Source organism: Cyrtonyx montezumae, unplaced genomic scaffold (genome assembly GCF_038088225.1).
Source record: "Cyrtonyx montezumae isolate F1298 unplaced genomic scaffold, pur_monq_1.0 scaffold_34, whole genome shotgun sequence".
Lineage (NCBI taxonomy): Eukaryota > Metazoa > Chordata > Aves > Galliformes > Odontophoridae > Cyrtonyx > Cyrtonyx montezumae.
The window spans coordinates 4,952,164-5,201,707 of record NW_027072039.1 but is presented as its reverse complement, the minus strand read 5'-3'; the positions used below and the strand labels follow the sequence as shown (position 1 = coordinate 5,201,707).

Genomic DNA, 249,544 nt, shown 5'->3' with positions numbered 1-249,544 from the left:
CCTGCCTCTTCCAGGAAAATAAGCTCCAAAAGAAAAAAGCCTACCCTCTTTCCGTTCTTGTAGAACTGGAATGTTGGCATGCACTTCACATCACAGTGTGCAGCAACATCCTGAAAGAGACAGAAAAATTCATAGTCTTCAGGAAGTAGAACAAAGTCATTACTGGTCAAAATGAAGCAAAAGCATCTCTCCTAGTCCAGCACTGCAAAGACAGTGCAATATAAACATCCTCCTGAAGCAAATCTAAGAGATCCTCCCTTAGCATCTAATTACACAACAATAAGAGCACATGTTTCAGTGTTTGGAGAGGGGGAAAAAAAACAGGCCTCTGCATCAAAACAGAACACTGTTTTTCAGACTCAAGAGCACTACAGCAACTCTTCTTTGACCTGAAATTGTTCAAGAACTCATTCCACACTGCTGAAATTGCTGTGGAGCAGACATCTTACAGCACTTGATTCGAAACATGAAAGAGGAAACAATGCCAGGGGCAGCGGTGAGACCAGACAGTCTTGTAGTTGTGAGCTATTAGTTTTAGGGGAGATTGCATCAAAACAGATTAAGGCCTTTGAGACTCCCTCCCTGAGCACACAGTACCAGCGTCCCCAAGTTGCCTCATGCATGCCACAGGGGCTGGTCAGTGCAGTTAACCAAAAGCAATTTGCTCTTCTGATATACTCTAAAAGCTGCATAGGCACCTAGCAACTATCTCATCTTGTTTCAACAAATCCAAGGATGCTTACTGCCACTTCTGTGGCTCTTCCAAACTACTGTCCCTCAGCACAACCTTTGGACCTTACCTGGGCATCATCCACATCAATTTCAATGAACACCACATCACCAAACTTCTCACTCAAACTCTGGAATGAAAAATGAAATTATGTAGTTACTGCTCCAGGAAAGCTAGTTCTTAAAAAGATGCATTTGTAGAAATGGCAACCCTGGTGCTGTGAGACTTGTCACTTTACCTTGAAGCAGATACTTCACTGACCAGAAATTCAGTTTCCTGCTCCAATCCTGGAAGAGCCTATGAAGCACCTCATATAGGGGAAAGGCCTCTCCTTTTCATCCTTTTCAAGGATGCTACAGTTCATCTGAATGCAGTTTTAGTAACACACAGCACTGTTTCAACTCCACGGATATCAGTTCTTGAGGGAGTGCAAGAGTTAGGTGCCCACAGACTGAGGCATGAGAGCAGGGGGACAGTGAAAATGCAAAACTGCATCAGTTCCCTGCTGTGTATCCAAGTGTTTTATTCAGTAGCTTTCAAATGCATACTCCTAAAATCTCTCCTTCAAGAAAATACCATCCACCACACTGACAAAAGGAGGGTTCCTCCATATTACTGACCAGCTGCACGAATATTTGCATATACTTACTGTGAAAAACAAAGGCTACTTACATGGAAAAATGGCTTGATCATTTTGCATGGTCCACACCACGTGGCAGAGAAGTCAACTACTACAAGCCTCTCACCAGCAGCCTTCAGTTCTGCCTCAAATTCAGGCTATAAAGAAAACAAGAATTGAACACATTAAGGATTTCACCCCCTCCTCTGTAGAGGGTTAACCACCAAGTTAGGTTTCTCTCAGCCTTCACACACCACCTTCACTTAAAGTTATTTGGATAATGATGCACTGCTTTCATCAGTGTGTCCAGATGCCTCAGTCAAGAAATGCTGCAGTGCTCAGACACTGAACTGTGGAAGTTTAGTTAGAAATTGGTATGAGCTGAGACAGCAGGCTAGACTGAGTAGTGTCACACTTCTAACGTGATCCTGACGGCCTTTAACATTCAATTTTCATGTCATGAGACTTGATGGGAAGACATCCAGTTTCTTCTAGGACTTTTCCCCACTGAATTTGGGGAGAAACTTCTTCCACAGGCTTTCCCAATTAATGTCTAGAGTCAAGATGTGTGGTTTACCCTGCAGTATGCTTTCTAAAGAAACAGCTTCATCAGATAAGTATTTTACTTATTTTGCCTTATTTACTTTGCCAAGTAAATCAGAGCATAACTTCAGCCATCAAAAGAATGCTACACAGACCATACCAGAAAAATCTAATATTTGAGGCTAACAAAGACTTGATTTATCTGCTGCACTTGGTTACAACACACATTTTTGGACCTTTGCATTTTAGAGCCCCTTACGTGCTACTGTTTTCAAAGAGCAAATGTTTTAGACGTGTAAGGCATTGAAGGCAAGAAGTATTTGCATGCTAGAAAGCCAAAAGGCAGAGCAAGCAGAGGGTGCAGATCCAGCATGTAGGCAAGTCAAAGCATCCTTGCACCCCAAAACTGCAAACGTGTGGCATCACAGCTTCTCACTGAAGGTGTTTCAACCTCCTGATACAGCTGTCCTCAGACATGCAACCTCCACGTGCTGAGCTCTGAGGTTGCACTGAGCCTGCCTGCTATGAGACCACCCTGTACCACCAGCTCTGCAGGATGGGAGCAGGAAGTTCTCCACATTTTCTCTCCTCCTGGGAAGGATGTTCTCCTGGATCCCAGTCTCTAAAGCACAACTCTGCAAAGGTCAGTGCTAACACATTCAGCAGCCCATGCTATCTGCTGCCAGCAGTTATTTAAGCCACAGGGTCCTGAGTGGAGCCTCAATCATCCTCACCTTCTCATTTTTTTGCCAATTCTCACATCCCTGCACTGGGAACAAGCCTTGTGAATATTCTACCTCCTGCACCTGCCAAGGAGGCCACTTTCCTTGCTCCTATTTCCCCGGCGTGCGGTTGACTAACTGCTGTACCCTGCGTGAGGAAGCCCACCCCTGGCACGCACTGGCCCTCCATCTCAGGACAGCACTGCAAAGAACAACAGCAAAGAGACAGGACACAGCACTGCCTGCCGACCACAAAACCACTGCAGACCTGGATCCACCTCCACAATCAGCTCCAATCGCTGCGGGCATCCTCAGAACGGACTCCAAGGTCCATCGCTGTGACCCTCGAGACCCCCAGTGACCGACACGCACCGCCCCGCCCCCGGGAGGAGCTGCGCCCGCACAAAGCGGCGCCCCTCCCCCCCCACACACACCCCACCGCCCGCTCCCGCCGGGGCGCGGACTCACCAAGGTGCCCACGGTCTTCACCATGGCGGCGGCTCCGAGGCTGCACGGTAAGAAGGCGGCACACGGCCTGGTCCCTGCACGCCGCTCCTCCCTCCGCTGTAGCTCCGCCGCACCGCTCTCCTCACCGCGGCGTGGCCCCAGCGCTCTGCTCCCGCCGCCGCCCCGGCCCCGCCCTTATATAGCCACGGCCGCGGGGCGTCGCACTGCGCATGCGCGCTGATCGCCCGTCCCCCTCCACCCGGCCCCGCCTCTTGACTGCGGTCCCCGTCTCCCCCCCCCCCGCCCGCGGCGCGGGTGACGTGGGGACGCGGGGAGGGGAGAGGAGGGGGAAAGAAAAAAGGGAGAAAAAAAAAAAAAGAAAAGAAAACCAACGCCGCGACCGTGTGACTGGAAGGAAAAGTGCTGTGTAACGCTGAGCAGGAAGTGGCGGGCGGGCGGGCTCCTAGGTGGGGCCGGGAGGGGGTAGGAACACGTGCCGGGCGAGCTCCTCCTATTTCACTTTCTTTCTTTTCCATTCACTGCGTTGTGTTGCGTTGTTAAGTCGTTTTAAAACTGCTTTTCTTATTCCTTCCCCCCTTCCCCTCTCCCCCCCCCCCGTCCCGTCACATCCACGCGTGCCCCTCCTCCACCTCTCCCACCCGTGTCCGCGTGTCCCTTTGTGACCACCTGCCCCACGTGTCCGTGGTGTCTGTGCATCCCCCGTATTCACCTGCCCCTGATGTCCGTGTGTCCCACGGCTGTGTGTCCCCCATTGTTGTGTGTCCTCTGCCTGTTCCTTGCGTGCCACAGAGGCGGCCTGCTTCTGGGTACGTGTCCGGAGAGCAGAACTGACGTCTGAATGCCTAAAACTCACTGATTGCGATTTGTGCATCTGGGCTGGTTACACTCAGTTAGTTGGTCTATGACAGCGCTTCTGGCCGGAGCAGAACAAGTACAGAGAGCAGCAGCAGCGCTCCTCAGCCCTTTGCCAAGTGTGGACCGTGTGAAATGCCACGCACAAGGACCATTCCCAGCCCCCTGCGTGGTAAAGATCATAGAAACCTATCACGCATTGGGTTGGAAGAGGCCTGCAAGACCATCCAGTTCCAACACGATGCCTCTTCCCAGTTCAGCGTTGTCAGTGAATGATGGGGGTGCACTCAGCTGAACCACTGAAGGGAGCTGCCCCATAAAGTGCAGGACCCCACTGGTGACTGACTGCCATGCAACCCCATTCGTACAACCCTCGTGGCCCGGCCTCCAGCCCTTCACCCGTTGCACTGTGTTTTGTCTTGCTGTGTGCTGGACATCGTGGCCTTAAGGATGCTGCATGGTGCAGCAGAAGGGACAGTTTCACAGCACATAACGAGCTTGGCTGTGTCACGGAGGGCCAGGCATGTCCGGTGTTGAGCAATGGTTTCAGCTGAAGGGAGGAAGCTCCTGGAGGCAGTGCCTGCAGCAACAGCTGCACCACATTTTATCGCAGGAGGGCTGGGTTATCTGCAGAGCATGACCACACTGCGTTTCATCGGGCCCTGACAGCCTTTAATTGTACTTTCCCGTTCCTCGCAGCCTGCTCCTTGGGAGCATTCTTCTGTTGTAACTGACCCATTAGAGGCACAATAAATATTTAATAATTAGATGGGCGTGCCAACGAACGCAGCGCTCCTCTCTCACCAGCGATGTGCCCAGTCACCCAGCCTCTCTTGCTTGAACACTTGGCAGAGCACATCTGGTTGAAAAATGAGAGGAGAAGACACTGAAAAATAACAGAAAGCAGGAGGAGAACTGGCTGCCACACACTGTGCTTCCCAGGAATCAGCCCAGCCACCAATTCATTGTCCTAGCATCGTGTCTCATCTGCATGGCGGATGGTTTTTTGCCCAGTGACTTCTGCAGGGAGCACCATGATGGGGGAGAGAGAGCCAAAAAACAACAAAGTAGAACTTGTGTGCTGAGATAAAACTATTAGCTAAGATAGAGAAAAGGAGAAGGATAATAGTTATGACTACACACACACACACAGACATAACACATACACACAGATATAAAACAAGTGATGCACTAGCAATTGCTCACCTTCTTCTGTGTGATGCCCAGCTCAGCCCTGAGTAGCAGAAGAGAAAAAAATGAACTCCCACCCCTTCAAAACTCCTTCTGCATGACCCCATGTGGCATGGAATATCCCTTTGATCAGTTTAAGCCAGCTGTCCTAACTCTGCTCCCTCCCAGCTCCATGGGCCCTTGGCTGTGCATGGCCTCCATAGTCAAGCCCACCCCTCCATCCTAAGCCCATCTGTATGTTGCATCTCTTCCACGAAGGCCTGAGGCATAATGGACCCACCAAGCTAGAACTCGTTCACCCTTATGCTGCCAGTCCAGGGTCCACCTGAGCTGCTTCAGTCCTAGCAGCCTGATACACCTGCTGGTTGTTCCAGTGTCCTTCAGTGTCACGACTCTTGGACATGTGAGCATCTGTGAGCATCACCTTTCTGGTGATATTCCAGAATCTTTGCCTTTGAGCCAATCCATGATCACGTCTAAGATTCCTGGATGACTGAGGTTCCCTATTTGAGTCTGCTGTGTAATCAGTGCAACCCACTTACTCCACGTAGCATCATGATGTGTGGAGGGGACACTCCCTTGGGTTACATGCAGCCCAGCACAGGCAGTCAGGATGCCACCAAAAGGAGATGTGCTTCAACACCAAGCACTTCCAAAGCAGCTTGGACCTCTTCATATGCCTCCAGTATCTCTTTTTCAGTTGTGGTGTTGCAGGCCTTGGATCTCCTGTATCCTCAACTCCAAAAGCCTTGGGATTGACCTTCTCCTCTGGAGCTTTCTGCTGGAGACTCCAAGTGGTGCTGCTCTCCCCAGCTGCAGGGTAGAGCATGTCTTTGACATCTTGTCCTGGCTGGAGCTTCCTTCTGTTCCAGCACAGTCTAGTTCAGCCCGTGACAAATGGTGGGGCTGTGTTTCCACCCCTGGGGCAGTCAATTCCAGGAGTACTGGATGCCCCTCCAAGAAAAAAACAACTGTAGCCCACACTCTGCTGCCAGACGGATTGAGAAAAAAGCATTAGCGATGTCAGTTGTGGCATTTCACTTAGCTGCCTTTGACTCCAGTTGATAGTGGAGTTCTAGCATTTCTGGCACAGCAGTGCTTAGTGGTGGGGTGACTTCATTCAGGCCACAACAGTCCTCTGTCAGCATCCACTCTCCACTGGACTTTCACACTGGCCACGTGGGACCGAGTCTCGCTGATTACTCCTTGGCTCTCCAGTTGTCAAATCAGCTGATGAATGGGAATGAGGGAGTCCCAGTTGGTGCAGGATTTTCACTGTAGTAACAGTTGGCACTTGCTGTTCTGCTTTTAGCAACTCCACATCAGAAGGGTCCTCTGAGAGACCAGGCAAGGCAGACAGCTGCTTCAAGTCCTCCATCTCTATGGCAGCTATGAAGCCCACCAAAACCCTTTGGGTTGGTGGAAGCTGACACAGGTGATGAGGTGGTTGTGTGTGGGTACGGAGCTGAGCTTAAAAAAGTGAAAGCCTGATCTCAGGAGCAGAAATGTAACCCTCACTGAAGGGAGACATCTGCAAGCTCTAGTTACCAAGCTAACACATGCATTTGCATTTCTAAACAGGTGATGCTGTAGAGTTGGTGTTTACATTGCAGAAGCACTCCAGCTGACAGTTTTCAAGGCAATTATATTTTTTTGCATGCCCAAATTACGCAGTGTCCAACTGCGAAAGTCTCACATAGCGAATTTTAGAGTGAAGAGAAGGGTGTGAGGAGAGCCACAACATTCTGGAATACCTTCAGTTCTGTAAAGGTATCTGTTAAAATGCACTTGGAAACCAGGGCAGTCAAAATCACTAGCTGGATAAAAACAAGTTGAGCACTTGTCTTCTGCTGGGATGCCCTAAAGCAGACAGGAAGAGATCACTAACTGCCCCAAGAGGCATGCACCTACTCACATGCCTGCTCCATGTGCTCAGAGGTGGCAGTGATTCATGCAGTGGGAGGAAGCCTGGGGAGCCATGCAGCCAGAGCACTGGGATGCAGACTCCCTTCCAGCCTGCCTCATCTATTGGCCATCTCAGGCATGAGAAGGAACCAAACCTCAGCTTTCCCAGCCACGTGGCTCAGGCTTTCATCCTGAGCTGAGAGTGAATGTGAAGGTGGTCCTGGTGGAGCCACACTGGACTCAATGGTCCTTGTGGGTGCCTTCCAACTCAGGATGCTATGTGATCCTAAGCTATGGCAGTATCGTGTCTGGCAGAGAGGCAAGGAAACAAAAAAACAGGCCTTGCTTTCCTTTCCTGCAGACAGTAAACAACCTGCTTCCAGAAACCAGTCCTCAACAACAGCAAAAAAAAAAAATAATAATAATAATAAATAGCATTTGTCTGAGACCAAACCATCTATGCACATCACATGTTCTGCCTGCAGAGTTAATGTTTACCATCTTTGTGCCTAATTGACAGGAACCAAACAGTCCTTGTTTATTGCCACGTAATTATTTCCCTGGCAACAACTGAATGAGTTATAAGAGCTTTCTGAGAAATGTGACATTTATTAACAGGCCTCAGGTGCCCTGACCTGACATGGGATGCTGCTGGCTGAGGGTGAGAGCACCCAGAACTGCCACCAGATGAGAGATGCTGCTAGCTGCATGTTATCACTAAACAAAAGGGGGGAAAGGATTGCCAAAAACAGTACATTTTCACACTGAAAGTCCACACTTGTTAATTTTCTGTTAGCTGTATTGGAAATGTTAGCTGTATATACCTGCTGGGACCTAACTGTGGTGTAACTTCTAGGGATGTGAAATAAGAACTGCATTAAATGCCCAGAACATATTTCCAGCAAGCATAAATGCATGAATAATTCAGGATGTTTGGAGCAAGACATTCATCCCAATGAATCTGAGGTCTTGTTCTTGCCAGAGTCAGGCCCAGGAGCAGTTTAACCCCTGCTGCCTCCCTCGCTGGAGGGCAGACTTCAGGAAAGAGAAGATAAGATGCCCATTGAAATTCCTCCTCTTTCACCCTTCTGAAGTTCATTTAATGCTCCAAGTTGCAAAGTGTAATATGCAGAAATGAGTCCACTTTGGGGTCTGGTCACAGTGGCAGCCCCCCGCAGCCTGTGGGACTGCTGGGATAGCTGGTGGTATTTCACTTTCCTGCAGCCAAGAGAGAGGACTGAGTTATTTGATTTTTATGCTTGAGACACAGCGTTGTCCAATGTTATAAATAAAGATGACTCATCCCTCTTTTTCCATCACTTAACAGTTGTCAAGCTGACACTGGAGTTGTGGAGCATCGTGCTGCACGGTCCCCATAGAGTAAATGGAATAAATGGATCAGCTCCATCCGGAAGCAATCAGCTGGCACTTGTTAGCACTCTTCCTGAGCACCGTGCCCCCTCTGTAGCCCCCCAGGCTCCGGGGAATGTCCTCAGTGTGGTGTGTGCCTGCAGATGGGATGCTTTGCCCCAGGGCTCCAAACACACTGCTCCTCCTGAGGGCTCCTCCCTGGGCTTGGGGCAAAACTTGCTGTCCATGGTGGCTGCACACTCCTTCCCTGAGTCCTTCCTGGGGACTGGGACAGACTGTGGTGCTCCAGTGCAGGGTGCTGGGTGGTGAGGGGCTTCATCCCTGCTGTACCTTGGTGAAGAGTAAAACCAGCACGGGGTATTTTATTGAAAATGTTCATGTTCTCTCTCCAGCCCCCTTTCTTCATACCTAAAAGCTCTTTTTACATCCTCTGCTCTGTAAATGCCAGCACACAGTGCAGCCAGGCCTACCAGTGGGACGTGGTTCATGGAAGGCATTTCCACTCTGGGCGCTGCTGGCAGAGCTCTGCTGAGAGCTTGCCCTGTGAGGCAGCACAGCTGTGGAGGATTTCGCTCATTGAAGCCACTTGCTATGGTGGAGTGAAGATATTCAAGGTATGTGATGTTATCGGGTGACTCAGAAGTGGGAGTGTTTGTTCCTTTTCAGCACCTTCACATCATCCTGACTCAGCAACGCAGTGCTCTGAGTTCTTCCCGCTTTGCCAATTTCCAGGGGACTTTTGCTCACACTCAGGAAACTCCATGCAGGGCTGAGTCCATGCCACAATGACCAGCTTTCTCAGAATTGCAGCCTGCTGTTGTTTAGCATCAAGAAGTGGTCCTCATCCACAGAGGTGGATGGTTCTTCCTTTAAAGCCTTCTCCACCACAACTTCTCTGTTATTTCCTTCCTCCCCTGCTGAGTCAGTAATGCATTATTCAGAGGTTTTGATGCTACACTCCACCCAGCATGTGGGTCAGGGCCAGAGAGCACAGCACAGAGAGGCAGCAGTGGAGCCTGCATCCCCCAGTGCAGCGTGCAGGCCTGCTGGGAGACAAGAGTCGACGTTCCTTCCCCACATCCTGGTTCTGGTTGCTTCCAAACCACCAAACCCTCCTGTGGCCAGCAGCCCGAGCAGCCATCCTTGTGTACCAAGGCATGCACCAAATGCTTTGCTGTCCTGAGAACTTCCCCCCCTTCCTCTTCTGCACAAACCTCACCTTCTGAGGACACTTGATGGAGCAGAAAAGGGCTCATCACTCGCAGCCACACAACTGCTGTGTTTTCGTGCAGTTCTCAGAATGTTTATAGCCAGTGCAGTGACACGGCATCATCCCTCAGTGCTGAATTCCTTTGTAAGCCTGGGTCACCTTACCCTGTTGTATAGACACAGGAACACGAGGCAGCACCTTTGTACGAGGAAAAACAAATTCTGCGAATTTCTGGGTTTGTTATTGTAGCTGAACAGGTTTTGGACAAATAGAAGAGCTTTTTGGACAATGTTCCTTCTATGCTATTTCCGTGCACGCTCCTCAGCTCCTTTTGCCCACATTAAATCCCTGTTGCCAGGTTTAATTAAGCCTGTGCACTTTGCCTGACTTCTGGTCAGTGTCTCAGCAAGCAGAGGCTGATTTGTGCACACTGTAGGCTTGCAGTGTGTCTCCTAAATAACCAGAGCCCCCCACAGAGGATTGCTGAGCATGAGGGGGCTCCTGCTTGTGGGTCTCTGGTCAAGCATACGGCCCTTTGTGAATGCTGCTTTAATTGCAAAGCGTGCAGAGTCATGTTTTCCAAAAATCTCATCAGCAGCAAGGATGCTCCCACACCAGCAGCTGTTTGCTGGAATCAGAGCCCTGGGAAGCAAGGGAGGTGGATTTTCCTGGTTTTCCTGGAATTTCAAAAGCATTTCTTCACAAGGATGAATGACTCGAAGGAAAACGGGAATGTGATGCAGTATGAGACTTTTAAAATGAGGCACAGGGTTATCTTTCAGATGCATCACATCCAACGCTTTGTTGCTATCGGGAGTTGGACACTCAGCTGAGAGCTTCTGAGCAGCCCTACCACGTAGCACACAGAGCTGATGTGCAGCCCAGATGTTCTCTGCTGCTCCTGTTTGCAGGGACCACTGGAAAATCTCTTCCCCTTGCAGGTGGAGCAAAGCCCTTCTAAAACACAACTGGAGCTGCCCAATGCAGCTCGGACACAGTGACAGGATTCCTGCACTGGAGAGCACTGCTCAGTCACGGCCTTCAACCTCAGGCACAGATTTTCTGGGAGAGTGGGACTAAGGGCACTGCCTCCCATCCCAGCTGCTTACCCTCCAACCAGGCAGGTGGATGGGAACGTGTTTGCAACCTGCACCTTCATGCAAACCCGTATAGAAAATCATCAGTAGCACTGAGCATGACCGCAGGAAGGGAACAAGCAAGAGCTGCTCCTAGTTTGGGGCCCTGGACCCAAAGCTTAAAGCTGCATCTCCAGTGCTGTTCTGGGGGTAATGCGTGTGACAAGAAGAGGCCAGTTTGTTCCTGCTTGTAACAAGTGCAATTTCCATAAAGAAATTCAATAAAAAAGAAAAAAAGTGTGGGAGCTCTTCCTGTTTATTTTCTGCCTGGTTCAGCGCTTCCAAGGCTTCCCAGCATCTCCCAGAGGGCCCCCAAAGCACGGCTCAAGCAGGTTGCTGTGAGATAGCTCATTGCATTGGGTGCTGATGGTTCACGATGGTGATGGGACCCTGAGGTGCTGCATCCCCAGCACCCCCAACCAGAGGAGGGCCCCGAGAAGAGCGTTACCCCCTCGGCCTCCTTGCCTCCCTGCCCCTCCCCGTGTTTCCATGCAATTAAGATGAAAGCAAACAGGAACAAATCCTCCCCCTTCCTGCAACTGTAAGAAGATCTGCAAATGAGGAAGAAAGCAGCAAGCACGTATCTTGCCCTCCCATTCCTGGCACAAAGCATGAGGTGGCTTCTGATAGGTTTCCTCTGCAGCACAGCACTGGGAAGCTGTGGGCTGTCCTCCACTGGCTCTGCTGGGCAAGCTGCAGCAGTGCAGCCCTTCAGGAAAAAGACCCCCAGAGCAGTGTGTCACCCACCAAAGCTCCCAAGAACCAAAGCTGCCAGCAACAGGCTGATGCAAGGTGCTGCAACACCAGCACTGCTTCTGGGGAGTGCTCCTTGGTGGCCCTGCCAGCTCAGGGCCCTGGCCCTCAGTTTGCACTGGTGTGAGTGGCAGTGGCCAGGGCATGGTGTGCCCTCTCCCCCTCCAGGGGCACCCCCACTGCAGGATTTTTGCTTGGGAAACACCTACTTGTTCTTCTTATCTTTAATTTCATGTCATTTCCCCTTAATGTGATTACTCTCTTCATGTAATTTGTTCCCACAGGTACTGGCAGCACCTCCCTGCTTGTTAGCATCAGGATTAATTAACGAGCTGTTTATCCCTCATCCCAGACCACTAACCAAGCCATTTAATAACATCAGTCCAGACACCAAACCTTGCAATACCTGACCAGGCAGCTGGCTTTACCCAACCCCTGCATCCTTATGGCAAGCCAAGCTCTAGGTAGACATAGCTCATCTCCAGCTCTTTGTGTTTGCTGCAATCTCATGATGAAAGCTCCGGACTGGAAAAATGCCTAAATTCTTTTTTAGCTGCACTTAAGTACCCCTGATGGATTCACAGCAGCTTTCTACATGGAAGTTCTTGCAGCATGGTATCTGCACTGAGGTTTCCGCTCTTGCTGTACCCATTTGGCCCTCCCTGGTTTCCCAGGTGATGATCAGAGGGCTGATGTTCTTTCTTGTGAAGAAAGATTGAGAGAGCTGGGGTTGTTTGGCTCAGAGAAGGCTCTGAGACCCCACTGTGCCCCTCCAGCATTTGAAGGGAACTTACAAGCAGGAGGGGAACCAGCTTTGTACTCAGTCTGACAGTGACTGGACAAGGGGGAGCGGCTTTAAACTGACAAGGGGAAACTCAGGTGAGATGTTAGGATGAATTGCTCACTCGGAGGGCAGTGGGGCCCTGGAGTGAAGGACCCACTCGTACCACTCTTAGGATATGATTTAAGGATATGATTTAGTAGCTTAGTGGGTAGGGATGGTGATAGGAGAATGGTTGGGCTAGATGATCTTGTAGGTCCTTCCCAACCTAGAGTTTCTATATGATTCTATACGATTCTTCTTTTCCAGTAGGGCTGCACTCTGTATGCTCAGGATGGGAGGCTATGTGCACTGACAGCCTGTTCTCACTGTTATTAGTGGTATTTGGATGAGTATTTTTGCATGCAAATTTGCCTCTTTTCTATCAGCCACACTCCAAATTTCAGGGCTTCAGCAGCAGCACTGCCTGCAACCTTGTGCCACCTTCTGGGCTGCTGCTTAGGGAAGGCTGTCAAACGTGGCTCTGAAATCTCCACTTAAGCCTTTATGCTGAAACATGGAAAGGCTTACTCATGTTTTCCAAGAAAACCCACACCCTCGATCTTTTGACTGCTCTGTTACATATGCTCCTTCTTGAAAGGGCGGTATTTGAGTCACAGTTTTCTTTGTCATGCTGCATTTTTAACCCCTACTGTCTCTCAGTGTGTCAGGCTCCATAGCTTTAGAAATGCTAGCACCGGTGCAGAATAAAACAAGTCCCATCTCTAGTAAGCAGTGTGCGTGGTAGTTTTCAATGCATCTGTTTATGTCGAGGGTAAATTTGGCCATTAGAGGTTTCAAAATGCATTCTAATGGCAGAAGGAATCTGAAAAATGAAGTGCTAATTGCATTTTTATCTGAGGATGTGGGATAACCCGGCGCATTCTTCTGAGATGACTGCCAATTATTTCATCCTTCCTCCTGAGCAGAGCTCCATCTCCCTAACACGCATGCTCTGCCAGCAGACCCCAGAGGGTAGGCAGGCACTTCTGCTGCTCAGTGCTTCAAAGAAACACGATGCAATGTTGCATCTAAATAGGTACTAAACAGGGTGCAACTTTATTTACAGTGTAAAGTGCATCACACAGAAGTCCTTTAAAACACACAACAAGCAGTGACATAAATGACAATACCGCACAGAACGGGGAAGGGAAAATATTTCAGCAAGTATCAAAGCATCATACACAGCACTAATGTAACAGCCTATAGTTTCAGCTACTCTTCCTACCACATCAGCTTATGAAACATATTGACTGAGTATATCCCCAAACTCCATGTACTAGTCACTAGTGTGAAGCTGCAGTGCTAAGAGCCAGCCCTGCACGCCTTCCACACCACTGCTGCTCTGCTCTGGAGACTGCCAGGGCAGCGAGGGCATGTACCAGGGAAGCACACTGAAAATGGGACTATTCTTTAACACATGAGAATGACTTATAAATAAAAATCTACTTCTCCCACGGACGCAGTGTTTCCCTTGATTTATCCTGAGCTGCTCGCTACAGCATCTGTGCACCCGCTGTGCATGGCAGCAGGGGTCAGGGAACGAAGTGCCTACACATGGGGGCAACACGGTGGGCTGACGTGGTGTTATTTACTCAGCACTGACTTGAACCAAAGCTGTAGACACTGACAGCTGTTGGTATGTGTCAGCAGAAAAGGTATTAGGAAAAATTTCCATTAGGAAAAGGTATTTAAGGGAGTTGAAAGAACAGCTCTTCAGCTGGTTGCAGCTCCCAGTGGGGAGGAATCTGCATTCCAATTCAGCCTGTCCCATGGCAAGTATCCTTCACCTATCTGTTTTTCTTCCAGCTCTTCCTGGTTCACAGCTTCACTTGTTTCTTCCCCATTTCTGGTCTTTTTAGCTATGTGTCAGTCCTTACTAGCACCCTAGTCCCTCCATTAGCTCCTTTTTGTATCCTACCACGTTTCTCTCATGCATTCATAAAGGGAATGTATATTTATACAAAGGGGGGGGGGGGGGGGATGTGGGAGCAGAGTGTGCACACTCATAACCCCGAGGTTATATCCTATGCAGTAATTCTGCAGGGTAGAACTTATTCCTTCTTCTTTCCTAGTGTGGGCTGCTTTTCTGCTGCTTCTGGGAAAAATGGAGCTCCTATTCAATGTTTCTCACTCTAACATCTTCTTTCACAGACTAGACTTCGTACTATCTGATGATAATTAGTAAACATTTGACCTCAACACTTGCACGTGATTTCCACCTTGTAATTCTGCCACACCACTTAACCCATTGGTAAATCTTGGCACCTCAGTTCATCAGAGCATGACTGAGGGACAGCACTCTCAGATGCAGTGGGATCAACAGTGTGCAAGAGAGAAATCTGACAGCCTGTATGCTCTCAGTGTTTCTTACTCAGCTTGGTATTTCTGCCTGTGTGTGTACTCAGGAGAGGCCTTTTCCAGTTCTCTGAGGGTTCCATGTAACACAAATATCACTCCAACCAGTGCCTTCTGTCTCTACTCCAGAACCAAACGCTGGGACCCAATGTATCAAAAGCATTTGCCTGCCAGGCAGATGTTGGATGTGCATTTCATCATCACACAGGAAAGGGGGTGCTGGCTGCAGGCAAGGAGTGGTGAGATCCATTACCAGGGGGAAGTCTTCAGTGGTCTGTGCTGTCTGCTGCCACATTCTGCATTATCCAGACTGAGCGTGACACCTGAAATGCCTGTATGCCAAAAATCCCCAGGGGCTGCTGCTGCCTAGACATTCTCTCAACTCTTTCATGCTTTTGAGTATTTTACCCATCGCTGAAATTCTGGACACTGCTTCCCATTTAAGTCACTTTCTAATGATGTTAATACCACATAACGAACGTTACAGAATCCACTTATGCCCACCAGGAACTCTGGCTGCAGTTTGGACTTTATCAGGTGTAGTTCTGATTTATACCACCATGAGTGCAGACAAAAGCCCAATGCGAAGTTCAGTGGCTCAGTCAGCTCGACATAATTATTCTTTACTATTAAACTGCTGGATTTCAATATGCTTTGGCAGAGGATGAGCAGAATTGCAACATTCTGTTTAATCATGGTTGGCAGAATAGCATCTTTTAATTAGCTTGTTGGGTGCAAGAAATGAGAGGGACTTCACTGTACACAGCCACTTCCTCAGTGAACAGTAGGGATCTTCACCTTTGTATGTGTATGGTGTGTGTATAGCAGCATATACTTGATAATGCTTTTGTAAATGGAAAATACAGAGGTTTTCTTTAAAAATTGAAAGGTATAGAAAAAATATATCACAAAATAAAGTACAAAACAAAAGAGCTGGGGGGAAGGGAAGCAATGGATGTGATTTACAATGCATTAGATTCCAAGCCCTGGTGTCTAGGCCGAAGAAAGGTTTCTGAGTGTAGAACTGTTGCTCTGCTGTTAAAAGTGGTAGAATCCAGCCTTCCGTTTTCTGTGTCAAAAAAAAAAACAACCACAAACAGCAACACCACACGTGATAAACAAAATAATATCAGTGCAGAGGTGGAAATGCAGACCAAGATCAACAGCGAGGCATGTGGAGAAGGTGACTGAGGCTGTACCAGGGTTAGAGCACCAAGCCCAAGACTCACTGAGGGAAGAGAGCAAGTGAGCTGATGTCTAATGCAACCTCTGACTCATCACAGACTCTGGAGCTAATCTAGACCTGGATGCTGATAAAAGCTTTTAGCCCTTCCATCTTCCCCTTATAAATCACACCCAGATAACCTGCAACAGCCAATCTTTGCTATCAGGGCACTTACTCCTGTCTTGCCTGTATTGTTTTTGAATCCTCAGCACTGTATCATGCACTGCAAAGAGCCAACAGGGTGAGGCCAATGTTTAACAAAATACGAAAGAGATCTCACTGCCTCCTTCTGTCATCTCTCCTTAGACCCCTCAGCTCTCTGTGTGGGGGATTCCTCTCAAACACCCCTTGATGGGAAGAGCTGCTGGACCACTAGCCCACGGGACCAATGGTCCTCCTTCTCTCACTGTCAGCAATGCTCCACAGAGCTGTGGATAAGTTAAGAATAAAAATAAAAATAAAAAGAACCCCCCCAAAAAAAATCAGTAATAGTCCAGTTTGCTAAAAGCCTGAAAATCTGCTCTGCCTCAGAGATAAATTCTGAATTTTTTGGCTGATAAATCCAGTGGACTTGGATTTCTCTGCTTCATATCCTAAATGAAAATATTAGCACACTTTATGTTCAACTTTCAGCCTAAATCCAGGCACTATTTTTTTTTTTTTTTAGCAGTATGCATAGGCAGCTTCACTTAGGTACACACAATCACAAATGAAAACCATTTGTTTTAGAACAGCATGGTTTTGTAACAGGCACCTTTTCTGGAGCTTTAAGATGAATGGTATATCAGAGAGACAGACAGGAATCTCTATCTACATCTGTCCAGAAAGAAGAATAAAGGAGGTAAGATAATGGCATTGGATTTGTTTACATTCCAAAAAATAAGCAGGAAAATCTGACATTCAGCTGGCATTTGTTTAGCTCTCCAGGAGAATGACAAATGTATGCAGAATGAGTTTGTCAGTAGCAGTGGCTCTTAGTAGCAGCATGAAACCAAGTAGCTTTCCACAGATAAACTGGCTCCTGTTCAGACTTCCATGTAAGCAGAACTGCCCAACTTAGCTTTAAAAAACAAAGCTACCATTGAGACTTTGAAATGCTGCCTCAGATGGTGATGACACTGTCAGGCAATCTGAACTGTGACCTGAGAGGCACCATATTTCACTCTAAATAATGACACTATCCAACACGAGGTGTAAGAACTATTATTTCCAGCTTCTGTTGCATTACCTGTGTCTTGAACCTGGACCCAGCTGAAATGAACGCCCAGAAAATGTTCTCTACTGTACCTCAACAAACACTCCACTTACAGTATTAACACTAAGTACAAACCTTGCAGGTTTGCCTATCTGCTCATGCACAGGTGTAACACCTCCTGGGATTTCCATACATATGGTAACCATCTGACAGAGTACTCTCTAAGGTCCTTCCAGATTGTGAGTTGCCAGGTGACTACTGATTTACAGGATCTAGAGATGCTCTTCTGCAAAATTAATCACAGATCTTCAGAGACACTGTTCCAGTAGTGAGCCACTCGGGTTAGTCACGGGTCAGCACTCAGTAACATTTACCTTGAGCAATCATGTCCAGTCCATGATGAGGGACAGTAACATCGATTCGGCCGTATGCACTTCCCACCATTTAAGCAAGGTGACTGGCAAACAGCTGCATACAAATGCACACACAGAGACTGTGTTAATGAGTAAACTCACTTCAGGCTGTTAAGGAACAGCAGGCTGAAAGGCCAGCCTGTGTTACTCCTTTACAAATGGACTGCTCTCAAACCTACAACATTAAATACCAGCTTTGAGTTTCGTGTAAAAGACGGTCTGCCCTGCAAAGGGAAACCCTGGAACCCCATCTCTGCTAAATTTACTGTTTACAGAACAGATTCAGACTCACTTGGTGAGCTCATTTCAAGCTCATCAACTCAACTTCAAGCATAAACATTATAATACCAGGATGCTAAAAAACACCAAATATTTTTAGCAGATGACGCTGCATTAAGGGGACACACACCAGTAAAGACAAACTACGAGTGATATCTTTGCAAAAATTATTAATCTGAAAAAATTATTAATCTAAAAAATTATTAATCACTGGAAACTCTGATTACTGGAAATGGAAATGTGTAGTCAAGGAATGTGGAAAGGCAACGGAAATATTCCACTCTGATTCCTCTGTGCCAAAACACAAACAACAGCAGGAGGTTATAGAGATGGACTACACTCGTGCAAGTAAGTGTGCCATGCTGAAAATGACTTCTGATTCTGGAATGAAAAATATGAATGAAATGTCTTTACCACTGACTTTATGTACTTAATTATTCCTGTGAAACTAGCAGTTAAATCAAGTGAAATACTTGAGTTAACTGCTAGTCTCACATTTCACTTTGGTCTGTTTTGTTTTGTCAGCTGACAAAGCAGAACACTGTGACTACGAAGTAAAACTTGAACTGACTGAGTAACTTTACAGACAGTGCTTATGCATTTTTTTTTAATGGATTCTGGCCCAGATGCAGTTGACCACTACATTTCTTACTTGCACTACCTGAAAAGCAAGCCAGCCTGAACACATTTGAATTGCTGGCCTATGAGTAAAGAAACCATCTGTTCTCAACAACCTATGAAGTTGCAGCTGCACAGTTTGTGAAATTCTGCATTATGTACTAGGCAAGTGTTGCTTCAAAAAACAGCAGCTGAGAATTAACAAGGTCTCTCTGGATTTTTAACTTGGTGAGGGATGGCTGGGTTTGCAGTTTATCCCCCAGACTCATTATTCGTAACGGCTGAACAATTAAAACTCATGAACAGCACAAATTCTTCCTGCAGTTTGCCCAATCAACCACTGGAAAGACCTGCAGGAAGGCAAACACACACTTCCATGTTAAGGCCCTATTAACACTCAGTTAAGTAGCACCTGAAGAACAAAAATGCAGTAAACAAACAGAATTAAAAAAAAAAAAAAAGTTAACATTTATTAATGATTGAGATTCAGAAATGATTGAAAGACTTTTCAAGGGTCACCAATCACTTCAGGTTTTAGTGGCTCCTTGCTCTTTGGTGAAGCTTTGAAAAGCTGCCTTTTGTTCAGCCTTGTAGCAAAACCAAGTATGCCAAACCTGGGTTCAAGTATTACCCCTCACTGTAAATTGGCTTCACATAACACAGACTGACTTGCTAGCACACAGGTCCAAATCACACCTCCAAATCATTCCCTTGGCTACCTTGGTGTGCTGCATGCTGCTGAAACTCAGGTACAAGGAACAGATCTATCGTATTGTGTTTGTTCAGAGAACTTCAGTGATACCTAAGTCCACATACCAATTAAATTTAACCATCCATAAACACATCCCAGCCTTCCTCTGTCATCTCTACTATCTTTGCACTGAGGCACCAAGGGGGAATCCCCCACACCAGACAGCTAGGTGGTGAAAAAGCTCAGAAGAACCTGCAACTTGCTTCTGAATCTGATGCTGAAAATGAAACTGCAACTCCTTGTGGAGCTGACAGCCTAGATTTATTCCTCTCCTTGGAAATTCTCTCCCCCCTGTAGTGGCTTTTGCAGACTGCCCTCTTCTGAAGGCTGACTGTCCTTTCTGGGACTAAGTTTCTCTGACTGCTAAGATGCATCAGGAACTACTCTGATAACAGTTTGCATTTTGGGACAGCAAACGCTCTGGGAATTTTATTGCAGGGCTGGGTTTTGCTCTGAGAAGTGTGGAACTTGCTACATGGCCCTTAGTGAACTGTGTATTGCTAGCAGGGTCACAAAAAGAGAAGGAATGCAAGTAAAAGGAGTTTTACCCGTATGGCACCGCGATCCAGACCATCCAGGGGGGCACTCACACAGGTAAGGAGCCACACAGCGACCTCCATTGAGACATGGCAAGATGCATATTGCTGAGGAGAAGGGAGGAGGGACAGTAAAAATAATTATCACTTCTGAAAGCAAAGAGGAACGTGTACAACTCCCCCCCCCCCACTTTTAACTAGAGACTACCATCTCTCAAAGTGTTTGCATGCAGTGTAAGTGGAGTTGAGAATGATCTACCCAGAAGGCATGCACAGCAAATACCACTGGCTTGGTGTCCAGAGGAGTGATGACAAACAATGAAGTGATTTCTGGGTCCTTCAGATACCTGTGGGCTCTGTACTAGCTGGAAAGGAGCAAGGGCTGTTTGCTTACTTCTCACCTGTAATATCCCTAGACAGTGCTCACTTCTGTCAGGGTGGCTATCAAAATCAATGCATGCTTTAGTCACAAGACTGTTTCTGGATCTGGGTCCCAGAGTGTAAGATCTAAAACAAGGAAACTATGCACTGCTCACAGCAAAGGATCGCTCTGGAACAGTGAAAATGCAATGAGAAACATGGCACCAGAAGGCCCAGTGACAGACAGCTCCAGCAGTGCAAGGCATTTTGAGAGCAACACATTGATTGTGGCTGAAAGCTTTGGGGAGAAGAGAAACCAGAGAACAGCTGCATGATACCAAGTAGTTGATAGCCTATGATCTATCAGCCTAAGCTGCTCCTGGGAGCAGATCTGCAAAGTGGTGCAATGTGCCAACTGCTGGTGGTCTAAGAACATTCCTAAAATTACCATTTCCTCTGCTCTAACTGAATGGAGTGATTACGTGAACATGCTTTTGCATGAGAAAGAGTTGAGCTAGGTCTCAAATTTGGACACCTGAGAGGCAATTCTAGGGGAGTTTTTTTCTGGGAGTAAGGGACCACCCTCTGCAGAGATCGAGCTGAATAGTCACAGTCAGGGTGGATAAGAAAGAAACAGGGAAATTCTAGGAGTTCACAGGATTAATCCATATCAAAAAGATTTGTCTGTATCAGTACACTGGTAGTGGTTTCACATTTTTCAAGGTGGTCAGGCTTTTCTAAGGATGGTGAATCTGTCCTGTTATCTGTGGAATGTACCACTGTATGTATGACTGAATTCTTCCAAAGCTCTGCAGCCTCACCTTTGGCCTGGCCCTGACAAATCAGTGCACAATGCTAGCACTCAAAAGAAGAGGCTCTCAGAACAAAAGACTAAACCTATCTTTTCTACTCACTGGTGTGCCCTGAATGACAAGCAACACTGCAGAATCAAAGTGGCACTAGCTAATTGTGGGAAGCCCTTACCTTGCTTCTTCACTGCCTATGTCAAAGTAAAGAGGAAAAAAAATAGGCCACTGCCTGTGTCTGCATGAACTGTAATCCAGCTAGTCAGCTGTCTGTTCATTTTCCTCATACAGGAAAGCAAAGTCAGAACTGAGATGACAGATGAAAATGTCTGAGAGCATAAAAACTGTCTCTTGGTCCTGAAGAACACATTAAGTATTGTTACTAACATTAAGGTAAGGCGATCAATCGTGGCACACCAAACACAGTTCTGTCAGGCACTGGGCTCAACCCCCTCCAGCTGAAAATATAAAACACCAAGGGCAAGTGTGCACTACGGTGGTGCTGCCAGCATGAAGGGTTTACACCTCACCCATTCCTTGTGGAAAATGAAATGGGAAACATGACAAAACCTGGCACCTCCAACATCACCCAGAGATTCTGACAGGCTCAGAAGTCAGATTTGGTCATTCACATTCAGAACAGATCCAGTTCTCCAATTATATAGGAATCCAGGCCAGGAAAAGTCAGCCCAGCATCTTAAAAAGTGATTTGTTGGGAAGTATCAAAGGATGCCCCTTTGTGTAGGGACAAGCAATCAGTCATTTCTGTTCTAATCTGTCAAGCAGAATAAAGCTGTGATTTTTATGTTTTTGGCTATCACATCTCCAATTTTTGCACTCTGTTCACTGCAGAAAATTCACTTGTCTTACCTACAACATCTTGATCAATAACACAGGAAGGGTGATATACATACGCTCCTCACAGAGGCGACCCATCCAACCATCTGGACACGAGCAGGCATTCGGCCGCTCACAGACTCCACCGTTCTGACATGGGAACCGACAGACAGCTGGAAACAGAACCATTTCACAACCAACGTAAGAAGCTTAATTAGAACCTAAGACATAATAAAAGCCACTTTAACTTGGCTTTGACTTCAATGTCTGTATCGTTTTCTAGCTGCATGCAAGTGACTGGGTATGGTGATTGAGGGCACAGAGGGGAGAAAAACAGCTTCTCCTTTACTTACAGTGAGCTGAGAAGACAACCAAAAACGCCCCTGAGCAACAGCAAGAAAGAAAAATGCTAAATTTTTCGGTCAGTCTGGTAAATTACCTGGACAGTGTTTAAAGGCTGATGCTGTGCTTTACCCGTTTATTCCCACTTTATTTTCTTTTTATAAAATAAACACAAAAAACAGAATCTATTACCCCCTTTTTTCTTCCTTTTGATAAAACCGAGCTTTCTTCTAGTTTTGGGATGAAACAAAGTAATGCTGTCTGGCCTCACACAGGGTTTGTTCAAAGTATGATAGGACAGTGTGTTAGGAGAAGGAATTTTTATTGCACTGCCATCCAGAGCAATGAGCAGTGCTCTACGAGGGCGTAGCACTGTGAAGTGTTTACCTATAGATCCCAAAGTATGATTATAAACTTCCCTCAGCTTTCATGCTCACTGGTGCTCCATGGTCACATACCTCTTAATAAACACTTGCTCATAAAAGTCAGGAATCTGGATTGTTTTCTATCATGCCACTCCAGCGTGCTGCCTGACCTCAAGGGATGGTGGACTTTTTTGAATGACACTGTACTTTATCTTGGCTAATACACCCAGGGAAACCAGGACTATTTTACAAAACGGGGTGGCAAGCTAAATACAAATACATTAGACTTAAAGATTAGTGGAGCAAGTAAAATCCCTCTTGGGTTTGTGTATATGCTATGCGTGTAAGATAAAAAATTGTGGCTTCTAGATGGTGCTACAGGACAAATAAGTAATCAGACAAATTTCTCATTAGTGGTAGTCATGAACACAGGGTAACCTCAGGAAACTCAGCCTGAACTGTTAATTGCCTCCTATCTTTAATTATTTGCTAGCTGAGTGTAATATATGTTTAGGGTTTCAAAGTATTTCAAATCTTGTTCAGTGTTAGTCTTAAACACAGTGGCTTAGCACGCTGGTTCAGACCCAAGCTCCACATTGGAAAGAATGCAGATCTGTCACTGATTGAGCTAGACTTGAGTCACTCTTGCAACTAAGCCAACCCATGCCATGCTGCAAGTTACAGCTTGGAGCCCACTGAAATGAGGCCAAAGCCTTTGCCTTTTTATAAAACTTCAGAGCCTTCCCACTAAATGTCAGTTCATAACAAGATTGGGAAGAGTTCACAGAAGTTGCAGTATTTTAAAAAGGTATTCTGAACGATTTTTGTTGTAAAGATATCTACCAAAACATAGACAGCTTGTCTCTGGAGCTGGCCACAGTGAACTGTGCCAAATACATTTCTATTGTGCAATGAAAAATTACATAAGTTGAATAAAAATACATTTAAAGATTTGAAATTGTCTGTGATCCCCTCCACAGAAAAGATATATATTTAATATATAATAGGATGGTAAGTAAAAGGCTTGTATATGAATTACAAGCCAAGTTAAATTAAAAGACCAAGAAAAATGTTTTCTGGAACTTATTCTCTCTGTGGATGGAGAAGATGTGGATATTTCATTAGTTACTGGAGTTGTTTTGGATGGCAGCTCCATCCCACACAGCAGCTCAGGGTCAGTCAGAGGAATGCTTTTCCTGGCTTTCTGCCCTGGTTGTGAAACACTGAATAACTGAGACTGTACCATCCCTAGGTGTGCACTTCTTATACATCAGTTTACACAGGGAGAGACCCTGTTTGACTGTAGCTGCAAGGATCATTTTTCACTCAGCAGACAATAGTAGAGAAAGGCTTGGGACAGTAAACTAAGCTGGGGTTTCATTCAATTTTTTTTTTAGCTACAGAGAAAGCAAGCAGGATAATTCAGTTCTGACCTGCTGGAGAAAGAATGGGAACATCAGTTGGTAGTAGCAGATCTCACACACACACAGTACCTATCTTTGTTTTTCAGACTCCTCATGAACACATACCTGATAGCTACCCTACAGGACGCAGAAGTGATAACACTTCTGCAAGACAAATAGCAGCAAGCAAAGTTAAGAAAAGATTCCTGGTGTTTGTTCCCAGCTCTGCCAAAAAGTTTCCCTGTAGTAGCAGGTAACTCATTCCCCAAGGCCTGTGGTGTCCCTCCTAAAGCTTGTTTAAAGCTTTTTGGTTAACACCACTAGAGCATAAAACCTCTCCCATTCAACATGATGCTGGCAGAGACCAAATACATAACAGATTTTAGAGTATTTCAGAGAGGAGAGATAAGTTAGACAAGCTGTGTGAATCTGTGCAGCCTTCTGAGCCCCACAGCTATTTACATTCAGCAGATCCAGCCTAATATTTCTCACCCTTGAAACTCAGATCAGAATCTGGCCCGCAATCTTTAGCCAGTAATGATTCAGGCAAGTGCAGCTGTGGTTGCAGCTCTCCCATAGAAGCCAATGAAGTCTGCTTTTTAATTACAATATTTATGTTAACTAACCTGCTCAACCGGGCCAGAGTGTTTCAAGCAGGCTCAGGACACATTAGTAATCAACTCACAGAGCCAAGAACAATAAGTGTAGCATGAGTCACTGCAAAGAGTGCTTTCATGTTGCTTCTGATATAGACCACAAAGGCTTGGGTCCTGCAGCCCTTTTGTTAGGCAAATCCCTCAAATGAATTATAAAGCAGTTCTGGGAGATTGTTTAGACATGTGTCACAAAAACATGTCAGTCCTCCAGAAGAACCTTGGGTCCTTTTAGTTCCGCTTTTGGGTGAAAGGAAGGGGGGAAATTGTTATTTCTCACCCTTAGCACACCCAGAGGCAGGTTTTGCCACTTTGCTTTATTACATTAGTATCTGACCATCTGTCCACTTCATCACTGTGCATTTCAAAATAATGAACTCCAACACTTAATCCTCTGAACAGTCTCAAGGTGGTGTTGGAAACAGGACCTTTGTGTTTGACAGCTCTTTGCCTATCGTCCTGTCCAGTTTTTAGGCACCAATGACAAGAGACTCTTTCAGCAGATGACTACAGCCCTTTGCATAAGGGCTAAGTGTTCAGCCTAAGGTAGTGTTCTGTCACAGTAAGAAGCAAAACAGGCCATATGAAGGCCTGTTACCATGTGGAGATGGCAACACAACATTTTGCTAAGTATCTAGCATACATGGAGTAAGTATTGTGCTGGGATCCCTTGAATTCTCCAGCCACCACAGATGAGAAAGAAACAATAAGCCACTTGGTGAGCTTTTCAAAAAGGGCTCTGAAGTTTATGAGCATACATTTCCAAAAAATACTTTTGGATACCTATCAGTGTCTGAAATAACTCATCTGCTTCTAACAGTGTCCCTCTGCTGGACTGCTCTACAAGTGATTCTTCAGGGCAGTGCCAAGCCATGATCACACACCACTAGGAAAAAAGTGGTTTTCAGAGGCAGCTTCACTGTCCCTAAAACGTTCATGAGTTAGAAGACCACTTCTGTGCTTTTGTGTCTCTTTAAAAACAATCTGCTGACCCTGTGACTTTTAGGCAAGGCAATTTTAACTACTGGATCTGGACTTTTAAAAGAACGTCTGCTTTTGCACAGTAGGATAATTCATATTAATTAGGTCTTATCTTAATCTTTTGGTGGCAGAATTCAAACCAAAGGAACCCTGATTAGTCAGGCAAGCTCAGCTCTGTCCAGAAACCTCCAGCTCCAAGGGGTTTCTCATCTAAGCAGACTGGTGGCAGTAGAGGGAATTACTGTCACTTCCATTTTAGAAATGGGTTGCTAGGACACTTGCAAGAGCAGAGGCAAATCTGACAACTTTGACTATGGCTCCGATGGTCCCAGTTCACTGTTCTGGCACCTTTCCTCTTGTGCAGGAATTCTTGGGCTCTGGGAATGTCACTGCTCATGAATTACCACTGATGTGCCCTATGGTTTTTTGGTTTAAATACATTTCTGAAGAAAAATGTGAACCTCAGTTTATAGTGGCTATCACAACACTGGAGATAAAGATTTCAGAATGCAGCTAACTTACATAGCAATAGATCAACCCAGCAGCAGGACTGTGAGGGGAGTGGAGCAAGGGAAGGTTTCTCCCATCAAAGCTCTATGACCTTGGAACATTTCTGCTATGCCTTACCCTTGTTTTTAATAAAGTGCTTGAATACACTTTTATCTGTTTTTAACTGTTTAGTTTGCCATCTTCTTTTTTATTGTTTTCCTCCATTTTTTTCTGTTCAAAATTGATTGCTTCTACGAATCTCCTCTGTGGAAGAATGAATTCTGAAATATAAACAACTAGTTTTGTGGGGTTTTTTAGCCCAATATATCAAAAGTGACATCTTCATTCTGGCATGTCAAGGGTAGAAAGTTAAGACTGTCTTTAGTATTCTGTTAAAATCAAAAGTTTTCTGCAGTACTTAGTGTTCACTACTTAGTGAGCTGCATCAACTTATCCTTAAGTCCTTTACTGTAAATGAATTTTCAGGAACTGCCAAGCTGTAAACACAGTGAAAGGCTAAGCATCTCTTACTTTTATTTTCTGCAATACTCAATCTTTGGTTGTGAAAAAATGACTGTCAGTGCTTATTTGAAGCAGCCCAGCATGTCAGTAACATGACTGGTTCTGTCACTTTCTCACTAAAGATGAGAGAGAAAGGATCAAAGGTGATGGTTACAACACTGTAGGAACAGCAAAGAGAGAAAAAATGGGGAAGTCCTCTCTTTCATATGGAAATAAAGCAATACTCTGCACTTAAAATGCCCTGGGTAAAATCACAGCTGCACTGAAATCAGCAAAAATTTGGCTTTTGTTTCTGTTGGAGCTACAATGACTCCTTCATTCTCATGGCTAATTAAGAAATACTTCTGTTGTAAAAAAAAATAAGACTTACCTTTGCAGATAGGTGGTGTTGTCCATGTTCCATTTTCTAAGCAAATGCTCCGCAGCGGCCCCTCCAGCATGTAACCACTGTAGCATGAATAGGTGATCATATCTCCATACTGATAGAAGCTACCACGGATGAAAGCATTCTCTATGTGAGCTGGGGGCCCGCAAGATATCTCTAAGGAAAAGAAATCACCCTGAGTATGGTGAGCTACAAAGCCTGCATGACATGGTTTCCAACTATGGACACAGTGCTTCACCCATAGGACTCGAGATGCTGAGACACCTCTGATAAAAACACAGCAAGTGGTGCTTCACAGAGTGCACAGTCAGGGCAAACCTGACTAGGTTAGGGATAGTTTAGGGATTGGATTTAGTAGTTGGGTAGGGATAGTGATAGGAGGATGGTTGGACAAGATGATCTTGTAGGTCCTTTCCAACCTTATGAACCTATGAACCTATAAACCTGTGTCACACAAACAGCAGTGTGCAGGGAGATGACCAGCAACAGTTTTAAGTAACACAAATATCACCCATATGCAGTAGAAGCTTTGAGATGGTCCCATGATATACATGAGTTTGAGTCTGCAGGGTGATATCACTGTAGTCGCCAGTGCTGTCTGCAAGAAGCCAAAAATCTTTCAGTCATGTTTTGGAAAAAGCATTTTCCATCAGTGGTAATAAATACAATAAAAGTATATTCTTCCTATAACCTTTCTCCCTATAACCCTTCTCCCTATAACCCTTGCTTCACCATAATCTCACAGGTGTTCCCAAAATACAACAGGCAAATCTGTCTGCAGTGCTTGCAGAAAGTAAACTGAGAAGAAAATGATAGTAGAGCTTAACAGACAGTAGTATGAATGAGCATCAACTCATAAAAACACTCGGAAATAATTGCTAGAAGGAAAAAAACAGCTCTATTGTAGAGCTTCTTCCCTTGTTTCTATGTGCTAGTGTCACTGCAAGCAAACCAGCCCTACATATATGCAGATAAAAGCTCCCTCCTTTCTAAGTAACTGCAGCTAGACAGAGGGCCATGCTAATGGGTTTGTGCTGTCACACACCTGTGTGATACAGATGCTGTTAACAAACCTATGGAACTGCAGGGATCTGTGCTTACTGCGCTGCACTGTACTTACTTTCACACTTAGCTGTTGTTGGAGTCCAAGTCTCATCAGCATTACAAGTGATCACAGCTTGTCCTTTCAGCTGGTAGCCTTCTCTGCACCTGATGGACACATTCTGCCCAACATAAAAATCCACCTCGGAGAGAAGGGCATTCTCTGGGATTATGAAAGGCACAGGACAAGGGTTTGCTGCTCAAAGGAAGGGATTGAGGGAAGAGGAAAAAAAAGAGAGGGATGGAACTTTAGAAGGATTTCTGCAAATTCAGATCACACGAAGAGCAATAGGAATGGTTGCTAATCACAAGTCTCATTTTTAATTTGCTGTAATGTTATGAGATCTGGGTTATAAAGTAATGATAAAAACTTTTATTCTCTTCAGTCATAAGGCTTGCTGCCATACTGTAATGAGTTCTGTGGAAGATACAGTTAAGGATCTAAGTGAAGACTATCTTACATTTTACAATCACACCATTCTCTTTCCTTCCTACTTGTACCTTAGTACAAAAAAATCAGGTCTATTACACTGTAATAAAAGAGTCAGACTCATTCAATTCCTTGATCTGTGGGCCTGGACCAATACAGAGCAGCATAAGATATCCAGACCCTTAAGCACAGACGTTAGACTTAAAAATTTTTATAACAATCTTACTTGCTACTCCTTGTAAACTTGCTGAGCTATTTTTGTCTATTGATCTCACCACAAGCATGGGAAAGACTGGACTGTATATACAGCAGGGATTAATCCAGCTTCATAATACAAATAATCTATGAGCCTGTTGTACAAAACTTTTAGTGCCTCAATTACTACCTTGAGATGACAGTAGATCTCAAAGGTAGTTACAACAACAGGGATGGCTATTACAGCTGCACAATGAACATGTGTACAAGGTGCTATTTCATAGAGTGACAGAATAATTTACATAGACATTTAATCCAGCCTTCTTCTCAAAGCAGGACCAACTAGGCTGGGCTGCTCTGGGCTTTGAACAGCTGAAATATGAGTGTATTAAAAGACAGACATTTCACATCCTCTCTGGTCCCATTTCAGTGCTCGACTGCATCGTGGTGTAGAGTTTCTTCGGATATTTAATTGGAACTTCTGTTGTTTCACCTTGGGTTCACTGCCTCTCAATCTTCTACTACAGACCTCTAAAAGACGTTCAGCTCTTTTTTATTTACACCTTGCCAACATTTAGTCAGATATAAGGAGGTCACCACTGCCTTCTCCAACGCTGATCAAGCACTTTTCCTTCACCTGCTCCTCATAAATCAAGTGGCTAACTCCAATTGACTCTATTTGCTAACAGCTTTCTAACTAAAAGGAGTTGCTCTGAATAAAGCTTGTTCTTTTACTGTCACACAAATGCACTCCGACAAGAATGTGCTTTAGCATATCTCAGGAACAGCTTCCTTTGATCCTTTGTAAAAACAAAAAGAGGCACAGCAGCAAATTTACAAACCAAGGTCAAACCAATATCTGCAGAAGTTGTTCTCAGTTACTACCATTATGAACTATGAGTAACCTAGCCTTTAATGCTTGCAAGTTAAGACCACTTTTTCATTACAAAGCAAACACACACGTTTACAGAGAGGCAAAGGATTACTCCATCTTCCATCCCTTGTGCACTCTGCTGCAGGTTCTCCTTCCAGGCTGTATCCGCTGTCGCAGAAATATGCTATAGTACTGCCAACTGTATTATTTTCATACACTGCCTTCCCATTCAGCAAAGAAATTGGAATTTTGCATCTAGTCTCTGCAAAAAGAGAGATCTCATTAATGCAGCTCGATATTAGACCTGGGCTTGCAAGAATTCCTGAGTTACTTCTAGACTGTATGTTTAAAGTAGCAGCCACAGACTAATAAATCATGAAAATCAACGAGAGTTCAGCAGACACAGTACAGATTTGCAGACAAGCTGAGAAAGGAGCTCCTCAGCTCCTCCCAGTGACAGATAAATGCTACAGCCACATGTTTATCAGGTCAGCAAAATTTAGCCGCGCTGGGGAGGACACATTTATGATCTTGCACTGGGTTAAGTAGGGCAGAGCATCCCTGCTAAGAAATACCTCAGAAATTTGCAGTCCTTGGCAACTTCCTTTTTGATAGACGAGAAATACCAGGTGAAACGCAGGATGGTGCAAGATGCTGACATTTAAACTACTAATTTCACCCCCAAGATTCTCAGCTGTGTTTCTGAAACCAGCAGGCAGTCAGCCCAGGTTGGGTTACTGCTGCCACACATCAGTTTTTCTGAGTGGTCAGAATAATAGGATGACTTAAGATTAAACCAGCAAAGGCAGGCACAAGGCAGTCAGGCAGCAGGAATAGAAAAGGTAGGAGAAGTGGTTGCTCTTAACCTTGAACATCTTGCTTATTTCAGCACTGCTAGTGGTTGACTTCTCTTAGGTGCCCCCTAAGGTACTTGAGGCCTCTCTGATGAGGACTTCCCATGTCAACTTTGCAGATTGCTCCTATAAGGAATGCAAAGCATTGGAGAACTGTAATGCACAGTGAGCTGTGTACTGCGTGACTGCCCAAAACAGCATCTCATGATCCCTAGCCCTCATGCAGTTCTCATGGCTCTGGTGACAAGACCCTAACATCTGCTTCAAGTGGAAGGTCATTATTATTTGTCTCACTTGGGTGAAGCTGCCACATGCATTTTGGTCCCTTTTGAATCTGTGTGAGCAGCTGGCTGTGGAGAGATCAACGAGTCAGCTCTGTGGGAGAATGCCAAAGGAAACTAAGGCAAGCAAGCAGAATGTTAGAGCCTACTCTGCGAGACCAAGAGCATATGCAGCAGGGACAGGAACAGTGTAGAAGAAAGTGCAGTGGCAAAAAATGGACTAGTGTATTTCTGAAAGGAAAAGTGTGAATAACAGACTTTATCATTTAATGGCTAAAGGGCCAGGAAAGGATAAAATTCATTTTTAAAAAAGGTTAATTATATTGGAATTCACTATGCTTCTATATACTTTATGTGTTCATATTTGCAGCCATACTTCTTTTTCTGTTTTTGTGTTGAAAGCCTAGCTTCTACCCACTCCTGCCCACTCCATATAACACAGGTATTTCTTGTATCAGGGCCTATTGTGGGAGCATCAGACAGCACTAATGTGCAGACTGGTACGTCATGCATTCACAGTAATTGTTCACAAGAGGATTGTGAAAACTAAAGGCTGAGATGCTGATACTGCCCCTAACACAATCCTGTTGCTGGGTTTGGGCCCAAAATTCAGAGGCTACTGACTTCAAAAGTTTGCCAAGAGAAGTCCCACATCTCTGAGTCCATTACCTTTTGTTAATACTTTGATTTTATGAGACTGTAAACAGTGTGACATCTCTCACTAAGATTATAAAATTGCAGATTAAGAGCTAGGGAAAAATATGCCTAAATCTCCTTCTGATTTGGCAACAAACACTGTTCCTTTTGACACATTTCATCTTTCCAGGTGCCATTTTCAGTACAGATTACTGAACTGCTCCCAGAAAGCAGCCTCCCTGGACCATGTGATACACATGCATATCAGGGAAGCCATTCCTTATTCCAGATTAGAGCATGCCAAGCTACAGAACCAAATGTTTACCTTCACACCGTGGTAATGGCTTACTCCAGCTCCCATTGGCAAGACATGAGATATTTTGGGGTCCAACAAGATGGTATCCAGAGCTGCACACAAAGGTTACATTACTCCTGTATGTGTTTCCTGTAGAAATGGCCTCTGCTTTTTCTACTGAGGGATGCAGCCCACAAGTAATTCCTATCAAAGAAGGAAAGATTTGGGGTTGTACAAACAACAAAGCCCATTCTGTCTGGCTTGTACACCCTGTTTGACAGCTCTATTCAGACACTGAATTAATGGAAATATGGGAAGAAGTTGGGAAATACAATAAAGGAGAAGGGTTATACAATGCCTTGCACACCCTTTCTCCTGGGGTTCGGGCTGCAGACATCAGAGAACCTGCCCTAGTGCATCTGGCAGTGTTGCAAGCTGTGAGAAGAATTCAACCAGATAGTGATACAGAACAAGGCAGAGGCTGAGTTTTCAGGCTCCTCTGCTCTCTGTACAGTGAAAGACAGCATCAGGATGTCTCCAAGAAAAATTAGAAACGTGCCCTCTGCACCAGCCTTACAGTGGAGGCCAGGCAAACTCATCACAGCTAAGAGAGAAGAATCCAAGTGATAGGACATCATTACAAGGAGGAGGAAAATTACTTATTGGTAGAGACAATAAAACCTGGCCATTTTATTTGTAACCTGTATGAAATAAGTGTTAAAGCCTTCTTTTCATGCTTGTACAATTCATTGTCTAATGCTGCACAGAATCAGGTTCCTAAGGAGAGAAATCTTGATCTCCAGACATGCAAAGGGGCCGGGATGTATTAGCCTTTGCATTGCAGAGTCAAACCACCACAGCCTGTGATGTTCAAGGCCTTGCACATCTTAATGTAAGGCAAATAACATGCAACAGGCCACATTCCTCCTTCAGCAACCTGGGCATAGGGCTACCCTTGTGCTGTTTTAATATGCTTAAACGAGCTCCCTTTAGACCTGAAACTGCCAATGAGAACTCCTCAGCTAGCTTTTCCTTGAGCTCCTCCAGTTAACAGCCCTCCAGCTGGAGGGGGAGACCAGGTGAAAGCCAACCAAAGCAGTCTGCCAGTTAGCTCCTCCTGGGGAAGTGCCAGCTCCTTGCTCTGCTTCATTACTTACGCTTGCACAAAGGAGCAGAGGGGCTCCACTTTTTGTCAACGTGGCAAATTCTTCGGCTTGGTCCCTGTAGTTCAAAACCAGGGTCACAACTGTAAAAAGCCTCACTGCCAAACAGGAACTCTTCTCCTCGAACGGATCCATTTTCAATCACCTCTGGGGGTCCACAAGATACTCCTGTAACATAAGGAATATGTTCAGACACAGTGCACACAGCATACAGCCTGTCCTGCTCACAGCTTCTCCACAGTTTTCACTCTGAGGAACGTGGAAAGTGAAGCACAATGACTGTAAGGGCATTCCTAGGTATTTGCCCCTGAGTAACAGAGGAGTAGTAGCAAAATCACGCCTCATGCTCCCAGATACTGCTGAAAGACAAGAAGTGTGGCTGTACTGGCAGGAAGCCTTGGGAAATTACACTGTTGACACCTCAAGTCAACAGCTGAACTCCATGTAAGTATTTACGTAGACAGCTCATGTTCTGGCACTGCAGCCAGGGAAAGTCAGGCATCTCACAGAATCTAAGTACCCTTGAAAACAAGTGTCCATAGAATTACAGCTGCAGTTGTTGGTAAATAAGGTGGTCTGAGGACCTTAGGAATCCCAGAAACCATGACCTCAAAGAGAAAAACCAGCATACATTTTGGAAACCATCCTTACAAAATACAGAATAATCTGCAATACAACAGCTATTTCTTGTATCAGTAACCCAATAGAGGAGTACAGCTCTCCAATCTGTCTCTGATACTCTTCATTTAAAGTTTCAGAAAAGTGCCACTGTTCTCATCTTGTTTAAGCATGAAGTTAATACAAAATATTTAAACTATTTGACATCATTAATAGTTTTCCTTTGAGTTATCAGAAGATGCACAAGGACAAAACAGCAGAAAGAATGTCAAAAGCTCCCTTGGGGACACAGCCCTGTGTCTGAAGTACAACATACAAAAGTGGAGGTATTCAACATCAACTGCTTTGGAACTTGTTTGCCCAGGTTTCTTAGAGGCAAGGGGCACAGAAGTGGAAAGGTGTAGTGATTTCCTTCATGCTGTTACCTGTATACACCAGCAATTCTGGACATCTCCCAAGGTGTAATCAGTGGTACTTACAGAAATTTTTTAGACATACGAAGACAGTGTGAGTTATAAATCAATGATAAAACACGGTTTTCTTGTTAAAACCACCTTCAACCACATTCAGCTAGTGACAAACTCAGAACATACTTCTGCATGTTGGAACTGAGCCACTCCAAAGCTTGTCTTCTTGGCAAGTCCGTTCCCTATCACCCTGTGAAACAAAAGACAACACTCAAAACACAGTTTCACCCAGTGACCTTTCTTCACCTTTTAACTCTGACACCCAGCATGCCCAGTGAACTTTCTCTCCATGAGCAACCCACATGAATAAGGAGTTAATGCTACAGCCCAAAGCAGAGTGGGGGAGTGCAGATTATTGTTTACAGACCAACTGCTTGAGGTCAGTTAGTCATTTCCCCATCCTTCTCCCTGGAGTACCACTGCTTTTGTGAGTTTTGCCATTTTTTGTTCCCAGGAATGTGTTACCATGGCACATCTTCTCCTTCCAGTACCCTCTTAACAAAAATCCTTTTCAACAACAATTTAAGCCTGTGGTTTGTAAGCACACTACACTGACTTTCATCGTGTCAAAAAACACTCCTGCTCTAAATTTATTAATAAATAATGTTATTTCTTTCTTCTGTACATATTTTATTCATTTTATTCATTTCTTATTTTAATCCAAAACACGAAGAACATCCAAACTTTCCCCTTGAATTAGTATGCTTTAATTACAACTCCAGCCCAATGAGAAGGGCAGCTATCAGGAATAAGTGCACTATATCCATGGGGCTGAGCTTTCCAAAGGAAAAAAAACAGCACAGGAAAACAGATTGACACTAGGTGGCGAAGCTGGTATATAAAGTATGGATCATAAGTTCATAAGGTTGGAAAGGACCTATAAGATCATCTAGTCCAACCATAACCATGTCTCTTACCACCAAAAAATAAAAATAAAAAGCCCCAAAAACATTTAACAGAAACTCTACCTACCTATCTAAATATCAACCCAATCCTTCATCCCTAGTGTTATTACATATGTGACAACACAATACAAATTAGCTTGGTTGTGTGCACTCTCTAAACTCTCCTTGTTATAAATATTGAGTGACTGAGTCAATAAAGTTTGTATTTATCATTGGTGTTACCACAGTGTCTAGAAGAGTGACACTGGATTTTGGTTGTGTACATGAAACACAGAAGGAAGAGACAGGCTCTATCCTGAAGACCCCTTGCTGAGTGTACTGTATTCTGGCATCACCTGGGGCTCATGAAGGTCACACTATGCCCAAGAGACCTACTTCTGAATTCACTGCAGCTTTTGAAAACACATGATGGAACTGTGAAGTGGTTATTATGCATCCTGATAACTGGACATCAGAGATGCTCCAGGATTCAGATAGAGCTAATAGGGGTTATAGCACAATGCTCATAATAAAAATAACATGGAAGTGTTCCCACCTCCATAAGCTCATAAAGCTCATTAAACAAACTGCAATCTATCTCGTTAGAAGGAAAGAAAAAAATAAACAAGTTCAACACCATCTAGCAATATCAGAGAACCGAGGGCAGTGGCATTTATCAGGACTTCTGAAGTCACAATGCAGCAGATGTAATGCTTGGAATGTTATGAAATTGATGGAAGAATATCATCTGAGACCACAGAGCTAGTATGAGAGCAACATGTGAGAAATCAATACTTCCATGTCTTAACATCAGAAGTAGGCATCATTGTTCACAGAAGTAATAAAAAAGTGATATTTTCACAATGCTGAAATAATCTTCACTTAAAATTAACACTAAAAGGTATTTGTTGAAGACATATCCTTGAGCAGGATGCTTACACTTGCTTCAGTTATTTCACTAACACACTGAAAGAATACCCTAGACATACCAGGAGCATTCTACATACAGTAATAAAAGCAGATCCTGAACTTCTGTAGCAGCTAAGGGCACACATTAATGCAGCACAGGCATAATATATTCTTACAGACATCACATAAGAACAGGAAAGGACAAGTAAAAGTTTAGAGTGCTAGAGAATGAGTTTGCTTACTTGTAATTCATAGCCAGAATCACATTTATAAAGAACGACATCTTTATAATTGAATTTGGTGCCAACCACAAATCCGTGCTCTGGAGTTTCTGGGATCCCACATGACACAGGAATGCAAATGTCATCAGAAAACTCTGGCACCCAAATGCCACTCTCCTGAAAAATAAGCGTGATAAAAAAGTGTGAAAGCATCATGCTTAATGCTAAATTCATGTTTAAATGCAGAAGTCAGGGAAGTCATAAACATTCAATAGCTGTGGGCTTACAGATGTGGTTAATGTAAGACTATCTGTAAAATCCTTGACAAAACTCAGTAATGTAAGTAACATCTCTAGAAGGTCACCATAGGCAGGAGCTTCCCTTTGGAAGGAATGCTCAGCTTGGACTTAAAAGACATGAAGAACCAAGTATGAATGGAGAAGCAGAACCTTTCAAAGCAAGTTCCCTTGCACAAGGTCATCTAACTGCTCAGGGAACCCCACAGAATGAGAATGAGAGTTGCCCAGTTCCACGTTCTGCACTCTTCTCCTGTCTGTAACTTTAATATCATGTCTTAAGTGCTTCAGCAGCCTACCCAGATCCTCTAAAGGAAGTCTGGTACCTGAACAGAAAATCATCAGACAAATTTAACTTCAATAGATCTCTGTAAGGGCAAGAGCAGATCTTCTCTAACAAGAAGTACTAGTCCTGTGAGAAGTACGTAATCTGTTATCTGAAACGTGATAAAAGGAATGCTTTTGAAAGGACAATGTAAGTTTTCTACTGAAGAATAAAATGTTAATTAATAGTTCTGAAAATCTACACAAAGAAAAACTATTAATTGTTCCTACTGGAAAACAAGAAAGCATACTATATTCTGCAGGACACGCTTTACATTTTTTTGTTGTGTGCAATTAAAAGCCAAAAGCTAACCAGGCAAAAAGAGGACTCCTGAATTCAACAGAGCCTGCAAAATAGAACAGGGCGGATTAACAGCATACCTTGCATGTAGATGTGCTTGCTCCCACCAGAGTGTAGCCTCCTACACATGACAAAGTGATGTTTGTGCTCACAGTAAAGTTGTCCCCAAGTACTACGACGTGGGTGATATTTCCTGGGAGGGGACACTTCCTGGGGCAACAGGAAATACTTTGAGGAGACCACTGTCCATCTTCCTGACAAGTGCATACATCCACCTCTGTCACCATTGTGTAGCCTTCCAGGCATCTGCAACACAGCACAGACATCTGACCACAGGGACACAGCTAGGGGTGAAATGATCTGCTCATTACGAAGACAGCTTATACCAAATGTACTCTGTTGCAAGAACCAGAAGTCTCAGTCCTCACCTTCAACTGCTTCATGTTGCTGCAGCACCACAGGGCAAGATGAGTTGGTGACTTTAGTGCTTTGAGAATACTCAGTGCTTTGGTGCAGTTCCTGTTACACCCTTCCCTTTGCAAGAAGGGCCTCTGGTTAATTAAACAGTGACAAGAGCTCGTATAGCTTCTCAATTTCCAATTGCTGAATGTCTAATCTGCAACTTCCAGCAATTCAAAAGCTGATCTTATTTTCTTCCAAGAACAAACCAAATCTTAGGGTTATGATAGGTTGCTTGCTTAGAAGTTCAAGGCTGATTTGTTCTGTGCCACACAGTGTTTCACCAAGATAAAATCAACTGGCCTGTGGGATCTGGCCAGCAGATTTACTTGTAAGCAGGCAAACACAAACAGCCCCTTCACCTTGTTACAGATGCAGGGGAATGACTGATTCTGTTAAATGCATCCACACGCTAATCTCACAGTTCTGTCCTCTTCCATTTATTGCTTTGACTTCCAAAACAACATGCCCCTTTCTGCCAAGGAATTCTTGGAGAATGAGATTCGCAGCGTGCATATTCCAAGAAACTGACTAACAGACTATTTTTCTTGTCTGTGAAAAAGAGTGTGCATCAACAGCACTTACAGCACAGTGTTGCAGTGCAGAAGATGGGATTACAGGGGATAAGCCTCTCTGTATTGTTACGACATGAAACTGAAGCAGGAAGAAGTAAATGGGGTGACAAAAGAGGAAAATAATTCTGTGCCTTGCTGACTGCTTCTGGTACCTGCTAAGAACAGCTACATCTGCAGATCAGTGTTTCAGACAGGAGGAAAGCAGAGGAACAAGAAACCAAAGCTGGTGAAAGAAATACCTTCCTGAAATACCCTGCTGGAGTTTCCTCCGTGATCCAAATAATATTTATTACGTGCATGTTAATGTGGGCTTTGTCTATTTATACAATGATAAAGCACACATTTTCTTGCAGGTCTTGTAAAAATCTGCTCTAACTGAAGGTGCATAAACTTTCCATCTTCGTACTTTACAGAAATATCATGGCAACAGCGTTCTTACCTGTACTGGACCTTGCTCCCATAGGTATGAGCGTTCCCAAGAACCTCTGCATTTGGGACAGAAGGTGGTGGGCCACAGCTTAGCAGCTCACAGCTTGGATATGGCTTTTTCCAGACACCTGTCTCCACACAAGTCAGTTCTGGACTGCCCCGCATGACAAAACCTGTCAAGCAGGTATATATGACAGTGTTCTCATCTGCAGAGCTGCTCCCATTGATGAACGTGTTGGGGATGATGGGTGGGGAGCCACAGGAAATCTGCCCACAGCGAGGAAACCCAGCACTCCACCTGCCAGCTGTCTCACAGGTGATTTCAGAAGGACCTAGCAGTTTAAAGCCCTCCAAGCACTGAAACCGGGCACTTTTCCCACAGCTAAAATCTTCCCCAAGAACGACTCCATTCTGAACGTGTGGTGTTGGGCACTCACAGGGGAGGCAAGATGGAAGGCTTCCGCTCCAGGAGCCATTGGACAAGCACTGCCGTAAAGGATTACCATGCAGCTCATAGCCAGGAAAGCACACATACTGTGCATATTCCCCATAGGTAAAGGCTGAGCCGTTCAGAAACCCATGGGAGATGTCTTCAGGAGGTCCACAAACGACTGGCTCACAGCGTGGAGCTTCTGAATCCCAGTTACCATCACTTTGACAGATACGTGTGGACACTCCTTGTAGATTATATCCTTCACTGCAGTGATACTGCACTTCTTTCCTAAATCCAAAATCTGAGCCACTGATTCTCCCGTTGGGAAGAGGCGGTGGCACAGGGCAGGTCACAGCTTTGCAGACTGGAGTAATTCCACTCCAGCTCATGTTTGCAAGGCAGACTCTAGTCCTGTCCCCGTCTAACACAAAACCTTCATTGCAGCTGTATTCTGTACGCTTCTGGAATGTGTATTCCTCCCCAGCCACCTGACCATTCTCCAAGCCTGGTGGTGGGCTGCAGGAAACAGGAATGCAAATTGGTTCACTGCCATCCCACTTCTGGTTCTCTTGACACCTCCTCTCTGCAGGGCCATTTAACTGGTAGCCAGGATCGCATTCGTAGTAGACAACGCTCCCATAAGTGTAGTTTTCCCCTCTGACATTCCCATTCATCGGCTGAGTGGGTGAGCTGCATGTTATTGCTTTGCAGTGTGGAGCAGTGTTACTCCACTGCCGATTCTGCAAACAAAGTCGTGTGTCAGAGCCAACCAGTGTAAATCCTGGCTTACAGGTGTACTGCACCTTGCTACCAGGGGTGTTCTCAGTAAAATGTAAAAATCCATTGTCTGGTGGTGACAGCAAGCTGCACTCTATTGAAACACAGGAAGGGGCAGTGCCATTCCAGGCTCCATCTTCTTGGCAAGCTAGAACAGGGTTTCCCAAGAGCTCATAGCCAGAGTAACACGTGTACAAAATGATAGTTCCAAATAAGAAAGTGGTCAGCTGCATTGCACTGTTCTCCTTTGAAGAACTTTTCAAGTCCTTCAAATTGCCACCCAGTAATGTGGGTGAAAGGGAGGGACACTCTGTCACACCCTCCTTGTTGGAACACTTTTCTCCATGCCTAACCTGCATGTACTCCCCAAAATCAATGTGAGGGGGCAGACCACAGTCTATTGGGAGGCACGTAGGAGTGGAGCTGGACCAGCCTGATTCTTCACACGTCTGCATGGCAAGGCCAGACAACTGGAAGCCTGGCACACAGCTGTAAATAACCATGGCCCCATAGCTGTAATCTGCACCCTCCACAAAGCCATTCTCAATAGGCTGAGGGGGCTGGCAATTTATGGCTTTGCAGGAGGGAACATCTGTACTCCACTCTCCTGTCTCTAGACAACTCAGTTTTTCCTCCCCTTGGAGCTGGAAACCTCTGTCACAGGAATACCTAACTGTCTGCCCATAATGGAAGTTTGTGAATGAGTATCTGCCGTTGAGGATCTTCTTGGGCTGTGGGCACTCAATAGGTTTGCAAACCGGTCTTCCTCCAAGCCACTGTCCATCTTCTCCACACAGAATAGTTGTGTTCCCCACCAGCTCAAAACCTGGTTTACATGTATAGAGGGCTGTGCTGAGGAAGGTGAGGCCCTGCACATCAACAATGCCATTCTGAATTTCTTCTGGTTGGGGGCACTCCACAGGAATACACTCTGGCAATGGCAAGCTCCATGAGCCATCAGCCTGGCACCTGATGGTAGGCTCGCCCTTCAGTAAAAACCCATCTACACAGATGTACTTGACAGTGCTACCAAAGTAAAGGGATGAAGTCAAGGTGTCACTGAAGGGGACATATGGAGGTGCAGAGCACTGTACAACTTTGCAGAAAGGAAAGGAATCATTCCACTGCTGAGATGGCAAGCATTTCAGTACAGAGGAGCCATGCAAGACATAACCTTCTTTGCAGGAGAACTGTACAACGCCAACTTGATAAGTCACTTCCCTCAAGACCAACTGATTTTCTGCCAAGGGTGGTTCTGGACATTTTGTTGGCACACACTTCGGGCTTTGCTTTTTGTTCCATTTCCCAGACTTCTGACATGTCCAAGAAACGTCTCCAATCAGCTCATAGCCTTCCTCACAGAAAAACTCAACTTTGGAACCTGTATCAAAGATTTCTCCCTTGGAGAAGCCATGCTGGATGGGTGGTGGTTTTCCACAGCTCAGGGGAACACAGCGAGGAGGTGATTCACTGTACCACTGTCGGTTGGCTTGGCAAGTAAATACTGAGCTTCCAACCAGATGGTAGCCAGACTCGCACTGATAATTTGCCTGATCCTCAAAGAAGTGTCCAGTTGTTTCCTGTAAAATAGATAAGACAGGGACATATCTGAAATGAAGATGTAAGACTGGGGCAGTGGGAGTCTGATTGCATTACTTGATGCTTTTAGCTGAATTCCAGAGAGCAGACAGGGCTGCTGCATAGAAACAAACATAAATAGCAGATACAGCATGTCTTTTCTCAAAAAGGAGAATGCACTCTGCTGTCAGGAAATGTGAAAGCACCATCAAAAGAAAAGAGAAAATTCAAGGCTTGAAGAGTAAATCTAGAAAATATTTCCTTCTGCATTCTCTCATCTTGACCAGTGGGAACAAAGATGCATAAACTGAAAGACAGGAAAGAAATATGTGGAGAGAAGCTGCCAGGAAATGCACTATTGTAGCTGTGGTTCTTAAGCTTACAAGTGTATTCAAGGCTGGAGTACATACTGTTCCTAAGGGACTTTTATAAGTGTCCTGTGTGTAGCTGCAGAGACTTCAGCTGAGAAGTCTATCAGAGTTGCAGATCTGAGATATTAAAAATGTCTCTAATGGGAAGAAACACCAGGAGGAGTAAACCTGCCTAGAGAAGACACTACCAAATGATATGCATTAATTAGAGGATGTATATGTGTGGAAGTCCAAAAAGAAATCATTGCTATTACTGCTAGAAGTTCAATTAGGAACTGGAATGCTAAAATACCCAGTTCTTAACAAATGTAAACTCCCAGGTGGCTAGACTTAAGGAAAGAGGATAAATGTTCAGGAGAAAAATGCTAAAGAAATTCAAAGCCAAATTTTACAGTAATGTTTCTGATCTTCCTCACCACAGTATCACCCTTAGCACAACACAGATTAAACAGGTGTTACAGCTTTGGGCTGCCACAAGGAGATTTTTAACCTTAGGCATTGTTGCAAGGTAATTTGACAGGGAAAGGACAACTTCTGACCTCAGCAAGGAAATATGCCTGCATCCAAAATACACAGAGAAATTGTCCTGCACTTATTTACCTAATTCATAGCATGTTCTTTTTCACAGCAGTAAAAAGAGCAAGGCTTATGAACTGGCAGGATTACTTTATACATCTCCAGATGACAGTAGGAAAGCCACACGTAGACTAAACAAGTGAAGACTGGGATCTCAAGGAAATCAATTGATTGCCATACTACAGCTCAAGTCTCCTGAATGAAAACACATTTTAAGATAGGAAATACTACTTAAGCATCTGTGTTTCAGACACGATTCTGCCACAGATCCAACTGTTGTTCCCTTTATTTATTCCACCCAATGACATCCTTTCTCAATTTTAACAGGACAGCCAAAAAGATGAGAAAAACAAACAAACAAACAAAAAAACCCTCAGTTATGAAGATGTATTCCATGTGCTATGCTATTAGGAGGTCGAGAAAACAAATTTTTTACCTCAATGAAGCCATTCTCAAGTTGGGGAGGTTCTCCACAGGACACTGGGTGGCATGTGGGCAAAGTGCCACTCCAGTTGCCAGTGGCTTCACAGGTACGCTTCTTCTCCCCCTTGATGTAGAACCCCTTGTTGCAGCTGTAGGCCACCACTGCTCCAAAGCTGTAGTTGGTCCCACTGGCATAGCCATTGCTAATGTTGGGAGGCTCTCCACAGCGAACTGGAATGCACTGGATGCTCAAAGGAGAAGGATTCCAGAGACCTCCTCGAAGGCACTCAATCTTGGCTGAAGTATTCAGAACAAAGCCTTCCATGCACTTGAAGCTCACAACAGAGCCAGCTGCAAACCTGGCTTTACTGATGGACTCCAGGATGCTGTAGGAGACGGTGGATGGCTTTTCACAGAAGTCAGCTATGCAGTAAGGCATCTTCTTGCCCTCTGGAGGCACCCACTTGCCTTCTGCATTACAAAGCAGCTGAGAGTTATCAGCCAGGCTGTAGCCATCTGAGCAGAAGTAATAAGCTACATCACCGTAGAGGCGGTGGCCATTCTCCGGAGATGCATTTTCCACGTGGGGTGGTTCATCACAGGACACTGCCAGGCACTGCTGGTGGCCCACACTCCACTCGCCGCTAGCTAAGCACTCTATGGTTGCAGGGCCGACTAAAGTGTAACTGTGGACAAGAAACCATATAGGGAATCAATAAAGCATTGTTAAATGCCTCCTACAGTCTCTTAAGCCCCCACAGATACAGTTCGTTTGCATTCCAGAAGATAAATAGTATCCTTAAGGACAGCTACTAGCAATTTCAAATGAAAAACCTCAAAGCCAACTCATCTGTGGGTGAGGTGTCACAGTAACAGATATCCTAGAACACCTTCAGCAGAATACAACCCTCTGATCTGCCCTCTGATTACTATTCCTGAACTTCCATTTTGACTGAAGCTTTTCTACTGCAAATAAACAAGTATTGTGCTGGGTTAAGCAATCCACTCCTCAAAGAAACTATCCCACCCAGAAATGATTCCCATTTAGGAGAACTGAAGGGAGAAGGAGATGAGAAGCCCCAGAAAAGTCTTTTGGTTTCCTGTATTAGCTGCATCAATCTGTTTTCACACTTGCAAACAATGAGAAGCTACCTAGAAAAGCTGTTGCCAATAATGTGTGTAACAATTTTGGAAGATCTTAAAACTTTACTGTAAAAAAGTATGCAAAAGCAAATATTTTTAATATTATATTTCACAATGAAGTTCTACCGTGTGATTACTCTTAGTGCAGTTACATTTCTTTGCTCTGTATCTGGGATGCAGTAACAGGCATTATTCCATACTGCTCATCAACCTGCTCAAGCTGCTGCTGCTTAAATATAAACATGTTATCTGTGATCATCTCTTTGCCCAGTTTTAAGTTCTCTGTGGTGTCTCTTACAAAAAGCAAATAAACAACACCTAGTGGAAGGGTCCCACTAACTTTTTCCAGCCTGCAGGCTGGAAAACAGTTGTTCAGACTGTGATATCAACTTCTGTAAAAGTGCCTTCCCTTGTTTGTAGGGTATGTTTTCCGAAATTTATTTAATTTCCACGGAGACAGGACAGAAGCAGTGACAAAGTAAGTCATGAGCAGTTATATAGGACTTGTGAAGCAGCAGAGGACAAAGCTGTATGACCTGCATCAGTTTTACCTGTCCTGAATATTAGCCTAGTAGTACTAAATTACATACCCTTCCTTGCATGTGTAAGAGACTGTGTTTCCAAAAGTAAAGTTATTTCCTTCTGTAACAGCATCTTTGATGGCAGGAGGAGATCCACAAGAGACAGTGCTGCAAGCTGGAGGTGTGCTGTTCCAGTTCCCTGAAGATGCACAGACAAGTACAGAGGGTCCCTGAAGGCTAAGACAAAGAAATCTTTATTAAGGCTGCTGCTTCAGTTCAGTGCAAACAGAGAGAGCATGAGGTGCTTTCTTTCTGATTTTCTGGCCCCAGCAAAGTCAAGGGGACACTGACTTCAACAGAGTTCAGAATCTCACCTTTTATTCAAGAAAACACAAAGCTGATGATATCAGAAAGCTGGTTTTCAGAATTCTTTGAAGAGAAAGCTACTGGAATGTTCCATTTGGGATCTCAATGTACTCTGCACACACACCCATACAAAATTCTGTTGTAGCATGACCATTTTTGAGCAATAAAAGATCATGGGGTGTTTAAATATTTACATAAGCTTAAAGCACCTTTCCTAAGAAGAAGGGCTAAGAGAATTGGACTTGCTCATCCAGGAGAAGATAATGCTTCTCAGGAGACCTTGCTGCAGCCTCCCAGTACTTAAAAGGGGCTTATAAAATAGGGAGGAGACCGATTTTTAGATGGAAATTTTTTACTCTGAACATGTAAGGCACTGGCCCAGGCTGCCCAGAGAAGCTATGGATGTCCCATCCCTGGAGACATGCAAGGCCAGGTTGGATGGGCAGTCTGATCTGGTGGGTGGCAGCCCAGCCCATGGCAGAGGAGCTGGAGCTGGGTGGGTTTTAAGGTTCCTTCCTAAGCGTTTTAGGATCCTATGATTCCATGTTTCTCTGATGACTGAGCTGTATATCATCAACACTGTGCCTACCTTGAGACTGGCAACCACACCTTAGACTGAGACCTCATTCACTCAGGAACTTAAACACCATACTCAGAAAACTGAGTGAATGGATTAAACATTTACCAGACGAGCGTACCTCACATACCTGCCTACATCTGGACAGGAGAATGCTTGCAGCAGGAAAAAGTAAAAAAATAATCAGACCTAGAAGTCCATACGAGGCTATTTTTTGTCAAAGTACATCTGCTAGACACAAGCAAATATCAAGGACAGGCAGTAATTTGCAATTAACACCATATCCTTGAATGTAGCATGACTGTATTCATTTGCAATTGCAGATTATTAGAAATGTGTTTTTGATGTATTTGATTACAAACGTAAAATAAGAGTAAAAGACTGCAATAAATAAATACAGCAGAGGTTTTGAGGAGTAAATCAATAACAGAGGACTATTTCACTAAAGGCACTGTAAAACAATACCACTGTATATGCTCCAAAGCCAATTAGATGAATGATAATCTTTAAAGACAAATGAAAACCTCCAAAAATAATAAATTTCTAAATTATTATTATTATATATTATATATATTATTATTATATATTATAAATGATTTCCAAATATTCAAGATATGTATTTGACCTTGATGGCAAAATGAAAGTGTTGCATACATGCATACATATACATGTGTGGGAGAAGCTGAATGACCTTCTTGATATAATTCAATATGAAAAGCAGGAACTACTTTCCAAGATTTAAAGAAGTCTTCTTAAATTTCCTTTTAGTATTTTAACTTTCTGAGCAGTCATCCCAGCCTTGTCTATTTCAAATGTAAGAAGAACTGCCTGCAATTTTTTTTTTTATTCGAAAGCATGCTGCCTAAATTTGTCTCAGGAATGTTCCAGCATTTACCTGTATCCACTGTCACAAGTGTATGATACAGAGGAAAGGTAGGTTGTGCCAGTGAGTGTGTATTTTCCATTGCTAATATCCTGTGGGCTAGGGCATGTCACCATTTCACAGGAGGGGGGAGGATGGTTCCAAACACCACTAGCAAGGCACAGAATTTCTTTTTCACCCACTATGTTGTACCCATCTTTGCACCTGTTTGAGAAAAAGAGTTGCTATCAAACACAGTCTTTTATGAACTTTTATGACCTCTAATTGGCCACCCCTTTCCTGCCTTCACTGCTTATTTACCATCTTTCTCTACAGGGCACAGAAAATCAGCACGCAAGTAAAACATTCAGCTTTGCTAGTGAACAGCCACAGTTATAACCAAGTATCTTAATTACTTAAACCCCAACTTGCTCTTATCCATTAATTTCAAACACTTTCTGAATTCTGATGTGCTCTTTCTGATTCTTTTTGCCAGATGCTCAATTAATTATTAACATGAGTCCTACCTGTAGATCACCTTATTGCGGTATGTAAAATTTGAGCCCCATATGGCACTGTTCTCTGGAATAACAGGACGACCACAGGATATAGCTTTAAAAAGACAGGATCACAAGAGAAGTTGATGCAGACAAATAAAAAAGAACAGAAAACCAGAATTTTATTTATTTTCGCTAAATAGGTTTGAAGAGAATCCCCTGGAAAAATTGTTCTTGGATAAGCTGTGGCTGACACTTAGGGCTCTTTATTTGTATTCAACTTACAGAGAGAGCTGAGTAACTGGAAATAGGCAGATACAACTGTCCTGCAAACCATACACTTTACCATCAAGAGAACTTCACCTCTTACTAAGGACAAAATCTTTTCTTTTTCCTTTGCCACCCTTTCCTTTTGCTCTGTTGCTCCACCTCATTAGTTCTGGTTTTCTAAATCAATTTTCACAATTATGCCATGTATGTCCATGTGCACCAGCCTGTTGCTTCGTGTGCTGAAACACTGTTAAACACATTTCAAGGCATTATTTTCCCACACGTCGCTTGAAAACAGGAGGCTGGGTGGAAAAGAAAGACATTTTTAAAGCTTACATTAAGAAAAAGGTAATGAGATGAACCTACACCTTTGATACTTTGGAGAATCAAAAAATACTTTGCAGAAGTATCCCAGTGTGAACATGCAGACTGCCAGAGAAACTTTAGTTGGTGCTTACACCTCTTAAGAAAATACTGATTTCAGGCTTGTGACTCAAGGCTGCTAGAAAAATTTCATTACCTGTCATGGCCTCTAAACCACTAATCTTCCCCTTTTCACCTCTGATCAGCATTCCCCCCAGGAACTACACCTTCACAATATGGTACTGAGTGGCTCCACTCTCCAGACTCCATGCACGTAAGTTTGCTCATTCCTGTCAGCTGAAACCCTTCTTCACAATGAAATGTTACTTGACTGCCAACACTGTACGTGTTCCCATACATAAGACCATTTGCTGGGTTTCCTGGATTTCGACACTTCACCGGTTCTGAGAAAGAAGAAATAAAACTATTAACAACATCACTACAGTTAAATGAAAAGTTTTAGGAGATATTCCTGAGAATTTCCCAAAGCTAAGAAAACAGAACATTTGGAAAGCATCCATAGGCCAGGTCTGCTGACTTTTCCCTGCTCTTTCTGTTAAGTGACAGAAACTGAAGGCCTGTGCAAGTAAGCTAATCTTGATAAAGCACTCTAAGTGTAAGCACTCTGACTATTTGCATTCATTGTCAGAATCAAATAAATCTAGCAGTCACTTATTACTCCGTGAGCAAAAGCTCACTCCTGTGTGTCCAGTCCTCGCTTAAAATCAGCTCAGTCATGTTTTATTCCAACCTATAACACATCTTTACTCAAAGCCACCCAGCTTAATGTTTTCATAGGCAATTCAACTCCTACTCAAATGCCTACATGCAAATATTTCTTCATTACACAGCTCTATTAAAAAAATTGGCACACTCTGCCATCCTCAGCACACATGCTGCACATGCAGGAGGGCATGTCTTTTGTAACAGAATCCAAATGACAATTTTGTCAGTCATGCTCTTAATCACAACCTTGTTCAGGCCAAAGCGATTAGGAGCAGAGAGCAAGCTTGCTCTTGTACCTCCCTAGAGCCAATTATTGGCAGCTGTCTTCCTCAGCCAAAGGCAGTGGCCTATAGAGAATTTTGGAAGGCTAGCATAATGTTTTTCTTTCCCATACCTGTGCATTTTTTACCATCTCCTGTGTAAGGAGGGATGCAGGTGCAAATATAGGATCCATTTGTGTTGAGACAGGATGCATGCTCATCACAGTCAGATCCAACAGCACATTCATCAACATCTACAATAAAGAGACATAAATAAGATGTCTTTAGGATGGTATTTGTAATACCCATTTGATTCTAGTTTCTGTTTCACTGTTAAGAGGAATTGCTTTAATTAGTATAATTAAAAATTGTTTACTTCAACCACAGTTTTGATGCTTCAGCAAAAAGATTTGATTTTTAAATTAGTATTTATGTTTTCCAGGTTGCTTACTTTAAAATACTGTAAAATGTGAAAAAATTGAATAAAAATTCCTGTTAGTCTTGAAACAATGCTTCCACAATAATATTTTGCTTCAAAGCAGTGAACTCACATGCTGCTATCTACCAGTTTGGACAGACACTAAAAGGGATGGCTTTTGTGTGAAACACTCACCAGGAAATCCTTTAGACCTCAAACTTCCCAAATGTTGTCCCAAAGAACCTTAGTCAGTGGGGGAAACATTTTCAACCATAAAATATCAGAAAAGTTCCATCTTTGCTGACAAGACTTACACTAGACTAGGAATGAGAGGTGTCTGCATTTGACAGGAAAGTTAAAATGAGTTCAAAATACATCAGTTACTCTTATTAACCATTTATATGATAGCAGTGCCTAGAAATGCCAATTGATAACTTATGCTCCATGTCACCTGGTAATGTACAGCAAAAAAATCCCTGAGTCCAAATGAACTCCTATGAGATTTTTGACTGAACAGAAGTGTTCTTGATAAAACAATGAGTCATAAATTGCAAGGGGTGAATTTCAAAACATCTCATTGAAAAATAGTGGTGACAGGGATTAATCCTCCTATAAGCCAGATCACTATGAGGTAGAACAGTTCTTCATTTCAAAATCTTTCTAGAGGGTAGATGCTGATCTATGTCCACTTCAAGGCATAAAAAACAATAGAGTTAAAAAACCAAGATCTTCTGAATTGATGTGTTGACTCCTCACTGCTGAAGGAGCCTGGCCAGCATGGAAGATTCTAACAATGCTATGAAAAGAAAGGGAGTTTCTCTCTGACAAGCAGAATGAAAATGATTCACTAAAATCAAAGCTGTTGCCAATTACACAATCATCAGGAGAATTAAAAGTTGAATGACTGCTCCTCCCGTAGTTTCTTTTAAGACAGGGAAGATTGGAAGGACACTGAGTCACCCATAATAGAGCAAAAGAATGCCCTAGGGCATTGGTGTATGGCATATGTGCCAGGGTTTGTGAGTGCCTAACTCGAGAGTGAGTAAGAAAGGCAAAGGATGGACCAGGGTTTTAATTTAATTTTTGTTTTCATTTTCCACATTTATTCTCCTATAGGAAACAGAAGACGAGCTGGAAGGTGAAGCACAGGGAATTTCCTTCCCAAATCACTCTTCCTACTGCAGAGATGTTCAACGATGTGGACAGCCTTATTCTGAGTCTGGTCATGTTAATACCTTTGATTAAAGAGAGGAACAGACTGGATGATCTGTTTGGAGGATCTTAGAGTACCAAAGGATTAGATACTATAAAACAAGATGGATCCTGCACTGAAGAGAATTTTGGCAGAATTTTGGCTGTTCTCTTGACTTTTGCTCATTTTCACTGGAAAAAAAACAAACAAACCCACACCTAAGTTTTGTACCTATGTATTTGGACAAAACAACCAGTCAAATAAAACAGAAACAGGTTATTACCCTGCAACTCATATTAGGCATGAGTGAGGCAGCAGCAATTTGAGTACAGCTTGTCAGTGTATTCCAGGGGGTTCTGCAGGATCTTACAAGATACATCTGGCTCGCTGTATGTGGCAGACAGCTGGTCTCTCACCTTTTCTGAGCCCCTAAATCTACATCTGCTACATCAGATCCAGCTGACTAGGAAGGAAGCCAAGGTATGGCAACTATGTGAGCTGCGTCCATAACTGCACTCTCAGCCTTCTCAGTGCTGCAGCTGCTTCCTGACAGGCACGATGAGGAGCTGGGAAATGCAGAGGTCATAAGCAGAGAATGCAAGGACTCCAAGACTAAGTGAATCTGAAAGAGAGATGCTGGGAGTGCAACACAGGCTTATTAGGTAGGGAGTACAGGGTAGGGTCTTGGACTTAGAACAGGTTTGAGAAAGAAAGGTATCAGAGTGGAGTCCTGGCTTGCCACAGTGCTGAGCACAGGATTTCAAAATTGTGCATATTTTGGAATGTGATTTCTCAGATTCCACCTAGCTTTCACGATTTCAGAATGAAACCACCCAAAACCAAGAGCACAGGACAAATACAAGATTGTCAGTCCATGCAGCAGTATGTATGGCATGTCTCACCAAGGCATGATGGTGAAATGCTGCTCCAGCTCCCATTGTCCTTGCAGAACATCTCAAAGTCACCCAACAAATAGTAGCCAGTGTTGCACTGATAGGTAATGGTGCTGCCAGCAAAAAAGTCCTCAGCAGCATAACCACCATTTTCTAAAGGTGGAGGCACTCCACAGCTGATTCCTGCAATGTGTGTGAAAAGAGGGCACAAACATTAGCAGAGCAGACACAAACTGACTTCAGAATAATTTCACATTCTCTGGAACAACTCTGGAAACCCATCCACAAGAGGGCCCAGAATTTTTCTGGAGTAGCTGACTGAGCACAGGTCCAGCAGTGTCTTGTTTTGTGGGCACCTGTCAATCAGAGACTCTCCAGCCCTTGACATTCTGCTATCTTTGGAGGAGAAATCTGTGACTAAGATCCTGGAAGATGTCTTTCTGTCACAATTCCTCTGATAATCAATGATCGTCAATGGGTTTTAGGGAAAAGCTAAGCTTGCATGGATGTTCCTGTTATTTCCCCTCACTGAAAAACAAGCTCAGTGTTAGTGCAATTCAACAGTGCAAAATCAGCAGATTACTGCAAGGTCACTGTACTAAACTAAGATCACAGTGAGACTAGAACTTCTGACACATAACCCTTAGCATCTCTTCTGTAGCAATTCCCCAGACCTTTACAAGGATCAAGCAGTAAGTGTTTAAAGCCCATGGCACTGGAATTCTGGTAGCAGAAAAGGATCTCAGTAAAGGCAGTGATTACAATGAGCCTGACGCAGGCAGCAGAGGAGTCTTTACTGCCTAGGCCTGTACTACACTGCCCACTGCAAAACATGTTTTGTTTTTTAAATCAAGAAATAGCTATCTTCATCCTACTTTGACAAATCAAGTTCTTGTGGAACAGATTGAGAAAAGTCAGTGGGTAAGCCTGGCACTCAATCATTCAGCATACTTGTGGCAGGTCTGTTTGGAGCTATGTGATTATGTGGAAAACTGTCAGGCCCAATACAGAGAAATCAGACAACACTTCCAGAGTTCTGGCACTATGTCACTGTTAACACACCAAGAAAAAGCAAAGCTTTCTATGCCAATGAAATTCTGTTCCACTGAAGAGGACTTGCTTCTGGCTAAATCCTCACAAATGTGAAAAATAAGAGACTGATCCTGAATTTGGATTATGAACAATTGCATAAAGAAGACATGAAAACCAAATATAGCCTAGATCAAGCCACTTTTAAGGTATTTTAAAAAAAATTGATGATTAATCACCAAATCTCTGATTAGTTTTGGGACCATGCGTTAACCCACTTCTGGAACTAATATGCTGTTCTGCTGAAAAGAGAAATATACTCAGCTCTGCTGTATGCAACTATGCTGTATGCAAGTCACAGAAGAGCAAAAAAAATAAAAACACAGGAGAAGATAGGACAATGTATGAAGTCTAGGTCCTAGAAGAAATTCTAGAAGAGTCTTCCAGAAGTGTCTTCTAAGCCCTGACAGAAGTATCTGATGTCTTTAAAGAAATTACTCTACATACACTAGCACAAAGGATTTTATTTCAAATTAAACTCAAGTGATTTTGAAACTCGGATTCTCTCATGTTTGCTGTGCATCTCCCACATTCCTGGTGCTATGGGGAACAAAAGCTCAGAGTATCATTTTGCTGATTCACATGGACTCACCTCTGCCACGGGCATTAGAAACTGACTAAAAAAGTGTCACAATCAGATCACAGTGTACTTCATGCTCAGCAGAACTTGGGTTTAACTTAAAAGCACATCTGCATATGCTGTAACATGGGCAGATTCAAACACATCATAGTTGCAGGGACGAAGAGACCATGAATTAGGGCCTAAACAGAAGTCCAGGTTTCCTAACCCTGCCAGCCCACTGAGACAACTCACTTTCACAGCGTGGGAAGGGTCGTGTCCACTGTCCCATGTTAAGGCAGTGCTGAACAGAGTTTCCCACTATCTGGAAGCCTGGGTCACAGGAAAGGCTGACTTTTGACCCTGGCTTTAAATCAGATGAAGAGGCACGCAGATGTGGTACAGATCCTTGCAAAGATGGACAATCTGTGGACAAAATGCATGCATACAGTAAGAGGTACATCAGTGCACTGAAATGAATACATTTCTTATCTGATTTCATGATCCTGGGTAAGTTTATCCAGGAGAAAGTTTGGGGAAGTGTTATGCTAAGCTACATCCCACTTGGATTCAAATAGTTTTGAGAATCGTCATAATGCAACACAAGGAAAATAATATGTAGGAAAAGAAGTGAGAAGACAGAAGGTATTTTAATAGCATCCAATTACTTCTTTAAGAAAAGACAAAGAAAACCTTCTGACCAATCACCACCTTCACTCCTTCTCATCTCAATTCAGGAAGTAATAAATCTCTGTCAGAGATTCCAATGAACTTTTGTTACAAAAAATGTGGAATTTGAGGAATGAAGAACTAAATGTCCCAACTGTTAAGTTATCAAAATAATTTATGCGAGGTTTGTAGGACAAAGGCTGCAAACCAGCATACTTAACCTCATAAAATAGTCATATGACATTGTTCAGAAAATAGGCTTGTAGAAAATAAGGTTCTAACCAGCACAGAATACACTCTTGTAATCTATCTTCACTCTTCCCACAACTCCTGGAAGGAAATCTGGCCAGGCTAGCACATTTCCTTTTTGGAGTTCTTCTGGACAGGATGTAGCCAGAGATTTTACCTATGGATTTAAAACAGGTGATTAGTTGCTGTTTAAGGAACAAGTAAAAGAAGAATGTTAAAGAAGAAATATCTTCTATGTCTGTATGCAATATCAGAATAAATCATTGAGTGAGGCACGTTACCTGTCACATCAAAAATGGTGCTTGAAAAAAGTGCCTGTGAGATACAAGGGCTTTGAATTCATTCTGTATTACCTTTGCTCACTGTAAATCCAGGAGCAAAAGGGAAATATAGTTCCAGAGTGTGACTGGGATTAAGTTGCATTATTGCCACATGACTATCCACCACCTTTCTCCCTACCAGGGCAGAAGTAATAATATCTAAGCCACAGAACTGCTGTAAAAAATCATACATGCCCTAAGGAGGTCAAATATGCAGTAGAAGGATAATGAAGGATTTCCTGCTCTTTTAAGATATTGAAGAGGGAAGTGATCTGTGGAGAAAAGATGATTATTCATTTAAGAGAACATGTTAGTAATTAGGCTATTGAGACTACTTCCTATTCCTTCCCCCTGCTGTGTTGGTGGGTTATTCCAGAAATTATGTGTCAGTGAGAAACTTTTTCTTTAACACCATGAAAAGATGATTTAACAAGAGCAAAGATGAGCAGCCCAGTGGGCTGGGTACATCTCAGCACTGCCATCTAACCCACACAGTGTAGCTTCAGGGCACAGCTAGCTGTTTTAAAAGCCCAGGTGTGCCCAGCTCCTGGTGGGCAGATGGATTAACTGCCTTTGTCAGAAGAGTTGCTGGCTTCTGTCCAGTCTTGAGAGTATCAAATGAACTACCAAAAGCAGTGTTATTATACTGCTTGTTTTTATGAGAAGGGAAGGTGTGTCATGGACCTCACGCTGAATTTTTCTCACATGACTCCTGCCTTGAACTTGTTTGGTTGATCAGAGCCAAGAGCAAGCTTAGCTGGGGAAGACTGTGATCTGCACTGTTTGTACAGAGCCCATTTCAAATACCTCACTTCAGCAGTCTGCACAGATGGAAATAGCTAAGGACAAGGGCTGCAAAGCATCTGCCAGGAACTTGCTGGGAGATTTTCCCAGCGTGGGCCAAAGAGGTATAGCCTTTCAAAGTTGTATGGAGGAGAATGATGTGCAGGAAGGGACCTCAGTCTATATAGATAACCTCTTTCTGCTGCTATTCAGCAACGAAAGAACAAGTCTATGCAAAATAAACACACATGTGGATAAGCAACTAAAGCATACAAAGAAAACTGTTAAAGAACAGACTTGGATCTTCTTTTATTCACAGCACAGCATAGCCATGTCACCCCACTACACAGCAAAAAATAGGAAGGTAAGACAGTGAACGGCTCTAGCTGGCTAGTAAAAAACTGGTAATAGCAGAGATAATGGTAGCAATCTACTATCACAAGCTTTATAATGAATGAGTAAAAAGTTTAAAGTTCTAAAAACTTTATTTTGGCTCAGTTCCCTGTCAGGTTTCTCATTTTTTCAGATAAGCAATACAGATCCTGCAAATGACAGGCACGATTTTCTTTGGCTGTCAACAGCATTAAGGAGAGGTGGACACTGAGAAAGACTCAGAACATCCCACTTAAACTATTCACCAGTGTGTCTTGTATACACTCATTAGCTTCGTAACTGCTAGTGCAAAAAACCTTGAAGATTTGCCTTGGTAATGAATCACATGGAGATCTCAAAGGCCAACAGTAGCAGCAGATTAGTCCTGAACCCAGCAGAAAACCAAAGCAGTAAAGAAAAGGACAAAGAAACAGTGATGACATTTAGATGTTGGAAGCAAAGATTCAGCTTTGCTTCTTTTCTATTTCCTGCTCATTTAATTACTTTGGATCACGGATAAAACTGTGATAAACCACAAAACAATGGTACAACTGTTAAGATTACATCAGGAAAGCAGCCCCTTCCCCCCACAAAATGCCTCTGAGTTTAAACTTAAGTATTTGATACTCAAGTGCTACCAAGTGATTTATAATTTCTGTCTCACCTTCAGGTATGAAATAGCAGTGTCTGGCAATAATGGAAATAGCAGTATCCCTGCTGTGTGAATACAGTAACAGACAGAAAATCAGGAGAGAAATTATCCCCACGCATCAGTACTTAATATACCACAGTGAACATACCAGAGTGGAACAGAAGCCACAAACTGAAGAATTGTGAGGTTGCAGAAGGACTTAAAGAAAAAAATATTCACTCTGCAGATAACCACGCAGTGAAACTTGCCCCTTTGAGAGGTTGTGGGATCACTGTCCTTGGGGACATCTTCTGACCCACTTTAACTCTGTGGAAGCTTAGTGGCAAATCTGCATTTTGGTACCTGAGTAAATGTAACCTAACATTCAGTTCCTACTGATCATCTAGACTTTTCTTGGCACGATATAGCTCAAAGATTTTTCACAGTGTCCAATGCATTAACTGAAATTATGATGCCTCCCATGTGAAGTTTTAATGTGGCTTTATATAGCAAGAGGAGGGAACTGGAACTGGTAAACAAGTCCTGATATCATTCCACTGGGTTTTCTATCTGTTAATAGGTTGCAAACTTTTGTATATAAGCTTCTTTTTCAAAGTAACTTAGCACAGAAAAGCTCATGCAAACTGGAAAATTACTTCAATGTTATTTTATTCTATCTTTTCTTAAAACTAGACTTCTTCCTATTCTAATTATACTATGACAGAACTTCATCTGCTACCAGAGATTGGATCCTTGAATGCCTTTCCAAAGATCCATCCTGTGCCTAGATTACTATGCCCAACACTGCAGTAAGGACTCACCTGCTGTGGAGACAAGACATGGTCCCAGATATTGAGCTGACTGATTGAGCCAACAAAAGATTCAGCTGGATTAAATCCCTCTCCTTTCTGATCTTGCTCTTGTCCCAGCACAAGTGCACCACCACCTAAACTCAGAGACATGAAGCAATATCTTAAAGCAGCAATCCCCACAGGAAGAATGAACAGTAAAGCAAAATTTTGCTACCTTATATTATTAAAAATCTTAGTGTTGGTTCTAGGAGATAGTGTCTAGCCAGCCCTTACTGTGAAATGCATTACAATACAATGCAAAACACAGCTTGAGCAGGAAGGGCATATTTCACAGGGCCAGGTTGCATTTCCTGCCTTAAGGAAAGCTTAGATTAAATGTGAATCCAAACCCTGTGAAGCACACAGATTATTAGAAGAGAAACAACATTCCAACATGACACACAAATTTTCTCACACAGATTACATGGTTATGCATTATGTAGGCCACAGGAGTGTGTGGACAATGGGCAAAACTTAATGAAGCCTACACATTTTGGGTCTTTTCTCTGGAGATAATTTCAGTGCTGTTGGAAAGTAAATGGAAAAGGAAAATGTGCTCTTTTTTTTTTTTTTAGGGGTTTTTTTTTTTTTTTTTGGTATGGGAGTTTCTAAATAAATCCTGAAGGTGGTGATATGAAAACACTAACAAAATCAAATCTCTCTGCTGCAGCCTAATGTCAAGCATTTCACAGCAATTTGATGCTGAAGGTTTTCCTTTTTCTGTGTTCTGATCCTACTGGAAAGACTACGGAGCACAGAAAACAAATAACAGCAAAACCCATCTTGACAGGATGAAGTACAACACAGCTTTAGGAAGACATCTGAGAGTAACAAACAGGAGAAGGCTAATCTGATGAACTTTCAGCATGCATTTCTACAGTTAATGCCAATTTAACTTAAGGTTCTTATGTGAGAAATACACTGTCTCAAAACCATTGCAAAAGCTGCTCAGCATAGGCTCCTTTGTGGACTAAACTGTACCACCCTCAAAATAAGCTGTCTACTACTTTAGCACAGAAATGTGCACTTGGTCTTCAGTAAGGCTGAAGGATCTGTCTTCATGAACAAAAGTAGCAAAGAAGACCCTTGCCTCAATATTGAAAACTTGCAAAAACACCAAAATAATCATTTCTCTGTGGGTACAGAAAATTTAGCAAAAAAAACCACCAAAAATTAGGCAACACAAACACAGCATACCAGGGATTTTTGAGCCAACAGAGAGCCCACTGCCTCCATCAGATAGCTTTCCATCAATATACACTCTCCATGCCCCATCCATGCATGTCCATGTGACTGCAATGTGATGCCAGTTACCATCATTCACTGAAGGACAGTCTGTGATTCTCTCTTTTCCATTTACATACAGAACCCAACTGTGTGGAAGAAAGATGAAAGACTCAATTGCATGCAGCAACTTGAAGAACATGGCCATTCCCACATGACTCAAAGAAATGCTATTGTGCTAAACAAGGTGTCTGAATCACACTAGAAACCTCTCCAGAAACATTTGTACCTTCTGAGAGAACCACTATGATACACATAGTGCAGAGAAATATGTAATGTGTTCCTGTATCAAAACATGTTGATTCAAGTTATGGCTGAAAGATGCTTTCCTGAAGTTCCCACTTGAATTTAGTTTTGCCTTTGGCATCACATCACAACCTCAGTGCTAAGCTTCAATTTTTTACAATTGCTATTTCAAGGCGTCATTTAAATGATGTAAAAGTAGTCCAGATAAAAACATTCTGCTTCATTGTTTTCTTGCAATTACTCTTTAAACTTAGCAAGGAATGGAGAAAACAAAACAATTGTTAAACAAAGCAATGGGGAAACTCCAGGTAAAGTTTGCATGCAGTTTTCCTATCCCAAGATAGGCAAAGCTGAAATTCAAGGCTATGCTGTTTATGTTTTCTTTAACAATTCAAGATGTCTTGTAAGCCAAGAAAAGAAGAACTCTGGTTTACCCATTGTAGTCAGTCAGAAGAAATGCATTATCACTTCCATTTTCCACTGCATAAGAAATGGGAGTTCCATAGTTGGTGGTGTCAGTGGATTTCATCCAGAATGTACATGTGATGTCACCAAGCGATGGAAGAACACCATCAAGCATAACATACCCATAGATACCAGAGACTTCAAAATCAAGATTGAAACCAGAGGACTGTTCTGCAACAAAGACAAAGAGTTTTCAGAGCCACGTTCCAGAAAACCCAGAAACAGTACTGAATGGATTTTAATCAAATGTAAGAAAATGGAACAGAACCCATCTACAAAAACTATTCCCTTTAAGTTGGTCAGAGTGAGAAAGAACATAGAGCAGATGAGCATCAGCCAGCATATAGAGCTTTCCACAGCTAAAAAGCACAATGGATTTGAAGAAATATGACTGAAATAGCTGATAATCCAACAAAGAATGAATGTGAACGTTGCACAGGATTGGATATGCTTTTCAGTCTCCTGCCAATGAACTGACACCACCATCTGCCATCCAAAAAGCTGTGATCATGCACAGGAGTCAATATACAAAAAAAAAAAAGACAGCAAATGAACAAAAAGCTTTTTTTTTCCTGAACTGAAATACAGTGCACTGGTGTAGAATGCTTCTGTGTTGTACATATTTAATGCAGAAAGGCATGCATTATCAGAATATTACATGCAAATGTACCATCTGGAGCTCTCTGGAGGAAAGCTAGGTGTTAAACTCAGACACAGGATGTGGTCTAAAAGATCTGTATGTCCTCTACTATCTTTGCAATATCAACATGATTTCTCCCTAGACCTCGTCTACAGAGCCTGCTTTGGCAGGGGGGTTGGACTCAATGCTCTCTAGAGGCCCCTTCCAACCCCTACAATTCTGTGACTCAACTGCTGTTCAAAGGTTCACCAACTACTAGTAAAATAGTACAATTTTCATGGTTTGGCTAGAAGACCAATGGAGCTGAATGTCATCGTTGTGTGGTGTAACTCCACCATTACCCAGAGAATTGCACCAGATGTGACACAGTTTAGCTCACTGTAGGAAAGCTGATACCCTTAGTACTTTTAAAGCTGAGACTACTGGGCCCTACTTAATACCTCTACAATGCAAAGTCCTGCAAGAAATACAAGAGAAACAAAGAGCTAATTAACTCAAATACACAGAACACACACAAATCATACTTGATAGACATTAAGGGTCTTAAAATTATAGACCTGTGCCTTAGAAAAGAAATGCATACAGATATGACTTAGCACACATGGTGTTAACTTGTTTGCAATCGTATGTATCAACACTGCAGTCACAGAGGCTTCACTCAGCCTTCCAGAAGGAAAGGACCCACCACCCTATCTGCTTTCTGAGGAAGCGGTATGAAATCAGTTCAGCCAGTGCAAATTCTACCCCAGAGCCTTAGTCAAGCCACCTTTTTCTGACACTTCGTCCTGTGTACCTGTTTCACACCTGCTGCCTGTAAAGCCAGGAGGACATTTACAAACGTACGAGTTCAGGGCATCCACACAGGTGGCATGGTTTAAGCAGGGGTTGGAGGCACAGTCATTGATGTTCACTTCACAGTTCAGTCCTGTGTACCCTGTCACACACAGACACCTGCGGGGGAAAAGAGAACACACTTCAAATATGATTGCTGTAAAAAAATTCCAGGCTTAAGACTAGGTCTGCAAATGGGAATGCCATCACTGAAAAATGAGCAGAATGTACATTACAGAATAAACATAGTTTTATTTTGTTTGTTCCTTTTAAGTATACTTGTGTGCTATCAGCTGATAGGGCTGCAGGATTTTAGTTCTTAACAGGGATAATATGATATTTAAATCCCATATCTGTGTTTCTTCGCATGAAACTGGGAGGATTTATTCTTGGATTCCCATGAGTGAAGCATCCCTTCTAAAGTCTAAAGAATTACAGATCAGAGGTGCTCGGCCTTGCAGGTAGAGGAATATTCTGAGGGAAACCAAGATACCTGAAAGGTACAAAAACTTCCAGGGCCTTGGGGAGGGAAAGGCCTGTTAAAGACAGACATTACTAGTTGGTTCGTGTCTCCACTGTGATCCATGACAGGACATTCTTACCAGTGTTTGTAACAGATCTGAGTTCAGATACCCTGAAGCATAAATAATAATTTGAAAGATTCCATTAGTGCTAGTATTTTATTTTTTTTATACTCTCAGTGTCATGTAGGCTTCAGAAAATTAGTGTTATCAGATATGTATCTTACCATCAGTTACTCTAGAAGGAAGCAAGCTCTTGAGATTTGAGAAAAGTGTAGTTCTTTCGAGCTAAGAGTATTAAAATATGTCCTGGTTTTATCTAGGATAGAGTTAACTTCTTTACATAACTAGTACGATGACATGTTTTGGATTGGTTATGAAAATAGTTGCTGTAGGGGCTGCAGACCAGTGTTTGCACAGAGTCAAGGACTTCTCTGCTTCTCATTCTGCCCTGCCAGCAGAATAATTTCAGAGGGGACACAGCCAAGACAGCTGACCAAAACTGACGAAAAGGATATCCTATATCCTATGACATCATGCTTAGAAATAAAGCTGAGACAAAGAAGGAGGAAGCATAGGAACATTACAGAGTTAGTGTTTGTATTCCCAATAAACTGTTACAGGATGAAGCTCTGCTTTTCTGGAAATGGCTGAACATCTGCCTACTTATGGAAAGTAGTGAATGAGTTCCTTACATTGCACTGTTTGCTCAAATAGCTTTTGCCTTACCTACCCAACTGTCTTTTTCTTAAACCAGAAGTTTTTCTGGACACTAAGATTTATCTTCTTTGCTTTTAAAATCTCTGTTAGCGTGCATAAAGGGACTCCTGCTGAAATCTAACATATTTGAAGCACCACAACAGACCTGAATTTCCACACTGTATTACATCAACCATTTATTTTTCACCTGAAGCTGTTGATACCATCTCTGCATGTAGCCCCATTCCTACAGGGTCTGCTGAGACACTCATCGATGTTTCTTTCACACAAGACACCAGTAAAACCTGGGAGGCATTTGCAGGAAAAACCACCAACTCGATCTTCACAAACAGCTCTGTTAAGACATGGGTTTGAAAGGCACTCATTGACCTCTGATTCACAGTGAGCACCTAGAAAGAAAAGAACAAAGTCTCAGCTGCTTTTTGATTAAAGCTGAAAAAGGGTTGCCAAACCATTCCTGGTTTCTAAGAACTGTTGCCTAATTTCTAGAAAACAGTAAATACTGGGGTAGCAGACCTGGGATTTACTCCACCATCTTAGGTAAACTGGGCACAGAAATGTTACTGGAACCATCCTTGTAGTTGCAAACATTAACATTTACGTCTAAATCTAAAAGTGTGTTGCCTACTGTACGAGTAATTTGGGCTGAATCAGGAAATAATCAAAATAACTATTGCAATCAAACGATGAAAAGCTACTTCAAAAGACATTAACTTTGAACCTTAAATATAAAAAAAAATCATGATGAACATAAATTAAGGATTTCTGCTGAAATAGAGGCTCTGTGTTACAAGCTCTGAAGAATAAAGAAACTGCAAGTGATTTTACTTTTTTTTACTATTAACAAATTAATTCAATTCATCTGAATTGCACTGCTCAACCCTCAACAATCACGCAGAAAGTTATTAGTTATTGGCAAAGTCTGGAGTAGAAGAGCAATCACCCAAGTGGGTCTGAGACCTCAGTGTTGCGCTACAGGGACACTCAGAGACTGCATGAACCTACAGAAGATAATACACCCCAATCAACATAGCACATATGCAACACAAAGCAGTGAGTTTGAAATACTTTGGTCAGGGTCAGAAGACATTTTTTGGGTTAGAAAGAGTCTGGCTCACACGAGAAACGCTGTACCTGAGAATCCTTTTGCACAAGTGCAGCGGTACCCGTTCTTCTCGTCGACACAGTGGCCTCCATTCAGACATGGATTGGAGTTACATTCATTTATATCCTTCTCACACAAGAGACCTTTGAATAGCAAAAGGGCACAATGAGCACACAGTCAAGGTCTGCACAGTGTGGTGTCCAAATACCCGGGACAGGGCTGCACTGTGATGAGCTCAAGTGATAAACTCCATGTCCGACTGCACTGCTAAGAATGTCATCTGTATGACTCAGCTGATGGGATGTTGAATATGCCAAGACCATGGCTTGCCTTTACAAAGTTTTAAAAATACACAGCAAGTGAAGCTGTCAATACATGTAAGGCCATAAACTTAATGAAGGGTCGATTTCTGGAGGAAAACACGAGGTCTTTTTAATCTGCTGTAAAATGATGTACTCTAATAGTTTACTTTTATATGTAGATACTAAGTGCTTAGGTAGTCAGTGTTCCCACATACTTCAACAGCTTTGACTTGCATGCAGGTGACAGTTAAAAAGACAGGAACAAGACAAGAGAAAAGCCATTCACTAACTCAGGGCCACAGTAAAGCAACTGCGTAAATGCTTCATCTGATCAACCCTTATTCCGTTTCACACACATTTTCCTCGTGATAATTTTCTAATTCCCTAATATTCACTCTTTATTTCATTTTATTTCCTTCAGAAAAGTAGTATCACAAAACAGAAGCACATGCTCTCAGAGTGACTGTCCTTTTTATTTCAAAAGTTATTCAAACACAGTACAACTTTCTTCTGGCCTATAGATTTGTCTGCTTTCCTGTTATGGTTCTATTTAACACTGCCTTGCTTTGTGTTATCTATCTAGCACAGAAATAATATGTTTCTGAAGAAGAAACAATTGAATTACCAGAATAGCCTGGCTTGCAATGACAAACAAAGGTCCCAATGCCATCTTTACACACGCCATTATTGTGACAAGGAGAGGATTTGCATTCATCCATTTCTGTTTCACATTTCAAGCCTAGAATGCAAAACAAAGGATTGAGAACATGGAAACAAAATGGGAAATTTCTCAAAGACTATGTAAGTTATGATTACTTAATGTAGCTAAATATGATTAGCAGTTGTGTACGTTTCCAGATAGTCCAGTTATCTTTTTTTTTAGGTTACTTTTTAACAATGACCTGGGATAAAATGCTATTAAAAAGCTATGAAGAATATGAAACAACAGTCTGATCAGTTCTAGGAGATAGCACTTAAATTCTATCACAACTAACAGACCAGGAATTTTTTGGTAGCAAGTCATCTGTTTTCTTGGAGCAACCTTGAAGCTGACAGGAAGAAGAAAAGGAGTATCTAGTGGAATTAGCAGTCTACAGTGCAAAATTTCTGGTTCTGCTAATCATCAATATCCCTAAGCAAAGGACTTTCAAATCCATGGGATTTTTAATTTACACCACTGAAAAAAACCCCACTCAAAATCCCCTTTTGCCAGACATCATATAATCCAGCAAGAACATGAGGAACTACTTCTTTTCTTTTAATACTCATGTGTGATAAGTCTGATTCCAGTTAGTTAGCCAATAATTTTGCACAGAAATGTTCTGCTCCTCTTTCTTTGCTCACATTAAAGGCCTGTTAGCTTCTGCCTTTGCTTCTCACATTTTTTACCTGTGTATCCAATTGGGCATATGCAAATATATCCACTTCCCAACTGTTTACATGTCCCGTTGTTGTGGCACGGCTCCAGGAAACACTCATGAAACACCTGCCATAGGCAATAATAATACAATTACAGTAAATGTGGAAACTGATGTGGAACAAAATATTCTCATTTTAAGTAGCGCACTCTATAATAACTTTGTAAAGCTGGGAATAGAAACATCCCTAGTGTTACTTCTAGACTTTCCTCTTTGTCTCCTGTACACACTAATCATTCTTATGTCTAGAGAAGAATGTGAATCATTGAGGCTCTTCCCCTAGGACTTTCTGAGCCACGATTGACAGGTGAAATTCTAAAATATGCTGTATTTTATATGAGAGTTTTCTGCTTTGCATCCTTTAATGCAGGGTTATCAATTCCTGATCCTGGTCATTAAGTGAACTGGTGGTGGGCTTCACTGTGTTGTTTTTTTTCTCAGGTTACAAACCTGAATTCAGAAAATTCCTTGAGTATGTGGTCAAATACAATCATGGCAGACAAGTCTGTCACCTACTGGCAACCATTATTTAACATCTTTAGCTTATCACCAGTCAGTTTTGCTCCTGTAACACATTAGCTTCACTTTTGATTCCTATAAAGTAGCCTTGTCTGAGTTACAGACTGGATGATGGGTAAGGCAGCATCTGTGGCACATACTGTCATTATGTAGTTTCTATGATGTGAGGACTTGCCTCAATTTCAAAAGCAGTACTCACAGCAGAAGGGAACTCTGCTCGCCTCCCCTCAAGTATATCCATACCGTAATAAGCAAAACAAAGGTTTTACAACTGGGACTTAGATTCCTAGTATGTATATGATAGTAACTCCTACAATCCAGCATGTGGAAGCCATAAAATGACCAAGTATGATCAACTTACTTTTCATGGACTGGCTGAACTCTCTCGATGGAGTTTACATTTCTTATATAAGTCAGATAAATATCTCATACATCAGGTGAAGGCTTCAAGTCCAACATTTAAGACTGTGAGCAATGTGGCCACTTTTATTCAACAGAAGTGCTCTCATAATCAGAAAGAGGGTTTGAAGGTTCCCCTAACAATCACCACTCTCAACTCCTCAAGCAATACAGTCAGCATAACCAGTACATTTAAAAAAGCCTTATTTACTGCTGACATTAGATGTGCAGCTTCTTTTATTAGAGGTAATACTAGAAAACATCTTGTCCTTGCCTGACTGCTGACTTTGTACTGTTTGCTGATATTTTCTGGAGAGGCTGGTACCATCATCACACTTTCCTCAGCAGCTGAGAAAGTAGAGCCAAAACCTAAAGAGGAAAGATACAAATATACTGTTAATAATACTAGATGGTAAAGGTCTGTATTCCATGAGGGCGTCATAACTGCATTTTAGTAATGCATCTAAAGAGTCTGAAGAAAGTGAGTTTATGGGAATAAAACCCAAAATTCACAGCAAGCATATAGCACTTTATATATATAATATGTAAGTATTTGTACGTTTTCTTGAAGACAAATATGTATGTATACATGTCACATGTATTTATATATGCATACATGTGCACACCTTCTTTTGTATACATATCACAGTATCAAAGAATCATAACAATCATAGCATGGTAGCATATCCCTAGCTGTAAGGGGTCCACAAAAGGATTATCAAGTCCAAATTCTGGCTCCAGGGCCACCCATCAAACACAGTGTCTGAGAGCAGTGTCCAAACACTCTCTGGTCAGCTTAATGTTCTTTATAATCTGAAAGGAGGCTGTGGTGAGTTGGGGCTCAGACTCTTCTCCCATGTAAATAGAGATAAGACTAAAGGGAATGGCCTCAAGTTGTGCCAGGGAAGGTTCAGGTTGGATATTAGGAAAAATTTATTCTCCAAAAGAGTGGTTACTGGAATAAGCTGCCCAGGGAGGTGGTGGAGTCTCTGTCTCTGGAGGTGTTCAAGAAATCTTTTGATGTTATAACAAGGGACAAAGTATAGTGGGGAAGATGGTGAATGGTTGGACTGGATGATCTTAGAGGTATTTTCTAATACTGATGATTCTATGATTCTGTGTTCCCACTGCCCTGGGAAGCTCATTCCATACCCACCACCCTCTGGGGCAGGCCCTTTCCCTAACCCCCCAACCTTCCCCTGACACAGTTTCATGCCATTCCCTTGCATACATATACATACATACTCTGTACATACTGCACAGTTACTCCTTCCATGTAGCACACAGACAACAGACAACACCAGTATGCCAAAATAAAAGTGAGCATCACTGCTTGAATGGGAAATTCTACATCTGTTCTGAGAGTTTGAGAAAGAAAACAAGTTCTTTTCTGTTAAGACTACTGCTGGCCATCCTTTAGACATTCCCTTTGCTTAATTTTTGGGGAAGAGATACTTCAGCTTACTTGAACAATCTGTGATGGATCTGGCACCGATGACTGTTGTTGTTCCATAAAAGGGACATGATAGGCAGTAGGACTTTCCTGGGTCTGGCTGATAGTAGTCTCTGGGACAAGGGTAGCAAGGTGTCAAACCTGTACGAGAAAACTCCCCTGCAGGACATGGCACTGCAAGAACAAAAGGACACTTTTTTGAGAGATCACTTCTGCCCAACCCTGCACCCTGCACCCTTTCTGGTCTCTTTCTTTCCTTCCCTCACAGTTCTTTCTTATATTTTAAGGAGCAGGGTGAAACTCATTGGGAATTAACAACCCTAAGAGCTGTTTATTTCACTGTTCTGTTAGGTGAAAAGTCGTTCTCAGAAAATTATGAAAATATCTGGAAAGTTTCTTTCTGTTTCTTTTGCCGGTGGAGACAGTTTTCAATGCAGCTTCCTCCCCCTTTTCTCTCTCATATCTTGTTTTATTTTTCTTCAAGAAGGAGTAAGAACAAGACAGTATTTCTTGTACCATTAATCCTGGAAATCTACTGCTTCTGTTGATCTTTCTGGAAAATTTCTCAGAGACACTTGAGGACAATTTCTTCAAAAAGTAAATGATACAAACTTTTTAAAATAAAGGTGGGTTTTTTTTTCAGAAAATTGAGAAGCTGTTCCTGAAGTAATAGTGACAAACGTTCTTTCAATCCTTTTCTGTAAGGCAATACTCTTCATTTATTTTCATAGTTAACTACCACAGATATCATTTTTTCTACCTTTCCATAAGAATCCACCTTTGAAATTAGGAGGAAGGGGATTAAAAAAGAGGTACCAAGAAATCACCTGCAATTTTGCTGGCAAACGCTACCAGTTCATGCTTTCCCAAAAGCTGAATTCAATTTCAGGCAGGTGAATTAAATTCCATCAGCTGTTTTAGATTTTTTTTATATTTAATTTTAGAAATTTCATAGACCTATCTGTTACACACCTCCACAAGCTGAGACATCTACAGCGCCTCTTTTTACTGTTGAGGTATCTTCTGGGCAAGAGATGCATTTCCTGGCTCCAAATGCTGGCTGGTATGTGCCAAGTGGACACGTTTCACAGGTCTCAAGACCATTAGGTGAATATGTTCCCTGCTTGCACTGAGCTGTGAGGTGGAAGAATTCATAAAAAATAAGTACTGTCCAAATAGGAAACATGGCTCCTAACCTCTGAAAAAGATGCTGAAATCATCACAGAGGCTTTTTATTTATAGAATTTACTCTGAAGGGTTTCATGCATGCAAAGAATAATAAAAAAAAAAGATTTGTTCTAAGTTATTGGTAATATATTTGTGAATTATTAATGAATCACCTTCGCAAATGATTTACTAAAATTTTACTCATTTTTAATGAACAAAATGAATGACAAAACAATAAACAGTCAATGAAACTACTAACTCCTCTTTCAGAACAAGATGCAAAGAAGTAGGGGTGGTGAGGTGCTCAAAGTCTGAGTACTGTAGTGTGGAATGCAAGAATTTCATCTACAGCCACCATAGGACTGAGAGAGGTTGGCAAGGACAATAATGGCATCATTTTAAGTGGATTCATTCATGCATAGTGAGCTCAAAATTTCACAGAAGGGAGACAGATATGAAACAAAACTCCAAGGGCCAGCCCTCATTAAACTTAAAATATCTGCCTGGACATTTTGCATACTACAGCAGTGTTGAAACTGTGGCCTTTCTCTTCACATATATGCTGGTTAGGACTGATTCTTATTTCACAGGTTAATCTCATTCATGTAGTGAGAACCAAAGGGATGTCAGAGGTGGCTGCCTGAAGAAAGTTCTCACCTTTGCATTCGGAGATGCTCCTGGAGTGTAGATACTCAGTGTAACTACCAGATGGACAACTTTTGCATTCCAGCTGCCCTTCCTCATCTTGGTAGGATCCTATCCAACAGCTTTCACAGGCATGATGCTCCAGGGAGTAATAGGTACCCAAAGGGCAGTTGACTGTAACGTTTGAAACATAAGGTTACCTCAGAATGCATAATCATACATACTTGTTCTGCCTCTGGAGTTCCCATTTAATCAGTTCCTGTTTACATGAAATGTAACTGTTCCTCAGCAAATGGGCTTGCATCAGTTGTCTGTCTGGAACGTTGTGAATATTTCACTGTGCACAGGAAATGTAATCCAGTCTCCTATCCCATCCATAAGAGTAACAAAAAGGGTTAAAAGACTGCATACCAAGTACTGCTTTCCTAAGTACCACCAACTGTGTGGATATGCCTGATTTCCCCATGGGAGTGGAATCGTGGGTACAAAAGCATCCTTTTTCCACAAGCCTTGGTTAAGAACATAAACATTCTCTGGAAGTCAAACTGCATAAAGCATTCTTGCAGTTTATCGTTCCGGGAGACGGCAAGCACTGGACTGTGTCAAATCACTACTCTCTGAAAACATCCTCTGAAACTTTGCTTTTCAAAAAGGTTCTAAATATATGTAAGGAGGAAGTCCTCTGGCTTACCACACATTCTCCCCTTCAGCACAGAACCAGGCCTGCAGAAAAGAAAGGCCTTCTCCGTCTCCAATGAGTTGCTGTCAGCTACAATGAGTTCAGATGCAAACTGAAAAGAATACATGGGTTCCTTATTGAGGGTCCTATTCAGCCTGTTTGTTATCGTCTCCAGAGTTTTAAGAAGTCTTTGCTGGTTTTCCAGTTCCAGTGTATCATTCCTTTCATCAGGCAGTGGCACGCTAGCTGGGATTTAAGAAGAGAATAAAATAAGCACACAGATTTTAGAGTCAGCACTTCCAGTTTGCTCTGAAGCATATCAAGAGCACAACGCTCAGGATTGACAGTTCGAAGCACAAAGCTGGCCATGTGCAAAATGGCACTGTGAGTATCTCCAGAAAACTGTCATCTTCATCCCCAGCAGGCTTTCTGAATTGAATACAAAGTCTTGCTGGGTGTACTAAGAGTATTTCTCTTTTCAAGATTTAGAAGGAGGCTATTTTGACTTCTCTTACCTGTAATGTTAAATATTAACTTGATTTTGTGGTCAGTCAATGGAGCATTCAGCTTCTTGTGTCTTTTGACTCGAGTAGGTGCTGCCTTTGCAAAAGCAGAGAGATGCCTGGGTAGGCCTTCTTCCTGTACACTGTCAAAGAAGTCATCATAGGAATAATCCAGCTGGTTTGCTGCTCCCCAGCCAGCAGGCCCTGCCAGATATTAAAAAAGAAAAAAAAGAGAAGCAAAATCATGTAGGAAATAAGTGCTTGTCATATTAATACTCATTTCTGAAGTACATTCCCAATAGAATGGGGCCTGACTGAACCTCTGAACAATACGTGTGTTAACTTTGCCTCTGCACAAGTGCCTACTGCACCAAAAAAAGTCTCTTGATACCACAGAGCTCTAAAACCTGTGTACTCAGCCAAAGCCTCCAAGAAATTCTGAGATAAAATTTCTTTTAAAAAGGTACTGATAAAAGCAGCAATCATCTTCCCCTCAGTCTCGCATAGGCCCTCACCTACAGGCAATATCTGGAACAATTACCCATTGATGTCTCTTCCTGCTCAGTTGCAGCTAGCATGCCCTAAACAGCTCCTCCAAAATGTCTCTTCTTCACAACTCCTGGAGCAGTTGCGCCATCACGTGCCTCTTCAGAAAATGCTGGTACCACCACCCTATGCATTCAGTCCTCCCAGACAGGCATTCCTTGTTACGTATTGTGATTTAAGTTCACGCTCTGTATAATGTTCTTCAGCTATAACATGCTTTCAGTTAACTTGCTCTGTAAGTAATCTGTGTTTTCATGACTAAAATTAGAGGTACACAGCCTATTTCATTCATCTAGCTTTTTTGAAATAACATGAAGCCGTAAGAAAATTCTGCCAGTTACCAGGTTAAGTCATCTATAATTTACAATGGAAATAAGGCAAGTTAAACTCGCAGCTTTGGGGCTGATACTGTGTAATTACTCCATAACAAATCTTCTGAACCATTGCCTCTTTTAACTTCAGGAGAGTTCTCCTCTCCAACCTTCCCAGCGTAATATAATAAGAAGCTCCAGAAAAACAGCAACGAAGTTGTTATTCTGAAAAGAGACTGACAAGAACCAGAAGAGAATAGAACCCTACATCTCATTTTCTCAATACTGTTTCCTCCAAGTGACTTTATAAATTAGTTTTAGTTATCATCAATATTCACTATTCCCTTGGTGACAACTCACAGATTAAGCCCCTAGTCTCTCATGACCAACCACCTCTTTTTTATTGCTAAGTATGACGCTATATGGTATGGAATATCCCTTTATCCAGTCTGGGTCAGCTGTCCTGGCTATGATTCTTCCAGCTCCTTGTGCATCCCAGGTCCTTGCTTGCAGGGCAGTGTGAGAAGCTGAAACGACCCTCACACTGTGCAAGCACTGCTCAGTAACTAAAAAAACCCCTGCTATTATCACTATTTTTATCAAAAATCCAAAAAATGGCATCATGTAAATCCCTGTGAGGAAAACTACTCTATCCCTGTCAAACTCACTACACTTTGCATAGAAGAGGTCTCACAGCTAACAGGCAAACTTAAGCTTTGTGTGAACATTGTGAGGGCAAAGTGTGGACTGAAACCAACACCAAAGACAAAAAGGGTCCTTATTTTCTTAATCATCTCCAGAAACATCTGTTGTGCTTTTGCAGCATTTTGGTTTGAAAGCATTATGTTTAAAAAAGCTGCTTTTTTCAAAGCTAATCAAGGATGTCACTCAGCATGCATGTTCATGCTTTTTTTCCTCCCTGTCATGAAACATCTTAGTAAAATTGTCCTTCATGTATGTACTACACAGGAAGCACAACTGAAAACAGAGAACAAGCAATTCCATAATAAAATGTGTTGCTTAATTGTTTAGTATCTTAAGAACACTCTAACTTTTTTGTTTAACTATTCCATACAACACACTGCAGTGTTTCAGAAAAAAGCTACACTACATTAAACTGGGATAGCTAATTATCTGTGCAGTCAGTAATTACCAATGGCAAATCCGTTTTCGTAATCATAATTGTACTCCAAACAATGCTTCTGTGTCTGCTCTTCCAGTCGGCAGTCAATATCATCAACATCACTACAGAATGATGGGACCTTGCAACATAAAGAAGAAGAGCATTAAAAACACAAAATTACATAGCTCACACCCCAACATAAAAAAGATGTGTTATAATGTAAAGCACTGGCCCTGTTCTTCCTCTGGCAAAAGATTTGTCCTTTTATGTCTGCTATAATCATAGCAGTTGCTGAGGATGCAAGTTCTGGATCCTTGTAAGTGAATTATTTAATCTCCTAGTCTGGAACAGCAATAGTTGCACGCTGCCCCACAAGATGAAGGTTGTAATTCAAAAATGATTGCAAAGATGTGGAAAAGCTTTTCCTGAAGCAGGCTACCAAGAGAAGAAGCATTTCCAGCCAAGTGAACAATTCACAGGACAGGAGTGTAGCTCTCCATCACTATGTTGATGAGTTCTGTTGGTAGGAAGTTGCAACTTCTCTTTCTTCTTGTTGAGTTTTCGCTGTGGTCTGCCCAGAAACCACAGAAAAGAGAACTACAGAAAACTTACCAGTATTGATAGATTTTCTCTCTCCACAAAGGAAATGAAAAGCAAGAGACACTGCAGAGAAGGAATGTGCTACCCTTTCAAATGAACTGCTGTGCAGTATTTACTGATAACTGAGAAACTCAAGAAACCTAAGGAAAGTATTTAAATCACTACCACTGTAGTCACTAGACTTGAGCACCAAATGCAGACTTCATCTCTCTATATGTACATGTGTTCACTGTGTTATCCAGATGTATGTTATACATGCTACATATAAAATGAGTATATTTTATCATTACATCCCACTTTCACAAACAACACTGATACTAGCGATAACTACCTGGGATTTTCGAAACTGCATAGGTTCTCTTGAAAATCCTACCAAAAATCTGTGAGCATCAGGTCCCTAATTCTTCAAATCTTGTCCCTAAATAATTTCACACTGAAGACTGAAATGATATACATTAAAAGGTTAATGGATCAGCTTTGGTTTTAAAGGAAAGTTGTCACCTTCCAAAAAAGCACAAATCCTATTTCCAAGTTGCTGTTGTATTTTTCACGTATGAAAACAGTTAGCTGTTCCAAAGCAAAGAGAAGTTGTACTTTTTAAAAAGTACGTAAAAGGAAGTAGCATTACTAACCTACCATTTTACCAAGTGCACTCTGGAAAGCATCAGAAAAGCCATTTAGAAGACTGTTGTCATCACATCGTGTTGCTTTGTAAAGCATCTCAAAGGATTTGAACCCATGGTTTGCGAAACGATTTACTGAAAAATGGTGGAGAATGAAATTTTTTGTTGGTCAGTGCAGTAATTTCAGAGGACTAGCCCAAACTGGACTACACAAATCTAAGAAGCACCATCTTCAAATCAACAACCCAAATTCCCAGCATTATCAATGCCCATTCAAACTAATCACAGAATCAGAGCTGTAAGGGTTGGAAGGGACCTCTAGAGATCATCCAGTCCAACCCCTCTGCCAAAGCAGCTTCCCAGCCCAGGTTGCACAGGTAGGTGTCCAGGTGTGTCTTGAATGTCTCCAGAGAAGGAGACTCCACCACCTCTGTGGGCACCACCACCTCTGATGTGGATCAGATCCCCTCTGAGTCTTCTTTTCTTAAGGCTGCACAGACCAAGGTCTCTCAGCCTTTCCTCATAAGGGAGGTGTTCCAGGCCCTTGATCATCTTTGTAATGATAGGCCTTGTCTGCTTTGCCATCTTTGCTAGCTTGTTTCCCAGGATACAAATTGTCTAGTAATTTTGTATTTCAGATAACTTCTGAAATAACACTTATAGGGACTTCTGGGTATTCATTTGCAATATTTGTAACCATGTGGAATTAGAGACCTACTACCATTACACAGCAGGCATAATCTTATTAAGTGCATTGTCTGATGAGCTGCAGATTCATTTCACAGAACATAAGCTAAAAATATTAACATTAAGACTTACAAGAGCAGTCAGGCCACTCTGGAGAGTAAGGTGGCTTCCAGACACCATCCTCATATGCACAATAGTAGCTTTCACTTGACCCCTCTGAGAAGCTGTAACCCTCTGCACAGTGCAATGTACAATTAACACCCACTTCATCTGATGTGCACGTAAAATTGCCATTCATAGGCTCAAAGGAGATTTCACAGGGAGAACCTAAGAAAAAAACACAGAGACACAAATTAAAATGTACAGTCATACACTGGTGAATTTGGAGAATTAAGTAAGTACACAGGACAGGAGCTGCAGGTGAAGCCTGTGTAAGTATTATTTGCTATGTCCAGAAAACAAGAACCAGGGCACTGCTAAGTTCTTTTCAAACTCTGCCATTTGAATTTTTAACCATAAATGTGAAGGTTTTTTAAAAACATTGATACATATGAGAGAAGAAATAAACCCTCCAAAACACGAGGCTCAAACCCATCTGCATTCAGAGCTGCACAGTCAAGTATGTACCTACTAAAATAACACAACAATTTAATTAAAATTTTTACATGCATTTTCATGCAATGAATTATAGTAAACTACACTGAACACTGAGTTATGAAACTAAGCATTATCCATTGTGCAGTGTTGCAACAACACGTAGACTTGTCAAAATAATCTTAGGAGGAAATGACTATAAAGTCTTAGTTATGATCTATTTTACAGGCCACAGGAAGACATGGCAAACATCTGAGAACATAATCTCATCAGCACTGAAACCACAACAAGTTTGAAGTGGTGTAGAACTGAAATAATATGAATTCTAAGAATTCTTGTTCTTGCAAAGATTTACAAAAGCAAGTCAGAATGTAGCACATCCATATGTCGTTTACCTTTTGCAAAGCTATGAGCAAGAGTCCAGATTGTGTAATTTTAAATATTCACTAACATTTCTTTATACATACAATTGAGATATTAAGCTCTAGAGAGCAGAGATAGGGCACAGTTTTCATTCCTTATGAACCAAATTACGGATTGGTCTTTAAAGAATATAAATTGTGGAGAAAAGCTTGTCTATACAAGCAACAAAAATGCATGAGTATAAGAATAGGTACAGGTAGCTTCCAAAACCTAAAATGTATTCTAGTACCTGCTACAGTATTTGCAGGAAATTATAAAAAATATTTCCATGAAGTTTTGCTTCTTAAGAATAGATTTGAAGTTTGACTTCAGTAGCACCTACCAATTCATTTCACATCGTATTTGTCACTGTGAAGAAAATGGATCACCTACCAAAAGTTTTACTACTTAATGAATAGCAATTTAACCATTTTTACACCTAATTTGAATGTTTAGAGCCAAATTTGACATTTTGCTGCTTTGATTTGAGAAAGTTTATCCTGACTGCCTTCAAGTTATTCCCATAGAAGCTGGGAATATCTAATTAAGAAACAGGGAATATCTCAATGAAGAAGTGGTGTAAACTTGCAATCTTTATGACATTCAGTTAAAACAACACACCTGATCTGAGAATACCAAGGTGTAGTATCACACCATGGCCTATGTGTTATGTGTTATCAAAATGTAGCAGCAGAAACAAGGTTAAGACAACAAACCTTTGATGACAATGTGAATCTCACATGTCCTGTTATTGCCAGAAGGATCCAGAGCCGTGTAATGAACTGTTGTCTCTCCTTTGGGAAAGAGATCTCCAGGAGCATGACTCCTAGTGATAGTCAGAGGAGCACCTAAAGAATTAAAAGACAACCTAGAACACCAGTGAGTGATGAAGGGTTGCTCATACTCTATCACAACAAATGGAGAAGGAAATTGAAGCAAGTCTTCCAAACAATGCATTCTTAAAAACAAGTAATTAAAAAGACAAAATCCTAAACTACAAGTGATTAAGGTTGAGTGGGTTGGAACTCTCCACCATTCTGCACATGTTTGGGACACACTATCTTACCTGAATTGTCTGAAAATTGTGGTTCTTCCCACGTGGCTGGGTATTCATTCTCTACTGCTTGTATAGGTGGTGGAGATCTGCATCTGTCAATTACAGGAGGTTCTGCATCTATAGAATTTGAAAAGTTGGCATGACATTAGCTTGCTGAACTGCAGCTAAACTCATGGAATCTATAACCAGAAGAAGTCAGGTAAAGGGCAGTTTTAAATTCGCATCAGAAAATAGAATAAAGTTAGTAGTACACCTGTGTATAACTGCTGCAACTGGCAGATGCCAAGTGAATGGCATGGCATTAACACAAGAAAAATTCTTCAGCTGAACTCATAGTTTCTACATTTTTTCTGCCTTCTCCAAAGCAAACCTTGGTTGACAGTACTGCTGCATATCAAAAAATGTCTGGCAGAGAGATTTCAACAACGATATGCATCAGCAATGTGCAGGAACTTAGTAAATTCTTATACTTTTTCAAGAAGAAAATAAAAGATGCATACAATAAAAGTTACTAAGTGACAACACAAAGAAGCATTTCATCTGTCAGTATAAGGAGGATTCTTAACGTTCAAATAAAAGAACAGAACAAAATAAAACAACAAGTGGGAGCAATGATTGCACACTGTGTGAGCCGTGGCCCACGATCAGCCATGCATTTATGGAGATGACATCACTCTTGGGCTTATCTAAGCACACAATAAAGGTCACAGTGATTCAGTCTTTTTATGCAGAAAATAGGAATATTTCCATGAAGAAAGACTGTTCCCCAAGTGATTTTTTGGAGCACTTACCAATGACCTTGACACTGAACGTACAGCTTGCTTCATTGCCGGACCTATCGACCGCTCTGTATGTAATGGCAACTTCACCAATTGGGAGGAGATATGGTGGTATGAAAGCTGGGGTAACGTGCACTGAGACCTTTTATAGGAAGACAATTGTTATTTAAAAGGGAAAGCAATCTTCATGACACTCACACGATTCAAGAAACAGGCACAAAAACGTACCCTTTAATGTTAATTCTGCTCCTATTTCATGCTCATAGCCACTTCAAATGAGGGCAGACTTCACAACAGAGATCCTCTCTTCCCTCCTTAAGATTGCTATCCTTTTAGCAATGGGGGTTTACCCAGTCAGGGTTCAGACCCCAGTCTGCTGCATTACAGCACTGTGCATTGAAACAAACTGAGTACCCGAAGGTCTGTGTGTGAATGTTGCATGGGATAAGAAAATGGCATTTTTCTTTCTTGGTTGGGAAGCTGAAATGCATCCTTACTTATCACAGTGTTTTTGCTAGCCTTTTAGATTAATGAACTGCTTCACTTCCTTCTAAGAACCATTTATTAAACTTCTTCCCGTTCCCAAGAGCTCCTTTTTAAAGCAGCTGTCTCCATTTTATAAACGAGGGCACATTCTTTCTTTTGACTACATAAATTAAACATATGAGATTTCGTGTGCTTAAATACCACACAGGATGTTCTATGACTGTGTAACCCTGAACAGGACAGAAAATGCTGAATTCTCAATATAAAAAGTTTTCAGTAAATTTTTCTTCTACTCAAGCTTGCTATAAGAAACAATTCTAGTGGTTCAGAAAACTAATTTGAAATAACTAGCCATAAAAAAGACAGCACCTAGTCAAATGCATAGATTTTAACTTACCTCATCTCCAGAGTTATCCTCAGCTATTGGGATCTGCCAAGTGATATTAGCAGAGTTCTGATGTTCCAGAGTCTCAGTCTCAATATTTTCTGGACAGTGGATCTGAGGAGCTTCAATATCTGACCCAGAAAAATACAAACTACTTTTATATATGGTATTAAAGAAATAAAACCTTTATAATGATTAGACTGCAACTTGTTATAAGTACTGCTTTTTCGGGGCTTCCTGGAATATGCGTTTCTTTAGGGAAACTTCTTTAGTTTCTAAAGGAACATGTTTCTGCAAAGTTTCCACCTCTGCCTCTTTTTGACTCTTGTTTACAGATTCATACATAAACAGTAAATTACCCTGGAGAAAGGACTGTGTTTGGCTGTATTTTTGAACATCACTTAGTACAGTGATACTTTGGTTTCTACATGCAACCACAAAACAAAGCATGAGGCAGAATTAATTGTTTTCTCTTATTCTTCACCTATACAGCACACATATCTGCTCATTAAGGAGTGGCTTTTCTATCCTTTCATTGCCCTCACATATGACACATGCAGATGTAAACATCTGTCACCAGTGACTTAAAAAAGATTCTCTGTGACATGACATATGCACTATGAACAAGACAGTAGCCAATCTCAAATGCCCAGGAGCACAATGATTTTAAAGAAGCAGTGACAAGATTTCTTGCACCAGTTATTGGAAATGTACAAACACCTACTGTAAGCTACAGTGTAGGCCTAACAAACTCTTCTTGAGACATATGTGAGAATGCTGCATGGTTTGAAAGTACTAGTGGTACAATATAGGTAACCACCACCACCATTTAAGTATCACAGTTCTCTGACAAAGTACTTATTTGTCTCTCAGGGACAGGACCTCTCAAAACATCTGTGGTTGGGTTATTTTATTGCTGTAGTATCTTTTGATAAATGGCCATAAGACTCATGAGACAAGGACAAAGGCATTCAGCTCTGAACTCATCCATACCCAGGAGGCTTTAAAACAACTTGGGACTGATACCAGTTACAATTTTATTACTACATAGTTCCAGTAAAGACATAAGTCAGGCAATTAAACTCCTGTAATTGAGTGCAAAGCAATAAATACAAGTAGTTTTGTCTTCCTCTGAACTCATTCTGAGGAAAATTTTACTAGAAGTGCACTCTTCATAACTACCAGTTATGAATCACACTTGACCACAGCCCTCAGTCTGGGGCAAATTCCATTTAAAAGTGAAATTTTGTAGAAATAAATAAGTCAGAAAGAAAATGGCTAGTATGAACTGGCCAAATATTTTGGCAGCAAAACAGAGAAAGTACCAAAAATGAAAGCAATTGAGAGGCAAATATTCAGTTTTACTAGAGAAGAATAACATTCAGAGTATCTTGGTTTCTCTTTAGAGTTTTATGCAACAGTAATATCCAAAACCTTGAACCCAAGCCATGCTACTTTATCTTGATCCAAACACTTAGCTTGTAACCCTGTGCTGGGATCCCATCAAATATTAAAAACTGTGGCTTGGCACAAGTTTCAACTAGATTCAGAAAAACAATGTGGTACATCACAGAGTGGGAAATGATATCTTTAAAGGGAAGGGTAAATTCTCCTTGGTCACTGCAGAGAAGAAAGTTTCCATCTCAGTTTCTGTACTGACTTGGCTGTTTTCTGCACTGTTCTTTCATGCAGGGGATGGTATTGTCCTCCATTTAGGGTGAAAGCATTATTTCTAAGAGCACAGTGGTTCATGAAGAGGTGAAGAGCACATTCCCAGGAAAACCTCACTTTCACTTGCATCCTTCTATAACCCAAAACCAAAATTCTTCCAACTCACTGTGCATGTATGTAAGAAAATAAATAACCTTGCATTTCTAGAAGGGGTGGGCAAACATGCCAGAACCCTTCAGCCGTGTTCTGCTCATCTATAAACTGTGCAAAGTGTTGGCCACTTTTGCTTTTGACCCATGTGGCTGTTACTTTTGTGTTCTATAGCTGTGGTCAGTTCATAGCCAACTGAAAAGAACCATACATCTACACCCCGTGTATCACCTGGGGCTGACAGGTCTGCTCAGACTACAGGGCTTGCATAAATCTGTGCCAGACCAGTAGAAGCAGCATTACTTTTAATTGCTGTTTTAATAGGTGTGTGGGTTCCACACTGGTTATCTTTAAGTTAAGAGGTTTCACTCCTACTTTGAAAATTCTAATTAATCTTCACATCAGGCCATTTAGCAGACAGCTTCCCAACAACAGACTTAAGAGACTGCCAGCAATGAATAATTCTAAGATAGCACTCAAGCAACCTCTGAATTCCATGTTTGTATTACATACTACAAGTAAATCTAAGAGCTAAGCTATAATGACCCAGACTATTCTTCTTCCAGACTGCTTGATTAAGATTTCTGCAGAATTCTGTCTTTTTTCATCTGTTTCCTATGTATTTTCCTCAAGTCTTGCACGGGCATGTGGAATTGAATTTGTGCTGATCTCTACCTTTACACAGAGCATCATGGATGTTTGCACTCCATCTCCCAGATGAAATGCACCTTAGTTCTTCTTTAACTCCAGACAGGATGAATCCTCTGGGACAACTCAGTTGGCACACAGTCCCAGAAACAGCTGGCTCCAGCCCACATTTTGGAGGGAGAATTGTTATACCTGCTGGTTTCTGGAAGATGGGGCAATGCATTTCTACAAGAGACCAGTAAGGCACACATTTTAACTGATATACATAAAAATATACATTCAAACAAATCTGCAAATAAAATCATACGGTAGCTAAGAGGAAACATAAAATACACAGACTTCTTAAGACACGGTGAGTGCATAAAAACAACAGAAAATGCTCAAATTTTGTGCTCTAGTGCTGAATGAAACAGCCCCCCAGATATCAGGTCCTGTTAGAGTAGGTCCAGAGAACAGCCACAAAGATGATCAGATCATCTGTCCTCTGAAGACAGGCTGAAAGAGTTGGGGCTGTTGAGCCCAAAGAAGAGAATACTCCAGGGAGATGTCACTGTGGCCTTTCAGTACCTAAAAGGGCCAACAAGAAAGCAGGAGAGGAACTCTTCATCAGGAATTATAGTGACAGGACAAGCAGCAATGGCTTTAAGCTAGAAGAGGGGAGATTTAGTTTAGATATAAGGAAGAAACACTTTATTCAGAGGGTGATGAGGCTGTGGCACTGCTGCCCAGGGAAGCTGTGGATGCCCATCCCTGGAGGTACTCAAGGCCAGGCTGGCTGGGGCCATGGGCAGTATGGGCTACAGGAAGGTGTTCCTGTCCATTGTAGGTGGGTTGGATCTAGATGGTCTTTCAGGTCTTTTCCAGCATAAATCATTCCAAGATTCTGTGCTTCTATGATTTTCATGCCCATGCTTTCTGCTGCAATAGAAGCACCGTGCCATTTTTCCTGTGGCTCTGCCATATTCTACTCTATCCTTTTTACTCTAACTTTCTACCTTCTAGAACTCAAGCTTTCATGAATGCTTCTGAAAGCATTCCATTGCTTTCTGGATCTTCAAAGCTGGACAGAAGTAACAGTCTCACATTTATTGCCTTTTTGTGCAGTTTTTACATTAACACAAGAAATAAGAATGAGAGACAGAAAAGGAAATCCTGCCATGAGCTTACTTGAACTTAGAGACATGGCATATGATTTTGCCTACTGCACCCCAAATTGCATGAAATTAGGCTTGGTCTTAAATGTACCCAGTTGCAAAGACTCCAGGTGACTATAAATGGTGGCTGAACATCCCACTCCCCTCCCCTCCAAAAAAAGTTAGGAAGGCCTAATGATTACTTTAAGGCTTAAAATCAAGGTTTTGAACTATTCTATTACTAGAATTTATTATAAGTTCTGAAGAACATTTGCACTGAAGTGTAAATGTTGCAAAAAACACAGTGTGCAAAACCAGGCTCCATCGTCACAAAAAAATTATTTCCGTTTTTGAGCTGCTGTTTTTACCATCTGAAGCAAATACCTGAAATTTACCTGCTGTAGGGAACCTGCTTTGGCAGGGGACCCCTATGACTCTATGATTCTATGAGATAATGTTAATTCTGTTTCAAACATTCAGCCATGAATGAACAGGGCAAAAAGGTTTATCATGTTAATTCAGTTAGGCAGACTTTCAGTTATTTTTCTTACAACAATTAATGGGCATACACACAGGAAAAGTTATTCATTAACTAAAGCAAATGAGAAGACCTGTAACTCTTTTGCTAGTTATTGAAGAAAGAAGATAAGTCTCTACACAAAGGGAATATACAAAGAACAGCTCACCACAGCTACAGAAGGCAAAGTGCTATTCCTCTCTTAGTAATGGTTTAATGACACTGAAGCAATTCACATTATAACACTACATGTCCCTTTTCTTTCCTCTTCCAAAATATGCAGCAAGTCATTGAAAACTAGTTCTTCTTCAAACAAATTTTAAAGACTCAAAGAATTTTAAGTATTTCCTGCCCTTTAAACTTCCAATACTGAAAATGTGTTTAAAGTCTAAGCAATTAATAACTGCAAAAGGCTGCAGTTTTGGAACAGATATTTCAAGAGGCTGCAGAAATTGCAAATGTTAACACATTCACTTCAAGCAGCTACTACTGGCTATGAAATGTAGATCAACTCCATCAGTAAAAAAAAACCTAACCTTTGGCTGGTCACCACAGGAAGGACAAAGACAAATAGCAGAAAGATCAGAAACAGGGAAAAACAATGTTTGAACGTACAAGCTAAAAACTTTACAACGTATGCTACTTTAAGAGGACAAGTAGAAAAAAGGCTCTGAAAGGTGTAGGCAAGAGAAACAGAAAAATTTCTTTTTTGTCTAAGTGGTAACAATCCTCCTGAAGATGCTTCCAAGTATACCAGCAAGATCACAGCAAAGCAGAACAATGAAGTACCTCTTTCTATCCCTGCTCGGTTAGACAAGTTGACAAAGCTGACCTAGGAAGCCTAGGCTCTGTGAGGAGTAGAGTGATGCAATCTTTTTAGGTCACTTCTAACTTGGGATGTTCCCTGATTTTAAGAGGAGCTTCAACACAGTAACTAAAAAAAAAAAGACCACCAACTAAGTCATGCTTCTTTCCTTCCACCCATTTACACACACACATATCAGGGAAAGAACTGTCTGACTGCTATTAGACTTATGTAGCATGAATTCTTTCAACACTAGATGGCATCAACACTGTGGATGCCATCTGGATTTATACTTTTATTCACAAACGCATGAACAAAGCAAGGAGAAGAGTATCTTGCAAATTTCATTAATTTTAATGTGCTGAATATTAACTCTTAGCCAGTTGGCAAGGAAACACCAGACCATGATTGTGAAAATATATGTTTTTTTAAACTGGACAAGAGTCAAAGATGCTTTTTTAGTAAACAGTTTGGTTTTGATCAGTTTATAATATCATGTAACCTATGCAAAAGTAACTCTCTGCAAACAGCATCTTTCATGAAAAATATCTGAAATAAAACCACAAATAATTGCCAATCTTGAATTAACTTAAACTCTCTTGAAAAAAAGCAGCAGATGACAACAGACTTCACAGAAGTGCCTATAAAGAATTATGTCACAACACAGATTATGTTACTACGCAGTGGCAGTTATGGTTGAACATGGCTGTAGTAGAGTCTTACAAATCTAACTTGTAAATACAGTAAACTTGGCAGTGGTCTCCAATCAAACTGAAAAGCATTCAGAAAAACATCTAGGAGTGTACCTCTGAGAGCCAAGTGAAACTAATCTCACTTCATTTTTCAAACAAGAGACAGAAATCAATAAATTACCAACTACATATGCTTATGAAGGACTTCTGCTATCCTTCATCTAGGAGATGACAAATAATAGTTAGAAATGATGTACAAGAGATGTTTTGGAAGGGAACGTGCAATCTGAATCTTTTCATCATTTGCATCCTCCCCAGAATGAAATGCCACACATCTGCACTAGGCAATAATCTCAGCAAGCTTGATGGCAAAAGCTGTTTCTAGCCCACCCTTTTTCCTCTGGGACAACTAAAACTAACCTCCATACTGGATTTTCAGACTCAGCAAAAATAAACCATTGCCAAGGGTAATCCAGAAATTGAAGTAAAATTGCATGGTGTGAAGAAATCTGATACTGGGTAGAGCTGGATTTTAATAATCAAAATGCTAAGCTAGTAAGGATGAATTCAGCTGATGAATATAGTTAATCTTCCAACTATAATCTTCCAACAGGATTTCGGGGACTCTTCCTTTTGAAGTTAATTGATGCTTTTCCACTGACTTCAGAAGAAAGATTAGGATCTTTTAATGAACTTTCCTCATAAGTTAATACTTAAGGATAATTTTCAAACATATATCTACAGTCACAAAGTTTGTTCTTGTCTCATGCAAACTTCATATTTTTAAGCTTGCAGGTGAAGAGTAAGGCATTACCTTAACTGTGCCCAGGTAATATGTACTCTACCCTAACTTTATTCAGCACCAGATCAGTTTCTGAAGTGCTGGTCTTCTAAGCTTGCAGTACTCTATTTTTTCCTCTTGGGATTTTACATGAATTAGGCATCTGTCAGTAGTCCCAAATGGCTTCTTGTGAAATCTAGAAACCTTTATTTCTATACATAACAGAAAGCGTAGTGGACAGAAATATATGTATACTTCACAATGTCTGCACAGTTGGTGAGACCTCACAATAGAAGTTTTTGCTCCCTAATGTCTCTTACCTTATTTCCTGCCATGAGCTAAGTAAAACTGACAGCAGCCACATCTCTACTTGGCACTTGCAATGCCTGGAAATTACTTCAGTCTTTAGGACAGTAAGCTTTAAGAGGGTAACTGAAGTTTACTACTATAAGCTTACAAGATGCATGTTTCCTACAATATATTAAGGGACAACAAACCATCAGATCCAGCACCTTTGATTACTGAGTGCCTGTGCTGAATTTCAATGTTAATTTGCCCATTTACTCCATTTAAAAACCCTTTTGCTCCTCCCCAGTTTTACGACCAGTATGAAACATTCATAAACTGTTTCTCATTCTTATCTAGGCTTCATCAGTTACTAAAATCGATAGTGTTTCACACACATGACAGCATGGTAGGAAAGGCTGCACTCTGACATGAACAGACTGTGATTAGATACCTACCCACACACTTGGGCTCCTTTGAATCCCACTGTGAGGTTCCCTGGCAGGTCAATTTGGCATTTCCTTGTAGTTCATAGCCTTCATTGCAGGTCACAAAACATTCTGTTTTATAGGAGATATCAGCTGTTGAACAATTAATATGTCCATTCTCAGGAGCCCAGAGCTTGGGACATGTTCGAACTACAAAGGGAAAAAAATATCAGTTCACTCTGCAGCACTGAGAATCTGGGGAGCAACTCTAGCCCATTCAGGTTTTAAGGGACTGCACAGCTACAGGGTTGTATGCTTACTACACCAGTTGAAACAGATTTACAAAACAAGAGCTGGAAGAAGGCTATTTTTTTTTTCAAAGGATTAATGCCTTACCTTTCTTGAAGTCTCAGCACATATGAGGTTATGCACACACTGGCCTGAATTCTGACAGAAGGCTAGCAGTTTCATTGTGCCCAGAAAAGTCACCAGCCTTTGCACACTCAGCACTGTGCAACCTGTGATAGTAAAGTCTGCAAGCCTTCAAGATGGCATGGCTGCATGCAAATGCAATCCTACGGAAAAGTTTGAGTCTTCAGATGTTTCTAATTCCTCAGACACGTCTCTGAGTTTGGGAAATTTCTAACTGGCAGTCTAATATGGGCTGAATGCATGTCAGAGAAAAGGCTAACAGCTTAATATGACAGAAGATTGCATCCTGAGGCTTGGGAACGTGCTCAGGCACTGCTCAGTTGATTGATGCAGGCACAAACAAATGTCAGACTCACACATTAGACTAGTGGACATGCTTCATGGTAAGACAGAGAGAGGAAGATGGAAGACAAGGAATTCATGGTTAAGAGGACCATGAGAAATGAAAAGGGACAACTTAGGCTGTTGCTGAGACAAACTGACCTTCTGGGGTGGGGCTCCCAGTGGGGTAGCCCTGGCTGCTGCTCTGCAGCAGAGCCCTTCTCCTGCCACAGCTCTCAGACAATGCAAGCAGGATCATGCCAAGAAGACTGTGCTTTGCAGGGTTATGTATGCAGAGGAGGATGTGGGGTATGACAAAGAGTCCTCAGACCATTCCATGATTTTGTTACTGAATCATGGTGCTGCAGTTCAACACAATGTAGCACTGCAGATTAATCCCTCAACAGGTCAATGATAATAATATTAATAACAAAATCAGTAGCACTGGTAATGCTTTTATTTATTTCCTTTGTTTCATTATCTTAAGTTTTTCTAATCAAACGTTATCCTTATGCAGTGCCTAGAGCCCTTCTCTTCATTCAGCATCTTACACTTTTCATTTTGTTCCATTGTGACCCTCTCAGCATACATCCTGCCTGGATTTGGGCCCACCCCTGTCAAACACCTAAGCTGTACAGATTTATGTGATGATGACATGCATGCAATGATAGGGTGACAGCAAGCTGAAATCTGTAGATGCCTGCTGGGGTCCTACTGCATCTTTTTCCTCAGTAATTCAACCTTCTCTTCCCTAGGCAGCTACTGATTTTCCAAATCAAATGTATGTGAAAACATGTATGTGGAAAACTTCTCAGTCAAAGCCAGTGGGTACTGGTCAGTATGTTCAGAAGTCTTTAGTGGGAGAAAAGTATACACAAGGGCAGTGTGTGACCACTCAAAAATATAGTTAAGAAGACTACAGCTCTCTAAACTGTTGTTTTCCCAGGACTGTTTCCACAGCTTCTGTTGAGGTGCAGGCAGTGGACAAGTGCTGATGATGAATGACTTCAGAGCAGTGGATGACTTCTCTGTCTTCTTGGAATGCAGATTTTACTAAGAAAATCATCCTTGCTGCTGCTTGGTAGGAGGCAAACCACAAACTCCTCTCCAAAGGCAATTGAAAGTAAGCCAACTTGGCAACTTTCTCTCCTCTTCCCAGTAGTTGTTTGCTGTTTATACAGATGAGACAGGACATGTCTCCAACTAGATACACATGTGGACTGATTAGAGCATGACACTCCCTCAAACTACTAAATAGGCAGATATCCTGAATGCTCTTTCAAGTGATATAATCTGTACAAATGGTTATAGCTACAAACTCCTCAACACTACAAAAAAAAACCACCGTGACATTATGTCTTTTGTTAAATCGATAGGGGCATCTGAGTGCAGCAAAATGTAGGTACCTTGGATATGGAAAAAAGAAAAAAAGGTCACTCAGATGCATCTGACACATCTTTCTATCACCAGTTTCATGTTCAGACTTGGAGAATACTACTCCTCTCACAGACACATGTATAGAGGCACTCACCAGAAAGCGTTCAAGAGAATAGAAAAGGTTTTGAGACTTTCATCTAGTTAGTAATAACTAGAGCTTTTGAGCAACTTTCTGATAAGCTGTATCTTAACTACACTGCAGTGAATAAGAAAGACATTTGATATCTGAATCATACATGCTTTATGTAGAAGAGGTTTTTTCTTCTATTGCTTCCATGGAAGCTCTTCTAGAGGAAGCAAACACTACCAAGCTGTGGTTATTACTGATGGACCTTGAATGAATTATGAGTACTGAGGAGGTAGTCAACAGTATTAATGTTTATAAGAAAGGTGCTCCTCAACACCTTTCCATCACCCACTACATCCAGTCATCTCCTGATAGTCCGTGTAACTGAAATGCTACTGTGTCCTCAGTGTTTCAATGCTCATATTTCTTTGGTATTTCAGTATGGTATTTCATTTTTTTTTTTGGTATTTCATTTTATTTTGGTATTTCATTTTTTCTCTGCAAGAGTGGTCAGGCACTGGGATGGCCTGCCTAGGGAGGTGGGTGAGGCACCATCCGTAGCGCTGTTCAAGAAGCGTTTAGATGAGGTGCTAAGGGATTTGATTTAGTAGTTGGATAGGGATAGTGATAGGAGGATGGTTGGACTAGATGATCCTGTAGGTCCTTTCCAACCTTATGAACCTATGAACCTATGGCCCTGGTGAAAACTGGGAGCTGAATTCATGTTAGGCTGGTCATGGTGTCATGTCTTAAATACAGGCCAATCTTGTCAATTAGGCATTTTTCAGGATCAAGAAATATTTCCATAATGTCAATCAAAACAACAACAGAAGTACATTCTGTGTTTTCTCCTAACACATTTTTCTGGATTAAATACATACTTTGTAGGGCTTTTTTTCATAGGTCATAGTTAATTGCAAAAAACGACTGCATTAACTGCTTTCCAATAGCAGAGCATATTTTAGCTAGCTAACATTTAACATCAAGATTCAAAGCACTGCCAAGGGATTTTCCTTCAATGTCTCTCCCTAATTTATGTGATAAAATACTTCTGGGATTAACAAGACAGCTATAAACTGTGGCTTTGATCTCACTCCCTTTTATACTCTGAGTGAATGGAGACGAGCCGATCCAGTACACATAAAGGTAGGATTTCTTAATGTATTTAATGGGAAGTCTTCAGGACAACAGAGAGGTACAAGAAAGGCAAAGAAAAACCTGTCCAACTCCAAAGGAAACTTACTCAAAATCAAGACACTATCTCTAGGCAGATTTTCTCTCACAAATTCCTAGCTAAAGGAAAATCAAGCAACCACATCCAGCAGAAAGGACGTAGACAGAATGACTGTGGAGGAACTTGGCATTTAGAATGTTCCTTCCCTTAAGAGGTAACAGATGCACATCTGCACAGCCTATTATGTAATGAGCAAGGTAAACCAGTGTTAAGAATAAACTAACCCTGTAGGAAAAGACTTTGCAAGCACATGTCCATACCTCTGCAAGTAGCCTCTGATCCAGACCACAGTCCATTTGGCTGACACAGCCGGATGCTGCTTCCCACCAGATCAAATCCCGCTTTGCATCGGATCCCACAGGCAGCATTGAAGTAATTGTTGCAGACATTCTGGACAAAGTAACCATTTTCAGGGGGCTTCAATTCAGGGCAGTGAATGACTAAATAATTAAACAACCACAACAGAGTTATGACACCAGTTGGAGTGCAAAAGTCTACTGAAGGTAAGCAGTATTTTTTATTTCCAGCTCCACTTGCACCTTGCTAGTTTTGATGCACTGGAATGGTACGTAACATCTTGCATGCAATTTAACTTCTCTTTCACTAAGGTGCTAAGATGAATAATGAGACTGTCTCAGCACTGCGTTGTTTAATTACATTTAATTTCTGGCTCTAAATACTTACCTTCACAAGTTTGCCCTACAGCACGATAACCCTCCTGGCATGCACAGTCCTCAATGGAGGTACTTCCTGGTGGAGAAGTATGATTCTCATCAGGACATGAGATGCAAGTGCTTATTCCACCTGGTGAACTGTCAGGCTTGTATGTTCCTGGTGGACAAGCTGTTGAGGAAAACAAAATAAGGAAAGGGTTTCTGAATATTGCATTTCACAGCTAGCATCACTTTTCAAGAATGCTGCTTAACATTTTTTACGTTCTTCTGTTCTTCATCATACAGCCAGTGTCCTGCCTTAAAGCAAGAATGTTATCTTCTTACAGTACTTGCTGCATATGGTGAACTAAACCCCACTCCTGCAAAGTCTTTCCTGCATCTACTTGAGGACCGCAATGAAGACCAGGAATTCCCTTGTTCAAAAGATACCCAATCCCAGAAGACAAGTCAAATTTTCACTGATAAAAAAACCTTCACTGACCTTCTGAAGACATTATTGATTTACAGCTGTACCAAATTAATTCAGACAAAATTCATTCAGAACCACCATGGAATTTAATGCACACAGATTCTTAGCACCAAGACAGCAAAGAAGCTCACAAAACCTCCTGCCCTTGATTTCACATTATGATTTATAGATGAACTACACACTAAGTTTTCTGTACTGTATGAACCACAAAGAGCAATTAATCAAGCTAACTGCTCACAGCAGCTGTGGCAGTCATTTACACCCCATTTAACATCTGTAACTCTGCATATAGGCATATACAAGTGTTAAAAACACTTCTTACATATCTTCATAGGCAGGGGAATAGGATAGGGAAAAAGTGACCTCTCATCTGCAAACTTCAGAAAGGTTGGATAAGTCTTAGCCTTAAATCTCTCTCTCTCTGCTTTAAATTCTATTATTCAGGAATCTACAATAATTATCCTCATTTATTTCACAAAGCTAATCAGAGAACAGGGGAGATTTATCACCAAGTGCTGATAAAATACTGATTCATCAGACTGTCACTTGAAACAAAATTCGTATCTCTTGTGCTCAAAAATATACTTCCTGATCCAAAGGAGACCAGTTATCCTCAGGGTACTCTACCCCTTGACCTGGAAGTCTGGGATGGGGAGCAGAATAAAACCCCCCATGATTCGGGTGGAGACAGTTAGAGACCTGCTACTCCAGGTCACAAGTCCATGGAGCCAGAGGCGTTCAAGAAAAATGCAGATGTGATGCTAAAGATGGTTTTAGAGCTCTTTCCCAACCTTAATGCCTCTATGATTCTATGAAAGCTAAGCAAGTGTTTTGAGTAAATTATACAGCAGTGGTTTTATTATCTGTACATTCTTCTAATGGCCATACTTTCCTATGAAGACTGAAGTAAGCCAGCCCCTCATTTCCTGCCCTCAGCACAGTCACTTTCTACCATCTGATATAGCTCTACATGGTACAGAGACCTGTATGGGGCAAAGGACAGCTTGGCTTTACTGCTCACAGCTTATTGAGCCCAACCATAAATGCCCTCTGGTTTTCCACCTTGTGCAGTAAGATGAAAACAGCTTCCTGCTTTCTTGGCAACTGAAAAAAACCTTGTATACCCACATAAGCTACCTCATTTTCTCCAGCATTAATATGTAAAAACAATTTTTTATTCAAAGCTCGCTTCCCCTTGAAAACAACATGATGGTGGAAAAAGGCTCAAAACAGGGTGTGAATGAGCCCCAGTAAATCCAGAACTTTCGAGAATAACAAAAAAGCCCAGACGTTTTTTATAGAAATAAGGAAATGATTTTAATGGTATCAGCCTTTAAAGAGGGAGGGTGTTCATGAAATGTGCACATTTACATGTATGACCTTCTCAATAAATGATCTAAATATTACCTATGCAGGAATCACATTGTTATTTCTCAAGAATAAAGGTAAGGAGTAGAAAAGTGCCTTTTGTTTGATGTGAATACCGAGTTATCCCAAGGGATTAGGGTTTGTTTGTTTGTTTGTTTGTTTACCAGGAATAAAAGTATATCTGGTGGCAGTGATTACTGTGGTAACTCAAATCAGCACAGGTCCTGAAGTTTCCAAGTATACAAAGACAGCTCACAATGAAGTTACCATCAGCAGAACCTGCTTCCATACAACAGTGGATATTCACCACTGATACTCATTACTAGTGTCCATGGTAATGGCAATGCATTAATCTTCTAATAGGAAGCAAGAGTGAAATAACACATGCTTGCTTTAGCATGCCTCCTGTATTATCCTCCTCAGTTAAGATCTCCTGGGGTATGCAACTAACTGAAAAGAAAAAAAGAAAACAACAGTCCAGCATGCTCCTTCTGACTTTGAATACTACAGGGCATGACGCCTTCCCAAGCTAACAATGGAACATACTTTCTTCTTTATCTAACAAGAAAAATATCAAGTTGCATGTAGAAGAGAATTGGCAGAAAGCAAATATGGCACAGGGTAGGGATAAAAACACCTCAGTCAATGCATATTCACAGACAGCATAAATATAAGTGAAAACACTGCCTGAAGCTGAAATGTGGATGTGGAAAGTCTACCAAAAAACAAAACATCAACAAGAACAACAACAACAAAAGACAGAAGGAAGAATTTCAAATTAACAAATTCTGCTCTGCCTGCACACAGATGACCAGCTTGATATTTTAACCCTCTGGCAAGAATTTAGCACTGTAAAAACAACAACATGAAGTAAGTTTCAGGGATTCACTGATCACTTAAATCACATTATCCTGTTTGGCTTTAAACTGCAAATAGTAATAAAGCAACAAACTTAAGCCAACTGGTATTGAATGGCAAAAAGACTACAGATGGGACCGAAGGAGGTCTATTTTTCCCCTGAATGTATTAGCACAAACTTTAAAGGCAAATAATTCTACCTAAAAATGTAAATCTTTTAAAATCCTAGGAGTGCAGGCAAGCTCAATTTCTTCTCTAATTACAGTAGTATGTCTAAGTCGCTGAAATGGAATTATTCTTGATTTATCCCAGTGTGAGAGAGAGGAGAGATGAACTCTATGTATTTCAAAGATTAATTTGAGGGATTTCCTATTTCTTTCAGTTCCTAATTTCTCCCACTAACTACATTTAGTCAGTAATCTCTAGCATGAGCTGTTCTTTCCACAGCTGATGCTAATGAAGGTTATGATTAAAGGTTTATCTCCTGAGGATATGGCAGGAATCAGTTAGACAATAACTGAAGCTCCCTCCTGCATCAACCTGAGCTCCATTTGTACACTGCTATGGTGCTGACTGTAGTCTGTAGTTCTCATTTTCCCCTGTACGTGTAAAGCTTAAATGAAATACTTTGATGCAAATCACAAATGTAGAAATAGCTTTAACTAAATCTTCAAACTTCCTAAATGAAAAAAGCCTAGTTCTCCACTGAATTAAATTGGTTTTATACCACTGCAATTATTTTTATGACACTGATTATATGGATATGCCTTCAGCATAATGAAATGGCAAATCTGCCCCAGAGTCAGATTATTCTGTGAGCAGCAATTATGGTTTTGGTTTGCCACCATCTATTAAAAATGATAAAATCACAGGTCACAGAATCTCTCAACAATGACCACTGGATGTTTGTATTTGTTTCCTTTCCTGTTGCCTCAGGCTTTTTTTATTTAGATTTTTGTAGATCTTTTGTCAGGTCATGTAGATCTTTGACCTGACAAACAAGGTCTTGCATTTTTATTCATTCACTGCGAGTTATAGCAACTATCCAGTACATGCCTAGAATTACTTCAAATTATAGTCCACAACATCAGGAGAAGCAAGAACTCAATTTAACTCACATTTATGACTTTAGAGGAGAAGAACTACAGCTTGAAGTTGTTGGTTATATCTTACTCCTTTAGTGAATTTAAGATTCTTGTGCCTTGGCAACATCAAAATAAATATGAAAATTAGAAAAGATATATCCCTGAATTTCATGTATGTGAAACAAGAGCTTGTGGTGATATTTGCCATTATTCATGCTGGGCACCATAAATGAGCCTCACTATTCAGCTTTGTTATTTTACTAACCAGAAGTCTCAACTTTCACAAGGGAGCTAGTATAAAGAATTTGAAGAAGTATATTATCATGAGTTGAATCTTTCAACGCTGATATCTTCATCATCCCATCATGACAAAGTGTTGTGTAGTCAGATTTGCCTGGGGTCCAGGCACACCTTCCTTTAGAAGAAGCAATGGGAATGAAGGGCCATATGTCCTATGACAATGGCTTGCAAAATAAAGTATGCACAAAGTGGCTGTTTTGGGCTGCAATTCAACCTTCACAAAGGGAATACAAAATCCCCATTTCACACCAGAGACTACACAGAATCAGAGAATGGTTTGGGCTGGAAGAGATTTCAGGGATTAGAGAATCGCAGAGTTGTAGGGGTTCGAAGGGACCCTTTCTAAGAAGTTGATTTCCTTCCTGCTCACAATCGTCTTTTAAATACTGAAATGACATAATGAGGAATCCCCACAGACTTCTGTTGTCCAAATGGAACAAGCCCACCTCCTTCAGCCTGTCTACACAGGAGAGGTGCTACAGCCCTTTCACCACCTTCCTGACCCTCCTCTTGACCCTCCCCAAAAGCTCCACATCTTTCCTGTGTTAGCAGCCCCAGACCTGAATGCAGTACTGCAGTTGGGCCTCACAAGGGCAGAGGAGATGGAGACAATCACGTCCCTCGCCCTGCTGGCCACACGTTTTGATGCAGCCCAGGATACCAGTGGCCTCACGGGCTCTAAGTGCATGCTGCCGGTTCGTGTTCACTTTTTCATCTGCCAGGACCCACCCCTAAGTCCTTCTTGGCAGGGCCACTCTCAAGGAGTTCTCCCAGTTCCAAGTGTGAAGCTTTGCACTCTACTTCGTTAAACCTCCTAAGATTCACAAGGGCCCACCTTTCAATTTTACCAAGTCTCTCTGTATGGCACCCCTTCCTTCTGCCAAATCAACTGCCCCAGTCAGCTTGGTGACACTTTCTGATGCTTTCCCACTTGCTGCTGCAGCAGATCAATAGTGGCTCTGCCTCACTGTACACACATGCAGAAAACAGACTACAACACACACTGAAATATACCTCCCAGAACCTACTCATGAAGATCTTTAAACTTGCTTCTTAAAGACTTGTAGCTTTTGTTGTCACATTTAAGTTATGTGGGAAGGTTGTTCTTAAAAAAAAAAAAACATTTCTTCTACAGCAGTATATGGCAGATATGTCAGAACAGGCACTTCGTGTCCATGAACTGCATTTGGAAAGCCCAAGAGAATAAAGAGGAAATCTTTGGCAGATACTCTAATCCTCTTTTCTGTAGTGTGCAACATGTATGGTGTCATAAAAAACACGAGCCAGGAGCATGCTAGGATTACAAGAAATATGTGAGGAAGTGGCTTTAGTTAAACACTTGACATGTATGTCTTGTAGAAAGACTGCAAAACAAAAACCTTGTGCTTACCTTTAAGTGTATGGATCAGAGAAGGATTTTTAATAAGTCCCAGCATGTTCTCCAACTCTAATACCTCCTGGCATATGCTCTGCATTAATTTTAGACAGCACTGAACCTGCTCATCCATCTGCTCTTTGTCAAGGGTTTCTTAAGTAACCCTTCTCATAACCATGGGATCAGCACTTTAACAAGCTAGATATCTTCTCTGTTATTATTTGATGTATTTTGCTCCTTCTCTATTCAAATTTCTCTGTTACGAATTTCCTTTCACTGAGGGAGTGGGTTGAATCAAGTCCTAAGTTCAGCTACTTTTACATATCAGAAACAGGGGAAAAACATATGGACTCAAACCTTTTCACTGAGCTTAAAGACATCAAAAGTTCAATACTGCGCTCCCAAGTAGGCTTCAGCAATAAGAACAAAAATTTGGGATAATCTAGCTTTAGATCTCAGCAGAAGTAACCTGTACACAATAAAAATAAGCATCTTGGACACACTCCCACAGAGCAAAAGAATGGGAAACCTACCTGAAAGGAAATGCAGTCCCTTGAGTAAGATTCACATCTCAGTATCCTGAGCTTAAGTGGCGCGGAGAACAACCTCCTTGCTGAAGAATAAAAGCTCAAAAGCTACATCATCTCTTGCAGTAATGCCTGCAAGGATCTCCCACAGGGAGGTCTGGCCCTGGGCCACAACTTTGTTGAGCATCCCTGAGTAGGACTGGGGCCAGAGTGTGCAGGAGTCACCAGCATTTGGCACTATCTGAACCAAGGCAGCTCTGACTTAGCAGACATGGAAGACAGCATTTAGTGAAGGCCCAGAACACTGCTACTACTGAAGCAAAGCTGTGATCACACAGATAAGGTAGAGCCAGTGGTGAAACACTGAACTTTGCTGGTTAACTACACTCAGAAATGACATTTGTGTAATAAAACAAAAAAAGCTTTTTTGGATGAGGTCTCAGTAGCATTTCAGACAGTACTTATAGGTTTGCCACTTGCACAGACGTCAAAATAGTCATGGTGAAGCTTCTGAAGGACACACAAAAACCAAATACAAACATGACTACTAATTATGAGTATCAGGCCATGCCAGTGCTTTTGACTTTTAGAGCTTGGACAATCATTTACATCCTCACACCCTCACACACTTCCAACATACATCATGTTAAAATTGTACAGTCAACCCCAAAAGTACTAAAAGGTCTAACTGAGAAGTTATATTTGATTGCATAAAGTTTACCATGCAAGTGAGGATTATTTATGAAATAAGTTATGTGCAAATGAAGTCTCTGTGTCCAGAACTCTGCACACAGTCAGACTTAAAAGGAGAGGTACAGGCAGTTCTGAAAATGGTTTGCTCAGAACAGAACAGAACTACTATATAGCAGGCTTCTCTGGATAGTCTTCATATAATCACAGACACACATTCCTCAGTAGCCTTTATCACAGCTGATGTGTGAGCACATGCTACTGTAAATACTCCTGTTCCAAGTGCCCTGGATCTCTGAATAGCTTCCTACTACTTCAACGAATAAACACTGAAAAGGAACATCACCATCCTGTCTTCGATGCATTTTTTTTGCCATTTGAATGTACATGCTAAGATGATGCATTTTTGCTTTTACAAATCTGTAAAAAAAATACAAACAGGCTGAAATAAACCAAATTCCATTAGAGAAAACAAACAAACAAACTTCATTTAGTTTGTGCTTTGCACAGATGACCAAATAACTGATTCTGAAATGTAGTAAATGCTCTGAAGGCAGTGGAAGCTCAGTTTTCCCCAGGCTTGGATATAACCATTATAAATGTATCCAACAACTCTCCCTTTTGCTTTTGTTGACAGAGAGGGGTTTGGGGCCAGGAAGGAAAAAAAGGACAGCCAAGAAACATTTGCAGAGTGGGATTCAAATCAGATGTGGGGAGAAAACTCTCTCCATCCTCTGTTAATTTACCCAGGTTTCAGAGTACTGGTATGTTTCTATAGAGAAGAAATCTTCAGTGGTTAAAAGATCCATTCTCTGTCGTGCTCATCCGCTCAGAAACTATAGATTTGTGTTTAGACTTGGGACTTAAGAGTGTAACCAAAAAATAATTCTCTGTTCAAACTGGATGAACACACTGACTTTCTCAAGAGCAGCAAGCTGTATAAGGGGTCCTGGAGGTGTTGGAGACACCACATCCAGAGGTTTCTTCCTCGTTCAGGCAAAAACTGTGGATTTAATCTGGCAAAACATTAACAGGATCTGGTAGAGTCCTGACTTGTTTTACTAGTCCAATCTGAAATGTTCCACATCTGCTGCTGCCTCCAGCACCTGCTTCCAGTGGTTGCTGCAGCATAAGATTATGAAGAAAAAAATACACACCTATTTCTGTCTCCTTTCCTTGTGGCTTGGCACAGCCCCAGTTGCTGAATCACAGAGGGGGAATGAATCAAGTAAAAGCTATTATAAACAGGAAAGTGAAGCCATTTCTGCCAGACCTTCAATAAACTGTCACTACCGCATGAGGTGCCAAATTTGGCCTGTTTTCCACATCTCTTTATTTTTATCATTTAAATATACTTTTCAACAACAGTGATTATACTCCTATTAAGTAACGATTCTGAGCACTGAATATCCAGCACATGAGTGTGCAGATGGAGAACATATGTCTCTAATTCCATGTTTATTTACTTAGCAGCCTAGGGTGAGAGTCAGACAGTTTCTGGTTAACTTAAGAGAGCTGAAGCACATGCAATGGCTCAGGCCAATAGTCAGACAATAAAAAGTGGTGTTTTTGCCAATTATTTTTTCACATATTGTGAAACTACCCGAGCTACCCCTGTGTAGAGTTCAGTAAACTGCTGTAATCTTGATGTCAGAGCTTTTACTAAATTCCTGGAATCATTATGGATACCCATGATTTACTGTGAAAAATACCATAAATCCCATTGTCCGTTCCTCACACAAAATTCTTAGGAAAACTGACAGGACCCCCTGCATTCTTTTAAAATTATCTGAAATATGTAGATCAAATAAGAGTTTTGTTTGTGGAATGTGAGAGTGCTGGGGGAACAACCAGATCAGTCTGGTCAGTATTAGCTGCTGCATGCTCAGAAAGTATTCAGAGATGGCTTCTTATTCTCTTTCCCCCCGTTTTACATGTTCCTCTCCCTTCTTATTTCTTTGTAAGACAGAAACTAAGTTCTTCCTTAAGGATGTATATGACTCTTGACGAAGCAGTCAGGAAATCTGAGGGTTTCCTCAGATTTGAACTGAAGAAACGTGTTTTAAGTACTTAGTCCTGTGTCCTGACAACTTTAACACCACAAGAGCTGTTGTAAAAAAAACAAACTTGCTGCACTATGTCGCACAGAACTCCATCTCACAAAGCTTTGTTGAGAAAACACTTCTGAACACTTCTGAACCTTGGCGTATCTGACCCTGGCTGCTGCTAGAAAAGGAGCTGGGAGCAGTCAGATTCTTTCAGGAACTTCCTCATGCTCAGTCTCTCTGTACATGAAAGTGAAATGGAGCTCTGTGGCATACTTTTTCATTTTCTTCTCAGTTTCAAGGGTGTCTTTACTACCTTGAAGATGCAGAATCACTTCCTCGCTTTCTGAAGGACCACAAGGTCATTTGAATGTTTGAGGAATAAAATGATCTGTTCCGCACTTCCACCACCTTTCTGTGCAGTTCCAGTGCTGTCACCCTCACTGTGAAGAAGTTTCCACACACATTGTGCAGAACTTCCTATGCTTCAGTTTGTGGCCATTTCCCCTCACCCTATCATCACACACTGCTGAGAAGAGTCTGGCTTCATCCCTCTGCCTCTCACTCCTTAGATATTGTAGATGCGGATCAGATCCCCTCTGAGTCTTCTTTTCTCAAGGCTGAACAGCCCCATTTCTCTCAGCCTCTCCTCATAAGAGAGGTGTTCCATACCCTTTTTTATCTTTGTGACCCTCCGCTCAACTCTTTCCAGCAAATCCCCGTCTTTTTTGTACAAGGGAGCCCAGAACTGGACACAGTACTCCAGGTGAGGCCTCACCAGGGCAGAGTAGAGGGGGAAGATCACCTCCCTTGACCTGCTGGCCACGCTCTTTTTAATGAACACCAAGATGCCATTGGTCTTCTTGGCCACCAGGGCACACTGCTGGCTCACAAACAGCCTGTCATCCACCAGGACACCCAGGTTCCAGACTGCAGAGCTCCACTCCAGCAGGTCTCATTCTAATACACACCCTTTACTGACCTTTATTCATCCACAAACAAGGCTATCTATACCTGCAGAGATGGAGAAGGAGAATGAAAATGTTCCTAACAGCAATCTGACGAAAAGAAAATGGGTAAGAATGATAAACTGCTGCTTACAGGAACTAATAAGACTTGGAATTATTAAACCACTGATAGCAAAATAAAAAATCTATTTCTAAACAGCACTTTGTTCTAATTAGGTAAGTTCACAAAACAATTTATACTTTCTGCAAATACCTCACTGTTTATTGTTTTTTTTTTGTGTGAATTTGAGACCAGTGTTCTGCATTAACTTCTTGCACTTTTGCAGAACATAAACAGTTGACAGATGCAAGCAACAGATGACAAACTACCTCTTCGGCTGAGGAATGCATGAGGCACTGCAATTATTATTTCACTGTCAGAATACTCCCCAGTGTGACCCTAAAAGCAATGAGAATAAATCAAGTGAGGGTGAATAACACCTTCCATCCAGCCCTGTGAAGTACTGCAGTCGCGTACTGTGGACTTACTACCTCTAGCACTAGGCTGTGTTTCAGTCTCAGGGCCAAATACCAGACACATAACTGCTGTCATCCATTTTGCACATCCCGAAGGACAGGTAGTAAGTGGGGGGACAAGAAGAGGTCCCCCACATTCTCAGGGTGCTAGATGCCTTCTTGCCATGACAGGGAACACTCAAGGCTGCTGTTGAAATACTGCTTGTGCTGGTGGAGAGTGAAAACAGCAGCCAATCTGTGAGTTTAGATGAGCACAAGACCTGATTTTTAGGTTAGAACTGGGGGCCACACAAACTGTTCCTGGGACCACAGAATACCCACTACTGCTTCTAGGCAAATGCAAGTGGTACCTAGGCTTAGGCAACCATTACTGCAGATGAGAATGGAAAAGAGCATCACTGCCACATACTGGAATAGACAGAAATTAAGGTAATCCTCAGCTACATAAAGTACCTCACCATCTGAGGCTGATATGCCCTCACCCAGTCAGATTACTTGTGGTCACATTACTTCATTCTCATGGGTTTGAACTGTGGGCTCTGGGAGGGCTACTCTCCTCAGAAAGCTTTACGTGAACAGGAACATGGCTGCTCCTATTGCTGAAATCCAGAGACTAATGAAAGCCAGACGTCCCTGCCCTTGTGTACTCCTGTGCCATGATATAGCCACTGGACAACTGGAAAAGTAGGGATACTCACAGAACCACTTTGTTTTTAAAATGCTCTTGAATTTTGCAAGGCTGTGTATCTTGAATTCCTATTCAGCAATAACAGAGAGTATAACTGTACAGAGTGTTTTATTTCTCTACAACTCACAACAACATAAAAGCTGAAGAATAGGATTGCATAACTAGTTCCTCACTGCACTGAGCAACAGCTTAGATTCTGAAAAGAAGGAAACAAGATATTTGCAGTCCAGAAGACAAAATTCTTAACTGAACTGAGAAGAGAAATAGGAAAAAAGGGACAGAGCATTTTTAGACATGCAAGTCAATAACTCCATGATGAATTAATGGAAGCCCAAAAGAAACACCCACTCAACTGTATGCAGCAATTCTGATAAATAACGTTTACCAAATGCTCCTTAGGTTCTGCACTGACATCAAGACATCTCAGAACAAGGCTACCCAGCCTTCCACTCTTCTTCTAGATCTGTGAATTGAGCTGCTCAGAAAAGAAACTCCTGTAGCACTTGATATTCTTATAGGCAAACCCCTCTCCCATGTCCTCTGACTTGAGGACTAAGACACCACTGTGTCACAGAGGCCAGAGAGATGCAGAAGATTTAAACTAGTTGTCTGCTGCATATTAAGGAACTAGAGATCCTCTACAGTAACACATTCCGGGTTTCTCTTCTATGGCTTTATAAAATTACTGCAGCAGATTTTAACAGGCTGAAGTTCCCAGGCCTATGTATGCTTCAGAGGATGCTTTGCAGCCAGCAGAAGGGCAAAATGTGAAATGTGGGACAGGTAGAGAAAACATAGGAAGAGGCCAGCACCTTCCTCCAAAGCTCCCAGGGTTTTTATGCAGACATTAAATTCAGAATATAAATATATTCCTTTAAATTAATGGAAGTTAGGAGCCCACGTAGATCTAGGTGTTTTTATTTTCCACTAGAATACTGATGTTTCCTGTCTCTCCCTAGATGGAGTTTTTAATACCTGTGTGCATTTCCAGGCAAGACTATTTCTGTGGGAGGCAGAATGTAGCAAGCACTTTTCTGTCATAAACCCATAAAAAACAAAGCTGAAGGGAAATCTGAATTCATGAACAGGAGTGTTATGCTATGTACTATTCTGTTCAGCACTATCCAGCAGACAGACTGGAACAAATAGCAAACTCTGTGAAAAAAAAGAACATGAAGAATTAATAGCCACAATGTAGGAAAAATATTGCACTTTATCTGCTGGCATTCTTAGAGAAACAAACCACACATCACAAGGAGATGGAAGCTCTGTATGGATGTTTACGATGGCATTTGTAAGGGAACACCCTTTTGCTTGAACTTTATGGGCTTGAGATTCACTTATTTTTTAGCTTTCCTCAGAGTGTTTCTTTTGCTGTCAAAGAATAAAAAAAGAAAACAACAGAACAATAAAACTAGCAGATTTGCCTCATAACCAGGAGAAGGAGCCAGATCTTAGATGTCACAGAAGCATCCAGCTTTGCATAAAATCAGTACAGCTGCACACACCTACACAGATGGAGGTTTTGCCATTAATAATGTAAGACTCCAATGTAGTACTTAATTATGTTGTTTACTCTTTCAAACCCATCAGTTTCACACTGTAACTAAACCAACTAAACCACAAGACTATTAGATGATATAGTTAACTACGTTTCATCAGCTTCTGTAAAATTAATCCTTCTCAGCTTCTCACCATTAAAAGATCCATTAATTCTTCTCATTCTATGCAAATAACAGAGGAAAATACTTCTTAGATTGAAAACAAAACCAAAAACAAACAAACAAAAAAAGCAGATGGGGTAGATAAAAATGAACTGCTTATACTACCTTCAGATGTCAGACCAACTAAAACAGCTGCACTAGAAGCATGAGTTGCTGGCCTGGCTTTGTTTTGCATGGTAACAAATGAACCCCTAGGGTTTTGGCCTGAAGAGGCTCCCATTTTTGTGGTCTGTTTTCAGAAAAACCCCAACAAAACCAGGAGAAATCAACTTCCTGTTTGATAAAACTGATCTGTGCTACTGCTTCCTCCCCCAAAGATGCCACCACACTATTCCATACAGTCTGCAGTGCTTCTGGGTGAGAAGGTTGGACCATCTGCAGTACATTTTAGGGTGACAGAAGAAAGCAAGGCTGCCTGTTTTCATCTTGATCACCTGTCTTCTAACTGTTCCCATCCATTCTGACTGCTGAGTATCTGACAGATGAATCCTATAATGTGTCTGCAGTCTACCTGCCCTAACCCTGCTCCATATCAAGTGGGTTTTAGCCCCCTTTTCATCATGGTTGTTTTTGCAGCACACTCTCCTCGCTCCTCACTGCCTCTTTTGGAATGTGATGTACTTCTGGATTTCCTCTCTTACAGGGGTGGTAGTCAAACAGAGAAAAGGCAGTAGGAGGAATGTCTGTATCACCTTTAGACTGACGAATGAACCATGTACAATTCACCCAACTTCTGATGGAGAGACACAGTGACTGCCTGATTTTGTTATGCTACAGTCTGGTTAAGTGAATCAGCTTTGGCAAGGCTTTGAGAGCAACTTAATGACACTAGGAATTCCAATACCTTGTCACAACTTCACAGGCTAAAAACAAAGGCTGAACCTTATATGTTAACTATAGCACAAATTAAGCCCTGGGAATGTTTTAAGTATTTAAAACTGGGAGACACTAGGGACAAAATAAGTAATCAGACTTTTAATCCCCCTCCTCACTTGAACAATCTTTGCTGCATAGTGCCATCTTCCTTTATCTAAAGCATCTGCTCTTCACCTGCAAGACTGGCACAAGGTCAGCAATATGTGTGCATGTATTTGTGTCCATGAAAACATCTTCATCACGTGTTTCTGAAAAGGTGTTTAAGGCAAGATGACACCATGTAATCTGTACAGGCAACAGAATAATGTTGCAATAAAAATCTTTTAATTATTCCAATAGGTGCCTGGCATGGTGCATGTCCTAACCCTGCTTAGAGGTGATTCTCAAAACTACAAGAGCAGCCAAAGGCTTATCAAAGGCCTGTGCTAGAACTGCATGTGCCTAAACTGTTTCAAAATGTGGAGATGGATGAATTTTTCAAGCAATTAAAAGTGGTCAATGAAGTCTGTGAACCATCACTTAGCCCTAGGACTGCACAGCTAGAGAAGGATATTTTCTGATCATAAAAACCCCAACTGCATAAAATCACACTGGTGGTAAGACAGCCTGTTTTTTATCCTGTCTATGGACTGAAGGCCATGTGCAGGCTTGAGAGTAAAGCTTTTACAGCCACTTCACAAAGGGCTGCAACTACCTGTGCTGTATTCACACTCGCAGCCTTTGCTGTAATGGCCACCTGCAATGGCTATACTGGGGCCAGAGGACAGCTCAGGCACTCCAGAAGCAGCCCAAGTTGGGTCAGCACAGAAAGCTGGACTTCATTTCTATGTCAGAGGCTATTTCTATTCAGAGCAAGGCTTCTGCTCCTCTCAAGCCTCCAGATGGCAGTTTTTTCTCCACTAATTGCACATACAAACTTTGGCCAGAGGCTTTATTTTACCTGACATTCCAAGGTGACCAGGACAAGCCATTTCCAAGAGAAGAGAAAAAAAGAGTAAACCATGTGTCACTTCCCAATTTTCTCTCACATCTATTTCAGAAATAGGTCTGTACTTATAACAAAATTAGGTCTGTTTTGGTACCGAATTTTTTTTTTCCTAAAGCCTCAAGCAACAAATATTGGGACAGGACGATTGATTTATAATACTGTATGCAAACCTAAAAAATACTCGATTTTTTTCTGGTCTGTAGGGTGTCTTTACCCTACAGCTTTGCTTTTAAAGAATTCCCTCAGAAATTGTGCAGGTATACAGAGAAAAAAAAAATACTGTTTGTAGGTTTTGGTTATCTTTACAGTTTTGTTTCCCTGCTACAGTTCAGTTTTAAATGCAGAGGAAACAGGCAACATGGTGCAGAGATATACAAATTCTTTACTAACGAAACACCATTGTCCATGCTAGCTATTATGTAACATAACCACTTTACTTTAGGAACACAAGATGTGTATAAATTGGTGCATCAGACCTGGAGAAGAGAAAAAAATGAGCCACTCAGTTCTAAGGACTTGATCCAAACTTCATTAAGTTTACTGGTAATAATGCTATTAATTTAAATGGTCTTATCTCTGAGTATGGCTATAAAACATCAATAGCTGCACAGGTTATTATTTTTTTTTTCACTGAGAAAGCTTGTAGCAAATTGATCAATAAAAGCTCTATTTTTACAGTTGTGCAAGCAAAGTCATTGGTAATATGTTAATATTCTCATATTTCCACAATGGTTTAAAATGCCTAGTGTGTTACTTAAAGTATTTTTTCTGAAGGATTGCAGATGGATTAAAATTACACTTTGGAAATGATGAGGCTCATGTAGCTTACAAAGAAAGAGTAATCCTCCACCAAAATAAAGGAAAAGCCCAAGCAAATATGATCTGCCCCATCTCATCTGTGAATAGTTAGATCCCCAGTGAAAGAAATAAAATCTGAACCTTGCCATTCTCTCCCTACTTAAATTTATACATTTTTTTACTTAAAAAACAAATGCACAGGGAAAGCAGATGAAAGGTATAATGTTTGTATAAGAAACACTTCAGCAGCTGAGCAAACCAGTTATCACTTCACGTGCAGTGTGCTTTATGAACATTTTCTGTATTGCTCTGCAAGTACAAGGCTACAAGGTTTTGAGAAGTAAACTCAGCAAAAGAAGTTTCTTCTACCAGAAATGCCCCACCTTCATTGAGCAGGCTGTACAGGGTGCACACAAAATAGGTGGTGCTGGAAGCTACGTATAATGCAAGTGAATGAGCCCAATTTTTGAGAAGATTTCAATATAAAAATTCTGGAAGAATGTGCTTCCAGAAGTGTTTATTTTCCAAACAAAATAAATAGGCAATTGTTTTAGCCTTTATGTAAACAATAGTTATAAATGTTTTCAGATTCATTCATCCAGTCTTCACCATTTTCCAAAGAAAACTGACTTACTAAACACTTCCACACCATTACTTCTAGCACTTGTCATTTCCTACTCCACCTTCCTCATCCACTTACCTTTCTGCATACACATGATACAACCAGACCCATTTACATTTCTCCTACACTTACCCATCACGGTGTTACAATACCTGCACTAGAAAAACAAACTCATTTACATTTCTTTTCTACTTATCCATCATGATGTTGTGCTCAAACTTTAATCTGTAAGGACTCAAACAAGATTTATAAGAAAAAATATACAAAATGTCACCAATGAATGGTTTTGCCAGTATTAATTAAACAGCAATTTACTGTTACTTAGTCATTGGTATTTTGCATCTTTTCCTTGGTTTAGGTTGCTGCTTTCTTGTTTTCTCTTCTCCTTTCATGACAGCCAGTCATTTTAATTCAGTATATTCCCAATAGATCCTCTGTGTATTTTAAAAGGCAAAATGCCACTAAAGAGACTTAGAGCAGAAGGCTACACTGGGTGAATCATTTTTAAAAATGAATAAATTACAAGAAAAATAATATGCACAATGAAATACTACATTTCAATAACCATACACAGGTAGCAGGCCAAAAATAAACTAATGATGGAATACCTAGCAGAGATTGTAAGTACTACAATTAACTGTTCTGCCCTGCCAACTGTGTGTTGCCTTCATGGACACACTGTGTAGCAAAAACTGGCTTGCTGAAAAGAAATTTTTCCTGATAATTGTTGTTCCAGTTAGGAGAACCTCTTTCTTTGGAGATACTTGCTGAAAAAAAAATTGTGGAAAAAAAGCTATGGAAAAGACATATTACTTACTTCCTGAGGACAGAGAAGATGCAAATGGAAACCTGGACATTTGATTTAGCTTTCCATGGAAAAAGTAGTTGCCTTTAACAGCTCACCTTTTTATTGATGGAATGGAAAAAAGCACCTTAGAAAGTGGAAGTCTCAGATTTATTTTTGCTGACCTTGGTATCTTTCTTTGGCTTTATCCAGCTTGAAACTTAACGTTTGTAATGAAGGAAAGGACAGAGAAAAAAAGGTTTAATGAATAAAAGGTAGTTATTATATACTACACAATAACTGGGACTGGTTATGACACTGCCCTTGTTCTTCCTCTTCCTCCATTCTTTTCTCCAAATTGTCACAGATATCCTTGGTTGTATAAGGTTCCTGATGTGTGCCAAAAGGCTTTTGTCTTTTTTCTCATAAAGCAGAAAAGACTCAGTGTGTTCTACTTTCTGTGGCACGTTATCAACAGTACTACAAAGAACAGGAGGGATACACTGAAGCCAATTTCTGCTCTCCAGTACAAAATGAACGACTCCTATTTTATTGTATGGAAGATTTCTAGAGGTTGTTCTCAGGTAGGTAGGAAAGTCAAGTAGTGTTATGATTTGCACACAGCTGGTGCCTCACATTTAAAACCATAAATAACTACGAAGTGGCAAGAGGCAAAAGCACAAGGCCATAGACAAAAAAGTCACCAAAACACCAAAAGGAACTGACTGCAGAAGGAGAACAATTTCCCATACTAATGAAAAATCCTCAAAAATTTTTATTGCACTAAGTAAACATAGGCTAGTATGGTATCTGCATGATAATAAGGCTAAATGAGGTCCAATAACAATATGCTCTGTCAACATAAACTCTTCAGGAGTTTATTATATAGTGAAGAAAAGTTAAAAATGAATTCTTAAGATTCCTTTACAAATCCACAGCAATCTTCAGTTGGGAAATGTTAAAAAAAAAAAATGGGTTGGAATTTCAGATTAGAAGATAGAAGAACACATTGCTTTTTGTTTCCGCCCCAAAGATGAGCTGTACTCAGCATTGGTGAGACTGTATCTACAGTACTGTGTAAAGTTTTGGGCCCCTTGCTATAAGAAAGACATCAAGGCTCTAGAGCATGTCCAGAGAAGGGTCATGAAGCTGGTGAGGTGTCTGGAGCAAAAGTCTTATGAGGAGCAGCTGAGAGAACTGGAATGGTTTAGTCTGCATAAGATGCTCAGGGGAGACATTATTGCATTCTAAAACTTGAAAGGAGATTGTGGCAAGATGGGGTTCGGTGTCTTATCTCAGGTAACTGCAATAAGATGAGGGGAATGGCCTCAAGTTGTGCCAGGGGAGATTCAGGCTGGGTATAAGGAAAGGTTTTTTTCCAAGAGCGCGGTGAGGAACTGGAAGGAACCGCCTGCCCAGGGAGGTGGTGGAGTCACTGTCCCTGGAGGTGTTCAAGAAATGTGTAGTGTCATACTAAGGAACATGGTTTAGTGGGTAATATTGGTGGTAAGTAGAAAGTAGGACTAGATGATCTTAGAAATCTTTTCCAACCTGAGTGATTCCGTGATTCTATGATTCCAGTTGAACTGTGCAGACACATTTAAAAGAACAGGCTTGAACAGTCATTCAGGTCAAACTCTCCCTGAAATATATGTATGCATCTTTCACAACCTTCACATGAAGCAAATGGCTGCAATCATCAGCTTATTTGTGGTGTATCCAATATCAACCCCTTTTTAAAACTCACTTTACAAACAACTGATGATTATGTCAAAGTGAAACTTTCCTCTGCAGTTGTCAAATACCCAGTCAAAGAAGTCAGGCTTTTTAACATCTTTGATGACACTCAAAAGATAAGCTCAAACAATCAGAAGTTCATACAGGAAAAGTAGCATTAACTCTAAAATGTCAGACTCCCTACTTTCAGGAGTAGCTCAGAACAATCTTTAATAATGCAGGCTATTGGTAGAGACAGAAATTATGAGTTTATTTTGTTTAGTAAGTTACAAGGGCATTCAAACTGAGGTGAAGGAAATTGACTAGTATCCCAGAAGAAAATTAAAGGTGAAAAATTGATTTTATTAAAAAAAAATTGAATAACACCTGGAAATAAACAAAATGTAATATTGAATCTTTGCTAAGAGTTAAGTGAAGACACAAGGAAGCTCTGCTACTGACATAACATTCCGATCCAATGTCTCAGTGATCCTACTACATCCACTGCTCATCTTACAATCAAAACCCTATCAAGTTCTGTATATTTATTCACTTCTCTCTTAATACAAATCAAAGGAAAGATGCACCAAAGGCATAAGGTAAATTATATCTAGTTGTGATAATCAATAAAGAGTGTAATGTAACTGATGAACTTCCCAATGCAAACACTGTATTATCTCATTTCTTTCTTGCACTGGTGGGGGACATACCCTTTGTGCTTAGGTATCATCTTGATTCCTCACCATATTGTTTTATTACTCTTAGTGGAGAAAAACAACCATGATCCATTGATCAAATGGCTTGCATATCATAAGGGAACACCTGATGAGAATAGTGATTGTGCATGAAGAGTGAAAGTGAGATTATGAGGACAAAAACAAGACTGCTATGATCAGCGGTTTGTTCCTAGTTGAGAATTATTTTATTCCTTCAATCCAGCTCATAAAAAAAAATACAGCAGAGTTGAGATACGTTGGGTTTTGACATTTTTGTCCCCAAAAAATAAACAGTTGAAGAAAACATGCATATATTTTCCTATGAATGAAGCTTCACTTATAATCACTGCAGCATGTGAATATGTACTTCATCAATTTGTACTGATTGCATGAAGACTTTCAAGTGAATTCATAAACCTCTGTAAAAGGAAACTCCATACTGAATCCTGTTGTTTATCTGCTTATCTCTATTTTTATTAAACAAGGACATATAGTATGCCACTGATCTGAAACACAGCTCTACCAAAGACCAATGGCTCAGCTTTCCATTGCATTTCCCCAGGAAATTTTATTAATAATTATAAAATTTTAAAAAGTAACAAAAGTAAAAAACCTGAAGTACTCCATCTAGTAATACAGCCTTTCGTTTTTGCTATTAATAACTTGGCAGGGAATTCAGGGAAACAAACCTTTTGCCTCCAAGTTTTCACTCTAAAATGCAGTAAAGACCTGTAAACTGAAGGCTTACGTGAAATGTAGACTTTGAATGAATGTTATTAAGAGGACCACTCCAAAAGCAGTAACAAGAACAACCTTAGCAAAACGTGATGGCAAATTTCTATTCAGTGATCCAAATGCCTTCTTCCTCTTTAGTAAATAAGCTTTGATGTGAGAGAACTAAAAGATATTCAATTGACCCCAGCATTAACTAAGGATTTGTTCTCCAAAGATCCACATAGTCGGCCCCTCTCCAAACAGGAAAAGCCTATGCAAGTTTAGAAAGTAATCAGTAAAATTCATGCCTGAAAATATGTACCAGGAGCTCCTACATGTAGCAAATACAATCTCAGACTCAGTGAACCTGGTCACAAATTTCTGCTACTTACTATTCTAAGGGGCATCTTACCATGTCAAAACATTTGCCTTACTCATGTTCTCTGTGCATCTCTTTTGGCTGCTGCTCAGTGGAAACAGTGGTTGAGTCTGACAACTACAACTATTCTATATCTTTAGCCAGAAACTGTTATCCAAAAGCCACAAACGAATTCTGATTCAGGTTCACGGTTATGATTCCAAAAACAGCAGAGCTCCCTAGACTGGAGTAGCCAAGTACCCAGGGCACAGAGAGAAACCCAAGATCAGACTCACCTGTGCATTCGTGCTGCAGTCCCTTCCCATAGTATCCTTTCTCACAGATGCACTCAAACTGGCCAGTGTGAGTGCCACATTTACAGCTTGCCATAATGTCACAGCAGTTCTCGTTTGCGTCACAGAGATATGAACAGTGTGATATATCTTCTTGGATATAACTTCCAGAGGGCAGGTCTGAAACAATATCAATTTATTAATTAAAAAGTCCAACCCCAAATCCCCTATGAGTATCATCTTATGTAATTAGGGTAACATTTCTGCAAAAGTTCTAAGCTTCAGTGATGGTAGCATAAAATATACAATGCACAATAAAAGAAAAACCTCTTCTTAATGTGGAAAAATGCCCACTGAAACCAGTGCTGCAAAGATTGTCAAGTTTTCTCACTTGGCTTGATTCTAACACTGCCAGAAGACAGTCTCACGCCATACAGAAGCTGCTGATGCAGCTTGTCCTGAGTTTGCTGGATGCTCTCACTAGCATAAGGAGAGTATTTGGTCATGGAATGTAGAACTAGTTGGTCACATAAAAAAGAAAAAAATCTTTCCTTTTGTGCATTCACAAAGAACAATTTAGCTGGAACAAGCAGAACAGCAGTAAAACACACTACTTATGTAAAAGTAGCATTCTTCTTAAAATTAAATACAGCAAGTAAATACAGCAGCTAGTCTGATCCATGCACTACGTCTCATTCAAGCAGCACTGGCTTTCATGCAAAGGTCTAATTGTGTTCTCACTTGCTAATCTTCTGTTTTTCATGAAGGTTTTTTCAGAATAAAGTAGAGCAAAAAAGGATAAAGTCCAGTTCAAATTCTTTCTCCATCTCTTGCTACTTCCAGTGCTACTGAATATGTAAGGCCATAAAAACAGATCATGTTTACCTTTATACACAGGAATCTAACTTTTTTCTCAACAAGTAAGCTTTCCCTGGTATGTAAAACACCAAAACTAGTAAGGCTAGCCATAAGGTATGTACTGAGGGCCTGTTCTTGACAATCATATAGCTAACCTTGGTTCAGCTACTCAAACAAAAGTCACAATAGGCCAAGATCACCATCTGCTCTTCCTTAGACAAAACAAAGAGTAGGATGGAAGAGCAGATATACCAGTGAAGAGAATTTAGGTCACATTTTGTTGATGGCGAGTTAGTCAAACTAATAGTTTATCTTTTTACCCGATGAATGCACACATCTACTTGAAAGTTAGAGAAGGAAATAAAAAGAAGAAATCTACACTACATGAAATGCAGTTAAAAGACAGTGCTGGAGATCTTTATACTTAGCTCTATGCTCACTGTAGGACTTCTGGAGTTAATACCTTCGTGAAGAGCCCTGCGTGCCAGAGCTTCAAACTCAGTAAAGCTGTGAAGAAGATAACAATGGTCTTCTTTTGGATGGGAGGCCATGTCATTCAGCTCTCGGATATTCCCCTGCCATATCCCAAAGGTGAAGATCTCCACTCCAAATTCACGCAAGGATGCTGCAATAGGTCTTGGGTCTCCACCATTGGAATATCCATCAGTAATGAGAAATATCACTTTTGTGGAATTTCCACGGGCATGTCGCAGTATTTGCTGGAAGAAAAAATGAAATGGCACACCTCAGGAAAGTGTTACCAGCCATGGATTTCTATACTGCTCTCCTAACAATTCAGCTCCTTTTGCTTGGCTTGTGCAGCTAGTTTAAACCTTTGCAGACTACTCACCATAGCAAAGATAAACCATCTACAAGCAGAGATTGAAATTAGACAATGTTGAACATTGACTCAAACTTCAGATGGCTGAAGTCAGCCCTATCCCAACTGCAAAATCACGACATGATCTGAAATGAGACGCTTCCATACCGACTGGTCAAGCTAACCATGTGTCAGACAAAACCAATCCCGATCAATCTTTTTGCAACTTGCAATACTGAAAAACCTAGTGTGAGACCCTGAGGACAAAAGTTCAGATGCTGCTAACCATCTCAGTGCTATGGAAGTGATGTGGATGTATATCAGCTGGCAAGCTGGTCAATGTCTTTCTGTTCAGCACATGAAAGACATCTGGTTCCAAGCTGCTAGCTTTGCCATACAGGGAAGCAAAAAACTCATCGAACTACACCATGAAAGTGTTCTGCAAATGGAGCTGCACCCACTCTCATTATCGTGGCTTTCAGTATGTGGACTATGGACAAATAAATCCTTTACAGTTCGTAAGGGTTAACTAAGAGAAACAATTTTGTTTTTATTAAGGGTTATTTGGCTCAAAAAAGCCACTGATGTATTAGAAAAAATTGTAGGGATCAACATATCAACAAAAACTGAAGAAAGCATATGTAAGGATCTTGAAAAGAACTCTTACATACAACAGTAACTTTACATGTGGATAACCTGCCAGTGGTTAAACCTTCCACTGTGAATTTTGTCTTTCTACATACTCCCTCCCACCTTCCCTCTACCATTTCCTTTTAAAAAAACTGAAAACCACTGAATTTCTGGAAAACGGTGATTGTATCATCCTCTTCTTCTACAAAGCAGACAGAAAAGGATGATTTATACCCAGAAAGCCCACAAGCAATTTAACAGTGTAGATACATCAACAGAGGTCACGTCACAGAGCACATGCACACACATATATGGGTAAGAAGGAAAAGGTAGTGAAACTAAAGTGATACCAAGTGGAGCAATAGTCCTGAAAATAAAGTGTCTTGGATATCTAACTTAGAATGCAAAGATACACCTATACCTGATGAGGCCTCATAAGCCTGCCTCTACGTCAAAAGGTTTCAGAAACAGACAAGAGCACAGGACTGGTTAGAAACAAGTTCTTAAGTCACTGTCAGGCCAATAATTTATAAATAAAAAAGAAAGATTTTTGGTATATCTACATCAAAAGAATAACCATGTACAAGATGGGTTGCTTCCCTAAATGCAACCTGAGTGTGCCCTGTAAGGTACTGAATCTATGTGGCCAGCAAAACTGCATTAGGAAACTTAAACCTGGAGAAACTGTAATTTTACTGACAGAAAACAAAACATTCAGAGTGACAATGAACACTTGTTTCCTATGGCATCATATACTGAGGAGTTTAATATTAAATCAAAGGTTAACAAGCCCACCTGCTAAGGATAGAGAAACAAATGTGAATAGAAGACCCTGTTTGCTTTATTCTGTGAAAACTGCTTGCTCCTAGAAGACCAAAATCCTTCCAACTGTAACTTCCACAATGGTGACTGCTTTTCCATTGGTGGTACATTTTTGTTTTGCCTTCTAGCATGAGGTGACAAATATGATCTGATATATTTTAATGTCATCTTATGTTCTGATCCACTAAATTCTAAGGTCCAGTTCTGATTTATTGCTAGTCTTTCCCTATTGTTGGTTATTTTAATCCCAGCATTACTCCCTATACTTATTCTTGCTGCATTGTCTTTTACTCTCTTACCTGTTGCCAGTATCTTTTCAGCTTGTCCTTCATGGCCACAAAAAACTGCCAGTAGTCCATCTCACCCTGCTGCTATATACAGGCATAAAGAACATTCTTTCTAATACTTCACATAAAGGACTGTGAGAATATTTAGTAGTGCCTAAGTGAGGACATGCCCCACAAATTCCTGCTCAATACATCCTTCCAGTATGAGACCGTACTAATAGTAATTACTCTTCTATTGTGATTATTTTTTGACAACAGGCAGAGCACATTCAACAACACTATGCTAATGTGCTATGAACCAGAAATCACCCTACAGAGTTACCAGTCTTGTAGTCAGCCACAGATTTTCAGAGAGTAAATATGGTACCATCACTGATCTCTTCTTGGTGAATGTCTGTGGCCATAAAGCAGGTGACTCTGAAGGTGTATTTTTTGCTTCCTCTGCGAACATAAAACTATGGGGAAAAGATTTTCAGCTTGGTAGCATGTATATCATTAGTGTATTCAGTAAGACTGCACTGTGCTTTGATCAGTAAAACACACCACCTATGTTGGACCTTCCTATGATGCTGATAGTAGATTCCAAAAATCATGTCATCATATATGATGAGAAGCAAGTGTATTGAAGCAACTCTTACAAATTCCAAAAGCAGGCATGAACTGAGTTAAGATTCATAACAAATTCCTAAAAGTCAGACTTATAAATAAAACCTGTCTGGATTTTAGATCACAAGCTAGGCCAGTCCAAACTGCCCGTAGAGATTTTACAACCTTCTTAATTAAGCCAGGATAAATTTCAGAACAACTTGATTTTGATTTGGCAATTAATTGATTTCAGGTGGATTTCAAAGACAGAATAACAACGTGCACTATTAATCAAAGCAGAAAACATTGGCACTGTGGTCTGAAATACTGCCAAGAGGATGCTGCAGTTGGGCTTGATTCTATTTCTGGTTGTATGCAAAACCTAGGGAAAATGAAACTAAATTCTCTTGCACACAAAATCCTTTCCAAATCAAATCCACCGTTCTCTGTGTCGTTGAAGTAATATGTGGAAAACGAGACAGAGTTTTGTGAAAGAACAGAATGAAAGGAATTGGGAAGATGGAGGAAAAGACAATATGGAGATAAACAGTAAGGAAAAATACAAATGGCTCATTTCAATATGCGTTTTGAAACAGATGCTCTAAAATAAGCAGCACTGTAGGTGGAGAATGTTGTGTTATTTGTAAGCTAACAAGTATAAATAACTTTATTACTATTAACTGTGCTACTTCAAACTAGAATGTAAGCAACTTAAGCTTCTATCAATCTATTAACTATTCAGGCTGAAATTTTCCACCCAGGATGTTTGTCTCAAGTTAATGTTTGTTTCAGTAAAAACAGCTTTTATTTTTGAAAACATGATGAGGAAAAACATATGTTCCAACTGCATTTACTTCTTTTTGCAACTGTAGTGTCTCTGAGCAAAATGAATTCTCAATCTGCAAGATTGATTGATAAGAAGGCAGACTTCTACCACACCATGGAAAAAATAAAAAACAAAACAAAATGAACCTAAGAAAACAAAAGAAACCCACCACTCCATAACCTGAAACGGGTGGAACTGAGTTAGAAAACAACTTGCAGAGGGTTAAGAGACATTCTGGAGTCTTGCAATTCTTGGAAGATCCTACCTGCAAGCATCTTGTAGCAGAATATCATTTTGATTCATGACTATGTCAGAACATAGATCTAAGGGGGAAAAAAGCATCATTTTAGCATCCTTTTACCTGTCTTTGCAATTTCATCAGTACTTTTTCCAGGACTGCTTCCTTCTGTGCACAGGACAAAGCTGCATGAACTCTACGCATGAAAGTTGTGGCCAGCATTACACATGGCATTCCTTTTTGCACCTAGTCATGCTCATAACAGGTAGCAACCAACTCTCCACACTTTCTGCAAATTCAGAGATATGTCAGCATGGTCAATAAACAAACTGGCTGCAGAACTAGTCTAGCCAAAGTAGAACACATCTCAGAAAGGACCTCTTAATTTTTTTATCAGTAAATTAGCAAGAATCTCTGCTCCACAAAACTAGACTGCCTCCAGAAACTGCTATGTATGCACACAAATCCCCTGTGTCTTTCCAGGAGACCAAGTTTCCTGGTTGTAGAACAAAAACTATAGCCCATCAAAGCCCCCTTAAAAATAAACGAGGGTCAATAGTTAGCTGAGTAGTATTGGAAAAACACTGTTTTTGAGGGGAAGATGTTCTTCAGCTATAGTCTGGGATATGGGAAGAAATCAATGGCTTTTCTGCTCTTTGCATCTGAAAGGGCAACTGCTTCTCTGGGGAACCACTTCTGTCAAATGCAACCACAAGTAGAGCTGGTGGACAAGGGAGAGTGAAGCCATTCTGCTGGTACCTGAGCTACTCAAATATGTAGACAGCAACAGATGTGTGCAGAGGAATTGAGCACAGGAACTGACAGACAGACAGGCAGGATTGCTACCCCTGAAATCCAAACAAATCAAGGCTGCTGAACTGCTTGGCCCTCAACTGCTGCAGCTGTAACTCCAGACTCGTAATCCCTGCTGTACAACAGCTGAGGAAAAGAACAAGAGAAAGACACATACAACATCTAAGGAAAGAGAAAAAAAAAAAGAGACATACATCTATTTTTATATCATATATATATATATCTGGTGGTCACACACCACTGCAACCCAGAGTAGCTAACAACCCCAATAACATCTCCTTGTCACAACCCTTCCTACAAGTCTTAGCACGATGCAGTCACTGCAGAGCTGCATCACTCCACTCCTTCTCTCTGTATTTTTGTGTCAAGACAGAGCTGGAGAAGGGTCTGCAGGTCAAGAGGTGAGCAGCAGCTGCAGCCCCTGGGTTTGCTGATCAAAGGAGCTGAGGGGTGGTCCCTGAGCTGTCAGAGCTCAGGGAGGGTTTGGGCAATGCTCCCACACATACTGTTTGGGTTTGGGTTGGTGTGGTGCTTTGTGGAGCTGGGGGTTGGACCCCATGGTCCTTCTGCGTCCCTTCCAACTCAGGGTATTTCACGATTCTGTGGTTTTTTGCTTCCTCTGACCTCAACTCACTTTCCTCCACTCCAAAACACCTTTCCTCTCCAGAAAGTCATTTTGAAAGCCATTTTTTTCCCCACAGAAATTTCATCTGTTCTGAAACATCTGTTCACTTAACCCCTCAACGTGAAGCACACACAAAAATGACTCCATGTATTTGTCCAGTCCCTGTCAACTTCATGGATGGTATCTACATAAAGCTGTCGTGTTTTTTTTTCATGACAAGGCTTTGTGGTCCCTTCATAAATCCTCAGGTTCTTCAGTAAATAAAACTTAAGAACCCACTGAACAGTATCGGAAATTTAAAAGGAATGCAAAAACCTGCTTCTCTGGTATGAAGATCCACACATGCTTCTGATTTTAACATCAAACAAAACTAAGCACAAACCATAAATGAAAATAAAGTGGCGAATGATCTGTTTAATTGAGAACACGGCCCATTTGGTCATGACTATCAATAACAAGGGGTAAGTGCAAACAAAAGAAAACAATGGTCTTCATAATTGCAGAATAATTCATTGGGCTGCTCTTCTAGCAGCCTCTTCGACTCTTTTACCACCTCCTCATCGGACTGATCAGTCAGTTTCAGCAATACAGATCTCAAATAAAACATTCTTTTCACATTAGCATTATAACCATCTGTATTGCATTCAATCTCTGTTTGGTGTGTACAAATATCTGGCAGACTTGACATTTCCTCTGTGCCAATAACAGCCATTACAATTAAAAAATAGAGTCTTGTGCAATAAGAAGTGATCGCACAAAATTCTGCTCTAGAAATTCACTTCTCCAATGCAAAATTAAACACTCAGCAGTACAGTCGCAGCTACATCTAAAACCCAAATTCTGTGCCTCTAATATTGGTGTAAAGTTTGTAATACAAAATCATGGGATGAGCAGCACCCCGTTCTCATCAACCAGAGACCTGCCAGCTACTGAAGTGCCACAGCAATGACAGCGTCAAGGTTCTTTGTTAGTGCCTCAACTACAAGTACTGCACCTAATCCATAAACATTTGATCTTGTGCCTAATCCCTGTCCTTATTCGGTATTTGTCTTTTAAAGAGGATTTTGACCATACAGAATTTGCAATTCATATATCAGTCTACAGGGAAATAAACCAAAATGGGTCAATCTGTCCCACTCCACAAACTAAGCCATTGCTAACTGCTAGCATCAGTCAGCCCCAGTAACCTTGCTAGGAGAAGCTTTGCCTTAAAAGGTTTAAGTTGGAATCTAGCTTTCAAAATCACATTATCCAAGCATTAACTACACTGCTCTTTGTACACCATGTAGGGAATAACCTAAGGCCTACAAAGTGAGTATTACACATTGTAGGCCAGGAAGATCCATCACTGTACCTCAGAAGTAAAAAAGAAAGCCCTCCTTTACTGAGCCATTTATCTCTGCTGCACCAATAAACCACTTACAGTGAATGTGCTAACACCCTAGGAATTACAGAGAAGCTACAAGCCATGGGATGAGTCCTCAGTAGATGATTCTTTTTCCCAGAGGGTCACTTGTTCACTACAAAATAAATAACCAGTTAATAATATTACAAACTCTAAAGTAACAAAATCATTAATAAATCTATTTTAAAATGAATGAAATATGTTTTACTATACAAAGTGCTGCATAGGTTTGATCTATAATTTAAAATACAATATTTCTTTGGGGTGGGTTCAGAAGGGGACCTACGTGCCATTCACAAAGGGAAACAGCAATGCAAAATCCTTTTGTAAAGCTCACTGAGTTTTAAGCTTCCTCTGTTCTCATTCTTCTTGCAGGTAGAAAGTCTGAGCTTGGCAAGAAGACTTTATCTAAATGAATATTCTGAAAGGGGAAAAACAAAAGTCAGTACTGAGATCGACTCTACTGATGGAGTTGAGGTATCTTATCATCAAATCCTGGGAAATCCAAAGAAGGTTGATAAATTCATAGGAATAATGCAGAGCTAGGAAGTGGCATAAATTCCGTTCCCTGAATCACTGTGTACATATTACCCCTGTACATAGAAGAGCTGATACATGTCCTGTGTCCCCTCTCTAAAGCTACAAATGTCTTCTTTCTCCACCATCTCTTTTGGTCATTGCACACTGCTACTTCCACTGTTCCACTCAAGTTCTATCCTCTCTTTAGGTTTTGTTGCCCTTTTCAAAAGAGTAACTAAAAACGCTCCATGGTTAGAGATCCTGCTTTCCAATTGTGCCTTTCATCACTGTCTTCTGCACTACTACATAAACTCCAGAGAATGAGCTATTACTTCTATCTAAGAAATTAATAGAATATTAATAAAAAATTAATTTTCTCTGAATATTCACCTAGCAGGAGCTGCGTTCAAAATTTAGGGAAAAGACATGCCTACAGAATGAATCTGTGTATTTAAGCAGTACTGCAACTTAAAGGAAGTAAAGGAAAATAACCAACAAAAATAATAAATAAAAAGAAACCTAAAATGCAGCAATGTTGTGCTGGTCTAGTTCTTGCATGACAATGGTTTTTACTACAGTAACAAGTACTTCAGCAACAGTACTTCAGAAAGAATGCATGAACTCTGTAAATTACTCTCTCATGATTCATTTCTGAAACAAAATCATGTGCACAATCTATGCGTGTAGCTTTCTCTCATCTTTTTTCATCATATTCCCATATTTCACCTTTATGTAATGTCACGTTCTCTTGTATGTAACCATCTTTCCTTCATCCTTCCAACTTTTCCAGATTAAATGTGTTTTCTACATATTTGAGAAAGAAATTCTGTTTTTTTTTTTCCAATAACACAGTGCAAGAATCTTAACTAAGAAGGTAAGCTGTATTCTTTCAGATATCTTTGTAAAAACTCAGAGCCAGATCCTCTCAGTAGCAGCACGAGGTGCAAAGAATCGGCTATAGGCACAAACAGAAACACAGGAGATTCCCCTTAAAGAGGGGGGGAAAAGTTCTTATGGGTGGTCAATCACTGGAACAGATTTTCCAGAGAGGCTACACGGTCCACCCTTGGATGTATTCAAAACCCAAACGGACAGCGACCTGAGTAATCTGATTTTGTTCCCTCTTTGAGCAGGGAAGCCAGACCAGATGGTCTCCAGAGGTCTGTCCAACCACAGCAATTCAGTGATTCTGCAGTTTAGTAACATGAGGAGAATATCTGGCTTCCAGTTCTTAGTGTTTGTTACAAACCTAACTTTATTTACTCCTTTTATGGAATGGATTCTGCCTGTAATGCTTGTGCTGCATTTTCAAAACTTCAAATGCTGCTGCACAGTGAAAAAGTGGGATTTCGTGCATTTTGTATGGTTCAAAAAAAGGAGAAATCTTATCTCAGTCAGCACTTCAATCATGTTCAGATTGCGTAAGGGCTATTTATTCCCCCTACCATCAAAAAAACCCACAAACACCCAAGCAACTCACAAATCACCATTGTTCTCACAGTCACAGAAGCTACCACATACCATGCTGACCTAGATCCAGTTCCACATCAGTGCTGGGACTGCTGGGTCTGCTGATTTGAAAGTTTAGGTGGTTTGCAGTTCTGAGGTCCAAACCAGAAAAAACAGAATGCACCTATTTTCCACTGAAGTCTTCTGAACTGGACTTTAGAAGACAAGACATTATATACACAGCTATTTCCTCAGCTCTTGGTGCTGTATAAATTTTATCAACAAATTACTCATGAATGTGAACAGCTGCTGCAGGCCTCGTACACTACTATGCTGTGTGCTATGTTCAAAACACTGTCCTAACAGACTTCAGTTCCATTTGGTACATATTAAATCCTGATTTTCTTTCTCTCTGACCAACTGCTATTATTAACATAACTGAGATGTTACTGGATTTCCATGGTATGCTCCAGTCTTTTGCTAGTAATAAAAAATGGATTCTTAAATACTTTACTGTACACATGATTAATCTTCATGTATTTCTAGACCAAGCATTCACACCACTATTGATTGGTGCAACTGCCAAACATATTTTTTTTTCTGTGCTTGTTTTAAGCATTCATTATCCTAAAAAAAGCTGAACAGACTAATTAATTCCAACATTACAAGCACCAGCCTTCATGATCTGTCTCATCTACTGTCTGCTGCCACTGAACAATTATCTTCTGAATATCTAATTTTCTTCCAGGACTGCTGCATTCAAGGAACATGAACATATGGCTATCACTGGTAAGAGCTGCCTGAGCCCAATGGAGTGGGAGTATTTGGTACAGAAAAAGGACATGCAACTGGGTACCCTGATTCCCTGTTTGTGTCTGCTTAACAAATCACATAGCCTAAATGCTAGAACTTTTTACAGGCTGCCTGTCAGATTCAAGGAGATTTTCATCTTCCTGGCTGAAGTTACCAGAGAGACTATGAACTGGTGGGAATACCATGATTTTAACACAATATTTTGTTTCTAATTGCACTCACTTCGGAGAGAAAATGCTCAAAAACTTGAATAGGGTCCTGGTCATGTGAAAAGGCTTAATTGAGAATTTTAACATTCCAGTCTTGCTGTTTCAGGTCTTGACTTCAAGTCTTTCTACCAAGAAAGACACTGGGAAAAAGGAAGGATAATAACAATGTCAAACAACAATCCTAATCAACCTCACCTATATGTTCACATCTTTCAGATTTTGTTAAGGGCATGTTTTTCATGAGTTCAAGTTAGCTATTTCTGTTAGCTAAAGTGCAACACTGCTCTAATTTCCAGAGCTAGGGTGGCCAGAAAATTCCAAGCCATAAGCATTCTGTGTTGCATGCAAAATACTCAAATTCCAGTATCAAGTGGAACTGGAGGACAGAGGCAAAAAATGCATCACAGAATGTGCCAAATGTACTATTGACCAAATATGAAGTGCAGATTAAGCAAAGGTGTGCCACTGAATTCCTCCATTCATCAATGCTGAACGTTTATGGAGGCCAAGCAGAGGATGTGAGCACAGTGAGGTGGTGGTAGTGCAGACTGTTACAAGTATGACATGCAGACTCCTGTTCATTGCTGACGAAAACTCAGTTGACAGAGGCATCTATACTGAAAAATAGCATTTTGTAGCTGAGAACCTGCTGTATTAGAAAGTGTTAATGTGCTCTTTGTATCTCTTGTGTTTTCCATGGAAATAAATGGCGTTACTTTCAGAGTGACCTATGTATAGGTGGCCCAAGACAATCCCCTCTTCACTCAGAGCTGCCCCCAGACAAGCCAAAAGGTTGAACATCCGTGAATTACTTAGTAACACTACTCATTTGGCTTCGTGCCTCTGGAGGAAACAACATGATGAAACATAATTCTCTGTGTAAACGCTAACCTTAATGGATGAATTGTTGGGCCACTCTGGCAAAGGCTCTGAGAGAGAAGGACAGAAAATGGTTTTCTCATGAAAAAAAACCTCTCTCTGTTCTTGAAGTATTTACATAAATAAATAAATTACAAATAGTAGAGTGGTGGAAAGTTTATTTCATTGCCTTGTTACTTCTGCTGATGTATGAATGAGATGTTATTTCCCACTGTAATGTCTCACGTTTCCCACCTTTCCTCTGCTTCTGTATGTTGCACCAGGAAATGGCTAAAGGCTTTGTGATATTGGGTTGTAAATAATGGTGCCTTTTAAGAGAGGCTTATCTCACCAAATAAGCAACGCAGTGGATGCTGGCATAACTTTCTCTCTTTGCAACTCCAAATCTCCTCACCTCCTCAGCCAGCTGATAGAACACAGGTCAGGAAAGATGCTGATCACTGAGCTGTGTAGGTCCTTCCAGGCAGAAATGTCTCTTTCAGTTCTCCAGAGATAAAGGCCTTGACAACTGTTAGGTGTGATCTGATCATGAGACACTGCAAGACTTACAGTTAGACCAGCAGCATAGGAAAGCCAGCTCAAGGAGGCCCACAAATGCAAGACAAGGAAGAACTATTCAATAATGCAGGCTGATAGAGCCCAGTCCCCTGCTGGATCCAGCAAGAACAACCTTCTCTGTGCTGAAATGAGTATATTCTCCTATGGCTGTTCACTTTCTACAGAAAACCATTTTTATTTTATTTTTGTCTTTTTATGTTTAGTATATAACAACTCTTTATCAAGAGTAAAATACGCTAATACTGTTGGCATACGTGAAAGTTTCTCTCACAAGGATGAAAGCTAGACTTCAGATGACTACTTTAAATCACCTCAGCAAAATGCATCCTATTATTAAAATATACTTGTCCATTTGCACAGCTCCTTGAGGTCTTTCTCCAACACTGTTAACAACTTCTCAATTTCTGAAAGCCAGTGCACACAGTCTCCCACTCAAAGCAGATGAGAAAGTCAGAAAGTGTCAGCTCATCACTGCATCATTCAACTCTACTGCACACAGCATCACCAGGTCTTCACACGTGGAAGTCATTAAACCCCCTATGAAACAATATACTTGTAATGGTCTTTTTAGACTTAAAAGTCTAAGGACACTTCTCAGGAGAGTGGAAACTAGTAAAAATGTATGCACTTCCTGTGGAACTTCAAGAGTTGAATGGAGAGTAGGATTTAGACTACATCTCACACAGCTTCAAAGTCCTTATTCCTGCATATCTGAGGATCACTGGCCAAACTCACAGCAGTGCAACAAGCAGTAAGTCATGTCACAACAAGCAGCTCAAAATAAAAGAAGAAAGGAACTTGAATCTTCAGGTTCTTTTGAGGACTTGTTTGCCATCCTCAGAAAAAAGCTGAATAAGCAAATTTCTAGGCAAAAATTGAGCAAAATGTAAGGGTGAATGGTAACTTGAAAACTTCTGAACCAGATTTTACTGTTAGAAATGTGGCATGAAAATACTTTAAGTAACTTCATTTGATAACAATTATTTTATACGTAACATTCTGCACTGCTGTTACTTACCCCTAGTACTCACATTAACTTATTATTAGAATATATCCAGTGGTATAAAAACTGTGGTTTGGTAAGGACCTCAATTCTAAGAAGTAAAGAGCTGACATGTTCACACCACGAAAACCAATTATTTAAAAAGCAACACAGAACTAAGAACATTCACTGGTATTTTTGGCTTTTCATCAGACCTACCAGCCCTACTGCTTCTAGAGACACTTGAAGAAGAACATGAAGAATAAGGGAGAGGAAATGTAAGAGCTCGCTTCATCTCAGAGCCTGGAGTTGCATAATCCATCTATGTATCTGCAGCACCCTACATTCAATGAAGAGAGAGATGCTGGAATAAAGATCCTGACCTAGAATTGCCATTCAGGAGTTCTGTGCATGGGAAGAAACCATCTCTACAGGGATGTAAAACTGGAGTCCACCTGAAGGCAGGCTATGTCTCTTCTACATCTCAAATCAATTTAGTTTTCCCTGCAGAGGCAAAATAGTATCCAGCACTATCCTTCAGAGTCTCTTTCAGATATTTATTTTAATATTTTAAAAATCAAAAATTACTCTTACCTTAAAAGGAAGACAATAAACTGCTAACTTGCTAAATATCAGATTTCCAAATCACATACTTCAACCAAAATGTGAGATGATTTTGGAAGCACAAGCAGGCCAATTTAAATAAAAATTTTTCCAGCAGAGAAAATAGTTACTCCATTTAGTCCTATATATGATGTTACTCATAAAACTTTCTGCCAGTCCTGGCCAGGAAGCTAGAGAAAAAAAAAATGAATTACTTCATAAATTTTTAAGGTAGCCCCACTTCAGCTAGGTTAAATAACAGTGAACCCTGTGTGGATGCATATGATGCCTCTCACTTGGTTTCATTACAATATGAGACTGCAGCATGCACAACTGCTTGTCACAACCACCACGCTGATTAAAAGCAGAGTTCAGAGCTGGCACTAATGATGGCTGACAGGAACTCCACTCCAAATTTGCTCAGCAGTTTTATCAACCAGCTCCAGTGACCAGAGAGGTAAACCAGGTTGACTTCTGTTTTCTTCACTCTAACCCATAACGCAGACTCTGAGGCTGTTATCAGAACCCACAGAGACTCACTCCTGTCAAACAGTCCATCAGCTCCATCAGACCAAAGCCATCATCTGATATGTGAAGAACAGTGCCCAAGGCAGACTAGATCTCCTACTCTCTCATTATTAGCCACTGATTTTGCAGAAGTCACAGGAATTTAAATCCATAATCTCATGTTAGGTAAATAATCAACATGCATGACTGTAAGTGCAAGTCTTCTCAATGCAATGACTCCACTATTTTTTTTAATATATCCAACTTACAAGGTTATAAATTGTTTTCAATTTCTTCTTCAACGTTTTCTTAATTTCAAAATGAGATATTGAATTTGAAAGTGCATTTGAATTACAAGCCAACTGTTCCAGAGGGTAATAATGTCACGTCTTGTGCTTTTGTCCTTTTGACATAGAGAACAAACAAAGCCACTGTGGCATATTTAAACAAGCATTAAATAAGCATTAAAAGTGTTTACCCTAAATTGATATCTGCTTACATTCTTTTGAGGGCTATTTTTTTTCATGTTTGTTAATCAGATGATAACAGAAGACTGTACCTGACATAATAGTTAGCCATTTATCATGCTCCCTCAAGATCAGATTAGATACAAAAGCCAGATTTTATTGGTACAGACAAGATACAGTTGGAAATAGAAAACTGTGTCACCTCTGTAGGTGTTGTGACAGACCTTCCACTTACATATGCTACTGACTTCAGCAGTGTGAAGCTGAACTACAAAAGCAGAAAACCTAGTTTTTTAATTAACAACTATCACAACAACACAGAGCAACTCCCAAAGCCTTCCCCAGCTACTGTTTTGCTAAGTTACTTAGAACAATTAACTTATCTGTCTAAGCTGGGCTCTGCCTTTTTAAACTCAGACTTCAGCTCAAGAGCACTGCAACCTATAACTTCCAAGTTCAGTTTTGAAAAGAAAGAATTCCTATTTCAGTTGCACAGGAAGATTGTCTTCTTAGAAGAAGCAATTATTTTGTCAACAGGCAGCTACATGGAGTAGTTGAAATGTGTATTTTAATCTTTTCTTAGTCCATAACAATCTGGGCAGCTTCAGGAGATATATACTGCCCATGTAACAGTGGGGCACTCTTCATTCTGCTAGCACTTATGTAACTGTGACTATGGTTAGACTCTCAAGCTCTGAGGATGCATCATTAACTTGTACTCCAGCATGACAGTCTTTTCAGACACTTCTTTTTCACAATCAGTCTGGTGAGAAATGCATACTGCTCCCAAAAGGTGCTATGGATGCTGTTGGCAGTGGTTACCTCTCAAGATCAAATACTCCAACTGAAACAGCATTTTATTAAATCCTGCAGTGTGCTGACATTTTGGAATAGAGTGCCAGGTACTCAGACCTGGAAAGCTCAGCACTTCATTCCACTGAGTTATTTTAATTTTAGATGTATACCCTGAATGGCATCAACAATACTTCCTCAAGCCTACTTCATTTACTTCTGCTTCAGCTACTCCTTACTGTTGTAACAGCTCTACAGACTTCCAATATGCAGTACACAATGTACATAACATCTACTGCACATCGGTTGTGCTCTCCCATCAACTATGTGAAAAACTGAACCAAAGAGTACTTAAGTTTCCTGCCCTTCCTTACACTATTTCTGTTCATGTATGCATTAGCTGAAAGACCACTGCACATGAGCTCAAAACTCGTGATTCATACTATAACTCTTTAGCTGCGTATCACAAAAAAACCCTATTCATTCTGCATATTTGACTTTATTGCATGGAAGATACCAATAAGCTTATACTTTTACCCAAGCTACAGCCTCCAGCCATAAGATAGGGACTGTATCATCAATTTCACAGTCAGTGCTAACATCCTGGCAATCCAAGTCACAGAAACAAGCATCTCCCACAAAGTTGTTGCTTAACTCCAACCTCAAAAAGTAGAGCTTGTGCTACGCCAAAGAAGCTGTCATGTCATCATCTAATTTCAGGAGCAGGACACACGCGTTATGATTGGTACTCTCCAAAACTCTAGTTTTCTTACCTAGTTTCCTCTGTATTCCTACCTCACATGCTAACAAGTGAAACTAAAACCAGAAACCTCTAAAGCTGAAGAACAGTAGTCAAATAATAAGAAAAAGTTACAGCATCTGAGGGTTAGCCTGGAGGTCCATGAACTTCACAAGTTAATAGTAAGGTGTAGCTATATTTTACAGATGTAGAGAACAAAGTTTTAAGAGTAAAATTATAATGAATCTCTGAGATGAACTTAAGATAAAGCAAAATTGTTTTTTACCAAACCTGCAAACCCATACACAGTAGTTCAGCCTTCCTCATCATGGCACTGTTTCCTGCCTGCAGTCTTTCAATATACCTTGTAGGGTTCATATTCTATTCACTGGGCAGAAACGTCAAAGCGTGGCCCATGTGTAAGCAAGGACAGCTCTGACCAAGCGTAGAAAGGTTTCTTGCAGGATTTCTACAAAGCACCTTTGGAGAGGATGCAAAACTGCAGAGACAATGAGAACTCCTTTATGAAGAAGATGGACCTTGCAACAGTCAGTGGAACTGAGTAGCTCTGCTTTCAGGGAATGTTAAATGTGGCACTCTGCTGCCACAGGTTCAGTAACAGTAAATGCTAAGTACATCTAGCTCCCATTAATTTACTCCATACTGCTTCCAGGTCAGCCACTTGACTGCCTTGATAATCTTAGAGAATTCACTTCTCTCTCTCTCTGAGCCCAATTTTTTCACAAAAGCATCACAGATTTGAGTTAATCACTTTGGGACCTACCCACCAGCACAAAGGCTTCAGCACTAGGATTACATTAGGGAGCTACGTAGATGTGGCACTGCGGGACGTGGCTGGTGAGCAAGGCAGTGACGGGTTGACAGTTGGACTGGATGACCTCAGAGGTCATCTTTTCCAACCTTAATGATTCTTTTATTATAACAATGTGCTTTCCTTCATTTTCTGTTACTGCAACACTCAACCGATACTACTTCTGGGAGCTTGCCATGGCTTGCAGACACTTCTGGTTTAATTAATAAAAAATAAAAAAAGCAGAAAATTCTGGTTTGAAGCAGAAGAATCCCCACATTAAAGCACAAGAATAAAACTGAAACATTTTAGGAAAGTGAAAGAAAAAATTACTATTTTAACAAAAGACAATTAAAAACAAAAGACAACAGTACAAGAGTCCTTAGGGAACACCAACTTCGTTATACTTGAAATACTTCTGTAAATTTATTCCAGTAGTGGCATTTTAAACAGAACAGTCATTTTCTGAGAAGTCCTAGAAAGGAGAGTGTTCCCTGAGGCCGTAATTTGTCTTAGATGAGGAAGACACACTGAACAAACCACAGGACAGTGTACTCAACCAGTCAGCAAACCAAGCAAAACTTAACCTTGTTTCTCCAATGCTCTCCGCCATCATGTGAATATTATTCTTCCCATGTTCTTCTGAGACCAGAGTGTAAAATTACAGCAATGCTGTTATGCCCACAAGATAGAGCTGCACTCGTAAAACTAAATTGTAGGTTTCTGAACTGAATTTTTGTTTACTCCATTTGAAATAGATGATTAGTCAAGACTGTAGCTAAGAAAATACTGTTTCTTCAATTTAGGTTTTGTTCATAAGGGTATTTTTAGCTCGTATCATTAACTTTTCCACACAGCATCCCTGAGATGGATCTGCATCAAATCTTGATTGATTCTAGAATGAACATCTAACACTGGGATGTGTTTTCCTAGCAGAGGTTTTTCACGTGAACTCCGAGCACACTGGAAAATGGTATTCCTGCCTCCTGCCAAAAGTGAAGAGGATATCTCTGCCAACTTCTTAAGCCCAACACTGACGGACATCTTGCAGCTCACTCGTCAACTCCAAATTAGACTGTGTAAGATGTCTGAAGATAAATACAATCAGTGCTTAGCTACAGTTCGCTACCTGAAATCAGACACAAATAGGCCAAGTGGCAAGGAACAGCCAGGTTTCCCCTAGCAAAAAGGCTTCCACAGCAGACTGCCTGTCCACAACCATCTACTGGGAAACCTCTCCAGCACACACGAGAGGCCAGCACACACCAAGCAGTGCTCCACCACTGCCACGCCATAGGACTGCATAACACCACCACAAAGGATCCCATTCCAGCACCTGGAGGCTTTCCTGGACACACTTCTACTTATTGGTACATGACACACAGCCTGAGGGCACCTGTGCCAGTCATTAGCAATTAAAATAGTCACTTGATGACAGTATATAGATACCCTTGACTGCTGACAGCTATTGCAGAACCACATCTTGCTGCCAAGAAGCAAGGCAGATGCCAGACTTGACTCATATATATCTATCTATCTCTGTCACTTCTGAAACCAGGTCACAGGCTCCACGGTCCTTCAAAGTGCATTTCAGGCATTTCCTTTCCAGTCCAGCAGAGAACAGGGGAGCAGAAAGAACAGATAGTATGGAACAATGGCAATGAATGGCCCTGACCAGACCATACCATGTCCCACACCACCACCCTGCCTGGTGCCCCTAAGCACCACACCATGGGGAAGGTCAGGCACCACACTACCTCCACACAGATGACCACATACCCTAACACCATCGCTGCAGGCAGGACCATAAACCACACCGCTGCTTGAACACCACACTGATCTCCACACTTTGCCACCTCCGCACAAAGGACCACGCGCCAGACCCACACCACACAGAAAATCCTTCCAGTACATAGTGGGGGCTGCACAGAGGAAGGGGACAGGCTGTTCTGCAGGGTCTGTTGTGGCAGGACAGGGGGAAACGGTTTCAAACTAAGAGAGAGCGGGATATAAAGAAGAACATAAAGAAGACAAGAGCGGTGAAGCACAGGAACAGGTTGCCTAGAGGCTGAGAGGATGCCCGGTGCTTGCAGCCACTAAGGTCAGGCCGGACCGTGCTCTGAGCACCTGATGGAGATGCAGGTGTCTCTGTTCACCGCGTGGGAGCCTACACAGCCTTCAAGGGGTCCCTTCCAAGCGTGACTGACTCTACAAGCACTCCCCACCACCAAACAGACACTGCAGGATCACACAGCGCACCACCTCCACGCGGAGGACCTCAACCCCCCCCCCCCCCCACCCGCAGCCCGCGACGCTCCACGCGCGGTCGCACCCACGACGCCCCGCGCTCACCGCCGCCTGCTGGAAGGCGCCCTTGGTGTAGGTGCCGCCGCCGCGGTAGGCGATGGCGGGGATCTCTCGTCCCAGCAGCGCGCACTTGTGCTGCTGCGGCCGCCGCCGCGAGATGTAATCCACGCGCGGCACCACGTTGCTGCGCGAGGAGAAGGTGACGATGGCGACGCGCGTGGCCGCGGGCACCACGGGGAAGTCAGAGAGCAGCTTCTTGACGAAGCGCAGCTCGCTGGCGAAGTTGGCCGGCCCCACGCTCGACGACTCGTCCACCAGGAAGACCAGCTCCAGCCGCCCGCTGCGAGCCCGCAGCCGCCGCACCTGGCGCTTGAAGGCGCGGCCCAGCTTCTCCACTTTGCTCTCCGTCGTGTCAGGCAGCGGCGGCGCCGCCGGGGCGGGAGAAGCGAGAGCGGCCGAAGCGGGGACCGCCGCCGCCGCCGCCCGGCCCTGCGGCGCCGACAGCGCCAGGGACAGCGGTAGGGACAGTCCCCCCCAGCAGCAGAGAGCCACCAGGGGCCACATCGCGGCCGAGGGGCAGACGGCGGCGACCGGCGGCTGCTCGGCCCCCTGGCGCCCCGCGTCCCGCCTCCGCGCTCCCTGCCGCCGGCCCCCACAGGTACCCGCGCCCTTTAATCCCCCCCGCGGGCCGCGCCGCAGACGCCTCCCCCGCGGCGGAGGTGCCCGCCCCGCTCTCGGCCCCTCGCCGCTCGGGAGCGACACCGCCGGCTCCCTCCCCGCCCCGCCGGCCCGCCCCGGCCCGCCCCGATGGGTCCCGGCGGCGGGGAGGGGAGGGACGGGAGCCCCTTGCGCCCGCAGCCGCGTGGCTTCGGTTAGTAGCGCTCTGATTTGTCCTTAACCATCCCTCTCGCTGGTCAGCTCCGCGTCTCGGGAAAGTCCCCGATCAGCCGGGTAAACCTGTTGATGGCAGCTCTTTTCTCAGTATTTCTCCTTCGTTTTGCAGCCCTTCGCTGTTGTCGGCTTTTGTTGGTACATTTGCAAGTCAGAGCCCGCGTTTATATTTAATGGAATGACTTAGTCCTTCTTCAGTGCTGATGGAAAATCCAGCTTTGGCTGTCCAGCAATACTCAGATTCCACCGCAGCTGTCGAGGGACTACGGGAGAGGGTAGAGATACCGTTTAATTACATTAATTGTGCACTTTTGCCACGTTGTGCTTGACGTGGAGATAGTGTTCAGACATTCTCAGGGTGGTGTCCGTAGAGTGGAGTTTTGGTACTGAGGTGTGTGCTTCTCATGAGTTGAATCAGTTCATCTCGCTTTATGTGACAATGAAACTGCAGCATTGGGCTGCCTGGTGTTGCCCAGGTAGTGACAGGCAACATTTTGCCTTGAAAGGGGCAGCTGGGAGCTTCTACGACACCCCACGACCTCAGCAAATCGATTTCCTCCATTAGTCCTTTAGGGATAAAAGAAGTAGTGCCTCAGTTGAATTCACTGTGGGCTGAGTAATGATGCTGATGTATCTTGAAGCACTCCTCATCTGCAGTATGCCAAGCTAGAGATCATACCAATCTCTCCAGAACCCAGAAGTTATAGCCAAGAGGATGAGGTGAAAGTGGCTGAAATGAGTGGTTTCTGCAAGGTGCTCCTAGGTGAAAGTGAATAGTTGCAGTTATGACATGTTCCTGTTACTCCGAATGTTCAGGTCACCATCAAGATGTAATTTTCTCTAGGCCAGTTTGATTTACTGGCAAGGTAACTGTCAGTTCCATTGCTTTCCCCTATCTTTAATCATTTGTAGGACACAGAAGAAAAGGAAAGGATGATGACCCGGAAGCATTTTTAGCAAAGGGAGAACAGTTCGTGTTCGTGGTCATCTTCCCTGTGCACCACCCATACCCCTAGCATGAGAGGCTGCAACCAGGTAGGACTAACTTTGAAAATACAGCGATTAGTTTCAGTATCAGTGGTCTAATCAGTATTGAAAAGCTCCAAATTAACAGGGTACTTGTAAATTAGCACCTGATAACATGCATGAAAAGGGTTATTCTCGTAGGTCACACAAGTCCTGCATCTTGTACTGAGGCTCCTACCTCTTCTGAAAGTTGAATATGCTGTATGAGATGCCTTTATATGTAAGGGCAGCAAAGTGAAGTCACCAGTTAAAGACGTAAACACATTAGTCCCCTAGCTGATAGCAAAAATGAGTAAATAGGTGAACAGAGAAGCTCTGATTGTGTGCAAGACTGAGACCCTCCCATGGTGCTGATACAAAAAATCAAAGTGGTAAGTTCCCTTTAGAATTGTGGATAATTAAACTGCAAAAGTTTTCAAAAGGAATGATTGATCTGTAACCAGTAAAAATCTTTGCATGTGTGTTCTTCCATGTGCGTGGTGCTGATAGCTCCCTTTGTAATCACTGGGACTCAACCTTTGAGATGCAGAGGGGAAATGCTAAATAAAGCATCTTATGATACTGTGAAGCATTAGCATTTGTAATGAGCACAATCTGGGTGTATGGGGGAAAGAGTGGGGACGGTGTCCAAAATATTCCAATGTGCTCATGTTGTGATTTGAGCTGAGAGAACTAGAGAATAATTCCTGGAATAAACTGAATTTAAAACATCATAGGTGCAGCCTGCGAAATCCTTGGGAAGGCATTTTATCCAAGGGATTGTGCTTGCAAAATAAAAGGTTGTCTTGTCCATGGTGGAGGAGGAGGTTGTGTGCGTGTGAGCGTTCACTGTATGTTCACTAAGCTTTTCTGAAAGCACAGTTTCCAGTGGAAATCTCCATTGTAATGAAATTGCCTTCTCCAAGCCTCCCTGCCAGTTCTTTACAAATCCTTTCCATGTTGATATGCTTAAGCCCTCTGCTTTTGATGGTCTTTTCCCTGTTGTATTCATGCATATTAGTTGTGCTTTGGTTCATGCTGATCTGTAGCAGATGGGGAAGTAGAGAGCAGAAGAAATTTTTTTTCCCTCTTTGAGCATCCCTGAAGGTCAAAATATCTGCCTTGGGCTTCACTACTTGAGCAGATAATACCAAATTCATGTGGCTTGTGGCAACATTGAGCACAACAAGGCAGCGTTGGGCTGTGACTCTATTCCATTTCAAAACAGCAGGTAACAAAAAAACCACTAGATCTTGTGGATAAAGCGCTCTTGTCATGTGCCAAAAGAGAGCTGCCTTCCTGACAGGGGTTGTTTAAGAGCAGAACTTTACAATCACATTCCCTATCTCTTTAATTATCTTATTAAAATCCACAGACTTCACAAATTCCAGTAATTCTTTGCTGTCTCCCCCCAAGATCATATGGTCATTTAACACCACTCTGCTTACTAAACAAAATCTATACCCCCAGTTAAAAGCCCTTCTGCAAACAAACAGTCTGAGGACTGCTGTCCTTTAGCCAAATAGCTTTTTGGTTAAATTACTCAGTGAAACGTGGCCAACCATCTTTCCAAATATGGAGAAGGAAACCATTATATTCCTCCCCCTTCGTGTTCCCCCAAATACAGCTGGATGAAATACATCCCCGTGCTCAACCCACGCAGAAGTCATGCCTGCAGAGGCAATGCCACAGTGTTACATACCCTACAATTTTTGGAGAAATGCAGGTCAGCTTTGTTTTTACTGTGAAGATGTTCTGTTAGTGACTTTGTGCCATGTTTGGAAACTCAACTGCAACTGAAACACTGCTTCCATTGCAGGAGCTTTGCAGTGTTGTAAGTTGTATCTGAGCAAGAGATAAAATAACAGTTTTCGAACAGAAATAAAAACCTGATGTTACTTAAGCTTATTCTGAGTCTCCCTTTGTGCTCACTAGAGCATCCATCTGGGGAAACCTCACACAGTACAGAGCTAGCCAAGCCAGACATCCTTCCTTAAGGATGAAAACCCGTAGTTCAGGATTAACCTGCACTGGCCACTTCCCTTGTACATATCAAGCAGTGTTTCATCTGAGGGTGCTGAAAAATCAGCATGAGGAGCAAAGCTATCAGGAATAGAAATGAGGACTACTTGCATTCTTAGAAAATGACCTCTGAAGTCTTCCTACTGGGGATCCATTAACACTGTAATAGGGAAGAAGTGCTCTGAGGGCTGTCACTGCTAGATGGTGTCCAAAGTCTTCCTAGAGAGGAGGTGGAAGAGGAACAAGGAGCTATGGGAAGTCACTTCCTCCTTCCTCCTGTAGTTTTGGAAGGGCAGAGAGGACTCAGGTCCAGCTCCTGAGTACTGGAAGGTGAAATTTTCCTCAGCCCTAAAACATCCTCCCAGAGCAGCACTGGTGCCAGTGGCTAGCCTACCTACAGCCCTAGTTACAGTTTTAATTTGCTGTCTCCAAACTATGACAAAGAGCAGGATCTGCCCTTGAGAGCTCTCAGCAGTGGGTTGTACTGCTGGAACACATTGCTTCAGCAGTTTCTAATCATTGGATATTATTTTTAGTAGCAATGGTGAAAGGAGTACGGAGAAGAGATCAAGATGTATTTTACATTTAAAACTGAGGTACTGAAGCTAGGCAGTACATGTCTCAGTAATAGAAATTGAGTGATTTTTTAATTTTTTTACTTTTAGGCACTGTCCCTTCTTGGCTCAAGCAGAATATGAGGCAACTTGCTTGGAGCAAATTAACAATTTTTCTGTGGAAGTAATCACTCTCTAACAAAAACAAACAAACAAACAAATAAAGAGAGATTAATCTTTTAAATTATTGCTTGTTTTATCATTAAAATGCTAGGATAGATACATACTTTGGAATTCATTCAAATACTAAAATATCACCAGCTTTAATTATTTTAAGATGAATTGTTTAGGACTAGAAACTTGAAGTTCAGACTTCCCACATAAGTTGTTTAAACACACATAAATTGAAAGCAGTCAGTTTTGATTTATGCATGCAAATCCCATTGACACCTCTGGGAGTTCTGACACAGACTGAAGAGAGTACGTGGCCCTTAAATGAGGGCAAAGTGTCTGTCCACATGACTTTGGAAAAAGATTATTACGTAGGAGGAGAAGAGTCAGACTGCCAAAAGTTTCTGCTTTCAGGCAGAGGTCTGTAAAGGGGATGGGTGTTTCAGTCTTCTGCAGAGCAAACAATCACTTGAACGATCCAGGCAATGGGTTATTAGTTCAAGCTATAAAGAAAGAAAAAAAACAAGATTCATATTGCTTTGCAGTATTCAGACAGTGAATTTCATCTTCACTTGTAGACAAGCCTAGTGCGCACCAAGAATATATTATGACTGGCTTCCAAGATTAAAAACAAAACAAAACAAAACAAAAAAAGAGAGAAAGAAAGGAACAACAGAAAAACAAAAGGTAGGCAAGATTAAAACATCTGCTAGTCTTTGTCTCCACAGCAGATGTTGCATACACTTTTAGGCTAAGCTCATGAGAGTTCAGAAAACAGACTTTGCCAGTTAAGCACAGAGTCAGGACACTCATGCTGAAGTGAGTACATTTTAGCATATTCTGTACCCCAAAGTATGTGTTGCTGATTTTTGTGAAGATCCAGGCAGATACTAAGGATGAGGAAACTATGAAAGGCATCTTTGGTCATAAAAGACAGGAAGAGACAGGTTCAGATGCAGGGAAACTGGAGGCTTTGAAAGCTCTAGTGTAGCAGGACAGAAGATCCAGGCAAAGTCCATGGGATTAAGTCTGTTCAGGAGTTTTATATTTTTTTCCAAAATAAGTTAACACCCTCAAAATGCAATTGTGGTAGACAGGCTCTTCCAGGTTGCTTTTTCTTGCTGCAGAGTATAATCTTGAAACAGAAAAGCACTGGCAAGCTTATGTTCTATTTACTATAGTGTTCAGTCTTGTCTGTTTTACATGGTATTTATTCTCCAGTAACCCAGTAAGGTAGGACTTGCTGTAGAAGAATCAGAATACATTTCTGAATTCTCTTTTCAGAAGAAGATCTTATGTTCAGTTATTTGGAGCAGTTCTTTTCTACCAAAACTGAAGCTCACGAGTTGAGAACTGTAATTTTTCTCTGTGGGTAAGAAAGGAATCAAGTCTCCAGGGCTGTAGCATCCTCATTAAAGTTTGTACGACTTTCATATCACCCAGGAAGATCAAATCTGTTAGATGTGCGCTTACGATGATGTGATATTCTTTTCACTGTCAGACAAGAGGTGATTCTAGCCTAGAAAAGTGATTAACTGAAAAGTGATAGGCAAAAGAATATGGCAGATAGGAAGTCATGAGAAAGACAGAGACAATGAATATGGAGCAATTGTGCCATTGGTTCTAATGCAAAGATTAAGTGTCATTATGTGAAAAAGTCAAGGCTATGATTCAGAAGGAGGTGCTGCACACAACAGCATGTACCTAAGCAAGTGAACTCCGAGCCATGTAATGCTGCAGACACCAAAATTTTAGAGTGAGGACGAACAGTGAAAAACACTGCTTAGAAGAACAGTAATTTAAATAATTTAAGATATAAAATTTAATGATTATTTAATTATTTTACATTTTTTTCGATGGCATAAAAATCCATCCAAAGCTTTACAACTGTGCAAGTATATTGCTTCCCTCTCTGAAATCTTAGAGTTTCATATCCCAGATTTTGCAAGAGTGTTAACTACACTTGCTGGGATTCAAATTGCTCCCTAAAATGTGACATTTGAAGAGAGGATTCAAAAGCAGGCAGAACCTTACTCTAGCCTTGTGTGGTTGACGTTGCATTCATACCACCCCACTTTCCCTTAGAATGAGATTTTGTATGTATATTACTCAGAATATTATTTTGAAATAAAGCCAGACCGAATCAAGGCTGTAGACATGAAACTAGAAATGAGGATGGAGAGCCCTCAGCACCACAGTTCCATGAGTGGGAAAATAAAAATGGCTGAAAAGGGAATGCCAGCCTGCAGAAAAAAAAAAGATAAAGAGAAAAAAAAAAGTGTGAGTAATCAACACTGAGCTCAGTATGCTAACAGGGGAGCAGAAAACACTGAAATGAAAGCAAGAGCATTGGCAAAGTCCAATTACTTCTTTCTGAGTTAAAGGAGACAGTACTGGGACATCCCAGCCAGCAGTTATGTCACAACACTGGGACAGCATCCGCCTACCTCCTGTCCCCTTCTAGACATCTGCTGCATATTTCTGTCCGGACAGGAGGTACTCCTATCTCCTCAAGAGCTCACAAATCCTTGATTGAACTTAGGCAGTCTGCCTTCGGCAGCCTTTCAGGAGTAAAGACAAACAGAAAGGAGGACGCATTGTGTCTTTGATTGCACTCAATCGCCCACTTGAAATCACACTTAGAAGGTATTTGTGTTTGTGACTGTTAAAGAAGAAAGGTAAGTGAACTTAGTGCTCATTTTAGAAGTCTGATATGTTAGGCTCGTGTGAGTTTGTTTCTAGCTGAAGTGATGTTTAGGGTATGTCCTCTTAGTGTTAACTGTCCTGAGTGTCTCCTTCTCTGTGTGATTAACGAAAGCTAAATAATACTAAATGTCAGCCAAAAAACAAAAACCCAACAAACAAACAAAACCCCAACAAATAACATCAGGATCTTTAAGCCGAGGCTCAATGTTTTGGGCTCCTTTCCATCCATATTCAGGCATGACTCCCAGCCATTACTGGTGGAAATTTTGCCCAAGCAAGAGTTAAGGAAGAAAGAAACCCCTACATTTGATTTTTTTTTTCCTGGAAATCAATAAAACCAATAGAAACATGACAGTTGACACCATTTCAGAATTTCAAATCTGAATCTGAAGAGAATTACCTAAATGTTACAGATGTTTTCTGTTGAGTGAATAATGATCCTCATCCACATAGCTAATGGCCCTAAGGTGCATGAAGACACATCAGCACTGTGGCAGAATGTCTGCTTTGTGTGCTGCCTCTGTCTTTGAACTCTGTAAGTAACCATGCTGTTTTGTATCCTGCTATTTACCTTTTCTGAGGTCTTTTATTTTGCCTCCTTATCACAAAGATTTGCTTGCAATTGTGTCAGTAAATCAGTATTGTTGGACCTCAAAGGAGATGGAATGTACACAGAAACAGAGAATCCCATAAACATATGGGTTTGAAGGCACCTCTAGTCCAATTCTCCTGCTAAAGCAGGTTCCCTATATTAGGAAAGTGCAAGCAAACAACCTCCTGTGATACAAAAACTTGGTATAAAAACAACCTGGACATAGAGATTGCCACCAATTTATATGGCATCCAAACCAGAACAGGCAAAAATGTGTCTTCAGAAAGTCTAAACAATTCATGGAAGACAGTTTATTGTGGAAATATAAGTGTGTAATTTTTTTTTCCCAACTATATCACTATTACAAAGGAAAATCAGTGAGTGATGGAGAGTGATGGAAGCCCAGCCTGTTGCCTGAATACATGTGATGATGGATTGTGAGGTCCAAGGGCTTAAGACATCAATGAGAGATGACTGTAACATTGCTAGCCCTTGCAGAGAGCAGCCTGGCTCATGCCTGGACTCCATTTGAGCATTTCTGTGATTCTTGGGCCACTGAATAGGTATTTGTTTGTCCTGTGGGGCTTCTGGGAGCTGCTCTTGGTACCCATCCACACAGCTCTGCCTGTGTTTCCCCAGCTCTGCCTGGCTCAGGCAGCTCAGGTCCTGTGGGGTGCACTCACAGCTGCAGAGATGAGTGGTGTGGGGACAGTTTGGTCCTTTGGGGCAGCCGGTGGGTTTCTTGTTGAGGAACTGGGACATGACTGCTTCCAGCCTGTCTGTCCTTCGCACTTCATGGCAACCTCTGGAGCACCAGTGCAGGGAAGCAGCTTTATGAGCTTTGCTCTCCCAAGCCCACTGCACATCCTGGGGTCATGAAGGCGGTGTTGGACTGGACTTGCCCAATTGGTCAGGACAATGTTTCCTATGTGATCCCTTGTTTGCACTTCTACAGCTATGTGCTGTGAGTGAGGAAGCTGAGTTATACCCTGCGAAGGGGACAACATAGAGACCATTTAATACTTGCTGAGATCAGACAGCTATAATATGAATAGTTCTGTCGTGCAGCCAGCAAAACACTCAAATGATGGCCTGCAGGATGAGCCTGGGCTCACTGTGGGCTTCCAGTGTGTGTGCACTGCTGCAGGTGCTGTAGCCAGTGTGAGGAGGCTCATAAAAATCTTTGTGGCCCTGTATGGCCCAGTGATGTGCTGGCAGCAGGACTGCTGCAATGCTCCTGCTGCTGCAGGTCAGGAGCACCGCCCCAGGTCCACCCCCCTTGTATAACTTGGAAATTAATTTGTAAGGAGATTATGACGTTTACAGTTTAACCAAAAAGATATAGAGAAAGGAGTCCTAGAGGGCTGTATTTCCAGCCTTCAGAGAAATGTGTTACTATATACTAGCATACGGCCATACCTCTATTTCTCATAATATTCATTCAGTGATGTTCAGGTTCTTTTTCTATGGTCCCCAACTTTCCCAAATGAAAGAAGTAGACTTCATCCTTTCTCATGAAATGATGCAAGGACAGTTATGTTTGGAAAAGCAAGCAAGTTAATCGCTACACTTTATGTGTAGTGCATGGTATAAGATTAGCTGGACGCTTTGCATTAAAAGCAGAAGTACTAGTATGAAACCAAAAAACATCACAGTTCTGTCACCCGTAGATTAAACTTAGGAAAAAGATATCAAAGAAATAAGGTGAATACATTCTACTCTATCCTATACAATCTGTTTTTTGTTATCAGTGGGAATTAATCAATTTTTTTTCTCCTAAAATTGTTCAAGGCATGCAAATGTTAAGTCATGTTGGAGGATCATGTCCATGTCATACTCCTTCATTTTGTAAAGCTGTGTACTTGGTGCTCTGTTCTTACTACAGACATTCTTAACTGAAACTATTGTTTTAGGAAACTGTGATTTCATTTTGTCTGTCAGTCCTGTGTTCACTGAAGTTTATGCAACTTCCAACCATGTTTCCCTTTGCATTAGACACCAAGCTTTGGGATATAGTTTGCTGAAGGTTTTCTGTGCTCTTACTGTATTGTTTTCTTCATCATTAGTAAAGACAAAGACTGTCTCTGTGTTGAGCACTGTGAAAAAGGAAAGAGGCTTGGAAAAGGAAGAGCTTTGGGTGAGGGCAACCAGTGGAGCAAACCTTCATTATGCTTCAACAGTTTTTTACTCTTGGCTGTATTAGGTTACAGAGCTGTTATCAGGGCTATGTGCTAAATACAGCTTCATGACCAAGCTCAGTTCCAGCTAGAACATACTGCTGCTCGCAGCTTTGCGATGTTCATCATCAGTTTCAGACCCATTTTCGACATGACTTTAAATAGCCTGGTGGATTCTCTCGTGGACTTTTTAAAGAATTGATTTATCAGCTTCAAGTTAACCTAGATCAAGCCCCTTAATATCATAGGAATGAAGTTTAAGCATCTTTTTTTACTAGAAACATGGGATGGAATCACTTAGTGTAGCATGGACGTGCATTTTATACCCAGCAGGCTATAAATAGAGTTCATAAATACCTGCTCACGAAGTAGGGGGAAACACCAGAGCTCAGTAGTCATGGGGTAGAGACCAAAGGCCCTGAATCATACACTGTGTAGAAAGAAGTACTTTGGTTCTTTTTTGCTATTTTCCACTCATTTGTGGTTTCAGTTCTCCTCCCAGACTTAATGTTTACATTTTCCCTCTTCATAATTTTTATCTATACAAAAAGCATACGCTCCTAATTTTGCCCATCTTTTAAGCATATCAGTTTAGTACCTTGACATCAGCACACACTAACCAGATTCAATTCAGCCTCTTCAAAGAGCTTCTCCAGTTCTCTAGACGTCAGGAAGCATCTGCACAGACCTCTACTTGAGAGTGGACACAGGCTGTTCTCATATGTACAAAGACAATTTATGGATACGCCTTTAAGATGCTATGATTTACAGAATTGATTGTTGGATACAATCTCTAAAACATCTTCCTCAACAGGCCAGAATAAAACATAATCAGTTTGAAACTTCTTTTTAAGAATCAAAACAGTGTCTCATTTCATAGAATCATGGAGTGGCTTAGGTTGGAGGGGACCTTAAGGATCATCCCATTCCAACCCCCTTGCTGCAGGCAGGGTTGCCACCCACTGTATTGGGTTGCTCAGGATACCACCTAACCTGGCCTTGAATGCCTCCAGAGATGGGGAAGCCACAACTTCTCAGGGCCTCAGTTTTGAGATAAGGGTGGTAGTATGGGTCTGTACCCCGATTAGGCCATGCACAAGTACAGGTAGATGATGAGAGTTGCTTTTCCTTTGTCCACCAATGCCATGACCCCATCGTAGAAGGCCACGAGATGGGTCAGGCACAGTCTGCCCCTGGTGAAGCAATGCTGGTTGTCTCAGATAATCTCACAGCTATTTAAATTTGTCCTTTGCACCGAAAGCTATGTACATAGCTTTCCTGTTCATGTACAATTGCAGATAATTGCAAAATAATTTCACCAAGAACATGTTTAATTAGAGGTTTTTATTTGATTAGAGCCAGCCCATGAGCTACTCTCGATTGAATATCTGGTTAAGGTGTTTACAGTGTATATCGCAGCATAAGGTTTCAACTGAAACGAGATATTTTCAGAAATAATTATTTTGTTCCTTAATCCTTTGTCTGCAGGGGCGTATACTGTCTTCAATGTCTTTATGCTAAAAAATGGTTAGCTCTGCAGCAGTGACAGTCTTAGATACCAAATTAACAGGGTGTATTAATTGACTGAGCTGTACCTGTAGTATCTAGCTATGTGTATAAACACAGAGCACACCAGGTTTACTAGGTCATCGCAGTTGCAAAATGGTGATTTTTACTATGTATAAATTCACTTTTTTTCTCAGCTTCCAAGGCCTAGACCCATGCTACTACAAGTTTACTTTCCTTCTCTTTCTCTCTCTTCACAGTTGATGGGCTTTTGAACTTCCAAGGAAACAAGGTGATTTGGATAACAAAAATAACCAGAACAAGTCCCACTTGATTGGAACAACAGGAACAAAGAAATTACAAGTGAGTGCCAAGCTCTTTGCTATCACTTACACAGTCCTAGAAAAGAATCTGTCTCTCCCTAAAGATTTTTTCCAATGAAGTGCTAAGCTCAAAGTCTTTTGTTCTACCTTAAGAATTTTCCAATTTCCATTACTTTTGCAGGTTTTCTTGTTTTATTTGCAGGAATAAATGGATTAGCTATGTACTACTTCTGTATTTAAATAAATACAAGGAAAAGGAGTACAATATAACACAAATGTAAAATTTTTATTATAGCCTGAGAAATGTTTAATGTTAAAAACAGAAGCATAAAATACATTCACATGCTTTTTAAAGAGTTCTGTGAACTTGTAAAGCGCTGAAGAAAGAGTTTTATGGACAGGAGGGAGGAGGAAGAGAGTCTAATGTCCCATGAACTCTTTCAGTGAGTTTTACTACAAGGGTGTATTTAGAAAAAAAGAAGTAATGGTACTGCACGTTTCTTGAACATATGGTGATTTGTAAACACCATAATTTTCAGTTTGCGTGTTTTTCTTTATTATATCTTATATGATCTTGAATTGACAGGTGAGAGAGTTGCCAGCATGCCCACAGAAAGTAATGTAGGCATTGTTATGAATGCACTCTCTTAATCCTCCAGTTCAGATATGTAACCCTGCCTGGTCAGAAAAGACTTGGGTGATAAAAACGCTCCTTTGAGTCAAAACCAAGTTCAGGAACAGCTCAGATTCTCACTGAAGTCTTAGAAAGTTGAATTTATAAAAAGAGTGAAAAGTTGCAATTCTGTGAATAAAGTCTGCAGAACTAGAGGGAAGGTGAAAGTAGAAACTGCTTTACATCCTTAAAGAAAGGGTGAAGAGTTACAAGAATGTTGTTTTCTTCAAAGAAGTCACTTTGAGATTTAAAACATGCTGATGAAATTGTGTATGAATTTATCTCAGGCTGCTTATGTTTTAGAACAGCAAGCAAGAGCCTTTCAAAGCAGCAAAGGTAGCTATGTTCTCACCGAGCACTCATATTCTTTTCTTTCTCCGTTAAATAAAAATAAGATAGTACAATTTATTATTTCATCCATTCCTTCATCTTCACTATTCACTTCTTCTCTTTTCTGCTGCAAGCACATTTGCAAGTTTGCAGTAATGGTTTAAGTTTCTAGAGTGAGAATGTTTTTGGGGAAAACTTCAAAGAGAACATCTCAGAAAAACACAGAAAAAATGATGATGAACTCCTAGAAGAGGGTGAAAGGGTAAGGGAAGCAGCTGCCCTGAGGTGTAGAGTCAAGTTTGTTCACTCTCAATGATTGGAAGGAAGGGAGGCTACTTTTCTGATTTTAAAGTCTAGGGCCAACTGTCCTTTTTTGGTGCTGACTATACCAGTATGTATGGATATGATTACTACTCTTGAACTACCCTAATAAAGAGTAGGTCTGGAGGTACTTTCTAATGCAAATACAGGGAAGGAAGAAAATGAACTGAAATATTCTTTTTACAAAAGGAAATACTGGAACATTTCAAGTTAAATTCATCCTCTTCCTGTGTCTTTGGCATAGCTTACTGTCTCAAGTCATCTCTCCCTGCCTGAGTGAAATGGGCTGTCCACTTCACTTTGTTGAGAAAACTGTGGTTTCCTGTCATCTAACCATTGCCTCGCCCTATAACATTAGGGTGAAGAAAACCTGTTGGTGGTTTGCTAGATTTTGTTCTTTAACAATGGCCAAATATGAAGACCACCAAGATCAGAAACAGTGGTTAAGATAAAGAGCTTGAAGACAGCTGAAAAATGGAAAGAACAAAGGATTCCCATTTTTTCAATTGTGTAAACCTAACTGTGGAAGCTACAGAGGTGGAAAAAAACCCACTACTCTAAGCTTAAGAAAAGCCAGACCAGTTACAAATGGAGACAGATGAACTTTTTCTGAACAAAACAAGGAGGGATTTGAAGCTTATCTAGATAAATGGGATTTTGATGTTAAAGCATGCCTTTTCTCATGGGCATCATTTATTTTAATTGTCCTACACAGGGAAAAGATTATACTTTGGACAGGAGGAATTTTGCTTAGACATCTTGACCTAATTAAGAGTTCATTGACATTTTATATTTGAATTTTGTCACTAACATGCACATGACCTTGGGAAATCATACTGGTTATTGTTTCATAAAACAATCTCAGTCATATGAAACATAATGGGAACGATCATTTATTTTTCTGGGCTTTGAATATGGCAGGATTTGTCCACATACACGTTAAAAAGCTAAAAGCACTGCACAAACTGCCTAAAATAAATTTAACTTCCTGGGCTTGGATAGCTAAATAGTCTGCATAGTTGTGGCAAAAGGTTAAATGGCAAGACACTTACTTCACTTACTTCTGGCATGTCACATATGAACATACAGAACATACAGAATGCACTGTGCTCCATCACTTTAGCAACAGATACAGGCAGCACGAACAGTGTGTGTCTTTCTGCAAAGCTTATGGCTCTGCTTTTTGACATGACTTTTCTACACTCTATCCTCCCATAGGATTTCTGGTGGGATAGGGAGCAAGGGAAGTGGGGAGAGTTATATTAAGGCTATGAAGCTAGGATTAGGAATTTAATAGAAGAATACTTCACCTAGAAAAGTGATAATGAGTGTTACTATTATCATCCTGGGCTATGAGTCAAGGCTTGTGTGGTGGAGCATTCAGCTTCTGTGTCACGAGGTCATAAAGTTCAGAGCTGATAGGTCCACTAGGTTTACCCACGGGTTTTCAAAATGGGAAAAATTCCATCCCCATTTAACAAAGCACATATTTTCTGCGAAAATCATAGATAAAATTCAAGGGGATTCTTGAAATGAATGTGACAAATCTGCTGCTAAGAGGTAGAAAATGTCCACCCTGGACTTCTGTGTCTTGCGAGGGCCATTTTGTTGTGATTAAACTTCCTGAAAGCACTGGAAGAGATTTGTTTTTCCTCTCTCACACACTGAAAACAAGTTTTGAAACCTTAAGAACTGTTGTGAAACAATCATCTGGCAGGCTCTGCTACTTTTCCCTTCCAAATATTTTTAAATTTATATTGTGTCTAGCACACCATTTTTCCAGGGAGTTACTGGAGGCATGCAGACTCTGTCTGCCACCTTAGTTCTATCTTTAAGAGCATATGAAGATTTTGAGGGTTCCGTTCAGGTTGCAAAAGCTCTGAAGCTGGGGAATGACACAGCTGGAGGGTTTGACCCTTTAGGCACAACTGCTCTCACTGAGCAAGGCAACAGTATTATGAGTAAGGTATACTGAATCAGACTTACAGGCAAACACACTGGACTAAATGAGCATTTACTATTTATTTCAGAAAGTGTGAGAATTCAGCTCCAAATTAGAAAAGGATCAGCTTTTTTTGCTGTTATTGTTTTGAACAGAAAATACAATATGTATAGGAGATACATAGGGAAGAAGCATCTCATTGCCATTCCACAGATTGATGAATTTTCAGTCATTACTGCAAACAGGTGCATATATAATGCTATATGCTGCTCAGAGAAGCTCCAATAGAGAAGTACTTCACAGAAATTAGTATGCCCTTCAGTGCAGCTCCCTGTGCCTTCAGAAGAAACAGGGCAGTGTTCAGCACCTGAAAGCATGACTTTCACTTCTACATGCTTATGCCAAATGCAGTTCTGATGTGCACCAGAAAAGCAAGTTTTCATATAGCACTGCCTGCAGCGTATTTACAGTAGAAGTTCTGATGCTGGAGCCCAAGTAGAACAACCTCTGAGCACAATCTGACACCCACATACATCCATATTCTTGGATTGCTTCTAGTATTCTCAGTTTTGTCACAGGTTGAAAACATGAAATAGCACTCAGCTGATACAGCTCTTTCAGAGGGATTGCTTTATGGCAGTAGCTCTGGATTTGGCTGAGCGGGTTGTCCTTTCCCTGCTCTCTTAGGAGCCTCACGAGCCCACTGACTCCAGAGAAACAACGCAGGAAATTGTTTGGATCGGTTTATTATTCTGTTTGTTTAGTTATGTGGGGCTCTCACTATCTCTGGCATACCAGAGCAGCCTAGCTTTGAGGACCATGCTGACGCTGCTTAGCAAATAGGTGAGTCAAGCTGTCTGTTCTGCACCCTCTTTTTTTTTTTTGTTGTTTGAAATGCATCTGAAAGAATCAAGACAAGGTGAAGTAGATGCTGTCCAGATTAGAAGCCCAATAGTTACTCATTAATAATGAGTTTTGAAAGCTAACGAACCAGCAAATCTATGAAAGCTTTGCTAGCAGGGTGCAATCAGTTTAGTGGGATTTAGAACCGGGCTGGTTGCAACATACATTGAAGGCAGCATTCCTGTAGGGGTGAGCAAAGAACTGAGCCTGAGCTGTAGGAGAAATGGGAATCCAGAAAACTTCCAGATGTGTGTTTTTACGTTGTTTGATTTCTACCCATCTTCCATTATTGTGGTCCAGATGGACTCAATCTGAATGAAGAGAGATCAGGGCCCACTATACCTTGTGTTGTGAAAATACTCTTACACTTCATGAATTTCAAGTCCCTGCAAACGCTGAGAAAAAAAATAGTAAAAAAAAAAGAATCCTTTTGAAAACCTTCCACTTCTAGGTACAGATAGAGAGCAGAATAAAAAACATTGCAAACATATGTACTTATATAAACCTCTCATGTAGCCACTTCATTGTTATTATATATCTTCTCCTGCCTCAACTCAAAGTCAAACTACCCAAAATATAGAAAAAGCACTAAATTCATTAAACAACTCTTGCTCTTGAGAACTCTTTTTGGAGCACCCTGATATGGTTGTATGTGCCCCTGTTCTTTCTAGGGGAGTTGAATTTGATGGTTCCTTCCAATTCAAATGGTTCTTTGATTCTATCATAGTGTTGATAGAGAACAGAACTATGGAGCTTAAGTGTAGACAATGGAGAAAACACTGCTGTTAATAATTCAAGGGGTAAGGGCAAAAGATTTTAAATTTGAGGCAGCCAATTTCTAAAATCAGACAAAAACTCTCTCTATATAAATATTTCCTCTTCACTACATGCATTGTGGAAATTAAACTCTGGAACTCAACTAGCATGGAGTATTTTAGAGGACAGTACTATCATTGGGTTTTCTGGTAGATTCAGAGGAGAGAACGAATTGTGGCTATTGAACACTAACGAATACTTCCAGCTGTACACTTCAGGTGTACACTTTAAAAAAGTTCTCATGCTGTTGGATGATGGAAACTGACACACTTTACCAGGAGATATTTTATCTTGTCTATCTGCATGGCTTTCTTAAGCTGTCACTGGTGGTCACTGTTGGAGGTGAGCTGCTGCTCAAAGCAACGCTTGGCCTCACCCATTACAGCATGGTTTTTTCATCATGTGGAAATGCATTTTTTAACTGGCCATTGGATATCTTCTCAAAACATTTTGCCAGGCTTTACAAGCTTGCAGTGAAACCTCTTCTTTCGGTGTTTAACAGCTCATGATGGTGAAGAAACCAGTTTGTGTGCAAGGAAACAGAAATAGGAACATCATGCACAGAAGTTGCGGACTAAGCTGAAGCCAGCTTACTCAAGGAATGCTGGAGAAAAAATATTTCCCATCTGTTTACATAGCTGGAATGTTTCCCCCACTTGTCAGCAGGTCAATACTTTTATCATGGCTGTTCAACAGAGCCAGGATGGAAAATCATGTTACCTTCAGGTGCCTCAAAGTACAACAAACACATGATAGAGCAGCTTTGCAGTTTATCAAAGAACAAGGCACTTGCTAATGCAGCAGGACATGTTCTGCTGTAGGCCCTGTCTGCTTGGCACTGTGGGAGCTATGTCCCTGTGTGTGTTTGTGCATTATGCAAACCTGGACAGAGTCAGTGGGAGCAGAGCACTGTGGATATCTGAGAGCTGCATGTCTGTTTCCCACCCATCTTAAAGACAGACTGAGAAGGAGAGCTTACTCCCAGAGGCATTGTCTAAACATAACCATGTTTAGGTCAGAGCCTTGGAACAGCAGACAAACCTAGTGATACCACCCAGGAGATGGGATAGCCTGAAAGCCCTGTACAGAGTGCAACAGAAATCAAGAAATATCTGAGCAAGGAGGAGCCCCACTCAGCTTCCAAAAATAATGCAGCACAAACCACAGCGTGCAAACTTGTGAAAGGTTTGTACAGACTGTATACAAGTTCACAGTAACTTGAAACTGGCGTTGTTTGTATTTGCAGGGGCATTTCTTAATCTCTTTTCCTTCACTCTCAGTTCATTGCAAAACACATTTTTAGAGTAGCTTTTGATTAAGGATGAGCAACAACGAAAAGTACATGCAAAGAGGATATCCAACATCCTTTTCAAGGATGTAACGCATTTCTGTTTGATAGCTCTTAATTATGCAACTGCTTGCATCTGATAAGACAGTGCATGTGCTTAGAGTGCACGTTCGTGCTGAATGCTTGATGGGATCACAGCCACGAGGCCCGACTTAGAGACTCTGAGGTGCCAGAGAACAAACACGTTCACCATACTAGTGTCAGCTAAATCAGAAAGTATCTTTGCATGGAATTAGTTCTTTCTGTCAAGCTGACAAGGATTTTGTAGAGAAAGCATTAGCAGCGTGAAGGCAGAGGATGGCTATGCAAAATCCTGTAGATTTCTAAGAATGTGATTCAGTTAATACCCGAGATGAGAATCAAGGGCCACCAGGCTGCAGTGTGTTCAGCCCCCTTCATTTGCAACCCAAGTGAGGCAGCTGGTGGGCTAATTGCTGTCTTTGGCTGGAAGAACGATTTGGAGCCTCTTGCAAACCTGTCCTCAAATTACAACCATTTTTATTGATTTCAGGCAGAGAACTGTTGGGTTTAATGGGGCTGCTAACCAAAAGTCAGGGCTTTATTTAAAAAAAATTCACTAGTAATCAGTAATTTATTCTCAATTTCCATTCTATGTACTTCCCATGTTCCACTTCAGGCTGTAGCCCAATGCTAAGCTCTCCTGTGTAGCCTTGACTGCTACAACAAACAGAACTGAAATCAGACCAGGTTGTTTTCACATGCACAGATTTTATGGCTTTTGGAGCTGAACCAAACTCTGGTAATTAGCATCTCAATAATCAATTATAATGTGTTTATCACCTTTTCAGCACACAGAAACTAAGTGCAGGTGGATGCACAATGTGTGCTTCCCGTATAAACTTTGAACCTGAGAAAGAATTGCAACTCTTCATGACAGTATGAGAGAATCTCAAAGAAACCAACTGAGCTATTGTACTCTTCCTGGGAACAGGAACGCATTACAGGGAGGCACTCTTTAGTAGGGTAAGTCAGATGTACAAACTTAAACTTTACTAGTTGTCAGAGAAACCAAATTACACAGTAGGAACTTCCAGCAACAGAAAGTGTAAAGTGTTGGAAGTTGGCATTTCCCTTGGGGAAATACAGAGCACAGGGATGGGTGCTCTTCAGCTCATGAAACAACCTATTGTATGAAATCTGGCAATACTGCTAACCAGAGCCACAAATCACCAGTGTGTAAAATCAGTGTCATGAAGGGTGTGATTTAATTCACGTTAGGCAGATAGATGCAGATATTTATTTCTGCTTGTTCTATCCTGTAGGAATTCCTGTGTGACAGGTATATGTGATCTTGCTGATTGTGAGGACAAAGCTGGGGCATGGGAATTTTTTGCTGTAATATGTTGGTTTTTGAAGTTTCCTTGCTCCTTCCTCTTAAAGAAAGGAGTCAGGCTGGTGGAAAAGAACAGAAAGAGTGGTTTCCTCCCTATGGGGTCAAGTGAAGAAAGGCTGGCACAAAATTTTTCTTTTCTTACCATTCATGCATCCACAGTCATCTGTCCACTAGCATGCACAGAGAGAAAATTGGATGGTGTTATTTGGGGCACACATAATGCACAGAGGAGACCAACAGCTTCCTGAGCATCACTTTGGCCCCACACATGGAGGCACTTGAGTTCACCTAGCAAAGCTAAACTATTCCTGTTATATTTATAGCTCTAAAGTACTATTTTTCTTTCCCATTTGTCATCAGTTTATCCGGGAATGGTTAGGTTGAAGGAGATACTTTCATTTGAGCTCTTTACTTTTTTGCAGCTGCGTAACTTGGAGCACCATGAACTCACTTATTTTGATCAAGATCAGAGAGTCTGTGCTTTACCAATTATGTGAGCCAAAGGAAATATCAGACATCTTCACTTATTTTCAGATGCCATAAAGAGAGAAAAATGAAACAAAACAAAAAGACAGAGCCTGTTCTTCACAGGGCAGTTTGAAACTTATGTGTATCTGATAAAACACATTTGTGATAGTGAAGGTAGAGCAAATACCACCAATACAAACTGGTCAGTGATTAGATCACTGTAGAGAAAGGAGGCAGTCACAGTGTGTGAGGCTATGGACTGCTTTTCCAAGAGCTCATGAACACTGTTCATGAAAGCCTCCAATGTATTTCATGAAGCTGGAAAATGACCACGATTAATTTGATCTGGTGTACCACTTGTTTATATTTTCCTAGTCCATCTACCTACTCTCTAGCTTCGTGTGTACCCCACATCTTTGTATTTATTGCCATTCAGGTCTGATTTCTCCCAGTCCTAAGCAGTATGTAGCCAAGCTTGGCTGAAGTAAGATTTTTGTCTTATTTCTTTCCACAGATTAACAGCCATCATATAAATCTGTAAGGGAAAGCCTTTTCCATGCTACAGCCATGTTACTGCACTCATACACCCTTAGGAAGGCAGTAGGAGAGGGAGACCATGGGGTAAGGAGGATTCTTGGCACGGTATCTTTTACTTTTGGGAAGTCATACTGCAATGGGCTGCCTGATGGAGCCATTGGCAGGCTGTTTCTTACACTTGGTCTGTGTCAAGCAGAGGAGAAGTTGAGTTGCTTGTGATTAATTCAGATTTCTAACAGCAAAAACTGACAGCATTTGTCAGAATCCACTCTAAGAGTGTCGTTAAGAATTGACCCCACAGAAGATATGTGCACAACATTCCTTTCTCATTTTTCTCTGAACCACTACAACATAAAACACCACAGTTTGTATTTCTTTTCCAGAAATTATAGTCCCCATTGCTACCACATCAGACATTTATCAGAAAAGTAATTTCAGTTTCAAGCAGGAATTTCGGACACCTGCCCTGCTTGGCTGCTGGAAATAGACCACCAAAGTCTGATGTTGGGATATCCTAGATAAAGGGAGGAGACAGAGGATGGCTGGAACTACAGGATAGCTCTGGGAGTCTGATTTCTCCCAGGCTTGATTATCCTCAGTGTTAAGCAGCTGGGTGGTCACCTGGGCTGAAACCTGTGAATGGAAAATATCTCGTTAAGAGTCCTCTTAGGATAATACTGAAAAGTAGGGGTAGAGTGTGAATGGATGAGCAGAAACAGTGCTCTGGTTAAATATGTAGTTAAAATGAAGGATAGGTATTTTTTACAGCCTGTGTTCCTCGTAGTTGCTGCAGCATCATCTAGTGGAAATGTACTGAAATGATTCAGCTCATGGTTTTATGGTCCAGCTGTCAAACATCAGTTTGTGCCCACACCAGTGGTTTTATCTATCTATCTATCTATCTATCTATCTATCTATCTATCTATCTATCTATCTATCTATCTATCTATCTATCTATCTATCTATCTATCTATCTAAATGAAGCTCATGCTGTTGTCTCATTTCCTCCAGTGAGAAAAGGTTTCTGAGGGAGAACAGCAGGACCAAGAGCTGAATACAGTAGATGCTATACTATCTGTGTATGTTCAGTTGAGGTCATCCTGTCTTTCCGCAGAGTACTGTCTGCAGGATGCTTCCAGTACACTCTCAAATGAAGCCTGAAAGGCAGCAGGGAAGAAAACCCATGCCACTGCACATACCAGTTTTGCTTTTGTCTATCACTTTTCCAAACATCAGAAAGTGCTTTAAGTGCACCTGGGAGATACACATAGCTTTCTTCTGCTCACTTCCTTCTCAGATAGAAGCATTTTGGACTTAGCTCAGGGGTCCTCAGAAATCATCACTGCCTAGAGAAAAACAATTCAAATTGATGAACCCAGGGACCTGCCCCGACTTGCATTCAAGAAGTTACTGTGCAAAGCAGGGGCAAAACTGTAAACTAACTAATCAGTTGCTTTTTCATGCAAGCAACAGTGAAAAGCATAGAAGACAAGCTCCTATTTCAGTTTCTATTTCTTGAAGCTAGAATATCAGAAAATAGTAACTGATGCTGGCAGTGCATGAGAAGAGTGAACCTGGTATTTTCACGTGATCCGAGCAGTGCTGATCAACTCCTGCACAAGAGAGAGCACAAAGGTTCATCTTATGAGGATTTTAGCCCCCTGCTGTCTTTCGAAAGAATAAGGGGAGTAAATTAGTGTCACCTACGGGTCGAGAGAATGAATCAAGGCACGGGAGTGTGTGCAGTTGCTGTGGCACTCAGTGGGAGCAGCAGCTAGCACAAGGCTTCCTGCTGCCCTCTGGTGTTCCTGCTGAAACTGCAAGCAACTGAAAACGGGAACTAAACCTGAAAAAAGTCCAATTTGGTTTTTATTTTTGGTCAGACATCTGGTTTTATTGAACAAGACATGCTTGAAATTGTTGGAGCTTGATTAAGGGGTGACTCAGAGCTATGCTTTGCAATATACCTGTGAAAAGAGCATTTTTTCAGATATGCATTTTAGTTCCAAGATGGTCAGCACGAAAGTTATTCAGACTACATATATTTACCTATTTCAGATGTGCTGACATTCGAAATTGCTCTGGTTCCCAAAGTATCTAAGCAGAATCTGAGCATCTTTGAGTTACAGAGGTGTTACGGGAATCTTCTTCCATCAAGAGGTGATTTGAAATAGCACAAAGAAGGAGGTCAGTAAGCCAAGCAGCAAGTCTCATGTCTGAGAGCTAGGAAAGAGCCCCGTGCTGACAAGTAGTCTACCAAAAGTGGCATTTTTCTGTCAAAACCTTTTCTGGAGTTTGCAAGGAGTTAGGTGTTGTAGTGCAATCTCCTCAGAAATGCCCATGGTTAGCAAGATCAAGCTGTTTTATCTCCTTCTTTATCTTTTATCTTAACTTTTAAAATTGCATTTATCCAAATGGATGGCAACTCCATAAATACTCACTTCTGTTTAAATATCAGTGAGATCTTGTTTCTGTTTCAGCTGATATAACTGTTTTTCTGAAGTTTGAGATTTTTTCTCTCAGGATGTCAAGAGCACACACTGTTTGTGAGCTGGAACACAATATTGTGCCCATCTCTTCTTCCATCTCCCCATCTGACTGTCAAGTTCCAGGATCCATGATCACTTGTGTCATGCCTAAGCCACAGAGGAGGTCCAGCCATGATCCCTTCAGACCTCTGAGGTCACCCAGAGAGCATTACAGAAGTGAGGAGAGCACCTGAGGGATCTGAGGGAGGCAGAACTTGCAGGGCCTCCTCCTCACATTGAGTTCTTGTGCTCTTAGGAAAACCTGTCACGAAAAGCTTAAAATTCAGCAAACCCAGTGTGATGCATGGCATTGCACAGCCCCAGCTGAGTTCTATGCCATGAGCCTTCTTTGGAGTAAAACACTCTTCACAGCTCCTGAAAGGCTGGAGCTGGGGAAAGTACATCCAGCACGTTATCAGGAAAGACCAGAAGTACAATCTCCAGCTTTTTCTTTGCAATAAACATATTCAACTTTTAACCCTTAAAAAGTCAGTTTTATCTCTGCCCTGCTGGAATCCACTTCTCTGGAAGGGAGACAATGAAATCCTTTCTTTCCAATACAATTTAAGCTACACTGTAGTAGTCGTTACTACAGGGAGCTGAGTGACAATTACAGCCTGAGTCCCAAACCTGTTCTTACCCCTAACTAACTACAAAGGCCAACTTAGCTTTAGATAAAGAATTCTTGTGAGTTTTGACAAATGGGAATAAATGCACTGTTCAACACCAGTTTTTATCTAATAACCAATGTGCTGTTCATAGAGTTTGAAACATACTGCAGACTTTAAACAGTATTTACACATTGTGTTTTTAAAACACAGGTACTAAAATATTCTGTGGGCCTGCTCTCTGGCCCTCCAATTACCTCCCCCCCCATCTCAAGCAAGAGAGGGGACTTGGAAATATATGCCTGTCCCTAGATGAACACTTTGTGGGTTTATACACTTCAAATGCTTTTTGTCTGGGGTGCCAAGGAGAAGGACAAGGTGATTGTGGCAGCAAGTTCCCCAGGCTTAACCTTCAGCCACAGCAGCTCACCAGATATCCAGACATACCAGGTTATAGAATCATAGGATCACAGAATAGTACAGATTGGAACGACTCCAAAAGATCCTGATCTAGTACTGTGTCCAAAAGAGTCTTGAAAACCTCCACTAGTGGAGTTTCTAACATGTTCCTGTGCAAGCTGTTTGAGTAAAGAATTATTCTTGCTCTAAAACCTTCCTTGCATCAAGATGAAGCCTCACCACTGACTCTCTCTGTATGACTCCTCATGAAGTTAGAGCCTCTGTTCTCTTCATAGCTACCCATAATGTTCTTGGATAGTGTGATGAGGTCCCCTCAAAGATTCTCTAGGGTAGGAAGTCCTAACTCCTTTAGTCGTCCCTCACAAGGCAGAGTCTTCAACCCTTTTATTACCTCAGTGGCAGAACTTTGGGTTTCCTTCAGTCTGTCCTACGTTTTTTCTCTAATTTTGTGGGCCAGAACTAGGCAAAGTACTCCAGGTGTGGTCTGACAATCACTGAGAAGAGTGAATCTTTCTCTCTCTGCTAGCAGTGTCCCTGCAGATGCAGCTCAGGATCCTACTTGCCTGCATTGCTGCAGCAGCTCAGCATTAAATCATATTCAGCAACCCCATGTCCCTGTTCAGGAAGGCTCCTCCCGAGCTGCTCAGATCCCAGCCTATACTTAGCTTTTGTCCTAAGAGCTGTCTCCCATTTCTCCAGGGATTGAAGTTAATGATCCTGGAGTTTCCTGGGTCCTCTTTTTTGCCATCTGTGTATTTGAGTATGATGTTTGTCCTGTTCTGGTCATCAGAGATGTCCTCCTGATCTTCATGACTTTTCAGAGATTATAGATAGGGACCTTGAAAAAAGGTCAGCCACTTCTCTCAGCACACAGAGATGGACCCTGGCAGGGCCTGCAGTTTGCTATTGCTTGGGCTCTTCTAAGAGGCCACAGCCCAATCCTTCCTCTTACTGGAGGGCTGGTGCAAGGATTGTCTTATCTACTTGATCCTGTCATCTAGTTACAGCTACTCTAGTGGTAAAGCACCTTGAGAACCTTTGCCTTGTCAGCATTCTTAGTAATAGTTTCCTTGTCATGATCAGAAATCGGCCTGTCTACTCTATGAAAAGGAGGATTACTGAATGCCAACTGGACAGTTTATCTCTCTCTACTGTTCACTTTCCCCAGAAGACTGACATATCTGTACAGCATAATCTCCTGAACTCCCTCTGCTAGTCTTTTTTCCCAGACTGGTGTTTATTATATAGGTTATTTCCTTTGTCACCCAGATCTCCTTAATTCAAATTAGTCAAACTAGTTTGAAACAGACCTACTCAGTGAAGTTATATATGAGAAGATTTTCTATAGCACCCTTCACCAGGGAGCACTTCACATGCCAAGGTGGAGTTCAGAATTGTGTTATTATAGGTTTTTTACACTTTATATAGAATAAATTGGAAATTGATATGTAAAGGTGATTTACCCTATATGCAGAGATGAGCATTTTGAAAAAGTGGCATTCCAAACTTCCTTCTCTTTTCCACAATAATAACAGCATTTCTTTGACTAGAAGTGCAAAAAATTCAGTAGAGTAAAGCATAATTAGAAGGTTTAACCCTGAGTTATGCTTTATCTGAAAGCCAAGTACTCATAATCAAACAAGCCATCAAAGTTTGGAAAGAGCACTACTAGGAGCAATATAAAAACAAACAAAGAAAAGAATAAAAAGCCTGACCATCTTTTTTTCTGGTATACAAAAAATATTTCAGTTATCTAAATCAAAACACATCAGGAGTTTAATTTGTATCTCAAAGCTCTGAAAAGCAACCCTGCTCCAAAGGTCTTTTATCTAAACACTAAGCATACTCTTTATTAAAACTGATATTCAGGGGGAGCACGGGTAAAAGGGATCATTTGCAGCCTGGGTTTCATGTGTCACTCAGTTGTAGCTGTCTTTTGTCTTAAATTTTGGATATGCACTCTGACATGAACAAAATGGATTTCCTAGGCATGTGTTGTCATACCAGTGGTCTGGGCTCATGCACATGTGAATACATCTTCAGGGATCTGGGGAGAAGGATAAGGATGGGTCACGTTGAATCAGCATCTCCTGGACAGTTACTTCACCTATCTTCATCTGAGGGCAAGAAGTGAATGGTGAAGATGGATTTGACTTTTGTCATTGGTAGCTGTGCCAGGGCTTGTGAAAGGGTGCACTAGAGAACTTTGTCCTTTCAGAGTCTCTTTGTCACTTTGGAAACAGTGAACTTGAAAAACTCTGGTGCATTTCGAGCTTCTTATCTGTTTTTTTTTCTTTTTCCCCTCAGTGGTTACCTTCCTGAAATAAGCTAAACCAGTATAGTTTTGTGTAAAAAACGAGAGTATCTCTTGCAAAAACTCATCTTTTGTAAAGGTTTCCTTGTAGCACATTTCAGATGCAACCAGTAGATGTCAGTATGCTCATAAAGAACAGTTCAAGGTAGGCTCCCAATAAGAGCAGGCGACTCTAAATAACAGATGCTTATCCTTCATTGAGGGGCCAATATTTGGAGGACTTTTTATATATGACATAGATTAGGAGGATTCTTCTCAGAGAATTAAAGTTGTTCGATATTCACACAGGGAAACAACTAGACTGCCTGCACCTGTGTTTTGCTCATGGATGAGGTCAGGCCATCCTATTTCCAAAACACAGTCCTTTGTTCCCATTTTGTAGTTCATGCTCAGGGAAAGGGATGCATATACAGAACCCCACCCCCCTCCCCCCCAAAAAAAACCCCAAACCAAACCAAACCAAAACAAAAAAAAAAAAACAGAAGGGCTGTAAACCAGAGCTAGTCTTTACTGAAAGTGTTTGTGACCTCTAGATCACTCGCTCTCGTGTCTCAGATTTTATGGGTGGAATATGGTTAGCATTTGACATGTGTTTGCTGGCCTTTGGGTTGGTAATCTCCATGCAATTGCTCGTGAACAGGCACACCCCATCTCATAAATCAGTGCTGCTAAGAACATCCAAAACAAGTGTTTCAAAGAAACCAGGAAGTGATGGTCAAAAAGAACAAGCTGCTCAATCACAGGCAGCTTAAAGAAGCAATGGAGACAATCCTGGAACTTATTCATGTATCAGGAGAACATTTTCAGAGGTAGTCAGATCAAAGGGTACAAATAGGACTTAGTTATTTGCCTATTCAGCATTGCAAGAATGCTGTCTTTGATGTGAATCATACACTGGAAGGCTTTCAAAATGTAATTAAATGAAAGCATCTGTAAGCCCTAGAAAGAAGAAAAGCCTCTCTGAAAAAAAGGTGCTTCAAGCACCTCGCTGAACTGTGCTCAGCTTGACTGCTTGATTCTGAAAGAGTGACCAAACCTCTATATTCTGAGGAAGCAAGATGATGTATTACCAGTAATGTACATCAGGAGTCTTAAAACTCTATGTTGCAGTCCAGACCAAGCCAACAGAAATCCTCTGAAAAGTACAGGTTTTTTTTTTTTCCATTTTGCTTAGTTAAGCAAGTGCTCTGTGTTTGTGGTGGTGCACTGTCAGCTTCCATCACCACACTAACACAGCATTTGACCTGTGATGTATCCAGATGCTGAAATGCACCATCTACAGAAATAACTTAGGCATTCCTCCACTTTTTAAATGAGCTGTTTTGCTAGATCCATCCATTTAGGAAACAATATGCAGGTGTTTGCTGTGGAGGCCACATGTCAAGAGGCCAAAGGTCTGAAGGATGGAGGAAGAGACACAAAACAGCCAGGAAACAACTGCTTTTCAAGTTTTCTACCTACTACTCGGCATCTTGTTCAGTCAATTTAAGAAAATGCCTTTCTGGTCTTAATCTGTGGGTGCTATGAGAGCTGTGGATAATATCCTAACGTTGCAGTCACACTTCTCTCAGGCAGTGGTTAGAGAAATCTTGAGCAGTTTTGGAAACAACCCTCCAGGTCAAAATATCTTCCAACAAAACAGTGTTTAACAAAACTGCTGCTGGGACAGGACATCGAGCCAACCCATCTTAGCCTTGTAGGTCCATGTTCCAGTCTGTCTTCCTCTCCTCCAGTCCTTCTCTCATAAATCTACTCCGTCTGGTGGAAGAGAGAGCTTTGTTGTCCGTCAATATACTGTGCTAACAATCAATGTTCTGTGTTTTCTCAGGACTTAAATATGTGCCTGTATTTCTGCAGTGTTAAAAAACAGACACCCATGGTGCGAGGAAGGGAATAGTGTGGTTTATCCATGTCATGAGGGGGATATTGTATTGTTTCACAGCTTATGGAATATGCATCAGTCTCACAGGAAGCCCTTTGGAAGGAGTTTCACAATAGGATCTGGTTTCAAGAGCTGAAATTTCACCTGAAAATATGGAATTTGCAGAGATGGAAAGCCTACTGTTATTTCCTCTGTGCATTGTCAAAGGCTATCCTGGGATAATGAAACATTTGTGTGTTAAAGTATGTGCTTGAAGCAATGAAAAGAGGTCTGACGTTTCCTATGTCCACATGCTCTTTCACGGGTGGATGCAAGTGGCCGTGAGAGTGATCAATCCTCTTCCCAGAGGTGCCAGGGCTATGGAGCAGTGCCCAAACCTGAGTGAGGGGAGCAAACGGAGGTGTGCTGTGGGCTGATGTCTTGCCCTTTAAGTACAGTGCAGGACTGGTGTTGGTTACGGTTCATTTCTCGTTGCAGAAAGCAGACGCACTTTCCCAGGAACAAAGCTAGATTCCTGCACATGTGGCCGAGAGCCTCAGGCTTCTTCAGACCTCACTGCTGGAGTCTGTTTTCAAAAAAAGTCATTTTTCATCACAAGTATAATTTCTTCCAGCTTTTTCTGACTGCATCACTTTCATACATTAAAAACATCACAAAACTTCACAAAACGGGCTCCTCTGACTTAGAACAAATTCAACTTTCAGTGAGGGCTAAATTTAATATAAAAAATAAAGTCATTTAACAGCAGATAAAGGCTTCTTTGAGCTCTGAAAATGAGAAACAGCTTGTCAGTAGAAACAGTCTGGCTCTGGCACTCTTCCTTATTCACCTTTAAGAGAGTTTGGAAGCAAACCTGGAGAGTGCCAGATGAAGTCAGCGAAGTTTGCAGCTGGCTCAAGAATAATCCACACTAGGAAGTGTAGGTTATGCCACTGTCTGAGAACTGAGCAGAAGTTTGGGTGTTCTGCATTAAGGGCCAGACACATCCATGTACAGTGACAAAATGGGTGAACAAATAGAGTGAATTTCCCACTTGAGGCAAAATGAAGCTGAAAAGAGATTTTCAGTTTAAAAAATTTTTGTTGTTGTTGTTTGTTTGTTTGTTTTCCCTGAGAATCTACATATTTACTCTTGTTGGATTTTTTAATATACTTTTTTTAATAAAGAGGAATAAAAAGGCCTTATGTGGAAAGACAGTTAGAACTTTTGAAACACTGGGAGTTTGCTAAATCCAGAGTAGATCTAGAACTGGGATCAGAGGCCTGTTCTCCACACAAGTGAACAAACAAACCAACCATCCAAAGAATTCATTAACTCAAGGAACAGCTAAGGTAGGAAGGGACCTATGGCTGTCAGTCCCCTGCACAAGGCATTTCCTGTTAGAGCGTGTTGCTTTGTGAAGTCAAAAATGGAATATTTCCTAGGCTGGAGACCCCACAGTCCTCTAAGATCATCTAGTCCAGCCCTCCACCTTCCACCATTTCTGCACTGAACTGTGTTCCTGGTACCAGATCTACACATTTCTGAGCACCCTCAGGGATGCTCACTCCACCATCTCCCTGGGCAGCCTGCTACAGTGCCTCACCACTCTTTTGGAGAGGAAATTTTTCCTAATATCCAACCTGAATCTCTCCTGGTGTAACTTGAGGCCATCATCTCTCATCCTATCAGTGGGAGAAGGGACTGTGCCCACTCTTGGTCTATAGGTAAATCTCCAGGGGAGACAGATCCCCAGACCAGTAGAGCACAGACCCTCATGAATAGAAGAGCTGAAAGTAGCAAGAGCCCAAGTGCCAATGGCACTGTGGCAGATGCAGGGCATTCCCAGTGCATCATTATTTGGACAGAAGACAGCTAACTTTTCTGTGAACAATAGGAAATGAGTTCAGCTTTTGAGCAGACACATTTTCTATATCACAAAGCCCTGAGAAGGAAACTTCTTTATGAAAACTACAGAAATACACCTTTTCTTGGCTTGAAGGAGTCCAGAGCCTTTCTGTGATTTTCAGAGGTGCCTTCAACAGGGCCTCAGCTTTCACACAACTGTTCCATTACCTAAGCTAAATGACATTTAAAATGCCTTGACCACGGAGTCGGCAGCACGTACAAGGATGTTCAAGCATGTTTTTGGTTTATTAGTTCTGTTACAGACACTCGAGCAGATGAATGTAAGAAGAGAAACTGGCTTTATAGTAAAGAGAAAGAGACCTACAGCAGTGACAAATTAATTTCCATCCTGTCATGACTCATGAGACAGTGCTATAGTAACATTAACAAAACGTCAGTTAAAGTGGTAGTGATTATTTCCATTGCTAATACTGACTCTGGCTTAACAACATTTACAGGCTTTGTTACACTGTCATAAAATAAACACCAATATAGAAACAAAACAGATTATCCACTTTCGAAAGAATGGACTTTTTTCCTTCCTGTGCCCATGACAGAATCATGCCTTGTGGAGGAAGTCTGGGAAGAAGGCAGACCTGAAAGCACCTCATGAAAAACCCCATGGAGGACTTGTGCAAGGTTTTTGGCAGCAGCATCGTGTCCAGTATCAAAAGGCCACAGCCTTGCTTTGCAAGCCAGGCTGCAGGCAGAGGTGGCAGAAAATGACCAAGATCTTCTAGTCCGGGCATCTACCACCAATATTGGCCACTAAATCATGTTCCTTAGTACCACATCTACACAACTGTTGAACATTTCCAGGGACAGTGACTCAACAGCCTCTCTCTGAGCAGCTCATTTTAGCATCTGACCATTAAATAGACAGACACCAGTATTGACCCTTGGGGAACACCACTTGTGACCACTCTTCTGCTGGATTTAACTCGATTTACAACCATGTTCTGGGCCATCCCTCCAGCCAGATTTTTACCTAGCAAAGATTACACCTGTCCGAGTCACAGGCTGACAACTTTGCTAGGAGAATACTGTGGAAGACAGTGCCAAAGGCTTTGCTCAAGTCCAGGTACACTACATCATTAACCATTTTGTCATCCACTGGGTTGGCTGCTCAGTCATAGAAGGAAATCAGATTGATCGAGCAGAACCTTCCTTTTATGAACCCGTGTTGGCTGAGCCTGATGCCTCTGCTGTCCTGCACATGCTGTGTAATCTCAGTCAGGATGATCTGGCCCATAACCTCTCCTGGCACTGAGGTCAGGCTGACAGGCCTCTAGTTCCCCATATCCTCATATCCACATATAAGTGTTATCTGCAGCATCGTGCAGACAGATTTTCTTGTGTTTCATACCAGAGTAGCAGGTATTGTTCAACAAGATGCCAGAACATGCCCTGACAAAGAAGTTGTCGTAGGAAAAAATACCTTTCTTCATGGAACTTTGTAATAATGACCAGTTCTGACACAGACCTCAGATTAATATCTCAGTGGTTCTGATTTTATTTTTGTATCCCGAGAGCCCTAGTGTTGTCCAGCCTTCAGATGGAGGAGAGGGATTCCTCTTCCCTGAATGGCAAAGGACTAAGAGGAAGCAGCATCAGCCTGCATCAGAAGAGGTTCAGATAGGAAATCAGGAAAAATTTATTCTCTGGAAGAGTGGTCAGGCACTGGAACATGGCTGCCCAGGGAGGTGATCATGTCACTGTTCCTAGGGGTGTTCACGAAACGTGGAGATGTGACACAGATTGACATGGGTCAGTGGGCATGGTGGAGATGGGTCGATGGTTGGACTAGATGATCTTAGAGGTCTTTTCCAGCCTTAATGATCCTATGATTCTATGACTGTTCCTAGGAAGTGCTTTTGGGCAGAGATTTGGACCTCTGGTGTGGCGCTACTCTGGGGTTTAAAGAATGCTTGTTCAAAATATAAATTTGTAACTCCCACCAGACTTTATGTAATGATTTCAGGTCATAGAACGCTACTTCTAAAAGGCTGCCGTCCTCAACACAGAACAGAAATGGAACCAAGCTTCAGAGTTCCCCATGAAATATCTTCAAGAAGCTCATGTTTGACTCCTTTGGAACGGCATGTCCTGATCTCTGCGAGTACAGTGAGTTTTAAATAATAATAAATGAATAATTCTGTCCTTTTCATGGAGGGTATGTTCAAGAAAAGTAGTTTATTTTGCATTTGTATCTTTAGCCCACATGGGAACATAGGTAAGAAGTCAAATAATGAAAGGTCCTTTTGTGTACAGACAGGATTTCCCCCCCCCAAGGTGATGTTATTGTACATTTTAAGTTCTCACCTACTTTTGACTTGGTGGCAACCTCTGAAGCTTGTCCTCAGATTTCCTGAGAATGCCATTTGGTTCAGTAACTTGCAGTTCCCCAACGCACTGCTTCATGGGCTGCTTGCACCTCTACCTCTAGAAATGCAGATACCATCAACCACAAAAATGTCCTGCTGAATGAGAAGGGACACACTATTTCAGATGTGCCTGAAGTGCTGCCTTATTGCAGTGCTGAGAGTGAGTCACTTCAGTGTTGAACTTCAGTTCACACTTGCTGCTGCTGCTGGGGGTTTAGTTTTGAAACCAAACCACAAGGCATGTTGCATTTTGTACCAAGTGAGGCTATTATTCATATCAGCAAATGGACACCACACCACAGAATCCCATTCTTGTTGCATTTCTTTGAACCAAAACCCCTATGCAGATGTCTGAGTAGTTCAGTCTCAGCTAGATTTGAACTACCATGAATCAGACTATAATTAAATCAAAGGACCATTATCCACGGCCTACTCCTAAGAATTATCAGTACATTGAATCTAACAGAGGCTTAGTGTGCCAAAAATCTCCTGGGAATTAGTTCCAGTCTGCATTTTTCTTTTTAAGGCCTTACTTATTTTTCCTGGTGTTTGGGAGAGTTTAACTTGGCAGTGCTCAATGATCCCTATTATCTGACTTGTAAAAAGTAATAGCTTTTAGATCAGATCACACACTTCACACAGTATTAAAGAAAGATTATCTGAAGACTTGACTAGAATCCAACTGAGGAGAAAATCAAATGAGGAGACTTTCCTTACATTTTTTCTTCACTGCCTATTCCCCGTGTGAGGGTGTAGAGGATCAATACTCAGTGTGTAGAAATGCCACTGCAGGAAAAGCTTCTCTAAATGGCTCCCTGTTGTAGTTCAATGTAGACATTAATGTATAACTCTACAAAAAAGAATGAATGACAGTATTGAAATTAAGAGGCATCTCTAGAACATCTTGGCATTTGTTTTAGGACTATCTATAAATACACCCCATTGTCCAAGTGCCAGGTTTTGCTTACTGCAAGCACCTCTTTGTGTGCAGTACAGATCTGCTAATCCTGGGCAGCACTGAAGATCTTTTTGCCTTTGTGGACACACTTCTGGAGGGAAGGGTGGCCCCCAGAAAATCCCATAGCAGAAACAAGCCACCCGTGTTGGCTTCCAGGTTACCCATGAGCTGCAGGTGGGTTAAAATCTCAGTACTTGTTGCTGCTTTTTTGACAGTAGTGTTTAACATAAACTTCTGACCTTTGCCTGTGTGGGCAGCATTGGAAATATGAGGTGTGAAAGCAGCTGATGGAAAGGCCCAGGTAAGACTGCTTGCATAGCAGGGAGGCTGTTTCATCACGCAGCAAGCTGGTTGCACACCCTGGTGTGGTCAGATGGCCAGGTCAAGTCATGCTCAGTCAGAATCCCTTATCACTGTCCCATCCATTGGCATGGCTGTCTTTGATCTGTGTGTTGGACTGGATGATCCTTTCCAACTTGGATTATTCTCTGATTCTATGTCTCTAATCTGCTAAGTGCCTTCATCTCTGAGTGCAGAATCCTGCTTCTCCTCACACCCCTGGCCAACTGCAGGTCTTTTAGGACTCATTACTTTCCTTTCCCTTCTCCTATAGCTGGAAAAAGGGCTGACAGACACAAGGACTTGTCTGGAACAACTGAAGGGCCACAAATCTTTTATCAGACTTCATGGGAACTTGGGTTGGGCAAAGGCCATGTCCTTGGAGCTCACATGAGTGTGAGGAGCATCTAGATTTTACCACAGTTGCTCAGATACCAGCACAGAGTGCTTCAGCACAGAGTGCTGTATTGGCAGCACCTTTGCTTTTAAAGGCAAAGCACGATGAGGAAGATTTGAGTCCCTTTTCTTACCAAATAAATATGGTACTCCATCTTTCGTAAAAGAGTTGTGGGCAGATAGAAGGTAGCTTGGCAAAGGAATTGTAATGAAATTCACTTGCTGGAGATGTTGGTGTACACATTCTGAAAAACATGCTGTGAGTTTTCCAGAAAAAAAAAAAGCGACGTGGTAATTAAGAACTGGTGAATGAAAGGTCTGTCAGATGATGACTGCTACCCATATTTCAAAAAGAAAAGATGTGGGGGAAAAGGACACTCAGGGAAAGTTAATGCTTCTCAAATAGATAGGTCTTGTCAAATATGGAGTCATCCCCAGTCAAATAGGGGATTTTCTTCTCACCATGCAAAATGCACAGTGGCATCTTAAAGAACTGAGAACTTGTCCTGTGTCCACAGTCCACTGTCTTGCTGTCACCCCAGGCCTCCCAGGCTGTCCCTCAACCACAAAAGCAGATTCTCATCTGTGCTGGGGGGCCTGGGCTGCTGCAGGGAGGAAGTGAAAGGGCCAGGAGCAGAGATTTTCCTTATTTTTGAACCACACCTTTTTATGTCACCACAAAAAGCCAGACTGTTAGAAAATTAATAAATATCAAACCTCATCTTACATACGAGTGTCACATGTTTGATACATGGGGGACAAGAGTGAGGGGAACCAGACGCATTTCTTGAGGTACAGTGAGACTCCTTCTTCCCAAGTAAAGCTTCAAAAACCTCAGGAGGCCCTTTGGAACACTACGCTTTGCTGTGTTGGTTAATTTGTCACTGCAGAATTCAACCCCTCTCAGGTTTTGGGTTTTTTTTTTTTGCCATTCAGAGAGACTTTTTCCATTGACTAAAACTGGGCTATAATGTGCCAGGTATTTCTGATGGTCTCCATCCCAAGACTGCAGCCTGGAACAAGGATGGCTGTGAATCCCTCCACTGGAGAGGGATGATCTTGGAGGTGGGCTGCTTAGCCAGGTCCCAGACTTAACTGCCAGCACTACACAAGTCAGATTCTGCTCTAGTATTTCCAGCCATTGGGATTTTATCATGTAATCTGAAGTTCTGCTCAATGCTTTGGCCCCTAGAGCTGTACAATTATGTAAGAATCTCTTCTTTTATTACAAAATGAAGTTCATTTTCCAGTTTTTCCAGAACTCAGAAATGTGACCCTTAACAATGTAGTCAATATGAAGTTGCTAGCACCTCCCCCCAGCCATCATATTAAAGCCAGCTATAACTTTTTAAAGCCCTGACTCATGATTTTTGAATGCCTGAGGGACGCTGTAGTGCCTTTTCAAAAGTGCAACTCTTGTTCAACTTCTGAGCTTGATTTTTTATTTCCTTACTCTGACAGCATTGCCTAACTCAGGGATTTTTGTTCCCCTGAGAGTTTTGAATGCTGCAGCTTTGTCGTGGCTCTCTGACATTCCAGGAGCAGTCCCTGAGGAGCTCTGTCATGCATCTGCTGCTGGAGGTGCTGCAACAAATATCCTACAGCATGTTTACAGTTTCAAAATCATACTCATATGCATATAGAAAAAAAGAAGGAAAAAAAAAAAGAGAAAAATGTGGCTAGCCATATCACTTCTGGCACCGTTTCCTTGATGAAACTTTGCTTAAGATGCAAATTCCACCAGCAATGAGAAGAATCCTTCTTATTTCAACATCTGAAAGCACAGACATGGGCTGGGGAGCAACCATGTGTGCATCCTGATAATGCATCCACAAGAGCTGTACTTCAGCTGTTAGACCACCTCTGTGGCATAAGTCTTCATGGAGTCTTAACTTAAAATCCCCCTATGGAGTAAAATGCTTCTTCTTCAGCTGGAGGTAAGACACCAAATGGTGTACAGGCCATAGCAGCTGCATGGAGGGCTTCTGATGTGCAGATAAGACAAGCAGCTGAAGTCTCAGTGATGCTATTTGAGTCTGAAACACAGACCCAGTTCCACAGTGAGGGCAAACTGGCACAGCTCCACTATTGCCAAAGGAATCATAACAATTTACACCAGCTGGAAGTCTGCAGACCTTCTGTGGAAATCTGAGCCCATCCTTCCTTTTCTGCTTTGCATCCTCAACAGTCTTCTTGACACCAGTAGGAATTTGTCTCCCAGTGCTGGGAAAAAATGGCATTTCCAGTGGAAGGGGATAATCCAGCCCTGATGTATGCCCTGATGCAGTCAGAGGAGGCACCTTGGAGATGACTTCACCCCAGAGCACTTTTTATTAATCTAGACGCTCCTAGTATGGAAAAAAAGGCAACTATTATGAAAACTCTCCAGTCAAAGCTTGCTGTAGAAGCTGACATTTACAAACGACTGATCTCAGTCTGTTCTGGGGATCAGAACTTGGTGACCACTTACCAAGTGTGATGGCTAGAACAGAGTGGAGTTTTGGTTGCTGCTGCAGAGATACTCAAGCATCCTACTATGCCTGGAACATCTACTTTGCTAAATCAGCGTGGGTTTCCATCTATCTCCTGGAGACCACCTGCCTTCAGCAAATCTGCTGCTGGTAGTGGTGCAGAGTGAAAACATGCTGAAATGGTGTCCAGAAAGTTCCTCTCTAGTTGGGAGGGATAAAGGAGATGGAGGGGAGGAAGGATCCACGCACAGCAGGGGGACAGCAGATCAGTGTTGCACCAGAGCATCTGCCATGGCTCTCAGGATAGTTCTGAGGCCATCTTCTGAGCCTTAGCATCTTGTGACATTATCCAGGGTGGCTTCCATGCTCTGTGGTTTGTAAGCTGATGTATTTTATGGCTGTCCTTTCACGACATAAAGAAAAGTCTCTCCTTTGGCACACTTTAACCAACGGATTGAATGTTGCATGTGAAACAATTAGAAACAAAACAATCTCATGTTAAATTCTGGTGCAGCATCTTGCTCCCCGTCTGCACTGTCTCCAGACTAGCTGTACTGCTGCTCCACCATTCGTTGTATCCTCAGCATCAGAAGGACAACAAGCTCTTGGGCTGCAAGATCAGGTCCACAAACAATGAACGTTGTCCTTGCTTCAAACAGGGTTAATAGTGATATGTTGACAACAGGAAGGAAGGGCAGCCTCAGGACAAATTCACAAGCTAAAATGACGAATCCAGTTTTTGTCAGGGCTTTGAACCGGATCTTATCAGGGAATGATAAAGTGGCTTGGATTGGAAATGGCCTTAAAGATTATCTGGTTCCAATCTCCTGCCATGGGCAGGGTTGCCACCCACCAGATCTGGCTGCCCAGGACCCCATCCAACCTGGACTTGTGCACCTCAAGGGATAGGAAAACCACAGCTTCTGTGGGCAACCTATGCCAGGGCCTCACCACCCCCTGAGTGAAGATTTTTCTTTTATGTGCCCTGTATCTCCCCTATTTTAGTTTAGTCATACCCCCTTGACCTATCACTACAATCCCTGATATGGTATCCCACTACAGCTTTCTTGTAGGCCCCTTTAGATACTGACAGGCCATAATAAAGCCTCCCTAGATGATTCTCTTCTCCATGCTGAACAAGCCCAGCTCCCTCAGCCTATCTTCATAGCAGAGGTGCTCCAGTCCTTTGATCATCCTCATGTCCTTTCTCTCGACCTAGCTCCACATCTTTGTGCTGAGTACTCCAGCTGGGGCCTCACCAGTACAGAGCAGAGGGCAACAAGAGGATACTGCTGGCCTTATAGTCTACAAGTGCACACTGCCAGCTTATGTTGAGTTTCTCACCCACCAAGACCCTCAAGTCCTTCTCCACAGGGCTGCTCTCAGACCATTCTCTGTGTCTTTTTTAAGAACAAACCAATTCCTATGGAAAAAATACTGGCCAATACTTATAAATGTTGTACAGGACAGCATGACATTGCATGGATTCTCTCATAGATGTCACCTGCAATGCAGAGCCTGCAGAAATTTCCTCTCAGTGTCTAGTCTTCCCTAGGCTTGCCAGGCATGAGCCAAATCACATACTTAACCCTCCTGCATAGCTTCCCTGGGCCATTCCCTGTGTGAACATCCTCTGTGCCCCATGGTCAGGGCTAGAGGGCTGCAAAAGCTTTTGGTAGCTGTGCAAGCATGGTTCTGCTGCTGGGGCACAGCAAATCCCTGTGGTTCCTCCTGGAAGCAGGAGTACTCATCATCTGAGGGAAGCAGTCCATTGATAAGGACATTTTCCTGGGGTCTGTGTCTTTGGTACTACTCCTGCTTCCTGTCTCACAGCATTCAGGTGGATATCACAATGGCAGCAGTAGGCTGTTCAGTAGGCTGAATGTGTTGGATGAGACTTTCCATTAAAAACCTGCCATTTGCCCAGTGGGACATACCCAGACATGCTGTCCTGGTCACTGTGGTGCTTTCAAACAATATCAGCTCTTAAATGACAGCCAGTGAGACTGTGGTCACAGATAGACATGGGGCTAATACAAACCACTGCGGCCATAAATGCTGTGTTGGGTAGAGGTCACAGCAAGACCTGGTCTCTGCATTTCAAGCCTCTTTCTCATAGAAATGAATAGGATGTCACCAAGGATTACAGCTTCAAATGAGCAGCAGGTGAACTCCTGAGAAATGAAGATCACAGGCAACGTTCTGCTCTCAGTTACACTCCATTGACGTCAGTGGGGTTGCCTGGGGTTAACTTGGAACAGAATTTAGTGCCTTGTATTTAATATATATAACTGAAGCCCCCCAAATGCTGCACGTTGTATACAAGCTGCTGCGTGGGTACAGATCTTTCTGACACCTGAATGCATCCTCAAGTCACACCTATGTCTCATAGCACTGTCTGGCTCCAGAAAGATGCTGCTGCTTTTCCAAGATTCGGTTGGAATGGGTGAGAAGGTATCTGCAGGGCTCTGAGTACAAGTCATGTAGACAAACTTATCTCTGCTCTGCCCTGCAGTCTTCCACTCGAAGCACTAGACATCAAAACTGGCTTTTTCCCATGGCATGTCTGTAAGACGGTGCTTCTCTTCTTTGGCTTCTTTGCAGTGCAAAATAACAAGCAAGAACAAGTCATAACAGCCCAACAGTGAAAATGCTTTTTTCATTCTGACACACAAGGTGTCATAATACTGTTCCTTGGTTTCAGTTTAGTTGCTTTAAAGAGGTGGAAATCAAGCACTGACCCTGCAGCCTACACTCCCATGATGGTGTCCTGAGTCTGCAAGGCTGACACTAGAGGCTGGGGAACGTTGTAAAATGCTTGATGTTGTGATGGCAAATGAGACATTGCAGGCAGAGCCCCATTGGGTGACAAAATGAGTTGTTCTGCACCGTGAATGACCCAAGAATAATGAGTGAATTTCTCTCTTCTACCTTGAAATGTAAATAAAGAATGAGGACATACCTGAATAAATTGATGAAAAGCTATTTCCTGTATCATCATGGTGACATAGATGGCTATGAAGGAAGTCTTTTTCCTCTCTGCAGAATCTGACCCTGAACCCCAACACTGCAAGAGGCCATCACGACTGATGGACGATGGCATCACTATAAAAGTGACAGCTCAGCCTATGATAACAGGGAAGATGGACAGTGGTGGAATAATCTCATGTTCTTCATAGTCAATTGTTCCTGTAAAATTTCATCATTTCACCGTGCTCACCAATTACAATGTCTGAGAAAGAGTTTCCTCACCCTCTATGCCATATGCACTGGTGCACAGTTAGCTAGCTGTTTCACAAGGGATCTTCCTCTTTTATTACAGTATTTACTTCACTGCAGTAATTGCTCTGCATTATGCTGTTTAATTTCACCCCACTGTAAAACAGGAGATGAGTTTAGATGGGCCTTGATCTGTGTGACCAGATCCTTTGAGCTGAAATATTCCAGAAAAATTCTCTAGATTGACTACAGCAAGAACTTAATGGAAATCTTAGACTTCCCAATATCCTCAATATATGAGAAGGAAGGAGGAATACTATGGAATGAGGCATCAGAACTCAGTAAGTGTAGAAATACTGAGAGGAGACCAGAAACTGATTCAGGTGGCTGAGAGTAATGTCCAAGCCAAGTGCTTCTAAAAATCTACAAGTGACATGTGAGAAATTGGGTTAGCACTGTGTTTCTTGGAGGACTTGGAAGAAAAAGTCATTTATTCTGATCATTCAGAGTTAAAAAATATGGTGCAGGAGTAGAAAACTGATCTGTGTATCTTACTTGTAGGCTACTGTACTGCAGGTGGCAGAAATACACCTGGTTTATTTACTTCCAAATTAGGCTTTGATGCCTACTACAAAATCCATATCCAACCAGAAAGGCCTCCAACCATGACCGACCCTGCAGGCCCAATTTTCAAGGCAGTGCCTTCAAAGAAGCAGCATTTTGTGTGCTTCCACATGAAGATCATCTTCACTGTACAGACAAATCACTGGTACTGGGCTCTACCCCCAGTCACTCCGTGCATCCCAGCAGTTGTTTTCAATCTACACTGAAGGTAGCACTGCTCTTGTTTATTCTGGTTTTCCACCAAGACCAAGGCTCTATCTTGCCTTGTGGTTACAATGTGGTGATGCTTCATTGTGCTGGCCACAGTGTGGCTTTAATCATTTCACTGCCAGGACATAGGATGTCCATGGGATGTCCTCTAAGTCCACACATCAGCCCATCCCCACGATGCCCACTAAGCCATGACTGGAAGTACCACATCTACATGTTTCTTGAACACCTCCAGGGATGCAATAACCTATGAACCTATGAACCTATGAACCTTCTTGGGCCTCCTGTTTCAATGCCTGACCACTCTTGGGGAATAAATTTTTCCTAGTATCCAACCTGATCCTCCTCTAGTGCAACTTGAGGCCATTTCCTCCAGTATTATCACTGTTACCCAGGAGAAGAGACAGACCTCCACCTTGCCACAATCTCCTTTCAGATATTTGTAGAGAGTGATAAGATCTGTGAGCCTTTTCTTCTCCAGAATGAGAACTCCGCTTCTCCCAGCTGCTCCTCATATGACTTGTGCTCCAGACCCTTCACAGCTTTGTTGTCCTTCTCTGGACATGCTCTAGAGACTCAGTGTATTTCTTACAGTGAGCAGTAGAGGGAAAACAGAGTCCAAAGCATGGAAGCTTGCATCTGTACATAGATCAGCTCGTATCCATACACAGATATATCCAGTTATTCATTTTGGGAACAAACCCATTGCCAATTTATTGCCCTTATTTCAACCAAGTGAATGTCTGCTTTCAGGCATTTTCCTCTGCACTGTAGTGCTTACTGCTTATATACCAGACTATCAAGGAGTTACTTATTTCTTCATCACATTCGCTGATGGCCCCTGTATTTACTCATTCAGTGTAATTCATGACTGCACTGAAGTGAAGCCTGAATAGTGCTGGGTCCTACACTTTGGCCTCAGCAATCCTGGGCTTTTGTTTTATAGGCTTGGGGCAGATTTAGAGAGAACTGTTGGTGATAGGTGGATGGTTGGACTTGATGACCTTGTAGATCTTTTCCAACCTTGGTGATTCTATGAGTCTATGATGTAGAACTGCGTGTTATTAAGAACAGTCCTGCAAACTGTTTGCAAAGAGAAAAAATGATTGAATACCCCAACACATCTTACCTTTGCACACTGGACTTCATGCTCGGACTTTCTGTGCATCCCTTTGCAGTGCAGAAAGCTTGGCTGATAGAAGCAGGGATTGCAACTCCAGCTACCAGGGATTGGTTCTCATCACAAGATGCTGAGAGTCTCATTTCAGTAGAGACCTGGAGGCAACAATAATTAACTTCAAACTGTATGAATCTCAGTGAAATTGGTGAGGCATTGGAATTGCCTGCCCAAGGAGGTGGTGGAGTCACTGTCCCTGGAGGTGTTTGAGAAATGTGTAGATGTGGCCCTGAGTGACATTGTTAGTGGGTGTGGTGGGGGGGTCAGTTGATGGTTGAGCTTGGTGATCTTAGAGATCTTTTCCAGTCTTAATGATTCTATTAATTTCATCTTTTTTTGGGGGGGGAAATGACGACAAAATATCACACTAATAAATGCTAGATGTAAAAAGTTAAGGAACATTTACTTTGGGAAGCTAAGCCTGAAAACAAGTAGGAATTAAAGGAAATTTGGTGTTCCCATTACTTCATTCCTCTGATTTCACTCTGTACAGTCCTGTGCCAGACTCATCTCCACTTTGTGGAAAAGTGAAGCTTCTTTCTATGATGGACAAAGATGGTCAGCAGCTTGCAGTGTGTGTTGCCCATCAGCCGTCCCACATGCATAGCTGGAGAACAAAGTACCTTAAACACCCACACCAAACAGCTCTCTGCTCACATTTACAGTGTAAATTTGCATCTTTTCGGTTTAGCTGACTGAAGTCCTTTGTAAAGTCTTAGGAAGCGGAGGAACTGAGAGGTCACCAGCAATCTGATCATCCTAAAAAGGTCAAAGTACTCTTTATATTTAACTGACACTGCAGCCAATGTCATATCTAAATGCTCTAATCAGTCAATAAAAGAGAAAGGCCAATTCCAGTGATGTAGAAGTCTTTGGTCAGTTTGTCCCTTGGGAGAGTTTCACCCTAAAAGACCATGTTGCATTTCTATGGAATAGATTAATTGGATGTGATTGGACTTAAACAAAGCAAAATAAATATTTGTAAGTTCAGCCATAAGTCAGGATTTCTCAGTTCCCTGGTAGGATTTCTGTTGTTTCATCGTTGCCTTGTTGTTTTGCTTTGCTGCTGCTAGCTCCAGAATTCCTGGAAGATCTTTAACATATGTTTGTTGAGTGTTTCTGGATCTATCTGCACGCAGAGATTGCTTGTCTGGGGACCTTTGCTCCCAAACTCACATTGCCTTTATCACATCGTGCTGAACCTCTGGGATAGTTACACCCCTAGCCCTGTCCATCCTGGCTCCACTTGTTGCTCAGAGGGACCACCACTCATCTGCACACATTATTTGCAGAAATGACTGCTAATAGGAGGCTGACATGGATAGGCTCAGCAAATAAAGGAAGTTCCAGAGATCTCCAGATACCTTTTATTGTGGTATGTTATGTCCTCACATTCCCTTTCCTCAACTGAGACCTTGTAATACTTTGCAAAGCCAAGCTCGCATCCATTTTGCTGATCACACGATGGAAAGTATCTGGAGTCACGTTCCCAAGGCATCACCATCAATCCGATACTCCAGAGCTAAGTACCCATTATTCCCTCTTCTCCTCACACAGACGTTGCCAACGCATGGGTAAGACTGATTGCAAAAGCTGTTCATATAGATTTTTTACAGAGGAAATCATGGGTCAAAAAGGACTTGCCATTTTTGAGAAAGATTGCATGGTGCAGGCTGCCGGGACAGGAGGTGGCAGATGAGTGAGGAGATGCCCTCAAGCCTGGTGCTCCCCTAGACCTCTGAAGGGAGCTCTCACTGACAGTCCGTTGCTTTAAACAGAGACTTCCAAGGCATTTCTGAGGGATTAACAATGCTAGCACACATTGTGTATATTTCGCCTGTGCCCCAAAACCGCTGTGCAGCTGCTGATGTTGAAGTGAAGCACGATTTCCCTCCTGCTGTGAACATGACCACTCATTTCTGCCTGTTTCAGGACAAGACTCTGCTTTCTTCGTGCTGCAGCAGCTTCCAAATACTGATGACAGCCTTGGTAGAGCTCTTTCAGCTCCTCAGTGCCAGCCTCCTGCTGCACTGAAGATATCTGTTAAGAAAAGAAATGCCACCAGCAGGGAACAGGTGGTATATTGCAGCGAATCACGGAAGGTTATAATAAGACAGAGGGAGAACGTGCAAGAGGGAGGGGAGGGAAAAATGAAAAAGTGCAGAACAAAGCTGAAGGAAAGCCCCATGCAAAGCACTATTTCCTCCACTGCTTTTGCACAGCACAGAGTGAAATATTTTGCTGCTTTCCCAGCTCTGGGGTCGGGTATGGCCCTGAGACGCACTCGCCTATTGTCCTCCCCACTGTTTGCTTAGAAGGAATTCAGGAGGGATTTGCTTTCTCTTGTTTCACAAGCCCCACGTTTCCACGCTGCCTGAAGTGGATATGCACCAGCTGGCCACGTCCATCACTGCCACTGGGACGTGGAATTCCTGATTATACTTAGAGCTGCAAAGCCTGCTCCGTCATTAGCAGAGCAGCTCGACGTGCAGCAGTGGGGACCGGGGCTGTGCTGGCCTGGCCTGGTGGTGCCAGGAGCTCTCCGGACCAGGGATGAGAGATCTGCTGGTGGTGCCCCTGGGGCACGTCCTCACCCTTGCTGCCCTCAGCCTGGCCGAGACACTTCAGAAAGGTTTGCTGGAAGGGATTTGCTCCGATTGGGGTTTCGCAAAGGGGAAGGCATCTCTAGCAACAGTGGGGTGGGCAGCACGACTGCGTTACCAAAAATGGTGTGAAAATGTACTACTTCTGGGCCTGTCTGTTGAGTAGTTGCTTGGCTGCTGTTGTGTGGGGTGGTGAGAATAGCTTGTGTCTACGTGGAAGGATAGCAATGAATCTGATTGCAATGGGAAGAGGAAGACTTTGGATTCAGCCTGGGTGGGATGGACGTGTCCTGTCACAGAGCTTGCTGCTGAGCACAGAGCCAGCACTGTTGCTCCTGTGGGGATACGTGGCTTAAAGACAATGCTCTGAGGTTTGCTTAGCACGTGAATTAGGTACAGATGTCCAACATGTTTGCTATGTGAAGCAGAGAGTTACTGCCATGTCTTCCTCTCTTGCACACACGCATGCGTTCAGCCAATGCGTGAACTGAAAAATTATCTGCTTATAGAAGTCCCGAAGGTGCCAACATGGTGTTCAGGATTTACCATCCCGTAACCCTGTGGATGAAGGGCTTTATTGCACAGTGATAATCAGGAGGCATTCAGGGCTGTGCAGCTTCAGGGGGAAAAAAAAAGGAAGATAAACCTCAAGGAGGAGTCCAGGAGTCAGCAGATAGGCCAGCATTGCTGCTCTCACCCGTGACAAATGGAACTCAGTTGGCCTCAAAAAGGGGAAAGAATGCCTTTTTTTTTAGTGAAAATGTTTAAGTTAGAATGTCAACTTTTTGTGATGGCAGTAGTGTAAGTTGGTGAACCCCTCTGCTTCAAGGCGGTGATTGCATGGGATCAGTTGGACAACTGATTTAGTAGTTGGGTAGGGATAGTGATAGGAGGATGGTTGGACTAGATGATCTTGTAGGTCCTTTCCAACCTTATGAACCTATGAACCTATGAACCAAGAACCAATGAAAAATGTGACTGCCTCCTGTCCTGGCAGCACAGTGCAGTGTGGAGATAGGCACCTGCTCTTGAAACATGGTGTATGGCTGTGTTCCCTACACCCAACGGGCCTGGTAGCTTCTGATGGGTGAGCACAGCATGAGGTTTGGCTTTCCCATGGGCCCCGTGACTGCCGTTGGATCATTTTGCTATCTTGGGAAACTACAGCTGACATCCAGAAAAATCACACCAGAGTGGCTTTGCAGATGTGCAACTTAATTGATTTTCAGTGTTACCTAATCCCATAGGGTTGCCTAAAAATGTCAGAGAGAGCCAATGCATGCACATGATGCCATTTCTTTATACTGATAAATACATATTGCGCTGTTCCAATTTTACTTTTCTGCATTAAAATCTGGTTATAAAGGCATCATAAATTTTGACTGCATTCCTGAGGAAGCTTGGAATGATGCTGATACCTTTTGGATGGCTTTTGTAAGGAGGCACCATCTCAACCATTTTGAGGCTCTCTCACTGCATATTGACAAAATGGTGTAAACCCTGAATATAGGCCAAATGACTTCTAGGCTCGTGTCCTCTTTTCTCTGGCCTCAGTGAAAGGAGCACTGCCTTCCCCCTCCGTGCTGGCGTTGCATTTCATTGTAGGATGAGAAATAAAAAGAACAAACAAGAGAATTACACAGTGCTGTTGTCACGGTCACAGCAGAGTTTAGGAGGATAGCTGCAAAAAAATTCCCTGTCCGTTCTAACTATAGGTGATGTATGGCCAGTATAGACAGCATTGTCCATGAACAGAGGGTTGGATTCTGTTCCAAGAGTTTGTTTTCAGAAGATGCCAGGTGGGCAACATTGCTAAGAATAATTGTGTCATATGTAAAATTAAGTAGAAACAGTGGAAGTACTTATCTGTTGTTAATGAATTTGTTTACTGCATAAAACTGACAGCCGCACTTGGCTGAAAGAACAGAACGCTCATTGTACACACAGCAAATCTATCTTTATTCTTCATCCTGTTGCCATTTTCATTGTGATGGTGCAATTCCAAAACTGTCTGCTTTGAATTTTTGTTACTGCAAAAATTACATTTCTAAGGGTTAAAAAAGCATCATCCCAGAGATCAAGGCATGTAGACAACAGCAGTAAAAATGTACAGCATAAAATTGGATAATAAAACTCTATTTCAGTGAGTCTTAATTCCATCAAAACCTCATAAAGTCTGACAAGAAAAAACAGCACCTCCTTTGAGGCAGGCAGGATAACCATCAGTAGAAGTTATTCTCCAAGGACAGCTGCTAGTAGCAGGGAAATTTAGGCTTTCTGAAAATTTTCCACTTGGTTTCACTGAGATGCGATTCATCTGGGGATGCCAAGTGGATGATTGCTTCCATTTAGGATGACCTAGAGTGACCCAATAAATGGAAACCTGATACACTTTGGTGATCTCAAGAAAAGAATCTGAAGATCTACAGATGTGTTTTAATTAACATTTAATGATATAATATTTCGCACTACCTTCACTGTATTTTTAAGATCTTCTTCCTATATAAATACAGCAATTACAAGCAATGCAATATGAAGTCAAATAATCCATAAATGATATTGAGGCAAGTTTGTGCTAACGAGGTTCATAAAGTGTCAGGGTATCTTTGTAAAACAATTACAAGTCTGTGTCAGAAGTGTCAGACACAGGTATTACACTTTGAACCCTGGTGCTACTTGGTTAGAAAAGGTGAAAAAAGAGAGGACATATACCAGTCATGCCACAAGTCTGAGAGACCTGATGGGTCTTTAAGAGCCTCATTTTGGAAAAAAATTAGTCTTGTATAATGGGTTGATATGTCTTGTGCCCAGTAGAGAGAGCAGAACAAATGATAGGCAAAGAGCCACAGCGTGACTTGCAGGGGCATGATTGCCTCGTCCTCCTCTCTCCAGTGAGGTTTCATTTCTTTTTCTCTCTTTGTGCAGCTCCCTTTATCAGCACTCCTCTGGAAACTGTAGATGCACTGGTGGAAGACGTTGCCAAATTTGTGTGTGTGGTGGAGTCATACCCAGAGCCGGAGATTACGTGGACACGCAACAGCATTCCCATCAGGTAGGGAACGTCCTTGGCCTTCTTGGGACCCCCTTCCACTACAGCAAGAGCTTTTCTTTACAACAGAAGTGTGATATCAGGAAGCATCAAATGGCTCTGGGAAGAGGAGCAGGGAGTGTGGCTGTAATTGCATGTGAATCTGTGTTCCTTAAAGGAGTGGGACGCCAGGGCCTTTACCACTCACTTGGATGTGTGGTTGGTCACAATGGAAATGGAGATCTCCTATCAGTATTCAGAGCAGGGAGTCCAACTCTTGCTGTGCTATGTGCTTTCTTATGTAAATGTGGAAATCCATTTTATTGGTGCTTTTCTTGTTTTCAGTCTATGTTGGTAATGGTAGTGTGTGGCCTTGAATTTTCTTTGAATCTCATTCTGTGATGTTGGAAGAATCTATCCTTTACAGCTTCACACACTGAGCTTGGAGAAGGTTGGTTTCTGCTGTGAGTAATGCAAGGAATTTGCTCTCCAGCTACACACAAATATACAATCCTCTCTCTGTGCCTCAGTTCACTCCTTGATGGGGGAGTATGATGAGGTATATTTGAACAGAGCTTCAGAAAACCTGCTGCCTGAATATCTGCACTATGCTCAGAAACTTTGCATGGAAGGGGTTGCAACAAGCCATTCTTGTTCACTGCTGCACCTGATGGTAGGTGAATTATTTGTGCTGTGCACTGTTGTATGTTAAAGATGAAGCATCAAAGTGCCTCTGAAAAAGTCAGCTCTGGGACCGTGTTATGGAAGTGACTACCATTGTTATAACTCCACTGCTGTAGACAGGTTCTTTGTGAAGTAAACTCTGTCCTGTCATCCAAGTCTGAAATCACATCATATCCACTGGGTGTCTTCTCAGTTATTTCTTTTCCTGTTTGTTCTTAGTCACTGTCTCTGTAATGGAAAGCTACAGAATGGTCTCTATATAACACAGCTGGGATCTGTTCTCCATGGGTGATCTACATGTTAGGCAGAGAGTCTCCTTCAGCATGGCTCCTGCTGCTGGGATTGGAGATTGAAGGCACCTGTGATCTGTTGGTTCAAGTGACAAGTGAGCAGCAGGAAGAGGTCTTACTGCTAGGAAACCCATTTTGGAATAAGAAAAAATAGATATCTACATTTAAGCGTGCTAGCCTTCAGAAATCTCATTTATCACCTGCAGAAGAACCTCATTAAAACACTTCTTCTTACTCTTGCTAGCCTTTGATGTGGGGTGGAGGTCTGATTTTCCACGGATGGTATTTCCAAATCAGGTCCACTTTCTCCTTAGCCCTTTCCCATTCATGACACCATGCTCAAGAGTCAAATCTGGCAGAGGAAGTCATTGATGTGGGACCATGGAGATTACATGCTTTTTTGTCCTTTTGGTCATAAGATCATAAGAAAAACAGGCCAGATCACCCCCGAGTTTTCTCTGTCAGAAAACACACCATTCTAAAAACCATCCCTCTGTTTCTGAGACACAGCCTATGAGACCAAAAATGAAAATTCTGATCCACAAAGATCTATTAGTGAGGTTGCAGAGCTCAGCTGCTTTGTTAACACTTTCTCAGATCTGAAGCCCCATTCTGCAGCAACGATAGCAATGACTACCATCACTTTCCCAAATGTGTGCTGGTGTTAACAGCTGGTGTGTACAAAAGCTGGGACCTGTGACAGGGAAATAGGCAAACTGAAAATATCTGTAACCTTCCAAGAACATGGATTAAAGTATTTCCACAGTAGAAACGGATCAGATCATGGGTTTCTTTTCTGAAGAAAAGTATGTTTATGTGTGTTTATGTGTATATCAGACTTCAAAGGGTCCAGATAAAGCAAGCAATAAATATTGGTTATTTTGTTCATGAAGTTTTCTTCTGTTGCCAAGGTCAAAGTACCGTGAACAGGCAGCTAGGCTAACCTTCAAAACAAAGCAGCATGTAAACATGCAGCTTCAATGGGAAAAGTGCCAGGATGGAGGCTACTGTCAGCATTATTCTTCTGGAAGATTCTCTGTGTGCTCCTTTCGGTGTCAAACACTTGTGCAAGTACAGTGGTGTGTCTTGGGCTGAGCTCAGCCTGTAGCACCATGAATGGCACAGTCAGATTGCACAGTGGCTGCAGTGCATATTTTAGCAGCTTGCTCAGGCTTTGGGGATTTGTGGCAGCCTGGGAGGAAGTCCTCCAGTCAGATCCGTTTTGCTACCACTTGTTGGAGTGAATTGCATGGTGGTGTGAAAGTCAAACATGAAGAAAATGATGAAGTGTTATGCAAATCATCCTTTAAGGTTTTACCATATTTTTCCAGATTTGCAAGGAAAATCAGAGGGCAGCCCTCTGCTTTCTCCCTCTGTGTACTTTGTCTCTCTAACATGCACGCACAATGTTCTCTTGTTCAAAAGTTGCCTCTGCTCTATAGACTTCTCTGCAAAACCCCATACCTTTGTTGCTCTGACTTCATGGCTTTTCTGGATTTATCTGAGGTCTCCAGGTCAAACCCTGTTGTCACTAAATGTTTTCTTCTATGTTTCTGCTCCCCCCCCACGCCCCCCTAAAAATAACTAAAATAACATTTCCTCAGTTTAAAATAAATGAGCAAAACCACATCTGGATGCAGACTGGACTTTGGTTGCATATATGTATATATGTGTATATATATATATATATATATATATATACACACATATATGTATTTTAACAAACAATAAAAATATTTCCTGTAAATTCTGTGGGAAAAAAGAAAAAATCTGATTAAAAATTTCTTTAAAAAGCTTCAGCCAAAGGTATTTTTTATTGTAGGCAGCCCTTCTCTTGCATTGGGTGGTTATTCCTGAAACAGGGCCCAGCTGCTTTAAGGCAACTGGTGCTCACACCTGTTGTTGGATGGACAACCTGGTCCAGGGAGCTGCTTTGGCAGGGGGTTTGGACTCGATGATCTCTAGAGGTCCCTTCCAGCCCCTACAATTCTGTGATTCTGTGACAGTGGCAGATGCCAGCACTTTCTGGATGCAGCACTGCCACCATGCTGGTGGCCATCAAGATCTGTGCAGTCTGGATGATGTATACTTGGATGACCTCAGCAGTCTTTCAGAATCTTATCAATTCTACGATTAATGGTTCTGTGGTTTAGGGAGGCACACACTTAAACCTAAGGCTCATCTTGACGTTTTCAATCCCTTTCCTTGTCTCCAGATGTTGAGAATAAGAAGCAAATCCTGACTTTTTATGGTGCAGTCTCCAGACACAGTTTCCTCACCACATGTGCTGTGCCCCGCAGGCTGTTCGACACCCGGTACAGCATACAGAGGAATGGGCAGCTCCTGACCATCCTGAGCGTGGAGGACAGTGACGACGGGGTGTACTGCTGCACAGCAGACAACGGGGTTGGTGCAGCCACCCAGAGCTGCGGGGCTCTGCAAGTCAAAATGCGTAAGTGGGAGAGCAGAGGAGCTCTCAGCCCCACTGTGGTGGCCCATAGGTTGGAGCCAGCACGTGGTGATACCTTTCTGCTGGCTCAGTGATGCACCGTAGAAGGAAAGCTCAGATCACCTGAAAATGGTGAACTGGAGATCCCTTTTCCTTCCACCGAGTGCAGACTAAGTTATATTTTTTCTTTGGGTAAAAGGAGTTTAAATTTGTCCCGCGTGACCTTTGAGGGAGTTAGAATCTATTTTTTATTTTTTATTTTTCTTTAAGAATCCTTTGTCCTTTTTACTGATGTGGTCACAGATCTTTCAGTTAGGTAGGGCCATTTAATTACATGCCCTTACTGTTGAGCTAGAATCAGAATCTTGTGGGCTGAATCAGTTAAAATCTGATTCACTCCCGATCTGAGCTTTCACACAAGACATTGTTTATGCAAAAAAAGAATGTTGAAACCTGGAATGCAAACGTCCTTCAATATTGGACCTGGATCTGGACTTCACTCCAGGTCCTACTTCACACGGCTGTCAAACTCCACTCCTGAAAACAAAGGACCCACACAAGATAGCTGTTTTTGTGTCCATAAACTGGAACTTTGATTGCTGCACTAAGCTTTTACTTTCCAGTGCAGCTCATGCCCTACCAAGGATCTACCTTTCAGCTACAACAGTGCAAAGAAAAAGCAGCAGGGGATTTTGTTGGCATGACTCTGAACTTGTCCTCTTCTTTTATCTCTTAACTTCAGTTCAAGTTTAAATTTTGCCTTTTCAAATTTTAGGACCCAAAATAACCCGACCACCTGTAAATGTGGAAATCATAGAAGGTTTAAAGGCTGTTCTTCCATGCACTACAATGGGAAATCCAAAACCTTCTGTTTCGTGGATCAGAGGAGAAGCAGTTGTAAAGGTGAATAGAGAATGAAATTTCACTATTGCTATTAGCTACTGTTGTTTGCTGTGACTTAAGGTGCTGCTTGTGTGTACGCAGTGCTCTCACCTCAGTCCCTCTTTCCCCTGGCAGGAGAATGCACGCATTGCTATTCTCGATTCGGGGAATTTGAGGATCCACAATGTTCAGAGAGAAGATGCAGGGCAGTATCGATGTGTAGCCAAAAACAGCCTGGGCACTGCCTACTCAAAACCTGCAACAGTGGTCGTGGAAGGTGAGTAGCCAGTTCTATCTGCTGACCTACACAGCTGACTTGGGTTAACCTGAAATACCAGTTGGCTGTTGACAAAAATATCTTAGGGTGGGCAAAGAGGTGGGGGAAGGGAAAGGAAGGGAAAGTAGGGTGAGAAATAGGATTTCTGGTGTCACTCATGCTCAGTGCATGCTGTTGGCTTGTTCCTTGTTTGGGAGGTGCCGCCAGTGAACTGTGGGTTGTACGTTTTAACTTGTGGAGGTGGACAAGTAGGAAGCTGATGGCTCTGGAAACTTTCTGTGAAGAGACTGGTTGGAGACAGCTGCAGCACAGCATTTTGCAGCACTATGTGTGCATCCTTCCCTTTTCCCTTTGATTTTCCATCTGAATTGGTTGATTCTTCAGCTAAACAGAGTTGTTCTCTTCTTGGACTTACACATTTTCTGCCCACTAAACCCAACAGCGGTTTGATTTTTCAGTTTCTGGTCTTTATGTGTTCTGTATCCTTCTTTTATTTACAGAAGGTGTTTGCTCTCTGGTATAAATCATAGCCAGTTTCCCAGTGCTGAGAACAGTGGGCTGCAGGGGCACCCAAATGTAGGCAATGAAGCATTCAGTGTTCCTGAACCCTAAAAGAGAATCTGGGTTAAGCAAGGTTTTGCAAATTGGGAAGAGGGATGGGTGACACAGCAGAAGAGCTCACATGTGTTTTGTATTCAAAACTTAATAATATGTACAGCAAGAGAGAGAGAAAGGCACCTGATTGTCCAATTTTCAAAAGACTTTGAGGTTACATTTAGTCTGAGACTACCAGAGGTTATTCAGGGTGCAGTCCTGTTCTTAAAAGGACCATTGACTGTCTTCTAGGAGGAGGTCAGATGTATTTGATTCAGCTACAAATTACTGCAGGATTGCTGTTTTCTTCAAAAAAATGCAATCATTTTATTTCTCCCTTTTAAAAATTTTAATAATAATTACATGTGCAGACTTAAGTATGCTAGAAATTCCTTAAATAGCTTTAAAACAGGAAGGCAGCTGTTTCTAATCTAGATTCAGAGCTGTGTAGCTCCTGATGAGGCAAAGTGAAGGTCTGGCTGAACTGAGTCTGGTGCTGGGTTCTGCTTCTGCCCTGCTGCTGATGGAGCAGCCCAAGGCTCACCAAGAACTGACTGGGGCAGGTGCTCAGTGCCGTGCTTGAAGGACCTCCCCTGGTCCTTCAAACAGCCTCAGACACTAAGGTTTTATTTCTCAGACCTACCAGAGCATTTAGAAACCTAAAAATGAACTGGAACTGCATCAATCTGCACTGTAAAGGCTGCTACCTTGTTTTGTCCATGTCTCCATAATTATACAGCTAAATTCAGGGAATAGCAAACTAATCTACAAATACACTGCTTGCAAAAGAGAGTCTGTGTACACTCTTCTTAAAAGCAGAAGATTAGCTCTTAATTAATCAATGGGAGCTCAGTGTTCCTGCACAACTTATCCCTTCATGTTCCCTTCATGTGCTGTGAGAACAAAGTGATGCTGTTCTCCAGGCTCACCTTGGTTTTTCTGGTAGGGCACCCATATAATGCACCTTGTTTCAAGCTGCCACCCAAACTAGTCTGATGAATGTTTGTTTTACTTTTTTGGCTCTCAAAATCCAAAGGTAATAATCCTGACTGCAGCTTGGTGTGTACACAGATCCCTTCCCCTCCCAGTATTTAGATCAGCTCTCATGAATATTTAACATACAGATGTGTGCACATACCTGTGCATGCATGCATGTTCATGCTTCTCTTGCAGCCTAGTTCACTCAAGTTATCATTATTTTTAATGTTCCTACCCCCTCAGTGCTAGCAAGTTAAGATAGATCTGAGCCAGTAATAATCTAAAATGACTCAGTGTGAGAAAATCACACTTTAGATGGCCTTCTCTGAGCATTCATTGGAGCTCTGAGTTCAGAAAATTCATGTAAACATGCTGTTTGATGCTTCTCTGCAATAACACAACATTTTTCCTTAAAACTTGGTGCTACCACTCTCTGGAGTTACCACCAAGCATAGTGTGGCTTAATAAAAGAAAATAACTAAGCATGGCTATGAATATTTAATCCTGAAGAGCAGATGTCCATTCAAAGAACAGTGCAAATATTTATGCCTAGCTAAATTGAGATCAGGCAAGTCCTGACTTCTGGATGAGGTTTCTAACTTTCTGTTGCATGTTAATGGTTTTGACACTAGTCCTGCAATTAGTTCAAAGCATGGAGGCATCCAGCTTTTGCAGGACTGGACGCAGACATGCTCCTTTACACAGGTACCTCAAAAAAAGGGCACTGTGTTCATTTGCCAGATTCAGATTTCAAGCTCCAAAGTTCATGTTATGAGCTGTGAACTCTAGTCGCTTAATGAGCCTTGATACCTAGAGCTGATTTTAATCAGAAGGGTTGAAAAAGCTTGTCCATCCAGATTGTGTTTTTCTCCTCCTCTGCTCCGAGTTCAAGGCAAACCCATGTGCATTTGTATAAGTGATGGTGGATGGTTGATTACTGTGTAAAATTTATTCTCCAGAAGAGTGTTTGGGCACTGGTAAAGGCTGCCCAGTGGGGTGTTGGAGTCACTGTCTCTGGAGGTGTTCAGGAAATGTGTGAATATAGTACTGAAGGACACAGTTCGTGGGCAGGATGGAGATGGCTTGGGGTTAGACTTGATGATCTTAGTGGTCTTTTCCAATCTTAGTTATTCCATGATTCTGTGAAACATTTTCTCCTCTTAAAAAAGCATAGTCTATTAGGGGCAGGAATGCTATCACCACAGAGATGGCTGCCGACAGCAGGGAGCAGGCAGGGGAGAGAGGACAGGGGAAGCCTTCTGTACACTGCCCTGCAAAAATGAAGAAGTGAGCAGTGGCCCCTTTGCTCATCCTGTTAAAGTTAGGAAGTGAGGATGACTTCCAGTTACTCATACATACCGTGGTGGCAACAGAAAGATACTATGTCCACTGAGACAGAGGAACAGTATTATCATCTTGCCTGCTTGCCAAGAAATGTGGTTTAAATTTCCTGGTGATAGCATTTCTGAGCAGCAGTTTTGTATTTGTTTTCTGTCTTAATAATTTTGCTAACTAGCAGTTTAATCACTACATCTTCAGTTCTGAAAATTCTGTTAACCCCAGAAGAGTGTTTATATACTCTGTGAAGTAGCAGCTTGCCAAGGCACTAGTCAACATCTATACAAAATTCCTGTTGATTGTTTTACCAGTGCACGAAGTGAATCTGTGACTGAAAGACTGCTGGATGAATTCAAGATTCAGAGCTCTGGGACAAGTTTTTACTTGCTTACGTGATTTATTGCATATGTTCAAAGGGCAAACCTTATTGACAAGATGTTGGCTAAGGAGTCGCATCTGTTTTTACCTGAGGATTGGTGCTTTGGAAATAAATAGGAGAAGAGCTACTGTCTTCAATAACACTGAGAGCTGTCCTCAAGTGCAGATATTCCCAGTGGTGTCAATGGAAGCTGTGGGCCAGGTACAAGCTCTTGGACTGCGCCAAGAATGCATTTCTTGGCCTTCATCTGAGCATTTGAAATCTGTGGGGTTTGAGTGCTAGGAAACATTAGTGAGATGCCCAAGGTTTTTTCCTTCATGCAGTACACAGCTCTTTGTGTAAAACATAGTGCAGAGCAGGAGGAATATTCAGTTTTCAATGGTATTTGCTGTAGCATTGACCCAGACCACTAATAGGAGCAGCCCAGCAAAAGCTATACATGGGCTGATCAGGTTCAGCTTCTGGGTTTACTTCCTTCAGCAGTTCCCATGTCTTGACACGTGTAACAGTCTTTGTGTATAAATGTTATGATAAATTTGAAGCTACAAACCCTTGCCTAATAAGAGGCATGAGAATATTGGCACTTTGAGAACACTTGCAGCTCTGAGAGAGCTCTGAAAGACTGAGAGAGATGTCCAGTTATCTTTTCTTTTTTCTTTTTTCTTTTTTTTTTAACATGGAAAGAATTCCTCAGGATGTTTTTTCTTTACCTTCGTGCTGTCTTTTTCAGATGTGATTCTTATAACCAATATACAAAGTATAGCAAATTCCTGCATCAAATAAGAAGCTCGTGTTACAAAACAGCAGGAAAACAATTCATTTCTTGATGGCTTACAGGCCTGGATACTTGATCTGGGCTCTGTGTTCTGGCAGTTTTTTGTTCTGTTTTGGAGAATGCCTCCTGCTCTCCTTGGGAGAAGCGAAGTGCCACCTCATGAGTAGGTAGAGTGGACTTCTGTCCCATTTGGTCTCCATTCTTCAAAACAAAAAGGTCTCAGAAAAACAAACAAACAAAAAACAAGAAAACTGGCCGCAAATTATGTAGTTTAGAAGCAACAGATGTTAATAGAAGAGATGTAAAGGTATAAACCGTATGTTTCTAAAATGGTATAATTTATTTCTGCAGCACCAACTACAGAAAAAACATTTTCTGGAAATGAATGGTGTAGCTGCCATTAACATGTACAAAGGGTTGAGGTAAATCCTTCTCTAACAGGATTCAAGGTCAAATGCTCTTTGGAGATGTGTCCTTCCACTCCAACCTTAGCATGTGTGCAGTAAGAAGATGATGTCGGTTGTTCAGTTTGTTTTTATCTTTAAAAAAAGATATGTTGTTCTCCTGAAGATGAACAACAACCTTCATGTTGTACCTTTCTAGGTGCTGCACACAGTTAATGAAACTCCAACTGTTCTCAGTTTGCCCAGTGATGCATTTTTAGTTTGATTTCCTGAATAACAAAGGTGATAAATAAGGTATAATTTAAATAAAGGTGTACGTTGAAAGGATAGATAACGGATGGCTGTGTACTGAGTTAGGTGGATCTCCATCTTGTGATTTACACAAAGCTGAACTTGATCTCCAGCCTGTGTCACCAGAGGGTTGTGGAATTCAGGAGTTTTGGAGCACATTGCACGATACTGTTGGTTTTGAAGTCGTCACAGTGCAAAGGCAAGTCTGGAAAACAACAATAATAAATCTGTCAGGAAAGAAAGAAACAAACAAAAGAATTAGCTAGGACAAGTGCTGGAAGATTCAGTGCTCTCATCAAGACACTAACTGGATCCTCCAGGGCTTTCATAGCATGTTTGGATCAAATCTTCCTTGCAGTTTCCAGTTGGCTAAACACAGGCATTGATTACAAGTTACTGATCCTTTACCCTGACAGTTTCATTCATCCCTCTGTTGAAATGCTCCTACTTAACTTCTTCTTCTGCCACACTAATGTGGACAGCACAGAAATGAAATCAATCATAACAAGGGTACTCTTGCTACTCTGACTGAGATGTTTGTTTTTTGCATTCCAGTCCTGGTAGATAGAAGTCTTTTCCTGCCCACAGTTTATTGCTTATTACTGGCTACTAAAATAATACTCTGCCACAGGCCACAAAAATGTTCCCCTATAAGCCACTTGTGAGAGCTGCCTCTGCCTTAAAAATAGGGAGGTCTTCCTTGGAGAATCATCCCTTCAAAGGAAAGGATCTACCAGTGTATGAGTAGATTCAGTCTAGATTTTTAATGTTTTTAGATTGTTCTGCACAACTGAAAACAGTGTGGGGACAGCAGGCCAAGGGACAGCAGAAAGCAGTGCCTTAGCTATTGGGTTATGTCTTATGTCATTAAGTACTACCTGTATGACTTATGTCAGTAAGTACTACCTGTTTTATGAACCTCTTCTGTAGTCTTGGGTCAAGTTTGCACCACAGATAAATCAGAAGATAAGAAGGTTATACAATACTTCTGGTCACGGGAATGAAAGTATGCTTTTTAGTGTATCTCTCAATTTAAATGCACCACATGCCAGAGGCAGGTTTGATTTCTAATGAAAACTGCCTCCAGATGTACCATCCAGCAGGTTCTCTACATTTTTGTGTTGACACTTCTTTGAATAGATGAGGTAGGAAAGGGAGGTACCAAGGTATCACACTGACGGGCAGTCAGCACTGCTACCCTGACTCTTGTGGCTGTGCCCACACGTTGACTGTTGCCATGAAATCTGATTTTTTTTTTTTGTTTATGCTGTCTTCCAAGGTAGAACATTTTGGATGAGATGGAAATGGGTCCATTGCCAAGAGGCAGGGTGACAGCACAAGCCTGCCTTTTTGCACTTAAGCTCCAGGCTAAATTTTCTTGGGGAAGCTCTGATGGGAACAGTGAGCAGTGTTTGGCCATCCCAGGGAGAATAATTCCTGTCTGTTGGCAGTGGTGCAGCTGCATGAGGCTGCAGGCAGGGTCCTGTGGCAGTAAGTGGAGAATGCTGCAGGTTGTTGTGAAAAATTGCATAGGGCTTGGGGGCAGAGAGCACTGCAGGGAAAGAAAACAGAACTGAGCTTGCCTGTAATTACACCAGAGCAATTGACTGGTCCCAGCAGAGTGGCAGTGGGCAGAACTGAAATCCCAGAATATCTCATTAAATCTCCTCCTGCCTGCTGAAGTAACCATCATCATCCTGGGGTTCTCAGATGGTGCAGATACATGTATAGCCCTAATTACAGGGCAATGGGGCAAGCTGCAGGAGAAAGAAAACAACCCCAGACCTCCTGGAAAGCAGTGCACAAGCATTCAGTGTGCTCTGGGCACAGGGTGCCTCCCATTGCCTCCAGCTGATGACCTTCTGTGCCGATGAAATGCAAGGCAGGGCTCCTACAAGCACAGGGCTCCAAGCAGCAGTCCTTCTTTAATAGACTTTCTGAAAACAAAACAAAACAAAAAAACCCCTCTCTCTTCTAACAAAGAGCTTGGAAAGGCACACACACAAAAAAATATATGAATTTATCATGTAACTGCAGGAATTGTGGTTCCCTCTAGCCTACGTTGGTAGCTGGGAAGCATGTGCTTTCTGTGCAACAATAAAGAGAGTCAAGGACAGAGAGTTATCTGTAGCTGCGAGGCTAAGAGGGTCAGAGCAAGCTGAGATGGCTGTCTGGAGGGCCTGCCTTTTCAAAATGAGAAACTGATATACAGCTGAACACGTGGAAAGTTAGGTTTTCCAAGCAATATGGAAAATTTATACGATCTCTTTAAATGTGCACTTTTGGTAAGGTACCTTTGAGCCAGTACCCTTTTATATCAGGGCTGTTGCCCCCCATCTCCCAGTGACATCTCCCACCTTTTTCATTTATAGAGTATTGTGGGAGATGAATAGCCTGTTCTTTTTAATTTTTTTCCCCACTGTAACTGCTCTTCCAAATGGTACAGGGTTAGATTTTGTCCTAGTGCTAGCACCAGTTCTGTTGTCACGCAATATTTCTAGGATGTCCACACAACGAAAGTGCCTGCTGCTGTGCCACTGTACAAGAACAGTCCTTGCACAGCTCCGAAACTGAAAGGACATCTAGGATTAGAACTCAAGAATAAAGTCATAAGATTAACCTGTATTGTGATGGGCTGGCAGAGTTTTTAATCACTGAAAACTGAGCAAACAGAAGAAGGAGTGATCATGAGTATTGCAGATGAGGTGAGCAGGAAACAGGACACTATTTGTTATTAGCCCTGTGCAAGAAGAACCCTCACAGCCACTGCGAGCAGCACTTTGAAACAGACAAAAGGAAGTACTACACATCTACATGGCTGGCACTGACACGAAAAGAATTTCCTTATTCATTTCCTTGGGAAGTAATTTGAACATGTTATCCTCACTTGTCCTTGAATCTGATGTTTGCTCTGTATATGGCAGTGAACAGGTCTCATATGGTTACACAGGATATAAGCTATCTATTTACATTTTACTCTTGATTATTATAGCTTTACATATTTGCAGGGTCTGCTTTGGGATTCCAGAGCCATCTACAAGCAATGCAAAGCCTTTCACAGATGAGAAGTTTCTGTGCCGACCTGTGCATTTAGCTTTCAGGGAGGCCTTCTGCTGAAGCAAATTGTCCTACTATCCATAAATCTTGGAGCTCACCCTAGAATAAGGTTACCTTGGAAAGCTGTTGCCTAGTTAAGAAAGACTTGCTTTGATATTAAACACCAGAGCTGAGAATCTGAAGGCATATGCTTCAGGACGGAGATGATGTGATTTCCTCCACTTCCCTTCTATGCAGACCTTGGATTGTCCTGGCTGTCATCTCACAGGGTTGTTGTACATCCCTGGGCCCCAAGTTGTAAACATATACTGCTGTCCTGTGCTCTTCTGGGCAGAAGGTCTTAGACTTAATGAAAGCCCCAATCTTCTCAAATCATGTATCAGGAGCCAGAGGGGCTTTGGAGATGGTGAGGTTCGTAGACAGTGATAAGAATTCAAACCTGGTTCTCCCTACAGATTAGCATGACTATCAGCAGAGAACAGGCTGATGAAGCAAGAGTTGCCTATGGCTCCATACAAACTCATCACTGAGCTGGATGTGTGGTGGGTTTTGAGGGCTGGTATTTGAGAAATTATTGGAATTTTACTGGGGTTAATTGAAAATATCAGAAAATGCAAGTGCTACGGCTTTCTATGTATGAATATACTTTCAGACATCCACTCATCTCTCACAGGTGGGAAGGAAACCGTAGCCCCTCTGCTTAGAAGCAGAGGGAGGAGGATCCTTGGCTGTCTGGTTTAGGTTTGTCAAGATGAGTGAATGGATGTGAAAGGAATAAATTTGGATGGGGATTTGCATGGCTGGACTTCTTACTGGCAAAGGCTGTAAATACACTGGCAGAAGTTTATGGTCCTTCAGAGCATATAGGTGGCAAGCATAAATGATTTCATGCAGATTTGCAAGTGGAGTCCCAGCCTGGGGAACAGCTCTGTTCAGAAGGAGCCATATATATCTGTCACACCAAAAAGCTAACAAAACCCTGTGAAACATGAATTAAGAAATGCTTACAGGCTAGTTGCCAACTGCTTATACATCGCTAGTGCACAGAGCAAAGCCAAGGTGTATCAGGGGGATGGAGGGGAGGATTCCTGAGGCGATGTGTACCGTGCCAGTTCTTCCAGCAGTGCAGAGCACCACTTCCCAACACACAGCAGATGCCTTTGCCCACTGCTTTGTGCAAGTTAGCTGTCCAAAACTTGCAGCATGTGGTTGTCGTATTGATCCAGAAAGCTACTTTCCATGATAACTATCAGAAGGCTGGGATATCGGATCCTGCAGCACGGAGAAGCAGGTCTTGCTCGTGTATTCAGCCAAGCTGAGGCAGGCAAGGAGCACTGTTGCTATGTGGTTGCTGACAGAGCTGAGTTCTCTGTGGTCTTGTCCCAGTTTGGACTACCAGGCACGCTTTGCAGTATTCCAGCACCAGGAGCAAGCTTCTGAAGAGTGAGCTTGTGTCCACGTTCACCAATTGTGTGAATTCACATACACTGGCAAGCATTGGCTGTGTTCCCCTGGAAGCCAAGGCTCAACCCATTCCAGAGGGGGTATGAAAAGAGCCCCACCACAGACCCATGCTTGACAGGGCCTAATGCACCACAGCCAGCGATAGGACTTGCAAAACTCACCCATTATGGGTGTCCTGACGTGACGGGGCTGGGGCCGATGGTTTCTGTGTGCTGTGGGGCTCTAAGCATGGCTTGGCCCTTCCCTGAATGCCCCAGCCCACCAGAGCTGCAACTGGGTGCCAGCAGCCCAATCCAGCCAGCTTGCATGGAAAAACTGGCCTGAGCAGGATGGCAGGATCAGGTTGAAATCTCCTGGAAATGACAGACATCTCAGCCAAAGGCAGAGGGAGAGCTAATTCACCTGGAAAGAGTTAGCTGCTCAAACCAGGGGGTCACTGCTTTAATCTTTTTATAGCACAAAAAAATTCATGACTGGGTTCAAGCCCTACTGTTTGGACTGGATGATGTTACCTAATTCTCAGAAATGAGAGCAGCTGGCCGTGGTACAGATGCCTCCTAGCAAGCCCTGCAGCTTGCAGAACATCATTTAGCAGAGCTGTAAAAGAAAGGACATTTATTAGGGGGCTTGGGAGTGAAACTGAGCATGCTGGCTGGGCTTTAACTGGCAAGGTTTCATTTCCAGCTCCTCTGAGTGAGGCACTCTGTTTCATTTTCTGCTGAAATATATAAGTAAATAAACAGAGCCCTCTTCTCCCACCGTGCTCACCCAGCAAGGGTCACTGTGTGGATGCTGCTAGCTTGTGATGATGCTGTCAGACGAGGGAAGGTCCTGGTAAAACCCATGTTTGGGAGGATCTGGATAAGGAGGACTTGTAGTGGAGGTGTCAGAAATCATCTGACTGCTGGGGATTTTCACTCTGAGGTAAAACGAGAACAAAACCATGCCCTAAGCCAAGCAAATAACGTGAATATTGCAAACATTTATTGCCATTTCCTGTCCCTTCCTCTTCCTGCCTTTCATCTCCCTATGCCTTCTGGTTGCTTAGCTTGGCACCATCAGGATCTTTGATTCTTTCTCCCCTTTACTTCTTCTATTTCATCATGTAATACAATGGAAAAAAAAAAAGTTATATTTTTGGGGTCTGGGTTCCTCCCTTTAGATCCAGAATAGATTTCATCTCTAATGCCATTGCCAGCATGGTTCTCAAGCTTGCCCTGGTGTCCTTGCCTCTGCTTGCACTGGTGGAGGGTGACCTTACCTACTTGCATGCAGCCTGATCTGGTGTGCAGCCAGCACCAGGAGTGCAGGAATACACATCTGTCGCTTTGTTTTCTCCCCCACATGTTTGTTTAGGCTGGAATAGTCTGTCATGTTGCCTTTGCTGTACTCAAGCCAACAGAGCCATGGCTGCTGATGTGAGTACTCAGTTAAGGCTGGGGAACCAGGGGAACCAATTTCAGACTTTTGGCCTTCCCATGTGCACTTGGGGCACTTAATCTTGCTCGGTATACATAAATAGAGCTTTGCTTCCTGACAATGAACATGCCACCATTGTTGGAGAGTATTTTTTTTCTCCTTTCTGAAGGTTCCATGCAAATTTTGAGAGAGCAGTGTGTAGAGGGGATGGTACAAGTGCCTGTGTCTGACAATGGCTAACATAATGCTATTAATTTGCTGCTCTGGCATTAGCAAGGCTAGATCAGAGTAGCAGGGTTGTTGTGCGGGCAGGATCCCAGTGTCACACTGCACAAGTAATGGCAGCATGAGAAAAGCCTGCAGGGCTGTATTCTGGCTTTGGGATTTGAAGTGCTGGCTTCAGCAGAAGCCATGTGCATGTAGTTGCTGCCAGAGAACCAGCCCAAAAGTTTAGTATTTCTCCAAAAAAAAGTATGAAAGTAATCATGAGCTCGGCCCATGGTGCTTGGAGTGGAATTCACAAATATCTGATGCTAATGGCCTGGAGCAAAACCTTGGGCAAAAACTTGATTTCACTTCTTATTCTTCAGGGAAGTCCCTGGCCAGGCACTGTGGCTCTATTCACCAGCAATGGGGCTGTGTCCTATGCCAGTCCCTGTGAGTAGCATCCATGGAGCCAGGAGTTCAACACGTGCCCTCCTGCTCCATCACTCAACCAATGCTGAATGTAATCCTCCTAAAAAATCCCTGCCCAGGACTCCAGAATGGGTGTACTCCCAGAGTGGCAAAGTTTCTAGGAAATGCATTCCTATTATTTCCTATCTGTGAATAAAACTGACTTCAAGTGCACTGTTAACCCAAAGTTCAGCTTTTGCATGGGCCAGACAGGGATGAAAGGACTATGTGGAAAGTAATTTATTTATATTTTGTCCCGTTGTGATTTTGCAGATGAAGACTTTTCTGCTCTTGATAGAAGTCCCTATCAGAAGAAACATTCAGTGTGTGTTGAGAGACCATTATTGGTTTCTTAATGGCTCTGGTTGGGATGTATGCATGTGGAAAATGGAAGAAAACAGTGGCCAATGACAAGAGGTGCAATGGGGAAACAGGAAAGCAAAAAAACTGCACTGCAGTCAGATATTTTGATAAAGGGAGCTACATGGATAGCTGAAGTGGAAAACAGAATATAATGCTTGCCTAAGAATGCCAAGAGAAACTCCTCTACTTGCTAAAATTTCTGATGGAGATTTTTAGTCATTGCTGTGCTGCCCAGAAGGTAGAGGATGAGCATTGCTCACTAAGCATGGGAAACTGGACTAAGAAATGGCATAGAGGTATCCAGCCTGCTTCTGTACAGACGTTCAGGCATCTCCATTAAAATTTTTGGGTCAGAACTCAGATGTTCCACGTGGGAGGTGCCTCTCTGCTTTCCTCTATGCCGTCCAAACTCTGCTGCTGAAATACAGCTCGTGGAGGTTTGTCAGATCCGTGTTTCTGGATTAAAACAAGTTCTCAGCAAAAATACATAAGATCTTTTCACCAAAAAAAGTAAAACAATCCCTTTGGAGAGGGGAAGACCTTGGCTTTGGACTGTCCAGTAATCCTGTTGCCACAGAAGCAGAACTGGAGGTGAAAAGTGACACTGAAACCTTCTTGGCCTGTGCAGCCTCAGCTTCGCAAGGCTTTTGCCAGCCTTTCCCCCATAGTTAAGTGATAGAAGCTCACCACCCAGGCTCATCATGGCATGGAAAATAATGGGTTTTGTGGCTCTCTGCAGATTGCCACAGTCACACAGATGAGCTTATCTGACCCCTAACCTCTACCACCATGGTGGTCCTCTCAGTGGTTTCAAATTATGATATGCTTTCTATTCACTGCAAGCCATCCGGGTAGTTTCTGCATGTTACCTCCTTTGAACAAGGGCTATGTATAGATCTTCAGAGCTAAAATTTTGGCTTTTAATGTGTGGAATACAACCACGCTGCCTACTTCATTTCTTCTCCTTGTCTCTCTCTTAAGACTGTTCACCAGGACTCTGCTTACCTTTCTTTGAGAGGCTGTGGCCTGTTTGGAGACGTGCTGGGAGAAGACACCCTTGTGTCAGACCAGCCTCAGCTGTAAGCATCCATTCAACCCAGTGCCTGTGTTTTCTCCCACAGTTTTTGCCAGAATCCTGAAGGCTCCTGAATCCCAAAACATCACCTTTGGCTCCATGGTGACACTGCGGTGCACAGCAGCAGGAGCTCCAGTTCCCACTGTCACCTGGCTGGAAAATGGGAAAGCTGTAAGTGCTGCTTTTCTGTCCCCAGCTCCTGTTTCTGCCTTTTGTAGTACTTGCTGTTCAATAGCTTTGAGACAGTCTTGTCTCCTCACTGCAGTGCTCAGTCCTGTGAAATGCTCTGCCTTGTCTCCAGGTGCTGCAAGAGTTAATTGGGTAGGATCTGGAATGCCAGAGATGAAGGATGCTTGAGATTCTTGCAAGCTTCTCCTGGGTCAGGGTGGGAGAACTTAATGATCAGTTTTTCTACATCCATCTTTCCTGGCCTTTCTCCTGGTGTGATGACAATAATGTGACAAAATGGCTTCTTTGACAAAACAAGAAAAGCTGAGGCAGTTAAATAGAGCCAGCTTGTTTTGAGGCATAATATGCTGCAAGCACCAGGGCTTGAAAACCATCTGGTGCTCACAGGAATGTGATGTGTTGATTAATCATCCTGGCCATCTAATGTGAGTGCCTCTGTTGCATTTACCCAATTTAATGTCCAAATGTAAGCCATTGCAGTGCTCTTCAACTGGACCTGAGAGGCCCCTTGACACTCAGCATAGCCCCCCAGGGGTGAAGATGCATGCCAGAACAACAGCAGCTCTTCAGTAGGTGCAACACTGGATTCCTTCCAACGTCCTTTCTGACATGGATTTCCTCCAACCTTCACATGTTTGTAATGGCCATGGTATATATTCTCTGTGGTCTTCCAACAGCCCAGGGAAGATTTGGATTAGATTTGAGGAAACATTTTTTCTCTGCAAGAGTGGTCAGGCACTGGAATGGCCTGCCTAGGGAGGTGGGTGAGGCACCATCCCTAGCGCTGTTCAAGAAGCGTTTAGATGAGGTGCTAAGGGATTGGATTTAGTAGTTGGGTAGGGATAGTGATAGGAGGATGGTTGGACTAGATGATCTTGTAGGTCCTTTCCAACCTAATGTACCTATGAATCTATGAATCTCTTATAAAGTGGTGTGGCCTGGATCACAATGCTGTGTGTATACCAGTGATTTGCCTCTTCTCTTTCTCACTGATCCCTCTGGGCACTGGCTGGCCATGGGCACCTGTGGTGGCTTGCTTGTCCAACAGGACTGAAGGATCCTCTCACTGAAATGTCTTACTTCAGGAGGCTGCTGCTGTCCTGCTCCATATCATTTATCTCCATATATTAAAATATGTAATTAAGGAGCTTGTGCTATTCTGCAGGCTGTCTCACCTTCTTTATCTCCACTAACACTTTTTGTATCCTTCAGTCTTACGTGGTTATTTTCCATATTAAGGCTATTGTAATATAGCTATATTATATTCTATGTTATATTTGTGCTCAGACTGATAGGTGACTTATGTCTATCCTTCAGATTTCCATCCTCTCTTGTTTCCATCCTCCAGATTTCCATACTGGCCACTGCCATAGCCTCTGGATTAGCAATGCATGTCCTCAAGAACCTTTTTATCCACTCCTGCCAGTGACTACGAAGCCATGCTCTTGCCTGTAGTTTTCAGAGCAGCTAAGGAAACAAGAAAGATGAAGAATTCCCTGGTCTCTTTTCAGATGGCTGATGAAGAGCAAGGGGCCTCAGAGCTTCAAGGACCTACATTTTAGGACAGCCAGTCCTTCACCTTCTTTGCTTTCAATGGCTTTTGGTTACTTGTGGGAGTGGAAGGAGCCTGCTGTGCCATTGGTGCATGAGTCTTGTAGAGAGCTGAATCCTGGTTGATGATGTGTTGCTACTGGTGAAAGCATAGTTCCTGCTGTGTTCACTCCATCAGCTGACATGGAACATTCTTCACTTCTTGGACAAAGCTGAGAAGAACAATCTCAGATCTTGTGGTCAGATTTCCTGACCTGAGAGGTCTCTGCTATGCAAAATCCAAGGGGGAATCTGTAAACAGCAAATTGGATGAAGGCAGGGGAATCATTTCAGACTGCAGCAGATACTGCTCAGTGCTGGTTAGGTTCTCAGAGGAAAAAAAATGTAAAAAATAAATCTGACCAATGCTACAGATAAAGAAAAACTCTTCAGTCATGGAAAAAAAAAATATCCTGAGTTCTCATTCATCTGAATTGACTTGATAGCATAATGTCAGAAGCAGACACAGATCCCATTGAAAAACATTTCCACTGGCTTCCAGGGTGATCAGGTCAATCTGTCTCACCTCTCAGATAGGTGTGTAGATAGAACACTTTGCCCAGACTGATCCAGACACATGAGTTTCACTGTTCTTAGGGCCAGGACATACCAGTGGAGCCCACAGGTAGCCACTTTTCCCTTTGATGCTTCCCACTGGTTTGAAAAGCAGAGCAGGCAATACTGCTGTATGCTACTTTTGCATAACATGGTCCTGATGTGCTGTGTCTGATTTTAATGAGTGCCAAAGGAGCAGGAAAGGCTTGAAGATAAAACCAATTCTGTCTGGCCAAAATCAGCAGGCTCCAAGTTCATTCACGTGGGAGTTTCTCTTACCCTGGGGAAAGACCTGAGCAACGTCACCACATCTACTGCCACTTCCTCATTTCCAGGCATCAGGGAAGAAAATGTATGGGGTATCTACTAGAGCATTGGAGACAATTTGCTGCTCTGAGGCAGAGGCTGTGTTAATCCAGAATCAATAAGTTCACAGCTATTTTCCTTACATCCGGGCTTGAGTGCACAAAGCCATTGTGTGCTCCACTGAGTACATGAAGTGTTCTGGTAAAGTCCTTGGAGTAATTATCCATGAAAAACTGAGATCTTTGGAACTGAAAATTAATTGCAGAAGTATGACTAGGGGAAGTCTTTAGCATTTGGTTTTGTCTGTGAAAGCTACAAGAACAGCAAAGTAATGCCAGCAGCTCCATCTCTCTGCCACTTTCGTCTGCTTGCTGCACTAACTCTAGCTTGTTTCGAAGTGGTGAATCCCTTGTTGTTTTTTTTTCTTGGTTTATTTGCTTGTCTTTGCTGGAAACGCCATTGACTTGGCTTTTCATTCCCTTAGGTTTCTGCAGGGTCTATATCAGAAAGTGTGAAGGACAGAGTGGTGGACTCCAGGCTGCAGGTTTATGTCACCCGACCTGGCCTTTTCACCTGCCTCGCCACCAACAAACACAGCAAAACCTTCGGTGCCGCCAAAGCCGCCGCAACCATCAGTGTTTCAGGTATGCTGGGAAGGAAGGGGTTGTTAATAACTCACCCTTCCCTGCAGGCCTGGCTTTCCTACTGGGAAATGAGGTGGAGGAGGAGGGAAGACTGAAGAGCTCATAGTTCACAGGAGGCTAAATTTGAGTACCAGTGCCTGCCCTGCTGGGCTATTTCCTCATATATTCTTACACCCTGCAGACTGGCACAGCTGTTGCTTCCTGCATGCTTGGTGCTGTCTTGTACATTATGTCCCAGAAGAGCTTGGTAAGTCCATCCACGCGGAGGAAGTCGTGGCTGCAGCCCAACTTTGGTGTCACCTAACAGCAAGGTGAAAATAGCTTTCCTCAGATTGTAAGCTTCTCAGGAGCTACATCTCTCCTACCACCCCATCTCCTGATGGGAGAAAGAAAGGACGAGCAGGGGGAGCAGCTGCAGCCACCCACCATGTGAATGCAGGATGCTGTCTGGTGGTTATGTAGGGCCCAATGATTAAGGCAGATTTCCTACCATGTAACTCTTAGCTACCACAACTGTGACAATGACAGATCAGTGATGTCTTTTCTATTTCTTCTCTCTTCTGTCTCATCGCCGTTGCTGGGCCTGGTGCAGAGTGGAGGTAAGGATGGGTTTTATGGCTTCCTAGGGATCCTGTGGGACAGGGAGGGTTAGAGTGACGAACCAAGGAGATTTGGTGAATTTTTCTTGAATGAAAGGATGCCAAGCATGCGGGTGAGATTCACTGGAGGGATCCTTTATACAAGTGTGAACAAAGCCTGGGCTCATAAGATAATGTTGCCTCTGCAGTGAGCCACAAGTGGAGCACATATCACAGTTATGTGTCCATGATTTGACTAACCAGATTTACAGACAAAAGTCTGGCTGTGTGTTAGGCTCCTGTCTACATAGAGCCAATAAATGTATTTTCGTATGGTGATCACTAGAGTAAGCCAAAAAACATTTAGATATCTGTTGGAAGCAAAGCTGTAGATGGGTAAAGCCACTTGTATGTGATCAGAGGTGCTCTTTTGCCAATTACTTTCTGGAGTGCTGGATGATTAGCCTGACTTTTTGTTTTTAGAACCCTAGCATGTCCCTATGTGTGGTGTGGGTAAATCAGTCTGAAAAGAAAATGCAGGGGCTAGCTGGTGGCACTCATTGTGAAGAACAGAGCCTGAGGAAATGTAAGAAAACGGCTCAGCTAAGCTGCTAGCACACCTGGTTCAGGGTGTTTGCAAAAGGTTTGGAGACCCTGCAATGATGGCAGACTTATGCCTTGCACCTTCACCTGTGTAGGAGTGACAGGCATAAGAACTGTGATCTGATGCTCAGCCTTTATCTCTCATGACTGTTCTCAACACTGGCTGCATAAGATCCCCTTTCTGTAATAAGGCACTGCAAGAAAGATTACTTCTGCAGACTGTGTCTCTGCAGATGGTGAAAAAGCGAGGAATCATAATAGTTAAAGTGGTGTGCTGATAAGAATGGGACCAAAAAAGAGGAAACAGATTATTGAACCCCAAACAGTGCAGCTAAACAGGGACCAAAGAGCACCACCTGCTGATTGCAGCATCTGCAAAGCATAAATTTGGACATCCTGTATACTCTGTTGCCGACGAAGGTCCTATTTTCCTAAGAAAAACAGCAAAAATGCCCCAGAGCGTTGACAATGGGGGATTATTTGGACAGAGAAGTAAAAAGCAAGGTTACAAATAACTCTGCTGGCTGCTCCAAATGGTTGGCATGTTGAGAATTGACCTCCCTGACCCCAGTTACGCTGGCAGGGTGAGAAATGGAGACAGCTGCACCCCCAGCTCCAGTCTGGGAGCAGGGAGGGTCATTTTCCCAGGTGTGCCCTGTGGGCAGTGCCCTCTGACCTGGGTACATCTGCAGACCTCTGCTGGCACTCTCCATTCCCAGGGTTGTGAGTTTACCCTGTGTGTTTGCTCTTGTCTCTGACAGCAAACTGTATAAGGGTGACGCAGGCTACTGCAGCACCTACAGAGGTGAGGTGTGCAGTGCCATCCTGTCGAGAAATGCTCTTGTTTTCTTCAACTCCTCCTATGCTGACCCCGAGGAGACCCAAGAGCTGCTTGTTCACACTGCTTGGACAGAACTGAAAATGGTGAGTTCATTCTGCCAGCCAGCTGCCGAGTCCCTGCTGTGTAACTACATCTTCCAGGAGTGCAAGCCCTCAGGAGTGGGGCCTGCCCCCAAACCCATATGCAGGTAAAGAAACACAGCGTGCTTTTCTTTCACTTTTGTTCTGTGGGCATGTGGCTGGTTAGAGTCTGCCCAGTCATGCAGTAGCACTGTGCTCTCTGGATTGGTGTGTTTGTTTGTTTTTCTTCTTTCTTCTCCCTTCTGCATGCACAGAGAGGGTCTGATGTAGTGTTCAGTGGTGGGGTTCACAGTGACCTTCAGGTACCATATACCAGGTATCATAGAGATCCATCCCTTTGAATGACACCACTGATATAAGTAATTAACGTATTGCCATCAGCTAGATCTTGCTAGGTCAGTGTACAGTCATTACCATTATCAAAAATGTGCTTGTTCAGAATTCTGACTAAATATGGATGCGGTACATGCTGCAGATGTGGCCAGGGCAGGACACTGATCATTCAGCACTTCCCATCACTGCAGCCATGGAACTGAAAAAGACCGCCCTGGAGACACTGTCAGCGTAACTGCACCTGCTGAACCAAACCTCCCCTCTGGCACACGTGTCCTCTCATAGCCAGAGGAATGCACAGTCAAACGGACCTGGCAAGGACCCGTGGAGTCCAAAGCATCTCACGCAGCAGCTAATCCCCTGCTGACAGGTGCCTGTGTGGCACGTCCCAGGCACAGAGGCTGGGAGGTCAGCCCTCCCCATTGCACTCTCTCCACTCCAGCAACCACCGAGAAGAGCTTCCTCCTTCCTCTTTGCAGCAAGATTTGAAGGAGCCTTCCCCAGCCTAGAATAAACCAGCTTTCTCCAAGCACTCTTCCATAGGTCTTCAACCCTCTGTATCTCTTGCAGCTTATTTTTCCATGAGCACTAACTATACACGTTCCCAAATTGTGGATATGCTTCTGCTCCCCATGATGGCACAAGGACTGCCTGGTGTGCTGCAGAGAACAGTGTCTGCAGACATTTTGGGCTGATACTCTCCTTTTCCCTAGCACTGCTGTCTTGCATGACACATCTGCTGTCTGGTTGCCCTTTGCTCTACGTCATGGCAGCTGACATTCCTGCCTAAATGCAGCACTCAGCTCTTGCCCCTTATGAACTGCATCTTGAAGCAGATTACTCAGATCAGTGTTTATCAGGAGAGTGGCCACAGTTCTGGTGCCTTGTCTGAAATGCACATCTTGTCTGCAGACACAGCAGGAACAGAGGCAGGGCTCCGACAGCTGGACGTGGGCCAGTTGTAGTTTAGTGGCAATTATTTTTCCAGTTACGCAGGGGCTTTTTTAGGACAGTAAACGTCGACACTGTCTTGGCATTCAGGGCCTTTCTGACCTCTTCTCCTTCCACAACTCCGAAACAAAGGCACAGAGGAAAACACTGATACGGAGCCTGACAGTGCACTGTGTTCTCCATTTGTTGCATGATGTTCCTGCTTGGTGTTCCTCAGTCAAACCTCTTGTAGCACGTATCCCAAGAAAGAAGTGTATTTGCACGTATCCACAAATGATCCCGCAGAGAAGTGCTGAAGTTGCTTTTTGTTGGCAGACTCCTCCCCTCTGCTTTGATGTGCTGCTTTTTGTCACTGTGCCCTTCACTACACCATCTCTCTGCCTTTTTTCAAGATGTGTGACAGTATTTATATCCGAGCCACACAAGGGCAGCACATTTGTCAGTGGAGGACTTTGCACGGTGCTCCACAGGACATGTGAGTGAGGGTTGGGTAAAGGCACTGGCTTCATTTCACCCTGCTCATGGGTGGCCCAGCAGGGATCAGAACTGGTGTGAATGAGGACTTGCCGTCCTGGGGCACTGCTGGGTGGTGCAAGCCACCAAAGGGCCATCAACTAGCAGGGAAAGCCTACACAAATGCATCTGAATACTTACAGATCCATCTGGCATCATCCTTCTTCAAATCCACAAGACGACTTGCGGATACATCTATTTTGTTTCTTCCTTTAAGAATTTTTCTCTGTGATATCATTGTGAATTTAAATGTGGCTTTCTTCATGACAAGAGCCCTGGGACAGTGGTCCTCTGGTTTCCTGTTCCCAGAGCCCATTGGCTGGTCAGGATTCCCTAAAGCCCTATATCCCCACACTCTGTCTGATAGCTCGGACATCATCTGTCCTTCTGAGTGGTTGAGACCTCAGGGGGCTCCTGAATGCATTTTGCACAGTCTTGATTGCTTTCCAGTTATCTTATCTGCTCGCTACTGACAGCTTTATACCTCTCAGCTCAAACTGTCTAGACAACACCAGCTTTCAGCTGAATTACATCAAGAGTAAAAATTTAATTGTCCCAGAGGCTGTAGAAATCACCTCATTTTTGAGGGACGTATTTCCCTTGATATGTTTTTATGTGCTTTTGTCTTTTTTACTTATTCTCTGTACCACTTCTTCTCTCCTATGTAATTTCTGTTCATTTTGGTTTGGAAACTCGTTACCTCGAACAAAGTGAGCAAGGCTTTTGTAAAAATAAACACTGGCAAAACAAGATGAAGTGAAACGAAAGAAAAGAACATGAGAAAAAATTTACTTTCCATATATTCTGATACAAATTGCTTAGAATAAGATTTTTCCTACTTTTAAGGAAAAGTGATACTTCACCTCATAATTATTACTTCTGTCTTTTTACTGTGGGTTCTGTGATGTTAGGAGGAAGCCCCTCCATTTCCATTTCAACCACTGCTGATATGAAGCGATGGGGCACAATCTCATGTTGGGAAGTCCTTCACTTTTGTCACGTCCATGTGTCCCCCTCCTCCTCTTCAAGGCCCTGTGGGCTGCTGGCCCACCTGTCCTCCTCGGCTGCTCCTGGTCTTTGTCTCTCTGTTACATTACATAAAACTTCTAATAATACTCTGAAGTAATCTTTGCACATGATCTCATCAAGCTCTTGCTGCTAGGGATTAAGTGTTATAACAATGGCATGATCTCAGCTGCAGGAGGCTGACTGCCCCTCCCTCTGGCTGCCTTGTCTTGCTCTCCTAAGAGCAGCCATGAGGTTGGGGTTGAGGAGCACCTCCCTCTGAAGAGGAGTGGGAGGACTTGCAGAGGTCTTTGTCTTTTTGCTGCTGCACTTTGCATACAAGGCTTGTTCTAGGATGCTCTGTCTTTAGGAGTGAAAGCAGCTAATGCATTCCAGGTCTCTCAGTGTCAGACAGCACTTCAGATTCCAGGTTTTCCCATTTCCTTAGCTAAACATTATTATTATTATTTTTACTTCAGAAAGTAATTCCTGCTCCATATGTTGTTTAACATAAAAAAAAAAATACATCTACACATTGCACCATATGGCTGCATTCTGTCTCTCGTGGAAGTGAGGAAGGAACCAACTAGACGTGGATAAAACCAAGAGCAAGGCAGCTGGGTCTTCAGTAGCTTCAGCCTGAAGATGTGAAAAGCATCCACTGCCATTGCAAAAGATCTGCCACCCTGGAAGGATCCCCACAGACCACCATCCTTTTGGTGCTGCAGAAGATTTGCAATGATGGTGTTCATTACTGGAGCTCGTGACCTTCTACTCTTGCCAGAGCTGTTGGTAGCAGTAAAATTGCATCCACCAGCCAGGTGGTGAATTTGGCTGAAGCCTTCATCGTGGGTGCCAGCTGTGTATTTCTGCATGACTGTGTCATTCTGTGGTGGTCAGGAAGGACATGCATCCTCAAAGGGCTGCAGTCGTGTCCAGCAAAAATCATCTCTGTACATTACCTCAAAGCTAGCTGTGCAATTCAGCCCCTCAAGAATGAGTGAATAAATAAGCAGATCACTGACAAATTAACTAATACAACAAACAAACTTTCCAGTATGGCACAGTTTCATTTATGTTTTTATTCCTGCCTTGGCCTACTCCACAAAACAGCTTCAGATCTAAGGAACATTTAAACATACACAGTATGGCTTGCCAGTGAATATCTCACATTGTTAGGGAGGCAATACATTAGGTAACAGGCAGTTTGGTCTCTTATTTCACCTGACATTGCAAAGACTTTGCTGCACATAGCAGACAGATAAAATGGGGAGAGAAAGGCGGAGAAAAGAAGGCAATTGGGTGGCTGGTTCTGTGCGATTAAAAATGTAGGCAAATATTTAGCTTAGAAAAGATTAAGATTTGCAGCTCACCTCTGGTTTTGAACAGATGGCATGACTGTACAAAATTTATGGACAACAGGTGAGGTTTTCAGAATGTAGCAAAAAGGCAAAGATAACTCCCAGATGTGCTGTTTGTTGCTAGAAGATGGCAGTAAATGTCTAGGAAATGATGGAAATGAACTCCTCACAGCCTGTGATGTGCGCTGCATCTTGAGCATAACCCTGCTTCGTTAAAAATGTAGCTTTGTGGGTTTCCTAAAGGAAGCTATTACATTTTATGCTGAGTTTCCTTTATGGTTTATGAGCCAGACAGACTGGCTTAAAGAAGCACAGCCCCACTAATGGTTTTCTGTCAGCCTGTATAACCCCTGCACACCACTGCTAGGTGCAGCAGCTGTTATCACGCCATTGACCGCCGTATTTCACTGTTTTTTGCAAAATAATGTAGAGAGAATTGCCTTGCTGTAAAGGATCTCTACTGCTTTAAGGAATGGCTCTCGATGGAGGAAAACTCTCAGCAGGGGATTTACAAGCCGGGGTTGATGATGCTTGCCCTTCCCGAGTGCAACAGGCTGCCCAGCCTGCACCAGGACCCCAGCGCCTGCACCCGTGTCCCTTTCTTTGGTAAGAGGCTGCACTGCCCATCGTCTGCAGGGATACGTTCTTGGTGAGGAGGGCATGGAGGACACCCATGACCTGCAGCCAAAGTGGAGGCCTGACAGCCTCTCAGCAGCTGTTCTGTGGTCAGATGTGGTGTGCCAAGTGGGAACCATCCTGCCTGTGCCTCTGCACCGGGCACCGGGCTGTGTCACAACCCCTCCTTACACCTTGTCTTGTCTTTTCACAGATTTTAAGAAGGAGAATATAACCAGTAAGTAGCCTTCTTCAGGATCTATTCTTCCAAAGGGTGGGCACTGCACTTTTGTTGAAGATGCAGCTTGCACAGTATTTTTTAGTGTTTTGTACCAGATTTTGCTCTGGTTGTTACCAGAGGATGACTGAACTCTCACATCCAAGGCATGGGGAAACAAATCTCCAGCTGCACTGGTTTTAAGGAGAACATGGGCAAGAAGTTGTTGAAGGTGATTAGAGAGTGATGGTGCTTTTAGATCTCCAGTTGTTGCCCTGCCTTTCTACCCATTCTTTCTCTTTTTGCTGTGTTTGGTATTTCTGAGGCTGCTGTCAGGGCAGACCCACCCTGGGGACAGAGCATGAGGAGGGTGCCAGGAGCATGTGGCAGTTTCAGCCTCTCCTGAGTCAGCTACTTGCTCAGATGGATTTCAGGTATTGCTCTCCTTGCCTTCTAATGGGCGACATTGAAAACACTGAGCTTAGGCACACAGCTGTATTTTAGGGCAGCTCAAAAAAGGTTTTACACTTCTGCAGTGCTTACGTACCAGCCAAAGAATCTCAAGGATTCTGTTCTGTAAGAGCAGTTATGTGTGGTGTGGGTGATGCAAGAAGAAAAGAGAAAGCAGCCGTTGTGATGTGGTCAAGAATTGCTTGCTGTTTACACTGGTCTTCACTGAAGTGCTCAGGTGCTCTAGACAGGCATCCTGTTAGAACTACAGCCCTGCAAAAATTTATCAGTCATCAGCGTTTCTCCTACAGGAGAAACATGGCAGTCTGCTTGAGTGAATTAAAATGTGTAGCCTTTGTCTCAAACCTGGATCAGACCTCGTACAAATTTTTACTGAAGTGGAAAAGCATTTGCTTAAAAACAATCTTTGCTTTTGAATGAGACAGGTTTCCTCCTGTGTTAGTTTTTATGAGCTGCAACTTCAATACAATTGAAAATCAAGCTATGGCAGCACTGTTGGCTGACTAACTAATTTAATTAATAAGATTAATAATGCAGCATCTAACAAGGGGACCCTAATGCATGCCATCAACCAGAATGCTAATCCATGGTCAGCAGTTTCCACACAATTAGCTAGCACATGCTACATGTGTAAGGCTGTACCTCCTCTGTTGTCCTTCTTATTTCCTGTATTGTGCAAGCATGCATTAAATTCTCCTCTAAGGATAAGTGATGCCCACATTTATGTTTTGGGAACCTGTTCTGGGAGTGAAAATCCCTAGACTTCCTGCTGACTTCTTCTGCAGCCATAGTAAGCTTTGCGTATGTGAAATCACTGGCACATTCTTCATTATGAATAACAGTGTTTTGTGCCAGCACCATTACTTCAGATCTGTAGCTTCCTTCAGCTTGTGGTTTCCATACATTCTGGGAGCCACAGTCCCAGGCATCCAGCCTGAGAAGGCAAGCACTCCACAGAAGCTAGCAGGAGAGTGCTCCATGCAGGACCTTGCTGCTCCCACCCTTGCTACCGCTGGCATTGTGCAGGCTGTGAGCCATGCAGCCAGTGCTGCCGTTTGCTTTCTGCCATGGTTTGGCTCTGAAGCATCCCTGTGGGCCTGCGCTGCTTTGTTTGGCTTTGGGGCAGAGTGACAGCCACAGACACATGACTATTTCTCTGGAAAGCTTCACTCCCTTCCTTGGGGTGTTACCAGATGTAATCCTATGTACAGAGCTCAAAATCCATTTCATTGTAAACAGAAAGCTAAGCTCTCCTGTGACTATCACTGGTCCTTTTGTGTGCTTCAGATCTGCTGATAATTGTTTTGGCTCTTGTGTAAGGACATGATTTACAACTCTTCACTGCAGGGCATGGTCTATAGTGCTCATGCCCACTTCATTCATTCTTTTTTTTTTTTTTTCCCTGCCTAGGGACTTGCTACAGTGGTAATGGCCAGTTTTACCAGGGCTGGGCCAATGTCACTGCCTCCGGCATCCCCTGCCAGAAGTGGAGCGACCAGGTATGCATCAAACAAATGGGGTCTTCTTCTGTGAGTTTCCCAGAGCTGGGCAACCCTGTCCCACGGAAGGGCTTGGCAGATGGCAGCTCACCTCCATTCTTGATTCCTTCATGTTTCAATCTGCAAATTCCCCTTCCCATTGCCAGATGCTTTCTGGTGATTCTTGCAAGCTACTTCGAGCCTCTTTTACTTCTATCTTTCTCTGTTGCTTTTCCGTTTTTATTCTCTTTTTCTTTCTTTGATTGTTAATACCATTAGGAAAAAATATTCTTAAACACTAATCTAAATGATTTCCTATTCCAAGGCTCCCCACTTACACAGAAGGACTCCTCAGGTCTTCCCTGAGCTGTCTGATGCTGAGAATTACTGCCGCAATCCAGGAGGTGAAAATGAGCGTCCCTGGTGCTACACAAAAGACCCATCTGTCACTTGGGAGTACTGCAGTGTGTCTCCCTGTGGAGATGGTAGGTGACTGCAGTTTATGATTTCTGTCATCGTGCTTGTTTTGGGACCAAGTATAGTGCTGACATGCTGCCCCTCACACCATGGGTCTCACGGCCCCATGATTAATTCTCTCTTCTAGATTTATCCAGCACTGGTTCTTTGCACAGATGCACTTAGCATCTTCAGTTTGAAGGTGTAATACAGACTTCATTGATGGGAAAATCAGTACAGACAAATTGAGCATATTTCCCGAGATTATAATAAGTCCTAAAGATGAAATCAGATTTCCTGTGGTATTAAGAGGGATAAGCCGGCTACTGTGTGCTCTAAGGAAAAAGTAAAGCTGATGGTGAATCTTCCAAAGTTGTTTTCATTCTGGTGTTTTTTTTTTCAACACTAAAAACCCCACACATTTATATCTAAAAATAAATTTGAAAAAGTAGGAAACATCTTCACTGATTTGTTCAAAGAAAAATGTTTGAAGCATATTTCATCAAAGATACAAGGCTGTAATATTTAAAAACATTTTAGGATCTCAGTGCTTGGAAACAAGGCAATTCTGCTTGCACAGAAAACAAAGATGCTGTAAAGTCAATGGAACTAAAGTCAGTATCAATTTATCTGGCCTTAAAAATTTAGTGTAAATTTATTTCTGTTCTCAGTCATTTTCTAGAATGGCTGAGAAAACAATTAGTGGAAGTATATCTGAGTCCCTTTTTTCCTTAAAAAAAAAAAAAAGAGTGAAATTTTACAGTAGTTCACCATATTTGAGCCATAAAGTCTCTGAGATGCAAAACTGTTGGAGGGAAGAGGATGGTCCAGGAAAACAGCACCATATTCTTGCCTGGGGCTGACACTCCTACCTGCAGAATCCTCGTAAGGACATGATTCATTGTGGAGTTTAGTTCCTTCCCAGAACATCCATCAGCTTATTTGAACACATCGAGTCCATCAGATATGATCTTCCACCTGTAATTCTTGCAGATTATCTGATTGCTTATCAAAACTAGGTTCCTAGCTCTACAGGAACTGTGTCTTTGCTAGGTCCTGCATTTTCACATTTGTTAAGCAGAAATGTTTTTTTCTTCGTGTATACAAATGTTCCCTTCTATGATCCTCTCACACTGTTGTATCTGCAGTGTTAGTAATCATCAGGACAACAGGTTAATCAGTTGTACACAAGTACATCTTGAGAGAAAGACCCATCCTTATAGCACGGATATCATCTTCTGATTTTGTTTGCATTGCAGCATCGTTATCTCTAGGAACAAGAAAACCAAATGGAGAGACACCAAACCTCCCCCCTCCTCCATCTTATTCGCCCACATACTCCATGAATGTTGTCATCTCGATCATCTCCAGCTCTGCGCTGATCGTGATCCTTGGCATTATCACCCTTGTTTGCTGCCGTCACCGAAAGCAGTGGAAAAACAAGAAAAGGTAAAGCCCAGCACTCCATTCAAGACAGCAAATGCTGCTTTGAAACAGAACTTGCCTGTTTCTGAGTCCTGCAAACTCCTGCAGGATGGAGAATCCCATGGCAGCACCAGTGCAAGTTCTGAGGAGTACCTCTGTAGAAAGTGGCCTGGTGGCTGTTGTGGGGAAATGATGTGAGGCTGCTGCAAGGTTCTTTCAGCTGCCCTACCACACCTCTCTTTCCCATCCTGGAAGAATCCAACCCCAAGGAATAGATGTAGATCAGGAGCCATGCACGTTGACCAACAACTGCTCTGTTGTTTCAGAGAGTCAGAAACTCCAACACTCACCACTCTTCCTTCTGAACTCCTCCTGGACCGACTGCACCCTAACCCCATGTACCAGCGGATGCCTCTTCTCCTCAATCCCAAACTACTCAGCCTGGAGTATCCCAGGAACAATATTGAATATGTGAGAGATATTGGGGAAGGAGCATTTGGGAGAGTTTTCCAAGCAAGGTAAGCCACCCGTACGTGAGTCCTCTCCATCTGGAGGTACGTGGAAAAAGTAAGCAGTTGGGCATCCATTTGTTTGGACATTAGGAATCCTTTGTTCATTTACCCAAGCCAAAATTGGTGGAAGAATCAAATAGTTAAACTCAAGCTTGAGTAATTGTTGTGGCTACTTTTATTCCTCTTATATTCGTTAAAATACTGCCACAAATAAGGTTCCTGTTCTTCTCTGTAGAATACACTGTGTCATACAAAGCCTGGCATAAAAGCTTAGCTAAATTTATAATCCTTGTATTTTTTCCAAGAGTATTGCCTGTGACATGTGACCTATTGTGAAATGCCTGCATATCCCAGTGTTTGCAAATCAGCAGCGTGTATTGGTATGCTCCTTTACAAAGTCAACATTAGCCAGTACTTACCACAGAGAGCAGTGTGTCATGGTGCAGCTAGATCCTGACCCAGTTTCCATTTGATTCAGTGGCAAAACCAAACTAAACCAAAAATCCCCTAAAACCCCAGCCTATTTGATCCAACATCCCTTTTGTCTGCATGTGCATCTTCCTTAGTCTTTATTCTTGGAATCTATGACCACTGTTGCCTGTTTTAAATTTAAGGCATTAGATGAGGTCCCAGTTCTGTTAAATCCTGTGGGAGGTGAAGTCATGTATTTCTTCATATATGAAACATGTGTCATTGAAAACCCAGAGCTGAACCCAATCCTACTCACACTAGGGTGGATGGAAGGCATCTTGTTATGCTTGACAGATACTGTAATGCCTGCAGGACAGCCTTTGGCTGATCTGCTCTTAGAAAATCCCCCTCCAAATTCCTAAAAAAAGATAGACAGACTGTCCAGTTTCGTTTTTGCTCGGAGTGAGTATTCCTTGTCCCTTGGAGCTAATGACTCCAGGATGCAGCTGACACTGTCACTGCACTGTCTAGAGTAGTGTATGACCAAAGCCACCAGGAACTATCAGATCCCTGACCTTCCTGGTGGAATTGCTTCCAGTAACTTCCAAGCTGAAGGACTCTCTGTGCAGAATGCAGCCATAAGTGCAGATACTTTCAACATTTATAGTTATGCTTTGGGCGTATCCACAAGGAAATGAGTTATGGACAAGTTAAATCATTGTTAGAGTAGAGAAAGCAATTTCAGTAGATGTGATGATTTTTTTTTTTTCCAAGTGAAGGGATATGGAAGAAACGTGGGCATACTTTGATATAAAGCAAGCTAAAAATAACAGAGCTGAAAGGGCAGGCAGTGCAAAAATTGCAGATGCTTAGCCTGTGATTGATTGTTAGCCTAAATGGTTGAGCTGAATACATCTGAACTGGAGCCGAAAATACAGCAATGAGGACTGCATCACAGCTGCTGCCTGGGTGCAGAACAGTCCCCGTTCTGGCCATGGCACAGTGTTGAGGATATCTCATCATCTGCAGCCTTCTCATGGATGTAACAGCAGAGCAGGCAGTCCCACTGCCAAGCATCGACTGCACTGGAGCTTCAGTGAAGCCTTGGTGCTGCCCAGGCCCTCCTGAGTGTTGGCTCTCACCCATCTTGAGCAGGACCTCTCAAAAGGCATTTCAGTGTCACTGACGTGCTGAGTGAAGCAAGTGTTGAAGAGGTGTAGAGAGCTTCTTGTGCATTTCATCTACCCCAGTGCTAGAATTCCTTTTAGTTAAACCTTTTTGCTATTGTCAGTGGAAAATGGCAAAAGAAAGCAAGCAAGCAATGCAGCCTTCTTAGCCAGCTTTTGCAATGCTATGTTCTCAGAGATACTTTCTATCTGTGCCTCAGGGAAGGGACTGCAGAAATACTACTACTTCATCAGAAGCTCTTCTGAAGCATTGTATTCTCAGGATACATTTCAGCCAGTGCATTTCTATGCGCAGCTCTAAGAGCAACAGAGGCTGATGTCTGACATCCAGCAGCACCACCTGCACATCCCTTCAGGTCGTGAGCACCATCATGACTCAAACCTTTACCTTGCCATTGCAGATGAATAAAACGTACTTCTCTACATGTGTTAAGTGGACATCTTGAGCTAAGTTTAGCAGCCCTCTTACTTCTCCTGATCTCATATTTCTCCTGCTCCTGTAAACACAGCTCTGCATGCAATGCCAGTGATGCCTTTGCCAGTTGGCTTGCTGTGAGGCCTGATTCAGTGTTTACTCACTCCTGGGTCAAGCAACATGTTAGGACAGGAAGTGTCTGGCTATCGTTTACTCGCTCCTCCTGAAAGGCTGCAATGTCCACTGAGGGCTCATACACACTGAAGAGGTTGAGGAAGTAACTAGTTTCCTTATCAGACGTCTTTAAAACAGAATGTGGGACTCAGCACAGGTCCATCCTGACTAGGCCTCGTTTGGAGACAAGGCTGCCCCAAGGGCCAGGATAGGGCCACAGGCAGCTGATCAGAGGTCAGGGTGGCAAGATTTCCACTTTCACAGGTCTCCTCAAGTTCTTTGAAGTTCAGAGGGTATTTGATCTGCTGTCTCAAATGTAAATGAAAAGCAGCTTAGATGTTAGTTTAAGGAACCCAAAGAAACAATACCCTACTCATTCAGATCACTCTTCCTCTCCCTCACAAATTTCTCTCCAATAGAGAAAGTGGTGGTGGGTGTCCACCCCCCTCAGTGGATGTTAATGGCATCACTTAACTTAATGGCCTAACAGAAGCTACCTAGCTATGGCACTGGGGAAGACTGAGGACAGGACCCAACTTCAAATAGATTCAAAGCGTCTCCACATTTTTTTTTTTCACAGTTACTGCTCTGGAAAGAAGGTCTGGCTGAAAACCTAAATTCAGGCATCCTATAAAGGTAGAATGGGGACAAATCTCCTCTTGAACAGCTGGTACCTAAAGTGCTGCCAGTGTTGCAGAGATCCAATGACAGTGGAGAAAATGAGGACAGTTGCTGTCTGTCCTGTGCACAAACAGTGAGATATGTCATGTAGGCTAGAGAGGAAACCCAAGCTAATTTCTTGATTTTTCCTATACCTCAAAGAAAATGAGCTGTTTTGTAGAAAGCACGCTCCAGCCTAGAACTTGAATTCTGTTTACTTTCAGAACCAGGAGCTTCCCTGCACGTGTGCCTCCATCCCTTTCTTCTCATGATGTCTTCTGAGCGCTGAGGGGCTCAACTTTGTCAGCTGCTTGCCAGGACTGTGCACAGAGCCTTTCTCCCTCTTCAGTACAGTTTCTGTGTGTCTGTAAATACTGGGCTGAAGAAGACTGAGAAAAAGCTCTGTGCAGTTTAATCTCACGTAGAGTGTACACTACAGGATTTCAGTGGAGAGCAGGTGGATGGATGTACTTCAGGTGTTGGACCAGGGTGAACTTCTTTCTCCAAAGCACACAATACGAAGGTGTTGTTGCTGCTCTGGTCTGCTAGCCAGCCGTGAGAGATAATCTACAGTGAGGCTGATTAGAAGAAATAAATGCCCTCCTCTTTCTTCTTCTAACTGCTGTGCTGGTTTCTTCTGAGTATTGCTGCTGACTTTTTTAGGTGCTGCCAAGCAGTGGATGTGTTAAAAGATGTCTCCTCTCTTACTATACTGGAACCTCACAGCCAGCACAGGGTAAAAAAAGCAGGACATTTTGCTAAAGCAAAGACAGTAGTAGACAAATAGTGGAGTAAGGTTCTCCATTCTGGCATGCCAGATCTCCTTGTCCAAGCCCTTCAGCTGTGACCTGTCTGCCTGTGATATTCCTCTCTAGATGGGCATCCTGCCATCTTTTGACATTTGACATTTACAGCATCTCAGTGCATCTGTTGCAAATACCATATGTCTGGAGTAGATGACAAGGAAACTGGAAGTTTGCTTTGGAAATCTGAACCTCCTCTTGTGATTACTGAGCAGTAAAATAACTTGGCATTTGAGCAATGGGAGAGCAGTCAGGCAGGAGCACACCCTGTAAATGAGTGCCACTGTTCATGGGCTCTAGCTACCTCTAAGGAGCATGCCTTAGCTTGGGAAGAAGAGGCATGGGCAACAAAATATATATCTGAAGCTTGACCCACATCTGAAGCACAGAAAGTGGCCACGCTTTAGGACCACTACCTCTTACCTCTTTGGCAAGCCTGCTTAACTAAGCTTGTTGAGGGCAGAGCAACCTGTGGATAGCAAAACAGAATGAGCCTGTGATTGCTTGAAGCTAGCTCAATTTCCTAGAGATCTGTGTCTCAAACCTGAAGATTCATTGTTCAACACATAGTATTGGTGCATGAGCTTATTCTTAACAAGGGTTATTTGTGCTTTCTTCCTTCTTGGTACCTATTTCCACAGCACTTGCAGGAGCATTACTATTTGCCTGTCCTCAGCACCACTCCATTAAGTGCAACCAAAATTAGTAAACGGGCTTTAAACTTGTTAATTTAGAGGAGTAACTCTCTGCCTATTCCCTGAACCGTGCCAAAGGATTATTCTCCTAATCAATCCTGGGGAACATGCCTACTCTAGTTGTTACTTGTTCTCTGATAGCAGCTACATGTACCAGTGCCAAAGGTGTGAAGAGTGGGAAACAAAATTGAGTATAAGGAGGCTCTTTCAATATTTATGTGTAAAATATGTTTATTTTTGAGTCAGTGCTTCTTCATTTTGAAGCAGAAACAGCCTGTGTTTGGTGTGCATATAGCTCTATCGATGCTTCCCTCTCTTCCAGGGCCCCAGGGCTGCTGCCATATGAATCTTTCACGATGGTGGCAGTGAAAATGCTGAAGGAAGAAGCATCTGCGGACATGCAGGCCGACTTCCAGAGGGAGGCAGCCCTCATGGCTGAATTTGACAATCCAAACATTGTCAAGCTCTTAGGTATCTGAACGAGGTACCCATGTATGGGGGTACCTCCTCCTGCAAATCTGCTGCAGTTTTGCTTGGGGCACAGGGGTGAACCCGCAGGCATAACCAGTGCTGGGTGACGATGGACTGTTCTACAAGAGAAAATAGCATGTTCAAAAGGGGTGAGCTTTGCCACGAGTCGCTGCATGCTCTGCTAAATTCTTCATCAGAACAAGTCTGGAAATGCAGGTCTAAGCAGCTGCCTTAGCAGGACAGCATCTTGTAACAAAGCCTCCTCATCCTGTGCTAGAGCCTGCTGCTGACCATCTTGCTGCTTAGATCCACTTCCAGCTTCGTAACACTGGGGCAGATGTCTTACAGGGAAGACACGGCTTCCAGGAGCTGTGATTTATTTTGCAGGTACTTAAGGAAAAAAAACAAGCACAAGTCTTGTTAGTTTTATGGATACCGCTTACCATTGTAATGTCTGAATGTTCACCAGCATTAGAAAAACAAAGTGAAGCAAACAAACAAAAAAGCCAACCACAATGGCAGTCTCTTCCTTCCCCCACCCCTTCACAGCTGAAAGAAAACTACGTTTTCTTGGGATTTTTAGAAAGACTTGGTTCCACAGCTTGGCCAATAGGTCATTCCTCTGCACAGAAAGCTGCCAAGCAGAGTTTATTATAGTTTCTGACTAAGTGGATGCTGCTCTCCACCATCACCTGGCAGTCCTACAGCACCTGGCTGCCTATGGCAGCCCTGAGCCCTGTGATCAAGCAGCTAAGATCCTAATTTATTTCAATAGCAAATTTCACAAAATCTGGACATGCATAGACCCCAGGTTTGGGAAAATTGGGTTGACATAAGCACTTTGACAACAGAAAAGAACAGCAGGAAATGCCCCAATCTCAAATAAACATCATGTTTATTATCAACACATTGTAAGTCAGGAAAGGTACAGGAACAAACTAGTCTCACATTCAAGGGTTGTGGAAAAGCAGACACATCTCTGAGCACAGCTTAGACGATAAAGCCCTCACATATGCTCTTTATGCTTGTCAGATCCTGATTTTATCACACTGGAAACAGCTATCTGTTTTTTCTCAAAGATTCACGTGCTGTGTCATCAACATGAAGTTCAGATATCACAAAAAGTCAGATCACCAATTGCTAAATAAATGCCCCTAAGGAAGCAAAACACATACACTTCAAATGCTGGCTTTTGCTACTTGACAAGTTAATAGCAGGCGCACAGATATTTTTGTCTCTCTCTCTAACAGGCTTTATGTCACCGTGTGCTCTGTGAATATTGTTAAAAAGTTGGGTTTGGGAATTTATATGATAAAATGGTGATCTGTCCACACGCTCACAATACTAATGCAGTGGAGACTCTTCTATTTCAAGATTTTCAGGTAGAATATGTATATTAGGTTCATCTAATTGGTGTGTCTGGTCTGAAACACAGCAGTACATCATTAGAAATCTTTCAGCAAAGCAAGGTGAGTGCTTCTTTACAGACTAGCATGGTGCAACTGAGTCACATTAAATCCTGTTGCTCTGTGGGAGTAGAGTCCTCTGCTCACTCTGGTCTCTGGTAAAGCTGGTGTAAAATCAAGCATGTGCCTGCCAGTCGGACTGGGTTGGTGACATTTTAGTGTCTCTCACAGAGCTCAGATTTAGATTCCTGTTGAAGGAGCTTCGAAGGCACAAAGAAACGTGGTGAAATTTGATGGTATTTGCATACTTCACATTTTCCTCTGCCTCCACATGCATTCTTGGGAATCTCCCCTTTGTGTTCAGTATTTCTGGATATTTTTGGTCTTGCCACAACAGAAATCTCTATGAATGACCTGAACGGTGCACCTATCTTCTTCCAGGTGTGTGTGCTGTTGGGAAACCCATGTGCTTGCTGTTTGAATACATGGCCTACGGCGATCTCAACGAGTACCTGCGTGACCGCTCGCCCCGCAACCTCTGCAGCCTGGTGCAGGGTGGCATGGAAGCACGGGCATGCCTCCCCAATCCTCTGGCACTATGCTGCACCAGCCAGCTCTGCATTGCCAAGCAGGTGGCTGCAGGCATGGCCTACCTCTCTGAGCGCAAGTTTGTTCATCGGGACTTGGCCACCAGGAACTGTCTGGTGGGGGAGAACATGGTGGTCAAAATCGCTGACTTCGGCCTCTCAAGGAACATGTATTCAGCTGATTACTACAAAGCCAATGAGAACGATGCCATCCCCATCCGCTGGATGCCCCCTGAATCCATTTTTTACAACCGCTACACCACGGAGTCCGATGTGTGGGCCTATGGAGTGGTGCTGTGGGAGATCTTCTCCTATGGCATGCAGCCCTACTATGGGATGGCTCATGAGGAGGTCATCTACTACGTGAGGGATGGGAACATCCTGTCCTGCCCGGACAATTGTCCTCTGGAGCTCTACAATCTGATGCGTCTCTGCTGGAGCAAGCTCCCAGCTGACCGGCCAAGCTTTGCCAGCATCCACCGCATCCTGGAGCGCATGTATGAGAGGGCTGTGGCCTCCCCACAGGTCTGAGGGATGTGGTGAGGAGGCCACTATGCCTATCCACCTGCAGGCTCCTGTGCTCAAAGGTCTGATATAGAGGGAGGAGAAACACCTCGTTCCTTTACCAAGCAAGGAGTGTGGACTGCACCCTCCTTGGGGTGGACTATGCCTCCTTGAGGTGAACTGTACCTCCCAAATTATGGGGATAGCTCCCAGCCACCAAGCTGGTGCTCCTTGGGTTGGTTGGGGAGCCAGTTGTGCTAGCTCAGGACCTGCTTTAGTCATTTCCAGGAGCACAGAGTTCCCCGGGCAAAGCAGGCCAATCTTTTCCTGGGGGGACTTCCCTTCCCAGCAGTTTTCTCCCTGTTATTCTGCATTTATGCACCTGGCTTTTAACTTTATTTTCCCTTCCTTACATGCTTTCAACTACTACCTGTAAAAAAAAGGAAAAAAAGTTGCAGAAACGAATTCTGTTTTGGATTCTGTTTACCATTTTATTTTCACAGATTAATAGATTCATACATTCATTGATTCATACATTCATACATTCATTGATTCATACATTCATACATTCATTGATTCATACATTCATACATTCATTCATATTTTCATAGATTCATTGCATTTCACATGTTTACTTCATTTTGTAGAGGAAGGATACTGCTGAAGGCACAGTCCACTGACATCTCACCAAAAGTTTGTCTCATGTATAGTAGTCAGTCTTCTTACCTAGTCCTACAACAAAGCCATGGATTGTTAAGGGACAAATTTATCCTAAAGGCCCAGTCCTGCACCCATCTGGTCTCTCAGATGTCTTTATTTCCCTCTGCCTGTCATACAGTGCCCACCATGCTGAGATCAGGGAGAAACATAGGTTCACAGACTTGTAGAATCACCAAGATCAGCCTGTACAACCGTACACCTACCACCAGCATTTCTCCATTAAACCACTTCAAAGAGTGTACCAGTCCAAGCCATGGGCTGCCAGCTTCTGCAGGAGAATACTGTGAGAGACGGTGTCAAAGGATTTGATAAAGTCTAGATAGACTATGTCAACAGGCTTTTTGTCATCTATCAGGTCAGTTACTTGATCATGGAAAGATATCAGATTGGTCAACCTGCCTTTTGTGAGCCAATGCTGGCTGTGCTTGATCCCCATGTTGTCCTGAACATGCTGTGTGGTCTCACTCAAAACGATCTGATCTATAATCTTTCCTGGCACTGAGGTCAGGCTGACAGGCTTGCAGTTCCTCAGATCCTCCTTACAAGCCTTCTTGTAGATGACAGTCACATTGGCAAGCCTCCAGTCCTCTAGGACCTCTGATTTACCAGAAACACTGACAGATGGTGGAAAGTGGCTTGGCTATCACCTCCCCCAGGTCCCTCAGCACTCTTGGGTGGATTCCCATCTGGTCCCATGGATTTGCTGCAGTCTAGATGGAGTAGGAAGTCTCTTTTCCACCTGAATGGTAGTGGGTTTATTGTGCTCCCCAACTCAAACTTCCATGTCAGGGGTAGAGTACCCTCAGAATAACTGGTCTGACTTTTAAAGACAGGAGTAAAGAAGGCATTGAAAACCTTAGCCTTTTCCTTATCTTCAGTGGTCATGTCCCCTTTCACATCCACTGAAAGATGGAGATTCTCCTTAGCCCTCCTCTTATTGTTAACACATTTAATTTAGTTTAATATATTTGTTTTTTACCCCAAAAGCCAAGTTCAAATTGGGCTTTTGCCTCTCTAATTTTCTCCCTGCATATCCTAACGACTTCTTTGTACTCTCCCTTAATTGCCCATGCCTTCTTCTACAGGAGGTATGTTCACTTCTCCTCAAGTCTCAGGAAAATATTCCCTGTTCATCTACACTGGTCTTCTTTGCTGCTGGCTCATCTTATGTCACAGGAGGACAACCTGCTTCTGCATCTTTAAGACTTCCTTCGTGAAGGGTGGCCAGCCTTCCTGGACCCGTTTGCTCTTCAAGGGCTGAGTAATGAGAGATACTGCCAGTGTCCTGAGCAAACTCTGCCTTCTGGAAATCCAGGGTAGCTTTTGTGCTGGCCCCTCTCCTGGCTTCATCAGGAATCAAGAACTCTACCATTTTGTGGTTTCTCTGCCCAGGACAGCTCCTGAGCTCCTATCTTCCACCAGACCTTCCGTGTTAGTGAGCAGCAGGTCTAGCAGGGCACTTCCCCTGGTAGTGTCCCTTACCAGCTGTGTCAGGAAGTTGTCTTTCACACACTCCAGAAACCTCCTATACTGCTTCTTCTGCGCTGCATTGTACTTCCATCATAGGTCAAGAAAGGTGAAGTCTCCCATGAGAACAAGGGCCAGTGATCACACAACCTCTGCCAGGTGTTTGTTAGAATGCCCCATCTTTTGCTTCATGCTGGGTGGGGGTCTTTTACAGACCCCCACCAGCATGTCTGCCTTGTTGGCCCTTCCCCTGATCCTTACCCATTGACAATAAACCTCATCATTCCCAGCACTGAGCTCAACGACATTGAAATGCTGTCTAACATACAGATCCACACACCACCCCTTCTTCCTTGCCTGTGTTTCTGATTTTCCTTTTCTGACACAGCATCTCTTCATCTCTGTGAGCTCTTCTGCAGATTTTGTTGGCCACCACCTCTTGTGCTGCAGAAGGAAGTCAGGGTGATATGTACTATCAATTGCCTTCAGAGACAACCTGCCAGCTGGAGGACTTCACTCTTCAATGAACTGCCCATTCACAAGTCAGAGATGAGACTGCCTCCCTAATCTATGGCCCTCATCCCACTTGCAAACCCAGTATGTCATTTCTCTACTAAAAATCATCTAAATAGTAATGTATATATCACTGCCAGAGAAAAATGGGCTCCTCTGATGACATGTTTTTCTGTCTGCTTCCTTGGGCATTGAGGAGTAATCATCCCAGCCAAATTACTAACAGAGATAGGGTGAGAAATGGGGATGAGCATCATCCCCATAGAACATGAGCACAAGTGAGTGAGTGGCTGGTGTGGCTTCTGTAACTGGGACACCTTGACTGAGCTCACCCAGTGAATAGCAGTGGAGAGCAGATGTCCACAGGGCTGCCTGCAGGAGCCTTGGTTCCTGGGAGGTAAGTTTGGAAAGTTCTGTGAAGCATGATGTAGTTCAAAACTGGAAGACATTCCTTCCATGGGTTTGGTCAGTCTCTACAGAGAGAGCACGATCATGATTTGGACTAGAGTGGTTTGGATCCTGAATGAATGTGGCAGGGAAGACAGCACCTCTTCCCTACAAGAAAGATGTCCTACACCAAGAAAACGTTGAAGGAAGATGTTGGTGTGGCATGTTTGCCACCTGCTAGTCTGAGCAGACACACTTGCAGATGTAAGGACAACTGTTTTTGTTGCAGTTCCCTGGCCAAGCTTTTCCCTCAGAGACACCTTGTGCAGGCAGCGTAGGCCTACCATCACACAATTGGAAAATCTGGTTTTCTTTCTCTTTCTTGGCATTGCAAACGTGTGTTGAAACCGGCACTGGTTAGCAACTGCAGGTTAGAATGGAAAATGCTTCACCTGTTGTAAGAGAAAATCATAGAATCATAGAATCATAGGGGTTGGAAGGGATTATCGAGTCCAACCTCCAAAAATCTTTTCAAGATCAGCTCTCTGCAGCATGCTCTGAGAAGATGATAATTGCATCTGCAGTGCGGTCCAGCTGGAGGGCTTAGTGCAACAGTGGCAATGTCCTTTGAGGATGACATGGTAGACAGGTCTTCTGCTGCCCTGGCTTGTGTCTGGATCTTGCCCTGAGAGTTTTCTCTTGTTGTCCACCTGTTGTCCCACCTGATGAAAGCTGCAGGCTGACTTGCTTTCAGGATTTGGCTTATTTCACACCTTTAATTTTTTCTCCCTTCGTTTGAGAGGTCTGCTTTCCTGTGTGGATGCTACACACTGTGCTGCTGCAGAGATTTATAGGCAGTTCTGTATCTACCACATAACTAGATATTTTGAATGGGAGTAAGCGAATGTGAGAGAGGAGAAAAGAAAGGAAAATACATAAATCAAAAAAACTGTTGGAAAGTAAAAATATTTTGCAGCATTAAGACTGGGTTTACGGGTTCATGCAGACAAAGAGGTTGTACCAAACCCAAGCATTTTGTCACTTCATTTCCCATTCCCACCAGTGGCAGTGGATGAGAATCCCATGGAGGAGAGGATTTACAGCACAGCTGATGCACCCACTCCCTCTCCTAGTATCCTGGCTGAGCATCTGCAGCACTTATTGTGCAAGGAAATTTGACCAACCAGACAGCATAGCAATACTCTCCTATTTCTTATCAGCTGCATTAATTGTGCAGTAAAGCATAAATTCCCTCTGAATTCTGGTTCTGAGGAGCTGCTTTCAAATACTCAGTGGCTTCGGTACTCCAGGAGTATACAATCATTGTTCCTCTTTGGCTGTTTGTCACAATTTCATGAATGAAGGTTTTGAACTATGCCTCGAGCAGAGGTGTATAACTCTTCCTATCCTCACCTGCATAGCTCACGTGTGTAATATTTTATAAAATAAAGAGATATCAGAAAAGGATTAATACAGATGCTGAGCTCTCTGTTCTCTTCTTTCAAAAGCACTGGATTTATTACTGAAAATGGATGTATTTCATCTTATTAGAAAAGCTCTAGTTCTGCTTTAATATCATGATGGCTGTGCTGCAGATTACACTCAGATCTTCGCCGAGGCTCTCAGACCAAGGTATGCTGCAGTTAGCCTATTAGGTGTGCTTGAAGGCACTTCTTTTTTTGTACACCAGTGATATAAAACACATGCTGTGGAGGTGCATCAAGGCACTACAGACAGAACATGGCACTTCAGAGGTTGTTCAGGTTGTGCTGGAAGAGGCTTGTAGGGCGCCATGTAGGTGGAAACAGGAGAATGCTGATCTCTCAGCATGACAGTCCCCATCCTGAAGCCAATGGCACAAGAAGTAGGAAGACAACACTGCAGCAGTGTGAGGTGGAGCTTCTGGTTGTTTTCCCTTGTTGCAGCAGTGTCGGGGATGTCTCATGTAGGTGGGAATGGCATCTGCTCCCTCCTTGATTTCTGTTGGTGCTTATGCCTGGACTCCCACACCAAAATAATCAAAGTGGAATGAAAGTGCTGTATAAAATCAGAAGGGAACTGGATGTTCTGTCTGTAGAAGACAACTGAGGTAACAATTTGTTGCTGAAGAGTTTATATTAAAGAAGTCACAGCTCCTTTGCCTGACATCGTTCTTGAGCATGACTGTTCAAAAGACTCCCATCAACTCTGGTGATGTTTTGGCTACTCTAAAACTCACTGATAATCAGAAGTGGAAAGTAAAACCAAACATCCTGACTACCACCAGACAAGGTGTGTGTGGGTGATGCTGCTTGCCCCAAGGATCAAGGGATCTGCAAGCCACAAGGCAGTTGTGCTAGCTGAACAGTTCTGTGAATCAGTCCCATATTGTTGCTGGATAAGTTTCACATATGGGCATCAGGATTATCACAGCTGCCATGGAAAGAACTGCTACATGGGCATCATCTTAAGGGCTGCAACAGAGGGAAGCGGAGCAGAGATGAAACCCACTGATCTGCAGAGACCTGCCAGCATCCTCTCTGGGCAATGCCAGCTCCACACATTGCTTTAACTGACCAGAAGGATTGTGTGAGACAGAGAGGGAACATGGCCTAGGGTACAAGCCTGGAGGAAAAGGAAAGGTGAAGACCCTCCTTTCAGGGCAGAAGCATGCTGAGGGCTCCCAGCTGCTCTGGGATGCAGGGAGGGGGAGACAGGCTGGCTGGAAAGGTCCTGGCTCCTTACCTTCCCCCAGTGACTGCTGGCCAGGAAACCACAAACCTTCCACATCCGCACCATTGCCCTGTCACGCACAACTTTGATCACGGAGCTGGTGAAAGACAGCAGCACCTGTGAGGAGAAGAGCTTCTGGTTTGCCTGGGAGCTGCTGATGGCCACTCCAGCAGAAGCAGCTCTGCTGAGTTCCCAGGTGGAATCACAGCATCAATTCAGTGTTGTGCTCAGCCACTCTGTGGGCTCCTCAAGCAGTAGAACCTGCAAAGCACAACTGGGATGGCACCTGGCAGCCACCACGCCCAGCACCAGCAAGCCTAGCACTGCCTGGCAGGGCCTGAGAAGCTCCAGTGCCCCTTAACCAGCACTGGCACACACATGCTGTTGTACACCCCCACTGCTGAGCACTCAGCAACACCTGGAATAGCGCCTGGGGAACCTCAGTGCTTGTGCACAATTTCCCTGCCTTCCCCTGTACAGCCCTGTCGTCCTGGGTAGAGATAACCAGGGGCCATGTCCCCTCACCCTGATGTTCTAGGCAAGAATGGGGGACCTTGGGGTGAGTGAATTCACAAAGTGGGGCAGGAACGAGCGGGGTAATGCACGTGGTAGATGGGATGCATTGTCCAGAACAAGGCCTTCAGCAATGCCAGCCTATTTGTGTCTGGTTGCCCCAAAGATCAAAGGATCTGCAAGCCACAAGGCAGTTGTGGGCTCCACATCAAGGGTAGCTGGCCTGATCTACAGCCTTGTGGGTGGCAGGGGATGGATGAGATGACTTGGTAACAGCATGTCTTGTATGTGAGATCATCAAAGCATTAACAAAGCACGCTAATGCTCTGTTCTCTCATTAATCTAGTAAAAAAATATATTGTGAAATATTATCTGGGCATCAGGTGGCATTTCTCTGGATGTGACGATATTTTGGCCTGATGTCAGCAAAGCTACCTTGAGAAAGGCAAGTTTTCTCCAGCTGGAAACAACATTTCTATCAATGTGTGTGTGGCAAAGTGGCATTATTGATGGTAACTGAGTTTTTCTTCACCATCTCGATGGAAAGGATTTTGGCTTCTCGTCTACCATTTAATTAGTCTATATTTCTGCCTCTACTGCTGTAGCAGAAAGGCTGAGTCACGGCCTGAAACAGTGACTGAACACACACACGGAGGGAAGGCAGGACCAACCCAGGGGAGCTCAGGTACATGCAGTGCACCTGAGTAACCAGAAGGGGTGGAGCCAGGATCCACTCCTTCCCAGACCTCAGTTAAGGGTTGGCAGTGGAGGAGAAGGTATCTCCACAGCAAGTGTTCCTGTTCCACTACTGCCACACACACTAAGTTCTGATAGTCAATGGAAAATGTTAGAATACCTATTGGAGGTGTCAGCACTGAAGTCAACTGTCAGAATAAGACAGGACAGTGTAAAATAAAGAATAGCAGGATTGCAGACCTCAAAACATCACTGAGTCCAACGCCCTAGCTAAAGCAGATACCACACGACAGGTGGGCATCCAGATGAGTCTTGAATATCACCAGAGAAGGAGACAGCATCAGCTCTCTGGGAGAGCTATAATTGATCCAGGAGACTCCTGCAGTCCATAGAATCATAGACTGATCATAGACCTTTAAGATCATCTAGTTCCAAGCCCCCCTGCTTTAGGCAGGGACACCTCTCACTAGACCAGGTTGCTCACAGCCCCATCCAGCCTGGCCTTGAATGCTTAAAGGGAGGGGGCATCAACATTCTCTCTGGGCAACCTGCTGCAGTGTCTCACCACCCTCACACTAGAGAATTTCTTCTTAATACCTAGTCTAAATTGATACTCTTCCAGTTTAAAGCCATTTCCTCTCAACCTGTTGCTACAAGCAATTCTAAAATGTCCTTACAAGAATGCAGGTCAGAACAGACAGGCCAAATCGAGAATAGCTCCTCTGATAAATGAGAGAGGAGAACTAGCTACAGCAGTTGTGGAGAAGGCTGAGGAACTCAATGAGTTCTTCACTGGATGCTCTGAACCTCTAGGTGGGAACTGAGGGAGCAAACTCTGCCCACTATCATAGTGGAGCAAGTCATGAGAATGTGTACAAGTCCATGGGGCTGGATGACATGCTTCCCAGAGTCCTAAGGGACCTGGCTGATGTGTTTGCTGAGACATTCTCCATCGTTACTGAAAAGTCATGGTTGTCAGGCCGTTTCTGGGCTCTGGAAAAGGGGAAACATCATTCCCACTTATAATAAAGGGAGGAAGGAGGACCCGGAGAACTACAAGCCAGTGAGCTCCACCTCTGTGCTTAGGGAGATCATGGAAGAGATCCTTCTGAGAGACACGTTATGGCAGGTGAGGGGCAATCCAAAGCAGCCATCATGGTTTCACCAAGGGAAGGTCATGCCTGACCCATCTGGTGGCCTTCTGTGATGGCATCAGTGGACAGAGAGAAGGCAACTGATGCCATCTACCTGGAATTTTTCAAGGCCTTTGATGTGGTCCCCCACCACATCTCCATCTCTAAATTGGGTAAGTATGTATGTAAGAGGTGGACTATTTGATGGATAAGGAACTGGCTGGAAGGCTGTTCAGCCACCATCAGAGGTTGTGGTCAATGGCTCTATGCCCGCGTGGATGCTGGTAATGAGTAGTGAACCCAGGGGTCTGTCTCGGGACTGGTACTCTGTAAGATCCTTATCAGTTACATAGATGATGGGATTGCACACATCCTCAGCAATTTTGCTGCAAACACCAAGCTGAGCAATGTGGTTGGTACAGCAGAGGGAAGGAATGTCATCCAGAGGAACCTTGATAAATTCAAAATGTGATACATTACTAGGTGAACCTAGTAAGGTTCAACAAAGCAAAGTGCAAGGTTTTACACTTGGGTCAGTGTGATCCCAGATGTGCACACAAAAGAGGGGAGGAACTCCTTGAGAGTTGCTCTGCTGAGGAGGACTTAGGGGTCCTGATGTATGAAAAACTGAATGTAGGTCAGCAGTGTGTGCCTGCAGCCCACAAGGCTACTGGTATCCTGGGTTTTGTTAGAAGATAGGTGGACAACCGGGCTAGGGAGGTGATTGTCTCCTTCTCCTCTGCCCTCGTGAGGCCCAACTGGAGTCCTGCGTTCAGGTCTGGGGCTGCTAACACAGGAAAGATGTGGAGCTTTTGGAGTGGGTCCAGAGGAGGGCCAGGAAGATGATCAAAAAGCTGGAGCACCTCTCCTGTGAAGACAGGCTGAAGGAAGTGGTAGAGGGTAGATAGTGATAGGACAAGGGGAAATTATCTTTCCTTGAGTGTGCAGGGCAATGCAGAATTGGACTCAGTTTGCATGAGATGAATCCTGGCAGTGGAAGGGACACATTGCCTGTTCAGAAACACACACTGACTCAACAAGACTTGTACAGATGTTTTCTTTGGACAGCTACCATACAGTCAAGTAGCTGAAACGTTGCCTAGAGAGACTGTGGAGGCCCTAAGATCAAAGGTCTTTAAGGACAAGTTGGTTGGGGCCCTTGGCAATCTAATCCATCCACCTGAGGATGAGGAGTGGTTACACAAGTCTGGGAAGGGTGTCCTCTCCAGCAGGGCTGTTCTCTGCCTTTTCATCCCTCAGCTTGTCTTGATAGCAAGGGTTGCTATGTCCCAGGTGCAAGGTTTGTTGAACCTCATGAAGTTCACTTGGGCCCACTGCTTGATCCTGTCTAGGTCTCTCTGAATGGCATCCTGTCCCCTGGGTTTGTTAATGTCAACCCCCAGCTTGCTGTCACCCTCAAACTTGCTGAGCGTGCACTTGATTCCACTGTCATAGACTTTGGTGAAGATATTAAAGAGCTTTGGTCCCAGTACTGATCCCTGAGGGACATAACTGTGATCAGTACTCTTCAGTGTCTTGGTAGATGTTTTTTAATGTCTAGGATGCTTTTTAATAGCTGGATAATATCACAGAAACAGAGTAGAGGACAGAGAGAAGGAGCCAAGTTCATCTGGCATGACATATCAGGGCTGAAGCCACACAGCTGCCTGTGTGCTGCCCCTTCTAGCAGCAGCAGTCCTGTAGTACCAACTGGGATTGAACAACAAAACCGAATGAATTGTCATGTGAAGTCCTGTCCTCTAGTCCTGCAATAGGGAGACCTCTGGTCAGAGCTGGCTGGATGGCCCCACTGATTTATGGAGCCTAGTTCTGTCCGTAAAGCAGCCACTGTATGAAGCTATCTGATGCACAGACGTTCTGGGACCAAACCACTTTTTTTCCTGCAGCCTTGGCTGTACTGATATTTGAAAAGCACCAACAATGGCATTTCTTAGCAAGTGCTTTTTGCATTCAGTCACTGTTAGCTATCAGTCCCTCTGCTTCAAATGTCTGCAGCCACATGCTTTTATTTTGTTTTGCTTTGTTTTATTTTTACTTTATTTTATTTTATTTTATTTTATTTTATTTTATTTTATTTTATTTTATTTTATTTTATTTTATTTTATTTTATTTTATTTTATTTTATTTTATTTTATTTTATTTTATTTTATTTTATTTTATTTTATTTTATTTTATTTTATTTTATTTTATATTTTATTATTTTATTTTTTGCTTCCAAACCCTGAAACCGTTGATCTCAGCAGCTGGCTGCCTCATCTCCCTAGAGCAGGTCTCCTTCCAAGGAACTCCATGATTCATTTACAGATGGCTCCCTGGATCAGCAGGCAGCTCCAACCTCAGCCAAGGAAACTAGTGACTGCAGCACTGAGCCCACAGCATGAAGCCAGCACCCTTTCACATCCTCACGCTGGTGACCTCGTGCTTCCCACTTACCTGGGGCTCAATGCTTAGCAGGGAGGTGGAAAGTAGCATGTCTTGCAGACACAACAAGTGATGAGGGACCCGAGCCAGCAGTAACAGAAGGTAGTTGTGCTGTTCCAGTGCAGGAGTTCAGCTCCAAACCATGTCTCTGGTCCTCATGGCAGCTTGCTCACCCTGCAGGCTGACCTTCCACTGCTCTTGCAGCTGGCAGTTGAAGCTGACTTGCTCAGAGCAGGCCTGGAAATGCCACCCTCCCATCAGCAGCAAGCTCTTCCTAATGCCAGTGGTTATGCAAGGCAAAGATTTACAGCATCACTGCTGAGGCAAATCCTGATGGTTCTGATCATGTACAGCAGCTTTTTGAGTTGCTGCATTTTTGTGATGGAGTTATATAAGTGTGACCTGGACCTGACCTTCCCTGGCAGCTCCTCTCATGTAATTAGAGATCTCCTGTCAACAAATCCATGCTGGGATCCAAAGAGTTCGGTGAATTCCAGATACTTGTTTTTGGCAAGCTGGAGCTCCAAGCAGCCTGGTGTAGCTTCTGGAACCTCATTGCAGGGGAGGTGCAGGCACTTGGTGGCAAGCAGAGAGGGAAAGTTACTGGTTACTTTTCCTTTCCTTTCTTTCCATCCCATTCCCTTTGCCTTGGAGGTACATCAAGGTGCTGGCATCCAGCTAAAATAATGGGTTGTAATGACCCCCTCCTATGAGGAAGTGCCCCTCCTTTGAGGATATTGTGTGGCCCTTGCTGCTTTATAATGCTTATGACACAGTGCTCATCCCTGCAGCAAGAGGAGAGCGAGTGGGAAAGGAAGTGGAGGTGCACCCCTGACCCCATGGGGAATCAGCAGATAAAGGGTGCTGAGACTTGTCATCCTTTGTTTTACTTAGCACAACTCTGGTCTGAATGAACAACCAAACTGTGGCTTTAGGGACAAGGCGAGTCGCTTTACAGTGTTCACTGATGCCCTAATTTGCCTAAAAAACATTTTCCAAATTCTATCCATCAGATGCATCAAAAATACACCCAGAGCAGCACAATGGAAATGTTGCTAGACCCACCGCAGCCAACACATTTCAGGCTCGTGAAAAGGGCTTGGTCTCTCTGATGGAGAGCAAAGAGAGCAGAGAGCTGCCCTTATGAATGGGTCACTATCAAGCTATTAATCCCTGCTGAGTATTTTGTACAAGATGCTAAGAGCTATTTCTGTGGAGCCAAGAGGTGAGAATGCCTAACACTGCTTGCCATAAGCATTTGAGCAAAAAATGTTCTGTATTTGACACAAGCACGTCTGTAAACAGATTACTAGGATCCAGAAACCTGTTAGCAAACAAATCAGATACATCTCTGAGATGTGCTCAGCCATTTTCTTCACCCCATTCCCACATTTTTATTATTCTTTTCACAATCTTGCGTCAAATGTAAATGAAAGTATGGTGTGCATCACTAAAACAATTCATTATACAGAGCATAATGAGGTCTCCTTTCAAGTCAGTAGTTATGTTAAACACAAACCTGAGCATTCATAGAGCAGTGAGGGGCATGCTGGCATCCTAAGGAGTGCAAGAGAGTACATGTGCCTGAACCACTGTGGGATAAGTTCTTACACAGAAAAAAAATCCCTCAAGGGTTTCTTCTTCCAATGCTGTACCAGTTTCTTTAGGTACTACACCAAATGAGCAAGACTTAAATGAGTTCAGGAATGGTATCTGTGAAACTTTTGGACATAGACTGTGTTTTGTATCTCTACTGCTTTCCTTCACTCTTAGGTTTATCACTTCCCTGGCTGTTGGCACTGGCTGTCCCTTTGTGCTTTCTCTGTCGCAGCAGTGATACATTTCTGTAGATATCCTGCAGCAGAAGGTGTTGCCATTTTTGGTGAATAATGAATGAAATTATTGCTGCTGTGGGGCTGGACGAGGCTCAGACCACACAGGTTGCATCACCATTAGAAGAGAGTGCTTCTGGTGGGGCACCTCTGTGCTCCCTCTGGCTGGGTTTTGTTTACTGGGGCAGGAGAATCAGCTCATCACCTCTTGCACTGATGGCCCAAAATCTCGACAGCTCTGACTAATGGTGCTCTTGCCTCCTCCCTTCAGATCCTGAGAAAACAAGGCAATAACTTGCATGACTCAACACCTCTCAGAACCAGGCTCTGTTCCTGCACTCCTCCCTTCTTTCATTGCGAGAGAGAATCGAGGACAAGATAAGGCAAAGATTTGTAGTTAACAGCAGCGAGGTTTGTGTAGGCTGAGCCACAAGCAGAAACATTAGCTCTCGTCTATATGCAAAGATTCATGTTGCATCTTCATCAGTGGGAGACACAGAAAGTTAGAAACTGAAGGAATTAAGAAATGCCAGGAAGAAACAAGATTTTCCCCACAAAAACAAAACAAAACAAAAACACCCCACCACCACCATAGATGAAAGCAGGAGAGGCTGCATCTGGTGAGCTCCACGTCTTTTTGAGTGGAGAGAGCAGGGGATGACAGCAGGGAGAGCTTCACAGGTGCACAGTGACAATAGGTATGTGGGAGTTTAGGCAGGGTGTGTGTCAGTCCCTTGGGGGATGCTGGCCTGCCAAAATATGATGCTCATATCAGAGCCATGGATAACACTGCTGCAAGGGAAAAGGCAGCACAGCATATTTTTTCCAGGAGGAGAATGAAATCAGAAGAGCCAGAAGAGCTCTGTGAAAGCTCACAGAATGTCTTTTACAAGTTCAGTTCTCCTTCCACGTCCTGAGAGGGTGACAGAGACAGTGCACACGTTGCCAGTGCCCTTACTGGAAGAGAGCTGCAGAGGCCCACTGCTTACATTTGGTGCTTTATTTCTGGGCCACATCTTTCTTAGCTAGCATTTTTTATGTGTGTGTGTGTGCTTGCAGGCAAAAAGCTATGTCTTGCGACTTGAGAATGCCCTGTGGGGTCTCAGAAATAACAACCGTTGCCTTTCTGGGGAGGGAATTAGCTTGTAAATATTTACAGGACTGCTAGTTACAGCAGTTCAGAGCTATTAGCAAGACAGCTCCGATCAAAACATGGGAGCAGAGGGTTAAGCATGCCTGACTAAGCCTGGTATTTGCCCAGCAAAATCATTTATGAGTGCAGGGAAAGCTGCTTGCCTCCCTCAGTTTTGCTAATAAATCAAGAGTGCACATTGGAGGAAGGCAGCAAATGCAGACCCTTTATTTTTAATGGGTACATGCTAAAGGATCTCAAGGTTTGACATAACGTTTTAATCAGAAATACTTCAGGGTAAACCAAAGGATAGAAAGGCCACAGTAATTAGATGAGGGACTCCAGCATCCAGGGAAATAAGAGGGCTCATTTTATATTCCCCAATCCAATCCAGTCCAGACCTAGACTAGGCTTGCACAGAACCCAAAGGCCTGAACAAAACCATGCAGTCAGACAGACAAGGTGCTATATGCTATGGAGTGGACTGCACAGAGTTCAGCAGCACAACAAAGCCTGGCACTGCCAGTTCTGTGCCCTGACAGCTGCTGAAGTGATCTGGGACCTAACACATCTGGAGCTGCTTCTTCACTGAATCTTCCTTCAAAATGTAAGTAATGATAGAAAGGCTGGAAATGCGTTATAAAAATCAAAGCCATGATATGCAAGGACACATGCTTCTTTTTTTTATTATTATTAATTTTTGCTGGGGAGCAAGATTAAAAAACCCATGCAATTTTTGGTGGGAGCAGTCTTTTGAACTGAAGAGCAGCAGTCTTGGTTTTTTTTTCATCTTCTGCATTCATATTGTTCTTGCAAAGGCAGAGGAAGATAATACCAGATGGTTAAAGATTAAACTAGATGTCTGATGAAAGTTCTGAAGGGCCGTGGTGAATGCACCTGATATTTAGCAAAACAAAAGGAGACATGTAAGCCAGATAAGAACTTTTTTGAGGAGACACAGCCTAATATTAGTGCTGTGTCATGTCCTGAAAATGAGCAGGGCAAAACTAGATATATCTATCAGCTCTGGGACTAGAAGCTTTTGAAATGCATGCTTATGTTTGTCTACTTCACGTGTAAATGAAAGTACTATTCTGGCAGGAAGAAAATGCTGTATACCTCCATGACTTAACCTGACCTTTATGTTGCACTTCAAAATACCACTTTCTTCTGCTCTCTGGCCTTAATTCTGCAATTTGTACCCACTCAGCAGAACAGCAAAATATCTGTTTGATTTTAAGAACATGCTTCAGTGCCTTGCTAGTGCAGAGCCTTTGCTAACCTTTTCTGTGACATCTGGACATCAGAGTGCCTCTGTGCCTTCCCCACTTGGCATTGCTGTGGTAACCCCCTAGGAACTAATCAGTGTGTGAGGAACTGAGCTCTTTAATAGAAAGCAGGAGAATAAATATAGCTCTGTGTCCTGTGCTCACAGGTAGCCCCAGAAAGCTGCTGTGCCATCTTTGTCTGGATCCCTTCTGCTTCCCTAGTGCTGAGTAGCAGGGCTATTGGTTTGCTGGCAATGTCATTCCTCTGGACATGGCTGTAAGTAGGAGTGCCTGATATGGTGTGAGCTGAAAAGCTTCACAGGACAGAACGAGTGCAGGAAGTATATGTATTCTATTTAAGCAGCAATTCTTGCTTTTGTTGAAGGACTTAAAAAGAGCAGGATAGAGGTAATGGTCTCTAGAGGACAACATGTTGTCACAGAAGCCCTTTATTTTCGATTCCCTTGCTTTCTGCACCAGTAACTTGCTCCAACTTCCCAAAACAGAAAAAAAATCAGAACATAGATGATCTTCAGCCATTGCTTTTCTCCTAGTTAAATCGTATGCACAGAGTATAGGGGCACTGCAGGATTTGTTTCAGAAATGTGATCTCTTAAGGCATCTCCTGCCTTGATGAAGCAAGTTTCCCTTGCAGGCCATCATCCACGTGCATCTAACATATACAGCATCCCACTTTGTCAACAGGCATGGCTCAGGAGGATGTCATTTTGCTAAGACATATGCAGCCCTTTCATTCAAGTGTACCTGGTCAAGCTCATCCCAACTTCATTTTTGTTGAAGATGCCACAGAAATCTCTCACCTGCAGCAGGTGAGAGATTAATCCTCACCCTAATGCAATGACAAGATCTGCCAGCATTGTCCTGTGCAAAAAAAAAAAAAAAAAGACTACATCACCTCCATACTTTTCAGTGCAGGGTTTAATAAAAATAGCCAGTAGGTGCTGGATAACAGCTGCAATGCATTCTATGTTCTACAGAGGGAACACAAAAACAAAATCCCATTGGGGATGTCATTAATGAAACCCCATAAAATTCTTCTCCCTGCCTAGTGTATGAAGCACTAAGCTCCTGCACCTCCCAGGGAAGCATTAGGACCTGTAGAGCTTGGCAGACCTCACATGGGGTCAAGTGGTGGCCACAATGCAGGAGGAGGCCACGGCCTTTGGCATGTGGCAGGCCTCCAACAATGGGGACAATGTCTTTTGCACAGAGGAAGTACACCTCCCAAGGGGGGAGCACGCGTTGTGTTTCACGCCAGAGAAGATGGGAGCTGTTACAAAGCTCTGGCTGCTAAGTTGCTTGTGTTTTCATCCCTGGAAGCCCTCGGTTCCTCAGCTCTGTGACCGCTGGCCAGGAGAGGCTTGCGAATAAACAATTAAACAATATTGTCAGTGGGAAATATTCCAGGAGTTCTGTAAAACATTGTGGTCAGCTGAAAACAAAATAAGGCCCGATCCCTGGCAGGAGATGTTCAGGACATTGGAAGATGGAGCCTGTGCTGAGCCAAAACAAATCCCAAGGAGCAACAATAAGTCAGCAGCCTCCGTGCTAAACACCAGCTTCCTATGGTTTATCCACCTCTGTGGTGTTGCTGCTTTGGTGTCCGGGTTCTGAAGAGAGTGTTTCCTCAGAGATCAGAGATCAGAAAAGATTCTTCAAAAGCAATAGACACCTCTTCACCTCTGACAGTATTTGGGACCACACACAACTGCCTACACCGTGAGCTATGGGCATGCCTCCAGAGACAGGAGAGGACAGCTTTGGCAGTGCTGTTAACTTCAAATTTAAAGGTTTTACTGCTATTTCCTTATGAAAATAGTAATAAATGCTCTATCTATCAGGCATAGAGAGAGGTTGCCCCAGGCCTGCACCTTATGAAAGCTCTCTTTGATGCTGAACATCACCCTCTAGCAATGCATGGACAAAGACAATCTGTCCATAAACAAGACTCTGAAGGTACGAGTCAGGTCAGGAAGAGCTTTGTGTCTGACTCCCTGGACTACCACACAGATGCTGCTGACAGAGGATAGTGCACTGAACCCAGATTCAAAACGTAGATTGGACTTTTCAGTGCAGTTTGCAAGACTTGGGCACAGAGGATCTGAGTGAGCAAGGCTGACTTGGGGTAGGGAGTGGAAAACTTGCTTTCTCCTTTGGCTGGAAGAGGGGAAAGCTTCCCTTTTCTGTCCCAGGAGCAGGTAAGAAGTGCTCTCTCCCCCAAAGAACTCTCTTAATCTGGTTTCAAGTGTTGGCTCGGTGTCATTCAACTTCAGATTATGAATTCAACAAGTGCTGCTTTTTGTTGAAGCCTGCATCACAGGTATCATCTGAACAGAGGAATTTGTCTGAAGCCTAAAACAATCTCTGAACTTTCCTGTGGCTGATGTGAAAATTCTGGAAAAGAGTTGCAAGTCCTAAAGGAGTAGTAACCAGCAGGCAGAAGCACCCTAGAGGTATAGTTTTAAACTGTTCATGGTTTTTAATTTTAAGGTGACTTGTGGATGTTTGGGTTGGGAATAACTGCTAAGGCTGCACACCCAAGGAAAGCATTCTGAAACACCATGTAAAACAAGTGTGGTCTTTGTTGCACAGAGGTCCCACATCAAATCTCCAGCATTTAATCACTGACACAGTTACACACCTCAGGTTTTTAATGTTTCCATATATTGCCAGCCTCGGTTCTTAAACATCTCACGTTGAGCCTATCGTGACACACAAACAGCTGTGTCAGAACAATCATCTACTCAAAATCGTGAAACACTGAGGAAGGAGGTTATCCGGGATCCCAAATCACAGTTGACCTAACTATTCTGGGACAGAATAGGAATGTGCATTTTTTTCCCTGCCAAAGGACTAAATGAATCAGAAATTTTAAAAAGATAGATTCAACTCAAGCTTATTTTGTTACTTATATTTCTGTAATATTAAGGGGGGAAAAAAAAGAAGAAAACAACTATTTCTGATCCATAGTGTAATGCTGTTCAGAAGATGAAGACATTGGTGCTGTGCTGGGTGAGTTCTTTTTCCAGCATATGGGGCTGGTCCAGCCTTGCCTTTCAGGGCACTGAGTCCAACCTAGTTGCCACTGAAAATGAGATATGCCTTCCATTTGCCAAGTGTGAACGGGCATAGATCCATGGTAGCAGTGCTGAGATGAGTGAAAATAACAGGACACATTTTCCGGGTGAAAATGGAAAACGATTGAAAGTCTCTGCACGCAGGCAAACTAATATCTTTTCCCTTTCTGTGTCTTTTGCCTCGGGGCAAAATAGCACACTGATCCAAAGGGATCTCTTCTCTGTCTTTCAGTGACAAAAAGCACAGACATCCATTATCCAGAAGCTCTGATTGGAAGAGTAAGAGAGTCAGCAAAGACAGGTAGGGGCAGTTTTTGAAGACGGTGTTACAGAATAAAAAGATGAATGTATTAAGCAGCTTGGGAAACTTCACAATTAGATAACTCTGCATAGGAACTTATCTTGTGTTTTCCAAGAAAAAAACAACACAAAGCTACCTTCATCTTCTCCAGACTCCCCCACCAAAAAAAGAGGAGAACAGATTTACAGCCATCTGTCCACACTGCACTGGCTCTGTGTGGGAATCCTCAAGAGCCATCACCATTCAGCATCACTTGGCTTTGTTCTGCTTTTTCCCATGTACACAGCAAGGAAATGGGAGAGGAAAAGCAAAATCCAGAAGTAAAAGCAAGGAGAGAGAATGTATGGAGATCTAATGAAGGAAAAAGATGCTGAAAGGCCAAATGACAGTGCTGTGCTATTCCACTGGGTGGATGGCACATGGCAAATGGCTCAAGCTGTGTTGCTTCACCACAAGCAGATCATGTGCAGAGTGCTGGAACAGCCATCTTGGGCAGCCCTGTGGTTCACACTCCTCAGCCCCAACTGTATATTGCCTTTTTTCCCTCTTCAGGTCTCCTCCTGCTGCTCTTGCTGTTGCAGTTTGATTTCTGACAGCAGAGTGCGTGGCATTTAACCATGGTGACATCTAGGTCTCCACCTGAAAGATTTAGAAAGTGGCTTACTTTCCAAATCCCAGCATTCACAGGACACACAGTCACTCTGGCTGCATCTACTGCCTCCTGGTAAGCACACTTAGGAATGGAGCAGCCTGAGCAGGGAAAGAGGAGTGGAGCCACTTACACTTCCAAGTTCTCTATTGCACTGAGAAGATTTACTGAGAAAAATCCTACTGGAGGGAAAAAGAGATTCAGAGGATAAATTTGAGCTGAAAATAAAAAGAAAAAAAGGCAATGTGAAAAACAGAAGCTTCTCTAGCTGAGCACAAGACTAGGAGACCAGTCCTTTCCTTCCCTGCTACCCAGGGACCAAATCCATCCCTGCTGCATCCTGTGCCACCAATGCCACACTCACACCCACAGGCTCCCAAAATCCCTCCCGGCTGCTGCTGCTGTGGTTCACACTGCTCTGTCCTCAGCAAGCTGCAGGCAGACAGCTTTGTGCAGAAAGCTGGGAACTAGCTCGTTCCCAGACATCTTCCCATGAGTTCACCATGGAGCGTTCATCTGAGCTGAAATGCAGAATATGTTCCTAATTACGTGCTGGGGTTTTTCCTAGCCTGGCTAGCCAAGCTGTTAAAGCTACCTCACTGCCTTCTTTTATGCTCTTTCCTTCTGTGAAGATGGACAGGCTGCTTTATTGCAGAGGAGTAGAAACACAGCAGGCTGTTTAATGAGTCAGTCGGTGTGCAGATGCCTTTTCCAGCGGCAGGGCAGGTGGTTTTTTTATCTGGAGGAGCATGCATCTGCTCCTGCCTGGCAGCCACAGAGCCTCACCCATCCTGGTTCTGTCTTCTGCACAGCTGAAAATATCTCCTGCCATGCTATCTCCCTGTAAGCATGCAGCAAATTTTTGCTGAACTATGGGAAAACGTCTGATTTCAGAATAACAGAGGTAGTGAGACAGACTTTGCCTTCCTCTGTCTGTCTAAGTTGCACTTGCCTTGGAGAATACACCTTCGAAACTGGTGAATCATGCCGTGAGCTCCAAGTGACTGAAGGCAGCAGCTGGCTGCAAAACACAGAGCTCTGCAGATGAAGAAGGTTTAGAAATTGAATGTAGGTCATAGTTTTCATGCAAATAATTCTAAAAAGTTTGCTAATGGATACTTAATAGATTTCCTTAGTGACTGGCAATGAATTTTTAAAGAGTCCAAAGGGCAGTGAGTTGCTTCTAGATATCCGTTATTTCCAAGTTACTTGAAATCCACTGTGGCCCACATTAGACATGAAATCATTTAAGTCATGCATTAGCCCATGGTACATCTTTTGCCACATAACTATCGTGCAAGGTAGGACTGTAGCTATTCTGCAGTGCACAACACCATTTCTGTCTGGATGCACTTTCAGAAGATGGAATATCCTGGACAGAATGAATCTGTGCCGTCAGGAGGACAGAGGGTAAGACAACTGGACTTTTTTTTACTGGGCTGTAAAGAGAGGCTTGGTTTTGAGCCATCCCATTTTTGGTTTTTTTTTTTCCTTCTTCAGAGTCACATTGGGAAAAATTTTTTTGCCTTTGCGTATCGTTTTACCTTTGCAAAGGGACAAAATTCCCATACTAGTTCCTCACTCAGAAATTTTTTGACTAAAGGGCCTCTGTGACTAGCCAAAAATTCCTCCCAGAAAAGCTTCATGGAAAACAGTTGCCAGCTCACAGAGTTTTGATTCATTAACCAGACTGCTGATAGGAAGTGGGCTGGGAATAGTCTTGAATTCACTGAATGAAGTAACCCCAAAGCTTTCCGTATTGCTGGCACACTCTGTGTGCACCAAGATCCTTTGTTGGAGCAGCAGGAGTGGATGCATGCGTGCTGCAGGGCAGGGCTGGACTCCTCACCTGCATCACACTTAGCTGCTCGCTCAGCCTCGCTCACACCAGCACAGTGGGCTGCTGCAGAGGACCAAGCTGAATGAGGCTGGCACATGGGAAGGTATTTGTATGACTGTTTTCACAGATATTTCTTCTTTGTTAATTGCATGCAGCTACAGAGAAGGAAGTGTAAGAAACAGAAAAGGAAAAAATTCTGATGTGCATGACCAAAATGAACAGGACTGGGAAACAAAGGGAAAAAAAAAAAAGGCCTGGAAATGGAAATAACTATCATGTATCCTCCCAAACTCACGTTAATTGCTCCCCACAGTCCTGACTTTGTTTTTTCCAGAAAGATTATTTCAAGTTGTGGAATCCACAGAGCATCAGACAACATCAAGTCTGATTCATATATTTGCAGATCCAATAGACAGTTTTATAACTGAATCAGTGTCCTTGGAGAAGTAACTGCACGTTTGCCCAAAAGCATTATAAAAGCCTTAGCAACAGATTGAGGCAGAACTTCATCTGTGATACTCTACAGCACCAAGTATGCAGCCCATGAGTTTAGCAGGCCTGAGAGCAACCTGTCTTCCTCTGCTTTAGAGCACATCAATTAGCAGAACACCTTTCTGTAGGGTGGGCTAGTTGAGAAGAAAATCATTTATTTTTTCATAATTATTTATTCATGTCAGAGTAAACCCTCATGACATATCCCTTGACCCTAACCCAGCACATCTAAAGTTGCTGTGAAATTCTAGGCAGTGTTTAGGGGCTACCTGAGAAATTTGAACTCTGTGGCAGTAAGTGCAGCACAAACATGCAGGAAAGAGGATATTTTCACTCCACTTCAATGCAGCAGCTGGAGGTAACAGGATAGGGCTATAAGCAAGTTTTAGTGCAGATAAGTGCAGCTGACTCACAGAATCACAGGATTGTAGGGCCTGGGAATGATCTCTGGAGATTCCCCAGTCAAACTTCTTGCTAAAGCAGGTTCCCTAGGGCAGGTCACACAGGGAAGAGTCCAAGAGGATCTTGAATATCTCCAGAGAAGGAGGCTGCACAACCTGTCTGGTTGACAGAACCTGTTCCAGTGTTCTATCACACTCATAGTAAATAATTTCTGTTTTACAGATGGAACTTTCTGTTTTCCAGTTTGTGCCCTATGCCCTTTGTTCTGTCGCTGGTAGATATTAATAAATATTGGTAAGATCCCTTCTCAGTTTTCTCCAGGCCGAACAGTCCCAGGTCTCTGAGCCTTTCCTCAAAGGAGAGATGCTTTAGGTCCCTGATCATCTTTGTGGCCTTTAGCTGAACTCTCTCCAGCAGTTCCCTTTCTTTAGCGAAGCTGGGAGCTTGCTGCCAGGAGGCAACCTTCTGCAGGCCTGTTTTCTTCTGGACCGTGCAAACCATCTCTGTCTTTATCTAAGCATTTGAGCACCAGGAGTTGCTATGACTCAAAAGTTCCTCAGAAATTATGCTTGAGACATATGGAGCTACAGTTGGGAGCTTCTTTCATGTGGTTGAGATGTGAGCTGAAATCCGAGAGAGAGTTATTTTGAAAATAACTGTTGTAAGAATATTGGCTATTATTTCATCTCGAGCTCCTGTCTTGGCAGAGGAGGTAACCCAGAAATGGAAGAAATGCACTAACAGAAAGAAACTTCAGGGAGTTTTGGTCAAAGGGAGAAGGTAGAATACTGCTTAGTTGGGAAGCACTTGAGAGAGGAGGAGCATAGAATTGTTCAGGGTGGAAGATCATCAAGTCCAACAACAACCTATCCATACTGCCCTAATTCTAATAATCTAAATCATGTCCCTGAGCACCACATCCAGACAGATTTTAATCACATTCAGGGATGGTGACTCAACCACAGCCTTGGGGAGTTTATTCCAGTGCTTAACAATCCTTTCTGTAAAGAAGTTTCTCCTTCTATCCAACCCAAATCTTCCCTGGAGAAAATTGAGGCTGTTTCCCATTGTCACCTGTTACCAGTGAGAAGAGACCAACCCCACTCTTGCTGTAATCACCTTTTAGGTATTTGAAGAGAGCAGTGTGGTTTCTTCCCAGCCTCCTCTCCCCCAGACTGAACAGCCCCAGTTCCTTCAGTCTCTCCTCATAGGGCACATTCTCCAAACCCTTCACAAGCCTTGCTGCCCTTCTTTGGACCTGCTCCAGCACCTCAGTGTCCTTTCTGTACTGAGATGCCCAAAACTGAATACAGTATATGAGGTGGGGCTTCAACAGTGCTGAGTACAGGGGGAGGATTACTTCCCTAGTCCTGCCCACCACACCATTCCTGGTACAAGCTGGGATGCTGTTGGCCTTCTTGGCCACCTGGGCACACTGCTGGCTCATATTCAGACAACTGTTCCCTTTCAGGCAGCTTTCCAGCCACTCCTCCCCAAGCCTGTAGGGTTGCCTGGCATTGCTGTGACCAAAAGGCAGGACCCAACACTTGACCCTACTGAAACTCATACTGTTTGCCTTGTCCCATCAATCCAGTCTATCCAGGTCCCTCTGCACCTGAGATTATCCATGACCTTCCCTGGCACAAAGGTGAGACCGATAGGTCTATCGCTACCAGGATCATCTTTCTGGCTCCTTTTGAAGATGGGCGTCACATTCGCCAGTCTCCAGTCAACCAGGATGACCCCAGTTAGCCAGGGTTATAGAAAGATGATGGAGAGTGTCTTGGCAACCACATCCACCAACTCCCCCAGCACTCTAGACTGCAGTCCATCTGGCCCCATGGACTTGTTAGCATCCAGATTTTGGATGCTAACATCTCATCATGGATTAAGCAGGGGCTACTCTGTTCCCCATCCCTATCTTCTAGCACAAGAGGCTGTGTGCCCAGGGAGCAACTGGTCTTACTATTAAAGATTGAGGCAAAGAAGACACTAAGTACCTCAGCTTTAACCCGATCCTTGATTCCTCTCTGTGTCCAACAAAGGATGGAGATTCTCCCTGGCCTTCCTCTTACTGTTCATGTATTTATAGAAATATTTATTGTTGTCTTTCACCTTAATGTCCAAGTTCAGTTCTAGCTGGGCTTCAGCCTTTCTAATTTTCTCCCTGCACAGCTTCACTGTGTATTTGTAATCCTCATAAGCTGCTTGTCCCCTCTCCCAGAGACCATAAACTTTCCTTTTGTTCCTGAGTTCCAGCCAAAGGTCTTTGTTCAGCCAGGCTGGTCTCCAAACATAGTCAAAAAAGAGGTGAGAAGGTGAGGTGGAGAGGGGAAGGGGCCTGTTACGTGGCAGCAGAGCTGAAGAAATCAACATCCCCAGATGATGGAAATTAATACTTTGTTTTTGAAAATGACACTTCGCATCTGCAATGGTCAAGCTACCTTTTAGGCTTGATTTTTTTCCAGGCAGGCAGATTTTCCAGATCACCTCTAGACATTTATGAGAGAAAAGGTCTCTTAATAACACATCTTCTTGCAAGAATCCATCCCACAAGAATTTCCAATAATCCTTTGGCCTTCACATTGCTTAAATATGGATTTTCCAGCTGTAGGAAGAGACTTGTTAAGCTGAGCAGTCCCAAATCCTGGGATAGCTTTTTAGAGCACAGCTCACATGCCTATGGTGCTTTGCACGGTTTTCTCAGAAACACATGTTTTGATTCACTGCAATAATTTAGAAGATGGGCGAGATTATTAATTTGCCTGTTCTGGACAGAGCAAAGATATGTGATGTTAATAGATTTCCAGATTCCTGCTGCATCAGCGAGACTACAGCTGTGCATGAAGAGACCCTCCTGCATCTGCACACCAGGCTGGGTCTGCTCCTGCTAAAGTCAGTGATCATTACTGTTCCAGAGGGCTGCCATGCTGGCACATGGTCTATAAAGTGCTTCAGGTGTGTAAGGACTTTGGATGGCTTGATGTTGTCCCCTTGCTGCATTCACGTTCCGTTGCTCCTCTCATGTGCTTTGGGACAGATCTGTGTCTGCTTTCCATCTCTTTGGTCTGTCACTCACTCAGGTTTCAGATGGGATTACAAGCATTTCCTGACCACAGGTGTTGTTTATGTGTCAGCACAGGAGTTCAATGCTAACTCCAGCCCGTATTAACCAATGAATTATCACCTTAAAAAAAGAAAAGAAAAAAAAAAGTTTTTGAATTGGTTTTGCTGGTGACTCACCTGGCAGAAACAGGCATTGCTTCCTGGGAAATAAAGCTGACCTGCCATTTACTGAATCACAGATTTGCAGGGGCTGGAACGGACCTCTGGAGATGATCGAGTCCAATCCCCCTATAAAGCAGCTTCTCTGCAGCAGGTTGCACAGGTAGGCAAGGTCTTGAATATCTCCAGAGATGGAGACACCACAACCTCTCTCTGGGCAACCTGTTGCACCCTTGCTGTGAAGAAGTTCCTCTGTATATTGGTGCAGAACGTCCTGTGCTCCAGTTTATGGTCAATTCCCCCTTTCTTGTCCCCACAGACCACCGAAGAGAGGTTGTCCATGTTTATCTGTCTCCCCCACTTCAGATATTTATAAACAATAAGATCACCTGTGAGTCTTCTTTTGTCCAGATTACCCAGCCTTTCCTCACAGGGAAGGTGCTCCAGGCCCTTTGTCATCTCGGTGGCCCTCTGCTGGACTCTTTCTAGGAGATTCTTATCTTCTTTTACTTTTGTATTGGGGAGCCCAGAACTGGACACAGTGCTCCACACTGCTGGTTCATGGACAGCCTGTCATCCACCAGGACACCCAGGACCTTTTCTGTAGAGCTATTCTCCTGCAGATCATTCCCCAGCCTTTATGGATACACGTGGTCATTCCTTCCTGGGTGCAAGACTACAATTGTTTTTCTTAAACCTCATCAGACTTCTTAGTGCCCAGCCCTCCAGCCTGTCCAGATCCTGTTGAATGGTAGCACAGTCTTCCAGCGTGTCAGCCATTCCTCCAAGCTTTTCATCATCTTTCATCAACTTCCATTCCTCCAGTCTTTTCATCATCAGTGTACTTGCTGAGGGTGGACACTGTCCTGTCTTCAAGGACGCTGATGAAGATGTTGAACAAGACCAGACCAGCACTGACCACTGGGGAACACTGTTCGTCACAGGTCTCCAACTGGATTCTGCACCACTTAGGGACACACCAGTCCTGAGCTTGGAAGAAGTGTTGTTTAAGTGTTGTCCAGCTCTCATGGGCCCCCTTACCTGGAGAGCACTCCCACGAGCCCTCCAAGTAGGCCCCAGAAAAGGTCAAATTTGGATCTCTTAAAGTCCAAGGTCACAATCCTTCTTATTGCCTTACTTCTTTCACTCAAGAACTCCACCTTTCTCAGGTCAGCATCTGACAAGAGTTGGTTGGTTCTGCAGTCTCAAGCCAGCATGGCACAGTTCAGTGTGCAGACACAGCCTTGTGACACAGATGGAGCAGCAGAGTACCTCGTGCTGGGGGCAGCTCCTGAAGGCACAGTGTCCTCCAAGCTGTGCTGCCTCTACAGCATTTGTAAGATCCACTTTGTAAGATCTGCAGTGGACAGCTCGTGTGTCTTTAGAAATAAAGTCTCTGGATCACCTACACACTGGGTGAGTCTCCCAGCTCCCTAGGTGTTGATGTTTTTGACCAGTGTGCAGACTTTAGAAGTGGCATTCTGTAAGGGATTACAGAAAATAAGGAGATCTGTATGAAAATAGAAGCAGCTATTCATGGAAAGTCAAACTAGTGGCATTGTCAGCATTGCTTTCTTCTTCCTCTTCTTCTTCTTCCTCTTGTCTTCTTTTTTCTTTTTGCGCATGAAACAGGAAGAGGAATGATATTTTTCATCTTGGATAATGATAAGTCCTCTCCTACTGAGCTGCTTGTACCAATCTTTGCACCTTCTGCTGCAACATCAGTTATGTGCAGGATTCTGAGGGGACACTGCTTTTTAGCAAAACAACAGGAAAAGGACTGGCAGCAGTATTTTTGCAGATGTTTGGTTTTACGTGTGATATCTACCTCTTTTTACTACCAATGAAGCCTACAGAGCCATAACATTTCACCTACTCACAGCACAAAGGATGAAAGATTGAAAACTTTTGAGCACTGGGCTAGCTCTTCTCCTTCTGTGAGGCAGGGTAATGCCAAGCACAATGGAAGAAAATACCTCAGTAATCATAAGGATGTTTTTTTAATGCATGCATGTAAGAGAGAACTGTACCTGGTTGCAGAGAGTGTGTGCACTAGGCTGGAGTCTCAAAGGCAATAGGACTCAAACCACTTTGTGCTGACACTGGGTCAGATGGACAGAGTCCTCTGTCCATTAGGGCTGTGTTTTCAGTTTTCATTTCCCCTCTACAGCCTCCACTCTTCCTTTTTCCAAAACTTTCTCCATTTCTGATGTTAACACTTTTCAGTACATTGAGTGTCATCATGCAGTCCCTTTCCAAGAACTCACTTCTAGTGTTCCCTCATCAGCTGCTGGTGTTCATTCACAAAATGATAGGAAATGCAGTCAGCACTCATGACATTTCTGTGCTAATGAATGATGGATCATTTTTGGAAAGACCTCCAGCATCCTGGCCTCATTCAGACACTTTATTTCTGCTCACCCTGTCAAAGTCTGCTGTTTCTCATGTCAGAGGCTGCTGCTGTGAGCAGTCATAGGGCAGCTCTGTCTCCTAAATGCTCCTACTGCAGCTGTAGGAGGAAAGAGAAGATTTCCAGGATCTGCTGATGCACTGGGATGAACCTTGGGGGTCAAAAATTCTAGGCATTTGCTAAAGGCAGCCCCATCTTCATGCCTGGAATTCTGAGCATTCCCCTGCTCCTTCAGAAAGCCTATTTTGACCTATAAAGCAAAGGCCAAACACATCCTGCAGTAAGCTCCTATCCGTTCCTTCAGCTTTCCACTCCTTCCACAGTTCTCTGCTTATCACAAACCTCACGGCACAGTGAGGATTTTCACATGATGCAGTGAGTCTCCCCCTAAGCAGATCTACAACTTTGCTGACACCTCTCAAGGACAACATGCTGCTGAGCTGAGCCAACTTGGATTTTCTATTTTCTGTTTCCTCAAAAGGGGAAGAAGGGACAAGAAGGCAAAACACGGTACCTGTATTTGTTGTTATCCTCTCTGCTTTTCTTTTAGATGTCAAATTATTTGTTGAAAAAGGAATATTCCAAAGAAAATCACATATCCCAGCAGCTTAAAGTAGATGGATACCCAACTAAGAAGTAGCTAAAATATCCAATATCAAGCTAAATTAATTTAACTTTTGCTTACTTTGAAAACTATCCTTGATAATATGGACAATTGGGTCTTGTTTTCAGGGTGCCTAGAAACAGGCATTTTCCCAACTGAGTACGGATCAGCACCTGAATTTAGAGCTCCAGTTTTTTCCATAACTAAAAGCATTTGTTACACCTGATTCTCAAGTCTCAGAAATGTATTGTAGAATCATTGAATTATTAAGGTTGGAAAAGATGATTAAGATTAGACTAAGTCTAATCACCAATCCATCACCACCATGCCCACTAACAATCTCGCTGAGTGCCACATCTACATGTCTTGAAAACCTCCAGGGAATGCCATGAGCAGCTCACCAATTTTAGAGGCAGGTTTGTAGGCAATGATGAGGATGGAAAAGCTTCTCTGAAACATATTTGCACAGTCATTTTGGATTCTCATTAGTGCTAAAGAAGTTGTTTTCTCACAATCAGCATGAATTCTACACAAGGTGTTCAGTATAATGTGGAAAGCTTTTGTTAGAGGTCTAAGCCATGCCTGTATGATTCCAAACTGAGAAAATTACATTAGAAAAAAAAAAAAAAGAAAAAGAAAAAGCAACAGTTTTTTGAGGATAATGTGAAGAACATTTGGAAATCCATGTCTGATGCTCAAAAACAGTGCTCACCCAAGTGCTATCAGTGTCCCACAGTCAGAAATGCAGTCTTCCTTCCTGAATCACTGTCTGCCATGAAACACCTCAGAGGCTCAATATGCATCTTCATCACAGAGGAAATTTGTCCCTGATATTAATCCAGACTTCAGCCTTTGTTTTTCAGTTCATGTGTTTTCAGGGGTTACTTCACCAAAGTCAGGCTTAGCATTGAAAAGTGTAGGACATAAATCTGAAGATGCTTTTCTGGTTGTGATATGATGATTTAGCATTTTGTGCTGGAACAGAGTTGATTTTCCTCATAGTGTCTGGTATGACGCTGTGGCTTTAGGAGTAGAATGACAGAGATAACATGGTAATGCTTTAGTCATTGTTGTGACTTCTTGTACTGTCCTGCTATCAAGGGGGGTGGAGGAATAAAAAAAAGCAGGGAGGGAATGGCAATCATGTAGCACATTACTTGTTTTATATATATATGTATATATACATATGTGTGTGTGTGCGTACTATACATCATTATTATTACTATTATTTATATCTTCCTTTTCTGTCTTAGAAAATATTCAACATTGAGATTACTTAAATGAGAAGGCTTGCATGCACTCTGAGACCGTCAGGTCTGTAACTTGAATTATTCTAGAGGCAAATCCCTTTCAATGGCACCAACCTTGTCACTCTTGGACAACACATTCCTATTTAGTTATGCATATTCTTACACAGAAAAATCCATACTGCCTTTCCCTCTGTCTGTACACAGAGATGTGAGGGCACTGTAGTGAGGCTAGTTTTGAGTCACTGTACTTGTTTCCTTCATCTCTGATGTAGTTGGTTGTTTCAGTAAAATTAAGCATTGTGCTGGTTGTTTAAGCAAAACATGACTGTGCCCATGGCCTTGGCTTCTGGGAGGGAAAATAAGAACATATTTCCAGGTATGATAAAGGAGAGGAAAGAAATAAGCCCAACTAAAACTAATGACAACAGGAAACAGAGGGGCCAGCAGCCGGATGGCTTGGGCTCCATCCTGCACAAAGTCCAATGGAAACCAATACCTGTGAGTTGGCAGGTAGCCCACAGAAGTTCATGTCAACATGGTCACTGGAGCCCTACTCCACTGCAGGTCGAGCTTTTCATCTCAATATTTATGAAAGGAATCTCTTAGTTGCCCCTGGGAGATTAGCAGGCATGAAGGGACAACAGGCCCAGAAGAGAAAGCCAGGGAACGTGTCCAGTAAATAGCTAGGTTATGTTTTTTCACGGGGTCTTGTGGGTTCATACTCTCACTCAACAGACATCTCACCCACTAGTGAATTTGATGCAGCAGGTACAAGCCAAAATCCTTCATAATACATCTCTTGTTGTCAAGTCAGACTGCTTGAACAAATGTCCCTCTGTGCTGTAGCCATCTTTTGGAACTGCATGGCTCTGACGGTTGTTTTCCAGACAAAGTCCATTCCCTCCCCTCTCCTCCTAAGTACCACAGGCTCACCTCGCCAAGAGCACTCTGCAGGTTCACAACATCCCACTGATTTTCCATAACCTCCCTCAGAAGCTGTAAAGATCTGAGTTTGCATGAATGATAGACATGCTAACTCAGGAAATATAATCATTTCTTATTGAAAACTATTTCCTACTGTCAAATAGGTCTAGTGGTGCCTTCCTCATCTCCATTCCTGCAGAAAATCAAGCCTTGCAGTCTCACTTACTTTCTGGATGTGGTCCAGCAAGGTTTGACCACAATTTTTTTCAACTTGCTTTAAATCCAGTATATTCACCTTTTTCCAGGACTTCAGGAGAGATGTCTTCGATCTCTTCCAGGACATTCTTGGTGCTATCCCATGGGTTAGGGTGTTAGAAGGTAAGGAGGCCTGTGAGAGCTGGTCAGCATTTAAACAGCTCTTCTTCCAAGCTCAGGATCAGTGCATCCCTTTGAGCAAGAAATCGGGAAAGGGTGGCAGGAAACCCCCATGGATGAGCAAGGAGATCACGCGCCAAACGAAGGTAAGAGGAAGGTCCATGAAATGTGGAAAAAGGGTCTGACTGCTTGGAAAGAATATAGGAATGTTGTCAGGCCTGCAGGGATACAACTAGGAAGGCTAAAGCCAACCTGAAATTGAATCTGGCAAAAGAGATAAAAGATAATAAGAAAAGTTTTTTTTAATTATGTCAGCAGTAAGAAGGAAGACTAGGGAAAATGTGGGTTCCCTACTGAAAGAGGGGGTGTTCTGGTAATGGGGGTTAGTGAGAAGGTGGAGATACTGTACGCCTTCTTTGCTTCTGTCTTCACTGCAAAGACTCTCCCTTGGGAATATGGAACCCTGGAGATGAGAGAGTCTGGGGAATGGAAGGCTCCCCTTTGTCAAGAGAGAAGACTGTCCAAGAGCATCTAGGCAATAATAATGTACATATATCCATGGGTCCCAATGGGATGAATCAATGTGCGCTGAGGGAGTTGGCAGAGATGACTGCTGAACTGCTCTCCATCATCTTTGGAAAGTCTTGGAGAATGGGTGAGGGGCCTGAAGTTTGAAGGATAGCTAATGTCACTCCAGTCTTCAAAAAAGGCAAGGAGGAGGATATGGAGAACTACAAGCCAGTCAGCCTCACCTTGTCCCTGAAAAGGTGTTGGAACAGCTTGTGCTGGATGCCATCTCCAGACAATTAGAAGAGAAGGCTGTCAGGAGTAATCAGCATGGATACACCAGTGGGAAATCGTGCTCAACCAACCTTCTATGATGACACTACCAGCTGGGTAGACAGGAAGAGAGCAGTGGATGTCATCTACCTTGATTTCAGAAAGGCATTTGACACTGTCTCCCATGACGTCCTGATAATGAAGCTGAGGAAGTGTGGGATAGATGAGTGGATGGTGAGGTGGGTTGAGAGCTGGCTGACTAGCAGAGCTCATATTGTTATGATTGGTGGTGCAGAGCCCCGTTGGAGGCCTGTATTTAGCAGTGCTCCTCAGGGGTTGGTGCTGGGTCTGGTCTTGTTCAACACCTTTATCAGTGACCTTGATGACAGAATAGTGTCCACCCTCAGCAAGTTTGCTGATGTTTTGAAGCTAGGAGGAAAGGCTGACACACTGGAAGGCTGTGCTGCCATTCAGCAACACCTGGACAGGCTGGAGAGCTGGGCAGAGAAGAACCAGATGAGGTTTAACAAAAGGAAGTGTAGAGTCTTGCACCTAGGGAGGAATAACGGCATGCACCAGTACAGCCTGGGAGATGGTCTTCTGAAGAGGAGTTCTGCAGAGAAGGACCTGGGTGTCCTGGTGGACGGCAGGTTGTCCATGAGCCAGCAGTGTGCCCTGGTGGCCAAGAAGGCCAATGACATCCTGGGGTGCATTACAAAGAACGTGGCCAGCAGGTCAAGGGAGGTGATCCTCCCCCTCTACTGTGCCCTGGTGAGGCCTCATCTGGAGCACTGTGTCCAGTTCTGGGCTCCCCAGTAAAAAAAGACAGGGATCTCTTGGAAAGAGTCCAGCGTGGGGCCACAAAGATGGTGAAGGGACTGGAACACCTCTCTGGTGAGGAAAGGCTGAATGATCTGGGACACGAAGCCAGCAGTGAAGGCATGGGTTGGTGCAGTGACCAAACCATTGCATTGTATTGGCGTGATGACCTCCTGTGTGGTCACCAAGCTGAGGGAGAGGGGCACAAGGTGGGACCACATCCACAGCAAATCTCAGCACAGTGCTCCATAGTCAGCTGCAGAGGCAAATCCAATCATGAAAGGGCTGCAACTGGCTAGGGAGGAAGGGGGAAGCAGAAGCCCACCCAGCCTGGTGATCTTATTGCAATGGCTCACGTAGCTTAATTGATGAATAACTTTATCTGTTTTGTTTTTCATCGTACACTTGACTTCCACCCAGTGTTAACTAATGAAGTCATGGTTTTCTTTATTAAAATCACATGTATGTCACTGTTAGTTCATAACAAACAACATGGCTTCATAGTAAATCATATACACAGCGTAATTTTTTTTTCCACTCATAATGAAAAACACTCTTGTTTGGTTTGGGCCATCTCCAGACTTTCCGGTTATGAAGTTACTCACTGAAGGTGGAAGCTTGTGGGAGGTTGCTTTAAGCAACATTACTACCAAAGCCACTTACTCCAAATATTGGCTGTTCTTTTACTTTGTTTGGATGAAGAGTACTAGTTCCAAAAGTGTCTGAGCTACTTAAGAGTCTACGGCCTACACCAGAAAAATTTCACTGGTTCATGCTGGGTTGGATGTGATGTTTTTCCTTCAATACTTGCTTCTTCACACAGTGATACAAAGCACTGGAACAAAGGTGCCTTTTACCAGCAGTTTCTTTGGGTTCCTGAGCCAGAATAACCTGCACAGGCACGTGCACGAGTGGGCAGTGCAGACATATTCATGCAAAGGGAATTGTGCTTCTTGCACCATGCTCAGCAAAATGACTGTGGACGCATTCGTGAGTGGTGTGGGACACTTGGAAAAAAAAAGTCCTTTTAATGTTCAGTCAAAGCATTCTACCAGAACTTCATGCTTCTTCAGATGAATAAATTTCTGGGGAAATAGTAGCCAGCCAAGTAAAGGGACAGAGCACCAAAAATTAACAGAAACATCTGTGCTACACAGGCATTTTAACTTGATTTTGTATGGATGACTTTTTAGATATTTTCCTCACAGAACTACTTCTTGTTTGCTCACTAGCAGAATGGGCAAGCTCAGCTGTAGCTGTGCTGCAGGGAGCTTCCAACATGCTCCTCATATGCTGGAGAGAAAAAATCCCCAAATCCTGCTGCCAAGTGCACTAATCCTGCTGGTTGTATCTATGGTGGTAGATACCTCCTGGTCAGACAATGCAAGTCAGAAATGTCCATTTTTCCAGGAGCTACTGGAGTGGTAGGAGAACATTAGAGTTCTCCATCCTCCTGGTGGGACTCTGTCATTTGAATGAAGCCACACATACCCTTGGATGTACCCTTCTCATCTAAGTTGTATTCATCAAGCACCATCAAGTGAAATAAAGATGAAGCTGGTGCTCCCTTGCCTCCTCCATCTCCTCCAGACTGTGCCTCCTTCACCCCACAGGGTAAGATCCAGCCTCCCCAACCACATATTTTTCTCAGGCTTCACTGGCTGTGGGCTGGATTCACAAGCTGGCAAGGGTAGTTTTCAAGGACTGCAGTCCCAGAGCAGCTTAGGTTTATGCGGTTTGTTTAGTGAAGGAAGATGCCATCTATGGATGTTGATTAAAAACCATAATTTCTCCCTTTATTTTGTCCCTCTGTGCTTTTCCAGGATTTTGTAGCACCTGCACAGCTCTGGGGTGTGTTCTGCATAGAAAAAAAAGTGATGCTGCCCAGCTTCTTTCAGTTTTCCACGAAGAAATACAAAATGATAATAAAACCCCCATCTTGAGTGAAAATCTTCTCATCTTGCAAGTGTCCATGGAGTTTATCTAAGTCAGTGTGCTGCCAGTGTTGCAATTGAGTTTTATTTCTGCACTTAGAATAAGTCACTAAACACATCTCGTGTTCCTAGACCAAAACAGCCATTTACAACACAGACACTATGCATGCCTCCTTCTGAAAGAAGGTAAGTCTGGCCAATCAAGGCCCCAATTCCCCTTGTGTTCTGCTTTCCTGGGGAAACCCAGTGAGGCCAGCTTGTGCTTTGATCGACATGGACCAAAAAGCAGGGCAGGAGCACTCCTGATCATGCTGACTGGCCTCCCTTTCCATCCCAGGGCAAGTGGGCCTCATCCCAACGTGTGTTCACCAACACTGCCGTGAGGAGCCTTAGGAAAATGGACAAATGTTCTGTAGACTAAACAACAGCTCATCCCATGGCATGGTCATGCAAGGATACAGTACTTATGTTCTAGAAATAAAACCTTTAACCTGCTCCAGTGTAGGAAATTGTGTTTTTGTTGTGTTTTTCCTTCAGAAATGCAATGGTAGCAGCCAGTGCTACTGCAGGACAGTGCATCAGTGACAATGACATTCGCATGCTACTGGCATCCTCTCTGACATAATTTTTATACAAAATAATTGTCACTTACTAGCATCCAGTTGTGGCTGAACACAGCACTCATTGTCAGCACAGAAGAGAAAGGTCTGGGAGGTGATAGCAGCTGGCCTAGCTCAAACTAGGCACATTTTTGAGTAACTCTCTTGAACTGAGGAGTGTTTACATATTTTGAAAAAGCAGGA

General features: G+C 42.8%; 3 protein-coding genes across 3 annotated transcripts in view; 1 reads left to right on the top strand and 2 right to left on the bottom strand.

Moving 5' to 3' along the window:
* Window positions 1-3,232, bottom strand: part of LOC136054158 (thioredoxin) — a 4,577-nt gene extending 1,345 nt beyond the window's left edge. The window contains exons 1-4 of the mRNA XM_065745261.1: window positions 3,083-3,232; window positions 1,403-1,507; window positions 801-860; window positions 45-110 (exon numbers count right to left, since the gene is read on the bottom strand). Of these exons, the coding sequence (XP_065601333.1) occupies window positions 45-110; window positions 801-860; window positions 1,403-1,507; window positions 3,083-3,106 (255 nt within the window). The 5' untranslated portion in view covers window positions 3,107-3,232. The remainder of the gene's footprint in view (window positions 1-44; window positions 111-800; window positions 861-1,402; window positions 1,508-3,082) is intronic.
* An 11,553-nt stretch (window positions 3,233-14,785) lies between these two features.
* On the bottom strand, window positions 14,786-128,332 carry SVEP1 (sushi, von Willebrand factor type A, EGF and pentraxin domain containing 1). Its single transcript, XM_065745238.1, has 50 exons — window positions 127,752-128,332; window positions 109,484-109,739; window positions 108,166-108,342; window positions 87,695-87,853; window positions 87,271-87,450; window positions 83,550-83,729; window positions 78,906-79,103; window positions 76,422-76,540; window positions 75,551-75,680; window positions 74,769-74,876; window positions 74,419-74,550; window positions 72,839-73,033; window positions 72,033-72,154; window positions 70,827-70,935; window positions 68,829-69,020; window positions 68,326-68,559; window positions 67,647-67,808; window positions 66,795-66,956; window positions 65,835-65,996; window positions 64,644-64,738; window positions 63,423-63,519; window positions 62,659-62,772; window positions 61,761-61,874; window positions 60,814-61,015; window positions 59,348-59,505; window positions 57,884-58,085; window positions 57,117-57,292; window positions 55,890-56,014; window positions 52,996-53,119; window positions 52,300-52,470; window positions 50,406-50,579; window positions 48,028-48,147; window positions 47,135-47,311; window positions 46,305-46,389; window positions 45,811-46,002; window positions 44,042-44,209; window positions 42,322-42,994; window positions 38,161-40,940; window positions 36,768-36,993; window positions 35,788-35,943; window positions 33,879-33,942; window positions 32,662-32,835; window positions 31,535-31,708; window positions 29,527-29,700; window positions 27,959-28,135; window positions 26,824-26,994; window positions 21,776-21,871; window positions 19,708-19,803; window positions 17,473-17,566; window positions 14,786-15,747 (listed from the first exon to the last, which is right to left on the bottom strand). Exons 1-50 carry the CDS (start codon window positions 128,268-128,270, stop codon window positions 15,717-15,719), a joined length of 11,076 nt encoding a protein of 3,691 aa, XP_065601310.1. The 5' UTR covers window positions 128,271-128,332; the 3' UTR covers window positions 14,786-15,716.
* A 43,983-nt stretch (window positions 128,333-172,315) lies between these two features.
* MUSK (muscle associated receptor tyrosine kinase) lies at window positions 172,316-214,850 on the top strand. Its single transcript, XM_065745209.1, has 17 exons — window positions 172,316-172,394; window positions 175,291-175,417; window positions 178,668-178,819; window positions 179,592-179,719; window positions 179,834-179,975; window positions 192,834-192,958; window positions 195,912-196,071; window positions 196,664-196,670; window positions 198,014-198,280; window positions 202,767-202,942; window positions 203,166-203,189; window positions 205,050-205,138; window positions 205,443-205,602; window positions 206,833-207,022; window positions 207,325-207,516; window positions 212,178-212,326; window positions 214,174-214,850. The coding sequence occupies exons 1-17, from the start codon at window positions 172,316-172,318 to the stop codon at window positions 214,848-214,850; spliced, it is 2,844 nt and encodes a 947-aa protein (XP_065601281.1).
* Window positions 214,851-249,544: the final 34,694 nt, after the last annotated feature.

Bases quoted from the DNA above. Each gene is read 5' to 3' on its own strand.
- SVEP1 (XM_065745238.1), bottom strand. From the start codon at position 128,270: ATGTGGCCCCTGGTGGCTCTCTGCTGCTGGGGGGGACTGTCCCTACCG. The intron at 52,471-52,995 runs GTTAGAACCTTA...TTTTGTCCACAG, and splicing joins CAAGAGTGTATTCTGTGCTG to ATTGTCCATCTTTGCAAGGA. The intron at 29,701-31,534 runs GTAAACATTTGG...CTCTTTTTGCAG, and splicing joins GCCATTACCACGGTGTGAAG to AGACTAGATGCAAAATTCCA.
- MUSK (XM_065745209.1), top strand. From the start codon at position 172,316: ATGAGAGATCTGCTGGTGGTGCCCCTGGGGCACGTCCTCACCCTTGCT. The intron at 175,418-178,667 runs GTAGGGAACGTC...TGTGCCCCGCAG, and splicing joins CGCAACAGCATTCCCATCAG to GCTGTTCGACACCCGGTACA. The intron at 212,327-214,173 runs GTATCTGAACGA...ATCTTCTTCCAG, and splicing joins AAACATTGTCAAGCTCTTAG to GTGTGTGTGCTGTTGGGAAA.